The 241,803-nt window shown below is 40.7% G+C and overlaps 11 protein-coding genes across 19 annotated transcripts; 8 read left to right on the top strand and 3 right to left on the bottom strand.

The window, feature by feature from the left end:
• The first annotated feature begins 21,314 nt into the window (after positions 1-21,314).
• Positions 21,315-46,290, top strand: arhgap40 (Rho GTPase activating protein 40). 5 transcript variants are annotated; one of them, XM_080891540.1, is made up of 16 exons: positions 21,335-21,410; positions 23,951-24,031; positions 31,176-31,402; positions 32,313-32,518; positions 33,119-33,197; positions 33,959-34,107; positions 35,126-35,291; positions 35,785-35,876; positions 36,171-36,248; positions 37,539-37,698; positions 38,498-38,580; positions 41,100-41,306; positions 42,075-42,215; positions 42,619-42,770; positions 42,908-42,963; positions 43,460-46,290. In XM_080891540.1, exons 3-16 carry the CDS (start codon positions 31,195-31,197, stop codon positions 43,564-43,566), a joined length of 1,884 nt encoding a protein of 627 aa, XP_080747666.1. In that variant the 5' UTR covers positions 21,335-21,410; positions 23,951-24,031; positions 31,176-31,194; the 3' UTR covers positions 43,567-46,290. The 5 variants fall into 5 exon arrangements, with proteins under 5 accessions (XP_080747665.1, XP_080747666.1, XP_080747664.1 ...); XM_080891539.1 differs by lacking the exon at positions 23,951-24,031 and having other exon boundaries at positions 21,315-21,410; XM_080891538.1 differs by lacking the exons at positions 21,335-21,410; positions 23,951-24,031 and adding an exon at positions 26,110-26,366.
• Positions 46,291-73,795: 27,505 nt separating this feature from the next.
• On the top strand, positions 73,796-78,527 carry slc32a1 (solute carrier family 32 member 1). Its single transcript, XM_080890728.1, has 2 exons — positions 73,796-74,740; positions 75,872-78,527. The coding sequence occupies exons 1-2, from the start codon at positions 74,348-74,350 to the stop codon at positions 77,057-77,059; spliced, it is 1,581 nt and encodes a 526-aa protein (XP_080746854.1). The 5' UTR covers positions 73,796-74,347; the 3' UTR covers positions 77,060-78,527.
• A 3,537-nt stretch (positions 78,528-82,064) lies between these two features.
• aurka (aurora kinase A) lies at positions 82,065-88,508 on the bottom strand. The gene is made up of 9 exons (XM_080891188.1): positions 88,185-88,508; positions 87,680-87,745; positions 86,066-86,405; positions 85,937-85,979; positions 85,645-85,836; positions 83,018-83,156; positions 82,686-82,834; positions 82,383-82,557; positions 82,065-82,296 (listed from the first exon to the last, which is right to left on the bottom strand). The coding sequence occupies exons 2-9, from the start codon at positions 87,740-87,742 to the stop codon at positions 82,114-82,116; spliced, it is 1,284 nt and encodes a 427-aa protein (XP_080747314.1). The 5' UTR covers positions 87,743-87,745; positions 88,185-88,508; the 3' UTR covers positions 82,065-82,113.
• Positions 88,509-93,413: 4,905 nt separating this feature from the next.
• On the bottom strand, positions 93,414-98,962 carry prelid3b (PRELI domain containing 3). Its single transcript, XM_080891580.1, has 6 exons — positions 98,789-98,962; positions 97,512-97,680; positions 96,298-96,387; positions 95,503-95,573; positions 95,291-95,393; positions 93,414-94,892 (listed from the first exon to the last, which is right to left on the bottom strand). Exons 1-6 carry the CDS (start codon positions 98,818-98,820, stop codon positions 94,776-94,778), a joined length of 582 nt encoding a protein of 193 aa, XP_080747706.1. The 5' UTR covers positions 98,821-98,962; the 3' UTR covers positions 93,414-94,775.
• A 558-nt stretch (positions 98,963-99,520) lies between these two features.
• tubb1 (tubulin, beta 1 class VI) lies at positions 99,521-104,288 on the bottom strand. Its single transcript, XM_080892672.1, has 4 exons — positions 104,156-104,288; positions 102,711-102,819; positions 102,460-102,570; positions 99,521-101,989 (listed from the first exon to the last, which is right to left on the bottom strand). Exons 1-4 carry the CDS (start codon positions 104,210-104,212, stop codon positions 100,845-100,847), a joined length of 1,422 nt encoding a protein of 473 aa, XP_080748798.1. The 5' UTR covers positions 104,213-104,288; the 3' UTR covers positions 99,521-100,844.
• Positions 104,289-110,075: 5,787 nt separating this feature from the next.
• LOC308403006 (guanine nucleotide-binding protein G(s) subunit alpha-like) lies at positions 110,076-148,086 on the top strand. Its single transcript, XM_080892218.1, has 12 exons — positions 110,076-111,792; positions 113,706-113,778; positions 120,324-120,378; positions 121,006-121,125; positions 128,441-128,538; positions 140,985-141,039; positions 142,325-142,398; positions 142,526-142,584; positions 142,827-142,947; positions 143,810-143,940; positions 146,425-146,492; positions 147,115-148,086. The coding sequence occupies exons 1-12, from the start codon at positions 111,654-111,656 to the stop codon at positions 147,259-147,261; spliced, it is 1,140 nt and encodes a 379-aa protein (XP_080748344.1). The 5' UTR covers positions 110,076-111,653; the 3' UTR covers positions 147,262-148,086.
• A 4,047-nt stretch (positions 148,087-152,133) lies between these two features.
• On the top strand, positions 152,134-167,997 carry ipo9 (importin 9). The gene is made up of 24 exons (XM_080892217.1): positions 152,134-152,407; positions 154,071-154,132; positions 154,243-154,329; positions 154,924-155,125; positions 155,359-155,447; positions 155,635-155,721; positions 155,882-156,001; positions 156,143-156,243; positions 156,651-156,709; positions 156,800-156,951; positions 157,045-157,143; positions 159,806-159,912; positions 159,995-160,134; positions 160,412-160,574; positions 162,693-162,919; positions 163,080-163,228; positions 163,638-163,766; positions 163,882-164,157; positions 164,278-164,444; positions 164,801-164,934; positions 165,026-165,145; positions 165,429-165,542; positions 165,656-165,732; positions 167,207-167,997. Exons 1-24 carry the CDS (start codon positions 152,260-152,262, stop codon positions 167,315-167,317), a joined length of 3,120 nt encoding a protein of 1,039 aa, XP_080748343.1. The 5' UTR covers positions 152,134-152,259; the 3' UTR covers positions 167,318-167,997.
• A 2,218-nt stretch (positions 167,998-170,215) lies between these two features.
• On the top strand, positions 170,216-178,856 carry shisa4 (shisa family member 4). The gene is made up of 5 exons (XM_080891825.1): positions 170,216-170,473; positions 173,589-173,766; positions 175,973-176,109; positions 176,202-176,393; positions 177,202-178,856. The coding sequence occupies exons 1-5, from the start codon at positions 170,395-170,397 to the stop codon at positions 177,240-177,242; spliced, it is 627 nt and encodes a 208-aa protein (XP_080747951.1). The 5' UTR covers positions 170,216-170,394; the 3' UTR covers positions 177,243-178,856.
• Positions 178,857-182,058: 3,202 nt separating this feature from the next.
• Positions 182,059-187,737, top strand: lmod1b (leiomodin 1b (smooth muscle)). Of its 2 annotated transcripts, XM_080892448.1 has the most exons (4): positions 182,059-182,198; positions 182,291-182,566; positions 183,886-185,574; positions 185,653-187,737. In XM_080892448.1, the coding sequence occupies exons 2-4, from the start codon at positions 182,291-182,293 to the stop codon at positions 185,677-185,679; spliced, it is 1,992 nt and encodes a 663-aa protein (XP_080748574.1). In that variant the 5' UTR covers positions 182,059-182,198; the 3' UTR covers positions 185,680-187,737. The 2 variants fall into 2 exon arrangements, with proteins under 2 accessions (XP_080748574.1, XP_080748573.1); XM_080892447.1 differs by having other exon boundaries at positions 182,087-182,566.
• Positions 187,738-188,846: 1,109 nt separating this feature from the next.
• Positions 188,847-194,165, top strand: timm17a (translocase of inner mitochondrial membrane 17 homolog A (yeast)). The gene is made up of 6 exons (XM_080891564.1): positions 188,847-188,911; positions 190,847-190,946; positions 191,227-191,290; positions 191,645-191,773; positions 192,478-192,588; positions 193,276-194,165. Exons 1-6 carry the CDS (start codon positions 188,886-188,888, stop codon positions 193,350-193,352), a joined length of 507 nt encoding a protein of 168 aa, XP_080747690.1. The 5' UTR covers positions 188,847-188,885; the 3' UTR covers positions 193,353-194,165.
• A 1,146-nt stretch (positions 194,166-195,311) lies between these two features.
• On the top strand, positions 195,312-216,389 carry LOC308402308 (ras-related protein Rap-1A-like). 4 transcript variants are annotated; one of them, XM_080891042.1, is made up of 8 exons: positions 195,312-195,380; positions 202,535-202,623; positions 204,662-204,730; positions 205,042-205,098; positions 206,239-206,379; positions 210,548-210,691; positions 211,015-211,145; positions 215,751-216,389. In XM_080891042.1, exons 2-7 carry the CDS (start codon positions 202,567-202,569, stop codon positions 211,102-211,104), a joined length of 558 nt encoding a protein of 185 aa, XP_080747168.1. In that variant the 5' UTR covers positions 195,312-195,380; positions 202,535-202,566; the 3' UTR covers positions 211,105-211,145; positions 215,751-216,389. The 4 variants fall into 4 exon arrangements, with proteins under 4 accessions (XP_080747168.1, XP_080747169.1, XP_080747171.1 ...); XM_080891043.1 differs by having other exon boundaries at positions 195,326-195,380; positions 202,530-202,623; XM_080891045.1 differs by lacking the exon at positions 195,312-195,380 and adding an exon at positions 195,447-195,617.
• The last annotated feature ends 25,414 nt before the right edge of the window (positions 216,390-241,803 follow it).

Raw genomic sequence — 241,803 nt, 5'->3', positions numbered from 1 at the left:
ATAGTTTTATGAAAAACATTACTGGCTTTGGAAAGAGTACTGCAAAAATGTGGGACTAATGTAGAATAAAAAGGGTTCAGATGCAAAAATGAAATGTCAAGGACTTTTTTTAAAACTGCTGAAAGTGAGAAAAGCAGAATGATCATTGTGAAACTATATTAATCAAAAAAGAGACATATACATATATATATATATATATATATATATATATATATATATTAGGGGTGCAACGATATTCGTATCGATATTGAACCGTTCGATACAATGCTTTCGGTTCGGTACGCATATGTATCGAACAATACATCATTTGTAATTTATTTTATCAACTTTCCTTCCGACGATGCTGTCTGTGTTGAGCGCTCAGTGAATCTGCGTTCGACTACTCCGCCTAGGCTGCACTGTCAAGCGCAGATCCACTGAGCACTCAACACAGACAGCATAGTCAGAAGGAAGAGCGCAGGGCAAGCTAGCAAGACACATGGACCTCCCCCACCCTCATTCAGATCTGGCGTTTGGAATTATTTTGGTTTTCATGTGACGTATGACCCTGAAGGTAAGCGAGTCATGGACTAAAGTAAAACAGTATGTTGGATGTGCCGTGCAATGCTCAATTACATGGGTGGGAAAAAGTGTGTTAGCGCAGTTAGCTCGTTAACGTGTTGGCCGTCTAGCCCCACACACGGGGCGATCGGCGGTAGCTCGTTAACGGAGATTTGCCGTGTTGTGGCGTTAAGGTCATTTCAACGAGATTAACCTGAAAGCACTAGTGGGAACACAACGAATATGACTGCACATTTACGCAGACATCATCCTAGTGCAAAGACCAAAACAACAAGCATGCTACTAACTTTAGCCGAGTCATTTAGACAGCTGTTAGCACATGATTCTCCTTATGCTGCTGATAATATAGCCCAGAAGAAGCGGATAGTATAGCTTTTATTTTGGAAAGAGACATTTCTCTGTAATAAACTCTCTTTTCCAAAGATGAGTGATTCCTCAATCAGATACAGGGCTTGCAATATCGCTAGCCCGACGTCCCGGAGCTAGCGATTTTTTTCAGTCGGGCTACCAAAATCTATCTCTGCCCTGCCCGTCGGGCTATTGTAGGAAGGAAAAATATATGTCAATGCTTTTGCATTCTTTCAGAAATGTAGCTGGGTAATTATGTCATTGGCATCGGTGAGCCACTGTCAATATGTGACATATTGAAATCGCGTTTGAATTTGCGCTTGTTTTTTTGCTTTCACTTTGCAATCGCGCGAACTGTGTATAGAGAGCGACAGCACTGATCTGTGAGTGATGATAATTTGTGCACCAATTCCTCTGACATCGTCTTATTAATCGTTAGCTTACTATGCAAACATGACAAGTGAAATCTCCCGCAGCTTAAACATGTGAGAGGTTGATCGCGCAGAGAATCGCTGAGCTTATGTGAGTCCGTGTGTAAAAGCATTTCAGTTCTGCTGAGCCAAATAAGACAGGTCAGGGTGAAGAAGTGACAGCCAAAGAAAAGCTTACCACAAAACGGAGAAGTTATGACAAATCAGACTATAAGGCAAAAAGAAAGTGCAGCTTTATGGTTTCATGGACAAAAGAATTTCTGTGGCTGCAATATGACGAGCTATATAACCAGGGCTGCACATAAGTGGTCCGCAGGTGCGCATTCGCTGTCAAAATAAAAAACACGCACAAGGGTTAGGGTTAAATTTAAAAACTGTACTTTTGAGTTAAAATATATATTTATAATTTTAATAAATGCCAAATTAAAAAGGCATGAACATTTTTTTTGTATCGAAAAAATATCGAACCGTGACACCAAAGTATCGAACCGAACCGAACCGTGAATTTTGTGTATCGTTGCACCCCTAATATATATATATATATATATATATATATATATATATATATTAGATAGATAGATAGATATATCACTCTTTTCCAGGCAAATGTAGAGTGCACAGTAGGTGTATAGCACGTTAATGCAAATATCTAACCAGCCAATCGAATTTCAGGAACCCAGTGCATCTAGGCATGTAGACATGGTCAAGATGACCTGCTGAATGGACTCAAAGGCAGAGCTCACAAAGGCAGACTGAAGTTTTTATTTACAGGTAGATCAGTATAATGAAAATGCACAGAGTGGCGTGGGGGATATCCAGGAAGGGGAAGGCTCCAAGGGGACTCAGGGGTGTCCACACAGGAGGGAGTCCAACTTGCAAACCAAGCCAGCAGCCATTCCACACAATCCAGATCAATGTTCCAGTGATGATTGGCCGTCTACCCACGCCTTAAGTAGGAGCCCCTAATTGCTCATCTTCCACATGTGGGGAACCAGCCACAGGTGAGTTGGGTGGAGACTCAAGAGGAGCCCTGCCTATGGACAATCTTGAACACAAAGCACAGAGAGACACACACACACACACACACACACACACACACAGAGAGAAACAGAGAATGCACTGGGGTGCCCGGGTCCTGACATGTTGAATTATGTCATGTTTTAGATTTGTTTGATCGCCCTCTCCTAGTGATGAATTCTATTTTCTTTAATTACCCGTTTTTCCTTTTTTCTCCCTTTTGTCTTTTTGTCACGCCAGAATTTCTATACCTTATTTATTGTTTCACTTTGATCTCTTAAATGTTTCATTTATTGTTTGTTTCTGATCTTGTCCTGTGAAGCATCATCATCATCATTATTATTATTATTATTATTATTATTATTATAATTATCATCATTATACCCAATAAACCCACCACACACTAAGACAGTTGACTACAGTTATTCGACTATTCGACTTTACACATGTGGTTCTATAAAAATGGGACAGTCTTCATACAGGAAGTTGCAAGCGTGACGTCAATGATGTGTTAGTAACAGCTGGAAACTGTAGACTGTTGTGAGTTCCGTTTATGTAAATGCTGACAGGCAACAATTTAATCACAACACAAGTGTGTTCAAAGGTGGATTCCGAAGAACTAAATCTTTCACAAGCCAAGCTGCTGTGATAATTCATGTAAAATATGCTTTTCTTTTTTTTTTAAACTTCTTTCTTTAAGGGCCATTCTTAGATTGGAGATGTGTTTAATCACATAAATGGACACAAAATCCAAAAACATATATCTACATACAGATAATCAGTAGTATTCATCTTCATATACTGAATATTTATTTGGTGGGTGGCTGACAGACAGACAGACCAACTGAACTGAATTGAACTAAATTGCTTCCTGTTCACAATAGCAGGTGGCACGATGGTCCCCGCAGAGCTCAAAATTGGACACATTTAAAGTGCTAGTAGCTTAAATTATCTCGTGATTCGATGTGACGTAAAACAATGTAACACTCTGCAGTCTGACACAGCCCTCTGGTTGCCTGTTGACTCAAACGTCTCACACATATGCCTGTTTTTGTTTTTTGTTTTAATTTTTTTAATGAGACCAGAGACGTTTTTTACCACACGATTTCATGCGTTGATTTAGGCCTTTAGAAAAGGCTTCTAATGAGTGTCCCAGATTTCAGCCTGAGCTTTCCCACATTAAGAACTGTGCACCATCTTTTAGCACTATGGCTGCAATTTCTTCTCTGTGTGTCTGCGCATCTGCTTTTTCAGATATGATTAGAGAAAAACCTCAAAGATTTCAGAATGGTCTTGGGTGTAGATTATGTTATAGGCTATTTACTTTTCTCTATGACATTAAATCACTACATTTAGAGGTACGCATAAAATTATGTTATCTATATTCTTGGATTCACTCATTTGCACTACTTTTGCAGCCTGTAAACCTGAAATAACTACATGAAAGCTACTTTTGGTGGCTTTGCTCCCTTATTCACAGGAGTCACCACAGCGAGTATCATACCATACAACTCTAATTATAAAGCACTTTAAAACAGCCACAGGAATACCCTTTTTCTGTACAAAGAAAGGGAATAAATACATTGAAAATGATAAAAAAAAAAATAAAATAAAAACAACACTGATAGAAAGAACTACAATATAAAAATAACAAGTAAGATCAGTGCCTGTGTCACGGTCTCGCTGGCAGACCGTGGGGATGTGGGGAAAGGAGGACCCAAAATGCAGGACTCTACAGTGCAACAGTGTTTATTTACAGTGGTGACAATCCGAACAACAATAAATCCCCCCCGTGCGATCCCAACTCCCGTTCCGTGTCTTCTCCTTTATCCCGTGCTCCGTGCTCTGTCTCCGTTCCCTGTGTACTCTCCGTGTGCTGCCTCCTGGTCGCCACAATTCCTCCTGAGGAAACACGTATACCAAAGGCAGCCGTGAGTACAAAACCTAACAGTAGACTTGCACTAACCTTGCACAATACACTTAAGACTGACGGGAAGTCGCTCAACGATCCAGCGTCGAGGAGCTCTCAGCCACACTGTTTTGAAGCTCCTCTGACAAGGCTTGATCGGCGCCAGGTGTGTGTGGATTCCTGGGTGGGACCGGTCAGCTGGCAGGGCCACACCCACCAGGCCTAAAAGTGCCTGCCACGACCGCACCCTCACACACACACAAGCACACACCCCTAAACACCTGACAGTACACCAACACGGAAAAACAGGACAGCAGACACAACCATAATAACAACAACCACAATAATGATAATAATAATAATAATAATAATAATAATAATAACTACAATAGTAGTCCACACTGCTCACGGACCCCGAATCCCTGGAACTGGGTCCGTGACAGCCTGATTCTGGATCAAAAGCCCAAGAGTATAAATGCATTTTAAGATGAGTTTTCAAAATGGACATTGTAGACCGATGTCTAACATTTAAACAAAATTAATCCACAACTTAGGGACAACCATGGAGAATGCTCTGTGGTTTTTGTATATGTAGGAGCAACTGGTCAGACGTCCTGAGAGCTCAGACAGTTCAATTCAGTTGAATGCAATTCTATTTATATAAAACCAAATCACAACAACAGTCGCCTGAAGCAGCTTTACCCAATAAGAGTGTAGGGGTAACGCAGCAGAGGTAAGCCTTTTCAGCGCTGCATTACCCTTCCTACCCTTCCTCATGTAACCCCAGAGAGATTTGTATTTCTTCCTGGGATTAAACTGAGGATGTTTCATTTATTAGGTGAATGTGTAAACCACTACTGGTCTTTATCTTTATTGCAGTCAAAAAATTTGACCAATAAAGCTGTTTCTAATTCTAGCTTTTCCCCCCCCCTACACATCAGCCTTGTTGCTCTAATAACACTAATGTTTGTTTTCCAGCTACGTTTAATTTAAATTTAAACCTTTTATCCCAATGAGAGAATATTTATTGTAAGCTTTACATTACATTTATTAATTGCCAGTATTCTTACTCATCTTAAGGCTCAGGAGTTGTCAGTAACAGTCTGAAGCTGAATAGGAAATTGACTTTGTCTTCGCCACCTCGTCTCTCTACTCAAAAAGTCGACCTTGGATCAGATGTGATGCATATGAAAAAGGAAACGAGCCACTGTGATTCCTGTATCACTCTTTTTATTTCTGTATCTTCGATTCTTGCACATATCTTTTCTCTCTCCTCTGTCTCATATCTATCTCTGGTTATACACCTCAAACAATCTCTCGCAGACTGAAGTGGGTTTTCAAATTTTTAACGTCTTTCATGGAAATATGTGTATATAAAAGCAACAATATAACCAAACAGGACGCTACACTGTATGATTTACTTACCAGCACACTTGTAATTAGAAAACACTTAAATGTCACATTTGAAATGCTCAGCATCCATCACTAAATTCATGGCAAACCATTTTTTTATCATTATGCAGCCACATTAAATTGATTGCAGCTTCATCGAACTGCATCGCTAGGATAAGCTGTACTTAAAATTTACTGAGAAACGTGGCCTGTGCTTCGCTGAGGCTCCTTTTTCATTCTCAGTGGCAGGGGGGCAACTGCAGCGATCACTCTTTTCCAGGCAAAGTCTAAATGGTTTATTTTTTTATGAGTGTCGTTGCACAAAATGAGGCCTTCCACAAATATGTGAAGCCATTCTTCACCCATGCTTCTCTGTGCAATCTGAAAGGGAAAATTAAAAAAAAATGGTGATAATTTTACTATTCTTTTACTATTGCTACCCAACTGGCTTCTATGGACAATACTGTCAAACAAGTTGTATTATTTCAGCGAGATGTTTCACCTGATGAAAAATGAAATGATCTCAGTATTACGGTAAGAACTTCTAACAAGCAGTTACATATATAATGTGAAATTAATTTGCATCTTCGCAATCATGATAATCTAAAGACTTTATTGATACATCTGTGCCTAAAGATGTAAACTGTAAAAGTGTTAACACCACACACCCTAGCTGAGAATCTGGGTCAGCAACGGCTGATGGAGTTAAGTATTTGCTCATACCTATGTGCCCCCCTTTTGCCTCTTAACCCCAATCTTCCAGGTCCCATGGTGGCTGTAAATGGTGTGCAAGCTTAAGACTTTACTCTACATATTTAATGGATTTGCACTTGGCCCACTTCTCCCAAGGAACAGAAAGGGGTAGTTGTTTTGTTGATAACTCAAAAAACAAAGCCCACAAGTATCAGCAGAGAAAGAGGTTTCGTTCCCCCCTGTTTTAAGCGTCCGTGCTAAGCTAGGCTCACCATCTTCTGGCTCCAGCTTTAAGTTCAGTGGACAGACATGAAAGTCATGTGGAGCTGATTTCTTTAACCTTGTTGAGGAGAGCATGGAGCTGCTTATGGTGACGTGTTTAAAAATGATTAATCTGATCATTAAGCAATGGAACTGAAAGTAAGTTTGCACTCAGAGGCGCTCCATCATCATTGGTTTCATAGTTTAAAAAAGCAGGCAGAGGACAAAAAAGACAAACTGCTTGACTGATGAAACCAGAAGACAGACAGATAATACCCAATGCTATGGCTGAACTCTTCTTGGAAGAGCAACTCGGGCAAGATCATTTTTCTTTGTGTGATGCTATTAAAAATGTATTATAAATCAGCACACAGCACGTCTTTCTGCCCCGCAGTGATCCACCCTCTCTTTTATGCATCTCCATATCTTTGTCTTCTCGCTCTGTTGTGAAGACTGGATTGGCGCCAAGAAGCTGCCACGAGCAATGAGTCCATATTGTTAACTCCCACATTAAGATATTAATACATCAGTGAGGATCGAGTGTGCTCTTATTATCAACCACTTAATTTTTTTCAATCAATTGTATATGAATCAGACTGTTATTAATCATAATGTAATGTATACAGTCACATACTTTCTTGCGGAGCGCTGCTGCATATATTATCGAGCTGCTTCGTGTGGTTTACAACAGAGTGAAGGACTGTCAGTGTCATAATGGGCTTTACACTAAGTATTGAAGTGAATGTAATATTTCTGAAAGTGTTCTCAAGGTACTGCTTTTCTCTACCGGAGCCTGTCCCAGCTATCATAGGCTGAGAGGCAGGGCAAACCATGGACAGGCTGATGGCCAACCATTTACACTCACACCTACAGCCAATTTAGAATGACTAAACCTAACGACATGCATGTGTCTGGACTGTGGGAGGAAGCTGGAGTAGTGGAGAGAACATACAAGTTCTTAGACCAGGAACCCAGGACCTTTCTGCTGTCCGGCCGAAGGCGCTAACCACTGTGCCACCCAAAAGATTATTACACATAATGGCACAACATATCAAATTCTTACTTTGTATTTGTATGTACATCCATCCATTTTCTTCCACTTGTCCAATTCAGAGTTGGAGAGTGTGCTGGAACCTATCACAGCTGTCACAGCTGGTGAGAGGCAGACTACACCCTGGACAGGTTGTCAGTGTGTCTCTGGGAGAACACACAAAGACAGGCAACCTTTCAAGCTCACATTTACTCCTACAGCCAACTCAGAATCTCCAATTAACCTACCCCAATGTACGTCTCTTGGTCTGCGAGAGGAAGCTGAAGTACTCAGAGAGAACGCGCACTGACTCCACACAGAAAAGCCTCAGTTTGGATTTGAACCCAGGACCTTCTTGTTGTGAGGTAACAGTGTGCACCACTGCCCCACCCTGGTACCCTACGCTTGTGTTCTTCTGTTTAAGTAAGATTTTGATTGCACATATCGCAGCATGAACATCTCTATGCTTCTTGCATCTTTGGAAGAAGGTACATTTTGGCTATAATTGTCATAATTGACCTGATTATCCTTTATAAAATAAGATAACTTTTGAAAGATCCTTTGGAAGAACATAACCTAGCAAGGTCAATAAAGACTTCTTTTTTTGACCCAGCTACATTGCTTGATCCATATCCAAGTATCAACCGTGCTAATTATTTTTGCAACTTAAACTAATGTAATCTCTTTGTAAATATATTTGTAGCTGAAAGAGAGTTTTCATCAACATTCGATTCTTGCTTATTTTGTGATCTTAAACTGATAAATAATGAGGGGAAACACATTAAGAAAGACACGTAAAGCCAAGGTGGTTTTTAAAACAATTTTTAAACAACATTTCAGACAGTAAATATCATCCCATGCTGAGGTTTAAATGTACCATCATTAAGCATGACTGCAGAGGTGGAGTGCAAAAAGTACTTGTTGTCGTTCTCTTCTTTCTGTATTGTCTTGAGTAAAATTACAAATCCAGAATCGGTGTCTGAGTGCTGCCAGCTTTAATGTAGCATGTGTCTGAGCTGTGTGAGTATGATTGAATCACCCCAAACCACCCCTCACCCAGATTCAGCCACCCCTCATCTCTGTCATGATAAGTGTGCTTATGAGAATGTCATCTAATCTCTGTCTGCTACCTGATCAATAACTTCAGCATACAAAGTGTTTTGTTAACGCTATTAGTCACAGGCTTTAAAATCATACTATAGTTTTTTACAGTTTAAATATGCAACAATACTTTAGGCAAGACATCTTCTTCTTCACTGACAAGTTAGATTTCCAAACTAGTCATTATGTCACAAAATTATGCTCATATACACATTTTGAAATTCAGATTCAGCGTCTGGTGTCAAACTCTGCACATGCATCATTCTGCACATTGAAGCTAAAACATCGAGATGAAGTAACAGTATGCAAAGCACTTAAAAAAATCTAAGAGGGGACTTCTACAGCCTGCATAGAGTCTCAAAGCAAAAGCAAGAGTGTGTGAGTGACAGCTGCAAATGACACATGTTGTCCCTTAGCGCCAAAGGAGGGGAACATCTCCTGCAGGCAGAGACTTTTAAAGGTGAAATGAACTGTGAATGCACCAAATTAAGCTATGGATGGAGATTAATGAACAGAGAAATGACTGCACACAATTGACCTTATATTTATGGTTACTTTCACAAACTTTTTTATTACCGCTCAAATACAGACAAACAGGACTTTAATATCACCAACCATTCCTATGTTATTACGGTGTATCCATATAAATGGCCCACCCTGTAGAAAAATTACAACTCGTACACCCATGACTTTTTTCTTTTTTTGTTAGAAATACCAGGACTTTTTTTCTGCAGAAATTATGCTGTACCAGCGATTCTTCTGAGTACAGAAAACAGTGTCATTATTATGGCCCCAGGAAAGAGAATTCACACAAGACTGTATTTCCTGAGTGCACTTATACTATGGCTATTTGCATATTGCTGATGTGTAACATCGACTTAAGCAAACAAAACAAAGACTTCCAAGCACAAGGAAAGTGGTGCATTGGTTTTGGATAGATAGCTTTTTTTATCTGGTTTTGTTGTTTTTGCTGTTGTTGTAATATACTGTAAGACCTTATTGTCATCCACAGATTTAGAATGGCTTAAAATTTGTTCATTAAGTTCCAATATAGTTAAAAAATGACAATCATATCAAACTGCAGGATTTTGCATTCGGAGACATAGTTCATTCCTCGACCTCCCCACCCTTCCATGCACAAATGTGGAAAGCATGAGTTCAGGAGGTGAGCAGCAAGACCCCTGTATCAGTGCAATCAGTGATAACAGACGTGACACTGATTTAAGTAGACACAATATGAAAGGTGGAGGTGCTGTTGAGGTCGAGTTCCAAAGTGGCTTGGAGATATATGTATCTAATGTGCACTATCAGAATCAGAATCAGAATCAGAATCAGAATACTTTATTGATCCCTGGGGGAAATTTTTTTTTGTTACAGTGCTCCATTTTAAACCAACATTAAGACAAGACAGACAATACGCTAACTAAGAATAGTACAATATATACATATATATACATACATACATAAGTCACTTATAAATAAATATTTGGAAAAGAAACATGTGTAGCTGTAGCAGCAAACAGTGTGTTAAGTGGATGCGTTGTACAGGGAGATGGCCACAGGCAGGAATGATTTCCTGTGTCGTTCAGTGGTGCTTTTCGGTAATCTCAGTCTCTCACTGAACGAGCTCCTGTGACTGACCAGCATGTCATGGAGTGGGTGGGAGGTGTTATCCAACATTGTCTTTATCTTGGACAGCATCCGCCTCTCCGACACCACCTTGAGGGAGTCCAGCTCCATCCCCACAACATTGCTGGCCTTACGGATCAGTTTATTAAGTCTGTTGGCATCTGCGACCCTCAGCCTGCTCCCCCAGCATGCAACAGCATAGAGGATCGCACTGGCCACCACAGACTCATAGAAAATCCTCAGCATTTTCTGGCAGATGTTGAAGGACCTCAGTCGCCTCAAAAAATAGAGACGACTCTGGCCCTTCCTGTAAAGTGCTGTGGTGTTTTTAGCCCAGTCCAGTTTATTGTCAATGTGTACTCCAAGGTATTTATAGTCCTCCACAATGTCAACACTGACCCCCTGGATTGAAACAGGGGTCAAGTGTTTCCTGGTCTTCCTGAAGTCCACGATCAGTTCCTTGGTCTTTGCCACGTTGAGCTGCAGATGATTCTGCTCACACCACGTGACAAAGGAGTCGACCACAGCCCGGTACTCTGTCTCATCATCCCTGCTGATGCATCCAACCACCGCAGAGTCATCAGAAAACTTCTGAAGATGGCAGGTCTCTGTGCAGTGGCTGAAGTCTGTGGTGTAGAGGGTGAAGAGGAAGGGGGAGAGGACAGTCCCCTGTGGTGCCCCTGTGTTGCTAATCACCTTGTCAGACACACACTGTGGGAGACGTACATATTGTGGTCTTCCTGTCAGGTAATCAACAATCCAGGACACCAGAGAAGCATCCACCTGCATCGCTGCTAACTTATCACCCAGGAGGGTCGGCCTGATGGTGTTGAAAGCACTGGAAAAGTCAAAAAACATGACCCTCACAGTGCTCGCCGGCTGGTCCAGATGTGTGCGATGTATGATAAGGTGAGCTAAGACCAACCTTTATTAGTCCCACACGTGGGAAATTTTTTGGTCACGGCAGAAAGTACAAGATAAGAGCAGTAAAAATTAAGAAAAGGAAAAAACCCAATAGAATGGAATAGTATGGAAAGGACGCTTAGCAGGACCAGTGCTGAGAGCAGCTGATCTACTGGGAACTGCAAGTGAGAAATTAGACGGGTTGTGAGCTGATTGAGCTGATTAATGATGTATGAAAAGAGAAAAAAAATGAGGTCGCCAATGCCTAAAAATTTACTTTGAAGGGTCTCTTTGGTAGTACTGCTAAGAACACACAGACAAGTGAAATATGACAACAGACCTCAATGAAAAAGTGTTTTTATAAGGAATTGAGGCGGAGAGGCCCAGGATTGTTCTTTAACAACATTTTACACTTTATTGGCTCAGGATGGGGCTTTTCAATGTAAAACCATGATGTTAACTATATCTAGTAGCCATGATTGTTAGATAAATGTAGTAGGGGTAAAATGTATGATATTTCACCCTTTAATATAGTGAAGTAGAGGTGGTGGCATAAAATTAAGATAAGTGAAGTACTTGCTGCCCACCACTGGCTGCAGGCTCCATCTTCACTCTGTGTTAGATTCTGGCACTTGAACTGAATATTGAGCTCCTCTCCACCCTGCCAATGCAATCAGTGATCATCACGCACATGCTGAGAGGAACAATATTCCGTCTCTGAAGAAAGATCTGAAGGTCTAAGCATTCTTTTGGCAGATTTGACACTTAACCAGATTATGTTGTGATTCAACATTGTGTCATTCTCTCTCATCTGCATTGGCAACAATAAAAATAATTTCTCCTCTGGCTTCTTTTTCTTCTCGGCTTTGTATTGCTGTTCCTTGTAGGCTATGCCAGTAACTGTTAAAGCTTTAAATGTAAACCTATGTTTAGAATTTGGCCGAGACGTCCTTTCATTTCTGGCAATGACTGTACGAAAGCTGCTCTTCCTGTTTGAACAGGCACAAAAATGACATAGCACCTTTCCAAATCTTAAAACACATAACAGCAATAACAGCAGAGGGGTAATTTTCTCTCAGCTGGAGCCGTGCTGCTGTCCGCCCTGCAGTAAAGCTTTCTTTGGAGATTCTGACTGAAATTTAACACCTGTGAACACAGTTAACCGGATCATATACAAAGGTTACAAAGTAAAAGTGTGCAGTAAAAGAAAGAATCCCTGCTTATTCCCTGGACAACTGACTCTTCAACCAAAACAGATACTCTGCTCCTTTGCTTTACATATATTACTGCTATTCACAGCTCAATAGTGACAGTTCTTCAGGGAACTGCCAGCAATTAGTAAAAAGGAATGATGAAAGCGTTCCTTTCACCCTCAATTGCTCTTTGATTGCAGCCTGCGGCTTTATGTAGAGATACAGAAAGGTAAGGGCTCCTTCTAGTGGCTTGTTCAAGAAGTTACATGTAGAAGCAATTCAATAATTATTGTCACGCTGCTAAAAGAAGCACAAAAATACTCATGTTACCAATATGTGAGAAATGGAATATAACTTTCACACGCTGTGTATCTGTATGCCCTCGGAGAACCTTTTAAGTGTAGAAGGATATCACATTTTAATTATGATTCAACTGTAGTGCCCACATTGTGACACAGAGGGGTGCTGGTGTGGTGTTGCACTGCATTTCCCGAACGGCAAAGTGATGCTGATGGAAGCAATGCCTCCCTACACTTTCTACTTACCTCAGCAACTGCGCAATAGTTTTACAAGCTTCTGAATAAGTAGTTGGTGTAGGAATGAGATGGCGCTGCAGTAATGCATTAAAATTTGCGTGTATACTAACTGAAGATTGAAAAGTGAACATAAATAACACTTTAGCATCTCTTTTCCCCACTTTGTTCACAAATGGAATGATAAAGTTACAAGCAGACGACTTAATATTGATCTTGTGGTCTCGTGACTGAATAGCATAAAACCTACAAAATAATTTTATTAGTTAATTATGATTATTACCATCATCGTTATTATTAGCAAGTGCTATTTAATCAATAAATCACGTGGCAGCAGTTGAAATGCCTCCATGTGATGCTGTACGTCACAATGCATTTAGGCACGTAGACATTGTCAAACTGACCTGCTGAAGTTCCAACTGAGCCAGAATAGATTAGAATAGAACAGCCCTTTATTGTCATTGTACATGTACAGCAACAATTGTGGGAGTTAAGTTAAATGACTTTGAAAATGGCATGGTTGTTGGTGCCAGGCAGGCTGGTCTGAGTACTTCAGATCTGTTGATAGGTGCCACTGCTGTTGAATATGAATGGAAAACTGATGATGCAACTTATCAAAGTGTCACATAGAAGATTGGCCTGAAATCCATTTCTGCTGCATTGTAGAGTCGGATTTTGGCATGAACAACATGGAAGAACGAAGCCAGAGTGCCGTGTAGCATCAGTTCAGGCTGATGGCGGTGGTGTAATGGTGTGGGCGATGTTTTCTCAGCACACTTTGTGGCCCAAGTTGAGCACTGTTAAACACCAAAGCCTACCTGAGTATTCTTGCTCACCGTGTCCTTCCAATGTCACGAAGCTCAAATCATTTCAAAGTTGTGTATTGAACATGAAAATGGGTTCACTCCATAATCACCAGATTTCAGTCTAATAAAACATCTTTGGAATACGGGAGATTCACATCGTAGATCTACAGCCAACAAATTTACAGTAAGTGAATGATGCTATCATGTCAGTGTCGACAAAATCTCTGAGGAATGTTTCCAGCACTTTGTTGAACCCATGCCAGAAAGAATAACATGGGTCTAAAGGTAAAAGAAGGTCCAGCTGAACACTAATAAAGTGTAAATAATAAAGTGATAAGAGAGAATATGTACTTTTTACTAAATATTTTTGAATCATCTAAGTGTCTATTCATGAGGTCAATGTGTGAAAAGGAGAGCAACAGACAGACTGGTCATCACTTTTCCCATTCCACTGAGTTTTTCCACTGAGTTCATTCTGAGCTGTAACTTCAGAAGAACAAAGCACACTTTTATTTGCTTGTTATTTCCTCTCCCCATCCCCTTTGACATATTTAATTCCCCTGTCAAATTACACTGCAACTTGCTGCTGAGCTCACATTTCACCAAGGCTACTTTGTTCAAAGTGTTCAAGTGAGGGTTAATCCCAAAGCAGGATATTAATCTGAATGAAAGGCGAGTTGGTTAAATATATCAAGTGCAGCCCAGCTTGAATAGTTTCTATTGTCTGAAAATTTATGTAATCTCCACACTCCTGCTAAATCTCTCACTTGTAAAGTAACAACAGAAAAAGTCCATAATTTTATGCAAATGAAAGTCTGATATGTCTGAGCACATTAAACCACGTTCATGACATTAAAGCATGACTGTGATAAATAAAGTGAGAAATTGATGAATTACTTTAAATTTTTTTGGCATAACATTATTATTTTCCTAAAAAAGCACACTGCATTAGATTTGGCAAAGAGAAATTTGTTATTAAAGATCATTTCATTACTTCAATATTAATATGCAATATGAAAACCAAGTTCATACACTTGATAAAAATCCACAAATTGTCCCTTCACACCAAGAATCAGGAGATTTTGCAAGTCATTCACACGAAAATCCATTGTACAGCATACCACATAAGAAGGGCAGGCTTCACGTGCTTGACGTGAGCTAGGCAGCAGATGTCTGGCCCTTTTCCCAGGTCTACTACGGTAAAGCTGAAGGCCCGAGGGATTTAGCAATCCAGCTTAATGCACACATGTCAGTGTAAGCTAATGAAAATCCCGTGCATCAACAATTTCCCTATCAATAAGTCTTTTTTGTTAGCATAAACCAAGTAACAACATCGAATGTGACGCATGGCTCAGTGAAGGAAATTTGGCAGCTAAAGAATGCAAACCTGATCGTCAGCACAGGTAGAGTTCCTCACTCCAGATCGAGTTTCAGTCGTTGGCCTTGCTTGTTATGAGGTCATGGGTGCATACACCCAACAAGAAAGGGAATTTAAACGTGCAAAGTAATAAAAATGCACACTTCTGGAGTTCTAACATGTAAATGAGCTTTCACTCCCTCACACACAGACACATCAATGCACACACAACCCTGATGCAGTGTATTAGCAGATCTGCAGGGCTTTAGTTAGTCAGCTCAAGCAAATGGAAGCATAGCATGCTTAAAGAATTAGCCCAATATTTTTTCTAATTTTGTATGATTTTTAAATGTATTAATAAATGTTTACCAATCGTCAGTGAAACAGTAAAGTCAAAGGGTTTGTTTTACAGTTTTATCTGTGACTTTTTTTTTTTTTTTCTTTCTTTTTTTTCTAAATGACATCAGAAACAGCAGTATGCGACATTACGTGATGGCAGAGCTTCAGTTCATGCTTTGTCATTTTTTTTTTTTTTTTTTTTTTTAATAAATAGGACAGGGGGAATGAATGAGAGAAAGAGGGGGAGAGAAAGAAAGAAAACCAAAGGGGAGAAGAGACGGTGAGAAGGGGGGGGAAGAGAGAGAAAAAAAAAAAAGAACTCCTGGGTCACCTGTATGGAGAAAAAAAAACAAACAAACAAAAAAAACAAACAGAGGAGACAGCAAACAACAAAGAGCAACATAATAATAGAGAAAACAAAGCACCATCACAATAAACTAGCTAGTCATAGATATCAATATTTACTAAATAATAAACGATATTGTGCAGCACGCAAGATAGACAGCGCACAGTGTGCTTTGAGGCAGCAGCCAAGAAAGCTTTAGTCCGCTTTAGTCCGCGTCTGTGAATACCCATGTGTGCATACCTGTGTGGATCAGCATGCTTGCATTCCAAAGGTTTCTCCATGTAATGATCTGCTAGGGAGTGTGGGGGGGCCACAGCCCCGTCCTCCAGGGTGTGAAGCGGGTATGGAGGAGATCAAAACTCCAGACATCCAGAGGCCCCCAGAACACAAGAGACCATGGAAGACCAACAGAGGGGCAGCCGCGCCACTGTTCCAGTAAGAGCTGAGGAGAGTCCCAGATGAGGGCTCGCCCAGCAGCCGCGGAGCAGAAGTCAGGGGGAGTTGCAGTGACGCGCCCGTGAGCTCCGCCGGCCCCCAGCTGTGCCTGAGTGACCGAGCCCCAGGCCGAGAGGCCGGGGGCACCCCACCTCCAAAGGGGCCCGAGCGAGCCCCAGGCCCCAGGCCCCGACAAGCGGCCGCCAAGGAGTGAGCCGGTGTGTACCCGGACGCCCACCCCCAGACACAAAGAACCACCAACACACCGACACCTGAGGGAGTCCGCCACCGGCAGGGGAAGTGGTGGTGGGTGGAGATAGGCCTCCAAACCTTGGAGGGCCTGAGGTGTCCCCAGAGAGGTGGCGTCTGATACCCAACCTGACATATAGACACAGACATACAGGCACACACAGACACAAACATCCATTCCCACCCTCATGCTCTCATATGCACTCACTCCACACTCAACCAACGTGGAGACAGACATAAAGAGACGCTGTACACACAATCACACTCCCCAAGCGTACTCTACAAACCGGGTCTAGGTACCCTTGCCCCTGGAGGGGGGAATTGCACCCAGACCCAGGTGGTGTTACCCTTTTCCCTGCGGTGGGGAGAGGCAGACCACCCCGACTCCGCAGCAGCAGGGAGGCCCCACACCCCAGACCGCAGTCGGACGGCCAACTCCTCCTACTAGCCCTCCCGCTCCAGCAGGCCGCAGAGAATGGGGGTGGGAGAAGACTCCAAACCTCCCTCCACCCGCTCATTGTAGTGTTGATGCATATGTGTTCTAACGTGCATTTAAAACCCAGGAGGGCATGGAGCTACCTGCCAAGGAGCAGCAGGTAAGCGCATAGTCCCTCCTGCTAGCCCTCAATGACTAAGTGTATTTAAAATTGAGAGGTGGGCAACGACGTCAGGGGTGAGGTATACACCCTGATGGTGATTTGGACTCCGTGATTGTGCCCACCCCCAAGATCCTATATGTATGTGTAATGAGAGTGTGAATAATGTGAATGTCTAAGTTGTGGGATAAAATTGAGGCAGAGGCAGCCAGAAGGGGACGGGGGGGGGGGGGGGGGGGGGGTAGCCTCCTCTGCACCCTGGTGACATACCCCCACTCCAAGGCCCTGCATGTGTGGGTGGTTGTGGAGGAGCGGGAAGAGGGAGGCAGCTGGAGATGGGGAGGGAAGGAAGGGAGGGGCAGGTAACCCCTCCCTGGGGCCAGCTCCCCCGCTGACCCCAGTAGGCACTCCCACCCTCCGCGACCCGCCAGGGAAGGGGGGCCCAGGCCCATCAGACCGGGGCCCAGTGCAGTAGCGCCCCCCGGCTCCACAGAGCCCTGGACAGTCCACCCAACCCCACCACAGAGAAAACTGCACCCACCCCACCATCCACACATCTTCCAGACTACATAAGACGGTAAACGCCCAGGCTGAGATCTTCCTCCACCTCTCCTGTATCTCCCCCTCCTGCAGAGAGTTCCTGAAGAGAAGAAAGCTCCTGCAAGATGTGACCATCCCCCCCACCAGTTGAAGAGCCCCCCAGGCGGCTCGACGCACCGGCGGCACCCTGCTCCAGGGCCGGGCCCCCATGCACCCACCCGCCCACAACCCCGGCAACACACCAACCAGGACCCAAGCCCCTGAGGCCCGGCCCGGGCCCCAGCCCAGAGACGGAGCGCCCCCAGAACCTCACGCCCATCCCGGACCCACCCAGGGGCAGCCAGGTTGCCAGGTCAGTAACCCACGTCCGTCAGCACAGACCCTCCCCTAGCCCCGCTGCACGCAGCCGCGAGGAAACAGTCACCTGAGAGCCAACAGAGCCCCCAACCGGACGTGACCGCTACCCCGGGTTGAGCTCCCCAAGGAAGATGCTGTGACTTATCTGTGACTTTTACAGTTCACTTTCCAAATGGAAGGACAATTTGTTTGCATCTCAAATGGAAAAGAAAAACTTCTAAATCAGAAGTGCTTGACTCCCTGGTGTAACCCAAAAATGCGCATGGCTGCCCATTCCTAAGCCTGGTTCTGCCAGAGGTTTCTTCCTGTTAAAAGAGAGTTTTTCCTTCCCCCTATTGCCAAGTGTTTGCTCACAGGGGTTGTCTTATTTTTGGGGTTTCTCTATATTATTGTAGGAGCTTTACCTTACAGTCCAAAACACCTTGAGGGGATTTGGTTCTATATTAATGAAATGAAATTGAAATATATAATAGGCCATAATGTTTTTTGAGTCCATGCTCACAACACTTGCTCCCTGATGTGTTGCACCACTGAACCTGGTGAGATTGTTGTAATTTATGAGCAAAGATATTGAACAAATGCCATATTTTTAATTAATCATAGTGAAAAGTCAAAAAACCCAAAGTGTTGCTATGGATCAAATGCTAATTTAATCTTAGTTCATACATGACATATTGGCCTGAAATATATTTAATGTTATGGATATGAGAAAATGTAACATATTTAGGATCCATCCTCTGGGCACCATAGATGCCTATATGCATTTCTAGGAAATCCTATGTAGTTATATGCAATTTGTATGCTGAGATATTTCAGTTTGGACACAGAGGAGGACAAGAAGGAGGAGATGGAAGGAAACTACAATTACCATACCCATGTGATTATCACAGCTAAAAACAAACACGGAAACAAACAAAAACCCTCAGTATTATCAAATAAATCACATAAATGCATTTCTTTTTATGAGTTACCACTGACTTTTTCTTGTGTTTTTTTAATGGGCAGATTTTAAATTTCAGGTTAGATTATTGTTTATTACTGTCTGCAATTTGCCTTTCAGCAGGTGATGCAGTCATCTGCAGCCAAATTCTCAATCTCCATGGAAACGCACAGCAGCCGTAGGAGGAGCGTGCCAACAGGAGGGTTAGCAAGCTGATGTCCAGGAGGCGTAACCTTGCATAGTCTCATCTGGGTCCTTGAAACAATAGCAGGAAGAGAGCAGACAGCTCTACTGGCCCTCCGTGCCCTCTATTGCTGTGGGGCGCTCTCTGCCAGCTTTTTTTCCTCACGCACACACAAGCAGAAAAACAAAGAGAGGGAGACTTGCAATGATCCAGACTGTCTGTAGGAAAGCTGAGAGGTCAGTAAAAACAATAACAGGATGTCACAAGGAATTTATCTGTCCAGGAGGATGGATCCTTTCCACCTAAATGCTGTGAGCAGACTGCTGCAGGGTTGGAGTGAATGAGTCATACCGGGCTTCACAGTATGTTTGAAATGAGATATCTGCAAGTAAGTCATTCCTTGTGCCTTAGTGTGTGCACGAAGCGTGATGCATTTCACATAAGATTGCAGTGAGAGGGCAGAATGAAAGATAGGCTTAGTCACAGTGGTGCTTTGAGCTAAACAAAAGCAGATCAGTTAGCACCCAAAACCCAGGTGAGAAAGATGGAAATGTCATTAGTCCAATGGGTGCTTGCTCATAAACCAGTCATCCTTCGGGCAGTATGGATGCCTGTACAAATTTTCATCTCAGCTCACGCAGCAGGTGTTCAGATATTACAGTCTTGACCAGCTGAAGCTGAAAATAACCCATAATGTAGCATTTTCACACAGCTGTGAATGTATCTCAGGAAGTAGTGGTCAAACTTTTAGACAGATGGGACTTTGGATGTGAACGTGCCATTTTACACAGCTGATTCATTGTTTAATGTGAGCATGAAGGTTGGTTATTGACCTCGCAAATGGCAGTCTGGCAAAAACTGGTGGCATAAGTAACACTTACCGGAAATGCTTATATTTTTAGCTGCATCTTATGGCCTTCAACAGGGAAAGAGGGCTGAAATGTCCAGTAAGCGGATGCTTGTGAGATTTATTTCAACATTGCTTTGTTGCTTAGTCATTCAGAGTCAGGCTCTTCATATTCAATGCTGCTATTCATTGTGACAGCTGCAGAAGTTCAGCTGTTTACAATCTTATGAGACTTATTTTTTGTGAGTACTATAGCCATGTGGGTATGGTACACTGACAAGTAAAAAGGATTTATTGTAAATCTGAAAATATGATATACTTTATCTATGCAGAGTTTGCATATAGTCACACAACTTTTCATAGTCAGAGGGGCCAGTATAGTCATCTTTATGGGTTGCTTTTTACCCTAGAGACTAATAATAAACTATTAGAGGTTAGGCTGCTCTCCAAACGTACTGCATCATAAAAGCTTAGACAAATGGTGCCTTAGCTATAAAAGCCCTATATTCTTTTTAATAGCTAAGGTCATTTGGGCGGATACCAGCAGAATCTCCCCTCCAGAGCTTATTAAAAGTTGAACCAAGGTGACAGAAATAATATATTTATTTTATAATATGATACAGTTTTACAAAGAAACACTACACTATTGTAAGAATCCACATGAATAAAGGGGATGAAAGAGCAAAAGGTTACTTTACATAAAAACATATATATCCTTTATCTGATAAGCTTCATTATTTGGAGAGAGTTAAATAAAAAGATGGGAAAAGCTGAAATCTAACATTCATTGTTGTAATAATTAAAACAATGACTGGACAACATTTTTTTTCCTGGTAGTCAGGAGGCTATCTGTCTACTATGCGATATAAAATCTTGAAGTTTCCTCACGTGTGAGCAATCAGTAAAGAAAATATTTGTTTTCTTAATATAAATTTATATTTTATATGTATGTCAAGTACGCAAATGGTTATATGTATAAATGTTTTTCCCCTAACTTGTTTATCTTGATATTCATGCTAACATTTCACTTAAAATAATAATAATAATTATTATTATCATCCTTTTACAGAGAAACAGCAAAAAACTGCACCTTTCCCTGGTGTTTTTGATGTTAACGCTAGGTTTTGAGGTTTAAGCTAAAAAGCGCCAGAGGAGCAGATTGAGGTACAACTGCACATCATGTGGTTGCTGCTGATGAGCCCGGCGGAGTGACGTCAGCCGCAAGGTGAGAAGGATAACGTGGACTGAAAGCGGAGGAGAGTGTAGCCTCGGTCATCTCATCCCGTCCCATCTGCTTGTTGTCATTATCACTCACAGAAAGACTCGCTGCTGCTGCTGGACTACATGGAAACACATTCTTTCCACGCTCGGTCGAGCCTTCGGACACCGGGGGCGTCGACAGCATTTTCACAGGTAAGGAAACCGGTTTTATTTGTTGGACGCGACGCTTTGTTTCCACTTAGCCACCTACCCTCCTTTTTTCTAGTTTGGCAAGCACGGTGATATTTTTTTTCTGGTTAAAACACAAGTCTTATCCTACACAAAAAGGCTGTCTTTATTGAAAATATTTCTAGAGCTTTGTGCAATTTTTCTATTGCATTCGCTTATAAAGGTTTCTGGTTGCTAGGGTCTCTGAACCTGTTACTATGGGCGTTTTCCGCCTCACGTGCAGCTGAGAGCCTGAGCCTATACAAAGCGTTGATTCCCCTAATTTTAATCGCTGCATATTATGGTAGCAGTATGCATTTGTTCATGTTTTAAGCCTATACTCTTTTTAGACAGTTTATAAAATCTAATATTGGAATATATTGATATGTGTTGAGGAGGATATTTTAGGCTTCATCTAAAAACTGCAGGTTCTGTGTTCAGTTATAGATAAACTATGTAGACACTTTCCAAATCACCTCAAACACATCCTTGGTGCTTCAGTAGTATTTGTTTATTTATTATGAGCCCGATTAGTAGTCCCATAAACCTGTCCTAGTCTTCCTGGATTTTAGTTAAAACAGCATTACATTACTTTAGGACACAACAAACCACAACAACATGAGCAGTTCCAGCAAAAACAATTTTTAAAAAGTTACTTGTTTACATTTTAAATATTGATTTCAGTGTTAATTTAGTCATTAAGGGTGGATCAGTGTTTTCATTGCTTTACACAGTATTACTTTGGCTCTACTTAATGCAGCTGCATTGTAAATGTTTGTAGTGATAGGCCATTTAATAACAAGCCTAACAAGTTCTTTTTTGGGGGGCGGGGTAGTAGAGTCTATCCCCCTTCAAAAAAAGGACATAGTTGGTTAATTACCTGTTCCGTGAATTCCCTTGTTGTAGCAGTTAGCAATTATGTTAAGCATTCCCTATCACAAAATACCTTAAATAAGTAGAATACAGCTCAGTAAAGTGTAACACAATATGTTAAAACAAGTATGTAGAAACTAATTTGAAATCAGTACAGTGAAATATATTAAATTTAACAAACCAAAATAAAACAGGATTAATGCTTTTTGCTGTTGGTTTTCAAGTTAAGAAAAAAAAAATCTCTTTCAATCCATTGCTTTAGACTGGCATGTGTCTACAGTTTTGTGTACTGTAGTGGTAGACCCTTTAATATCCTGGGTTTTATGATTGCTATTCACATGGATAAAAAGATGTGGCCACTGTGAATGTTCTCTGTAAACAGGAACAATTTTTGCTGCACTGGTAAGAGATAATACCTGCAAAAGCTTGGCCAGTCGGTGTTTGCTTCCAGGTCCAAAGGGTAAGGGTAAGAGTCAGTGCAAAATACCTCTGTCTTGTAATCCACTTTAGCTCCATATGGCAGAGGAGAACGTATTCTAGCTTTCATTGCCATTAGACTAAGCCCTGCTCTGCTCAGCGAACACATCTATGTTCTGGCAGCCTGTCTGTTTTCAATAGAGAGAATATAATGATGTCAACGACTTGGGATAGCTCAGTAGGTAGAGTGGTGGCCCCATGATCGGAAGGTGGGGGGTTCGATTCCCCTGAACAGCTACCCTGAGGTACCCCTGAGCAAGGTACCGTCCCTACACACTGCTCCCCGGGCGCCCAATGGCTGCCCACTGCCTCACTGAGTGAATGGGTTAAATGCAGAGAGGGATTTTCCCCACGGGGACCAATAAAGTACACTTTCTTTCTTTCTTAAATATTAAGACTTAACCTGTGACATCTCATCGCTTCAGTCGTTGCCCTTTTCCAGCACCAGAGATGACAGTGTGTGTTTGTGAAAATGCTCAGTGAACGAAATGCAGTCACTGAAATTGTTTTTCTTTTTTAACCTGGTCAGAAGAGATCTGGTTACATGCTGCAGATCATGTTCCTGATCATTTATTGTGGTTATGATCGTGTAAGTGTAGGGTTTCAGGAAAACAATATCATTGTATGCTTTGTTGCCCTTTCACTGCCAATTTATGAAGTAGAACTGAAAGTCAACAATGAAATACCTTGAGCCTGATCTTCTGTGTAGGGTGGGGAAAGAAGGAATCTTTTCTAAGAATGCAAGCTGTTATCATAAGCCTTAAGGTGATTATTATTTCTTATGAACCAACCGGGCTTGTGCGTCTTTCATGCCAAGCATAGTCTCTTGAAGTTGTAAACACAGCAGAACTCGCCATAGTTAGTCCATGTAAGCCCAGCTTGCCTAAAATAAATCTTTCTAAAACCTCAATGAGCCAAATTGGAAATGCTTTACTAATTAACTGAAGCTGAACTGTTTCAGGTAACCTACTTTGAGTTCAATCATGTCATGAGAAGCAAAATAGAACAGCAAAGTAGTGCATGAGCCTCTGTACAGTTTTAGTCGGACTTTTAAGGTTTTTACATTTGGTTCAGTCTCAGAGCTTCACCCAGGGACGCTGAGTGATGCATCGCTATGTTCATATGAGCAGATAATGAAAGCTTTTCCCCAACTCACTTCCCGTCTGTGCTTTCAGAAGGTCAACCACACGGCCCCGATGACTTAGTGTGCCGAGCTAGTGTGGAATTCGATTGCTGCAGCTCAATTCTGCCCGTCTGTATGTATACAGTGAAAAAAGCATGTGCATGACTCATTTTTTTCCCCATCCAAGAAAGTGTTTTGTACATGTTCACCAAATGTTTGCCTCAGTGGTTTCTGTGGAATTGTACTGGTTATGGTTGCTCTAATAAAAACATGCTAGCATGGGCTGCATGGTTATTTGATGATGCAGTTCACCACATCGCTTTGTTTCTGTGAGCTTCTGTGTCAGTAAATAAGCGAGCATGCATCTGATACACGGCCAGGTTTTTGACTGTGTGTGAATATGAGCTGTTGCCACTCACACTGTGTCATCATTTGCTTGGATCTGGAGGTGTGGATGAGTCTGCCTCAGTCTGAGCTGCATGGCTATTTTAGTTTACATTTTTTAGAATCTCTTAGCGAGACAGTTTCCTTTAAGAGAATCTGAGCAGGACTTTGAAACTGATGTATTTTAATGGGAAAAGTCTTCTTAAATGGTCCAAATTCTTCCCTTGTATATTAATTGATGAGACCAGTCTGCTGAAAATTTGTGTTCAGGATATGAAAACTTTTGTCCAGAAACACAAATCTGTGGAAACTGTGAGGCTTTGTGGCTCTATAACCACATTTTATCCTAATCTGTCATCTTTTATCTTTGAATGTTTTTCTTCCCCACCTGTTTTCTCCTTCACTTCCCTGTCTTACTCCTCCCTTTCCCTCCGCTCCGCAAAGGCTCAGTGGTCTGTTTGCCAAGAGTAGAAGAGAGCAGGGCATGAGGCTGAGCTGGCTGTCACATGCCATCTGCGGGGTCACATGAAGACACGCCATCACGTTCTCTACTCTCCTTTTTTCCCTGGCGTATCTCTGAGCCAAGGAGGATTGGCAGATAAGGTGTGAAAGGGGCTTGAGTTCAGAGGAAAGCCAGTCAGCAGTCAAAGTCAAAGAAGACAGCCTGATTCTAACTTGCAATTTAGTGTCTACATAATTTTATTATTGCCTTACAATATAAAGCGCCTTGAGATGACTGTTGTTGTGATTTAGTGTTATATTGTTATTGAATTGAATTTAAATAGTTTAGGAAATCAAATACAGAAACAGGGACCTCAGAGACTTCAGGTTGGCGTATTAAAATAAACAAAGAAAAATAAGGAGTGTGTTAGTGTCAGCACAGAGCGGATGAGAAAGCTAGAATCTGAAGAGGTGTCCCTGCGGCCTTCAATTTGTTTTTGTCTTGTTAAACACAAACTGAGTTTTGAGAGTCACTGGGACCACTGCCAAGCGCTGAGATGCCAGTAACACAGAACGTGTATCAGGCTCGCCAGGTAAACTGTCAACAGGAGGACGCCGTGTGTTGAGTGACTGCCGTGACTTGACATGTTTATTGGAGTAGACACGGAAGCTGTTCGGTGGGGGAACATTCTTGTACAGGAACTAAAATAAGATTTACAAACAGAGTTTTTTTCATTGTGTTAGTTATGATACTCTTTCTTTTTACAAAAATCTAAATGAGCACCTATTTCATTATTTTTACACCACACCTCACTTTTATGTAGGCTAAATGTTGATGGATGGGACAGTGATGTAGTGGTTAGCACTGTCCACTCACAGCATAACAATTGCAAGTCCAAAGAAATGCATGTTAGTTAGATATGCAGGAAGTTAGTTTTCTGGAAGATTCTTCTATGTTTAACATAACTGAAGCATATAGGAGTCCCACGTTATGTCATAGCCGTCTCTACGTTTCTCAGAAGACACCATTAAATGACGAGCATCTATGTCTCTAATTGTTTTTCGTGCTCAGGGCTAAAGGACAAGTTAAAGACACAGTTTTGCAGATTCCTATGCTTGGGTTTAAGTAAATCAGTAAGTGAATATTGTAAAGGATGTTTCACATTTTTCTTTGTTCCAGTAAATGATGTATCTCCAGCACAAGTTAATCCAAAACTTAATTCCAGCCATAGGGCTATTAAGACAAACATGTTACTTTCTGTGCTCCATCCATTTGTTCAGCCCACCAGCTCGAGTGCCGTCCCTAAAAACCATTCATATGGTATCTCTCCTCTGTTTGTCCCAGCCTCGTCAGCTATTCAACCAGTCAGCTTCTAGCCTTGCCGAGCCCCCCATGGCGACCTCCTTTCCTGCCTCAGGATGCGAAGTAGTGACGTTTCTGCCAGCACAGTCAGACTGTCCTTGTTCTAATGTGTTTGTGCATTGAGGAGATTACAAGGAAACAGCTTGCCAGGGGCAGGCAGCTGCTGTTTCCTACAGCTTGCAGCAGTTTCGGGGGACAACAGCAGGATGCCATGGGGGAGAAGCGGCTCGGCGGCCCTGCTGCTGTTCTCTGGCAGGGTTATTGGACGATACAAGGCCAGGTAGGATTAGGCTGTCGGGGTCTGCTGAGGCTTGCGGCTCAACTCTAAGCCAGCTGAAATGTGGTGTCACTTTTGTTTGTGTGTCTTTGATTGAAAATTTTGTTTTGCTTTTCTTTATTTTTCCCTTTTTGAAGAAGTTAAAACATATAACTTTATTGATGGATTCATATTTATTATTTGGACGAATAATATATAAAAATTTGTTTCTTTATGCTCTTCTCTGTGCACCTTGGTGGTAGGTGAATCTCTATTCTGGTGCGCTTTTTTGTAAGATTTCGGTGCTTTATAGATCTGCTACATGCGTTTGTGATTTTCCATGTCACAGATCTTACATGCTGGGATGACTTAGGAAAAAAAGCATTTGCTCAAGGCTGTGGGAGCTAATTGTCGCATTCTCTGTACTCTAAGAGGCTTTCAGTAGAATTCAGCTATAAGGAAGAAACGCTGTGTTACTACACAGACCTCTTTTTCAGTGGATTGCAGTATTCCTTCACCAGAGTTGTTGTTGGGGTTACTTTGTGTTTCCCACCGTGCTGAGCATGAAGGTAGACAACAGGGTCACGTTTTGTCCATTCTTCTCTCAGAGTGGATGGCTTCCTGTTGATACTCTGTCTTAATAGGAGGTCTATTCAACAAAGAACAATTACAGCTGCATGACATTTTCAGTATTCCTTTTTTAGCATTAGTATGAAGCATGTTCTTTGTTTTGTGGCCAAGCTACGTGGCTTGCTGGCAAGCTGAGGAGTATTATTACCCGATTTAAAATTAAACAATGATTCTTTTCCTCCTGGTTCTTGAGTCAGCGTGGGAGAAAATTCAAAGCTAGCTTTATTCCTCTTTATAATCCCTCATCTGAGGGGAGTTAGAGGTATTTTTAGCTTGAGTCCTGCAGTATTTTCAGTTTGTATGAGTCTTTGCACAAATTCAGAACACAGCAGGCATGGCAACTTTAATGTATGAGGATATTTCTTCAAGATTTTATTAAAACAAACAAATATATAATCTATCAGTAGACAATATAAAAATGTTTTAGGCCCCTTCCCCCTCATTTACCAGGTGTTTGTGTATTCACGTCCCCAGCTGATATGTAGGACATCAGCATGACAATAGAGTATTGAGAGAGCGAGGATGAGTCACTGATTGAGTGAGGCCTTTGGGGGTTACATACTCACAGGCAATGTTGACAGACCTGTTGCACTTGAGAAACTTTCACTTTATGTTCCTCTTACTCTGTTGTGCGCACATACAGCACACACATCATATCCTCTGGTCACATTACAGTCATTCTTTTTCTAATCTTTACCCGTGCCCAAGTATGCAGTTGAACGAATGCGTCTTTCTTCTACATATAAGGTATGATTTGATGCAACCTACTGCATCATTAGCTGTCTGACCGCACGTTTGTGCAATTTGTCAACACTTTAAAGCTGGGTTTTTTGTTGTTGTTTTTTTAAAAGGGGGAAAAACTCATCATTAGAAACATTTGATTTAATTATTTCTGGTCACATACATTGAAGAGGGGATTAAAGTGCTTCATCTGGCCATCTAAGAATCCTTGATTAATGAGCTTAACAAATGTCGTCAGGCTCATGCTCAAAGGTCAGTAAAGTGTCTGAAGTGCTATAAACATGTGATACAACATAAAACAAGTAAGCTTTTGCTCAAGGGTTCATTGTTTCTGTCCACTTAGGCTACTACTGTCCTAAAACAATGACTGTTTTGTGTTTCAGGGTAAGCATTTTAAGCCAGGTTTTGAAATGTGACAGGTCATAGATGTCAGTTTGAACCAGTAGGGAAGAAGATGGCAGTCAGGCGTATAAGGCAGGGCGCGTCACCTCGGAGTAACATGGGAGGGGACAGGTGTGAGTGATGTCTAGATGCTCACGGAAGTCGTCACTCCCTCTTGCATTCCTGCTCGAGCTTAGAAACATGCCACACAGCCTGAGCCACACTAAAGACGCTTCCTGTCACCTTACAAGAAACTAGAGCTGCGGACAGATTCGCTTCGCTCTCACACAGTGATCATCAACCGGGACTGGATAAAGCTAGATTTTGTGCAAGACTCTAATTCCTGGATTTCTTTAGGAATGTGGATATGGGAGGTAGAGCGGAGGTAGTGGTGAACACGCTCATGTCCAGCATGCCCAGTACGCATTTTTCACGCTCCACACCGAGCCACTTAAGGCTCCGTCCACAGACTCAATGGAAGGGCAAGCGCGTGAAGATATCCTTTCACAAGATGAAAGCCAGGTAGGTGTGAGAGTTAGAGACGGAGCTGGCTCACAAGAGCTTTGGTGAAGGTTTGGAGTGCTTTCTGTTCTTGAAGAGAAGTGGTGCAAATGACAGGTTCTGCGGTAAAAAGAACAAAAGGTTCTGCGAGGTTACGGTAGATTTACTTTTCGTTGAGAAGTCTGTACTTACAGAAGAGTTTTAAAAGGGTGACTCTCTTTAGATTTTTATCCCAACATTTATCACATGTGCTAACTGTCTCACAGTTTACAGACAGTCATTGGTGAGATATAAAAGAGTTTCACCTGGGTCACATATGAACTGCCAGGTTCGTATGTGATGGTTTTCATAGCTGCATGTGAGTAATATAATGAAGCAGCTTTTGTGTGAACAATAGCCTTTATTACATCACTGATTATTTATTTCATGGATGTATCATTATTCGCTTTATGGTCAAACTAACATTCATACTCCTATTGGCTGGAGAGTTTTGATCAGCTTCTATAAAGTATCTTTAATTATTAATTTATTCATTTAAATCTGAGTGGAGCTGGTAGAGGTAGGTGTTACCAAGATGGTGTTTATTATATAACTCTCGAACAACTGAAAATTAGTCATCAGAGGAGACGGGAATATGTAACTGTCAAAGTTAACACATATGCCAGACATCTGCTTCTCAAGCACTTGCAAACTGCATAAAACAGTTGGTCTCTGGCATGCCTTGTGGTATTTTCCATTGTTTTCTGATCGTTATCAGCAGACAAACGCATTATTGAAGGCTTGTTGCCAGGATCATTGCAACTATAAAACTGTTGGGTTAGGGGCGATCGTTGCTCAAGAGTTGGCAGTTCGACTTGTAATCGGAAGGTTGCCGGTTCGAGCCCCGGCTCCGACAGTCTCGATCGTTGTGTCCTTGGGCAAGACACTTCACCCGTTGCCTACTGGTGGTGGTCAGAGGGCCCGGTGGCACTGGTGTCCGGCAGCCTCGCCTCTGTCAGTGCGCCCCAGGGCAGCTGTGGCTACAATGTAGCTGCCATCACCAGTGTGTGAATGGGTGGATGACTGGATGTGTAAAGCGCTTTGGGGTCCATAGGGACTAAGAAAAGGGCTATACAAATACAGGCCATTTTACCATTTACTATCAATCTGTGAAGGTGGATTTATGCATCATTTTTTGCAGTTAATTTAATGTCTGTTGTAAATAATTCATGATCTGGATTCTTCACGGTTGTGATATATTTTGGGAAGAAACATTGTTTGAAATGTTCCTAAAATTGCTGAAATATTTGAGATTTTCCATTGAAATTCATTGGATTGGGGTAGGTACTGTCAGCTAGTCTGTATCCTAGAGTACTGCATGTGTGTTGGAATGTAGCCTCACTAGTTTCGAGATCAGAAAACAAATGGCAAGAGGCCATTTGGTTCACAAATCTCTGTGGAGCTGTTACTTAATACAATTTGACAGTTACGAAAAATAATTTTTATTTTAATTCAGTAGAACCACTTCTATTGTTAATAATAATCTGTTTTAATAATCTGGTAACTGATGTATTCATGTTTAATGGTGATGGATCTTGGAGTACAAAGTGCAATATCAGTGAAGAACAAACTTATATAAACTTTTGTGTCTCTGTTTCTCCGTGCTGTTACTTTGCAAGAAAAGAACCGATCATTGAAAATCTGTTGAAACTCACACCTCTGCCACCACCACCCGTGCCCCGCCTCCTCTGAAACTGGTTAGGAACACTACAGCACAATATGGAATAAAACTAACCAGACCTTGCTTTTGTTGACTGGTGGCTGATGTGGGCATCTGTGAGGAACATTTCGATAAGCTCACCAGAATTACAGCTGAAAGTATGACGAGTATTTTCTGATAAATATTACTTAATGATAAGCCACCAGGCATTCCACAGAAATTCCCCAGCATGCTTTGGTATGAGTTTTAACATTTGGTGACTTGGAGAATGTGACCAGGCTGCACACCAATGGAGTGAATCATTGATGTGCAGTCAGGCTACTTCCTGTGTCTGAGATCGCTGGGTCACATTTAATACTGGAGGGTGCAAGTGCATCTGCCAGCGGAGTGTGTCCTATTGTTGGCACAGAGCAGAAACCCTTGTTTTTCAGTTCTGTGCAGGAAATACAGGCTGCTTTTCCTTGCATGTGTACGGAAAGGAGACTCCGATCAGATTTATTCATTATAGAGCTGCATATTTTGTCTTCCATTGTTAGTATGTGACATTCACAGAAGGGCGTAACCCTGAGGAAAACAGATTTCACATTGTTACAGTGACATCTAGTGGATTTGTGGGGTACTTTGCCTCCGGGCCACATTTCACAAGAACAATAGAGACCCCCCTTTGTGTCCATTTGCGCCGTCTCTCTCCACACTCCTGCCCTCCCTCCATCCCACTCCTTTTGTCTCTCCATCTCTCTGGGCTCTTCCGGAGGATTCACCCTCCCTGCACCACCCCAGTCTTTGCCATTCATCCTGCGTTTGTATGTGCCTTTGTGTTTCTATCCATTTGTTTGCATGCATGCGTGTGATTTCTTTACGTGTGTGTATGTCTGCACCAGAGATCCCAGCCCCACCGAGATGAGCGTGGAGCCTTGGGCCAGCCCGCAGGACCAGGCAGCCGCTGAACTCTCTCACAGCGAACACACGGACACGCCGCCCTCTCAGGATCAGGAGCAGCACCCTGATAAACTCTGCCTGGACTCGTTCTGGAGTGAGGTTGAGAATATCCAACAGGGGAGTGGCTACGCAGACGACTGCAGCAGGAGAGATTCGAAACACTCCGAAGGTAAATACTGCAGATCCTGCACTGATTGAGGAGTAATGTAAAGAAAGAGCTGAAAAAGACACTCGCTTTAGTTTATGTGATAGCATTATAAACATTTAGTGCTTAAAGCAGCTGCTAGTGAAGAGTCTCCATGAAATGATGCATTAGCCATGGCAACATATCAGGTTTCTCTCATGCAGCAAAGTAGTGCTTGTCACCATGACAACACCATCAAACAGTCTGTGGCAGAGACTGTTTTACATGCAGGAGCCAAATAGCCATTCATGAATACTGACTTCTAATAGGAGTGCTTTTTTGTTATGCCCATTCAGATGATCTGATTGTGTTAATTCAGTGGATCCTTTTCATGTCACTTTGTAACAGGGTGCTCTTTTAATTTTGCTACTAATGAATAGTGAGTGAGTGAGTGTTCAGTTTTATGTTTCTTATGGCTGAACATTCACTAACTGCTGTATTAAGTGTTGAAGAGCAATTGTTTTAAACTTCGCACTCAGCCCAAGTTATCATTTTAAAGCCTTTGGACCACCTACAGTTGTTTATACTTCAAGTTTAGTTATTATAGATCACTTAGACTGCAGCCAACTGAGTGAACTGTTGGCCTTGTAATATGTTCCCTATTTAGAATTATGGATATAAAGAGAAGTTTCATTAAAGGTTTTTTTTTTTTAATCTATTGGATTGGTTTCCTGGTACCCAATTTACATGTTACTTTACATTTTTAAGCAAATATTACCAAATAGTGTTCTAGTAAAGCTACATAGTTAGTTGTAGTAATTTAGTATTATTTGAAATACACAAAACTACTTCAGAGTTAATAGGGTTGAGTCATTCTGCATGTTTAAATGCATTTTATACAGATCATGTCGTTGTTGGTGTTTTTACATCCCAGCGTTATATTTATGTGTTTCAGAAGGAGAGCAGGAGGAACAGTGGTTGGCCGATGCTGGCTTGTCAACCCTCATCAGTGAGGACACTGAGACAGTAGACAAAACTGCCCTGCTGTCCACTCTGACCAAGACGCAGGCTGAAGCCGTTAAGCGTCGAGTAGAGACCTACACGCTCCGCAAACGGAACAAACCGCCACCGCGTGACGTTCGCGACATATTCAGCTCACAGGTCAGGATGCTCAAATACTGAACCCTTGACTGTATCTGAAGAAGGAAATTGTGCAGTAATGATTGTTTTACATTGTAGAATATCAGCCACTAATTAAAGGAAAGCAGGTAATTTGTATGCAGCTTTTCTTGATACACGCACATCAGCTGGTTTCCCGGGTTTCCGGTTTCAGCACTGCTGCAGAAACTGTGTGAAGGTTAACGCAAGTGCAGAATATCTGTTTCTCATGCGTTAGATTATACAGTAAAATGTAAGAGACTCAGTTCCCAGGTAACTGTCGTGACACATTCAGGGTCTTCTATTGTTCCAGCGATGCTGTCTTGTTTGATGGAAGAACTGATCTGTCACAATGAAGGCAAATCACATGTAAAGGCCATGCTTTGTCCTCAGAGACAGCCTTAGAGGGGAACAGAGACACTGTTCTTCTGATCCTTATCAGTGCTGTATCAAAGGATACACCGTGAACAGACCATGTCCCTTCACTTAGTGGACACAGTTAAACACACACTTAATTCCCAGGGGTAGAGAACACACATAAAGCTGATATTTATTAGTGTGACTTATTGTGGAAACTAACATGTCCGTGATCTTCCTCTACAGACCCTCGTGTCCGAGTCTCAGCATAGTGAAGACCCAGCACAAAACAGCATGGCATCGGTAGCCAAGTCACCTTTATCAGGTAAGAGCTGCTCACCTTACTTAAAAAAATTACTAAAGGGAATAACAAAGTGGTGGAGGCACTTTTTAGTCTATTCTAAAACACTGGCTGAAGTCATTTCAGTAAAATAATTTAATCAAACTTTTCTTTGAGTACCTGACTCAAACCAACCCTTTGTTTGGATTTTCCATCACCATTGTGTCATTTTGATAATGACTCACATGTTTAACTGCAGTAGATGATGAAATCAGGTGAGCTTCGGATTTCTGGGGGCCTGATGAAGGTAGCTCAGGCCATGGCTGCGTCATCTGTTTTCTCATTGGTTCATATTAATCCCTGGATAACCACTGGCCTCTGCTTAATGCTGCCTGTGTGTATTTTTTTTGCCAACTTGACAATCCTGTTTCTCATTTTCATTTTTTCAAAAGTATTGAACACATGCAGACATCTGATAGCGAGGAACAGTCATGATTAACACAATAGCATACTTGTCTTACAGATGAACTTTTGGCACAGTTAAAGGTGTTGTGACGTCAGTATTCTTGTTTTTATGTGCTTATGCAATGATTTGTTTCCCTGATTTAGCAGATAAGACACAAAGTCTGTTCACAGAACATTTCCTCATATCAGGGCTTCCTGTACATTTTTGTCCTTATCGTTCTTTTCTTCATATTATACATTCCCTTTTTATTTTGGAGGTTAGTTTTGTGACATTTCTACAGTAGTCTTGCCTGATTGAACTAATAGGCCGGTGTTTGTTTATGGAAATGTTTTCTGCTCAGCTGTGACCCCAGAGCATCAGCGAGGTACTCCCAAAGATGAATACTTCATCACTGATGTGGCTTATTGTGAACAGGCCGTCATCCTCATCAAACAAGCCAAACTGCCACAGAATAACAGCCAGCGCAGGAAGGAGGACGGCACCCTGCCCGTAAGCACCCAAACAGTTTTCACCTCTCACACTCATTTTCTAGGACAGCTGCAGCTTTCAGAAGACTTCTGGGGTTTAAATATGTTGCTTTCTGCTTTATAAATGTTCTGGTGATAAAATATATCTACTTGTACATTTATTTCTTTTGTTAAGAAAAACTGTTGGCAGAAAAGATTTCAAAAGAATAAGAGAGTGCTAGTAACAGCGTGATTTGCGCATCAAGTGGGCAGTTTAGTTCAATTTAAGCTTAGCTGTAAAAGAACTTACTGTCACTGCGCTGATGAGCGGCTTGTTTCACTCAAACCTTCATGAAGATAAATGACAAGAACAGATTTTTTCTAAATGTTACAGCATGTTTTGCCGAAAGCTTTTAAGTCTTACAACATCTTGAGGCCTCAAATATTCAACAGCATCACCAACCGGCAGGCTGTTATCAGAAAAAAAACAGTAATTACAGCTATATAAGGAAAAAAATCAAGGGGTGAGGGCCACACTAACAGAAACCAGTGTACGTTTCAGTCGCTGATTGGATTAAGACTTTCATGTAAAACCACATGCGCACAAACACACACACACACATAAATGTTATTATAAGCCATTTGCAACAATCAGCGCTCTGCTGTTAGATAACAGGGTTAAGGAGATAAGGAATGATGGAATTAGCCAGAAACAAAAGGAGAGTTGTTGTGTCACAGAGTCCAGCAGCTTTATTTTTCTATTTCAGGCTGAATAAGTTTGCTCTGAAAAAGGGCAGAATTAGTGGTTTTAATTAGTGAGGTTACATGTACTAACACACTACATAGAGATAAACTTATGTAAAGTACATTATAATTACTTTATTATTTACAGAAATTAATTTGCATGTCATGCTTGTTCTTTTCATTTTTCCACTTCCATTCTTTTTTCTCCCTCTTTGTACATTTTCTGTATTCTCTCCCTCTTCACCTCCACTTTCTAACTTTCAACTGCACTCTGGCCCCCTTCTGCTTTTCCTCTCCTTCCACTATCGCCTCCCCAGCGGGTCATCTGCCCCAAGTGCCGTCTTGGAGTGACTCGTATTCAAGATCTCTCCCACGCTGACATGAAGAAGGTGCGTCAGTTGGCTCTCATCGACATGACGGCGCTGTGCGACCTCCTAGAGCTGGAGGTCAAAAGGCACAAAACTGGCAAGAGGAAAAACCCAGGTGTGATTTCATTCACCATCAGGTCGTTACAGGAAAAGCACACATAGAAATGTTTGAGGCATACTGTGAGGGTAGTAGCTTTAAAAATAAACACACTGGAGAGAAAATGATGATTTTAACTGTATGTTGTGTGTTTAGATTTTGCCATCTATATAAACCTGACAGCTTTTTCACTTCCGCCAACTATTCCTGTTGTTTAACCGATAGTTAACTAGTTTAACAGTGGTCATGTCCGGTGTACTGACGAGTTGAGTATATTCAAAATCTTTTTTACATGCGTATTCTCCACACAGAATAGCACGAAAAACTAGACTAAACTGTGGTTACATATTCTTTAGAAACAATCAGTCATAAATAACCTTCAAAAATGTGGGTTAGCAACAGTATAGCAAAAGCAGTGACCCGTCTCACACATTGAGACTTTGCCCCGTATTCTGTTCGGGCCAGATGTTTATATGAGGGCAGGCATGACTGACTCTTTGGTCTTTCACAGAGAGCCCGCTCTTTGGAGTCCCACTGGCCACGCTGCTGGAGAACGATCAGAAACTGAAGCCCAGCGCTTCGATTCCTCTCTTGCTGCAGGAAGTAAGAACTCTGAAAAATATCTGTGTCATGTGTCCTAAACAACATACATACTGTTTGTGCATATTGTGTTCTATATATGATGTTTATGATTCAAATCTGTTGATCGCACAAACTTCACAAACGTCTTCGAATCAAAATCAGAAAACAGGCCCCGTGTCCTCTGCATCTGAAACACTTTGACCACACCCTGTTTGTAGCAGCAGTTACTGAGTATAACCAGCAGAGGTGATCGAGAGATTCTTATCTAACGATGCTCAACTCTGCTGACGTCTTTCTCTCTCTCTCTCTCTGCAGTTGTTGTCATTTCTGGAGAAAAAGGGAATCGATTCGGAGGGGATCCTGCGTGTCCCAGGATCTCAGTCCAGAATCAAGGTACAAGAGCAGGGTCTACACACCTCATTACTGTAATAAATAACTGGATGTTTAAAGCAAAAAAAAATAAAAAAAATTTCAAACCAGCCAAAATATTGACACTGTAAAATGTCAGAAATTCCAGATCAATACAGAGGAAAATCAAATGGCTTCTGCCAACTTTAACTACAGCTGACATTTAGAAAAACAAGGTCCAATGAGACAAAATCAATACAGCTTTTGCAGCTGCTGGTGTAAAGCAGCGCTCACGATAAAGTATTTAATTTCTTACACACTCAGGTGACGGTGAATCAATTAAATATCAGCAGCCACTAGAGGGTGCCAGTTAGCTCTAAAGAAGGAAAAACAGCTAGAACAGATGCTGGGGTTGATGACAGCAATTACACAGAGAGATGTAACTGGATTGGTATTTGTTGAGTTTATTGTTTTGACAGCAAATCAAACAGTTAAAATGTATTAATGCATTTAATGCTTACACAGCGTGACCCACCGGCATCCACTGGCATTTGGTGTTTTGATTTCTGCTCAGGAAGACTGAAATGCTAACACATGAGTCCAAAATGCAAAAAGTACAGGAACAAAGACCATCTGACTAAGATGAAGAGAGGAATATATACTTGATGACTGGAAACAAGGCACAGGTGGGAATGATTAAACAGGTGAAACTAATGAGGGCGAAGCAGACAGTCATAAAGGAGGAACAGGAACAAAAACAGAAATGAGAAACCTTCAGAGTAGAACAGGAAGTAACCAAAAAGAGTAACTTACAGTGAAACATGAAGACAGAGACGGGGAACACAGATTAAGATGAACAAAATGAGCACAAACATTATTCTATGAAAGTTTAACAAAATTAATTTGATTGAAACTATAAATAGATTTTAGTTTAAGTCTAGTCATCCAGTTGGTCCTGTTACATATTTTCTGCATGACTTTTCAAACACAATTAGAGCTAATAATAGAAAAATGTTTGCAGCCTTACACAAGGCACAAATAAAGACTGTTGTCAGTTAAATTTGCACATATACAGATGCACTTGAGATGAAGTATGTGAAAGTACATGAAACACCTTTGATACCTTTGTCCTGAGGTCCATCATCATGAATACATAATTTATTACTGTAAAGGTTTTAAATGCATACAGGTCAATGTGCTTTCAAATTGTCAACGCTGAGTTATGCTGAAAATTTTAAACGATGACTGATCCTTGACATTATCTGTGCCGGGTCGATAGTTTGAATCAACATTTATGTCACGTAGCTCTTAAACCGCCATCTTTTGTGTCTGCAGCTGCTGCAGCAGAACTTGGAGGCCAACTTCTACTCACGGCATGTCAGATGGGATGAAGTGAGTCCGAACGACGCCGCTGCACTGCTCAAGAAGTTCATCCGTGAGCTGCCCGCTCCTCTGCTCACCGCGGAGTACCTCAACAACTTTAGCGCCGTCAGGGGTCAGTCAAGACTAAGTGATAGCTCTTGCTGGATAAAACATCTTTTGTATTTGTGTTATATTTGTGGCACAGTGTTGTAGCACACTGTTGTATAACTAAGTATTTTGGATTGGACGAGAACTGTGTCTGATGTTTGTATTAATCCTTAAAGGTTTTCATTTTTAGGACAAGGCTTTATATTTACAGTGCAGCCATACAGTCAATCAGCATTTCACCGCTAAAGTACCCGAGTATAACTTTGGATCATTCATTCATTGTTGCCAGGTTGTATCAAATTACTGTACAGAGCATCAGCTCTTCTTCCCCTCCTCTTCGCACTAATCTGCTGCCCACTTTCACAGACAGCTCAGCAGGATTCACATCATAATTATAATTATATTAATTATAATAAGTCTCTTCACCTCGACGGCAGCGCCGTGTGACACTTATCTATTCTACTCTGGCTGAAAAATTAAAATTAAGATGAACAAGTTGATACCATTTTAAGAAGTATCCCTGCACTGCCACAAATACATGTGCAGTGACACAGCTGTACTGTAGATCAGTGCATTTACATTAGTTTCACTTTAATAAAAATACAGATTGATATTAATAGAATCTAGCTGGTGTGTAGCTTGCGAGGAGGATCACTGCGATGATGAATGATGTGCGACCGCAGAGACATAAGCTAACAAAGCTAATGGCCACCTGTCACACTGTCATTAATCCTTAGACATACCATTATTCTTTGTCAAACAGAGGAAATGAATTATGTGTGCGTGTGTGTGTGTGTGTCTTACCTACTTGTTTCTTCTTTTAGAAATCACAGAGCTGAAACAGAAACTCCACATGCTGAACCTGCTCATCCTGATGCTGCCCGAGCCCAACAGAAACACACTAAAGGTAAAGACAACACAACACAGACACAAACAGTGAGTCGTGCTCTCAGACGCAGTAAAGCCTTTTTGTTCTGGCAGAAATCCGTGCAGCTCCTTATTGTGGGCTTGTTCGATAATGGAATATGACTTTTCTTTTCACATACCACCTTTGTGCTTTTTATTTACTATATTTACTCACTTTAACTTGTTATGATTTCGTTTAGGAGCACAGCTAAAACAGGTCATTTTAATACATGTTAAGTCAAAGTCAAACGTTGTCTTTACTCAAAAACGAGAAAAGTTCTTTTGACGGCATAAATATTAATAACTTTATATTGTTTTGTGCTAAAGGACTCACATACTTTTAATGCTTTAGTCACATTTTTTTTAATACTTGCAAAAAGTTGTAATGCTGCCTAACATGTAAATAAAATAACAGCAACAATGATTTAATCATTTCGTACTATATTTTAAACAGAAAATGTTCATCACAGCAAATTTCATCAAAGCATTTAGAGATTCAGTGGCTTTCTTTAAAGAAAATAAAATGCTGTAATCTTCATGCAGTACTGCATTAAAAACAGACACAAGTCTGTCCTGGAAGTCGGTGCGTGGGCTCAGGAATACTTAGTAAGTGAACGCTGTCTGATAACTTGATATCCAACAAGTCCAGTTAAACCTCTGGATCAGAGCTCATGTAAGATGTGCTTTGGAAGAACATCAGGAAGAACACTAGCTTATTATTAGCACTCAGTTCAAAGGCCAGAATGTGTGAAAGCTTCACATCTGTCTCATTAATGCTGAACAGCAGTGTTGGTCAAGTTACTTGAAAAAAGCAATCTTCCCCAAAAAAGTAATCTTGTTACTCTACTGATTGCTTATTTTCAAAAGTAATTAGTTACTTAGTTACTTTAAAAAAAATTACAACCTGAATAGGTGATAAAGCGATAGATCTTTCAGCCCAATTCTATTTTTTCTGCATAATCCATCATATAAAATGTAATCAAATGAAAAAGTCTCTTTTTGAAACTAGTTTTATTAGTTTTAATCTTTTAAATTTACGCATGAAGCAAACATTAAATTATATGCAACATTCTCTGACTGGAAGAAATTTGTTTAACATTTACATTAACTTTTTTCTGCATATTCCAGCATATAAAATAAAATAGTTTTTTGTGTTTACACTCTTTCAAATAAATGCACGTAAAACACAGCAGAAAAGAAATAAAATCAAACACTCAGCAGTCCTGTTGCTCTATTTTCACCTGTATAGCAGGAGTGGGGCAGGCGGAGGTTTGTCCTGGTGCAGGTGTGTCCTAGCGGTCAGTGGAAGGATCTGGGAGTTTCATATTCCCGTGGCAGCGTACTGTCGGTGCTTGAGCGGAAGTTTAGGGGGTTTTTTCGCTGTAAAAAGAAGTTTCCTTCCCACGCAGTGAGCAGCGAAATCTTTACTTTTTACGAAATCAAACTTAAAGTAAGGTCAGTACTTCCACGCTTTAAACGCTGCACGTCATACTCTCTGCCGCATTTGTTACCGTATATTATCCGTTGTTGATCTGCACACAGCTGTTGCCACGAACGTCGCGCTCGCTTACGTCATTGTCATGAGACACTCGCAAAAAACTCCAGTTTTTAGTAACGCAGTAACGCGGCGTGCTTACAGGAAAGTAACAGTAATCTAATTAGCTTTTTTGCAATAGTAATCCCTTCTTTTACTCGTTACTTGATAAAAGTAATTGGATTACAGTAACGCGTTACTTGTAACCCGTTACTGCCCATCTCTACTGAACAGTAAATACATTTAAGGATTCTCTCTTTCTCGGGAAAAGCCTTTTTTATTTATTTTTTATCAAGATGATACTAAACCACCTTCTGCATTGTATTAATCTTTCAATGTTAATTTAATGTCAAATTTCTAGTATTTTGTAGTGTTACATTGTTCCTTTCACTTGCATGCACATGAAGAAAATCTCCAAGTTTCAGAGCCAAGTTCAAAGTGTAAAACGCTACATGAATGTTACAGAATGTGTGAATGACCCCACGTGTTAAAACTGTACTTGTGAACAACAGGCTCTGCCACGTTTGATGTCACACTCTACAGACTCTACTTAGATTTTCCACAAATGTATCCAGGATGACACTTGACCAAAAGCACTGTTTCATAACACATTACTGTATTGCTCTGCTCCTATTCCACATTTTAAACACTCTGCTCTGTTATATAACCGCTTGCATTAACCATGACTCATTTTCACTAAACACAAGTATGCAGTCATCTCCATTTATAGCAACCAGGAGCTTAAAAGCCACCTGAACTAATTACTTTGACTCCAGCGTCACAGCTGAAACTTTCTGTGCATTAGCATACTTCTCAGCAGAGGTGTTGCAGATGATTCATTCACTGTAATTATTCACTTCATCGTATTTTGTCCTGCATCTAAGTGCTCTCTTTTCTTTTTGAAAGACATTTAGCTATAGATCAGTGCATTAAAGCTCCAAGCTTTAACAAAAGGAAACCTGTATCTGCATCCGTGTTTGCTTTAGGCTCTGCTGGAGTTCCTCAGTAAGGTGGTCTCCAAGGAAAAGAAGAACAGGATGAACTTGTGGGCCGTCGCAACCATCATGGCTCCCAACCTGTTCCTGCATAAGGCTGTCCCAAGCAGACTAACTGAGGGTGGAGAGAAAGGACAGGCGGAGAAGGCGGCGGATGTTATGAGGCTCCTCATCCGCTACCAGGACCTGCTCTGGACGGTAGGACAGAGATCTGAACCTGCAGCTCCTGAGCCACATGCAACTCCTTTTGTCGATCTCCATAAACATTTACATTTTTGATTTATTGTTGTTGCACGTGATTCTTTACATTCTCAAAATGTAGTAATATGCAGCCTATACACCAATAAGCTAATAGTATCGTAATAAACTAGTATTCTGCAAACTAAAATGTGCATCAAAGCTTAGGTTACTGCTGGCCTACTGGCCTGCTTGGTCTGCTGCTGGAGCGGAGTCCGAATCAACCAAAAATCTGATTTTGCAGCTGGTACACTTCTAAAGTGTTGTATTCATTATCATTGTGGGCTAATTTTAATTTAAATCACTGCACAAACACAGGCAGGACTCAGAGCCGACGTAACTTTCTAGCTGGTCAGTTTTAAGCAGTAGCTATTTTTCCTCAACTTCTAAAGAAAATTATTGTATTTTGTATTTTCACCCCCTGCAGAGTAGTCATGTGGTAAAATAGTTTAATTATTTGCCCCTTTTGGGCTCATTTGTACCTAATAGACGTGTTACGTCCCTTTATAAGTCCCAAATGTATTTTGAAGCTCCACGCAGATATTTTTGTAGGGATAGGTTGCCAACTCCTGCTGTATTTACTTCACAAGTTTAATTGGTTTGACAAGGTCACTATAGAAACTTCCAGAGTGAGGCTGTGTTTTTGTTTTTGTTTTTTTTCCTGCCAAACAGTGTGTGAACATTTCTTGGCATGAGACAAACATTGTGTCATGTTGCTCCTCTCTCCAGATCCCTAATTTCCTCATGAGCCAGGTGCGTAGGCTGAACGAGAACAGTAACCGGCGTTACCAGTTATACGATCGTCGCTTCAAGAACCTGCTGAGAAAGATTCACACGGACAGCAGGGAAAAACCGGAGAAAAACTCCGAGGTGAGCTGGTGTCACAACACTGTACTGCTTCTTTCACTAGAGACGCTGCATGCCAGGCCCGAAGGACCATTTTATTAGAGTATTAGAAACTTTCAGTTGGTTTTTAAGACAACACAGTAGGTTTCAGCTGGTGGTGGAGCCGGACAGATTTCTGACATAAGCCGGTTAGGGATGAACAAGTGCACCATGTTTGTGGGAACTTCTACAGTGAACTGTTTTAGCAGTTCCCTAAATTCCCTTTGTAGAAAGAAAGGCATAAGTGTTCAGCTACCGAGAAATCAATTTCAAATACAATAACTGTGAGATTTTATACTATATAAGTATTGATGCGTTTGATATTCAAAGTTATTCCAGATGATGACCAAACAGGAAGAATAAATTGTGCTCTTTTTGTGTCCTGCAGCCACATCGTACAGTGAAAATCCAGGTTGGAGAACTGGAAAGCAGCACGATGGATTATCAGCTTAACTTAAATTCAAGAGCCTCCGACCTTCTCGCCCAGTTTTACCGCCAGTTCCTCAGAAGCCCTGAAAATGGAAAGGGCAAAATGCGGAGGTACGATATCACAATATTAAAAAAAATGTTTTTAATGCATCCAGCTGTGTTGCACGAATCTGTCTGCTCATACATGTGATTAGTTAAAAACAAAAACAGACCCTCATGCATGGTGTCGCGTGCGTGTCTCTCAACAGGAACGGCTCGGTGGCGTATTCGGACTGCGCCCTGTACGAAGTGGGCGGGAATATCGGTGAGTGAAAGTGTTCTCCGACCGGTGCAGCACTGACATTTGCGTGTCTTTCTGCTCACTGAGCCCACGAGTGTAGCAAGGTCTTACGTAATGAAGTGTACAAGCGCCAAAGAGACACGAGCAGTGCATCTGCAGTTATCAGAGCAGACAAATGCTTATTACACACATGTCTGCGCGCTCACATGAGAGCTGACACAGTACAACCGAAACTTTTTGTAATCTGCACTACTTTTGTGGTCGAAAAACTCTAATCTTTATGCTTTAATACAAGTACAAGGATTAGAATTGATTAACAGTCAGCACATTCATAATCAGCTGACAGAAAAATGGGTAGAAACCATAGAGATGATATAAACAAGTTCATATTCTTTTATTGTTAAAGGAAAAACAAAATCATTATGAACATTTTTGTAATGATCCTTGCCATAATTGTTTGATCCATAAATTAATTAATTGATATGTCTTGAAGTTCACTTTTTGTGTGTTATTTCTGCAGGTGAGCACTGCCTAGATCCAGACACACACCTTCTAGATTTGTACAACAGCAATCCTGGAGGAGAGTGGATCATCAAAAGGAGACCCAGCGGCAGCAGGGGGCTGTGATGGATGGACTGAACGAAAACTCAGTTTCAGACTAAACATAAAGGCATCAAGGTCTACGGAAAAATCAAATCCACACAGCCATCACTTCTTCATATCCTGTTCATCCCGTGAGCAACAAGCGAGAGGGAGACAGATGGAGGAAGCGGGAACGGATAGATGGAGAATCTGCCTGGAGCAGAGCCTAAAAACTGTCTGCGATCACACGAACACACACTACCCTCTGTCTTTCTCTTCCTGCCTCTCTCCATCTTCTTCTTTTCCCTTCACTACATCATTTCTCTCCTGCGTTGCAACGCTGAGAGCCTAAAGCTGCCGACGCGACTCATTACTTCCAACAGAGAACCTGCTGCACAGAAAAGAGGAGAGCGACCGGCTGGACAGTTTGCTTCGCCATCTTTTCTCTCAAGCAATCGTATCCAACCATGAGCGAGCAGATGGGGATGCAGAGCACCTCTGGCTATAGAGAGCTCACGCCCTCTGTCAGGCCAGCATCTGCTCCACAAAAGTGTTTTTCTATCATGATTTATCAGGGCTTTGTAAAAAGCTCAAACGTGATACAAGAGTTTTATGTGCATATTTGAAGAAAATTTATTGTCTAATGCTAAAAGTCAGCAGAATACAAGATTTCATTTGTAAATATTTGCCCGCCTGCATCTCCAGTGATTAAGCTATTATTACATCATCAGTCTCCAGTGTTACCACTGCTCAGTCACTTATACAGCCAGTTCATACAGATAACCCTGGATATTCAAGTATTCAGTGAACAAGGACACATGTAGCAGGTCAACTTTCAGTCTTATTACGAAATTCTGGATTTCTCAACTTTTGTCAGAAAAAAATAGTTGACCATGAAGTAATACATGAGGTGCTCCATACCTTGATTTCTTTGTTCACCCACCAGTGTTACTTTACCATAAATCAGGAGAAACACAGCTTTTAAAAGCTGATTTCTTTATTCTTCTATCCTGACTTAAGCAGCAAGTTTTCCTATTTACACATTCTCTTTACATCTAGAGCTACTCGTAACCTCGTGTAAACAAATTTGAACATAAAACCCTTGGATCATTTTTTTGAAACAAAAATAATGAGAAAACAGCAGCATGACAGAAGACACTGGGCACTTAAGCTGCTGGAGCAGAAGCTAACCTGGAAACAGACAGTTGATCCAGATCGATCCAGATTGATTTTGCAGCTTTGATGACTTAAGTAAACAAAGACTGGGGTTTGTCAGTGTCAACTCCCTTCTTCACCTGTGCCATTCAATGAGGGAAAGAGACCCTGATGAACTGATATCCCTTTATCTGTGAAACCCTGCGATCTCCTGGGCATTAAAATAAAAAAAAAATCCTCGGACTTCCTGAGCTGCACAGAGCAGCGCTCAAAGAGACTCTCTTGGACACCACGAGATTTGGTGTTGTGACCTCAAGGACAGTGACTGTACCTCTAAAGGGAGTTGTAAAGGACACACAGTGAAGCTGGTCTTCTCGTCTTTTTTTAAAAAACACACGAATGAAGGCGAAAACGAGCAAAGTGACTCATGGGGTGTACCGGGATTATTATTATTATTATTATTATTGTTATTATTTATATGAATGTAATACCGTTGTTGCTTCTTATTCAGTGAGTATTGTGTAGGATAGCGAGACTCAGTGTAACAGTATGATGTGTTAAGCTGCCCATACTCGGTGTGGGAGTTTGCAGTGTTTGTGTTCATAATTGTTCGTATGCTGGCATTTTTTTAATGGATCTCTTTACATCTGTTAGTAGGAGAAGTTGTATAAATATGGCTCATTCATACACACTTTAAGGATAACCCTCTGCAGTAGGACTGTTTGTTGTGAGGCTACTCAAAGCTTTTTCCGAACGCAGTCGAGCAGCAGATGAATGTATTTAATATTTTGTACCGATCGCCAGATGTGAATCGTTTGCTCCTCGCAGACGGAGCCATGTTGGTGCGCCGCGGCCATTTTGTGGGAAGCGTTTCACACACTCCACTCGATAGACGGGGTAATGACAGCCGGCCCGCACCCGACATCTATCAACACCCTCCCCTCCATCTCTGTCACTTCCCTGTAATGGACCATAATGGCAGCGCAGCATCAGAAATGCACACGGAGGAATCGCATTTCTTTGATAAAGCAGAACGTAATAAATGGGCGTTATAAATTCTGCTGCCCTGGACCTGATGACAGCAGTGTGTGTGTGTGTGTGAGTGTGTGTGCATGCACGTGTGTGATCAGCTTCATTACACAAGTCCAATTGGCCCGTCCCAGGGTCCCAGGCACAGTTCAGTGCCTTGGCACAAAGCGAGCTGATGAAACTGCCTTCTGCTGACAATCAGGAGAACTAGGTCACCTCTGAAGCAGCATCCCGGAGGGCGAGCACCCTGAGGAGCAGAGCACGTGGACACGCATTGTCTAAACCCACACGCTGAACAACAGCGTAAACAGGGGCACAGGTTCACACTGCAGCAGCTTTCTATGATCTATGTTTGTATGTGAATGTATTTGTGTGTGTGTGTGTGTGTGTGTGTGAGTGTGAGAGAGAGAGAGGACGTTTCCTCTCTGAAACAGTGTTATCTGTGTGATTACCCAGGGACTCTCACACAACTACATGAAGGACATTTACAGTTTTTAATATATCTGTGAAAATATTTCTTTTCTGTAGAAAGAAAAACTTTTGAAAAATGTTCCTTTTTTTTGTCAATAAATGTGAATCTCATGTTGTGTGAAGCATGATTTATTTTTTCAATATGAGTTAATGGCTGTTGGAAAGATTGCATCAACAAACGCATCATTCATCAGCACTACAGTTACAACTGCCACCTCTCATCCATTCCCTGTGTGCTTATGCACCAGCAGAAAACGGAAACCATAGACACGTGTGTGAAAACAGAGAAAATCTGGTGGTGAAGCATTAGTTTAATCTGCTGCAATAATCAATAGAGAGATTAACCTGGTAATGTGGGCGCGCGAAGAGGCCAGAGCTGCTCTGTTCCTTGATTAATCATCACCAGCTCGCCTAGAAAAACCATTTACAACTAAGTGCCTCATCAACTTCAATTATTCAAGGTCTCAGCGTGTCCAAAAGGGCGCTTGGAAGACAAAAAGAGCAAAACTGATGTATCATATACTGTTCGATCATTCATTCTTTCAGTTTTGGTTTGCAGAAAATTTGATTTTAGAGATGCATTTGATATTTTTGGAGTTAAATATTAAGCTTCCGCAACAGCAGATGGAGTTCGTTGTCTTATTATTGTATAAGTTTGTAATGCCAATGTAAGTGTGTAGAATATATCTTGACAATTGTGATTTTTAAAACAAAATCTAAAAGAAAATGACAAATATTTCACACATAATCCCAGATTCCCCTTCAGACCCTACTTTTCTGAGAATGTGCTGTGTGTTTGGTTCCTTTTCAAGCCCCATTCACTCATTTCTGACAACAAGAAGAAAAAAAATCAGACACAGCAGCCAGCCTGCCAGACGTAGGCCCCTTTGGCCTGCTCCAGATCTAAATTACTGTAATCAGCGGATGAATAGCAATCAGCAGCCTTGTATGGGCTGCTGGCAGAACGCCTGACCCCCGGCTCTCTGCACCAATCAGACCGCCACATCCCATTCACATCTAATCATGACGTGCGCTCAAAGCTCGCCACTTCCCTCACAGTTGATGGAGGAAGCACTCTTCTCCTCCTTTTTATCTTTTTGTGTCAGGTTGACCGGATTGAAGAGGGGATGACAGTTTTAAATGAAGCTCCTTCCTGTGCTTACGTGGTGGCAGCCACGGTTTCCCTCCTGGCACTGGCTGTAGAGGAGCCACCACCAATGACAGCTGACAATTTGCACAAAAAAGTAAAAGTTTTTTTCAAATTCCTGCTAATGATGAGTTCAAGTGAAGCAGGAAACAGCATTGCTCTAAAATTAACAGGTTTACGGGACTGCAGCTCGTCCTGGAACAGGATGAGCGAGCGGAGAGTTTGAGCCAGAAGAAAACCTCACGGTCCTGATTACAGGTTTAAACCGGCTGAGTTAGAGTCAAGTATTGCTCGCTGTGAGTCAGGGCCTTAAACACCACTGTGTTGCCTTCGGTAATGCGGGGGCTTTATTGAATTGAGGAGGACGTTTTATGTGACAAATTACACATTTAAAAAACGCAGCTGAAAGATTTCTGGAGCTCAAATTAAGGCCTTTTAATCATTTCTATATTTAAACAAACAAAAGCAAAGAACAGATGTTACTCAAATGCCTCCCAAAGAGAAAAGCAAATATTATTATTATATTGAAGCCAGTATTTCTCTTATATGTCATATATTTGCATGGCAGCATGTTTAGCCTTCAACAGCAGAGCTTTTTTTCAAAAAATGACTGAACAAATTTTATTTTGGTAAAACCAGAACCACAATAATCAGACTTCACTTCATTTTACAGCTCTGAAAAATTCAGCATGTGCAACAAGGCACTCAGATGAAGGTTTTAAAGTCAAGATCGCCTTCATTAACTCCAGTAGTTTAGACCTGATACAACAGTTACTTCAGTTGGATGTTTGAGCTTTGATGTCCAATATGACGTGTGCAGAGTCTAGTTTGTTGACTTGTGCTGTGTAGTTGAGCATTAAAAAGCTTTTTCTTTTTCAAAAAAGGTTTGAAATACATATTTTTTAAAACATTTTTCTTCATAGGGGCTTATGCCACTTAGATCAAATGCCTAAAACAAGTGTTCTAAACAGGATTTGCCAAACTGCTGGGTGACGTCATAGTGTTCAAGCTTGCATTAATACAAAGTGCAGTGTACAAGTTAGGTGCAGCAGGACCAGGTCGGGTATTTGGCTCTGCAGTGAGCACCTGAAGGCTCCCTCGAGAGGTGCTGCTACATTATTGCACTAAAACTCTATGGGAAATAAATGCTGAGTAATGGAGACTAAATTAAATATTTGAAACAATGAATTTGCTGATTTAAAGATTCTGAGTTTTTTTAATAAGGAAGATGGAGTAGATACAATATGTTTTTTGGGGAGGAAAACTGTATCTGGCACAGACGATTAGGTTTCTAGGTGTCTGAGTGGAGGGGATGAGTTTTTACTGATTAACAAACAAGAAGACAAGAAAACAAGAGAGGTAATAAAGGGGGGTAATGGAGGGAGAACAGGGAAGCTTATCTGCCGTGAACAAAAATGCCTCTGTCTCTATCACACGACTCACACCCTCCACTCTCTCTTTCTTACCCTCTGCCTCCCCCGACTCTATCCCACCCCTCCGCTCGCTGCCAGGGGTGGATCCAAGCGTTTATCTCCACCATCCAGCCCCGATGTTTCCTAGCAACAGAGCATGGATCATTTAACTGCCCCTGCATCCTGTGTTTCATCCATCCAGTTGTTACATGCAGTGTGCCAACTGCCTTTATTCACATTTTCTCTGCTTTTCTTTCCACCTCTGAGGCCTTTAAACTCTCATCAGGTTCTTGGTGGGCTTTTCCCCCCCCTACTACGTCTCTCAGGTTTGCAGCACTCGAACAATATCAGTGCCACACTTGAGGCAGACAGACAGGCAGGAGAGGCTTTTCTGTCAGGATGTGTCACTCCAGGATCCAGCAGGTGCACACACACACACACACACACACACACACACACACACACACACACACACACACACACACACACACACACACATGCACAATCAATGTGAGAAGACAGGGCTTGGCCCTCGGTCTGAAAGGCCCTCGCAGAATCAATTAGCATTTAAATTAATGAAGCGCGTAATGAAGAGAGTGCTATCACTCCTGCAGACAGCCGACAGACAGGCGGAAGGCTGATTGTGAATCTGCATCAGGAAGACGCACTGAAAGGAACATCAAAGATATTCAAATGGACACTTTGGCCCTTATTTTTTGAAGGAAATGTGCCAAATTAAAAGAAGAGCGGCTTTAAATAAACCTGCACTATGTATGCAGTGGTAATATAATCGCATTTCCATATAAAAAGTGCCATTAATAAAACACATAATTAAAGATGAAATGATTACATGGAAAAGCCCATTTTTATCTTTCAATATTCATCAGTGCAAATATGCTTAAAGGAGGCTGCCTCCGGTGAAGATAATGCTGACTGATTTATTCAGGCAGACAGGAATGTGAGTTCATTCTGTTTGAAACGTGTTCTTCTATGGGAATATATTCAAGTTTTAAAAAATTTAAAATAAAAACCCCACAATATTAATAGAATAACAGGTGAGTCACTACAAAATAGCAAAAGGTTAGAAAATAGGCCAAGATTATGATTTTCAAATTACATTCACATAAAAAAATAATACATTTAATTAAACAAAGGAAGCTTTTCCAAGATCTCTGTTCAGATAGAGAAGAAAAATGTGGTTTGCAGAGAAACCTCTGAAAACTGCAGTTCCTCTACTGGCCTCTTGAGGCTGGCTCCAAAAGGGAGTAAATCCCCATAGACTGTCCAACTTTATAGCATTGAAGCGCATATTTCCACCCTGGCACTAAAAACATTTTTAGACTTGATGCATAGATTTTCCCTATATAACAACTCTGAGTGGGGTCAGATGTTTTCATCTTTGCACCATAAGTAATGCAAAAGCACAGACCCAAAACTAAGTAAATACATAAGCCTGCAATGTGCCATGTTGCAGTTGTTGAGCCTTTGTACTGATGAGTCAGATTCAGAGTTTCAAGCCGATTTGGGACATAAAAGTCTTCCAGCTTTAAGTCACAGAACATGGCCCACAAAGAAAATAAATGGGAGTTTTATTAGCAGAAACAGGGGCACAATAAATCTTCCCTCCCACTTTGCAACTATATGTGAAAGCAAGGAAACGTTGTGAGGTAAATGGGGGAAAATAATTACATGCTAAGGAAAATGAACCAAGAAGAATTTGACTTGAAAAATAAAACAAATAGAGTTGAATTATTTACATCAGCTGAATGTTTATTGCTCATATAGCCTGTGATCAGTGTTGGGAAGGTTACTTTTAAAATGTATTCCATTACAGAATACAGAATACATGCCCCAAAATGTATTCTGTAACGTATTCCGTTACGTTACTCAATGACAGTAACGTATTCTGAATACTTTGGATTACTTAATATATTATCATGCTTTTTACAACAACGTGAATGTGCTATTGCTGTGTGATTTATTACTATTACTGAAGGTCCGCGACTCCGAACTGTAGTAAAGGGACCTCTGACTAATAAGGCGGGGTCCCTGTCGGCTCGTAGCCGAAAAATAGCTTTACTTTGTTGTGTGGGTCAACTTTTCTTGCGAGAGACAGAGAGAGGCGTTGAAAGGCTGCTCCAACGGAACTTATTGTTTCGGAGGAAAACACGAACACGGTGTACAGTCGAGTCTTAATAGCTTACTTACAACTGGGCTCGTCAGGCACTCTTCTTGGCTGAAGTGGTTATTATTATATTTACATGCTTCCAGCTCCCGTTTTTCCTCGATGACAACTCGTACCTTTCCACTCCCCTTTTTCTCTCTCCCTCCTCGCGCTCACAGACCCATAACGTGTATGGCAGTCCATTCTCCCTGCAACACGGACTACACTGCCCGTGATGCTACATTCTTTAGAGCTATGCTTGTAGCATTCTGCCTGTTAGCTTAGCACAACAACAACAACGAAAAGGCGCTCTCTCACCCAGGAAACACACAGTCGCAGAGAGAGAGAGAGAGAGCGTCGCCCTGTAACCATGGAAACCGTAGCGCTGCCGCCTGGAACAACAGAACGTAGCTGTCAAACAAAACCCAAACAGTCCTGACCCGCGACAAAATGGAACAGGAAAGTACCGCAGTGTAATCCATTTATTTCAACAAAGTAACTGTATTCTGAATACCACCTTTTTAAACAGTAACTGTAACGGAATACAGTTACTCATATTTTGTATTTTAAATACGTAACGGCGGTACATGTATTCCGTTACTCCCCAACACTGCCTGTGATTCATAGATGCCATTATTACCTCCATTAGCTGTTTGTTTAACCTGGAGCTTGGCTCATCTTTTGAAGTCAATCCCAGATCTATGAATTTTTTGTAGGAGGTTTTTTTTTCTAGACCAAGACTGGACAATTTGAGTCTTTGCAAATGCCACAATACCATCAACATGTCCAGTTAAAATTATCCAGAAGACTCCAAAGCAAGTAAAATAGTTTGGAGAAGAGTCAGCACATCACTCCGGGCTCCCCAGCGTGTGTGTTAAATAAAGATAAACAGACTGGTACTTACATAGCGCTTTTCTACTCTGAGCACCCAAAGTGCTTTCTTACTACAACCCTCATTCACCCACTCACACACACATTCACATAAGCGCTTTTTTTCACGATGTCTAAGTGCTTTTAGCTTAACATTCACAAATTCCCACTCAGATGGATGCACGAACTCAGAGTTGAGTATTAAGTATCTTTGATATGCAGATTAGAGGAGCCGGGGATGGACCCACTCCAACCCATTCTACCATCTTGAGCCGTAGAAAGGACAAGAGTACACTGGGATGAATTGATTGAAGTCCCAGGTCTAAAAAAAGTGTGTTGAACAGACAATTTTTTTTTAATAGAGGTTAATGCCTCATATATCTGTTTTCACATTACAGCTCATCTGTGTTAAAATTGCCAAAACATAAAAAGGGGTTTATAAAACAGCTTAATTTACAGATCAGTGTGTTTCAGTTTGTGGCCTTTACTGGGGTTACTGGGGCCATTTTTACACATCTGATAACCTTTCACTGCCTCCAATGGACACACACACAAACACATGTACACCACAAACCACATTTTTAGCCTCAAAAATGCCTTCAAACTCGTGGGGACGGGCATTTTGTCCCTATAAGTGACTGCTGGTCTGGTAAAGTAGCATGCTAATTTTCTGTCCTCACAAAGATGTCTAAACATGTACACACCACACACACACACACCACACACGCACAGGGAGACACACAGTGACACTTCAGACTGGCAGCACTTCTCAATCTGAACAAATCGTACTGTATGTATACATGAGCTCATGCATTCACACTTCAAAGAATAAAAGGAGGGCTTCTGCATGTCTTTGCATAGGCTGGCACGCACACACACACACACACACACACACACACACACACACACACACACACACACACACACACACACACACACACACACACACACACACCTTATCGGTACAGCACAGTAACAATAGAGAGCTTTCACCCTGAAGCATGATGTTGGTGCATCGTTCCTCATTTCCAAAACCCCACGAGAGAGGAGGGGGGGCTGTGCTTCTCCTCCTCAACATGACTCATGACTCATGACCACCACACCCTCCACCCCCGACACACACACACACACACAATGTGTCACTACCATCACATATAAATATACACATCAAATGCCCCCACACTTCAAATACTGTACCCTTGACATTGAAAGGAAAGGAAAGGAAAGGAAAGGAAAGGAAAGGAAAGAGCGTTTAGGAAAATGGATGAATAGACTGTAGAAATGAAAGAAAATACAAGTTTTAAAAGCAAGCAGAAGTGGAACAGCTGAACATGCAGCTCTGTCCTTCAGGTTTGCCCTCAAATGTCCAGCACCTCCTTGCACCACAGTCGTGATCGTGCAACGCAAATCTGTCATCCAATGAAAAACCACAACCTCAACACGCACCTACCACGTCATCGCCTCATTGTCCCGGCTGTCACTTCACTTTATGCTGCATGTGTAGAGTAGAGAAGCACCCACGCTGCACGACTCCCTCCAGGGGGCTTTTCCTGGCCACGGCATGGGGAAGGAGGGGAGAGGGGAAGACATGTGGGTGGACAGTAGTAATGATGACAGCTGGATGCCGGAGGTTAACAAACCAGTCTCAAATATGTGTGTGTGTGTGTGTGTGTGTGTGTGTGTGTGTGTGTGTGTGTGTGTGTGTGTGTGTGTGTGTGTGTGTGTGTGTGTGTGTGTGTGTGTGGGAACACCCCTGTGATGACAGTGTGTGAGAGGATGATGTTGTGCTGTTCTGTTATGACAGAGAGACGGGACAGAGCGCTTCATTCAGCTGCAGACTGACTGTGGCAAGCCTGATAACAGCCATACAGAGAGGGTTACACACAATGCTGAGAGGCACAGCCAGAAAACACAGCTGGAGGATTTCAGTTTTTACACAATCTCAAGCTAACGCAAAAGTAGCGAGAGGCCAAAACACCAATGAGGACTTGGAGCACACATATTTAAAAATATGATGTTTATACACCAGATACAGACACCAATAAAGAATACAGGGCCCGAGGGTGGGTGTAACGTCTGGGCTCTATACTCTCTACTCATGGGTCAGACTCCACGCCTCTTTGGTTTCAACCTTCATGCTGGTCTCATCCACAATCCAAAGGTTTTAACTTGCACTACTGGGTTAACCAAATCAGACAGACAGACATATAAACACCTGTCAACAAAGCTGTTTGTGGCAGCTCCTGTAGCAGCAGGCATCCTCAGGACCACATTGTAGTGCGATGTTTCACACACACTGGAAGAAACTTAGACAACAAAAAAAAATCAGCCACCGTTTCAAAGATATTTTAGCTTCAGAGTCAGGCAGCTCAAGACATATGTGTATTAATGTTCAGCTTATACACATTGTGGCAGCATCAGTCTCTACTCCACAGCTCTGTGGGAGCATCAGCAAGGAGGTCCTGGGAGACTTTTGGTTTTCAGGTGGTACAAGGGTGGAGTGTTTCTGCATGGAGTTGGCGTGTTCTTTCCAGGTCCTCCAGTTTCTGTTAGGCTAACTGGCAATTTCAAATTGGCTGAGGATTTAAGGTAGATAAAGTGCTTGAAATGTATTTAATAAAGTGTTTTTTAAATGCTATTAAAATGTGACTTGTCAAAGGTGATTGTGATGAGATTAGAAAAGCACCACATAAATGTGAGAACACTGTATCCCAGTGAGCAGTATTAAAACATGTAATCTTTTAATATTCTTATCATACACAGTTTTAAAAACTGACGTAACCATTGTGAGACTGAAAACAATTTTTTTTGCTATTTCCATATTTAAATTTTAGCTTAATAACTCCAGCTGTCCATTTTTCTTCATTTCTCTTATTCACAGTGGCAGAAGAACTAGAGCCTATCCCAGCTGCCATAGTGTTGGAGTCAGAGTACACCCAGACAGGTCACCAGTCTGTTGCCGAGGACTAACACAGAGAGACCCACGCAGACAAAGGAAGAACATGTAAAAGAAACACACAGCCTGGCCAGATGCTGGATTTTAATCCAGGACCTTCTTGCTGTGAGGCAACAGTGCTAACCACCACGCCACCATGCTGTGCTTAGTAGTGAAAAAAAATGGTCACAATTGCTAATTTTGTGTCATTTTTTCAGCATTTTGTGTTAAATTTTAAAAAGATTAACCTAAAGTTTTGACTTACGGGGATTAAGAAACAAGCATCCGTACATCGAGCTGGATATATGTGTTAAATTTAGAGTCAGACTCATTGGGTGAAGGGCGTGGTCTATTTGATGCATTTACATGACATCATCACCATGAGGCCAAATTAATATTTAAACTTTCCAGTTCTTGGCCTAAATGTGAATTTTCTGGCTCGTTCCTGCTTATTTTGAGGCAAAAAACAATAATTATTAATAGATACAAGATTCACAGGTTTCTAATCTTTTTGGGATTTGAACTTTAATCAGTTCTAATATCAACATAGACAGGACTTGAAAACCAACAGCACATTTTTAAATCTTTTTGAAGTTTGTCATCTTTCTGGCTGTCAGGGCAGATTTAGGCTATAACCGGTGGACTTCTACTGAATTACAATACAATTATATTGTATTGTATAACTGTACAGTGTGTCTTTATCAGCACTCATCAGCAGCTAATGTAGTACCATGTCTTGCTGCTAGTCTGCAGTGTTGCCTCAAGCCTCTTTTTCTTAAAGTCAATTGTTGTCACTCTCTTTTTTTTTCTTTGTCTTTCCCTCTGTCTGAAGACATAACGAAAACATCACACACACACACACACACACACACACACACACACGGTCCTCTCTCTCATTGCTCTGCTTCCCAATTATTGTGACCATGGCAACTATCTTGGAATATGGCCTGTGGATACATTCACTATTACCAGGTCACTGCCTTGCAGCCTATCTGCCGTCCTATTGACACACACACACACACACACACACACACACACACACACACACACACACACACACACACACACACACACACACACACACACACAAACTCCTTCTAGCTGCTGTCGGCTCCAATCATTGGCCACCGAGGAGGCACAAAGCTTAAAAGAGAGAGGAGAGAAAAATAACCATGGCAACAAATTTGAGGCAATTTCAGTAATAACATGAATTAGACGCCAGGCTGAATTATGTCGGGGAGGAAAGAAAAAGCTCTCAGCTCTTCTTTTGAAGCAATAGGAATAAGAAGATGCTGCAGAGGCCGTGTTTGTACGGTTGCAGCTTTATTTGAGAAAACGAGTTTTAATTTGTTTTCAGAGACGGTCTGATGATAACGCTCTGCTGTGATGATGACACTGTTTCTATTTTAATCTGGATGCTACATTATACTGGCCAAAATAGGACACACACACACACACACATGAACGCACACACACACTGTCACTCATACAGAATGAATGTCTGAACATAAATGGCAGCTGGCAAAACAGGCTTAGCCAAGCATGAAAATCAACATGAATTCCCACTCGGCTGGAGCTCGATGCCCTGATGTGGTGCTGCCTGCGACCCGTGTCCACGTCCCCAGACACCCCTTCACACAGTGGAGTGGAGAGCCACGCCACTTCATGGGGCGGAAATAATCTCAGATTGTTTGAGAACAGAACAGATCTCAGATGATGCAAAGAGCAGCACGGCAGTGTAACTGAGATAAATTATACTTAACCAGACATGGAAGTTATTTATTAATCTTAAAAAAGCATTTTGGTTTGGGGTTTTTCATGGTACGTGATTCCTTTGTGGGGGAAAAAAGAAAAGTTCAGAATTCTGGAAATATTGGAGAGTGAGATTCAAAAAAATTCAAAAAATTGAAGGCTGCAAGGGAATTTTTTTGTGCGTATTTGTCTGACATGGTTTCAAAGACATGCTGCCTTTATTAGTTCAGGTTCAGGTTACTTACAGCAAGCCTCTGTAACTGGATTCAGCTGTGACTCACCAATCAGCCTGTTCGACCTTTTAACAATTCTATTAACTGATTTTTCTGTGCTTTACACATAAATATCCAAACCACAACACAGAAAAAGGATAAACTCAGCACAGATTGCTTCAAGATATCAGGCTGAACCACCATCTGACCATTAATGCATGTGATGTCTTGTGTATGACTTCATTTCCTAAAATCAATGTCATCAAATCAATTTATGAGGCCGAGTTATATTTTTGCAACTTTCTGTCAAGGGAAAATCTCAGTTAGCTTTGTCTCTTAAAATTGGGCAGCAACTGGTTTTTTTTTTCTCATTTATGAAACCAAACCTGTGAAATAAATCTGCCACACTGACTCAGTTTCTGTGACTGAGTGAGAAGAGAATAACTGGCAGCTTTAGACTGTGTGCACGCTGCAAACAGACCTCATTCACACCTCCTTCCGCTCTCTTGTTGAGTGATGCAGGTGCAATATGGAGGGCAAACTGATTCCCATGAGCACGAATTCAACCATCAGATGTTACACATTTAGTCAGGAGCAGAAGAAAATCACACAACAGTTGTGTAATCATTTCACATCAGTGAGTCATCTGCTGTTTCCCCCCCCTCTGACTGCAGACAGGAGCGACAGCACTGTAATCTGAACACAATGAGAGGCACTGTGTTGTTGGATGGAGACTGACACATTTAACGTACTTTGAGGAGAAAAGCAAAAAACTGCGGGGCATATGCTACACAGACCATTATTCAATTATTAGTTGAATAAATAATTAGCCTACACACAGAGAGAATAATCAGCACCTACATTTTAAGACTAAAATCTTACAATTTTTTGCTTCTTGAATATAACTTTTATCTGGTTTATTTCATAAGTAAATATCTGTTTGTATCCTTTCAGTATCCAAATCACAAGGAGCTTTACAGACATAAGACCAAGATTTAAATGACACCAGGACAGCAAAATACAGGTGAAATAAGACAGAAACAAAATAAAATGCTACATGAATCTGAGTTTGAAAAGGTGAGTCTTCCACTGAGATTTCACACTGAAGGCCAGAGAGCAAATATGTTTTGAATTTTGGGATCTGAACATCTAAGATTCCTGCTGATGGCATAATGCAGCAAAAGTTCACTGATGTAGGCATGTGATTCACCATGCAGACTGTGATCTGAAAACTTTAAATTGAATTTTCTATTTAGTGGGAAGCTGGTTCAGTGAGATCAACAGAGATGTGAGGCAGGAAATATTTGCAGCAGCATTTTTTAACAGTTGTAGATGATGTAGGGCGGGATTACTGAGCCAGGCGAAGACTGAGTTACAACAGCCCAGGTGAGATGAGATAAAAGCCTGAACAAAAATGTCCAGATGAGATTTTACTGATTTTTCTCAACTGATGAAAACAGAACAGAAGCAGTTCTTTGATATGCAAAACAGAGTAACAGTTCCCCCGTGAAGTTTCTCTCCCAGGTTTCTAAAAGTTGTTTTGATATAGAAGAGCGCAAACCCAGATTTGAAGCGGGCTGGGACACAAATAAGGACTTCAGCTTTATCCACTTTCAACCAGAGAAAGTTATCTGAAAACAAGGATTTTATGCAGTCCAGTTTTGTAGAATCAAACATTTAGAAACCCACTAAGGTTAAAAGCAATCATTTGATGGCGGATTTGGAGAAGGAACTCCATTTAAACAGGAAGAAGCCATCATTCAAACGGTCTCGGTGAGGAGCAACAACACTGATTAATTATTAGTTTCATTTTTGAGTAAAGAGGGTCTTTAAGCATGTACACTTAGGACAGGAGAATAAAATGAATTTATTTAAATGTTCCTAAAAGGAAAAGATTGAGGTACAACGTAACACACTGATGGCAGATTTTCATCAGGGTGCTGCGATTTTCGTATACCAAGCTTTGGCAAAAAATAAATACGTTTTTAAAGAAATTTGCATTGTTTTTAGGGTTTAGAAGAGGAAAAATCAAAAAGATGAAGCTCCAGTATGACGTTTATAGAAAAGGACAGGGAGTCAGTGCAGGTTGTAGCCCGGATCTGTTCCGTCTCCCCTCTCGTCTCAGCCGCAGCAAAGTGTTTTTGTTCAACCTGCCAGTGTGCCATTTACACAGAGCTCTGCAAACCACTCCTCCCCTCTGCCATTTAAATCACACTGGGCTATGCTGCCTTGGGTCAAAATTGTCCTTTTTCTAATTGCAAGAGCAAACGAGTCTTTTAATAGCACCTCCCTTCTCCCTCCATCATTTAAACTGGCTTTGATGATAAGTCACTTTAATTTCCCTGTAAACAAACTTATTTAAACTAAATAGTTAATAGAAGTTAAAATGTTATGAAATGTGTTCCTATATGTAAAAAACGAGGAGGGGATATTTCTACTTTCATAATGTGCAACTTCATGTGTGACATGATCATCATCTCCTCCTACAAAAGCCCATAATTTACAGCTGCTGTGCAGCAAATTCAAAATGGGGCATTCAAATGAAGCTGGGTCTTTTCACCCTTCAGAAAGCACCAGCTGTAGGAGAAAGCACTGACTGAAAGTGGAGGAAAGGAGGGGGAAAAAGGGAGAGATGGAGAGAGTGAGGGGGTGCTATTAATCTCTGTCATTCACAATTCTACAATGAATTGCAGCTGTGGCTGCAGATAAAAACTGAGCTTTTCTCTTTCTTCTTCTTGGGTGATTATCTGCAGTCAGGTGCCTGGATGGAGGTATGATCACAACAAAGAAAGAGAAAGAGAGCGCTTGCACGAAGGGAGGAGAGGGACAGGAGCAAGGGCAAGTGAGGGATAAGGGAGGATAAAGATTAAATAATAAGACAATGAACGAGGAAAACGAAAGGCTTGTAGAGAGGAAAGCAGGAGATATGAAGGAAACAAAGAGAAGGCAGAACTGTTAATGACGACCAATAACAAAGAGACAGACACAGTCAAACATACTCAACAATTTCAGAGCTTTAAACAATTATTATTGTGTTAGTGGCTAATAAGAAACCCAATTTCCAAATGAACCACCAAACAATTTGGTCCAAAAACATCAGCTAAATTTGAAAGTGATGATTTGAACTTTCATATAACCAGAGAGCATTAGACATTTTGAGTCAAAGATTCAATTATAATGCTCCAATGTTACAAGTAATTATAATACTTTTATTACTATTGAGGACAAGACGTGGGAGAATATTGACCCTATATCTTGATACATTTACTTCAAAGGTAGCACCTTGTGATGCAGTCTGTGACTCCTCTAATTAAATGGAATTTGAATGTATTGAATTATATGTACCTTTAAATTCTTAAAGGTATGCACACGAGGAAGTAACAAGTCATTTTTACACGACACGAAGAAATAATTATACTGTAACTTTTGTGTGTTTTAGAGAAAAAGAGACACAAATGATACTGTAGTTTATCTGGGAGCATTTTATAATAAACAAATTGTGCAGAACTGAAGGACTGAAGTTTGTCCCAGGTGCCATAGGTGAGAGGCAGGGTACACCGTGTCCAGTTCAGAGTCCCTAGCTGTGACTCACCAATCAGCCTGTTCGACCTTTTAACAATTCTATTAACTGAGTTTTCTGTGCTTTACGCTTAAATATAATAAAGGATAAACTCAGCACAGATTGCTTCAATCACGGATTGCCCTGTGTGTTGGGCTGCACCCCATCAACGCGTTAGCACGGTTAGCTCGTTAATGTGTTAGCGCCATCAAGCCCCACGCATGGGGCGATCCGCCCTAACTTGCTAACAGAGATTTGCCGCGTTAATGCGGTTATGGCGTTAACGTCATTTTAACAACATTTTAACGCAGACAGCACTACTATTTATATATTTCACTTACCAGACCAAGGTGTTAAAGCCGCTACAGAAGATCTGGAAACAGGCTGAACACACAACCATTGAGCATAGTGCTAATCCAGCCAGGCCATGAAGTGAAGTTCAACCACAATCCTGGCAGATCAGCTGATTTCAGGTCTAGTCCACTTTAGCTGATGGCTGAGCTGACACCCTTTTGTATATAAAGTGAGTAAATGTCATAAAGGACTGACTACATTACATAAGCTGCTTAAGCCTGCTCACAGTTGTTTCATATTTGCAAGCCTCTTTGCAACCCACCTTCACATAGTTCCTCCTTCTCCACTGTTTCTCTCTTAAACGGGGCCATTTCTGTTGATATTGATGTCCGTTTCTCTTCTGCATCCAGTCTACATATGTACACAGAAAGGCATGCAGGTCTCCCAGCAAAGCCATAACATCTAACATAAATAAGTGCAGACACAAATGGCAATCTTCTTTTGACTATAAGTGGTCCTGGCTCAACTACACTAATGGTGGTGGTGTTGAGACTAATACATTCAGAAGAGGTGGGGGTGAGGGGGCATTAGAGGACAATACAGAGAGTGGTGAGATTGAAATGCAATAAGTCAGCAGTGAGAGTCATATCTGGATCGTGTGAGAAGAGGGAACGGGTAAGGAGCAGATATGGAGCTGTTTAATATTGTTTGCTGTTTATCTCAACTAAACAGAAGCGCACGATCGAGATGGTATCACGTCCACCTGAGGGTGAAAAACGGTGGAACCGTGATATGCCACATTCAAGATTGAATTAGGGAGAGGTGCATGCTGATAGTCTGAATTCTGTTGCTGCATAAATGGCCAGATCTTGTTTTTATAGGAATGTAAACCACAGGATTAAATAATGTGGGAGCATCAGGTCCTTGTGGTTATGCAAATGGATTCAACTTTCCAGTCCTGTGACTGAATATGTGGTTACCTCAGATAATGTCTGCTACTTTTTTAGTAGCTATTTTGGCCGCATGAAGTGTGTCACGGAAGTGGGATAGGGACCAAAAATGGCAAGACATAGAGTCAGGACAATGCACAACAAGCAAAATAACCAAGAAAGAAAACGATCATGTCACTAAAACAAAACAAGAATCCAAATATTTAAGCACCGGAAATGTGAGGAACCATGGGATTAGGGTTTGGAGTACAATTGGAGCACAATTGGATAATGCTCACACTGGCTGATGAAACTAACAAGGGAGAGACAAAAAGCCACAAATGAGGGGAAAAGAAGCAAAGCAGGAAGTAAGAACACAACAAAACACATGAGAACATTACCCTTGAAAGTAAAAACCTAACACTGCCACATGAACAGTGTCTGTCATGGAAATGAAGACAACTGGACTTCTTGAAGATATTTCACATCTCATTGAAGAGGCTTCTTCTAAAATCTGATATTTAAACCCAGTGACATTTTCCTCTTGGGTCACATGCTGAGGTAACCTGGGCTCATGTCACCCTGTAATCATGTAGGTCAATAACTTTGCAGTACCTCGAACATCGGTTTTTAGAATCTCTAATTTCCTGGTTAGAAATAAAATTGAGGTTATTTTACTCTATCTTAAAAATCTTTGACTACATGCTTAATCTGGATGGTATTACCTTTGCCTCCAGTAGCATCTTGGAGTCTAGGGCATGTCTTTCAGTGAGACCATGAACAAATATGTAGGACTGCCTTCATTCATTTACGCAATATCCCTAAAATTAGAAGCATCCTATTTCAGAGTGATGGTGAAAAACTAGTTCATGCATTTATTACTTCTAGGCTGGACTTAAATGGACTCCTCACATAGAAAATCCTGAGTAATCAGACCCCATCGTATCTTAAAGGCCTCATAGTATCATCCCAGTAGAGCACTTCACTCTCAGACTGGTTTATCAGTGGTTCTTAGAGTGTTTAAAAGTAGAATGGGAGGCTGAGCCTTCAGCTTTCGGGCCCCTCTTCTGTGGAACCAGCTCAAGGGTTTGGATTGGGGGAACAAACACATTCGCTTCTTTTAAGATTAAACTTAAAACTTTCCTTTTTTAAAAAAAAAAATAGTTAGGGCTAGATCAGGTGACCCTGTATCCTCTCTTAGTTACGTTGGCTGCTCGGGGTTTCCCATGATCCATTGAGTGTTTCTTCTTCAATCACCTCTTTTCACTCACTATGTGTTTAATAATAATTAGTTATTAATAATCTCTGGCTCTCTTCCAGACGGTGTCTTTTGTCCTGTCTCCTTCCTCTCACCTTCTCACAGCAGATGGTCGCCCCTCCCCAAGCCTGGTTCTGCTGGTCGTTTCTTCCTGTTAAAAGGGAGTTTTTCCTTCCCGCTGTTGCCTAGTGGTTCATAGAGGGTCCTGTGATTTTTGGGGTATCTTTCAATGTAAAGCACCTTAAGGTGACTCCTGTTGTAAATCCATCCATTCGCTTCCCCTTGTCCTTTTCAAGGCCGCGGGGGGCGCTGGAGCCTATCCCAGCTATCATAAGGCGAGAGGTGGGGTACACCCTGGACAAGTCGCCAGTCTGTTGCAGGGCTAACACACAGGGGCAGACAACCATTCGCGCTCACACTCACACTCACACCAATGGACAATTTGGATTAATCAATTAACCTATCCCCACAAACTGCATGTCTTTGGACGGTGGGAGGAAGCCGGAGTAACCGGAGGGAACCCACACAAACACAGGGAGAACATGCAAACTCCACACAGAAAGACCCCAGAATGATGAACTCAGGGCCTTCTTGCTGTGCGGCAACAGTGCTAACCACCATGCCACCGTGCTGCCCCTGTTGTAAATCGGTGCTATATAAATGAATAGGACAGAGAAGCCTTTGGTATGAGAGCTGAAATGTCTTCACGGACCAAAAAGGAAGTCTAGTTTGGCTCCAATCTAGTCTAGTTAGCCTTCACATGAAGGCTAACCTTAAAAATGACAACAGAGACGGGATTATCCAGAATGCTGGAGAAACTAGATATACAAAGACACACAACGTCAACAAATTTGGGATTAACCCTTTAAAGCCTAAACCATTAAATAATCACCATAAAATTCAATTTCTTTGAAAATTTAGTGTTTATTGAAATTGTCCAAGCGCTCCAGCGCCCCCCGTGACCCTGAAAAGGATAAGCAGAAGCGAATGGATGTGTAGCCGGATGGGCTATTTGCTTACATTTGCTTACAGTTTGTTGCTTTAAAATGTATTGTGCTATTTATTGATGTTTTTCAGGTGGGGGAAAAAATCACACTGATGATGTAGCGCTCTTAAAAACTCAAATATCTGAAATATGATACACTGGGCATTAAAGGGTTCAGATGCAAAACATACACAACAAAAACCTGGGATTGTAACATCGTGTTTGTTAGACATGAACAAAATGTCCACTTCACATGAAAACAAGAAGCCGTGGTCAGACGGCAGGGAGAGAGACTGCTGACAGGACCTGATTTGTGTTGCTGTCAAAACACAAAGGTTAATGAATTTGGGAATGTAAACCAACCAAAGAGAAAAGATAGTATTACATGCACGACTGCAGAGGGCAAATAGACACAGAACAAGCACACAATTTCACATATTATAGGCTTTTCAATACCTTAGAATGGTTCTCCACGTTCTGTGTCTATTTGCCCTCTGCAGTCGTGCATGTGCTCCTTTATGTTCTGCTCAAACAGGACAAGAGGGAGATCAAAAAGCAATCGGCGGTGAAATGTAGAGACACAGGACGAGGGAGCCTGAGGGTCAGCGTGAAGCGGGGTCGGAGAAGTTGGGCTTATTGACAGGTTTGTATGAGATGTGTTACTGCAGTCACCCTCGGGGATGCAGCTCACTATAGAACAAGTAAGGCAGAAACCAACTGGAGAGATTAACCTCTGTGTGTCGATGAAAGTGAATGAAAGATGGACTCGAGGGAATAACAGAAACACACTTGAGTGACTTGCGGATCGGTACCGTTTTTACAGTCTTTTGATTGCACTCTCAGTCAGCTGCTTACATTAAATGATGTTTAAATCGATAAATCAATGTTTTTTACGTTATTTTTGCACTGCCTTGACTGCTTTGGTCACTGTCACATTTAAAATCTGATCGGATGACACCCAAAGAGTCATGAAGAGCAGATTATCTGAATCATCTTAAATCCTGCCCAATCACAGCTATTTTTTTTACTTTAAGAACTTTGATTTAAAGCCACTTTTTAGGACTCAGAGACAGCTTGTATACTGGATTATTATGTTTGAATAAACAAACCTTTGGTTTTATATATTTCAGTTGCTTACTGACAGAAAATACCACAAAAACACTAAACAAGTGTTAGATTAGACAGTTGTGCACGGTAATTTTTTGCAAATGTTACTGAATTTTTCGAGGCTAGCATCAACTGGAAATTAGTAGATATTTAACATATCAAAAATGTTCATTCCTACTAGACTCTACTTGTGTAGCTTAGCATAATTCACAACAATCCTTATTCAATTTCGGCAGGCCCGAAATTCATCCTCTGTTTGAAACAAGATGCTTTATCTCCACCTTAAACCAACTTTCTCCTCATTGGCTGACCTTTGCAAACAGAAGGTTTAAATAGCAGAGGGGTGGGGCTGGTGTGTTCCCATCCACAGATGGCCATATTAAGCATGGCCGCTCTCACTGACATGATACAGATCCAAGGGTAGAAAACTAAATTTAGAGCAGTCTGAACTCTGGGCTATTTGGAGCTTTCTTGAATTTGCGATTGTTTTTTAAAAATATTTAAGCTGCCACTTATCTCTATAAGAAGGTGAAAGTGGCTGAGATCGGACTGAAGATTGAAGCAGTCCACAGCTTTACTGACCTAAAGTCTAAACATAGCTCAGTCATTGGCCTGGTGTCGCAGAACAATCATAGCTCTTGAAAGACAAAACACCTTTTGTAGCCCGGCCTCAGTATTTGTGCGATGTCTCGCACATCAGCGCAGAAATCAATAGTAACACCCATTCTCCTGCTGTGTGTTGTGCATTTTTGTGTGTTCCTGTATGTGCGTGACTCCTGTGGCTGAGCTCATGATAAGTGCTGGAGTATTTTTTTTTTTTGCTCCTGCACTTGATTGTGCTGCTGACAATAGCAGTTAATGACAGCCCAGAGTGGCTGCACGGTTCGACTGCTGGGGGAGGGGAGGACACGGAGGGGAAAAACCCATTTTCAAAAGCATACATGGTTTTTGTTCCTAAACCTGTATGCAACATGGCCAGCGGTTGCCTCTATTAGACTGCAAGCACTCTCCACGAGCACGGCGAGTTTCAATTAAATCAAAGCTGTTTGAAGGCCTGCCGACATCACAGGGGCTGAACAAAAAGCTTTCAGCAGGTTGTGAATGTAGTCAATTGCAAACAAGATGTGCATTTCAATGACTCATTCAGAGTGGATGGGAGAGGAAATGGAGGGGTTACGCTAATAAAAACACTGGGATGCATTAGAATAAACAAAGCATCGCTGCTAATTTAAAAATAAGGGATTCCCTGTATCACTCACCTGAATTTGTTTCATCTAATCTTTTGATCCAGTCTCTTGTTAAAAGAAATATAGCAATTTACGCTATCAGAAGAAGCACTTGGCATATTTTTTTTAAAACATAAAGGTTAGCAAATGCAAATAACTTCAGGACAAAAGAAATAACAAAATATTCCAGTGGGGTTTTTTTGTTCGTTTTTTTTGCTTATGGATACAAAACCTACAATTCATGTTTTTCTTCTGTACAATCTTAGCTGATTTTAAGATGCTTCTGTACTGAATAAACTATGGTTACATTAATTACTAGAAGAGATCACATCCTCTGTTAGATGGACAGTGTTTCTTGAATGGCAGATGGAGTAAAGTTAGCTTTTTGCCTGCGACTACGGTTTAGTGAAAGGCCTAGCAGCAGCTCTTGAGCTCGGCAAAGCCCTGGGTACTAATGAGAGGCTTGAAAACTGAAAAAGGTGGAAGGTAGGGTACAAAAATGAGAAAGAAAACCTATGTCTCAGGAAGTCAAATCTAGTAATGGAACCAGAAGAAGGTATATGGGTTGTGAAAATCTGATTGAAGTACACCTTGAATAAACATTTTGAGTCCATCTGGGTCCAACGACTTTTTAGCGATAATGTTTAACTAAAATAACATACGGTACATGACTTTAGAGAATGTTAATCAAAAATAGCATTATTGGGAAGGAAATATTATCTGCTGACAAAAAAAAAAGTCTTTGTCTGACTAGACGGTCACAATGATTTGTCAGCTACAGCCTTACTTGTGCTTTTTTGTGTGTGTAACATATTTTGATAACGAAATCAAAATCTGAAAAGTACTCTTATGATCTCTGTACCCACAGTTAAACAAGTGACCTGGTGATGCTGTCTGTGTGATAAACAGGAATCTGTAGTTAGCATATCTTAGCTTAGTTTAGCATAAATATTGACATCAGAGAAACTATCAAAAGCTTCCTGCGCATACTTGATAAGGGAACCTATGAGCAAACTATCTGTTAATTTACAGCTGGTTTAAAAGTAGCGTGTACTCTATGCTGTCACAAGTGACTTCACAGCTGCTGGCACGACTGTGTTGCACTTTCCCGCCATTTCAGTGACGATTATACAGCGGGAGATGCTAACAGTTTTTAAAGATGAGGCTTTCAAGAGAAAACTCGGAGATGTCCTGTGACATGATAGTTGTCGCCACTCAGTTAGAACTTCCACATCAGTGCTGGTGTGAGTTTGTGTTGTTTGTTTGTTTGTGTGGGGTTTTTGCAGTTTCTTTAGAAAGTCTCTTCTTTTCACATCATTGCAGCATCTCCCTCTGTATAATTTGGAAATATCTGAACTTGTGTTCTTCTGGCAGACGGTACAGAAGCCTGCAGACCAGGACCAACCGACATAGGAACAGTTTCTTTCCCCTCGCCATCTCCCTTCTAAGAACCAAATTCCTTGTATGTGTCTGCACATATACTTGGCCAATAAACACGATTCCGATTCTGATATATAATTAAAATGGAAGAAAACTTTTTGTACAATTGCATCTTCTACCCAGCAACCCCACCTAAGCCACCTTAGCCAGGTTACAAGCTGAACCAAATCAAAGCCTGGCTAGCACCAGGAGTAGTGACATCACTTTTGCTGTGTGCTGCTGTTGGTGAAGGTAGCATCGGGTATAAACAGGCCTTTGTGGGACTGTGGTGATGATACAGTCACCACACACAATAACCAACTATAATCTATGCCTTAACATTCAGGTATTGGCTATTTGGAGGAATTTCTGTTATAGCGAGTAATCATTTATGGAAGAAGGTATGTTTTAAAATTCTAATAAAAAAATAAAGACTGTCTCCAGCCAATAAATTTAATTTAATTTCTGTTTTCTTCTCCATATAAAGTGTTGAACCTGCACACGACCAAAGCTTGCTCAGATATGATTTGTATTTTTATATGCCAATATTTGTTTAGATTGGTTCACACCTAAAGTTCACTGAGTACATAACTAAGTAACAAAGTTTAGAGGGTTGGTTGGACATTCAGACTGTGTTTAAATAGTGTTTATGCTAAGGTAGCCATGCTATAGTTCATATTTAATGTATGTTTATATAATAATGTGACGATTTCAATAAAAAGCCAACATAAAGTGTCTTAGTAAACCACCAGAACAGCTATAATTATTTACGTTTCTACAAATCAAAGGAAGAAGTGAACACCAATCTTGCTACAGATGTTCCCTGATTTGGTCTTTTGGTGATGATGGTTGAGACGACTAATACGCTTATCAATAAGTGTTTAGCTGAGTTGAGATCTGGTGATACGCTTCACATATTTTTTACTCATCAAACCATTCAGTGACCACTTTTTTATATAAACAGAGACCATGGGATAAAAATGATCATTTAGAATAACTATTGATTGTGAGTGAATCTTTCCTCCAGTAAGACAAGTGGACACCAGCTGTATCCCTCCAAGCCACCAGATCCCATCTCTGACATCAGAAGGTGAGACTCTTAAACCAGATACCCTGTTTTTCTATAAGGTGGCTACATGAAGCCATGTACATTATAAGTGCTTTAAAAGATGAACAGAAAGCTTGACATGCACTGAGCTTATCAGGCTCTCACTCAGGGAGTGTGTTGTGCTTCAGTATGAAACACGTGTGAGCCTTTCAGCTCTCTCAGTCAAAGTGCAGCCTGATTCAAGCGTGGGAATCCCTGTGAGAGCGACAAGACGTCGCTGCTTTCATGGCATAAAACTTTAATGAGAACAAAACTGTTACACATCCGTTAAGCAGCCACTGAGGTCTGCTCCTTTATTGACTTGACTCTGGGTGACAAGACCACACACACACACACTGTTAGACAACAAACACACACGAGTAGGAGTTCTAACTGTGTTGGAGGTTGGAGATTAGGTGAGATAGATATTTATGGTTCTTGCTGTGCTATTCACCTTCATACAAACATTATGTCTGACAAAAATGGAAATGAATGGCTAGAATCATTTTTAACTGATTAATGGAGCATTTTAAAATAATAATTAGCTCTGTTAATAGACTACTCATGTATTTTACCCGAGGGCAAAATACATGATCTCAAGTGTCAGATATACACCAGATACCCTACATCATTTGAGCTGAGAGAAAAACACGCATGCCCAGGTCAGAACTGTGTCTGGTGATGGCTGAGATTTTTTTTTTTTTTTTTTTTATGCTGGCAGTGTGTGAAAAATCGATGGTATAGCTTTGTGCCAGCCCCGGGCCGTGCAGGTCCCAGCGGATTGGCTCCGTTTATTGTGCTCAAAAAAAGGCAATTACAATGTTAATGTGTCACAGCAGGAGAGTGAACCCGAGCCGATCCAGCAAGGGGGACGTCAGAAGGTGATGGAGAGAGCGGAGTCACTGTGGGTTAACAGCAAAACAGCGTCTGGGGAGCGTTTTATATCAAATACACAAGCAGGAGGAGAAGGAGTACACTCACCAATGCTTTCAGTTTATATTAATGATATAATATAATATAATATAATATAATATAATATAATAGATAGATAGATAGATAGATAGATAGATAGATAGATAGATAGATAGATAGATAGATAGATAGATAGATAGATAGATAGATAGATAGATAGATAGATAGATAGATAGATAGATAGATAGATAGATAGATAGATAGATAGATAGATAGATAGATAGATAGATAGATAGAGTAGAAGAATTCCTCTTGCTATTTGTCATTGTTGTCGTGCAGACAGAAGCCACCAAGCAGGACTAATACAAACCCATCAATGTGGAAGTCTCACGGGAGCCCATAATAAGCCATTAAACAGGCGCATTAGGAGTAATGAAAAGGCTCTTAGTGGTTTACCACTGCAGGCCACCTGGATTACTCTTCGTGGAAGTGGGCGGCGGCTGTGGTTGTCTAACGGCTCGGCTGCAGCACAGTGAGGTCAGAAAAAATATGATAATGTGAGCTCTACTCTGCATATCTATACAAGCTTTAAATGCTTGATTTGTAATTAAAATGTTTAAACTAGGGAAATTACGCACAGACGACGTGGCTGATACGGCAAAATTACGCATTCATATGAACACATTTTGACGAGGACCTCCTCCTACAGAAGGCACCGGTAGCCCACTTTGAGGGACACCTGTCTCAGCTGTGCTGACTGCTGGTGTCAGTTTGACTTAAGTGTTTTTTTGTAATGCGAGGTTTAAGCGGTAATACCCATAAAGTTAATCTCACGCTTTTTTCTGGCCTAATCTAAAGTTTAGATTTCAGGTATAACTTATAATAAAGTTCCCTGAACCCAAATCCTGCAGGAATATATATAAAAAAGACAAAAACACTCGGCTGAAAGTGATGCGTGGTTCACGTGGCACAGAGAAATATTCTTTTCTCTCTGCTTTCCAAACGATTCACAGCAGACAACACACAATCCAGTCGATAGCACAGGCAGAGCGCTACCTGTGATTGTGATGCAAATGTTAATGGACTCTGAGGTCCTCTGATTAGCCTGATGTGGGCTAATTTCCCTGCTCTAATCCCCAGAGAGCGAAGAGTGCCATTTCACCGTCCCTTATTAATTGAGGAGTGTTGGGGTGGTATTTTCTGCCTCGCTGAGCAGGCGCAGCAGCCGGACAGTCGTGGGTTAAATGGAAGGTAATATGGCACAGGATCCAGAAATCTTAACCAAAAACCCCCACATTAAAACGGCCGCATGTGCGCGTTTTGTTGGCATCGCTGTCTCGTGTCGGCTCGGCTTGGTTCGTGCGCCAAACACACAAACACACAAATAGTGGCACAGTGCCATATCTTTCTATTGTTTCATTGAAAACATTCATGGCTGAACTGCAGACGCTGCAAAAGCAAAAGTTGACTATAATTGTATTCAGCGATGCCATGGTAACATAAAACCACTGTTAATCTTTGACACTGCACCGGCGTAAAGACGTCAGAAGCCCAACATTAGCCTAAGTATAATTTTCCTTTTGATCCAATAGTCTGGTTTATGGTGGCCAACAAAAGCAAACTGCCGCCCCGGTTTATTCGGTTATTTATTTGTTCGGCCTTGTTCTCGGAATGATCTTTCTGAGAGAAAATGTTTCCTGCAATTGAAAATTATTTTATGAATCGAGAAATGGGGAGGGGCGGGGTGGGTGGGGGTCTTGTGCCAGCTCACCCATGTGTGTAATGCGAAATTTTTAAAGAAAAAAAAATGTAGGGCCGGGAGGGGGCTGAGACACTGAGGAGAGAGATGGGAGGGAGGGAAAGCTGTGCATGCGGTGGGGGTGCGTGGGCTGAAATACTGAAATAAAATGAATCTGAGGACAAACTGAGATCACGATGCAATTTTGGATTCTTCCACCACAAAAAAGGCCGAATGGCAACGTAGATGACTCGAACATGTGAGTCAACATACAAAAGCAGCGCAAACTAGACAAAGAGCTTTGATCGGCCATATCTGTGTCGACAGAGATGTGGATCCTCCTGGGACGTGGCACCCTGACCCTCTGACGACTCTCGGGATGGGTGATAAACTGGGGGGGGGGGGGGGGGGGGAATCACTTTCTTGCAAGGATATCACAGCAGCGTGCTCGGATACAAACACAACGAATACTAGCTCATTCTGCCAGTTTATCATTTTATTATTAATAATAATAACAATAATAACAATAATAATAACAACAACAACAACAACAATAATAATAATAATAATAATAATAATAATAACAATAATAATAATGTGACATGACAGAAAAAGGGCTCTTATTTGTTTGAAAGTTGTTTGTTATCCTTGTGCACGATTTTGCGTCATCACATGACCATAAAACCAAACTTTTACTGCAAAGTCAGACCAAATATCCACAAATGTATTATTATTATTATTATTATTATTATTATTATTATTATTATTATTATTATTATTATTATTATTATTATTATTATTATTATGTGTACAGCAGGTCGTGAGGAGGTCTGCAGCCGCTGTAACCTGCTGGCTGGTGGTGTCACGGCTGCTCTTTTCATCTCGCAGCACACTTCATCAGACAGTGCGGAGCGCAGATCAGAGGAGGGCTGCAGCCCGCTGATAACAGCCTCTGTCATTAACTCCTTCATTCAGGCCAAGGGAAAGCGGCCATTTTCGTTCCCACAGCTGGAAGTTTAAAGGGAAAAAAGGCACACAAAGGCGCGTTTGCCTCGTATTTTCTGATTCAAACGCACTGATTTAAGCTTTTAATGCTGATGCACAGGCCCGATAAAGAGCAGGCCTGCACTCCAGTCTGAGCCAGTCAGCGCGATCGTCGTGATGCAGTTTGGCTCCGGGGTGGATTTGGCTTGACACCGTTCAATTCTGCTACAGAGAGAAGAAAAATACATCTTTCTAGCTATTTTGCTAAAAGGTTTACATCACGCGATTCATTTGAAGCAAAATGGTTAATTATAGTTTAATATAATGGCTCTTAATAGTTATGGAGTGTTAAAAAATACTGGGAAAAAACAGTTTGATATTGTCTGATTTTGTGGTTGCTGTTTGCTGATGGCCAACTGGAGATGAGTCAGCTGTATTTCTAGGGAGATGCATTTCTGGTCTTATCGGGTTACAAGCTATTGAAGAACCCAACGTGAAAGCTTTTAATAGGCCGCATTATTTATTCTCAGGTCCAAGTAAATGCTCTCCCAATGGAACTCACACAGACAGCAATGCAGCACACTGTCTGTTAGTTCAGGCTTCTTTTTTGCTTTTTTCTCGTACCGAGCAAGGCCCCGGCTTTGTGTTACGGCGATGAACTCTGATACTGCAGCCTGAGGAAACACTGAGCATGGTGTGCACATCGCACAAAGTGCTAGTGACAAGGCAATGTCAACAAACCGTTTACAGCAATTTGAGCCTTTGTTACCGCCTCACTTAACCTACATTTACAAAAACAAATAAAAGCCGAAGGATTTCAAGCATTTTTTGTAAAGATGAGGAGAACTCAGATCAGCCAAAAGTTAAAATAAGGATATTTATTAATTCTACTTACGGTATGTTTAGAAGATAGTTTGTTGGCACCCAAATAAAATATCAGACCCAATCATCTGGGTTTAATTCAGGCTGACATATCACTGTCACGTTTTTTATGTTCAAACTACGTATTTTATTTTCTTAATGAATAAATCTCGCAGCGAAATATAGTTTTCTTAAAGGGAGCATCGCCACGGGTCAGACTGTAACATCACAGATGCAAAATCATGAATGAGTGAATGTGAGTGAATGAATGAGTATGCTGAATGAAGGCTTCAGCCTGCAATAGAGCCACTAAATGAGCTGCGGGTTTCAAACACAAGCTCAAATTCTACGTCTTACCACCTTTTAGCAAAGACAAAACGCGCGAGATCACATCCCCTGATCAATTAATCAACCCCAAAGCGATGTTTGAAACCCCGATCCAGGTAATCCCAGAAACAATTAAGTTAACTATTACGCTGCTCCGCGTCCTTTTCTTCTTAAAAAGAAATGACATTTGATAAAAGAAGAAATAATTACACCTTTTATTCCTACATCATACAATCTGGTCCGGAGAGCTTGGGGTTTCGTCAAATTTCAGCTTCCTTTTATATGGGTAAAGTTATGCAAGGTTTGAGGCCCCCGGAATGCCATTGGTTGTTGGGATGAGGTATTATAGATTATGGGTTGGGGGTGGTGGGGGTACTGCAAGCACCTCCCCTAGAAATGCAGCAAATCTCTCCCGTTTTCTCCTGGTGGGGCACTGGGAGGGCTGGAGACGTGCTTTGCATTGGCAGGCTGGTGAGGACACGTGTCTCCTCCCTGCCTCCCCCCCGGGCTCCACGGTACCGCATTGGCATCAGTAAAGGCACCTGAAAGACGAGAAGTAACTCCTGGAAGCGCTGCCTGCCACCTTATAACCCAAAAGAAAGCGATCTTACAGGCCTGCAAGAACCTGTGGCTCGCCTTTTGTCGTGCGTAAAGCTTTTGCGCACGCCGCTGAACTGCCTCAGAGACTGAGAAGGTGCGCTACGCGTCGAGCATCAGAGCGCAGTGCCAAGATGCAGAAACGGAGCAGCGACGTCTGAAGGTGACATGAACCTGGGGATAACGACAGGCTGCAGACGAGCAGTGACTAAAAAGTGGAGATAGCAACTGAAAACCGACGGTGTCTTCAACCAACATTTGCGCTTTCCTTCGTGGCTTTATCTAATGCAGAGAATCAAGAGCTGCAATCCAAAGTAGCCTCATTTTTTTTACTGACTGGAGGAGACAAACACTAATTAAGCTGCAGACAGTTCGGAATCCGGAGAGGTTCGAAAAATGGCGACGTTAATCAGAAGCAAGCTTTCCAATAAACTGACAAATGCAGCCACGGCTGTGTCCAACAAATCCCAGGCAAAGGTGAGCGGGATGTTCGCCAGGATGGGGTTTCAGGCCGCCACCGACGAAGAGGCTCTGGGTTTCGCCGCCTGCGATGACCTGGACTACGACCACCGGCAAGGCATGCAGATGGACATTTTAACATCCGATGAAATGGGGGGAGAGGGGAGCGGAGATGGAGGCGCACTGGATGGGGACAGCCACTACCAGAGGGACGGCACCGGTCCACCGCACTCTGCCTCAAAGGACGGAGATCCGACGAACGAGTTGACCGAAGTCAGACCAAAAATCACCGCTTGGGAGGCGGGCTGGAACGTCACGAACGCAATCCAGGTAAAAACGCACCCCCTCCACGGATTGTTCTGGGTTCCAAATGGTTGAGCCGCTTCCGAAGCATCCGAGAAATTCGAGATAAATAAATATCTACGAACACATCAAAATAATTATACACAAAGAAAAAAAATCAGCAGGCTTTTCCCTTTGAAGCAACTTTGTGAAGTGGCTGGTTTTTAAATTAAAGTCTGGCAAATATCCACTTTCTTTAAACCTTTTAAGTGCGTTCTCATGATCTCTGATCACAACAGTGCAGAGATTTTTTAGACGTTTATGCGCTATAAAGGGGGGGGATAGTTGATGCCCTGGCCCCCTCCTTTTCTCGACATGCACATTCTTTGTCTGGAGTAATGTGCTGTGTAGCTGTTGCACGTCCCCGATAAATGCTCTCACAATACTCCGCGTGGGAATAAATAAGTGGATGGAGGAATTTTTGTGTAGACTCTAGAATAAAAAGAAAACCAAAACCTGCATTTTAAAAATGTTTTATAATTTTGTTTATATTAAAATCTAAATCCAGCTAAGTTAAAAGTAAGAATAACACTGTAGTTATGCAGGAAAATTGGTTTTATGATCAAGTCCAAGTGACATTTTAGACTAAAACCATAAAGACGCGGCTGAAAAATATGAAATTTCAGTGTGTGTGCAAAAAGCTGCATTTCGAAAAAGTATTTATTTTTTATTTTATCTTTTCATGTGGGGAAAAAAAATCACCACTTTAAAGTGGAGCATTTACTCGAGAGAGCCTGTGTGTACGCGTGCGCGCGTGTGTGTGGAGGCTATGCGACAAAAATCCCTCTAGACGCAATCCTTTTTATGCTTTATCGGGGCTGTGGTCGCGGCAGTCACCCTGACGTCAGAGTGTGTCTCCTCCAGCTCGTGATGACGTCAGAAGCGGGCAGATGCGCTCAAAGCCAAGTGGAAAACCCACAACATGAAAAGGGGAGTGAGATTCACTGAAGGGTCGGGCAGAGCAGCCTCAAAGCACACATTAAAACATCATCTAGTTACACGAATAAAAAATACTATGATAAGAAAAATAATTAATGATTAAATTAATACTTTTCATTTAACAACTTAATATAGCGCACAGCCTAATATTAGCGATGCTTTATTTGTCTGTGTTTGTAGGGGATGTTCGTTCTGGGCCTGCCCTACGCCATCCTGCACGGAGGATACCTCGGACTCTTTCTCATTATTTTCGCCGCTGTGGTGTGCTGCTACACGGGGAAAATCCTCATTGCCTGCCTGTACGAGGAGGACGAAGACGGACAGCTCGTCCGTGTGAGGGATTCTTATGTGGACATTGCCAACGCTTGCTGCGCGCCCAGATTCCCGTCTCTAGGTGGCCATATCGTGAATGTAGCCCAAATCATAGAGCTAGTGATGACTTGCATCCTGTACGTGGTGGTCAGCGGTAATCTCATGTACAACAGCTTCCCCAACATGCCAATTTCCCAGAAGTCCTGGGCCATCATCGCCACCGCTGCTCTCCTCCCCTGCGCCTTTCTCAAGAACCTGAAAGCCGTCTCCAAGTTCAGCTTGCTTTGCACGTTAGCCCACTTTGTCATTAACGTCCTCGTTATAGCGTACTGCCTCTCCAGAGCGAGGGACTGGGCCTGGGACAAGGTGAAGTTTTACATCGATGTCAAGAAATTCCCCATCTCCATTGGGATTATTGTGTTCAGCTACACCTCGCAGATCTTCCTGCCGTCTCTGGAGGGGAACATGCAGAAACCGAGCGAGTTTCACTGCATGATGAACTGGACTCACATCGCTGCCTGCATCCTCAAGGGTCTATTCGCCCTGGTGGCCTACCTGACCTGGGCTGATGAAACCAAGGAGGTCATCACAGACAACCTGCCCCCAACCATCCGAGCTGTCGTCAACCTCTTCCTCGTGTCCAAAGCTTTGCTGTCGTATCCGCTGCCGTTTTTCGCTGCTGTCGAGGTATTAGAGAAAACATTTTTCAACGAAGGGGGACGCGCCTACTTTCCAGATTGCTACGGAGGCGATGGACGCCTAAAGTCCTGGGGACTCACTCTCCGATGTAGCCTTGTTGTGTTCACCCTGCTCATGGCGATCTATGTGCCACATTTCGCCCTCCTCATGGGCCTCACCGGCAGCCTGACGGGCGCAGGCCTTTGCTTTCTGCTTCCCAGTCTCTTCCACCTCAAGCTTTTATGGAGAAAGCTGCTATGGCACCAGGTTTTCTTTGATGTCGCCATCTTTGTAATAGGAGGTATATGCAGCATATCTGGTTTCATCCACTCAATGGAGGGGCTCATAGAGGCTTTTAGATATAACATACAAGAATAATTGCAAGCCATTGCTGGAACTAGATGTTAACTGCAAGTCTCCATTTAGTGAAAAAAATAAAATAAAATAAAATAAAATTTAAAAAACACATGACTTCCTGGCGAGCGCAGTCCCTTCTGCTTAATTCATGCGTAAAAGTGCGCACAGAGCACACGCGGACATTTTCGCACTCATACAGTGCTTGCATCAGTCCACACACACACACACACACACACACACACACACACACACACACACACACACACACACACACACACACACACACACACACACACACACACACACACACACACACACACACAGTTGGTGGCAGTGAGGGAATCTAATGCATCCACGACACACTTTAGCCTACGGACAATACATGTTGTATAAATATGCCAACAAGAGTACATATACATATTTTCCAGTGGAGTGAACGTTTACAATATCGACCTTAAAACAAAATTGCAAAAAGGGCAGTTCGCCTTTTCGTCGCTCTTGTGGTGCTTCCCCACACGAGACTTCACTTCATGTAACGCTCGAGTTTGTGATGGACGGACTTGTTGTGATTTAATGATGTTTAAGATGTTTTAAAGGGATTAAAACACACGCGCGCGCACACACGCAACACCACTTCTTTTTTTTTAGGTGATTCGCAATTTGACTGCGGGCTTTGAGTGTGGCATTAAACCCAAAATCGAACGCCTGTGCATCTAAAAGATAAAATAAGACAACGGCAATAAGAGATAGAAACACACGACGGCGTAAAGACGATAAAAAGTAATTGTGAAGTTTCCTGAGAAATACGCAAAAATTGACTTTCCCCGATTATTTAATATTCTGGCAATGCAAAATATCAGAGAGTACACAGCAGCTAAACAAACTATGCATTGAATGTATGATATTTTAGACACAAATACATTGAAACTGGGAAGTGGAAATTTAAGAATCCTTTAATTTTCGGTTCATCCTCGTGTAATAGTAACGCTTTGTTGATAGGCCTGGTTTGTTTTTTTTCTTCGATATTTACTTTAATTCACTTTTCAATCGGCAATAACGTCCAGCCCCACAGATCTCAGCAACACGGGGAGTATTAAATGAAATAATACACACACATAAGAAATAGAACGAAAACACGCACATGCACGCACACACACGCGGCCTGTTCGTTTTTTATTTCTAATTAATTTTGAAAATCTCATGTCTCGGAAAAAAAAAATTCGGTGTCTGAAAATCTAAAAGAGAGAGATCGTTAAAGAGGAAAATGTGCATACAGACATTTTTCATTCTGTGCAATCCAATGGGTCCTGTGGAAATGTTATAAAACCGTATGTGTAGTGTGTTATTGTGGTTTCAAAAAGATGGAATGTATATCTCAAAGTCGTTATCATATATCGTGAAAATTAATATTAAAGAATAAAGAAATAAGTGAAATTATATTGTAAAAATGTGTGTGGTTTTATGTAAAACGAGAATCGGTCAGAACATGTATTTTTTTCTCTATAATAAAAGATAGAAAACGATGGTTAGTCGCATTCATATTTGTTAAATTCAAACTGAGGTTCAACGCGCAGAGTTAAGACTGCGCAGGCCCGTGACTTAGAAAAATAACCATATAATGTGTGTGCGAGTGAGTGAGAGGAGGGTATGTGGTCATACTACTACTACTACACAATCCGATTACCGTTTCAGCTCCACCCGTCATAGACCTGAGTCTGCAGAGACATCCACAGCGCGCACGTTTTCCACCAGGCCTCACATTCCTGCGTGTTCACATAAAATGTCGACAGATTTTCTGCTGCAGGCACTCATCAGGGCCTCATGGCCGACCTGTTTATCCACTCTGTTGATTTTATCCCGCCTCCTCTCAAGCTGTCAAGTTTCAACTTTACCAAGTGCGCCATACTAGTCAGTCAGGTATGGATTTTCCTTATAGCGCGGAACCCATCAAAATGAGTGCGCATTTAAAGGCGGGGTTACTGCAGAAAACAGGTTTTACAAAGCTCACTAGCTTGAATGTGATTTACGGCTCTCAAAAGGTGGAGATGCTTCACAGGTTTAACTGCAGACAAAAACAAAAATGAAAAGAAAAAGGCTTAGTTTGGTTTCAAGGTGTAATAGAAAACAAACAAAACTCCATCACGCATCAGTATTTTAAGTGAGCCACCCTAGAGAGCATGACATTATAGAACCAGAATTTACGGAATGTATGGGTTGAAAATATTAACGAAAACAACGAATTTTGTTACTAAAAATGAGTCTGATCGTCCCGTGATGATCTCAGTGACACATGGCAGGGGAGCCCCCTAGTGGACACAAACTGAAAATACTAGCTGGAAGCAGAGAGACTTATTGACTCCATTTCTTAAAATCTTTTCACAATAGCACGAGTTCTTTCGTGACCATTCCGGGACAAAACTACATTATTTTTTACTGTAAACATTAAAAGACAGCAGGTCACAGTTGTTCTTGATGCTTTATTAAATACAACTTTGAAATAAGCTGTATAACCATGCTGAGGCACTCCATCCACAGCTGTGGCTCAGGAGGCAAATTATCTACAGATTCAGTCCCAGCTCTTACATTATGCTTGTCAGATGGTCTTTGGCCAAAAGTACAGTGGGGCAAAAAAGTATTTAGTCAGCCACCGATTGTGCAAGTTCCCCCACCTAAAATGATGACAGAGGTCAGTAATTTGCACCAGAGGTACACTTCAACTGTGAGAGACAGAATGTGAAAAAAAAAAATCCATGAATCCACATGGTAGGATTTGTAAAGAATTTATTCGTAAATCAGGGTGGAAAATAAGTATTTGGTCAATAACAAAAATACAACTCAATACTTTGTAACATAACCTTTGTTGGCAATAACAGAGGTCAAACGTTTACTATAGGTCTTTACCAGGTTTGCACACACAGTAGCTGGTATTTTGGCCCATTCCTCCAAGCAGATCTTCTCGAGAGCAGTGATGTTTTGGGGCTGTCGCCGAGCAACACGGACTTTCAACTCCCGCCACAGATTTTCTATGGGGTTGAGGTCTGGAGACTGGCTAGGCCACTCCAGGACTTTCAAATGCTTTTTACGGAGCCACTCCTTTGTTGTCCGGGCGGTGTGTTTTGGATCATTGTCATGTTGGAAGACCCAGCCTCGTTTCATCTTCAAAGTTCTCACTGATGGAAGGTGGTTTTGGCTCAAAATCTCACGATACATGGCCCCATTCATTCTGTCCTTAACACGGATCAGTCGTCCTGTCCCCTTGGCAGAAAAACAGCCCCATAGCATGATGTTTCCACCCCCATGCTTCACAGTAGGTATGGTGTTCTTGGGATGCAACTCAGTATTCTTCTTCCTCCAAACACGACGAGTTGAGTTTATACCAAAAAGTTCTACTTTGGTTTCATCTGACCACATGACATTCTCCCAATCCTCTGCTGTATCATCCATGTGCTCTCTGGCAAACTTCAGACGGGCCTGGACATGCACTGGCTTCAGCAGCGGAACACGTCTGGCACTGCGGGATTTGATTCCCTGCCGTTGTAGTGTGTTACTGATGGTGACCTTTGTTACTTTGGTCCCAGCTCTCTGCAGGTCATTCACCAGGTCCCCCCGTGTGGTTCTGGGATCTTTGCTCACCGTTCTCATGATCATTTTGACCCCACGGGATGAGATCTTGCGTGGAGCCCCAGATCGAGGGAGATTATCAGTGGTCTTGTATGTCTTCCATTTTCTGATGATTGCTCCCACAGTTGATTTTTTCACACCAAGCTGCTTGCCTATTGTAGATTCACTCTTGCCAGTCTGGTGCAGGTCTACAATACTTTTCCTGGTGTCCTTCGAAAGCTCTTTGGTCTTGGCCATGGCGGAGTTTGGAGTCTGACTGTTTGAGGCTGTGGACAGGTGTCTTTTATACAGATGATGAGTTCAAACAGGTGCCATTCATACAGGTAACGAGTGGGGGATAGAAAAGCTTCTTACAGAAGACGTTACAGGTCTGTGAGAGACAGAGATTTTCCTTGTTTGAGGTGACCAAATACTTATTTTCCACCCTGATTTACGAATAAATTCTTTACAAATCCTACCATGTGGATTCATGGATTTTTTTTTTTCACATTCTGTCTCTCACAGTTGAAGTGTACCTCTGGTGAAAATTACTGACCTCTGTCATCATTTTAAGTGGGGGAACTTGCACAATCGGTGGCTGACTAAATACTTTTTTGCCCCACTGTATAACTGAATTCCAAATTGCTTGCAGGCCCACTGAAGGCAGCATGTAGTAAAAAGTTGGTTGCTTATTGAGTAGAAAAGCTCTACAGACTGTGTCAGAGAATCCTAAATAAAAGTGTGAATTTCACAACAGGAAAGAACAAAACATCATGGTCAAGACAGGTCAGCAAACCTTTAACATGTTTTTCATATTTGGCACATGCAGTTTTAATCTGTGACTTATTGAAATTAAAGTCAATTCCACTTATTTAGGACTCACACACACTCCCTCAAAACAAATATCTAACCAATCCAGTTACCACAGACCCACAAGTCACACTTACATTACAAATAAATGAAACAGGAACTTTTCATAAATGACAAATTCTTCTACCAGCTCCCTGTGCAGCCTGGACACAGCTGGAGGTGTATGAAGTCGATGAGAGCGCCTCACTCAAACGTCAGTGTGAAGACAGGTTACTGAGTAAAATAACTGAGCCTGAAACACAAAAACTGTTAAATACACACTGGACAAATTCCAGAGTGAGAGTCTTTGATGATAATTTATTTTTCAATTTCAAGTAACGACGTTTTAGAAAAGCTCAGTAAAACTCTCATAATTCTGCAGACAGTAAAATATTTACAGGAAACAGAATGCCACAGAAAGAAAGTTCAGGTAAGACAGAAAACATTAAGTTTAAAAAAAAAAAAAACAAATATAGCTAAGTGGCTCAAAATATTTGCAAACCAAAATACTGTTCCACCAAGTGGTTTTAAAGTCAGAGATAGAAGCAGATTTTCATACATCAGCTACACCCTCGTGTTTATCTTGTACAGTCTCCATCAGACGTGCGGTCGTACATAGAGACCAGTCACTGGCTGGGCTCTTCACTGTTTAAGGTTGTTGGCTTCTTGGTCGAGTACTCGACCACCCAGGGGTGGGACAGGACTCCCTGGATGGGCAGTCTGTGCATAGGGTTGTGCTTCAGCAGCCTGGCAACCAAGTCTTTAGCTCCAGCACTGATAGTGGCCTGTGGTGGGTAAGAGTACTCCACCTGGAGGTCAAAGACAGAAAATGGGAATAAATATTCAACTTTTGAGAGAAGCCGTAGAGCATTTCTGTACTGTGGTGGTGTCATACCCTTGAAATCCTGCGGTAGGTCTCCTCGTGGGTTTTTGCTTCAAATGGGGGTTTTCCAACCAGGAACTCGTAGCAAAGGACCCCGAGACTCCACAGGTCCACTTTCTCGTCATGAGTTTTCCCCTCAATCATCTCTGGAGGTAAGTAGTCCAGTGTCCCACACAGAGTGGACCTCCTGAAGAAAAGAGAAAAAAAAATGTTTGTTCTCTTTAATGATATACAATTTCTTACCTGTGTAGGCTAAATCATTTCCATAGTTTCACCTTCAACATGATTAAAAACGAAAAAGTTGCATGAACATACCTGGAGGACGGGGTGTGAACAGACCAGCCGAAATCCGCGATCTTGAGCTCCCCATTGGCCCCCAGTAACAGGTTCTCTGGTTTGATGTCCCTGTGGATCACCTTTTTGGTGTGGCAATAGTTGAGGGCATCTGCTAACTCCATGATGTACTAGAACAACACATTAAGCACACAAGTATTAAGCACACAACACGCATCACAGAAGAGATGCTTTAAGTGAACGTAAAACATCCTGGAAACAGGATTCTCTACAAATAAAGGGTAAAACTAGGGAAGCTCCTTAGATTATAGAACAACAAGAGTGCCGAAAAGGTCTTAACTCTGCACTCTTACCGTGGCGCTTATGTTCTCGGGAAAATGCCCACAGCGCTGGAGCTCGCTGTACAGCTCTCCCCTGGGTGCAAACTCCAGGATGAGGTACACACGAGAGGCATCGTGGAAGTAGCCATAGAGTCGCAGGATGTTCGGATGCCTGTAGGAAAATCAGGACCATTAGATATTTTGACAATCATCATTTCCAATATGTATGGACTCCCCAAACTAAACTGCTATTCATTACTATGGTAAGGGGTAATTTTACTGAAGGGAATGTGTAGTTGGCATATTTTAGTGCCATTTTTCTGTAAATGAATCCATGTGGTCATATTAAAAAAAAAGTTGGGCATATGGAAGTCCACAGAGTCTCACACTCGCCGTCTGATGATCAGATTTGTTGAGATTCAGAAACCATAGCGTGCCTGTGACGTTCTCCATATCTGAAGTAAAATCCAATCACTGAGGGAAAAGGTTTTAAACCTGACAGTGTTAACATTTAGATAAACGTGAAAACCCCACAGCATCTGAACATTTGTCTGACAGTGACATGAAGAAGAGTCTGATTTCCACAGATTAAAATAAATAAAAAATATATAATAATCAAAAAAATAAGTTATCATACTAACACAGGTCTTCCCAGCCGTACAGCAGGAGCATACCAACACAGCCAAACAGAACACAAACCACATTTACACACTTTCATATGTGATGAGCCACATTAAAGCGATGGACCCATTCATACAAGAGACAAAAGGCATTCACAGGTTAAACTCTAAAACCATACGCTGTTGCTCGTAAAGACTTAAAATCATCAATCAGCAACATAAAACCAAGCAGATATTAGTTATGGGCTAATAATGTTTACTTTGAGGTGTTCACCTCATCTGCCCACTTCTTCTTGGCTCACTTATTTGCATTTTTACCAGTCGTAAAAAAAAAAAAAAAAAAAAAAAAAAATTCCTGCAATTGAGATTCAAACGACATTTTAATACTTTATTTTCCCAAATTTAAAATTTAAAGGTCTGAATATTTGAGCAAGAACCCCACAGACACATTTACAGTCATTACAATTACGAAGAAACTAATTCAATGCAGTTATATCTAATATGAACAATGAGCACAAGCCACAGATAATCTTCCATTTTGGAACATGTGTCCTAGACTTAAAAAACAGACTTTATTATTTTTGACCCAAAACGAGTGTCTGAGCCCGTGCACAAACTCAGAAGCAGCATTTAAAGAGTTGGAGTCAGAAAGCTGTTTTTCCATAGACTTCTAAAGGACTTTTTGCAACCACATCCATCACAGTCTGCTGGCCTTCAGGAGTGCAGGGTTTGTAGGTACTTCTACATCTGCTTAATTTTTCTGACCTGGAATCTATGACTGTTTTATACCATTTGTATGAGACTCAAGACCAGGACTGGGCATCGTCACCAACATCTACAACTGATTCTATTCTGATTCGCAAGGTCCCGACTCCATTCCATTCAATTCAACTTAAGAGTCAGAAATATTATAATCATTTATCTTTGATTCGTACTGTCCAAAGAATGCTCTAAAAATGGTAAATTAAAAATATTTCATTTCAAATTACTTGAAAATTTCTCTGCAATTACAAACTCAGTGTAAATTATCTAGGTATAAAAACAAAGCTGACACCTGTGAAACTTCATCAGAAGTGCAAGCCTCACAGCTGATGCCTTTGTGTCAAAGTAGCTAATGATTAATCACAAAAATATGAAGGAGAATTTCCTGGCATGGCTTTTTATAGCAGAAAGCCACTGCTGGAACTAGTTGTTAACTACAAGTCTCCATTTAGTGGAAAAAAAACCCCCAAAAACAAACAAAGAAACAACTTCCCGGCGAGTGTAGTCCCTTCTGCTTAATTCATGTGTAAAAGCATGCACGTAGCACAAGCGGACAATTTCACATGTGATCTACTGCAAATATTAAAATAGTCACAGTACATTAAAAACAAGAAAACCATGAATCAACATACAAATTTTGCAATTTGGCAGAATTTGTAAAAGCTGAAATTTCTGCAATATGGAACAGCAGAAATATCTTGTCAGAGGTAATTTTTGGGAAAAAAACAAAACAACAGCGGCTAACAACGCTAGCTACAACTGTAGACTGGTGCAAGGGAATAATGCAGAAAATTGAGATTTTTGATGGTAAACTGATCTTGAAGTACACAGTCTTGAAGTACTGTGCAGGAAGTGTGATTTTGTTGTGGTGGAAGCAAAACAGCCAAAGTAAGAGGGAACATATTAAAATATTTTGGACCAGAAAATAGATTTTTTTTAAACTCACTCCTACTCAAGACAGTTTTGAAAAATCAGACAAGGATCCAAGATAATTTCAGTAGAATAATGCTGTTGTGCTGACTACCAAAGTCATTTTTGCTTACTTTCCCTACAATAATCAGTCACTTCAGTTTGACCCCATCTCTTTTCCCTCATCTGTAGCTCGCCTGCAGTGGGTCTATTCAATTTTTTCAATTCAATTTTATTTATATAGCGCCAAATCACAACAAAAGTCACCTCAAGGCGCTTTATATTGTCTACTCACCACAGTTTGAGAAACGCTAGTCTGGGGAGTAGTTAATTACAATTAACAGTAAAATATAATTCGACAGATGTTACCTGAGGTGAGACTGGATCTCCACTTCTCTCCTCAGCTGGTGCTCCACCCCAGCCTTCTCCAGCTGCTTTTTGAAGAGCACCTTCAGGGCCAGGATGAACTTAGTCTGTCGCTCCCTGGCGAGGTAGACATTCCCGAACTTCCCCTTTCCCAAAGGACGACCAATGTCAAAATTTTCCAGACTCCATCGTGTCCTGTGTGAGCAAAACAGCACACGGTTACAGCAAGAGCGACATAAACTTTAACCTGTCATAAAAGTATATGGATGAGACAAGGAACTACTCTTAAACGTACTTTGATGTAGAGGTTTGTGCATGATCGTTCTTGGCAGGTTTGTCTGGACAAAGAAAGAGGAGGATACATTTTAGCACCCAAAACACAGACACAAACACCATTGTTTTCCCAGTTTAGTATTACACTTACCCTGTGGCTTCTCTGGCTTTTGTGGTTCCAACTGGGGTTTGGTCAGGTTTGGTTTAGGAGCTTGCGTTTTCAGCTGCTTTTGCTGGGTGCTGGGTTTGAGCTGTGTTGCTGCATTTACATTCTGAGTAGCGGGGTTCACATTCTGATCAGCAGGGTGTGTCGACTTGACAGTAGCGGGCAGGTTTGACACTGGTTTCTGGTGACTCATAGGCCTCTGAACGCGCTGAGGTCCATTTGATACACCTAGAACTCGCTGATGCGGGGTTGGTGTGACTACAGCCTTCTGAATGGGCTGTGACTGCTGCAATACAGGAATCCGCTTGGGCCCATCACTGGTTGACTGCAAACAAACAAGATAAACAATAATAATAATTGAAAAAAGCTTCAAGCTTTTTACTTTTTTTTTTTAAAGTATTATAAATTAGCTTTACCTTGAAAAAAAAAATAGAAAAAAATTGTAATTTGAAATTCATTTCATTTCTAAATTTTCTTAACCATCTATTCAACCTAGTCTCTCACTGAGCACATCCTGGACAGGTCGCTGGTGTGTCACATGGCTAACAGAGACGGAGACAACCATATGCTCTTGCCAACGTCCAATTTAAGGTCATCAATTCTGCTCATATTATCAAGATTAACAATGCTTTTTGTGGTGTAGTCAATATGGTCAGTTTAGTTTATTTATAAGCTCATTTAAAAAAAATAACTGCTGGCTACCATCCCGTACAACTGGACGGGTAAAATACATAGGTAATAAAAATAAAATAGATTTTAAAAAGAAAAAATGAGAACATGAGTAAAGCAAGATTGAGAAAAAGTAATCCAATTAGAGTTAAAAGCCAATGATGAAAACAGGTTTTGAAAATGTCTAATGCTGGAGGGGTCCAGATGTGCAGATGCAGTTTGTTCCACTATTTAGGAGCAAAAACCCTGATCAGCTGTTTTAATCTAGGAGAACCTGCTAAGCAGATCTCAGTGATCTAATGGAAGTAGGCAAAGTTATATGGAAGCAAGAAGGTGCAAACGCATGCAATGCCTTAAAAATGATATGTGGTCTGTCTTGCACATGCCAGTTAAAAGTCAAGCTGCAGCATTTTGGACCAGTTGCAGTCAGGGTAATAGTGACAGACTGTCACCTGAAAAGTCAGGACTCTAAAAATCTGAAACTTTGAAATCTGTTTACCTTTGTGAGTTCCCTAATCTGAAGAAAAAAAAACCCCCCCAAACAAACAAGTTTTAACAACAGCATTTATCTTTTACCTCAAAAGACAAGGTTATCTAAATTAACAAACACCAATTCTATTTTAATCAGTGGATCAATACTCCTATGATCACATACAAGTGCTTAGTTCTGGCCATGTTCATTTTCACCCATCCAGCTTTGTGGGTAAATTCTCTCTTAGGTCCGTTTTTGGTGATGCATATGCCGAGTCTCTATATACACTAGATCTTCTTAATAAGCCATATAGAAAAGTGTCCAAAGACACTGGTATGCTTGGAAGCGCAAATCTAATGCCATACACAGTAATCAAGGATATTTACCAAAACAAAACAAGAAACAAAAACACACATTTAATAAAATTTTTAACCAGCCCCGGGTTTATGATGAGTTACCTTAATTTCAGGCCTTTGAAGTTTCGTGCCTTTTGGCATCTTGTGCATAGCAGTAGAGTCCATAATCTAATAAAGAAGTAAACGGAGACAGGTTTTATTCAAAGAAATTGTTAAAAACGTGATTGGAATTAAGAAAAACATGCAGTTTGTTTAACTCTTTAGTCTGTCACATTTCTTCTAGCTAAGGAGGTTGGAAGAGACGCTTTTCTTTTCAACCTCCTTAGACTACGATGACCGAGAACCTTCAAGACATTTCTTCTAGCTTAAAAAAACCAAACAAACCCAATAACAATCCTGTTTGGATATAGACGCTCTTGTATTCATGTCTGAAATAACTGTTTAAAAATGTATATACAATTTACAATGTTTATTCTGTCAGGAAGATTAACAGTAGCCATCATCGTCACGTTGTTGCCGATCAGGTAAAGTTAAATTAGCATCCACACCATAACACCACGTTAAACATCACCTTTTTGCAACAAGCTAGTTGTATAAAACCACTTACCTAAATATATTATTGCAATGACCCGATTCAGCGCTAAACGATAATTTTTCTAGAACATAAACAGGTCGAAAACAGCTCCAAGGGAGGCTAGCTAACAGCTACATCGGCCAGTAGACCACAGCTGGCGTTTGTGGCTCGCTACAAACATAAGGACTATCCACGAAGACGTTACGACAAGTCTACCTTAGTATCACTTCTTTTTTCTGAAAAATACTACATGAGTGCTAATAAAACAATAAAGTCGAAACACAAAGCTGTAGCAGTACAGAGACTGACTGAGATTGGCTAACTCTCCGAACACTGCTCGTTTAATTTCAAACGGCCCTCGGTTTAAAACCTTTAAATACAACACAGGCTGCTATTGGCTGAGGGAATGCTCAGTACTCACTCTCCATTGGCTGAGGCTATCGCGGCGGCCGGTGGAGAGTGACGTACTAACGTCGAAGTGAATCTTCCAAAACACTAGGGGGCAGTCCACAGACACTGTCAGTACAGGAACTCTTCCATACCACATGCTATTACACTTAATGATTTTATTATTACTTCAGCTGCTTGAAAAAAAAGTTTCTTCCCAAATATAAACTCAGAAAAACAAGAGTTAATCATAGTTTCATAGTATTTTCTTTCTTTTTATTACTATCAATGATATCGCTTTTGAAATCTATTTAAATTTATTATTTTTGATTCCCAGTAGATCAGAAATTACAAAACGCATTTATTTGTCTTTATATTATTATAATTATTATTGGACGACTTTCTTTAAAAAGAAAAAAAGTTAAATCAGCAACAAATATAAGGAATAAATGCAATGCTTAAGTAAATAAAAAATGCAAATTACATAATCAACTGCAAATTATAAAGCGAGTTTAGAGCCCTCCTTTTATTTGTTTGTGTTGTCTAAATAACACAAACAAATAAAGCCTTTATGTTTCTTTTTGTTTTTGCTCGTTTTAAAACTTTGGCTGGAAAATGTAAGAAAAACAACTTCTGACCCCCTCACAGATAATTATTACACAAACTAAAGGCCAGAGGTGGGACCAAGTCATTGTTTTGCAAGTCTCAAGTAAGTCTCAAGTCTTTATCCTCAAGTCTCAAGTCAAGTCTCAAGTAATGTCAGGCAAGTCAGAGTCGAGTCTCAAGTCACTGGTGTAAAAGTCCAAGTAAAGTCACAAGTCTGAAATTTTGAATTTCAAGTCCTTTCAAGTCTTAAAAAAAAAACCGAAAAAAAGCATGTTGCAGTTATATGCTAAATGTAAATATTAGACCATGTAATTTTTAAATCTGTGTTTTTCTCAACACATGACAAAATAGTGAACTTAGAAAATATACACAAATTGTGAAATTGCACCTCTTTAAAATGCAGCTCAATTAAACCTAGCTCCAAGAATAATTTTCACCGACAGTTCTGAGATAAGCTGCATGTTATTCTTGGATGCGCTTGTAGGACCGGCTTTAAAATCGCATGACAAAAATATCATACATAAATAAATGATATTTTTAAAAAAATATATAATTTAAAAAAAAACTGCATCACCAACGTAGCCTGGAAAACATTTGCTAGTTAGATGAAGTCAGCTATCTCATCGTAGCATATTTATATGCATATTTATAATTATACGCTTCTTGGAGTGAGTGCATACACTCATGAAGTTTAGTAACTTCCGGTCACTACAACAAGCCCAGGTACAGTTTACCGACGGATGGGTGCAGGACCTTGAAATGCACCGTGTAGAAAGTAAAGACCATCGTACGTATCATAAGTTTACCAGTCTCACAAATCGTCGTCATAAATACACATTCGTTAACCGTTTATTAATAGGACCTTTGAGCTCAACGGTAATTAATTAGCAGTGGAAATAATTTCTGGTAGCATCACAGAAATGTAGCAGTGACAATAATATTGTATGCTGTAATCGCACTGGACAATTAGTGATACAAAACAACTGTTTTACCCTGTGAATAAAAGTATATGTTTTTGTCAATGTACCATAATAACAGAAGCGAAACACAATATTCTGTCAGGACAATTCACTATTTATGCACAATAAACAAAGGAGCATAGCGCGACAATTTCTGTTCAGCGCCAGACTTGCTTGTAACCTATATCACCAATTATGTTAAGAAAAATGACGCATTAACTACAACAGCAGACTGACCTTTGTGGAAATGCTTGGAGCAGACTAACCTGTGAGCTGGAGGGTTCTGGGACGTTATAATTGGTCTTTGAATGGCTGCAATCCAGTCGCATCTTTGTTACTTCGGAAACATGGCTCGAACAATTTCTCTTCAACGACGTAATCCGATAACAACCGATCTCTTTACCCGTCGGCTTCCCGTGGCTGTCATGCGACCAGCTATTGCAGTTAATAACACAACAGCTTCTTGACATTTTTGTGTTTCTTTTTATCGCTGTGTGACTGGTTTCAATTGAAAGCCTGCGTGCGCTAGTACCGCTTGCCACGAGTTCCCAGAATCCTTTGCGGTTCTACCCGTGAATGACGTCACATTTTCAATCTCTATATAATATGCATGTTAAATTTTATATTTGGGGTAAAATATCAAGTCTTTTCAAGTAAACCGGTTCAAGTCCAATTCAAGTCCCAAGTCATTGGTGTAAAAGTCCAAGTCAAGTCACAAGTCTTAGAACATTATTTCAAGTCAAGTCTAAAGTCATAAAATTAATGACTCGAGTCTGACTCGAGTCCAAGTCATGTGACTCGAGTCCACACCTCTGCTAAAGGCTTATATAACCGAAAGGCTTATATAACCGAACAGCAAATGATTTATTAGAAAACTACGTGGAATTTTTTTTAATTACATGTCTTCAAACCTTTGCTAAGATGTGTATTACTAATATATGAGAAACTACATCCAGGGAGAAATAAACATTAATTAAGTGATTTCCTTTGCAAGATATCTTTGGGCATCTCTTGGTGGGTAATTAATCTAATTACGTGGTGATGAATCCAGTTTTATCAGTACCGTAGGGTCAGATATATCCAGCAAAACAGGCTTCCAAGAGATTCAGAATAATCATAGGATACTGTTATGATTTTTGTGGATTAAGAAAAGAACTTATATCCCATTTGTGGTGTTTTATTGAATTGTGCTAATGACTCAGACACAGACGATAAGGACATTTTCTCTGTTTTCAAAGATACTATGAGAATTTTATGTTGTGCAAGGGCAGCTTACATTCTTCAATATCACTGTTGCACTTCAGTGACCATTAACTATCTAACCATTAGCAGCTAACTGGCCAGAAAATGTATTGAAAGAAATCTCATTATGTCCCTGGAAGTATATGTAAATAAGAGAGCAGGGGCATGCAGATGTGATGGGTGTGAGGTTAGATCAGCCGAGGTTAAATATGATTTATTGCAGTAATCAGGGCTGCAAGACAAGTGACACCAAAGTGCACCATGCACCTGCAGTGGTGATGCCATTTTTGGTGTGCATCACCTTTTGTAAGGATAACACTGAGAATAAACTATCTGTTTATTCCGTTTGAACTGAAGAGCTTTTTATATGCTATTTATGTATTTATATGCTTAATTAGAATAAAAAGTAATACATTATAAAAGAAGAACAACTACAAGAAAACAATGTATACTGAAAAATAATATGTAAAAATCTATCAAAAAAATTGCACCTGTTGAGAAAAAAATACTAAAAACGTAATAAAACAGTACTTAATTAAACAATTTCAGTGACTTGCATACGTTTCCATTCACACTGTTCAAACTGGTTTGGTATAAAAATGTGTGTATGATGGTGTAAAACTGTTCCTTAGAACAGTATTTCTCAAACCACATGAGTGTGTGACCCATAGCCAAGGGGAGCTCAAGTAATTTTTGAAAATTTCAACACCTGTAAGAGATCTCAGCTAAGTTTGAGAGCAGGTGTTCTGGGAATCCATCCTACCTGGCAAACCATAAGGCCCATGCTTCTTTGAAGTGTATTTGCTTTTTTATTATTGTGTACTTTTTCCATACCAGATATACAGTGTTGGAAGGGGAGTAACGGAATACATGTACCGCCGTTACGTATTTAAAATACAAAATATGAGTAACTGTATTCCGTTACAGTTACCGTTTAAAAAGGTGGTATTTAGAATACAGATACTGTGTTGAAATAAATGGATTACACGGTGGTATTTGCCTGATTCATATTGTCACGGGTCAGGACGGTTTTGTTTGACAGCTATGTTCTGTTGTTCCAGCGTTATGGTGGCAGCGTTACGGTTGCCATGGTTACAGGGTGTCGCTCTCTCTGCGACTGTGTGTTTCCTGGGTGAGAGAGCGCCTTTTTGTTGTTGTTGTTGTTGTGCTAAGCTGAATGCTACAGAATGTAGCCTCATGGGCAGTGTAGTCCGTGCTGCGGGGAGAATGGACTGCCATATCCGTTATGTGTCTGTGAGCGCGAGGAGGGAGAAAAAAAGTGCGAGCTGTCACCGAGCAGAAACGGGAGCTGGAAGCATGTTAATATAATAATAACAACCACTGCAGCCAAGAAGAGTGCCTGATGAGCCCAGTTGTAAGTAAGCGATTAAGACTCGACTGTACACTGTGTTCGTGTTTTCCTCTGAAACAATAAGTTCCTTGGAGCAGCCTTTCTCGGTCTCTCGCTAGCAAACCTGACCCAGACAACAAAGTAAAGCTAGTTTTCGGCTATGAGCCGCGGACCTTCAGTAATAGTAATAAATCACATTCATGTAGTTATAAGCAGCATGATAATATATTAAGTAATCCAAAGTATTCAGAATACGTTACTCACGGAATACGTTACAAAATACATTTTGGGGCATGTATTCTGTAATGGAATACATTTTAAAAGTAACCTTCCCAACACTGCAGATATGTAACACAGCTGCTCATACACTGGTTCAAAATAAATCAGTCTGACTTGGGGTTCAGTATTTTTTAAATTTCAATAGTCCTGTAGAAATATGTCACCCAAAATATATAAAATATGAATCATTTCCTCTTCCACAAACATTTTAAATAATTCTTTTTAATTAGCATCATTTCATTTCCTTCATTTTTTCCCAGAAATTGTAACTGTGACATTTGTCCACTACGTGGCAGCATGTGGCGCCTGCATGATGAAGTCAGAACTTCAATCATCCTGTCAAATGTGCAGCGTTTCCCGTTTATGTCAGGTAACTCCCTCTGTGTTTAAAATATACAACCATTGCCTCCAGCAAGAAACCAGAAAACAAGAAAGAATATCTGACAAAAGCTCTTAAATAAAAAGGGTTCAAATATTTTATTCACACATTCTGCATTTGGTGAGAATCTTTTACACAATAACCCATTCAGAAAACAAAAATTATTACGTGAACATGTTGTTTTCCTTTAAAAATCAACCAAACTCATAGTTTGCTCTTCCAAATTGTTCTTTTTCCAAAAATAAATATCCCTGACATAGATAAAAAAAATTTATAAATATGTTATAGACAGAAAGTTGTGCGTTTACCATCGCCACACAGATTCCCACTATGAGACTATCTCAAACACAGAGTATCCACTGAAACAGTTTTATCAAAAAGCTTGCTTAGCACATGTAGCAGCTTTTAATGGTAATAATTGTGAAGCTTTCGGCCCCGGCATTCAGTGATCATGCTTACAGGATTATGCACGTGCTGATAAAACTACTTCAGTTGAAACGACCTCATGTTTAGTATGTAAAAAGAAGTCTGACCCTTGTTTCTACACAGTAAACAGATTCATGTTTATGTTACATTAAAGCAGCATTTGAGAAGGTCTACTATACCTTTTTAAAAGTATAAATATGGCAAGTACTTTGATCCCTTCATTTCACTTAAATACCTCAATGACATAAGTTATTACATTACATCAGTATAGTTTAGTATCAGGCTTGCATTCGTACCTAGTACAGTCTGTTGTTGTAACTGAGGTCCCATACGAAAACACTGTTGAGGTGGCTCTCTTACACAAATAAACCTTACTGTGGTCACTGTGGATAACTCAAACCGTTTAATCTGACCTGCTTGCATGCATTTGTGACATTCAGTGCGCTTGACATGCCGCCTCCATGGCTAATATCAGCCATCATTTCTCAGTGTACGCATTTGTTACAGTCACTCCTATACGTCTCACCATGACCTGTTTTTCTGCTGTAAACGTGAAGCTCGGACCAGAGACGATATGCTGGCATTCTGACACATTTCTGCCAGATGAATACACACCTGGAGAAGGCATTTGTAAAGACAAACAGCAGCGTCTGCATTGGCACATTTCTTGTGTTTCCAGTCCTTCCACATTGCACCTTTTTTCAAAGACACAAATGGCAGTAGTGTTTAAATGTCCCTGAGTGAGCCACCAACTTTTCAGCGCCCTATCAAAGCAGTCCCGCCAGGCCGCATCACTAGAAACCACTCAGACCTCCTTTAGGCAGCAGTCTCCGGCTTAGAATATAACTGGTAAAAGTACACAACATGCCAAATTGTACCCTTAAATAATACAAAAATCCCCAAAGCACCAAACAGGACCAGAGTATCATAGAAGGAGGCTGGCTGTTCTGCTGTGCAGTCCAATCTGAAACTTAGCTGAACACCAGAGTTGGGTGTCATTTCTCTGTGACTGCAGCAGCCATCGGGGTGCGTATGGTCCCACGTGCTGTGGCTGCCAGCTCCTCGATTTCTGTATTCAGCCGCCTGATAACCCACTCCACGGCCTCACGGCCCTGTTCGAGAACAAAGTGAAATGTTAGTTCACGGGAAAATGAGTTGCATCAAGTAGAATACAAGAACAGAAGAGACGGCGTGCCTGAAACACGTAAACCCACTTCATGCAGCGACTGGTCTGGAGAGAACGTTAAGCTGTTGACTAGTCATCTCGTAGTTTTTAAAGATTTTTCCACACAAGTACTTTTGGACGTACAAGTGAAATGCCACAAACCTGCTGCTACTGCCCCAGCATAACAGTTATCATCTCCCTTCTTTTCTTGCGATTTGCAATGGCTATAAACACTTCTGCCTATATGTAATTACAGCTAGGTTTTAGTTATTTAACCAACACTAGTCACATGCAAAACTACTTAAAACTTTACCAATCTCAGTACAGTTTGAAGGAACCTCTTACCTTTCCAGCATTAGTAGAGATGGTGCTGGCCATAACTCCCTCCAGGTAGCTGCTGAGACTGACCCCTTTCACAGAGATGATAGCCTCCTGGGTCAATATTGTTCTAAAAAAATCGTGAAATCAAAGTTATGGTGTGCATTGAACAATCTGACACTTCAAGCTCAGAGTGTTTATAACACATGTTACATCAGTGTAACAGTGTTAAAACTTACTTTTCTGGATCTTCAGGGTGTGGTTTATATGTTAATTTTTCATCCACAGATACCATGTTTGTGAATGTGATCTGGAGAGAGGGAAATGCAAATTGTGAGATTATGGAGAGATCATGCCTTACAGCAATAGGACAATAACCATAAGTCAATTGTTAAAACACCAGAAAAGGCATTAACAAAAAGAAAAAAAGAAAGAACTCAAATTCTTCCATTATTGCAGGTGCGGTGAAGCAAGTTCACAACAGACTAGTTACAAATCAGAATACTTATTAATCCATTAAAAAAAATTATGTGCAGATTATATGGTGTCTCCAAGACAATAAGAACAGTAAGAGACTGAACTAAATCAAAAACGTATCAGACTTGAAGATTTTCATGCTCTTAACGAGTTGATTGAATCACAAAGTTGAAGTTCTTTTTTTAGTTCCAAAATACTCTACATGTGCCTCTAAAGTTAAAATGCACTCTGCTAAGAAGTGACTTCTCACGCAGTTTAACAAGTTGGACTTGATTCCAGGATTAAGTCACAGAAACTCTTCAGATGTGTGCATGTCAAACAGGTCTCATAAGAACATGTAAGAAAAATTCTCCCATTCTTAGCAGTCAGAAATGAAATCAGATTTGCTCCTGCTTGCCAGCATCATGGTCTATATTCAGCTGGCAGCACAACGAGGTACGACTGTAAAAGTGTGCTTTGATCCGTGCTCGGTAATCTGGTTTTTCACCCACTGTGAGCCAAAAAACAGGAGGTGTTTATACAATATTTGTAATTTTTTAAAACTTTTTAGTACTCACATTTGAAGACTGAAGTTCAAAAGTCTGCTCTTTGGGATCAATAACTGATTGTTCCTGAACATAAGTGTATGTTCGTGCGTTACCAACGAGCTGAGGACAAAGAGAGAGATACATTTTACACAAACCTTAAAAGATATTTCAGAAATGGAGCAGATAATTCAAAGATAATTCAAAAAAGTGAGGTTAGAAATCATAATTGACCTTCTAATGACTCTAAAGTTCATGTGAAGAAGTGTTACTTAATCTGTGTTTTAAGTAGAAACATGAAGGCTGCAGCTGAGTAAACACTTTGTGTTTTCACTAAATTACTACTTCCATGGATTACTTCCAAAAGAGGCTTTTTGATACCACGACACCTTAATGCGAGTTAACATTTGCACCATGTGATAATTTAACTTCTTGTAACTCATATGCCATATTTTCCAGAGTACAAGAGGCAAAATAGACTGCAGTAAGAAAAGGCTGATTCCACTTGCTTGAGCTTCAAATTGATGATTTAGTTTGCCACAACTACAACTCTCCTAGGAGACCTTTGTCACAGGGCATCATCCATAAGATGGATCTAGTTCATACGCAGAGACTGAGGCAATCTGATTAAAGATTACATTAATACACTATCAATCACCGGGTCATAGTCTGTCCTTGGAATTACAGAGGCTAGTCATAGATGTAGTGAGTGAGCATTCCTTCACCCGAAGAAATCCAAGCAAAGGTCAGTGCTGACGAACAGCACCTGATTTCCTAATATTTAAACAGTTAAACAGTATGTAGCATATCAGCTTTCTGCAGTCTTATCATTACTGGCTTCAAAAAGTGAGGGTCAGAAGGAAAAGTTCAATGACATGACAGATATTCAGAGGCTTCCGTCACTGCTCCGATTCAGGAGACTGCTAGTTTTAACTGGGCTGACATACAAAGACGGAAAGTTACATCACATGGCGTAAAGGGTTACATCTGAGCAATGACAGAAATGTCACTACGGTGTCCTGTACAGCACGAGTCATGGCACGCAGCCATGAACCCGCCTGGGCAGACAGGTCAGCTGTTGCTACTATTCCTGGACAGAAATAGCCTGATAACCTGTTAGGTTATCGCTGCACTTGTTGAACGGAAAGCCTTAACCTCTCACCATTGCCACGCTTCTATCTGCTTTTTCTATCATTTGATAAGATTGTGCGTTTGTCAGTGATGCACAGCTGGGTTTTGATACTCACAGATTTCACTATAGATGGAAGCCCCCACTCTGTGCTGAGCAGTCTTTTACTGTGGAGGCATCCTTGTGTGTCAATTTTTCTGTCCAGAACATCCACCCCAACCACACTGGGGTTCATGGGGTTTGGGTACTTCTGCATAGCAGCTTTAATCACCATCTCCCAAGGGTGGCTGTTGAAGCAAAGAAAAATATTAATATTGTAACAAATAAAAACTGCCAAATACACATTTTTATGTCTTATACATTATATTTACACAAACTGAATACAGAGCTAAAATAATTCTTTATAAATTACCATTTTATGTTGGCTATCAACATTAAATCCAATATCAGCACTCATTTTATCTCACATCTATTAATTTATTCTCTTTCCTTTGTATAATATCTCAAACTAGTCCTTTGCGTTACATTTTGGTAGCTATTCTATTTCATTTAAGCAATTTGTGTCATGTTTTTCTTCTTTTTTGGCTGTATGAATATATTTTCCAACACTGCTAAAGCGAGTTTGCTAACAATACACACATTTAACAATTAAATGACTAGTGAATTAACCACTACTTAGTAACAAAAAAATGTTTTGTTATGTGATCATTTAAAAAAAAAAAAAAGATTCGAACTTGTGTTTAAAGCATTTAATGTGTCAAAATATTTTAATGAGTCTAAACAATTTCCCACTTTCCAATTTTTCAAAATATCCATCCAAAGTTAGTTAAGTAGATATATAATGTTTGAACAAAACATCAGTAAAGAGCGCTCATTGAGTAAAAATGTTGTTTTGAGTGGTTGCCATGCACTGGCCCGTTGCGTAGTGACGCACACGGAGATGTAGGGGAAAGGTTACGCACCAAGGGCTTGACCTGGCTGGCTGATTATGCAATGACAAAAGCATCTGTAACCAGAAACCGGCAGTTCCGCACACACCATGGCTATGTTAATACTTTTACAATCACCTATGAACTTGCGTGACTTCTTTTAAGCATTACATTGTTTTTAAAATTACACACAGACTGACAACGAATAGAATACGTCTGGTACTTCTCCTTAGCATGTCATTTTAGCATACAAGCTAGCGACAGTAAAGTTATACCGTAGACAGGTTATATTTCACTTACATAGTCCGTTAGTTATAGTTAGGAACATCGTCTGGTTACAGTTTTGTGTTATAAACCCTACGTGTGTTGTTCAGCGGATTAAAACTAGCGTTACTTAAGTGCTGAACCACACACCGAGCTCCTGCAGGCCGGACATAAAAACGCTTTGCAGGGGTAATTTACTCACTTGAATATGTGCTCTGAGGTCCAGATCTTCATGGTTTAGGTAGCTGATCGCTGCTGGTGAAAGGGGGGTAATTTAAAGAGCCGGTAGACTGGCACAGACGCACTGACAGACCGGGGTGAACCACGTTCAAAGACAACCGCATGTCTCCTCCCTTCATACCAGAGCAAGTCACGGGTGCGTGACGCACTTCCGCTACTGTGGCACATGCCGTACAAGTCCGCTGACCCTGGAATAGAAGGATAAGAAATAGTTTATCGTAAATGTCCATGGACAATTCACTTAACCGATGTAACAAAAGCGTGATTATAACATATCACCTTAAGTATGCATAATACGTTTTTTCCCATCAGGCTTGGCAGGCTCTGTGAATATCGCCCTTGTCTGTTACACAACTCAGCTGAAGGTTAAGACCTACTCAGCTGATGCAACAGGACGGAGTCACAGATCAAATCTTCATGTAATGGTTCAGCACTTGGTTATAAGTGTGCAGGCTCTGTAGATCCCGAGTCTTTATTACGTTCTTAATTTTCTCTGCGCAATTATGAAGTGACAGACTTGTTTTACTGAGTGAAAACAGGATTTATTTTCACTTTCCCCCCCTTTTGCTCAGTTTTCAGTTAGGTTTAGTTTAGTTTATATAGCAAAAAAAAAGTTACCCCCACCCCTCAAAAAACAAATCTTTATTGACAGATCTTTAAAAAAATTTTTTAATATATATACAACTGTGGGCGGTATTTTTCAGGAGCAATATTTTAGAAAATTTGCAATATGCGTTACAAAGAAAACAGCAATACTCACATTTCCTTTAAAAAATATATTTTAGTTTTTTTGTGTGCAGTGTTTTTTCAGTCAAGTTTTGCTTCTTCAAAAGTGTTCTTTGAAAGTGTTTTGTCATACCTAGTTCTGGCTCAGAGTAACAACCTTGGGGTAAATGGTCGTCCTTGTCAATGGGAAGATGAGCTACTGGACGAGTTTGGGAACTGCTAGTACTGTGAGTGCTGTGTCAAGTAAAAACTGGTGTCCTTATCTCTTCCAGTGCAAGACAGTTCCAAGTAATTTTTTCAAGCTGAGTGTGATATCTTGTGGTTAATTACATAATTATTCAATAAAATTACAATAAATGTTAATGCTGCTGGACAGGATTATGTGAAATAAAGTTATTTTTTTAACATTTACATAGCTTTTGAGTTATTACTGAATACTCAAACTATTGAGAATGAGAAGTAATATCTCTCTTTAGTCAGTCCTTTTCTTTTTTGAGTGATATTAACCCTGCTTGCTTTTTGGTAAACATGACAGCTGTTTTTCCTTCCTAGCTTTGTTGCTACATTGTAGAATTTGTCCTCTGTGGGGCAATACTGCACTTGTCACCATAACCTATACCCCCGTGTGATTTACAGGCTTTTCTTTAATCCCAGTGCAGTGTGGCTTTATTGCGGTTGAACTTGGACATCTTGGCAGCATGTGTACTTATCTCAGAGTGCAGCTAGTTTGTTCGAGTTATGAGTAATCTCTATACCCCAGGCTCGTGAAAGTGGGAGGAAACTGTGCGACAGCCTTAGCCGGTATCAGTGTCAGTGTGCTGTCAGAGGAACGTCCATCAGTAGAGCTGAGTTTAGTCCAGTTTAGCTTAAAATTGTGTCACTGAATTAAAAGTAAAAATATGGTTTTCCTTTTTCATTGTTGGAACAAAATTTCACTCTTGTTTTACTGTTTTTAATTGCTATCACAACTTATGCAAAATGCAAACGATACTGGTCAAGCAGTGTAAAGGTGACACTTCATGTTTAAAGCTGATGGATATATATTGCTGCCAAAACATTACTTTTCATATATACATGCAAAAATAGTATTTAACAAATTTACTGTGAAATTAAAAAAAAATCGAAAACGCACATTCAAGCACATGATCAGTTTAAGAATACAAAGCAGACAATCACCATTATTGTTGCAAATATGTTGCAGCACCTTTTATCACTTACACCAACAACAGATGCGACAAACTACAGAGTAAGAGTTCATTTTAATACCAATATTCCAACATTTCTTCTATCTTCTACTCATCTTTGGCTTCTTTGCTCATTTCAGTCACTGTTTCCAACGTAACCTCCACCTTAGACTGTGCCTTTCTTGTTGCTGATGGTGAGGGTCCCTCCTCTTCTTCCTCTTCTGGTTCCCAATCTAGATCAGCAGTGGCATCTTGGTACTGCTGGTACTCTGAGACCAGATCATTGAGGTTGCTCTCTGCCTCCGTAAACTCCAATTCATCCATACCTTCCCCCGTATACCAGTGGAGAAACGCCTTCCGTCTGAACATCATGACGAACTGCTCGCCCACTCTTCGAAACACTTCCTGAATGGCTGTGTTGTTGCCAATGAACGTGGAGGCCATTCTGAGGCCTCTAGGTGGGATGTCACACACGGCGACCTTCACGTTATGGGGGATCCAATCCACAAAGTAGTTGCTGTTTTTCTGCTGGATGGCAAGCATTTGCTCATCCACTTCTTTGGTGGACATCCTACCACGGAAGACGCCAGCGACCGTGAGGTAGCGGCCTCTCCTCGGGTCGCACGCTGTCATCATGTTGCGGGCGTCAAACATCTGCTGGGTGAGCTCCGGTACAGTGAGAGCTCTGTACTGTTGGCTGCCACGTGGCGTCAGAGGGGCAAAGCCTGGCATGAAGAAATGAAGGCGAGGGAAGGGCACCATGTTGACGGCGAGCTTCCTCAAGTCGGCGTTGAGCTGTCCAGGGAATCTCAGAGAAGTCGTGACCCCGCTCATGGTCATGGAAACCAAGTGGTTGAGGTCCCCGTAAGTCGGCGTGGTCAGTTTTAACGTGCGGAAACAGATGTCATAGAGGGCCTCGTTGTCAATGCAGTAGGTCTCGTCAGTGTTCTCCAGAAGTTGGTGGACTGACAGCGTAGCGTTGTAGGGCTCCACCACCGTGTCAGAGACTTTAGGCGACGGCATGACACTGAAGCTGTTCATGATGCGGTCGGGGTACTCCTCACGGATTTTGTTGATGATGAGGGTTCCCATTCCAGAACCAGTGCCGCCCCCGAGTGAGTGAACCAGCTGGAATCCCTGCAGGCAGTCGCAGCTTTCACTCTCGTGCCTCACCCTGTCGATCACCTGCTCCACCAGCTCTGCACCCTCTGTATAGTGGCCTTTTGCCCAGTTGTTCCCAGCTCCTGAGTTTCCTGTAATGCCAGAATAAATGTATGTAGGTCAAGGATACTGATAACATGCATCACAATTTTAAAAAGAAAAGAAATTGTGACATTTTTCAGTTCTAGGGCAGTAAATGTATCAACTTTTCACAGGTTAAATGCTTAGCACAGCTATTTTGCAATAATTTTTTATCAGTTTTACCAGTTTTACTTTCTGAAATTCAATAAGTCAAATTCAGTTGGGTTTTTTTTTTTTAATAAAGCCAAGATGGAAACCTTATTATTTTCTTACTGCAAGGCTAATATTATAAAAATAATATAGCATTTACACTGTACAACTCTATCCAAGAGCTTTCTAAATCCAAAGCACAACATGTAGTGTATAATATAGTAAACTGCATATAGCCTCCTTTCTCAAAAAGTCATGAAAATCAAAAGCACAGAAATGTGAGACAGAAAGTTTCAGAGTTTCAGAGTTTGCATATTATTGATTATCTCACCATGGATGAAGTTGTCTGGTCTAAAAAGGGCCCCAATGCGGCTTCCTCTTACACTGTCCATGGTGCCAGGCTCCAGGTCCACCAGTAGGGCCCTGGGGACATATTTACCACCTGCAAACACAGTTGAAGTTTTAAAAAAGACTTAATTAATTTTAATATTGTTTATTTGTAAATTTGTGAACAGCTGGAATTTATAAATAAAAATTTGAAATTTATCAAGCCAGATAAAGCAGCTCAAGTTAATAACGCACCGTGCGCCTCGTTGAAGTAGACGTTGACCCTCTCCAGTTGGATGTTGCTGTCTCCTTCATAAATGCCTGTTGCGTTGATCCCATGTTCTTCACTTATCACTTCCCAAAACTGCCAAGAAATAAAAGCATCAGTATAACATAAGCAGAAGCAAAAATGTTTGCAGATGCAGAAAATTAATACTTCATTTAACACTTTTGATGTTAAGGTCTTTAAATGGTTTCTTTAAAAATATATTTTGATCACTGTTTGCAGTATTTACAACCCTAATGACCATTAAAACAAAAAGGTGTAGGCTAAAATATCAGGCTGTTAAATCTACTGTTTTTTTCTAAATAACAAGAAATTTATAACATCTCACCAAATTAATAGATAATAAAAAAAATGAAAACCATACATCAGCACTAAAGTTGGTTACCACATTACTTTTAAACATTTATTTTACATTTTCATATTGAATGTTCCACCAGTTAATCCCTCAATATTTGTCCGGACCCCTACTTTTCCGCCCTGAGTTCAAACTGTTACTCTCTAATTTCAAACAGCCTCTGAATACACTTTAGATTTAGATTATTTTGTGCTTTGTGTTTTGTGAGTATAGCATTAAGATTAATAAAAAAATTTAGGGTGTGTAGTTTAACAAATAAGGAAGTGGTTGGTTCATTTATGATTTTTAAAGCTTTCTTCTGTTGCATGTAAATTGGATTAAACTGGAGTTTATTTACACACACGATGTGCAGAATTTGCTATTGGACATAAAATTAGATTTTTTTTAAAAATTGTCTCAACTGCAAAAATCAACAAGTTTGTTTAACTTCCCACGTATGCAATATATTCGAAATGACTTTAATTAAGTTGCGCTGACTGCTACAATAATTGACTTTATCTTTTAACATTTTTTTAGTTTTACGTATTAGACACATCAGGTTGTACAAATGGAAATCTTTACATAAACAATACAGAATTAATAACAGATTCCTCAAGCTCAGATCTCGAGTTGTACAAATGGTAAAGTTATTTAAAGTCAGCATCTTGAGTCAACTTTAAAAGTATCTAAAAGTGTTATGTTTTCAGCTTTATTATCTTGTCGTTTCACTCTCTTTTTTGTGTCAGCGACGATAAAAATGTCACACCCAGTGCTCGCACTGCAGTTCTCATTTTAGCTCTTATCTTTAGCCTGAATGCCTGACAGGGAACACCCTGTGTCACTCAAAACTGTTTTTGATATGCAAAGAAAAATTGCATGTGACAATATACACCGAAATAGAAAAAAGCAAAATAATGCGGCCAGTAAAGAAAAGTATTTTCTGTCATTTTATCTCAACCACAATTAGAGTAAAAAGTGGTTTATAGTCAAACTGACGCATCTTTAAATAATCTTTTTAAGAATTACATAGGAAGTTTTAACGATGCTAATGCATTTGTCTATATATTTTATTTATTTTACCTTTGAGCCGATCTGGTTGCCACACTGTCCAATTTGCAGATGTACAATTTCACGCATGATGGTCGGGCTACAGTACGCAGAACAGCTGGTGGTCTGTGATAGTCTTCAGTCCTCCTGTCAGCTTTTATAGTACAAGAAATGATGTCACCAGCAGTGTCGGGGAGTCACCCCTGCTGATAATATGTGAGAGACCCATGATACACAATGGAAACTGTGCACAGAATAGCAGCGTTTACCATTCATTGTTTATGCTTCCATTAGTAAGTAGACATAGCGTGTCTGCTTTAGATTTGTTTTTATATCTGTATGTTTCACATATGCAAATATAAATAGCTAATTATGAAAAAGGCATGGCATATTTCCTTTTGTATAAAACTTTGTAGACTTGCAAAACACCTCTACACTGAAAAAAGGCCAAGTTGGATTTATTTATTTCAATAGTGGACATTGGCAGAAACTTAAACAACTGAGTTAAATCAACACAACTTATTCATATTCAATAAACCTGTGCATTTTGTGTTGATAAAAGGCAATTGAAACATGTTTAGATGAAGTAAGGTGAGCTCTTGGAATATTTTAATACTTTGCAATATTGTCGTACTAATGCAAAACACGACATTTTATTGGATATAAAAAGAACATCTGAGCTGTGCAGCTGGGCAAAAGAAGGAAGGAAGTGAACCAGAAATTAATGGAAGCTGATGTGTTTCTCTGGTCAGCGTCAGATAACACTCAATAAGCATGCTCGTTTATATATAAGAAGAAAATAATGTTAACACTGTAGATACATCTGTTTGCAGTGAATGTTATATGTGTGAGAGATGCTACCATCTAGAGGATTTATGTAAGCATAACATGATATAACTGAATAAAGTTATGTCACCCAAATGCAAATTTGGGTGACAAATTGGTTTAAACAGAATTAAACCATCATTATTGTTACTATAGTTGAGAGAAGTGATTTAGAGATAAACAAAGAGGACAAATGTTATTCTCCTGTCATAGCTTTTAACTTACTTTATTAGTTAGTGTGCACAGAAAATATCATAATTATTTAAGTGTAAGTTTTCTCCTTGACTGTACCTTCAGTACAGGTCAGCATAAGGACAAAGGCTCTATTGCTCACACCTACAGAAATGCCACATATGGTCAAATCATTTGCGTTTGTTGAGATTTTTACTGTCATAGTTCATGATACCACCCACTTTGACAGTTTGCAGGTGACTGTACAAAGTTCCTTTCAGTATACTGGCAAAACCTTATAAGCGAAGTGCACGTGGTTTGCGACGACAAAAACGCCGTCGAACTGAGAAAAGTTTTGTTTACAGAGATTTTGCATTTATATTGCTTCTGAAATTGAAGTTATTAGTCTTTTTTCACTCGTCTGTGGGCATTCATTAGTGAGCCACAGCAGCATTTAGTTGTCATTGATGACCTTTATGTGTTTTGCCCTGAGCTTGTTTCTCTTGCTGTTTGACACATTTATGGAGGGAGGTGTGTGTGTGTGTGTGTTTTACATGCATCCGTCTGTGATCTAAAGGCCAAAGAGCCACTTGCATATCTAAATCGCCAGGAGGTGAGTGAAGATGACAGGACGTCCTTTTTTTGAATGGCTCTCAGTGTCTGTTTAATTACTTTAAATAATTGTTTTTATTGCTTTTTGCAGCTCGCAGTAAGTTTAGGGTAGAACCATTATGAAGTGTTATGTTTTTCCAGATTTTCTGTCACATATATGCTCTTACAATGGTAAATGTACATAGTAAAGACGGCAAAAAATGGATGTTAATAAGGTCACCGGATGTATAAGGAATAAGTCCAAAGTTCAGGCTTCAGACTGCTCTTAATACTCTGTTAAGACTGTTAAGACTCCAGGATCTGTACGACGTCAGTGATATAGCCCTCAAAGCAAACACAGTGTGATCTCACCCACTAGCTACTGACGACCTGTTACCTCAAAATTTCTGATGTACCTTTTACCTCATGTTTAGCATTATTGTTGTCATCATTTTGGTGTTTTGAAACCAGATGTGATGAGCGAGGGGGTGGGATGGGGGTGACTGTGAAACCACACACTCACGGATGGTCATTAGCTAGTGAGCGTATCTCGGATAATCCTTTTGAACTCTAATAATGAGCAAAATTTACCAAATAAAGTATTTGGTAAATTAAATATTAAAGTATTTATTACAAGTACATGTCCATGCAACAGTAATGTTAGGCTTGTTAATGCTGCTGGCAAACCTATATACTTAATCAGAGTGAGAAAAGTGAATAAATAAATAAAACATATGTGTGGTAGATGCTATTTATATGCTAGGTGTAAAATATCACGCATATTTAAACTTTTGTGGATATAAATGATAAATTGTTGTCCAACAATAAAATGATACTGAGCTTTTTAAAGGTTGTTTTGCATGAATAACAACTAAAAACTGGTCATTTTAGCACGTTGCTAGGTGGTTCCTTGGCAACATGATGACATTGTAATATCTGATATAGATAAGAACCTCCGGGGGCCTATGATGTACCTGTGTGCCAAGATTGGTTGTTTAGCTCCTGATGCTCTAGGAGGATAAACAAATAATCATGCAAACAGAGATTTTGTGTGTTATTATAGAAGTTTGTTTCCAGCAGTGGAAAAAAAACAATCAAACATACAAACAATTTTTTCAGCCATATGTGGCTATATCAGAATTTTGACTAACTCAAACATCTGAGGAAAAAAAGGCTTGAATTTCTGAAATAATAATTCCAATTTTGACTTATAGATGACAAAAATAATTGTTCTCTCATTTGAAATAAACTTCCGTTATATCAAAGTAAAGATGGCATGGAACTATTTATTGAGTACCTAACGTCGAGGTGGAGACTTCTAAATTTCGCTCATGACTAACAATGACAGCACAATATTCATTGTTAGAAAGACAAAAATTTTAATATTATTACATCTTGTTTTTGCTGGATGCTAAATTCACATTTCAGCTTCATGATTTTTTGTATTTTTTATAGACATAAGATATATATATATATATATATATATATATATATATATATATATATATATATATAAAAGGTCTATCCTAGTCTTAGCATTAACCATAACATACCCTAAAAAGTGTTGGTAGTCTCTCAATGCCAGATTTATAAAAACCATGAGTTACTAAAGCAATGTGACCTCAGTGGTCTTTGGCAAAGCCCTGTAAACGCTGTTTCAGAAGCTCCATTAGGTGTTGAATTGGTTTGCAGACTGTGAAAGGCAGGACATGATTTATAGATATCCTTCTCCTCCTGAAGTCCTCTATCAGAGTCTCAGCATTTGTTTTGCATTCACTGTTGTAGTCTTTTGTAATTTAATGAAAGTTTCTTCGCAGCTTTTAAAATGCGATTCCAACAGGGCATCGCTACTTTCTTTTTCGTTCTCAAATAACTGACAGCGCTAATTTGACTTTTATAATCACCGTTTAGTTTGGAATGAAGTGACAATAATAATGTTATAAACGGAGAGCTTACGTTTACTTTTTCTATCAGATGTGACAACATGCCATTAAAGTAGTAATTTGTACCAAACCATGTGATACATTTGCTCGGAAAGGCTGCAAGTTTTATCACTTACTTTTTACACGGACTTTTTTTTTCCATTTTTGCCACCTGAAGAATTTGGTAAACAAGATTGTTGCCCTTCACTTATTAACTGTTGATAGTCGTATTAGCATATTCCTGTTATTAGTAACCTAGCGGTGTTACTGCGATTGAATGTATATGGAAGCATTAATCTCTTTATGAGCCGATATTTGAATAACTTGATGTAAAGTTTGTCAGAGGTGTTGAATGAGGCGGCGGACAGGATAATAATCATTTTGCTTCAAAGAGGGCGCCTCTCCCCTTCTGTACCTCTGCTTCATGACGCTCCGGGCAATCATGTGATCCGACCCTGCTTCATTCCAGATGCGTCAAGTGGCATGCAGGCGGAAACGAGCGTTACTCTCACATTACCCTCAAAATAAAAGCCAAAAGTACCTTCTCGGCCTTAAGATTTGGTGGGTGGGTTAAATGTATTGATGTTTGTTCTGTTTTCGCAGTTCAGGTGAAACGTTATACTTTAACACACACACACACACACACACACACACACACACACACACACACACACACACACACACACACACACACACACACACACACACACTAAAAAAATTAATGTATTTACTAAATATATTTTAAAAATAATTAAAACTCCACTTGTGTGGCTGTAAGTTTTGTGCAGTTCAGAGAGAGGATTTTAAAGCCAGTTTTAGAAGAACTGCAAAAATCTGTGAAAAGAATAAATGTTTCACATAGCAAAAGTTTCAAAGGCTGTTGTTTTTTTTTTTCTTCAATTAATGCTTGGATGCCTGATTTTTATTTTAAGCTTTTTCTGGGATTTTCTGTTGCTGCAGGGCTATATTTATCAGGAACCCTTTGCCCTGAGCTCCACATAGATTTGCATTAGTGAATCAATGTCAAATGTCACATGTTAAATAAGTAAATAAAATAAAATATTGAAAATATTTCCCCTTTTTCTTACACTTATAGGAGTACTGGGGTTTCGTTGGGACCTCTGGTCAAATTAGCCAAGGCTCAAATCTAAGCCTGTTGACGTTCCCTTTTATTAAATGCATGGTTTAGAATTCTAAAAGACCCCGACCCCTGTATATTTAATGGTTAAACAAAACAACATAAATTGTCTTAGTAAGGTCTTATACCACCATGTGCCACCAGATAATCCCTCAAAACCCAGATGTTCAAAAGATTTTCTTGGATTTGGTGGTAACAGTGGTGGAAAGTGCTGTCTAAAATTGGAAGTCTAAAATTCCAGTGTTGGATGGGGCTGAGAGCACATTACTGTGGAGGCCATTTATGACACATCACTGTGAGGACCTTTGCTATCAAAACAAATCACAAGCTATTTGCATTTTTTAACCCAAAAAATTATGACGGCTGATGTGATTTTTGTACTCAAATCATTTAATGACTCATTGCTACCTATAAATGGGGACATTGTAGAGCACCATCATTGAGGTAGAAATGTATAATCATAGGATAAAGGTCATCATTCAGCCCAACTTCCTATTTGTGCCACTTCCTTCAAAGGCAACTGTTCTGAAATGTCAGGTGCAGCCGGTGTATGATGGTGAAGTTTAAAAATATAAGGTGAAAAAAAAATTATGACCTTTTTTTTCCTTTTGCAGGGGAAATAACCCCTATCACTATTACGTTACCTCCATTGTAATTACCGTTTTATGTTATTATTACTGATTATACACATCAGTCCACAAGTTTTTTGTGTCTGAAGAAGGCCACAACAGAGAGATTTTGTAAATTATTATGGAAGCTTGTTTTCAGGCCACGGAAAGAAATAAACAAAACAACCAAAACTATTTTATTTTTGCCAGCCATAGGCCAAACATGTGGGATAATATGTAATTTTCAACTTACTCAAACTTTTGGAAAAAGAAGTTTCAAGTTATGAAGTCTAAAATTTGAAATGAGAACCAGTAATTTTGACTTGGATGGCATCTTTTTTATTTATTTATTTATTTTTCAGTCAAAATAAACTCTCATATATAATAGTAAGAAATGACCTCGAATTAGTGAACTGTGAACTGAGGGATTGCACAAAGGTCCAGTATACAATCAGGCAATGTCTTGTAGAGTGCAAGAATACAAATAAAATGAAAACACAGAAAAACATTAAATCAAAGACGTGTGACCTAACTGTATACACACCCTGTATTTGTTTTTGTGTGTGTCAGCAAAAAATACTTAAAAAGGACGAAAACATCTATTTTTAAGAGATTAGTTCCGCTTATGCGTCCTTTCGGCTTTTATTGTGAAAGCTTCCAGCGGAAGTCGAGTTTCTCCGTCCCGGAAAACTTGACCACGGTTCTTCGTTCCCAGGGTTCCGTGAGAGCCGTTTGCCCCACCCCGCCTCTACAACGCTATCTATCTCAATGTTCAATTCTCAGAGAAAAAAAAAGGTGGGCAAAAATAATTCAGGGTAACACAGCAAAGAAACGAGTCTCACCTCCCCGACCGGTTCATCGGAGCAACCGCGGCCTGTCGGCGGTTAAAAATGACAGCGTCGCCGTTGGACCAGTGATTGAAAACACCGCGGTATGTTCATGTATCATGCACATGTAACCATAATCTACCATACGGATTCAAAGGGAATACAAAAATCCGAGAGACTTGACAGCGCCTTGTACCTGCGCCAAACGGGAAAATAACGGAGGATTTTCCACGAATATCACCTGGATATCGCGCTATATTCAAGGACATCCAGCTGCCAAACACCGCCTTAGCTCGGCCCCGGAGAAGCTTTCTGATGTGAGGAGAAATATAAATTGACGTTACGGAGAGAAAAAGGACGGAGAAGGGGCCTTGTTTCTTTCCCCCCTTTTTTTTCTTTTCTTTTTTCCTTTTTTCTTTTCTTTGGGGGGTGGGGGGGTTCTCGTGAAACCTCAGGAAAAAAAAGCCAAGCACCAGCATCTACTTACGGGGGAGAGGAAATAATTTGGACATCGGCTAAAAACGGGATCTTATTGATAAGGCTCCTATATATAATGTGACTGTTGTGGTGGAGACAGAAGCCCGGGTTGTAGCCTGATGATTCACATGCCGTCATTTTAAGAGGAAATATTAATTTTTTAATTTCTCCCCATCCGCCCTGTTAATGTGCTTTTTTTCCTGGCCAGCCTGAGATAGGATTTCAAATAATAACCTGAAATTATATTTAAAGGGAGAGTCGATGGAAAAAAAGAAAACGGGGCTCTTTTTGGTTGTGAGTGGAAATGAATTGAACGGCAGAGTAGTGAGGCATCTGCCAAAGATGGGCTCCGGAGGAGACATTTGCTGAGGAAGATTTAACATCAAAGCTTGAGAAAATATACATACGTGTATATTTAAAACAAAGGAGGAAAAGAAGGGGGGGTAAAAAAAAAATACACCTTTAAGGAATCTGGACCCCACCACCAGCACCATCGCCATCCCTAGACACTCATTCATGTGCAGCCAGAAGCTGGAAATTTTACATCCACTCTCATATCAATGTTGATGACTTCATTGCGGATTTACAGTGGGGGAAAAAACTACAGGAATCAAGCATCTGAGAAGGGCGGCATCGTAGCTCTGCTCCTTTCTGACTGATCTGTTGCTGATAAATTGCCAGTAAATATCCACACCCCCCACCCCATCCCCTCCTCCACACATACACATTGTGCCAAAGCCTGGTGAAGCTCACTGTCTACTACCTGGCGTCTACTTCTTCTGCATCTGGCAAGATACATGTCACCCATTTGGAGCCAGGTGTTCCTCTCTTGGGCCAGTCTAGGAATTTGGGATTGATTTAAAAAAAGATCCTCTCTTTTCTGACCATCACCCTCTTCTTTCACCCACCTACCCCAACCATATCAACCGCCCTGCCTCCAAACCCTGAACCTGCAACTGGGTTTTTGGGAAGATGGGCTGCCTTGGCAATAGTAAGACTGAAGACCAACGAAATGAGGAGAAGGCACAGAGGGAAGCCAACAAAAAGATTGAGAAGCAGCTCCAAAAAGACAAACAGATATACCGGGCAACTCACCGGCTACTGCTGTTGGGTAGGTTTTGTGAAATTTAACATTACTGTTTCCATTTTGTTCCTACAAAACAGCATTTTCACCTGTTTAACTCATGTCGGTGCCACTGTAGCAGACTGTACCCATGAAAAGTGTGTAAGGACCACTGTTACAGCAAGGCATCAAGAACTGATGCAACGCCATGAAGTCCCGACTAATTCGCTTCAAGCGTCTTGGCACAGGACAGTTGAAAAAGCAGGCCTGTCTGCATTCATGGGATATTATGGAGCATGATTGCAGAACATGTGATAGAGAGGGGGGCAGACAGACACCACCATCTGTGTGAGGGAACCACACACACACACACACACACACAGGCACCACGCAGAGGCCGGGAGGCCACTCGCGGGCGTTTGTGCATGGCTCTTTCTCACCTCCACACATGTAAAAAAAACCAAAAAAAACCAAACTTGTGATCTGGTTCATTTGTGGCTGCTGCGTACATCCTGGTTGAGCCTAGTTTTCATACTGCATATGACATACTTTTTTTTTTTTCTCTCTCTCTTTTTGCATAATCCGTCCACACCACCCACTCTGGAAATTAATATCCTCTAATTAGCCATTATTTGGTAAAGCTATTTTTGGCCTCATCACGAGAGCCTTCCTGACATGATGCAGTGTGAACCTTAAGGCCAGCCCTTGTGCTGGACTACAGAGTGCAAATTAGGATTACTAGTTTGCCTTGAATGCCTGTTTCTCTCGCTCTACGCCTTCTCTGAAAAGCAGGCCTGTAGCCTGGCTGGCTCCTGGTGCTTGGGGATGGAGATGTGATGGCCGGGCTCCTTTCACACTCAGTTTTGCAAGGACACGTTGAAGGCTGTTCTTATCCAGAAATTTATTTTCTTAATTATTAACATCAGGGTTCAGGGTCTAGCAGTTTTTCTCCTGAATGACATGCTCGGGGAGAGAATAGTTGTCTACATGTTGGAGCTTTTTTTTTTTTTCCTTGGTCCTTGTCGCCTCTGGAAGAAGGGGCAGACTTTGGTGAAAGTGCACGTGTCGTGCATCAGCCTCCCTATGTAAAACTACACAAGCTAAATGTATTTACGATTCAGTGTTGCATAAAATGCGTAGTACAAGTTAAAAGTAGTATCCTAGTGTTTAGTGCTTTGCCAAGGTGAGGTAGAACAATTCATGAAGTTACCTGTGGTTCCCAAGATAAGGGTTTGGGTCACAGGAGAAATCTAAGGGGTCATGAGGTTTGCTTTTCTGGTCTGTGTGTGTTGCTTTGTGACATAATGGGTCTCAAAATTGTTCTTTAAATGAGACGTTTAAAGGGGAAATCTCTCTTTGGAGGAACTGCCTTTGGAAGAGGTCACTAGCCAGAAGTGGCAGGAACCACCGGTTTAATCTTTAACAATGCAGTGTGTATAATACGCTGACCTTTTTGTTTTTTTTTAATGTAAAATCAGAAACTGCAAAGTAACAAATACATGAAGTAATGTTTTAAAAAAGGATATTTCCTTCTTAAACACAGTGAAGTAAAATGCACTGTTGAAATGGGAATACTCAAGTAAAACTCAAGTTTCTTCATACATAAGATAAGAGCAGTCAATGATAAGAGCAGTAAAAAGAGATAAGAAAAGTAAAAGGTTCTTGACTCTTAGGTTGGGTACATCGAGGTCTCGCCTTTTGGCTTTTGTGTAACATGCACTGTTTAAAAGTAGGTAAGGCCTGTGACAGGGCAATGTCTGTGCACAATGGACAGGACTTCTCTGCTAAGGTGCAACATTGTTGTAGTTCAAATCATTAAAGGCATCGCTGTTTAGTGCTTCCAGGACTCGTCTAACCTTGGAACATCAAAATGCCTTCCATCTCTGCTCCTTCCTGGATATTTTAGTTGCTTGTACAACTTCATGAAACTCTTGTCTGACTTGTTGTTTCTCTGCTTTCAGGGGCTGGTGAATCCGGGAAAAGTACGATAGTCAAACAGATGCGAATATTGCACGTTAATGGCTTCAACGCAGAGTAAGTTTCGCTGGTTCCCCCTCAGTTCACTATTCACTAAACACTCCCACAGTTTCTCTTTAGAGTAAAGGAACCCATTTAGATGGATATCTGCTCAGGTACTGACATATTTGTTGACCAAATACCTAAATTATGTAATGATGTTTTGGAGAGGAGTAATGGGGCATTAAGAAGATACCACTGATACAAAATACCTTTCCCACCAGTCTTCAAGTTTTCAGGTAGAGCAGGAGACTTGGTTAGTTATTACTTTTAAAATCACCTTAAATACAGAAGTAAAAAGAAGCATTGGATGTTACTGTTCTTGCCTATAAATAATTTCTTTAACCATATATTTAGAAGTGATGAATTAGCAGCTGTTTCCAGCTTGTTTTTATATTATAGCTAATAGAAATACTGTATTTGAAGTGTTAGTTGGACAATGAAAGAAAAAACAAAATGTTATTGGATTCATTGTGAAAATGGTAAATCAGATTGAAAGCCTTTTATGATAACTGTTTAAAAAAATATTCTATACATGTCTATACACCAACAAATTCCATATATATATCTTAGTATTTTATCATAGTGGGTTAAACAATATGCATCAAGTGCAGTATTTTAAGAGGCATTTACCTTTTTATAAAACCTCGTAATGCAGCGAGTGTAAACTGTTTTTAGATTGCAGAAGCACTGCTGCAGTAGTTCCTTACTTTGTATTAACTTCATGCACAGCAGGATCTTCTGGTTTTTACCTTTTCTAAAATCAGTAGGGATGCATGCTGGTTAAATATACTCCACATTGTTTATAAGAATTAAAACAGACTTCCAGGTCCTTATGTCACAGCCCGGCTCGACGCAACATAAAGTGTAGACTGAGTCCAGAGTTTGCAGAAACATTGGTTTTATTTTAAATTACTTAACCTCAGCTAAAGACGACAGCCCGGAGAGCATGAAGGTAAGAAGTGGCATCTTTCCCTGAGCCAACCTGAGGCATGCCTTTATCCACGCCTCGTCAGGTGTAGACAATTGGGAATTAAGCCTCTGCAACACCCAGAGACTCTTTCTTCCAGAAAACCATTGTTAGTAATGACATCTGTCGTTAAGTGCACTGAAGTCAACGTGACGTCGGCAGAGCACGTACTCGCGTTCTATCTACAATTAGCATCAACCAAATCAGTGAGGAGACAAACTCCAGTTTGTCCTGACCTGTTATGCTTGTCATTTATATGCAGTCTACAGTGGCTGAAAGATAAATGTACACCTTGGTGTCAGTATAAGGATAAAAAAGTTTATTTAATAAGACTACCAATGCCGGATGAATATTTGCTAGCCGAGTTGCATCAGACGGTCTTTCTTCTGGCTAATGTTAGCTAACATTAGCCTAACTGCTGGTATGGACTGATTACTGCCCAACATAACAGGTGGACATCCTTCTAACCAACCACTTCCTGTCTAACTTTGTCACTGGTACAATAGAGCTTGATTTAAACATTTCCATGGTAACACTGATCTCCTGTCAATCACACTGGTAGAAGATCGCTGCCATTTGATTGGTTATAGTTTTTTTTTCTGCAACATGGTGAATATAATGTCTTTAAGGAAGGTTGATATCATACCATCGTTTCACAATATCAAACCTCGTATTATGTTCACTTTGGATCGCTACAGTATTATGGCTCATAATCAAAATCCCTATGGAGAACTCTGCTGAACTGTGTACCATCTGAAGTAACATGAGTTTGTCTTTTTTTGTACTTACTGCAAGTTTGCGTTGGTGTCTGGGTTGTGCTGTGAGCCAGCTGTTTGTTAACATTACTGATAAATAGACGCAGTGACTGAAAAAGGTTGCTTAGAGAAAGTTTAAGCAGCAAAATGCCTTTTAAAGGTAATTACACAGCTTTAGATGTGCTTTATGTTGTCTCGCATTTATAACAAAGAAGTAAAAGGTTTTTCCTTTTGGTAAACTGTAAAATTTACTAAACATATTCTCACTTTTTCAACCCGATGTTCTTAACAGAGGGGAGGAGCTCCTGTCATTCCTGTGAGTCAGGAAAATAAAGTTGTTGGGGCTTTTTTGTATTGTTGTGGAGCAAATTAGTGAAAAGTTGTGTGGCACAGGAGGAAGGCTTTGTCCTTGTCAGCTTTTCATGTGGAAACATGGCTTTGGGTGCTTTTAGCCACCCTGTCTTGTGAATTTCCTAAAACTCCTTCCCAACTTGATGCAGTGGAAATAAAAGTCACATTTTTCTATTCTTAATCATCAGTTTCCTTGAAAGGGGTTTTGGGCTAGAAGAATCATCATGTGCTTATTTTTGGGTCGCATCAAACAGACGCTTCTCACAGACCCAGGCGCCCCGGTGCAGTGATGAATTCCCAGTCTTTGTTAGGGTTCCTTTTCACTCTGTGGGTTTCCCCCTCTGCATGCAAGGCTTTGCCATTCAAGGTAAGGTCAGGCACAGGTATTTGTAAGGAGCCGGTAGTGGGATGATGATGATGATGGTGGTGTTTAGTGACACACCAGGAAATGGGTGGGGGACACGAGAGATGACTGAGCAGGACAGCTCCTTTTAATAGAGGTGATCTGTTATTTACTTATTTATCTTGTGGAGGTCCTAGTGTGAGGAATATAGCATTTGAGTGAGTTTCATTACATTCACATGGAGCCTCAATTCCCTCACTCATGTTGCTTCCTCACATTCTGGCTCCTCCCAGCTAGGATGGAGGTGAAGCTGCCGTGTGCTGCGTTGTTTGCTGCTTGCTTGTATACTTTTGATTGGCTGGGATTTCTTTATGGGTAGGGTTATATCACCACATGCTACTTTGGCATGTTCTTAACAATGCTTTCAATCACTTTGTTGTATTTTCAGGCGAGTGGGAGTGTTCACATAGATGTAGCCAAAAAGCATCAGGACAATATTTTTTTATTTTATTTTATTATTTGTTTTTTTAGACAGGCTACAACTGTTGAGTCAACCAATAAGCCAACTGGAAGAAAATATAAACAAGTTAGACAAAGAGAATGAAACACATGACAAGGTTGGGTCGCCAGGTAAACCTATAGACTAACATCAAACTGAGTATTTGTGCCATCACCATTTTATTTGTTTTTTTAAAATAAATCGAGACATTATGAGTGAGAGATGGATCTGACTGTGAAGCAGAGGGACGCGAGTCATAGGCTAGCAACTTGCTTTTTAAGCTCACTTTAAAGCATACCGTGGTAATATAGAATGATGTTAATAATTTGATATAAAAGCTGTAGCCTTATGAATTACAGCCTGTTATCTAGGAGATTTGATTTAAAGCAGCTGAGTTTAGAAACTCACATCATTTCTTTTAGATTAATGACAGTTTAACTGGGAGAAAGGACTGACTCTGTTGGACTTGGTAGGTCAACAGTGGTCAACAGAGTGCACTCATGGTTGTACTCGAGTGTTACCTGAGCAAAGCTTCCTTTAGACCAGGGGTGTCAAACTCAAATACACAGTGGGCCAAAATTCAAAACTGGAACAAAGTCGTGGGCTAACATTAATATTTATTGAAAAAAAAAATCTTCCTCCAGATATGAGAATGAATCTTTTCTTATGGACTCAAACAAGTTTTGCTGAAAAACTGAATATGGAACAAGCAAAGCTTAATACTAAACAATATATATATTAGCTGTATAATACCAGTAGGCCAGCTCTAATAGTAATTTGGTGTGGCTTCGCGGGCCAAATGTAATTAGGCTGCGGGCCAGAGTTTGACACTTATGCTTTAGACCGTAGAGAGATCACAAACTCAAACACAGTCAGGTTTTATTTGACCTTTTATCAAGTTATTCACAGACTTGCTGTTAGTTAGTGATTACTGACTGTGACACATATGTTCATAGCAGGAAAAGTACCTGAAGCTGCTTACTGCATGTGTTTTGGTGAATTTTGTCACATAGAGTCAGCGACTGGTTTGACCAGCAATCAGAAAGGAATCGATTAATATTTGCCTTGAAAAAACAAAACAGGGATGTGTGCAAAAATCCTGTGAAAGCAATTTTCTGAATGGATTTTTGTACTTGGGGTGGATTTCTCTTTTTAGCCTGATTGCGTTTCATGTCATTAGGTCAGTTGCAGTGCGTGTTCAGGTCTTCTGTGCTTTTTTGACTTGTTTTTTTTCACCAGTCAGGAATATATCCTACTGCCATGAATTTAAATGGCAATTATTTAGAGAAATTGGGTGCTTTTTAAAAATATTTGTAAATATGCAGACGAAAGAAATCTGTACAGCTGTGTTGGTCTCTGTATGGAGAAATAGTCATAGGTGAGAATGAGGATCACTGCAAAAATTCACATCTGGAATAAGGCAGAAAGTGCTCAGAATAAGTGACACGGGGTTGTTTTGGAGAATTTGTGCTGCTGTTGTGTTGCCTGTTCTGATATAATTGTTCTTAATCCACCTTATTATCAACAACGCTTTAAAAGATTCGAATATCAATTAGAAATGACCAGCATTCATCCCAGAAATATTATATTTTTGGTTAAAATATTGACATATTTTACTATTTCAGTGCCAGCTAGCGATGGTAGCTGATTAAAATGCCCACATGTGCTTTTATATTAACATGTGAAGTGGCTACAACTGGGAAGTATTGTTTACATTTTACATAGGACGCATGAGCGAGAGATATCCACCCATGCCTTTAATTTAAAATCTTTCCCCTCAGCACAAGTTGTATACGCTTAATTTTAGGGTTTGTATTCTTGCTGTAAGGTTAAGTAGCCCATTGTTGAGATATTTGTGGAATTCATTATCAAATCTGAATTTCAACAACCAGACTTTTGTGTTTTGTCAGGACACATTTGAAGGAATCCAGCACTTATGTTTCTGTGTGACGTCAGTGCTTTGCGATATCAGCAAAGCTCACAGATTGCATGAACTGCCATGTTGTGAAATTCTGTTTATCTCTACAACGACAAGGAAGGACAAAATGTGGACCGTATTATTTAATTTAGCAGTACTTTGGGCTCCTTGGTGTTCATGACTTCTCAAACTATAGTACAAAAATGTACTATAACAATCAACTAGCTGTGTGGTTTAGTGCTTAATGAATAGGGATGGGTATCGTTTAGGTTTTATCCAATACCAGTACCAAACCGGTACTTTTGAAACGGTGCCGGTGCTCAAACGGTGCTCAAACGGGTGCTTAAAGAATAGAGAACACAAAATTGGTCCAAAAACCTCTCATGGTCAGCTTGTTTTTTGTAAAAAGATAACAATGTTAGCCTTTTCTGCAGCTATAGGGCATATATGGTATCACTCTTGGCTGGAAGCAGTGCTTAAACACTGGAAAAAAACACAAACTTTGTCCAAAAACCTCTCATGTTTAACTGTTTCCCTCTTTTTCTTTGGTCATTTTAGCCTTTTTGGCCAGGGTGAAGGGAGTATCTGCCATCAAACAAGAAGACAGCCGCATGTAACTACGACGGTGTTTGCTAGTTCACCTTACGTGCATTAATGTAATAACGTGGTTAGCCTACTCAACGTAAATCACACACGAACAACATTAAGTTACTCACGCAGAGAAGAATGGCTGCTGCTGCCATCATCATCCGTCATCATTTCTGCTACACTGGCAGGGCTAGGGGCCAGGACTCTCCTCTCCGGGTTTTTGGGGGATGTTGCATAACAGGCACCACACCCGCAGTAGATGTGCTCGGTGTGAGGTCTCGCAGCAAGCTATCAAATACGGCGCATTTCTGGGCTTTTAAAAAAAACGCTATGCGTCGCCAGGTGTTTCATCGGATTCAAGGTGTTACTTCCTTTGACAGTATCACAGTATCAGCTTAAAGCACTTGTTGCTGCTGAGTTTGCATATTTTGCTGTGAAGTACAGCCAGACTTTTGACCGCTTCGCCTTGGGCATTTTTAATCTGTAGCTCTGCTCTAAAAGAACGTACCTACCTGGACCCGCCTACTATCCTCGGAAACGTAAAATGATTGGCTAGAAGTGTATCTCAGCTCAGGAAAAAAAAGCACCGAAATAAAGCACCGAAATGTGCGCTGCTTTTCGGTCTGGTTACTACCGTTTATGTTAGAACCGGTGCCATCATGGCACCGGATACCGGTACCCATCCCTATTAATGAATGTCTTTGTCAAAATTAAGACAAGCTGTTCTGTTCTTCTTTGGTATCAGCAAAATTCAGTGGTTGCACTTGGTCAGCAAATAAACAAAATATCTGTGTATGTGGGGCAGTCGTAATACTGATGTCAGATATAATTTAGCTCTAGGCTGACAAATACATCCTGGAGAAGTTAATATTACACAGCACATTTCCACTGGAATCCACTGGGACTGACACTGAAGAAACAAAACATCTCTGTGTAATTACAGTTTTTATTTAAAAATATTGTTTCCTGTCCCTGTTGCACTGCGATGGCCATATTTGGATTTATAGCTGTACATGAATATTTCTTTAAATGTCATCATTCACTGTTAACCTTTGTAGCTTAGGTCAATTAAAGCTAGTTGCCATCTATGCTTTTAAGTGATAAATAAATAAAGCACATGCGAACTCTTCTCTTCACAGGGAGAAAAAACAGAAAATTCATGATATTAAAAACAACATTAAAGAAGCTATAGAGGTAAGACACTGTTCTTTTTTCCTTTGATAGATGAATGATGTTTCTTTGTAATGTTCTGTCTGATATGCAGGTTTTTGGCTAAAAGAGGAAAAAACATGGATTATAGCTTCTTAAAAAAAAAATCCAAAACTCAATGCTGTATTCTAAGCGAGGAGGCTTTCAGTCACACATTGCTTCAGACCGGTCAGCGACCCCATGTGCGCTCCCAACCAGCTGGGAGTCGTTACAAAAATTTGCTGCACCACAACTCTCCTTGCTGTTACTTTGGGCAGTACCACATTGTCACAGTCACTTGTAGTTTGCATCATCTCGTCTACAAACACCCACTACCCACTCGCTGGGTGGTGGAGAAATTTCAAAAAGTGCAGAAGCAACCTGCTAGCGACCAAAGCAATCAGATGGAGGCTTGCGGTGCAGTCTCGAATACCTCCAACCACATGGGGAATACAGATTTATCACTAGCAGGTGGTGGTTGTTGGCGATGGCTAAACAGCCTCTAGGCGTGGGTGACTGAGGGGCTAAGATGATGAAAATTTGTATCTAAAGCCGTTTTGAGGCAGTGTAAACACATTTATGAATAATATTAATGAATGAGGCTTTTTGTGTTTGTGTGTTCTTTTCATACAGACGATTGTGGCGGCCATGAATACGCTCACACCTCCTTGCCAGTTAGCCTGTCCTGAGAACCAGTCTCGGATTGATTATGTCCTGAACCTAGTAAACCAGAAGGATTTTGATTTTCCTACAGTAAGTTCAACTGTACTTCATCTCAGATCTCTGACTTTTAAATGCAGTTTGTTTCCTTCTGCTTTCATTCGAACCTCTTGATCTGTGTGTAAAGAAAATAATGAATGTCGTGACACAATGAAACATGTGATCAGACAATAAAACAAAATTGAAAAGCACAATTTTTGAAGAGCAATTTGGTTTTAAACAAAGCTGCTGCAAGTTAATAAATCAAATCTCTTTTTCCCCAGTGGGTGTTTTTTGTTGTAAAATCGCTCCTGCTATTTTGCACTAACAGGTGTAAATGTGTCAGATTCTCATTACTAACCTGCTGAATCTTACAGGTGTTCTGGCTAGTTGTGCTAGAGGTGAGTAAGGTATCACGCGACAGCCTGTATGAGTCCGCCTGGTGTGTTTGCGTGGTGATTCAGTAATTAGCAAGTGTGCTTCCGCTTGGGAGGTTGTCAATTGAATGAGCCTCTCACCTGAGAGTACCACACCGCCGATTAACTCTAATTGTCTGTAATAAACCTAAATGTGTCCAGAGGGACATGTCTTCCATAAACGCGTAGACCAGTCTGCTCCCAGCGGCCTGGGAGGAAGTCGATGAAGGTCCCACCACTGATCTGGAGATTGATTCATTGATTTATTTGCTCATGTCTTTCTGTTATTAAGACTGGTGTTCCAGATTAGTTGATCAATCATATTTTACAAAGTAATGTTCACCCTTCACTGGACGCCCCTTGGGGTTGAAATCTGCGGCCACAGAATCAGTTTGTGTGTTAAGTATTCTGGCTTTAAATTTGTGTTTCGCTACTGAACAATCTCCAATATTTCAGTAAGTACACAATGACCGCAAAATTCAAGCTTTTTTTTGTTAACTATCTAACAGTGGGTAGTTAATTAAATTTTAATTTCAATTACAATTTTGCATCCAATGATTATTTAAAAAAATAGATTTTTTTTTAAATTACATTGATCTTTAATTGAATGTGGCACATTGATTACTTTTTTGCATTTTTACTATAGCGAATCAGATGTTGAATGTGTTTCCTCCACCCTAAAAGCCCAATCGCTTACTTTAGCTTAGCTAGAGCCAAGATCATGCAAAAGAAGCAAAAGTTGAAAATGTTTCAATAGATGAGCTTATGTTGGGAACAGTTTGTTGCAGCTATGGATGAGGTGGTCTCTCACCTGGTCCACTTTTGGGGACAGAGGGGTCAGGAGATGTTGGCTCTCCGTTTCTCTGTGCGTCGCTGCGATGCCGGTGTTCTGTCCAGTCAGCTTACGTTCTCAAATCAGCATACACTTTATGACACCCTGACTTGCCAATTTACAGTTTGGCATACAGACCTTTTGTCGTCTGTATGCCGAACTGACGGCTCCTGTTCACATGGTGGAATTATGTATGTATGCTACTCTGATTTGTCTGCTGAGATGATGGAACGACCGGTTTCCTGAGGTGGGTTAGTGTATGAAGGTGCGCTAATACTGAAAAACACACCATTATCTCTACACCAGATCAGCCTGTGTCCTGCCCTGCATCCATCTCCCTTTCTTCATTTATCTGGTTGTTTTTCATTTAAATTATGTACTAATTTAAAATTTAAGGAAATCATACATTCAAAAAAAGTGTTGTTGTTTTTTTTGTTTTTGTTTTTAACACATTCAGTAAATGCATGTTTAAAGTGAATGAATATTTTGTTTTGGCCCTATAACTATCCCCATTATCTGCTGACAAATCTGACAATAAGATTATGATCATGCAACCACACACAGTGAAAAACACGTCCTTTGCGTTTGGGACGCCATCTGTGAGAAGCTGACAATCACTGTTAAAGCAGGGATTCAAACAACCGGGTCTTTAATAGTGATAGTTTCTGATAAACGGGAGGAAAAAAATCCCTAACTCTAGTTTCCCAAATGTGAGTTTGCAGCTTTTCTTTTTTGTGATCTTATACTTTCTATGTTTATTGTATATAGGTCAAATTAACTGATGAGTAAATCTCTATAAGCAGAAAATAAATGAAACTCCTGAGTGCAGCATTACTCAGTTGTTGTCTAACAGGGGAGCGGTTACATAGAGGGAAAAGAACACAGAGTCTGTGTTTTTCCAGCATGGTGGCCTTAGTGTTTAAACTGGTTGCTCCTTTCGTGTACATTTGTCTTGTACATTTGTCGTTTACAGCTGAGTTTCCAGTAAAGAGTGAGCGTATTTGTGTGTAAGCAAAAGGAAGTCTCCTGATATTGTCTCTGTTACGTCATGGCAAATTTATTATGTGGGCCTATCTCGAGCTGACCCTTCCCTCGGGCTGTCCGTCCGTCACTAGACTTCCACTGCAGGAGGGAAAAACCAGAACTCTTTTTAATTTTAGGGTGTTGAGGATTACAGTAAATCCAAACGTGAAGGCAGTGCTGTTAGTGAAGTACTGCTGTGATTTTTGAAAAGTTCACAGTGATAGCTGGTTATTTAAAGCAGTGTTTAAAGAGCATCAAAAATTGAACAGTTTGTCCATCTGAACGCGTATTTGTTAAGGAAAGAGAAATGATGGGGTCGGCTCCTCCTCAGCTGCCTCCTCTTCCCGCTCCCCCTTGCCTGGCCTTAGGGTCTACTGGAAACCAGTTTGACTGGTTGACGCTGCCTTTCACTGTAGACAGACAATAAGCATAGGGCTTGTGTTGAATATCCACAGGCTTTTTGTGAATTTCCCCTCGAAGCTTTATGTCTAATCAACAATCCTCATAATTATTATTCACTAAAATTACTTTTTCTTTGTAAACATTAAGCACTGAACTTTTTTTTCTATTTTAAAAGAAAAACTTTTGTACTAACTTAGTCTTTGTAGACTGATTTTTGCATACCTGTGCTCAGCTGTTTGCAGCACACAGCATACCCTATCCTTAAAAGCCTTTCGATGGTAAAAAGAAAAGGAACGTTCAGGGAGAGGAGCAAAGGAGTGATCCCTCTTTCAGGACAGACAGGTGGGGTGTGTGTGTTTACAAATTCACCAACCCCTTCACTTTCGTTTTACAGTAACAAATATGCAGGAAGTCTTTAAATGAAAGTGACCATGAAAAAGTAAATAAGGCCGAGATGCATCAAAAAAGGATGGGAAATAAATAAAGGTCATCTGTGGATTTGGCATAAAGATTTATCTGTGTTTTATTTTATGCTCTTATCATTTTTCATTGTCTAAGTGTATTGATTTGCAATTAAAAATAATATATAAAAATAAAAGACTTAGTCATTCACACAGACACCCCTGCCTTAATAAACACATACACTTCTAAAACATATAAATGATACTTTAATTCTTATTCTGTAGGAACCCTTTTAAATATAATTAAATGATAACTGCAGCACAGCATCTCAGATTGGGTCTATAAGCAAGCTCCAGTTCTTAACATGAAAACTTTGCATAGCTATTGTAGCTTTTTATACAGCAGGAAGTTTACAGTCCTGCATAAACTGTAAGGGAAAGAAACTGGTAATAAAATAACAAATTTATTGGTAAAGCCATATTTACATATTACTGGTTACTGTATTATTTAACAAAATAAAGTTAAAAAAGAGAATAAGTGAGTTAGTTGTTACTCCTAACTGAAACACTTCTTTTCTTCTTAAAGCCAACATTGTTAGCTGATTTACAAGCTGGTCTGACAAAACAACCAATGGATACAGATTTCACCCAGATTTAAACTTTCCCACTTTTTTATGTTATTTTAATTATTAGATTCTTTTGGCCTTTTCTTTTTGTAGTTGAGCTGATCATGATAACAAATTACATCCTTTGTAGTTGTTGGGTTTTTGTTTTTTGGCAGGGTAAACAAATTATTAAACGAAATTATATTTAGCAATATTTATAAAAAGTTTTTGTGTGCACTTTTTTTTCTTTGCTGCAATTTATTTCAAATGGTGCTTATTGCTTTCGATTGATCATTTATTCTGAAAAATGTTCATCTGCTTCTATTTTCTTAACTGTTTATCCAGTTTAGGGTTGGAGGAGCATTAGAGCGTTTCCCAGCTGACACAGCTTTTAGCTATCCTAAACTATAAATTCAAAGCCCTTAAATCCAGGATGCAATTACAGTCTCACTTGTTTTTACGTCATTACATTCAGTTTTTCTAAGTTGGTTCAGAAGGAAGTTAATGTCATTGTCACGATCATTAGACCTTCTGAATTCCAGCACGTCCAAAACGTTGCTCTGAGCTCTTCCCACAGTCTACAGGGATAAATTAAAATAACAATAATGAATAAGACTGTGTGTGTAAAGACAACAAGTAAGTGCATACAGTTCACCTGTATGCATGCACTTTGGGGACGATCAATCAATCGGATACAGCGAAACGTTAAAGTTAAAATCCACATGCGTAAAATAAAATAAATTCTAAAAACTGCAGTGGCGGATACATGACCAGTTAGTTCTTCTGTTAAGTAACAACTGTTTCCTGAGTTGAGCAGTGCCTTTTGAAAAAGTGTGACAGCACCTTAATGCCAAACATTTATGTCATGTGCAAAATCTCACTTTGTGCAACATGTCAGAAGATAAAAAGTTCCCAGGGTTAACTTTTCAGATGAGTGTACTATGAAGCAAGATTACCGGTAGTGGGTTTCTGTGGAATGCCGAGCTGAAAGCCAAAGTTTTGTGCGCTAATTGAACTTAGCTAGATCACCACAGTCGTTTCAGAATCACCGCGTTTAGAGCGTGCTCTAAGAGCGATAAAGATTTTCTGCAGAAGGAATGTGTTTTATACATGTAACCTGTTGATCCATACCTTTAGGAAGCAGACTCGTTGGGAACATGCGAACATGCAAAAGGCCCTGTGCTGCCAACCTTTCCCAAGTTTGTTTTATACTCTGCGAACTGCAGCTAATTGTGTTTTTAGCCTATGAGTAAAATCGTGTTCACTTTGATCTGGTGACGAATTAAACTTATTTCTACAACTCATGCATTAGGTCATGTGACCCACCTGAATGAACTGAGTAGCCTATAATATGTTTTATAGTTTCACACTTTGCACCTTTTGTAGTCATCAAGTTAGAAACACACAGCAGCTTCTGATAGCGTACCATAATTTAAAAAAAAAACCCCCAATCCCATGTCCTCTTTATTTGTTGCATTTTTGTTTAATTTCTTATATCCTGTATGTATCTTAATCACCTATCCCTCTGTCAGAAGTAGGCAACATTCAGTCTTTAAATTCTGTTTGTAGGAATAGTCAAGGGATACATCAAATGCCCCCTTTTTACATGAGCATGCGCAGAGCCTAAAAAAAGAATGGGTTAACAAAGAGAGCTAGTTACCCACCCTCCCCAGCTAATGTAGATGAAGCCTAGCTATACTGGACTTGCTACATAGCAAGTTATATCTCTCAGAGTGTTTTGATTCTAGCCCAGCTCATAGCCTTTAACTAGTCTTTACTTGTCGGACCAACTCTGCAGTGATAGGTGGAAAACACAGTGCCCAGCATTTGGTTAACAATTACACTGAAGCTGGTAACACTTTTATGGCGATTTTCAGTAACTTTGTCTATGTTACTTTCCACACACTAACAATAGATTGCCACTCATATACAGAACGTACAAATTACCCAAAAGGCCACTTCTCTAAAGTGAAAGGCTCAGCTGATAACCCATGACTTCTACTCATTCCATTATCCTACTTAATCCTTCCTGATTTTTTTTAATAGTATACAGTTTAACTCTATGTCTCATAATGGCTTATTTGTGCCTGTCTCCATTGTATGTGACAATTCTAGATCACAGTGAAGATAGGCCCCTGCGTAGTGACAGTCTAGCCTTGTGTTGGTACAAAGCTCTCCGTTTCTACATGAACTCTGTGAACTGCTCTGTTTCCTGCTTATATCAGTTTGCTCATCTGCTGCTCCTCGGCGAGCCGGCCTTTAACTCCAAACTAAGCTGGGGTGTATCACTGCCCCCCTCGGCTGTCCTTAAACGGTTTCAGCCATCGAGAACCAGATGAAAAATACAGCTGTAAGAAAGGGACACAGGCCTGTCCAAGATCACACTCAACTTTTTCATGTATAACTAGTCACTAATATTAAGAGCAGATCGTTAGTTTGTCGGTCCTTCTGTATCCCGCCTTGTAAATGCTACATTTCTTGAACACTTTTCAGGCGATTTCATGAAACTGAACTCGGTTAAACTGATTACACTATAGTGATCAGGGTCACAGTGACATCACAGGAAATATAAACAAATGCTTAATCCAATAAAATAATTATGCGATGGCATTTTATATTTAAAAGGTCAAAGGTAAACTTCACTGTGACATCAGAATGTCCTGCAAAAGCTGACTAAATGCGACAGCAGTAAGTGTTAGTCACATTTGACCAACTTTAACTGCTTTCCCTTTATTATTTTAGGGTCTTTACCTTACAGTATAAAGCGCCTTGAGGCAGCGGTTGTTATGATTTTCCGGTATATAAATATAACTGAACTGAATTGAAGTGAACATTTGTGTGACGAATAGAACGTGTATACGCTACATGTGGTTGCAAACAATTATGTGTTAAGGCTAGCTTAGCACATATTTTGGACTGTTTGCTCAACTTTTGGAGGTCAACACAGAACATGTTGCTTCCTGTGTGAAAGGCCCTGTAAGTTAATGATATCCAACATCTGTAATGCATAATGCGTGGCCCAAAAGGCCCCCAAAAATCCAAAAACATGCGCTGTTGAGAGAGAGAAAGTGAGGAACATACAGACTAGGAGTTTATCACTTCCAGCACAAAGAAACATCTGACATACAACACTGGGTGATTTAGCCAATTGTAACTGGGTAACATAAGTTGACAGATGTAAGCTGAATTGCTAAAACGGTATGAAGTCTTAACTTTTACTGGCTCTACTTTGTTTAAAATGTCTAACCTGTCTGTCCGGCGCCCTTCATGGTCCCCTTGCCTCACAGTGAACAAAAATGGGGAAAAGTTGGAGATAAGCGTCTCTGCAAATTAGATCACGTTGCAGTTATTTAAAAATCAGGACATCAGAAATATTTTGTCTCATTTGATAATAATGATGTCTGGCTGTAGTTTCTCCACACACCTGCCGAAATCTGGGCGTGCACTTCTCCAACCACGCCCGTACATTCCCAGAAACCTTGTGGATATGTGACGCATGACTATAGGGAGGGAGATTTGATTTATTGTAAATCGTAATTGAAATTAATTAATGCAACTTCAGGTGTTGGTGGAGGTTAACAACCATAAGGTGGTAATTCTTGTTTTTACAATCAGTTACCCTGTTTCCAGTCGCAGAAAGCCGCAGATCTCAGATGTGTTGCTGATCCAAACAAGCTTTTGTCTTTTCAGGAGTTTTATGACCACGCAAAGATCCTCTGGCAGGACGAAGGTGTGCGGGCATGCTGGGAAAGGTCCAACGAATATCAACTCATCGACTGCGCACAATAGTGAGTCTTTGCTTTTCTTATACTATTTTCACCTCTGTACGTACACTAGCAGTTAAATACGGGCACATTTCTAAGAACTTCCTTCTTCGGGTTTTGACACTCAAAGGTGAGACATATAAACCATTTAATGTGTGCTCTGGGGGGGGTTGGGTTGGGTTGTTTCCCTGTGGTTTATGTGAGCTCAATGTGTGAAGATAAATGGTGATAATGAATGCAGTGCTACTTTGTCAAGTGTATTTATTTTGGCTAGTTTATTTTAGTAGTTTTGTAGATCATTTCTTTAGGCTGGAAATAATGATGTGTTGTCTCTTTTTTCTTTTCTTTTTTCTTTTTTTTTTTAAAGGATTTGTGGACTTTGTTATGGTGTTGGTATTTTGTTAGTTGGTCCACCACTTTAGTATTGACTGAAATATTTGAGCTACCATTAAATTGGTTAATATGAAACCTCTGACTCACGTTAGTTGTCCCCAGTGGATAGTTCCCTTGTGGGGACACCAGGGGATTCCCTTTGTAGTTTGGACTAAAACCTTTCTATAAAGGTTAAAGCCACTTTCAGTATGAAATGTTGCAGGCAGTCTATACTTGCAGTTGTGGCTTGTGTATGCCAAAAATGGCATCACAGCTGCTGGTGTGCAGTGTCCTTTGGTGACGTTTTGGTTTGCCATGCACCTTCTAGCTTTTGTAACCTGAAGCCTGCGATTATATGTTCTGCAAAAAAAAAAACCTGCTTAAAACTTAGCAATCGCTTTGTTTGCATACTATTATGACCATTTAAATTTTCTTCTCAGTTTTGACACTTACCCATGCACGTGTTGACATAGCTTATTTATTAAAACATGGATTTTCCACATGGTAACGAGTGCTGTTGAGAGCATGCCAGAGCAACAGGTAGCAATAGACCCCAGCACATAGAAAACTTTATAGAAATATTGAATCCTACAGACAATAACTTTGTGCACATGAAAAACTGAAAATGAAGGCACGCACAGCATGTGGGCAAAGGCTTGATATTCAAGTGTTTATCATTGAAAAGTACACTGCTACTTCTTGTGCTCACATTTATGACTATGGTGCTGTGTTGACGTCACAGTTCCCTCAAGCAGCCACTAATGTGTCAGGCCAAACTGTGGCATAATTAGTAAAAATGTGTTCATTGCATTGGTTCAACTATTGTTCCTATTTTGTGCTAATTAGCAAATATTAGCTTAAATGTTAAGCTAAGGTAGTAAAAACGGTAAATGTTAGTGTCATAGCGTCAGCATTTAGCTTAGAGCACCTCAATGCCTCCATAAAGCCTCAAAGAGCTGCTAGCATGGGTGTAAAGAAGCATCACAGATGGCCGGTGTTGGTCGCACCAATTAATTGCGATTTTGGTCATTTTCTGACTAAAATTTGTGCTCACCCAATCTAAAGTTTCCATGATGCTTGGTTACAGATGTTCCTGCTGTGAATTGGACTGTTGAAAGGTTTCGTTTCCATGTGCTGGCAATTGGTTTTTTCTGTCAGGTGGATTTCTGGTTAGTCTTTGCTAAACAAAGTGCAGACCTTTTGGATGGTGATAGTGTGTGTGTTTTCACTGATTGGGAATTGGTTAATCTTCCTGGAACATCTTTTTGTGTTTTCTGCATTGAAATTTGGAACATATTTAGAGGAACATTAGCTTGAACTTCCCCAACCCGTGCCGCCTGACTCTCCCTCTGCTGTTCCAAGCACGTTATCTTTCCCTTTGGTCTTTGGTCAGTCTGGCTTCATTATAAGACACAAAACGATCACATGCGTCAGTATGGGACGTGTGCTGACTGTTTCATTTGTCGTTGTGTGTTTAAAGCAAGTATCAAATATAAAAGCTCTCATAGCATTATATTCGTCATTTATTGCATGGTCATAGCATGCAATAAATGACTAGATATAACGGTGATGCATGAATTCAAATGGCATATTTTACTGTAGCAGCCGGTTAAGGGGGAACTATTTTTAAACTGCTTCACATATAATTAGTTATCGAGTTTCTAACCTTTGGGTTTAGATCAAAAGAGGAAGGAGTGAAGCAAAAAGTAAAGTTGTACTGCACAAATTCATGTTCAAATTGTAAGACTTTTGATATGTTACAAATAGTTAAATCAACTATTTGATGAAACGCTTAATGAATGACTTTGCCTCCCAGGATTTACTGTTAATCTGTAGGGACTACATGCCACCAAGTCCACCTTCAGCTCTGTGTGGCATGTTTTACATAAAATCTCACTGTAGTAACTCAAGCAATCAAATGAATGAGGAGTGAATTCTGTATACATTTCCAAAAAGTAGAATTAGAAGTTCTACTGCATGTGAAGTTGTACTTTGTGCCGTATTTTTGATGAGTGTACTCAGTTACTTTAGTTACTCAGTTACTGTCTTTGTGAGCGTATGTTGTCATTGGGGGGTGTGTATGCATGTCATTTCCATGTTGCAAATGCGACCACAGTTGTTTGTCGCAGTCACAGTTGCGTGTGTGTGGCACTCTTATGTTTTGTGGGAGGCGGGTGGGCTGACAGCACAGGCTGTCAGTGAGATGATCATGAAAAACCATCACTGTAAGAAGTGTGATTGAACACATGCGGCGTTTCACGCATCTGAGGAGAGACAGCGATTGAAAATGACAAAAGATCGAAAAGAGAGATTGAAATTGAATGAGGGTTTTCCTCTGTTGCAGGAACCCTCTCCTCCCTTCTCTTCTCCTCTGTCCTCTCTTCTCCTCTCCTCTCCTCTTCTCCACACCCAGCAGCCCCAGTGTTATGATGGATCAGATGTTGGGCTGGGTGGCCAGACCGGAAGTGCTCCCCTCCCCCCTCTGTGTGCTTATGTAAACGGAGAAGCAGAGAAAGAGAGAGGGGAGAGCTATTTTTAACCCAGGCAGGCTGCAGAAGGAGAAAGAATGAGCAACTGTGTTAGAAGAGAGAGACAACTTCAGCATTATTGATGAAGGTTGTTAGCATTAAATGAAAATGTCAACCCTGGATCAGCACAGGAAAAGTGAGGCCCACCATGTACACCTCCTGCCTCTCTCTTTGCAAAGATCACCTGACCCGTGTCATGATCGGGGGGGGGGGGGGGGGGGGGGGATAAAATCAGGAAAAAAAAGGGAAAAAGAAGTTGACATGGCACTGATGCTTTGTCTCTGTGTGATTAGAAGGAAGTCACTGAAGCTTCACCGGTTCTCTTTTTGCTCCGTCATGCTCCGCCGTGATGCATCATTATTGTTGCTGTTTTTCCCCTATGCATTGAGGATGCACTCTAACTGTAAGATGTTCAAATGCAAAGTCCACTCAGTGCCTCGTTGCCCCCTCTGCCCAACAGGGCTGAGGCGAAGGGTTTGTCAGGTTTCTATTGTCTCATCATATACAGTATAGCAGTGTGTAAGTGTCGCTGTAAGTGTAAGAATTTTCAAGATAAGTGGAAAAGAGAAAAAAATCGTAATTTTTATTTATTTATTTTTTCAAATTGCTTTACTCATCACTTCACAGACTCTGTTACCTCATACACATAACAAAGGCGAATCCAAGCTTCTTTTGGGCGCTCCCTTGCTAACAAACAGCATGCCACAGTGGATGGCTTCCCATACTTGATTTATGATTTTTATGCTGGTTATCCTTCCTGACCTAATCTCCGAGGGTTTTTTGTCTCCTGCTCGTCTTGAACCAGGGATCTTTTGCATGTCAGACAAATGCATAAATCACAAATCTATGGGCATAGTACAGCCAGGGGTATTATTCTAAGTTTCTTATATTATTTGTATAATATTCCTAACCTTGCAAATATCCAGGCTTGCAGTGGTAAAATTTGCAAGACAAAAATGGTACATATATCCAGAAAATAAGAGGGATTCTTTGAGATTTAAGACACAAATTTATAAGAAACAGATGTTTAAAAGAAAGAAAAGTTGCTTTTATTTTTGCCGAGCTTCCACATCATGTCAAAGTGGGACGTTAGAGGTTTTGTAGGCCTTATTTGGCGAGTCACAAATACACAACAGTGGTAGTACAGACTGCACTTTCTACAGTTTTACTGCTGCTGCCATGTTGGATTCCAAAGTTGGAGTTGGTGTGACTTTGCTGACTTTCCGAGTGGGAAGTCCAACTGGAGGGGGCGTTTGAGCTGAAAATCCAGTGGAATTCTGACTTTCCACTTCAAATGGCATGCAGCATCATTCCTAATATAAGATGGACTATTCAAATATAGTCTTTTTTGCAGTTGGGGTTAGCAATAAGTGTTTATTTTATAATAACCCTTACATTTCTTATCATCATAAGAAATGTAAATCATTTTTAAAAACCTCTGTGAAAGGGGAATATCACCTGTCCAAAGCTTCAGTATGGTGAGCGCAAATTATATTATTATTTTAAGAAAGATTTAATTGGATCAAAGATCAAGTTGAAACGTATCTGACTGCTGTTCCCAATTTTATAAACTTTAGGAAATATAAGGTTTGCTTTATTTTTTTTCCCCTAAGGGCATGCTGGGTAATCTGGCCAGGTAGTATGGCAGTGTGGAGGAGGCTCTGTGGCTACAGGACACTCAACAAGATGCCATAAAAAAGAGAGGGATTAAAAAGAGAGACTTGTTTAAGTGTTAGATACTTGTTAACTCAGAGAGGGTTAAATATTTGTGTGGTTTCTTTTATTTATGTGGTATTTATTGTATGACAACATGCAATTGTAAAAAGTGCAGCATGGCTAATCTTTTGAAAATACTGCCATATTGCTCAAAAATATTCCCAAACTTTTTCAATAATATCATAAATTTCACGCATTTTTCTTGAGATTTTATTTTTTTACCTAAACCTCTGTAAATTTCAGGATTTTTCCTCATTAATTTACCAAATTAAGAGAAATCACAATTAATTGTTGAATAAGTACCTGATTTTAAATATGTCGAGTCTTGCACATATTTTTGCAAATATTTATTTATAATACACCTCTTTTATTTTATTTTTATTTTTGATATTATTATGGCTTATTGGAGGATCAACTAACTGTTTTAAAGTCATGTCCTTAGTTGTAGCTTCTTGTCATCTCAGTGAAACATCTAAAGGTTACACCTTTTTTCCATGTTTTGTAAGACTTTAGTGTGGGTGGTAAGCAGATTTCATCTTTGGACAGAGACAGATATGCTTCTAAGCTAAGTGGCAGCTTGCTTTTTGTCTGCAGAGGCATCGTCTCCTCCATCTCTAAAAAGCAGATTGCCACCAAATCTGAGCCCTTCCTTCAAATGAGAAGTAGAAAGACGCTTGTACTTGTGGCCTAAAGACAAAGAAATAATGCAAACATGTGGCCAAAAGGAAGTTATGGAAAACTAAGCCAATAATGAGATGTTGCTGACCAGTTGGAGACAACTGCATATTTGGAAACAGTGAACAAAGCTGTACATACTTTAGCACAAGTCCTTTGTAAGCTTTACACAGTCTTCACCTTTTGTGGATTTTTTGAAAATACCATGAATCATTTTGTGTTTGTTTATGATCATTGCTGATCATATGAAGATTGTTTTCCTGTAAGCTCTGTTCCTCACACCGAGAGGAAAAAATTGACTGGAGATCATTCTTTTAACTTTAAGGCAACATCAGCCTGAACTTAAACATTTGCTTCCCTGACTTTGTAACATGTAACAAACTGTACATCCAAAAATAAGTACATTATTCATGTAATTCCTCCGCAGGGGTCTTGTTTCATCTGTCTGACCCTGCTGTCATTTACACCGTCATTCTTCTTTACCTACCCTCTTTCTTCCTGTCTCACCTCCTTACACACACCTTCAGTGTGGAGTGGAGCTGTCAGGAAACAGATAATAAGTGAAATAACGTTAATTGAGTTCACGAGAACACATTACGTAGCTGCTTTTATTCTCAATCTGTGAAAAATATAAATGAAAGCTAATTTGAGAGAAAATGTTTTTTAAGCATTTGCTGAAGCTGTCAGACCGACTTTTATTTCTTTTTTTAAACGATTGATAAAAATGATTTGATGCAGAGCGTGAACTTTCTTCCAGGATATGCACAAGCATGTAAGGCAAGCATAATTGTTTGAGCTTTTCAGCCATGTCGACACACTGAGGTCAAGTAAAAAAAAAAAAAACCCCAAAAAACTGCTGTAATCAGACACGGACAAGTTGCTGGTATAGTAGCCGGTGCACAGCTCCTGGTATGTGGCTTAGTAAACACGGAACAACGTAAAATTGGATAAATTAATTATTTAGTCTCTTGAACCAGAACGATATTGATGTTGTATATTGTTTAGGTCTCCTGTTACCTTATTGTCTGACTGCTTTTTTATTTTTAAATGACAGTATAGAGGTACCCGTTGTGTTAAAATATGACGAGGAGTACCTGACCTGAAGCTGGGAGTGAAGGTGTTTTGTTTTTACAGGCTTTTATTTTGAAGGACTCTTGCGAAACAGACTTTTTTATGCATTATTTTATGAAGCATTCCTTCCATATGCAACACTTTACTAACAAAAAAAATACATAGAATCTTAAACATGAGCCCCAATGAAATGCTAATGTTCCATTTGTTCATATATTAAAGTGGATAAAGTAATAATGTATTTGGGGGGGAAAGTAATTTTCTATTACTTTGTTAAAAATTAGTTGTGCCATCTATAATGCAAAATAACGTCAGGATTTTGCATAAAATAATATAAACAGCGCCACGCCATAGATTTGCAACACCAGATGTAGTGGATTTTTAATCTCTGCTATATATTTTGTTTGGTTTTCTTCTTCTCAAATGTTAGGAGTGTCTTTTTTTTAAATTGGGGGTGTTTGTAACTGTAGGAGAAGTCACTCAGAGACGTTACGTTTGTGCCGCCTGGCCATGATACCGGCCGAGAGTTACCACCGTGTTTATTAATTGTGGATTCTTTGAAACGTTATCCCAGCGATAATGTGCCAGAGTCCCCCTAAAGTACTTCTTTGGCACCCTCGTACTCCTCTTCTCTCCCCCCGTCCTTCCTCTGCTCTCGCCTCTCTCTGTCTCTCCGTGATGTGTGGCGGTGTTTGTGCAGGGACAGAAAATGGTTGAGATTGAGTCTCTGACTCATCCTGAAGGAGGAGGGAGGGGAGATGAGGGATGGGGGCAAAGACGAACTGATTTTTTTTGTGTTTTGATGGGGTGGCAGTGTCACTGTGTGTTATCCTGAAGATGTTTAAATGAAATTTCCAGGTGTGTGCAAGCTGCAGATGTTAAATGTGTAAATGTGTTTGGAGACGGGCAGCTGTGGGAAACTTTGCTGCTGCTGCTGCTGCTGCTGCTGTAATCTCGCCGTCTTGTGATTTTTCTGAATGCTGTTTAGATGTCTCGTGTTTACTTAGTTACTTTTCCTTTATTTTTCTTCTTGTCGTTGTCTTTCTTTCATTGAGTTTTGTATTCTTTTTTACTTTACTGTACGGGATTTGTATTTTCCTTTCTGGTCCTTTGGGGGGTTTTCTTCATTTTTATGCCTCATTTAAGGTTTCTTCGTGACTTTTCTCTGGGCTTTGTCTCGCTTTAAAAAGTTTTCTTCATGCTCTTGTTTGTTTCTTTTTTGCTTTCTTTTATTCTTTGATTTCTGATCATTTGTTCATCAATTAATTTCATTTTTTTTCACGTTTCTTTCCCATCTTTGTCAGTTTCTTTAAAGTTTTTATGCTCTCCTTTTACTTTTCTCTTTATGTTCTTTTTTTCCTCTAAACTTTCCATTCTTTTATTAATGTTTCACTATCCTGTTCATTTTTTTTTATTTTTATCTTTGATTCTTCTCTTTCGTTCTCTTTTTGTCTTTCTCTTTCACTCTGTTCTCGTCTCCTCCTACCTTTCCTACTCTTATAATCTGTTCACTTTTCTCTGTTTTCCTCGTGTGTCAGTTCTTTAATTGCCTTCCTTCTTTTTTTGTCCTTTTCTTCTCTCGCGCACTTTTCCCTCTGTTTCCTCTAACCCACTCCATTCCCTGAATTTCTTTCTTTCTGTCTCTTTGTTGCTCGCTCCATTCCTCTCTGTCCCCTTCTTCTGCCTTTCTTCCCTTCTTTTCCCTCTCCTCTCTCTGTCTGTCTCTCCCTCTCTCTGGCCTCTCTCCAGCAGCACAAGATTTGGAGCCGATTGTCTATTTATAGCGCCTGTGGTTCTGTCGCCATGACAACCAAGCTGGAGGCCAGGGCGCCAGGGAGCTATTTTTGGAGCAGCTCTGTAATGTCAGACATAGCCTTCTCTCTCTTTCTTCCCTCTCTCTCTGGATGTGGTGTGTGTTTGATTAAGGATCGGCTGGCGAAGCCTTCGGTTTGGTCAGCTCGTCGCAGTGTGAAGCGCTAACGTACAAAGAAGCGGTAACCCCCTCAAGTCTTGCACCGTCCCCCTCCCCCCACCTACCTATTACCTCCACCTTGAGGAAGCACCGAGACCATTTTTTTGTTGGGTTTTTTTGTATTTATTTTTTTGAGTGGGCTCGGTGCTTCAGAGGCTTGTAAAGCTTCAGTTTTCTCTCGTGCAGCTGAGATTGATTTCAGGCGCCTTAAGTGACACGTTTGAGTGTCTGCAGTGAGATTTGCAGCAACAATAAAGACACAATTTAAAGCCCTGTTAACGTAAAAAAAAAATACTAAACTGCATTTTTTGTAAATCTGAAAAAACAAATTTAAGTGTTAATAAATGGCCAAATTATTGTCAGTAAAATTGACACTAAACTATATTTAAGGATTTAATACTTAAATTTACAATTTTAAAATGTATCCTTTTTTTTGTAAACTTCTAATAATCTTTTAATTTGTTTTCACAGTTTTCCTGTTTTACAGTTTTACTGTTAATCAGCTTCTCGGGAATGTGCATTTTCTGTATTTGTAAAGGTTTTTGAGCGTCTTCATTTTTTACTTTTGTGTAAAGACATGGTGGTTGAACTTCTGAAAACTTGCTTGGACATGAATAGATTTGAGGAGATGTGGAAAGAGGCGCTTTTTAGGGACGCAATCCTGCTCGCTGATTTGTGTGTGTCTGCGTGTGTGTTGTCACACAGCGGAGCTGCTCGGACGCGGTGGGGCAAAGTTTTCCAGATGCTGTGTGTTTGTATCTTGTTATACTACAAACCCTGATACAGGTTAAAATACTTTAATTATTACTCTGGTACTATTAAACTGTTAACACAGTTAATGTGTTCTTTGATCAAATACTGGCTTTTTTTTTTTTTAAAAGAGACATTTCATAACTGTTTCTCATATGAAGGTAATTTAAAATTAAAGTACTATGATCTGAAAATTTGGCTCCCTAAAAACATAAAAACCTGCTCCGTCCTGTTACGTTTGATCTGTTTCTGTTTTATCCTTACCAGCTGTAAGGTTGCAGGCCGGACGACACAGTTGTGTGTCAGAGTAATCTAATACTGAGTAGAGATGAGGACGTATGAAAGCTCATAATCTGAGTAATCCTTTGTTCTAATACTGCCACTTTTACAAGATAAATGCATTATGGGAGTGTTGTCAGCTATGTTGGGACAGTGCGCCGCTGCTGTTACGTTTTTTTTGTTTGTTTGTTTTTCAACACATGAAAAAAACAAAAACAACTTCATCATGTTCAAAATTACACGTGCAAAGCAGATCCAGTTAAAAGGTGTTTTCATAGCAGTCCAATAGGCTTTAATTATTGTAGCAATAATATAGAAGAAATTTGGTAATTGAACTTTTGTTAAAAAAAAGTCTATTTTTTAAAATATAATTGATAAAACATGTGATTTTTATTTTATACATTTGAACAAGCATATTTAAATATCCTTCAGGGTTGTTTGTGTGGCAATAAAACAATGAATCCAAATAAAGAATTGAAGTAAATATGACATTTTAAAAATATGTAAATGCTAGAGTATTTATTTTTCATTTTTCCACAATCGTGGCCTACATTTATTGTATCTGCAAAAAAGAAGAAGAAAAGAAACCCAAAGAAAACAGAAGAATGAATTTTAGCTTTTCTTGTAAATACTGGGTCATTTTTAGCTACCAGACAAGTGACCTGTGTATATTTCCAGAGTTTAAGTCACCCTGTCTGCTACCCAGAATAACCCTGTGGATATACATAACACCGTAGACCTCTCTGTTACTGGGGCAGCCACTATTATTTAGTTCATCTTAGTAGGCATGGTTATTATTGGCACTTCTCCTATTAATAGGGAGAAGTGCTAAAAATTGAGCAGTGTGTTTGTCCTGGGCGTGTTGATGCCTCAGACCGGAGCTGTAGATAAACAAGATTTTGGCCTCAGCAGATGTTGGGGGCAGGCATGTTAACTCTCATCATTAGAGCTGTAGCTTTCACCTTCACCCAAAATGAAAGTTTTGTTGTTGAGGTGCTCACTAATAATGTAATGTTATGGGCTGAAGTTTGACTCGAAGGTGCTGAGGTGTGGGAGCACCTGAGCCACTTGGCCCCTGCAGAGAGCGGCTGGTACCAGACCGGCTGACTGCCTAATGGTCTTTCTGTGTGTTTTACATGAATATCTGTGTCAGTGCGCATTTGTGCAGAGAAATGCGCATGGCCCGCTCTTTGTCTCTGCGAACCCTTTCTCCTCCCTCTCCTTCCTGGCTCAGGGGTCTTTTTGTCCGTTTGTCCAGCACTGTAGCGCCTGCAGACGCAGCCCCCCGTTCCTCTCAGTGTGTTACCTGCAGCCCTTCTGTCACATTTCACCCCTGCCCGCAACATTCCTAGTTATCTCAGAGGGGGCTGCATACCTGTTCTCTGAGAGGCGGCTGCAGGCCAGTGTCTTGCCTTGCTAGTTGTAAGAATAGAGCGTAGACAATTATTCAAAGCAGACAGCCGGGCGGGCCGGGGAACAGAGTGGGAACGCAGTATGTTAGCAACTACTCTGTAACAAGCAGTCAGGGATTACTTAAAGCATTTTGGTTGGTGAAGCTTTGCAGAGATTTAAAATAAAATTGGTTAGATGAAGTTGCAAGCAGTGCTTTAACACATCAAAGCCATGTCTGTTCATTTTTTTTTAAATTAGCAAGCATTAACTGTGTGGCTACACTTTAACACTACTGCACTATAACCCTCATCCCTGCTTAAAACATGCTGCTCAGGGGAAAGCTTTAATATTTAAATATTGTTCCGGAATTTTGTGAAGTAGAAATGCATCAGAATAAGGTACATTAAAGTACATTAAGGTTAAAGTACAATAAGGTACAATAAAGTACATTTAGCATATTTGGTGTTTTATTTTAACAATTTGTATGGAGGTAATTTTCAAGTTTCTTTCTACAGAAAGACTCCCATTGCATTTCAAGCTATATCTGTCGGAGACCCTGTAATTATTTGTACTGCATTTCACGTCCATTCAGTATTTACTTGAGATCTTGTTGTTTAATATAACATGGTAACACACACGAGGAAGGGCTAAAGTTTAATATGCAAATGTTTAAGTTTGAGAGCAGAATCCGTGATTGAAACATTTGCATGATATTAAAGCTGCGATTGTGAAGTTTTCAGCTCAGTTTCTGTAGGAAAACTGCAGCACTTGTGCTCGATCAGTGCAGGCGAGTGCGACACTGCTGCTTAAAGATAATCACCAAATTCCTTTCAGTATAACTGGCCTGAATTCAGCTCACTCCTCTTTCCATGCCACAGCTGAGCAACTCTTCTTTGATAATGTTTACCTCTTTACATCTGAAAGTCCCGTCTGGACAGCTTGGAAGTTTAATTTTCCACCTTCATTTTATTTACATGCATGTGCAGTGGCTCGAAGGGAGATGATAGGGAAGTTGTTTTTTTTTCCTGTGTGAAATTTAGGCAATCTTATTAATGCTGGTGTGCATGTACACGACGGGTACTAGTGTAAAAGTGTCTGTGGTCCAGACAACTCCGAAAGAGTCGTCAGGCTGCCTCACACACCTTGAAAGCATACACCCGTTCACACAGACCATTAACATGCATTTGGGTAGGCGCTCTTCAAAATATGAACGCGCTGTAGGCCTGCATACCCACCCACCCACGCACACACACACACACACACACACACACTTCTCCTTCTGTGCAAGTACTACTACAGCAGCTCCATTGACGAGGCTTCTTCAGTCTGACAGAGCAAACGGCTGCCGGTGACTCAGACTGGCTGCCTCTGATCTCGCTGCGATTTCAAACACTCGCCCCCTCGTGGCCATTCAGGGACTCATATCCTCCATGTTTCCCGAGCTCTCATTGCTGTGCTCGGCAGCAGCGCTCGGCCTGTGTTTGTGTGCGTTTTTGAAGCCAAACTCTTCCAGTCTGATAGGTTGGTGAGTTAAGGAGGATTTTAAGTTGCGTTTACAGTTCAGTAGGTTTTATTTTGAAGATTACTGTGGTTAGTTAAAATGGACTGATTTACTGTGAAAGTAAGCAATACATTAGTTTTATTGTAATATTGTATATATATTTTTTCTATACAGTTCCAGCTGAGATTTAAAAGCTTTTGTGTTGTCTTTGCAGCTTCCTAGACCGGATTGATGTGGTCAGGCAGAACGACTACACACCCACTGATCAGGTGAGGCAGTCAGCACTCAAACACCAGTTATAACAGTTTTTATCATTTTTATTTAGTTTTGTAAGTTTCAGTTATATTCTGTTATTTTATTGTTTAAAAATGTTCACCAGTGTTTAGTATATTCTATAATGTTCAAATTGAGCAAAAACGAAAATGGAGAGTAGTTTTTGTTTTCTATTCCAGTTAATCAAAATGTTTTTTTCTCTTGTAGCTTTCATTTTTTGAGTTTTAGTTCACTGTAATAACACAAACAGGATTGAAGGTGATGAACCACCAGAGCAACGCCTGCCAGACATTTGCATTTATTCACCAAACTCAAATAATATTGCAATAACAACCTGTAAGCAGATTTTCAGGTTCCCATCATGACATACTCATGCTCTGTGTATATTATTTGGAGGCACCTGTGCCTTCCCTTCTGTGACGTGTCAAAGTTTAATCTTGGGGAAACTCGAGAAGAAGTAAAAAGTGTGAGTGTGTTTAACTGTGTAGCCGGAACCAGACAAAGGATGTGAACTGCAGTACACGTCATATCATACGTGAAACGAGCGTGTGCAGATGGAGAAGTTCACGTCCCAACGACCCGTGTGGACGTGGAAAGCATGAAGAGACCTTCATGACGGCATTGTAATTATGCATCACCACTGAGGGCAGCAGAGCCGTGCACAGGGCATGTTTGCATATAGAAAATGTGTGTCGTTGTGTTTGCAGAAAATTATAATTACCACATTTGTGGCAGTTTTTAAAATCATAGTTGGTGAATACTTTCTAGATTTTTATGTACAATCAGCTGTGATTAGCGTAGAAGCGAGTAAGAACAGTGCCGTGGGAAATGGAAAGTGAATATAGAAAAATTAAAAGTAAAATGAGTGTGGAATTTATCTGCTTTTATTTGATTTAGATAGCCAGATAAAACTTTGAATTTGATTGTTTTTGACCTGTTTTTACAAAAGATCTACTCATCTACAAACACTATTCATTATTAGGTGTTATTATTCAGTATGTCTTATTGAAAATGGACTATATGCACAGCTTCTTTTTAAAATTATTTTATTTATAATGTGTATCAATACGGATAAGTGCATAATATGAACTGTGTCACACATCCCGGCATTTAAGTTTAAATGCTGTTCCCTAGATGGACTTTCAAGACGCACGCATCAGTTATCTTTATTTGTTTTATTTCCTCACGAAAGTCGACTTCTTGCCCATTTACTGCCATTTTATGCTTCATTGTCCACTTGTGCTTCCTTTAACCCTCCTACTCCTTTTTTTTTTTTTTCAGGACCTGCTAAGATGCAGAGTACTGACATCTGGGATCTTCGAGACAAGATTTCAAATAGACAAAGTTAATTTCCAGTGAGCAACCTCAATGTTTATTTATCACGATGTGTGCGATAGAGCGAAAGTAAAAAAGTCAAATAAAAGGATTAATACTGTTTTAAAAGTGTAAATATAAAACTTTTTAACTTCCTCTGTCTCTCAGTATGTTCGACGTTGGAGGTCAGAGGGATGAACGGCGAAAGTGGATCCAGTGTTTTAATGGTAGGAGATGATCCTGAATTATTTCTGAAGTATCTAACACTCACTTTGCTGCTTTTTTCATGTCATTGGGTTTATAAAGTTACTAAAGCAGATATATATGTAGTGTTCAGCAATCCGTAACTGGATTGAAGCATGTGCGTTCATTTAAAGTCCAAGTTGAGAACAAGGTTGTGTATCTTGAGTTTTTGGGTATTTTTATTCATAGTGGTTTTATTAATCCTGCTCTGTGTTGTGTGCCGCAGATGTGACAGCTATCATCTTTGTGGTGGCGAGTAGCAGCTACAACATGGTGATCAGAGAAGATAATCAGACTAACAGACTACAGGAAGCCCTCAATCTTTTCAAGAACATTTGGAACAACAGGTCGGAGACAAATTTTTCTTTGGACACATTTCTTTCTTTTCTGTTTTTGTCTTTTTTTGTTTGAAGGTGAGACAAAAGGGAGTCATAAAAGCCAAGAAATGTTGCTAAAAAGACTATAGAAACTAAATGCTGTGACACTTTGGTCCCTTTCTAGCTCCCTTTATGTAGAAGGTAAAGGGAGCAGACATAAGAGCAACTTAAGAGTGAAGTATATGATTACTGTGACTGGTAGTTTTCCATTGTTTGGGCTAAAAGAAAGTCATATACAACAATACAATACAATAATAAAACTTTTACTTTGAGTTGAGAGGAATGCCTAGTTACAAGCCATCTTGCACACAGCAGGGAAATACGGGGGAAAAAACAAAGATAAAATAGGATCAAAAGAACATGAGACATGATGTGAGCTTTCTGTTAGCTGTGCAAATGAAAACACAAATCAAGCTGGGAAGGTTTGTCATCTGAGGGGCTGCTGCTTTTGCTAGTTTGGTAAGAGAAGTCATTTCTTTTCAGAGATAAGTACAGTAAATTTAAACAAAGCGCTCGATACGTTTACGTGAACGGTGCACTAAAAAATTCTTCTGAAAATCAAGAAAATGTGAAATTTCTGATTCAGGGTGTATATGTAGAGGGACAAAGCTCTGAGCAGACACCATGTCCGCCTTTGACTCCATATGGGCTGTTTATGGCAGAAGCTCTAAGACCTTTTTAACCCAGAACTCCAGAGAGTAAATTATTGCTGTGTTCTCCAGCCAAAGTCTATTAAAATGTAATTTCTACTTTTAAAACAGTGACTCTCCAGCAACACATGTTTTGGGTCTGAAACTAACCTTGGTCTGAACTTGCTCACTTCCCTCCGCAGGTGGCTACGGACCATTTCTGTAATCCTCTTCCTGAACAAACAGGACCTGCTTGCTGAGAAGGTTTTGGCAGGAAAATCTAAAATTGAGGAGTATTTCCCAGAGTTTGCACGCTACACTACGCCTGATGATGGTAAGGCTGGCGCTCTTAGATCTGCTCATCTTCATCTTGCTGTCAGTCTTTTTTTCCCCCCAAACATTATCCCTGATGATATAACATCCCCAGAACTGTCCACTTTAATACAATAATATTTATATAGCTCCTGTTAACAACTTTCATCTCAAGGAACAAGTTAGAGAGCGTACAACATCAGAGGGAGAAGCTGTATTATCCAAAAGTTCACTATGAACAGGCACTCCAGAGAGACCACCAGCAGACCGAGACTCAAAGAGGGGAAACAATCCAGAGATGACAAAGAAACGGAAGCGTGGCTACAGCATGAACAAAAAACTGGAGAGTACACTTTATGATGTGCAGATGTTGCATATAAACCGACCAGAGCCAAAGCCAGAATAACAAAGGGATGGTTCATGATCACCTAATACAGTCCTCCCTGGGAGCTGGTTCCACAGCAAAGCAGCCTGATAACTGAAGGCTCTGCCTCCTGTTATCCAGTTAGATCGTGTGTCCGTGTGACTTCACGGCCGGAGCTCTTGGTTAGTTTGAGTTCTGAGTGCTCCATCGAAATGTCACACATGCTAACGCCCGCAGTGCACTGACATGTTAATATTAGGGGTGCAACGATATTCGTATCGATATTGAACCGTTCGATACAGTGCTTTCGGTTCGGTACGCATATGTATCGAACAATACAACATTTGTAATTTATTTTATCAATTTTCCTTCTGACGATGCTGTCTGTGTTGAGCGCTCAGTGAATCTGCGTTCGACTACTCCGCCTAGGCTGCACTGTCGAGCGCAGATCCACTGAGCGCTCAACACAGACAGCATAGTCAGAAGGAAGAGCGCAGGGCAAGCTAGCGAGACAGAAGTTAAGCTCTACTTGCAACATGGCAAATTGAACCTCATTCAGATCTGGCGTTTGGAATTATTTTGGTTTTCATGTGACGTATGACCCTGAAGGTAAGCGAGTCATGGACTAAAGTAAAACAGTATGTTGGATGTGCCATGCAATGCTCAATTACATTGGTGTGAACTAGTGTGTTAGCGCAGTTAGCTCGTTAACGTGTTGGCCGTCTAGCCCCATGCACGGAGTGATCGGCGGTAGCTCGTTAACGGAGATTTGCCGTGTTGTGGCGTTAAGGTCATTTCAACGAGATTAACCTGAAAGCACTAGTGGGAACACAACGAATATGACTGCACATTTACGCCGACATCATCCTAGTGCAAAGACAAGTGGAAGCAGACAAAAAAAAGCAAGCATGCTACTAACTTTAGCCGAGTCATTTAGACAGCTGTTAGCACATGATTCTCCTTATGCTGCTGAGAATATAGCCCAGAAGAAGCGGATAGTATAGCTTTTATTTTGGAAAGAGACATTTCTCTGTAATAAACTCTCTTTTCCAAAGATGAGTGATTCCTCAATCAGATACAGGGCTTGCAATATCGCTAGCCCGACGTCCTGGAGCTAGCGATTTTTTTCAGTCGGGCTACCAAAATTCTATCTCTTCCCTGCCCGTCGGGCTATTGTAGGAAAAATATATGTCAATGCTTTTGCATTCTTTCAGAAATGTAGCTGGGTAATTATGTCATTGGCATCGGTGAGCCACTGTCAATATGTGACATATTGAAGTCGCGTTTGAATTTGCGCTTGTTTTTTTGCTTTCACTTTGCAATCGTGCGAACTGTGTATAGAGAGCGACAGCACTGATCTGTGAGTGATGATAATTTGTGCACCAATTCCTCTGACATCGTCTTATTAATCGTTAGCTTACTATGCAAACATGACAAGTGAAATCTCCCGCAGCTTAAACATGTGAGAGGTTGATCGTGCAGAGAATCGCTGAGCTTATGTGAGTGCGTGTGTAAAAGCATTTCAGTTCTGCTGAGCCAAATAAGACAGGTCAGGGTGAAGAAGTGACAGCCAAAGAAAAGCTTACCACAAAACGGAGAAGTTATGACAAATCAGACTATAAGGCAAAAAGAAAGTGCAGCTTTATGGTTTCATGGACAAAATAATTTCTGTGGCTGCAATATGACGAGCTATATAACCAGGGCTGCACATAAGTGGTCCGCAGGTGCGCATTCGCTGTCAAAATAAAAAACACGCACAAGGGTTAGGGTTAAATTTAAAAACTGTACTTTTGAGTTAAAATATATATTTATAATTTTAATAAATGACAAATTAAGAAGGCATGAACATTTTTTTTGTATCGAAAAAATATCGAACCGTGACACCAAAGTATCGAACCGAACCGAACCGTGAATTTTGTGTATCGTTGCACCCCTAGTTAATATGTAAACATGCTGAGGTTTTTCTCCTCACGCTCAGTGAGAATCAGTAGTTACGGTCCCGAGATCAAGTAAAGTATTGGCCATTTTTACCAGTTTAACTCTAATGTGGTTTATTCTGTGGTAACAGTGCTGCACCGTGTGACTATTTAATGCTGCAGCGTGAAGGTGACTCGAATGTGACCAGATTTCTTCTTCCAACAGCAATACCAGAGCCAGGTGAAGATCCCCGTGTTACCAGGGCAAAGTACTTCATACGGGATGAATTTCTGGTGTGTACAAAAGTCAAAGAGGCAAAACCTGTTTTGCCTCTTTGACTTTAGTTTCCCTTTTTTCTATTCTTTATATGACATAAAAGACTAATATGAGGTTTGAGTTATATTCCTGACAAAATTCCTTTAGAGGCTGATTTACATGGGATGTGGTTTCCAAATTGGCTTGAACTCCACTCAGTCTCTCTACTCTGGCACTGCTGAAGGAGCTGAACATAGTTTCAGTGTTTTTGAGCATTTGATGGACCGCTTATGTCCCAGAGATGTAGATTTTGTCACTACACCAGAGTACATAAACTATCAATGTGTATCAGTGGGTGAGTATAATACCTGCCACTGGAAAAAAGTTCTCCCTCAGTTTGGTGTTAGAATAATTATATTTTAATGAGTATACTGCATATATAAGTGTTCTCTGATTTTCGCCCATAAGGTTTTTTTTAACTTTGGATATTAGGAATGTATGACAGCTCAATAGTTACATTAAAAAAATACATGATAATATAGAAACGATAATATACAGATACTCCCTTCTATATAATAAAAAGTGGTAGACAAGTTTAGATCAGCGTTACTCTGCGGGCATCGTCAGTACCAACTAGTCTTTGTGTGTCTCTTTTCTCAGAGGATCAGCACAGCCAGCGGAGACGGGCGGCATTACTGTTATCCCCACTTCACCTGTGCGGTTGACACAGAAAACATCCGCCGCGTCTTCAATGACTGTCGCGACATCATACAGAGGATGCACCTACGGCAGTATGAGCTCTTGTGATTGGCAGCGGCGTCCAATCTTACCTAACTACCTATCATCATACCTAGCTAAACACCCCCTCCCGACCAGTTAGCCAATCACTCATCCACTTCCACCAACTTCACCTAACATCTGAGCAAGCAACTGAGCGCCTTGCCCTCCCCTCCACTCCGATACAGCTTCTCCCGATAAACACAACTGCAGAAAAGCTGAACAGCGGAAAGACTCTTTTCAAAACAAAGGAAACGTTGTTACAGATACACCACATCATCAACTATCAGCCTGGACTGACTGCTGTACTCAGCCACACTTTGACCCAGGAAAGAGGGTCAGGACTGGAATCCCTGAGTGTAGGCGAACTCTCCTTTTAGCTCTCTCTCAGTTAAATGAACACACATGCTCACAGGTACACAAACACACACAGATATGAGAGACGACTTCAGATAGGTTTTAATACAGCAGTAAGACGCATACACTCTCACAGAGCCTTTCAAAAGTCAAGTTCTACTGCTTTCCAAAGTCGGCAGAGGCTAAATTGAATAATGCCTTCTGAGAGGGACGAGTTTATTCACCTAGTGCTGAACACGAAGGAAGGGAACGGCGGACAGCGAGGGTGGCAAAATGATACAGAGGAGGGCTGTTTTGTGCCCAGAGATGGACAGATGGACTAATTGACTAATGGATGCCTGCGGACGTGAGCGTGACTCTAACAGAAGACCACACGGCTCTTCAAGAATCCAACCAAGGAGGGATGCAGAAAACAACAACAGAAAAAAATAAAAAAAAATAAACAAGATGAATATCATACAATGCATAAACTCATGCATACCAGTGAACTTCATGCAGTGCAAAAAATCCAAGCTATATATATAGATATTTATATATGTGTGTATATAAATATGTATATATATATATATAAATATATAAATATAAATATTATATATTCCTGTAATAACGCAATTCAACTTTTAAGTTTTTGTTAGTTTTTACCCCATGTTGTGTGTGGGTGTACACTGTGTGTGTGAGATCTGCCTTTGTGCACCATTTAAACCTCCAACAGCCACACACACACATACACACATATATAAAATATATACATCCTCGCCCCCTTTGCTCCTGCTGCTATTTGACAACTATTGAATATGTGGAATTTTTATTTAACAAGGAAAGCATGACGACGCAAAAGGAACGTACGAAGTTGAAGAAACGACTCGTCGGGGCTGGATGCGACATTCTGACCTGGCAGCACACACGGACACACTAACACACACACCCGTGCACATGCACTCACAGGCCTCCTTGTCCACACTATGACCCACCTCCACACCGTTTACCTTTCGTCTTGTTCTCTCACTTCTCCCATTCCCACCTCCTCCCTTCCTGGCTTTAAGTACGTCTGTCTTTATTTTACTGCTGGACTATTATTCCTGTACAGACTGTAAAATGTATTATTTTGTACAACTTTATTGAAAAAAAAAAAAAAAAAAAACTTGTAGAAGATCCCTGTGCCTTGATCACGACTGTACGTGTAAAAATGAGCTAATATGTAAGTTATGTTTCACTGCGCTGTACAGCTGGACGGGTCTGTCCCACCTCGTCCGGGCTAGCTCACCCCTCCCGCTGGGGAGGGTGGTTGTGGGGTGGAGGGGGACGGGGAACAGGCATCGGATCGGGCCTTTCGTCTGTTGCTTAGTTTCCATTTTATTCCCACATTTGTTTGTTCGTTGATTCATTTGTTTTGTTTTGACTCTCCTCTGGTTTATATGATAGCGTTGGAAAAAAGAAAAATGAAGGAAAAAAGATAATAAGACACACCACTTTAATGCTGTGTAGTGAACGATACTGAATCCTAACACAATTTAATATATATATATATATAAAATATATGTCAGATTTTATATTTTATATATATGTACTGTACACTTACCTCCCCATCACCCTTGTGAGCTGTCGCCCGGGTTTCCTTTGCTTTCTGTCCGTAACCTGCAAATATTTTCAGGTGGTGGCAATTCTGGGTGCAGCGGGGTGGGTGTTCATTTCTCTTTTTTTTATTTTTAGCTTTAACTCTTTTGGAGAGGAGGGAAATATCCAGTTGCAAAACATTGCTTGTTTCTACATAAACCAAATTCTTTTTGCTCAAACAAGAGGAAACGGTTGTTTTAGTCTTTGGTTTGTTCTTAGAAATCGGTATATTAGATCAACATTACACGAGCTGAAGCAGTCGCTGTCTAACACCTCAGCCACGCAGTGAATCCAGTCCTTAATGATTAGTGGGGGGATTCATATTTTATTAACCTTATTTTCTTTTCTTTTTTTTTTATCACAAGTGGTAACTGTTCAGAGTATATCATGTTTTATTCATATAGAGAAAGAAAGAGTGCATAACAAATTAAAAAATAAAAACAAAGTCACATATACACTCACCAGCCACTATATTAGGTACATCTTGCCTGTACTGGGTTGGACCTCCTTTGGCTTCAGAACTGTCTTAATTCTTCATGAAGAAGGTGCTGGAAAAAGATTCCTCAGAGATTTCAGTTTATAGTCATATGACAAAATCGCACAGTTGCTGCACATCCATGATGCAAATTTCTCATTCCACCACATCCTAAAAGTCCTCTGTTGGGTTGAAATCTGGTGGCTGTGGAGGCCCTTTGAGTACAGTCAATATTTTAAACACGTTGAAGAAACTAGTTTGAGATTATTCAAATTCTGTGAAATTGTGCTTTATATAAAGGAGATGGTTCAACTGTGATCATAAAGGAATGGATATGGTCAGCAACAATACTTGCTGTTTAAAGTTTGGTACTAAAGGGCCAAGAGTGTGCCAAAAAAAGTCCCCACACAATTAGACCACCAGCAGCCTCAAGACACTCACACACGGCAGGATTTATCCGTGCTCTCATGTTGTTTAACCCAACGTCTGACGTCTGCAGAAAACAAGACTCATCAAGACGGAACATTTTTCTGCATACCTTTGTTGTAATGAGTTATTTGGGTTATCGTCTTACCTGTCTTGCCTTCCTATCAACTTGAAGCAGACTGGCTATTATGCAGAGCACCTCTGCTCAGTGGATATTTTCTGTTTTTCAGACTAGTAGTAGTCATTTTAATTAAAAAAAAACTCAAGGTAAAAATTATTAAAAGAAAATCAATTCTACAAATACGAAAATATAGAACAAGTGAAAGAGCAGCATGTTCACAATGGACTTGACAGAAACTACGAGGCACCTCAGACTTGACTAAAAGGTGAGTTTCAAGAAATGATTGCTGCTTTCTGGATGAGCCCTGCAAAGTCTTGTCAACTTTGGTTCTTAGTCAAGAGCTGGGGTCTGAAAGAAGTTTGGAGGAGGACCTCAGTGACCTAGAGCCACAGTATGGTATTAGAACTATTGTTCTATATTGTGGTGCTGGCTGATCCATGGAGTTCTTTAAAAGCAAATGATAAATAAAATCTGTGATTTGCGATCATCCCAAAAAGTCAAAGATTTTCTTCATACAGCATAAGTCAAACGTTTCATGGCATTATCGACTAATGTGGCAGCGTGGCAGATCCACATGTTGGCAATAATAAATATTCTCTTTTTGAGAGATGTAGCCAAAGAGTAACATGTAACGAGAGAGAAAAGGGAATAAAAGAGGACCTAAGATGGAGCCTTGAGGAGCACCACATTTAATGGATTTTCTGTAAGTATATAATTATAGGCCTGGAAACCAATGTCCCTTCTTTAGTTTGGGACATTGGTTTCCAGGTCCATGGACTATTGCTTTTACCAAGGTATACCTCATAACTGGCAACAGAGCGTATGGTTAGTTTTGATACTTTTTTTATGCTTTTTATATTTACATATTTGCCAAAGTCACATACGAGTGGGGATTTTACAAGAAAAAAATTATATTTTGTAATTGAGTTTCTACAATATTTGCTAGTTTTCCATAAGTCATTTTTCCTGTATGTTGTACATCTTAGAGCAGTGAATAATAACACAAGATTTTTATATTCAGACATCCAAACCGCCACACATTTTATGATTAACAGTGTGAAGGGAAAGTATTAGGGATGTAAATGTAACAGCCTTGCAAATTGCACACACTGTTTCGCTGTAGGATTATATGGTGAAGCTGGTAGCTCAGATTCCTCCAAGATTTTGCAAGTTGTTCACACTTAAGGTTAGGCTACGGTTACTTTGACCTCTTTATATGGCGAGACAAATATAAATATATATAACTCCATCCATCCATTTCCACTTCTGTCATGGGGCCAGGTGGGGTACACCCAGGACATGTTACCAGTCTTCTGGAGAGCTACATATGCCGTATAGCGCATAGAAACTGTTATGCCACAGCAGATCATCTGCCTCTGGCTCTCACCCCAACTTTCCTCTGCATGTCCTTCTCGACTCTGTCCACTATCCTTCCTCAGCACATGTCCAAACTAACTTTGTCTCCAAACTGTTCAACCTGAACTATCAATCTGATTAACTCATCTAATTATCCTGGCCACTCCCAATGAAATTGTCAACATCTTCAACTGGCACCTCCAGCCTCCTGTCTTCATGTTAGTGTGCCACCGTCTCCTTACCATACATCACAGTGGATCTCACTATCTAAGTTTCCATGAACCATGCCTGCAATAACACAAAATCTTTAATATAGCCTTTACTATGAGAGCTCTACTATACGCAATACTACAACTAGTATAATAATAATAATAATAATAATAATAATTATTATTATTATTATAATTATTATTATTATTATTTACCTGAGCTCAAAATCATAAATTTCCTCCGCTCCACCAGAGGGCGCTAAAATATAAAAACAAAAACAAAGGGAGAAAAACACGTGGGCCTAACCGGACGACAAACACACTTCCTCCCGCAAAAACCCCGCCTCCGTGTTTCCATGCATTGGCGCGCTTCGCCTCTGTGGCCGTGGCTCGTCGCTCCTCCCCGGGTGGTGGTGCTACAGCTGCTGGTAGACTGACTGTAGCGGGCTGCGGGTGAAAACACAGCAGGCATGAGTGCAGCGGGTAGCGTTCGGCCCGGTTCGGTCCAGCAGGGACTTAAAGAGGCTCTGATCGAGACGCTGACGGCCATCCTGTCCCCGGTCCAAGAAGTGCGCGCCGCCGCGGAGGAGCAGATCAAAGTGCTGGAAGTGACAGAGGGTGAGTGGCAGCCGGGGTCTGAACAGCGCTTTGAGAAGTTAACCGGGGTGTTGTCGCTTATTAACAGCACGGGGGCCTCCGCTTCGCGCCCAGTGCGCGAACAGCTGACGGCCGCCGTTATTGGGGCTAACTTTGTGACTAAGCTAGCAGTCATTACGTTAGCTGAGCGACTGTCCTGGCTCCCCGGAGCAAACATTAGGCCACATTTCCAGGAGTTGGTGATGATTAAGATAATAATGATGATGATCTTCGATTGGGGTTCGAGACTGGCCGGTTGCTTTGCTCAGGCGATCGGTTCGGACAGCCGGATGTGTCACAAGTGTGGTCAGTAGCTCGGACCTAGTTACCAAGTTTGATGAAGCACATGGGAGCTGTGTGCACCCCGGCCTCAGCAGCACGGCGGCGGGATCGACTCTGGGTTCAACATCTGCGTCAGTAAACCAAAGGGAAAGACAAGAGTCGCGTGGTCTTTTCAGCCAGGTGCGCGTGAACATCTTGATAAAAAATATTACCACTTTTTTCTGTCTCTCTCCTTTTTTGAGAGCAGCTACTTTGGTCACGTTCACGCAAACTCCAAAATCCGCTGTTTGACCGCCCGGACAATAGCGGATTCGCCGCCTGCCTAATATTAAACATTCATTAATTGCGCCGTCACTATGCTAACAATTGAATGCCTTACTGACAGATTGTTTTTTTTTCCCGCGAAGATGTGTCCCCGGGGGGCAGGGGCTTCTCCCAGACTTCCAGCTTCCTGCACCATCAGGACCAGCAGGGAGGGCAGTACACACAGGATGGCCAATGAAAGAGCTGTTAGTGTTTCATATGGAGTGGGAAAAGTCTGAGGCTTCAGTGTAGGAGGAAACCATCAAAGTCACAGAATGTGTGTCAGAATTGTATTAATGAGGGGGGAAAAGAAAGTAGTAGTGATGCTTGTACTTAGAACATGTTAACGTAGATCCTGAAGTAATCTTGTGGTGTTGCTTTATGCAGTTCATCTGTTGGCAAAGTTTTAAGACTTGATTACTTTTCTTCTTTTTTTGATAGAGAAATAAAAAGACACTTTCTGTCTGATTTTTAGTAAAATTTGGACAGATGGATACTGTAGCCAGGGGGGTGTAGCTCTGACTCTGCTAGACCTCCCATTGTTTGTCCTGCAGTCCTCGTGCTGCTGGTGAAAGGCTAATTGTGCGCACTGATGTCGGCTGTACTGCAGTATCGCAGCGAGCCGACCCTTTCCGCTGGCCCCGCTCTAAGGCAGCCGCGCTATGGGATTGTCAGCACTAACATTGTCTTCTGGCGCCTGATGTCACCCTGATGTCTTTGGCACCCTGCATGCCATGTTCAGACTAAAGCATGCTCCGCTCGAGTTTTTTCCCTCTGCCTGTATGGTGTGTCTCATGTCTCTTACTTAATGTCACACACTGATCCCTTGTCATCCTGTTGCTGCTGAAGGATGCATATTTTCATATTTTGCCAGGCTCTTTAAACCATAGTGAAAATTAATAATGGAAATGTGTAGGATTAGCAAAAACCTCATTTATAAATTCAGTATTTATACATCCACATTTGGCTTTTTCTATATTCATCATGCTCTAAGCGAGCTGATATGCATTTAGTTGTGTATTTATATCCTGTTGTCCTTGCTGATTTGTTCACATTGCAGAGTTTGGCGTCCACCTGGCAGAACTCACAGTCGACCCTCAGGGAGCACTTGCCATTCGTCAGGTGAGCAGGAGAGAAACTGAAAAAGAAAAAAAATGAACCTTTACAACAAACACCACTTTTTCTGTTGTTCCTCATCATTTTCTTGTTTGTGTGGTTGGCTGTGTTTACAGTTGGCATCCGTCATCCTGAAGCAGTATGTGGAGACTCACTGGTGTTCCCAATCGGAGAAGTTCAGGCCTCCTGAAACCACAGATCAGGTAAACCCTGCTTCATCCTCAGTCTCAGGAAGCATGTTCAGGCATCTCAAACACTTTTAATTATGTTGCAAATTCAAACTTTAGCTACATCATTTCTCACGCATTATGACAGTGAAGAAAAACCATGTTTTAGGCCTGCTTTCAGATGTATTAAAAACCAAAAACGCTCTGCTTCAGGCACTGCTAGTATTGTTCCAACAGTGCAATGGCAAAAGGATGATTCATCATTACTGAGGGGGGTAAAGACATTGTCACTTACAGCAGGGACTCACTCTGTAGGCCACATGGTGCTGTAGTATCTGAGAGGTGGCTGCCCGCTCAGAGAAGTATAATAACTTATCCATAATTGAGAAGAAGTAACAGCAATGCTTATAAATCCTGCAGTGGTATTTAATTTGCCCTTTTTAAGAACAGCCTTCGGTATCCAGCCTCGTCTCAAAGAAGGAAAGTAATTGTAAAAGTGACCTATGTCTGATTATTAGTACGTATAATCAGTGGTCAGAGTGAGGGAGCGGAGGGGCAGATCACCCAACTCTACACCCCTGTTACACGATTGAAGCCAAAGCGAGTCGGACTTTTGTTGTTCCCCTCCAGGCGAAAGCCGCCATTAGGGAGCTGCTGCCCAGCGGTCTGCGGGAGTCCATCAGCAAAGTCCGCTCCAGTGTTGCGTACGCCGTGTCGGCCATCGCCCACTGGGACTGGCCTGAGGCGTGGCCGCAGCTCTTCACCCTCCTGATGGAGATGCTGGTCAGCGGAGACGTTAATGCCGTGCACGGGGCCATGAGGGTGCTCACGGGTATGTAGTAACATATAAATAACACAATAAGTCTATCTGCTTGGGGAATTTTAAAGGTTGCACAAACATTTGATCCGTTTTGGAAGTCAACGCTTAAAGTGACTGTGATCTCAGGAGCAGTTGAGTTTTTTTGTTGTTTTTTTAGCTTAGACTACAGCTAAGTTCTTGAAGATTAGCTTTATGCATTTCCATTTTTCAGAGTCTTTAGTTTACAACTTCTTTTTTTTTTGCAGAGTTTACTCGAGAGGTGACAGACACCCAGATGCCGCTAGTGGCTCCAGTCATCTTACCAGAGATGTATAAGATCTTTTCCATGGCAGAGGTACTCCTATATCTCCTTATGTGCTCCTTATCTCTATCAGTATTGAGCCTCTGTGGATGCAGGCACACATTTTACAGCTGTCAGTCTGAACAGTCCTGTTTTCTGTGACTGCCATTAATGACTGCACATTGCATTTGTGTGATACACCGGCATGGATCGCCTCCCTGAACTGTTTTCACTTTTGCAGGTTTACAGTATTCGTACTCGCTCCAGAGCAGTGGAGATATTCACCACCTGTGCCAACCTGATCTGTGCTATTGAAGAGCTTGAAAAGGTGAGGCGGGGTCAGCAAACGTTTCAGTTTTAAGTTGATGGCCTTTCAAAAAGGCTTCTACTCATGCATCACTTTTATATCTGCATTAAAGTGGAAGGTATAGACCTGAGTCGCTGTTGCTGTGTTTTTTTAATAATCGTTCTTATTGACCTGGGTGTAGGGTGCAGCCAAAGCGTTGATCTTCCCTGTGGTGCAGCAGTTCACAGAAGCGTTTGTCCAAGCCCTGCAGATGCCCGATGGGCCCACGTCTGATAGCGGCCTCAAGATGGAAGTCCTCAAGGTGAGAAACTCTGTGCACTTGGACCCTTTTGTCGGACTGATTATGATCTGCAAACGTTAAGTCAGTCTTTTAGTTTTCTTTTTGTCTGTGGCTACTTTCCAGGGTTCAAATCCTTGTTTTCTTTGCTTATTCGTCTCACAGGCAGTGACAGCATTGGTAAAGAACTTCCCCAAACCCATGGTGTCCTCCATGCAGCAGATATTACCCATTGTGTGGAATACACTGACTGAAAGCGCAGCTTTATATCCTGTCATCTATGTATTAGCTGTTTCCTCGCTCCCAGCAATCGTTTGAAGAGCATTTGTTTTGGGGCTGAACACTTCTTACCTCGAGGTTTGACTTCCTTTTGGGCATCTTGCAGACAGACAGGTCATTTGCTGTGACTTGTGATCTCTTGTTTATTTGACAGTTTCTCTAAACCACTAATCCACATTACTGTCGCAGTTTTTAATGTATGGAAATCACCTGCTTACTCAGCAGGATCAAAACCTCCTTTGACATACTTAAAGAAGCACTGGGGTGTGACAAGGTAATGGACTTCACAGACAAGCTGTCTGTATAGGGTCATCTCATATAATAATTAAATTTACAGCCATTAATGAGAGAAAAACGTTTTTGTGAGTGCATTGATCCTTAACCAGATCTTCACTTATGTGAGAACAGAAGTGAACTACACAGAGGAAGTGGACGACCCAGTAGACTCAGACGGTGAGCAGAATTCAAGTCTTGCTGTGTTACACATGGTTATTAATATTGTTATCCACTTATTTATTTATTTGGTTGCTTGTGTTTTTGCAGGTGAGGTTTTGGGCTTTGAGAATTTGGTGTTCAGCATCTTTGAGTTTGTCCACACGCTGCTGGAGAACAACAAGTTGAAGAGCACGGTGAGGAAGGCGCTGCCTGAACTCATCTATTACATCATCCTGTACATGCAGATCACTGAGGACCAGGTGAGAAACGACTGCAACATCTGGTAGAAGATGCACGTGTAGGTGGAAGTAAAAAAAGAAAAAACTAAGTATATTTGTGTTGTTTCTCTTCAGATCAAAGTGTGGACAGCTAACCCGCAGCAGTTTGTGGAGGACGAGGATGATGACACCTTCTCCTACTCTGTCAGGATCTCTGCTCAGGACCTGCTGCTGGTGAGAGAACAACAAAAAAAAGTATCACTGCTTAGTAGGAGTGCAGCGATACACAAAATTCCCGGTTTGGTTCAATACTTTGGTGTCACGGTTCGATATTTTTTTCGATGCAAAAAAAATGTTCATGCCTTTTTAAATTTGTAATTTATTAAAATTATAAATATATATTTTAACTCAAAAGTACAGTTTTTAAATTTAATGTTGCTGAAACAACAAAATAAAAATAAATCTATCTGATCGAGAAATCATTCGTCTTTGGAAAAGAGAGTTTATTACAGAGAAATGGCTCTTTCCAAAATAAAAGCTATACTATACACTTCTTCTGGGCTATATTCTCAGCAGCATATTAAACATATCAGGTCCCCATAAGGAGAATCATGTGCTAACGGCTGTCTAAATGACTCGGGTAAAGTTTGTAGCATGTGTGCTTGTTGTTTTTCTCTGCTTCCACTTGTCTTTGCACTAGGATGATGTCGGCGTAAATGTGCAGTCATATTCGTTGTGTTCCCACTAGTGCTGTCAGCGTTAATCTCGTTGAAATGACGTTAACGCCATAACGCGGCAGATCTCCGTTAATGAGCTACCGCGGATCGCCCCGTGCGTGGGGCTGGACGGCGTCAATACGTTAACAAGCTAACTGCGCTAACGCACTAGTTCCCAACAATTGAGCATTGCGTGGCACATCCAACATACTGTTTTATTTTTGTCCATGACACGCTTACCATCAGCAGTGTTGGGAAGGTTACTTTTAAAATGTATTCCATTACAGAATACATGCCCCAAAATGTATTCTGTAACGTATTCCGTTACGTTACTCAATGACAGTAACGTATTCTGAATACTTTGGAATACTTAATATATTATCATGCTGTTTACAACTACGTGAATGTACTATTGCTGTGTGATTTATTACTATTACTGAAGGTCCACGACTCCGAACTGTAGTAAAGGGACCTCTGACTAATAAGGCGGGGTCCCTGTCGGCTCGTAGCCGAAAAATAGCTTTACTTTGTTGGGGGGGTCAACTTTTCTTGCGAGAGACAGAGAGAGGCGTTGAAAGACTGCTCCAACGGAACTTATTGTTTCGGAGGAAAACACGAACACGGTGTACAGTCGAGTCTTAATAGCTTACTTACAACTGGGCTCGTCAGGCACTCTTCTTGGCTGAAGTGGTTATTATTATATTTACATGCTTCCAGCTCCCGTTTTTCCTCGATGACAACTCGTACCTTTCCACTCGCTTTTTTTCTCCCTCCTCGCGCTCACAGACACATAACGGGTATGACAGTCCATTCTCCCTGCAGCACGGACTACACTGCCCATGAGGCTACATTCTTTAGAGCTATGCTTGTAGCATTCTGCCTGTTAGCTTAGCACAACAACAACAACAACAAAAGGCGCTCTCTCACCCAGGAAACACACAGAGAGAGAGCGTCACCCTGTAACCATGGCAACCGTAACGCTGCCACCTGGAACAACAGAACATAGCTGTCAAACAAAACCCAAACAGTCCTGACCCGCCACGATATGAAACAGGAAAGTACTGCCGTGTAATCCATTTATTTCAACAAAGTAACTGTATTCTGAATACCACCTTTTTAAACGGTAACTGTAACGGAATACAGTTACTCATATTTTGTATTTTAAATACGTAACGGCGGTACATGTATTCCGTTACTCCCCAACACTGACCTTCAGGGTCATACTTCACATGAAAACCAAAATAGTTCCAAAGGCCAGATCTGAATGAGGGTGGGGGAGGTTCAATTTGCCATGTTGCAACGAGCTTAGCTTCTGTCTTGCTAGCTTGCGCTGCGCTCAGTGGATCTGCACTCGACAGTGCAGCCTAGGCGGAGTAGTGGAACGCAGATCCACTTAGCGCTCAGCACAGACAGCATCGTCAGATGAAAAGTTGATAAAATAAATAAAAAAAATTGTATTGTTCATACATATGCATACGACCGAAAGCACTGTATCGAGCGGTTCAATATCAATACGAGTATTGTTGCACCCCTACTGCTTAGGTAAAGCAATCTTATTGGATAAAGGTCTCAGGTATGAGAGCTGTTATTTAATTGGCTGACAGATGACGCCTGCTTTTAAACACAGAGGCACTTTTTTTTGTAAATTAACAGCCTCCTTGATCTAGTTTAGTTTGACTGACTTGAGCCATTTCAGTTCCAAGATGGTTATAGAGAGGTATTTCAATAAGTTTGCAGGTTTTATCTTACAACTTTCAGTTATTATTTATATAAAATGAAAAAGAATTACAAGAAGTCGAACTTATCTGAGGCTGTAAAGCAGAGAACATGAGGATGTGCGTGTCTGCCAGGCAGCTGTATTTAGACTGAGGGAAATAATCCTCTTGGCTCTGCTTTTTCTTCTCCTACACACACACACACACACACACACAACCTCCACGGACACTGGAGGCAGATTTTAAAGCTGTGAAAGAAATGGGAACAGTTTTGTTTTTGTTTTCACTATACACTGTGTGTGTTTCATGCAGTGTTATGATAGAAGAGGTTAGATCTGTGCAGTCAAACACATCCAGAAGTTTGTTGTGGTGTCAAAGTCGTACTTGCTCATGATCTCGCTTTTCAGCCTGGGGTTCGCCCTGATCAGGTGTATCATGACGGTAACCTTTGACCTCTTTTTGCAGGCCGTCGCTGCAGAGTTTCAGAATGAGAGCGCAGCAGCGCTGGCAGCAGCTGCAACCAGACACTTCCAGGAGGCAGAGCAGGCTAAAAACGGTGGCAATGAGCACTGGTGAGGGCAGACTCGGTCACAGCCAGTCTGGCTTTCTATGTTTTCGCTTTCTGTTCCTTATGTTGCTTTTATTTTAAAACAGGTGGAAGATCCACGAGGCCTGTATGTTGGCCCTCGGCTCAGTCAAGACCATCATCACAGAGAACGTGAAAAATGGCCGCATCCAGTTTGACATGCACGGTTTTTTGGCCGGCGTTGTCCTGGGTGATCTCAACCTGACTGGTGAGTCCGGTCAGCAGAAAAACAGGAACAAAGCTCCTGAGTTTTTTCTGCAAGAGTGTGGAACTTCTGACGAGAACTAACTTTGAGTCCTTTGTTATATCTCTGACCTCGAATGATCTAACAAGCCGTGAAATTCCCCCATAAACTATAAAAGACTGCATTTTAATATTTTAGGTTTTTTTAACAAGTCAAAGCCGTCAAACTGCAATGAAACGTGAAAACGGTTATTTCACTCTTTATGTTTCTCACCTCATCTTGCTTGTTTTTTCTTTCCCAGCGGCGTCTCCCTTCCTTCTCGGTCGTGCTCTGTGGGCGGCCAGTCGCTTTACAGCCGCCATGTCTCCCGAGGTCATCCAGCAGTTTCTCCAGGTCACAGTCAGCGCCCTCCATGACTGCCGGCCGCCTTCTCTCCGCATCTCCGCGGTCAGGGCCATCTGGGGGTGAGCTAGCCGTTCATAATTGTAACCAGGTCACCGCCAAAAGAAAACCATCCTTTTATTTTGTGATTGAGCAACTTTGTCTTGGTCCACGGTACAGGTTGTAGCCTGTTACATTCGGGAGCTGTTTAAAAAAGCAGGCAGGTATCTCAGATTTGCACAAAACCTGGGAACAGAAGGAAAACCACTATCCTAGACTTGTCCGAATCTCATAAAAGATTTCTAAAGGAACCTCTAAATGTCCACTTTCAAGTAGAGCAGGGCGATATGGCCAAAAATATTTATCACGATATATATTTGAAAATTTGCGATAACGATATAACTGACGATATAATTGATGCGAGACAAAATACAACTCCACAACATTACTAGCGCAAAAAGACAACCTTCCATTTATTTTCACTTAAACAAGAAGCTGGTTTTTATGTACATTAAAGCTTTATAAAAATGTAACAGTGCAAATGCAAATTCCTTGCTGAAAATTTAACCAAAAGGCATTTCCAGTAGAAATGGGCTGACATATCCTGAGCATAACCATGTATAATATCCACTGAAGTTAAAAAGAGGTGCTTTGCAACATTAAACTGCAGTGTGCAGTACGTATTTTTCGGACCATAAGGTGCACGGGATTATAAGGCACATTAAGCGAAACAAAGCAGTCAGATAAATCAAACTTTATTAAACTCATTCTTCTTGCTTCCTCCACTTCTGTACCATTGATTCATTAATGTTGAATTCTCTGGCAGCTGCTCTATTCCCATGTTGTTGCAGTATATTAATGACTAACCTCGTATTGTGGATGGATTATCTCAGTTGTTCTCCTGACTGAAGTTTGGTCCGTTTACAGCATCCTGCCATGCGATTGCATTTGTCTCTAACCATGAAGAACCTTCACGTTAACTTTTATAAGTGGAAAAGTGTTAGTGTTCGTCCTCCAGCTTCACTGTTTATGTTATGCTAACATAGCTGTGTCGCTAGCGATCACGTAGCACATCATTATATACCAGCTAGCCCAACTTCAGTAACCCTACAAACGTCACTGCTGTTTAGTTTCCTGTCTTCATTTATGTTGGAAGTGATAGCAGAGCTGTACGTTTGAATTTTTTCAGAAATCTCTCAGTCAGAACATGCTATATCATGCTTAGGTAACTAGCGAAACTAGCGAGCTAACTTCCGCTAGCTTCCTGCTAACTTCTAACTCCATTAAATGTAATAAATTTTGTTTTCATGGATGCCTGGAAGTTAAACTTCATAGTTACACCTGGTAAAGCAGCAATGCTGATCGTTTTATTAAAGATGAAAGAATTTAGACAGTTAACTCTCAGTGATGCTGCAGTGTTCGTTTGACCTGAAGTATACGGAGTTTAGGACCCAGATTACTCCCAGATTTAAGAGCATCTTAGTCCGACAAATACGACAATAACGACGGCCGCTTGCATGTTCTGCAAAAAAATGTGCTTTGTCGTGTATCTGACGGACAAACACCAAACCAGTTCCACATCACTGAAGTTGCACCATTTTTACAAACCAGTTCTGGTTCATCTGTTTCACTCAACAATCGGCCATGTGCGTATGAACACAAAGGCACTGCGCATGTGCGTTTTACTCCCATTCTATCGCGATATTTCATTTTCCTATCGTTGCCTAACATTATACCGGTATTACCGTGAACGGTATAATATGGCCCAGCCCTACTTTCAAGCATCTTGCTCTGTGTGGGTCTCCCATGCCATCATCAGTGACTTCAGGAAGTTACTCAGCCACAACATAAATTAGTTAAACTATTTAAGTGATATTAAGATGACCGACTAGTGGCTGTATGCTTAACTTTACCAAACACATTGATTTCTCGTCTAAATTTCAACAGGTAATCAGATAAGTTAATTTCTTTCAGCAGCTGTGCAGTTGGGTTTTATGTTTCGTAGGTTTTTCGCATCATATCCTTTCCTCGTCTGAACTTGAGTTGTTTCATGGTTTCTGTGCTTGTTAGTTTTGTCCATCACTAAAATATGAAACAGATCATGAAGTAGAGCCAACAGTCCCACATGAAAAGGTGTTACCTCAAAGCAGTGACTATAAAGTTATAAAAATATTAAGGATGCTGCGTGTTCATGTCTCCAGGTACTGTGATCAGCTGAAACTGTCGGAGAGCACACATGTCATTCAGCCCTTCCTCCCCAGCATCCTAGATGGACTGGTTCAACTGGCCGCCCAGTTCAGCTCTGAAGTGCTGACGCTTGTCATGGAGACGCTGTGCATCGTCTGCACCGTTGACCCGGCGTTCACCACCAGTGCCGAGAATAAGATCTGCCCCCTCACCATTGCCATTTTCCTTAAATATAACAACGGTACTTGACTCACACCTTCTTTGACTGTTGAACTAAATTCCCAGCATGCTCTGGTCATCAGCACCTGATTGCAAAATCTTAAGTTGTACCACCTTTTCCAAGCAAAGTGCTTCCCGGATGAGGACATGGTGTGATAAGATTTGTGTCCTCGTGTCCTCAGACCCTGTGGTGGCATCCCTGGCTCAGGACATCTTTAAGGAACTGGCACAGATTGAAGGCTGTCAGGGCCCCATGCAGATGCGTCTCATCCCCACGCTTATCAGCATCATGCAGGCTCCACATGACAAGATCCCCACCGGACTGTGCGCTGTAAGTACCAGGTGGCATATACAAAGCTGTTCAGAGAATTACGAGGTGCAATAATGTGTGTCAGTCTGCTTTTAAAAAATAATTTATTATGTTAGTTCAAAATAACTTATTTGAAATGATTGCACAGTGACATTTGCCACATTTAAAGAAGAAAAAGTATACAAGTAAGAGTCTTCATGTAACAGTGGGCATAAGTATTGCTTCAGTCAGCGTGCAGACCAACAAAAACAAGAACTGGCCCAAGAAATGTGGATCAGTGGAAGCCAAAAATGCCCTTTGTGGGGGTTTTTGTGTTTTAAATATGTAATACTTGACATTTTCTGCATCCAGCTGAGACGATTGCTGAGGATAGATCATGATTCTTTCTGAAAACATCGGTTTCTCTTTCTGTTCTCCTGCTCTGTCGCAGACGTCCATTGACATCCTGACCACAGTTGTCAGAAACACCAAATCCCCTCTGTCAGAGCTGTTGGTGTGCCAAGCGTTTCCTGTGGTGGCACAGTGCACCCTGCGCACTGATGACAATGCGATAATGCAGGTAAACAAAACAAAGACGAAAAGGTCCAGAAATAATTATGTCACACGTGGTCACTTTAACTGTGTAAAATGTAGCATGTGGTGTAACACATTGATCACTTCGCTCCTCTCTCCAGAACGGCGGTGAGTGTCTGCGGGCGTACGTCTCCATCGCCCTCGAGCAGGTTGTCCAGTGGCGGGACGACCAGGGAAACAGCGGCCTTTGGTACGTCATGCAGGTGGTCAACCAGCTGCTGGATCCCCGGACGTCCGAGTTCACTGCCGCCTTCGTGGGCAGGTTGGTGTCCACTTTAATCTCTCGGGCTGGAACTGAGCTCGGTGAGCAGCTGGATCAGATCCTCCGAGCGATTCTGAGCAAGATGCAGCAAGCCGAGACCCTCAGTGTCATGCAGGTAGGAAGGAAAGATGGTTGATGGCTTTGCCGAAGGGCCGCAGGCTGAATTTCTTTATTTTAATTGAGTTCCACTGGATGCCGGTATCTGAACCACCTCCTGTTTCTCCTCCCTCTCCAGTCTCTGATCATGGTGTTTGCCCACCTGGTTCACTCTCAGCTGGAACCTCTGCTGGAGTTTTTGTGCAGCCTGCCTGGACCGACAGGGAAACCCGCCCTGGAGTTCGTCATGACCGAGTGGATGAGCAGGCAGCACCTTTTCTACGGGCAGTACGAGGGGAAGGTCAGGTAAGAAAACTACAACGATTTTACTTTGGCCTACAGTGAAAGAAGATCTGAAAGGAAGAACATGCGTCATGTCAGAACATGAAAACCTTCAGCTTTGAGTTCAGGCTGTGTTGTTTTAAAAGTGATTGGGATGAGTGAAAGGTGGATCTGACTAAGAACCTGAATACACAAACTCTCAGCTTTGTCTATTATGGACTGTATCTGAAGAAGTGAACACCATGGTGAAAGCACTCGTGCATTTAAAAAAAAGTGCTTGTATGAATGGGTGAACAAGGCATGTTGTATAAAGCATTTTCAGAGTGTAAAAGCGATGTATAAGAACGTGTCCATTCAAATGTACTCTTGAATTCCTGCAGCACGGTGGCTCTCTGCAAGCTGCTGCAGCACAGTCTCAACACTGATGATAAACGTCTCCAGGACATTGTGGTGAAAGGTGAAGAAATCTACAGTCCAGACGACGGCATCCGCACACGCTCCAAATCTGCAAAGAGTAAGACACTAAATGATTTTGAACTTGAACAGAGAGACTGCTGAAAGCAGAAGTTTTATCATGAGAAAATGCAAATGTTTCGATTGAACAGATCCAGAGCGTTGGACCAACATTCCTTTGCTGGTGAAGATCTTTAAGTTGATCATTAACGAGCTTTCGACTGTAGTCGAGGCAAACGCCAGCAGGACGAACGCCGCAGACTGGAGCCAAGGTGAGTCAGTATGTACTCGTGGACCCCAGTACACCGTCACCAGAAGTCAGAAACTCCACACAGGCCTGTTGGGGGAGCTCCAGTCCTTTTACAAATGCACTCGTTTATTCAATTATATTTGTAGTTCCTAAATGTGATGTTGACTCAGGTCTCTAGAAGTGCATCATGTTGGGCAGGTGAAGCCTTCTGACTTACTGAAAAATCGCAGTTTGTTCAGTTGTTCTATTGAATTGCTGGGACAGCAGACCTTTCAGTAACCAGCTGTTATTTCTGCTCATCTTAGATTCCAGTGGTATGTGGGAGGACCAGGGGGAGGACGAGGTGGAGGATGATGATGACGAGGACGAAGGGCTGGCGGGGCAGCTCCTTTCTGATCTCATTGCCGCTAACAAATACGGTACCAGTATCTCCTCACTGGATTTCATCTTAATTTCTTCTAAGAGCAGCTCCCTCTCTGTGTTCATGACAGAACGTTGTTTCACCTCAGCGAATAAAATGTTATTTTTATAGATGATGATTATTACGAGGACGACGATGAGGATGATCCAGATGCCTTGAAAGACCCCATATATCAGATTGACCTGCAGGTAAGTGTCTTACTTCAGATCTAAGCGTGGGTGGGACACACTGGTTGGAGCTGTGGAGCGACAGAGAATAATAATATGAAAGCCAGCTTCTGTGTTTTTACTGGTTTCCTCTGACATTTTATTGGCCTCTCTGTTGTCTTTCACTTAGTCAAACACAAGTCAAAGACTTCTGCTGGTTCCCTTTGAATGAGTAACAATAATTTAGATATTTATGCCAAATATCATGTAGATTGAACATTTAGTCTTCATTGATAAACTATCAATGAAGACTAAATGTTCAATCGACTTGCTCAGATTAATCTTCACTGGTTGATGCATAAGCATAAAAACATGGATCTTTGCTATTTCATAAATGAAAATGTCTGCTTGAGATAATTAAACCTCATTTAACACAACTCTATTTACAGTGCTGTACTTTTCTTTTGGCCGTAGCTGAAATCTACTTAAGTGATGCCAACAGTATATCTGTGTATGTATAGATTTTTAGCAGTTGCACATAAGTAAACCTCCTCACGAACTACCTTTCTGTTACCCATCTTTCAACCCGTGTAGATATTCTGCTCACGTGTTTGTAGCTTATACTGCCATCTTGAGTATCAATAGTGAGCTATTCAAAGTATTAACAAGGGAAATATGTATTGACTGTATTATGCACTTAACAGCCACTTTATTAGGTCACCTTGCTAGTACTGGGTTGTACCCATTATGCCAGCAGACATACTGTAATACATTATGTTCATATATAAGCTGCCCGGGAGGCTGCAGCCCTTAAGAGTGGCCAAGGTCATTGCTGCGAGTTTACCAGCGTTTTCTGCCCTAGAATGTCAAATCAGATGAGAAGACGCTCTAATTATAACAGAGCTTTAGGATAAAATGGCCTGCTGGATTAATGTTGGAGACGAGACACGCAATTTGCACTTTCATCTGCTGGTAAACAAGCATTTTTCAGGATGCATGGCATTGGGTCGAGTTGTGTACTATTGAGGAACCGAGCCATTAATAATGTTAGTCGGAACAACGGTGTTTACCGGCTGGTTCGTGTTGAACTGCTGCTGTAAACGGGGTAAATTGAGATGAGGCTGATAAGCCCTGTGAGTGCTGACTAAAACTGAATTCCATGAAAAAGTGCATTATTGGTTCCGGCTTTTTAAAATATGCTAATGTGCTGCTTTTCCTGTCAGTGATTACGATGAGTTCAAGGTTTGGGTTGTACAAAGAGTCACTGTGACAGCTCTGAGACCATCTTCTGAATCCTTAAATACAAACCATCCATTTATTTTTAGGTGGGTACAAAGACCGGCCGGAACCATTCATGCTTTGAATCGCGGGTGTAAAGTCACAACACCAAAAACTGATCGCTTTATCCTCGAATCCAACTGAATGTTTGAGCTAAAGCTGAAGAAATGTTTAAGTTGTTTTCCCCACAGGATTTACCACCTGATTACCTCCACTGTATCCTCTGTCTCCTCTTCAGGCTTACCTTACAGACTTCCTGACACAGTTCGCCCAGCAGCCGTGCTACAGCATGTTCTCAGGCCACCTCAACCAAGCCGAGAGACAAACCCTTCAGTCTATAGGCCTCTAGCCCCGCCGTCTGCAGCTCCAGCACATCATCTTCCATCATCAGCCCCGTCACATGACCCTCACAATGAATTTACAGCAAAAGAAAAAGAGAAGTTGATAAAAGAGGAGGGGGATGGGGTGGGAAGAGACTCATGCACGTGTCCATAGCTCTCCTGTTACTACATTCTTGTGATGGGATGAAGGACTCTGTTAAAACGAGCAGCGTGGCGAGGTGAGCGACTGCACCGGTCAGTTCCCGAAGAGAGTCTCACCATTTTGAAGGAACTTCAAACTGGACGAGAAGGTTGAACCTTGATGTATGTACGGACTTTTTCGCCACGTGTTGTTTGTAATTTAGCCCGTTTATTTTTGTGTGTGTTTCTGTACAAACGAAACGAGTGAGGTGCAAGACAGAGAAACACTTCCAGGAGAACTTCACATGGACTGAAGGAAAACAAAACACCGGGATGTTCGAGAGGGAGAGAAACATTGGCGGCCTTATATTCCATAAAACAGACTGTTGACAACAGGAAATGAAGCGCTTTCAGACCCGCTGACGTGTATCTGGGTACGGTGGGTATTTGGGAATTAACACTGTTGCCATGGTGATTCACAGCCTTGTCATTTCCTTGTACCCATTGGCGTTTGGGATGAAAACATTTATAAATAAAAGTCCCAGCAGGACAACATTTTCAGAATGATCACCAGATTCCTGTCTTTGTGTCCGACTTCAACTGAAACAGAAAAACGCTTCACCTACTCGGACTCTGATTGCTGACATGTCTGTTTTGACCTTTACTTGGAGTCCAGGGTGGAACAGAAAGCAACAAAATTATTATTAAACTACAGAATTAACAACTAATCACTGATTCAAAGAAAACAAATACAGGACTTAAGATCTCGCAGGTTTGCCACAAACATAAAAGCATCGTCCACTCAGCAGAGTGCAGTGTCTCAACAGGGCTACGTCCTGAGGCTTAAAATGCAAAATCTAAGAAGTCGGTGCTTTTCAGCTGTGGCAGATCTGGAAGCCCAAGAGGTAAAAAGAGAAAAGCAGTTCTAGTCAAAAAAAAGAGGCCAAAAGGTTGTGGATATAATGCCAATATGCAAACAGATTCTTTGAAAATGAGTTTCCTGTAGATTGGTTTCTATTTTAATAGAACTCATGACTAAATTTTCCAAGAAAATCTAAAAGGATGTGATGTTTATGCTCGCTCCTGAGCTCCTTACCCCAATGGACCTTTGTAGGCAACACAAGCTAATGTGGATTTAAAAACAGAATCTGCTAATCATGAATGTCAACATGCCAAACAGCTCAGACTGTTTGGCATGTTGCAATTTTGGTCCACTGTTCTTTGCAGAGGTGCTTTGATTCAGCCGTATTGGAGATTTTTCTAGCATGAATGAACTGTTTAAGGTCACACTAAAGCATCTGTCCTCCTGGGAAGGTTCACCACTGTTCCAAGTTTTTTCCATTTGTGCATAATGGGCTTTGCCGTGGTTCACTGGAGTCCCAAACCCTTAGAAATGGCCTTTTTAACCCTTTCCAGACTGATACATGTCATTGAATGTGTTTCTCGTCAGTTCTCGACTTCCTTCAGATTGTGCCATGTGTTTTTGAGATCTTTTAGCTTACTTCACTTTGTCAAACAGCTTCTGTTTAAACGAGAAGATGGAATAACGTTTTTCGCATAGGGCCAGCTGTGTTTGGATAACTTATTTCCCTTAATAAATGAAATCATAAATTAAAAACTTAATTTTGTATCTACTCAGATTATCTTTATCTATTGTTTATTTATTTTTAATGATCTGAACCATCTAAAAGTTTGTTAATATATAACACTACTTAGATGACTATAAAACACCACAAAAAATGTCCATAACACACATTATCGTTAAGCGTGTTTGGTGTGTGCAGAGTGGAGTGCTTCTCCTTTCAAATGTGTCATGTCTCCCAGCTTAACAGATTGTAGCAAAGCTACTAAGAAGGTCAAACAGGTGAGCAGGATCAGCTGTGTGGGCAGAGAGAGTATTTAAAAAGTTTTTCGTATCTCTATGTTTTTTCCTTCCACTTAATGAAACTTCATACAAATGAGGTTCATAGTTGCATATTTTCACAGAAAAAATAATGAACCCGGGCTTATATGGCTTAGTTAGGTGGTTTATTTTAATCTCCTATAAATAACAGGTTTTTCAAACATGTGGTCATTCCACGGTTTCAGGATATTTAGCAACAGTGTGACATTAAAGAAAGCAGTTTTTTTCAGGTACTTGCTAAAATCCAGACAGTGCAGGCTGGGGGTAGGAAGACTCATTCAAGGCGGCTCGACAACGCGAGCTCTTAACGAGACATCCTGCAATATACTAAGCATTCAAAACGATGTTCACGTCAGTTATGGAACGCCAGGGTTGACATAATGAATTGATTAAATACACCATTAAATAATTATTTAAATGTGTCAATAATTGATTAATTAAATATGTCAAAAATATTCATTTAATTAGTTCCCATTTAAGTTAATTCTTACCAATTTTAATTAATTATTGCCACATTTAATAAATTATTTAATGGTGTATTTAATTCATTCATTACGTCAGTCCTGGCGACCCATAGTCAGTGATTATGCTTTTTGATATACTGCGCATCATGCAGATAAAGACCACTGTGCATAATGAGTACCTTTGATATGTTTATTGCTAATAATAATTATCTTTTTGTTAAATGTGAAAGGCTTACTGTGTATTTGCGTACTTGAGTAAAAAGATGTATTTCCGTTCCATTATGATTTGTAATTATACTGGTGACGCGGTTTGGTTTTTGTTGTTGGTAACTGTCGACGGCCGAGTGATGGGGCATAATTCTAACGTTTCAGTCGTTCCGTGAAGGCAGCACACCCCTTGTCCCGGGTGAGCGGCGTCACAGCAGCGCTCTGTCATTTCCACGGATAAATTACGGACTGTCAGAGCCGTCCCGTCCCCCGTGCTGTTCCCTGGCCAGGATAATGCACGAGAACGACCGTTAGCGCGCCTCTTTCTGCTCGTGCACACCGATGAGAACACCTGCTCTTTAAAATTACTCGGTTTTAAATCCAAACGGGAATGATCTTTCCGGGGGGAAACATGCCCCTCATCTCGGTGACTTTGGCGGTGCTCGCCGTCGTCCTCAGCACTTCTCAGGGTAAGATTGTAGCTTTCCATCCAGGCCCCGCCGCTAGCTAACGGCAACGGAGTAACGGTTGATCCCTGCCTCCGTTTTTTTTCCTTTTCTATTTCCCCTTTCTTTTCTGCGGCACTGCTGCTTATTTATCCCGCACACCGAGCCGCAGTCACCGTGATCTCAAAGCGCTTTTGGCTGTTTAATTGTTGGCCCGGAGCCTCGGTGTTTATTTTAGGCCTAAATCACTGGAACTAAACGCTGTTCAGCGGACACGTTTAGCTTTCACTGGCTCCTTTATGACGGGAACTATCGTGCAGCAGTTCATGTTTAAATGAACTGAACTGCCGTTGCTCGTTAAATCTACTATAGTTAGCGGAGAACCGGGAGCTAGCTAGTTTTGACTCGTGCTTTACCGTTAAGATACCTGTTCAGGTGAAAATCTGATTTATCTTCATGTAACTCATGGCTGATACCGCGCTAAGGGACTCAGACGTGTTTGTACATACTGGAGCAAAATTAGAAGTGTGTTAAAGCTTAATATATCAATAGAAAAAAAAAAGAAGCTTTATTTCATATTTAAAAATAATAATTAATATTAAGCATTCATATAGAAAAATGCATATATGACCTTTTAGTGGAGTTGGGTGACGTATAAGTTGGCTGATAATATACAAGCTTTTTGCATTTAAGCAAGAGTTGTCCACATGTAGTCGATGCAAAGAGTCTTTTCCAAGTCTTTATATATTTTATACGCAGGAAATAACCTGGTATATCGCTATTGTTATATATAGTGTCTAATATGTGGTAACACAAAGCAAAAAAAGATGTTTTCTCCAGCAGAACTGCTCAGACTAGAGTTTAAAGACAGTGCTGGAAGGCTAATACTTAAAACTACTTTTTAATATAACTTAAAAAAAACTGTATGAATGCACAGATAATACCAGGTAGTATATATATCAAGATCTGAATCATTTTTGCGCTTTTAGATCTGCATCAGCTGCTGCCTGGACTCTGTGTAGCATAGCAGATTCAGTGAGCAGTATACATCCCTGTGCACTTTATGATCTGGCTTCCTGGCCCTTTAGACAGCCTAAGGGGACTACAACATTGACATATTTTTATATATAAAGCTACAATGCTCCCTGCTTATCTGTGAAATCTCCCTATCACTTGCAAACAGCTGTTCTGTTTGATTTTCGCTTGTCTTCACGGCACCCAGGATTTCTGCAGAACCTGGTAGATCTTAAAAAAATGTCAGATAAAGCTGAATTACGATCTATCTCTGTGATACGGTTTAAAGCACTGGTGAAATAAAGATTAAATATATATGTGGTTTATTTTTTCAATCCCCAAGTTTGCATAATATGTGACGTCACGGTGGCCACGTCTGTCTTTTTATACAGTCTGTGACTCAAACTCGGGCTTAAATTTAAAAGTTTAAATGTTTATTGCCGTAGTAATTGCAGTTTGTAGAATGAACTACACTGTATTGTACAGACCACGCTGGTTTAAATGGCGTGGACTGATTAATACAATCAAGTAAAACTCCTGCCAGTATGATGTGTTAAACTTTGGCTCATAAAGTTAAATTAAAACCTCTTTAAATGGTTTCAAGTACAGAATATTGTAACAGAGGTAGGATTCACTGCAGCCGGGCTGCTTCTGTTACTCAGCAAGTTAAGCTGTGTCGCAGTTGGCCCAGTGGTGCTTTAGAGACGGGCCACACCAGTGCAAGCATCTAAATGATGCTAACAGCAAACAGTAATAGATTTTTTTTTTTTTTTTTTTTAATGAAAGCTTGTATAAAGCTGGACAACTTGCATTGTCAGGGCTAACACTCAAAGGTCATGAACCAAATTTAGTGTCAGCTAGTTCAGGAGCCAAGTCTATACAAGTCTTGGCTCGATACTGTGGCCTAGACGGCCTTTGTGAAGTTTCCATCAGTTTAATGTGCTCTGCTCAGTATGGAAAAGCAGCTCTCTCGGGCTAAATGTGTCATCTTATTTACATACGGGCTGCAGCTCGGGTTGGATGACCTAGTGTAATGTTTCTGTGTGGAAAACAAAATCACCAGTACTGTAGTAAAGTTATGTTTTTTTTAAAACGTGAACACAGTTTTATTAAAATGCCTTTCATTTATTTAAGCGTAGCACACATTGGTTGTGTTGTAAAACTCTTGGTTTTGCAGTATGTGAACCAGTCGTGTGTAGTCAACCCCCCAAAAGCCAAATGTGAAGCAGAAAAACCCAGAGTGTGTCGGTTTTCTCCCAGGCTCCACATGAAAACTGATGGATAAAAAAGCAGTGAAGCCTTCACAAACACACTGTGACCTGTAATTTAGCGCTGCCTTAAATTATACGATGTGGAAAGGATAATCATGCGTTCGTTTTTCAGCTTAATTAAGGGCTTATAATGTGTTTATTCTTTGAGGAGACAGCATGTGTTTCGCAGGTTTGTGTGAATCATCATTTTTTTGTAAGCCTGTCGACTGCGGAAAATAAACTGAGTTTTCTTTCATCCAGATTTTGTGGTGGCTGTGTGTGGATCTTCCTTAATAATGGCAAAAATTAAGGCCTTAAATTAACCGTTAAGGTCAGTTTTCACTCAAAAATGCCAAATATTTAATACGTACTTCATATTCAGATGAAGGACTTTGGTGCTTTACCTCGTCTTTTAATAGAAGAGGTAACTGTCAGATTTACTGAGAGTGAAAGTGATCTTTAGTTACAGTCATTCAGGTCCTTTAAATCTCCTGGGTACCTTCCAGTACTGGAGCCCGAATCAGTTTTCAGCCTCTGCCACAGGGAACTGCTGAATAATGCATTGTGACTGTCTGGTCTGGAATAAGAAAAATATAAGAAAGAAGTGCCAGGAAATGTTCAAAATACATATTTATGATTTGCTCGAGGCAACCCTGAGCTGGATCTGTAAATTAACAGTCAGGACTTTGATACAAACAAACAACGGCGTGTCAAAAAGGAGAGATAAAAAGGAAGATAATCACTTTAAAGAGCCATGTGAAGTAGCGCTTGCTGTTTTCCTCATTTCTCTGCTTCCTTCCATAGCCAGTTATTTGATCACTTCCCCTGTTGTGTCATCCTCCCTTTCACTTTGTGTTGCTCTTGTTGTTTTGCAGTCAGTGGGAACGAGCAGTGTCTGTGGTATGTGGATAAAAATGGCACCTGGCACAACGGCTTCGACTGCCCTCTCATCACGTTCTGCTGTGGGAACTGCAACCGACGCTACTGCTGCCTGGACGCCTTCAAGATGATCACGGAGAGAGAGCAGAAACGCTGCATGCTCTTCCAGTTCAGGTGGGTGTAGACGCAGCAGCAGGGGCTTCAGGTTTATTACTTATTTATTCATTTACTTGACACCAAGCGTCACGGTTTGTGTTCTCGAGTCAAGGCAATCACTGCAGGAGCTTTTTATCCCCTCGAAGCATGGTTTTCCACAAAGCTCCAACTTAGATTCCAGACCTTAAGCATCGACGCTCAGCTTCTGGGCAACTCTCAGAAAGTCTGTGAAATGTCATTATTTCCAAATAATTTGTGACACTTGGTTAAATAAACTGAGAAAGGAGGATTTGCAGATTGTTAGCTTTAGTGCAAACCTATAAAATGTTGAAAGTGAGAAACAGTATTACTGAAAGGATTGGGATGGGGCCTTAAAGACCGGAAAGGTTGTGTAAAGCCACGAAAACAGCTAATGGATCGATCAAAGTTTAGGATAATTAGCAATGGACAGTTATCCTAGAAAAGCTGAAACTGTATACTCATCCATCTTCTTAGATGCTTATCAAACTTAGGGTTATAGTGGGGGCTGAAGCTGATGGCTGCTGACATAGGGTGAAAGTCCATGTGCACCGTCACACGCTAATGAGTTAAATCTATGCTGTAGGTGCATCGTAACCACAAACTTCTCTGAAATCCCACTTTGTAACCTACGCTGTGAACCTCTCTGGAAATGTAACAGCCCACAGTGATTATGATTGGCCGGTTCTGTACTGTCGTCGACTCCTGTGCATTTCTGGCTAATTCTTCACTGCAGTTTTTCAACATGAATCGTCACATTGGTATAAGGAATAATAATCATAGCCACAATATAAGGATTCACAGATGTCAGGAAATTCCTGGAGGTAGATGGCTGAAACCATCAGAATGAAGTTGAAGAAATCTACGCAGAAGTGGAAAAACTTGAGGGAGAAATACTTTCAACCCTGGAGGGAACAAAAAACTGACCTCAGCCAAGAGAGGAAACCCAGGACGGTAAAAGAACCGTGACAGTTTATTTGTTTATGTCATGGCTGGCACCGCATATTAAACACTGTGACACAACCACAAGGTAATCAACACATAAAACATCACGCAAATGCACAAGGGCTGGACATGGCGTCGGCCACTTATGTGGATTACATCGTAGTGAGAGACAGACAGCCACGCAGTCTCACATCCACATCTATAGGCCGATTTAAACCTACAAATTAACCTAACGTATCTTTGGACTCTGAGAACACACAGGAACCGTAGAGGAAGCATCTACTTATACGCTCTCATGGCACTGCAAACAAAAGGATATTGAAAATGGATGTTAGCTGTAGATTCATAACTAAAGCCAAATGATAACACTTGTTAAAAATGGTAAAATGTAGGACACAATAATTGTAAAACATGTTTTCTGTGTGTTGCAGTGAAATGGAGTAAAGTCATTACACCTTAACTCTACTTAGTAACTTATTTGGAGCATTTAGCTTCCTCCCCTGGTTTTCAATCAGGAAGTAAAAAATGTAGTTTAGAAGAAAATTAACAAGTAGACCTTTGAGTTTGTTTTTCACACAAACCATAACAGAGTCAAGAATGCGCAAGTAAAAGTCCTGCCACAAACACGAAATGACAAAGGGGTTAGACTTTGTTACAAATGTCACTGTGTCCCCTCTTGTTGTGTTATGTTGGGAACAGCTGGATGAGGTTTATGATCATGCACAGACTTGTGCACGGCCTGTTCTGTTGACTATAATATCTGGTCAGTGGTGGCTCATCTTTCTGTGAGTCTCCTGTAATGAGAGAAATCATTTAGCTGGGAAAAATACTGATGCTAGTCTAAGCATGTTTGTATCTGAGGCTGCAGCATGACAGTTTTTCTCCACAGCATTTTAAACCATTCGGCACTGTTCAGCACCCAGCAGATAACGTGTGGCTTATTGAGCCTGGTGGGAGATCAGATCAGTGGGCAGAGGAGGCTAAGATAAAATGGAGGGCTTTGTTGCTTCTCTGAGATCATGAGGTGGTGGAATCGGGTCGAGACAGAGAGGTGGAGAGTTTGAGGCATTTGCTGGGATGCGACGTTGGGGTCAGTCTTTGCTAAATCGAAAGCTTCACATCACAGCCACCTCGGCTTTAATTCCCTCCAGAGTGAGTCATAATTAGCAGCACAGAGGGGGGAGGAACAACATGAGGCTGAATGATCAAAGGAAGAAATGAATCCTTTTTAACTTACATCCTCCACTCTTCTTCTCCTCAGCCCCACCACTTTAGCTGGAATTGCGTCTTCCATCCTCCTCTTTGTGGCCATCATTGCGACCATGGTCTGCTGCTTTATGTGTTCCTGCTGTTACCTTTACCAGAGAAGGCAGCAGAGGGGCAGGACACCTTATGATGGTGAGACCTCTCGTTGTCATGTCGATGTCTATGCAGACGACCATGAAGTATGGATTTTCCTTCGTAACTGTGCGATCTTCTTCAACCCACAGCTCAGCAGATCCCCATGGCCAGCTACCCGGTTGAGCCCATGTACGACGCTTATGGTAAACCAATTTGCCCCTCAGAGTATCCACCCGTTGGTTACCCTATGGCGCCCCAGTATCCTGGCATGCCTCCACAGTACCCAATGATGCAGCCTGGACCGTACGTACCACGCCCCATGGATCCTGCATACAGCCAGGGTAAGACCTGCATAACTTCCCTCAGAGTGAGCTCACATGGCTGCAGGGTTTCCTGGTCATGTCAGTATATGTCAAATCACAATCAAGAACAAAAACTGCTTTTGCATGTAAAGCAAAAAATGATGTGCCAACATACTGTGTACGTGGTTCTTTGGGTGATCACCTGATAATGTTTTTTTTAAATATTAGAGACTTTAGTGCAGTTCACCCCAGCATGTGTTGAATTTTGTTCTGTCCAATGGTTGGACATTGTCCTCTCTGATTAGGAACATTTCCTCCCTCAGAGGAGAACTGTATAGTCTCTTCACTAGTTTCACATCTTTGCTACTTTCACAACATTGTGTCATATTTTAATAGTGAGTCTTGCTAAATTTGAGGACTTTTCCCCTAATGCTCCCAGCCGATTAAAACTTTCACTAATCCTTTGAACAGATTGGGACAATTTTCCAGCTGACTTGTGTTTAATCATGTTTTTTTTATTCTCCAGCAACTGTTCCCATAAACTGTAAAATTTAGCATGGATGTTTTTCGTGCCCTCAGTATGAATATTTATAACTTTGTTTTCATCAGCTTCATTAAATCACCAAATACATAAATGTCAGTGACATTTAAAACTCTCTCTCACTCTTACCCTGTCACTATTTTGGTTTCCCAGCCATGTGTATTCTGTGTAGTTGTAGTCTGTTTCATGAACATGCCTAGCTCTGAGCTAAAATACTGGTATAATCTGGGCAAAAACTTCTAGATTTACAGTGAAAGGCTGACTGTGTGTGTGCATGTGTGTCTTCTTTTTCTACTTGTTTTTCAGCCCCACCACCGTACTCTCCACCTCAGTATCCTGGTCACTGATGGGCTCCTCTTCACGCACACAGCGAGACACTACTGCAGCTGAGCAAAGGGACTGTTTCAAAAGAAGGCAGCAGCACTTTCTCCCACACACAGACACACACACACATGCACACACACGCAGATGCAGTTAAGCACACAGTCACACGCTAAAATAACCGCTACGACTCGATTAGCAGTGGGTTGCCTGTGAAAGAAAACAGGAGGCACTTTAAGTTCTGTTTTAGTTGTTCATTTGCAGCGTCGTCCTACTTTTCCACAGTATTAATGTAAATCAAAGTCTGTCCTGCAACCTGACGCCTGACTCCTGGGCAGGCGTCACATGATCCTGAAAGCGAGGCGACTTCTGCGTCTTGGCGCTGTTTCATCAGCCTCGTGATCTGAAACACTCACCTCAGTGACAGGTTGTCGCCAAAAGAGAGTGCTTGTTACCTTCTAGAAAAGAATGCTGTCCCTCTTTATTTGGTAAAAGAAAAAAAAATGTTTTACCTCCTCCCCCTTGTTAAGTTTGAATAAATTGATAACTGCCTGTGGTTCCATTCCAGGTAATCTCTGCCACTGATCCACTTTCTCCGGTTATCATAGCATCACGTGCTTCTTCTTTGTCTTTGATGTTTCTAACTAAGCAAAAAAAAAATAAACTGGAAAAAAGGGATCCACGTTTGATTGCAAAAGTGATGTTTGGATCTAAGGCAGGTGGCTTTATAGATCTAAACGGTTCTCCCAGTTCTTTGTAAGAAGCCCTTTGTCAACTGTTGGTTTGAACTTTGTCTCGTCTTTCTAATATCTGACACAAGTAATTACTTTGAAGTAGTTTATTAGTGGCACCCTTTTTTACGATCTCAACATCAGCATGCTTCCTGGTCAAAGATACCTGTCCGCTTCTGCTTCTTTTCTGATTTTAAAATAAATTAGAAATTAGTCTTGATTAATTCCATAGTGACGGGTAGGGTGTTTCACAGTGAAATCCGTGTTAACGTCTATTCCTTCTAACATATCAGGACAGGGGAGTTGCAGGTCACGCTGTTTGATTAAAATAAAATATCCCGCCTTACAGTAACTAACCATGGGAAAAAAGAGATTAACTATTTAAATGAATATTTTGTAAATCTGTTCTTCAACTAAATATTTTATGATATTGTAACGAGTTATTTTAAAACCGTGTATTTTTATTGTACCATGAGATATGACGTTTGGCATCTTTCCATTTACTATTTATTACTATTTAAGTTACCTTTAACTGTGAATGGGTTCTCACCATCTGGACTAAGCTACGAAGCCAAAAACGACTACTGCTGAAAGATCCCCTCTCTTTAAAGGACTCGTTTGACATTTTGGAGAAGGTGTTTGCTTTCTTGTTGACGGGTGCACATTTTGTTTTTGTTTTTTGTTTTTTTGTTTTTTTTTTTTGTTGCTTTCCCCCCTTTATTGGCACATTTGATATATTGGCAAAATGTAGTTATTGTCTGTAATCCTCTGCTTAAAAACAAAACAAAATTCTACATTGAATCAAGCAGTAACATTTTCTGTAGTTGTATTAATTTTGTGCTGCATAAATACATGCAAAAATAATTAAACCTAAAAGACTTTTTAATAAAGACTTTTTGGCTTCCTTAACACAGGTGTTGCAGCTCATAATGGTGTTGCTCATCGTAACTGCTTCCTGGGTACGTCAGTTTATTTGAATAAACTTGTACACTGATTATGTTTTAAAAATGTGAAACAGTTGCCATCAAGCCGCAACAAAAAAAAAAAGTAGTAAAAAGTACATTTATCTTGAAATTTCGAGGCCTTGTAGTTGCAGTAAACGGTTGAGCTGTTGGGAAATGCACTCATGTGGTACCCACCACACTCTGCTATCAGGTCAGTCCCTTTCTGCACATGTGTGGTTAATTATAGGAGAAGCAAGTGGCCGATAGCCTACCTCAGCATCAGACTAGAAGCAGGGTAAAGGTCTTGGTTTAAAAAAGAAACTTCCTACCGAAACTTTTAAAAAAATCTGAATGCTAGCACAGGGTGTTGCACAGAATAAACATATGTTAATAAGTGTCAGGCACTGTTTCCAGGCCTTGAGATTCGATTCTGGGGGAGGTGAAGTCTGTTTTCCTCTGTCAGCGTGAATTTCTCCTGATCATAACCTCAACATGTTCCCATCCGTAACCCCAGCCAGTCGTCCTCTAGCCGTCCACCTGCCAGCTCCTGGCTCTAACAGCCTTCTCATCTGGCTTTAAGTCGGCAAGAAAGCAGACGGTGGATTTCCCAAAATGTCAAACTGTCCTTTTCAATTTGTCCTTGCAGGTTTGGGCTCCAGTGAGGTCAGGGCCCGTAACCTGTAATCTCCTTTAGCTTCGAGGGCATCCCTGATCCTTCTTTAAAAGGTTCGAATTGGAAAAACACGATGCCTCCTAATAGGTGATCCCTGGATTGTCTTTTCAGGTGTAGTGTATTAAGCAGCTCAAACATAATGTTAATGCCTGAGAGCTAATATTACTGTCACAGCTAGTCTGCAGCATAAATTACTCACTCCGATGCCGACGTCCAAGTGTACAGATTTGTCGAGCCTTTGTAAAGCACAAGGAAGACGCTGGGATTTTCTTTGTAAAGATGCTTTCATAAGTAGTTTGATATAACATCAGTGATGTTTCTGTTCATTTGTGCTTCTAAACCAACCAACTCCATGAGTGTGTTTTAATGACTTACATCAGGTTCAGAGTCTAGGTATGGCTTCATGTCTGTCGTCATATGGATGGTATGACACTGTAAAATAAAGTGACTGGAAAATGTTTATTTCTTTTAACATAAAATTTAACTTTGGAATGTAACAAATTGCTGTCTGTGTTTCTTTCTGAGTTTAAAGAAAGAAGTGTGATTTTTATCTACAACACTGGCCACTAGATGTCTGCATTCACCCCCAAAACAGCTTAAATGTGGCGTTTGAAAGTGTTTTATATATTAACAGGGAACTTACACACTGGATGAGTTCATACCAGCAATACAGTGTGATTCAAAATACAATCATAATTCTAAAAAACATTATTTAATTGTTTTTTATCATAACTTTATTAAAGTAACCCCCCTTTTTAAATTGTTTTTTTTTTTTTAAATATATGTACTTATTTTGCCTGTAAATATTTGCATGTAAATATTGGGAGGAAAGAAATGAGGAAAACAATGTAGGATCACAGGATTACTCACTGGAGGCAGAAGTTACAGCTTTTTATACATGACATAAGTTATGTTAAGTAATAATAATTTTTAAAAAGTCCCAATATTTCTACTCTTCACATGCTCTCTGGATTAAACAGTTTCATTATTGTCCATTCTGTTATTCATGGCTTTTAGTTTAAATAAATTCTTCTCCAAACAAAATTACTTTTTTTCACATAACTTTGTTTTTGAAGTTTTTAATACAATGCAAAACAAAATAAGCTGAAGTTAAGTAGACTTGGTCAAGACGACCTGCTGAGGTTCAAATTAAGCATCAGAATGAGGAAGAGAGGGGATTTAAGTAACCTTGAATGCGGCACGGTTGTTTGTCCCAGACGGGCTGGTATGAGTAGTTCAGAAAATGCTGACCAGCTGGGATTTTCCCACACAACCATCTCTACTGTTTACAGAGAGTGGTCCAAAAAAGAGAAAATATCCAGTGAGCAGCAGTTCTCTGGGGTGAGAGGAGAGTGACCAGACTACTTCAGGGTGACAGGAAGGCGACAGTAACTCAAATTTGTAGAATATTAGAAAAATGTGCCTTGATTTCTGTTGTGACATTCAGACGGTCGATCATAATTTGGTAAAAACATCATCAACAAATGGATCCGCCCTGCCCTGCATCAGCAGTTCGCCCTGGTCGTGGAATAATAGTGTTAGGGGTAATTTCTTGGCACATTTTGGACCCCTTTGTACCAACTTTGTGTCTTTTAAACACCACAGCTTACCCGAATATTGTTGCTGACCACATCTATCCCTTTATGATAACAGTGTACTTGTCTTCTGATGGCCACTTCCAGCAGGATAATGCGCCATGTGAAAAGTCTCTCATCTCAAACTGGTGTCTTGATCTTGACAGTGAGTCCATTGTACTCAAATGGCCTCCACAGTCACTAGATCTCAGTCCAATAGAGCACTCTCGGGATGTGGTGTAACAGAAGATTCATATCATGGATGTGCAACCAAGAGATCTGCAGCAGCTGTGTGATGCCTTCACGTCAATATGGACCAAAATCTTAGAGGCACGTTTCAAGCACCTTCTTGAATCAAAGCAGTTGTGCAGACAAAAGGAGGTCTGACCCCAGAATGAGCAAGGTGTGCCTAATGAAGTGTCTGTCGAGTGCACAATACCATAAAGTGTCTTTAAAAAGTAAAAAAGCTCAAATTAAGTATAGTAAATATACAGTGAAACACTAATGCAGTGTCACATCTTTGTATTAAATAATTAAATATATGTTTAATATATTATGGGAATATTTAGTATCATATATACAGTATGCATATTTTAAACATATATTCATTATATTTGTATTTATTTTTATTCCATACAATATTTTATTAACTATACACTGGCCTTTGTATTACAGCAAAACGTTATTGACTGTGTGACTACAATAGAGTAGCGATCCCCACTGGTTTAAAAGCGAGCTCTTATAAAACTTTTTTATTTGCGAGCGACTGTATAAACATCACTGAACTGGGCTCCAATATAAATACAGATTGTGTAATAGGAAGTCTGTGTAAGCCTGCTCTGGCATCTCTGTAAACTTCAGCCCTTCCCATTACCTTTAAAGGAGTGTGTACCCTGAACTAAATATGGACATGCACTTTCACAGGATTTCGAAGAATGTCCCAGCCTCACAGTCCACTTTGATGATGCGAGCCTCTCACAGTTTGTCACTTGTAACCCTCGCTGCAAGACTCTGAGACCAGCCTCTTTGCACCAGGATTGATGCCTCTGGTGGCTTTTTGGTGAGTGGGACACGACACAACAGCAGGACATCAGCACATAGGAATAGTCAGCTTATAATTTGAATTTAAATCGTGGGATTTGCTTGAGCTAGATGTCCAGACGAAAGATGAAAGGCCTGACCTGTATAGGTCGCCAGGTCAGCGAGGACCCAGACCTGGACAACCTGCTGTCCACCCTCTCCCCCGAGGAAATAGAGGAGCTGAAGATGGACATGATGAAGGTGCCAGACATTAACCCCGAGGAGGGGCTCATCATTGCAGAGGAGAACCAACCTGCGCAGCCACCTATGAGCAACAATGTCTGGGATGCAACGACGAAACAGAGAGACACCAAAGGGAGGCTCAGCCAGAGGGAACGATCATTTGAGGTTTGTGAGGAAATATGCTTTGGCTTTGACTCATGAGTGTTTTATGATGAAGTATGATCCTCATCTCTCTCTTCATATGTTTATATTCGACTTCCCTTTGCCAGTTTTGAGCGATCGTGGCTCAAGAGTTGGCAGTTCGTCTTGTAACCGGAAGGTTGCCGGTTCGAGCCCTGGCTCGGACAGTCTCGGTCGTTGTGTCCTTGGGCAAGACGCTTTACCTACTGGTGATGGCCAGAGGGGCCGATGGCGCGATATGGCAGCCTCGCTTCTGTCAGTCTGCCCCAGGGCAGCTGTGGCTACAACTGTAGCTGCCTCCACCAGTGTGTGAATGTGAGAGTGAATGAATAGTGGAATTGTAAAGTGCTTTGAGGGCCCCGAAAAGCACTATTAAAAATGCAATCCATTATTATTATTCATTATTATTATAACCAGATTTAAAAGGAGCTATGAAATCAAACTGACTGATAGGCTACAGCATTGCATAATACCCACAGCCCCCTGGATAGCTTTCATGTCTATTTTTCATTTCACTTGAAGCAACTGGACCTCATGCACCCCGAGTCCCATCAGCTTAAAAATAGTAGTCCCCAGAGTTGACTCCTGTGCCAGGAAAAGCAGTGAGTCCCCATCTATGACCCGCCTACATCCACTCCTTACCCTTAATTGTCATCTGCCAAACAAGCAAAGCACAAACATCTTCTCCAAGAGGCATTTGTGTAATTCATTGGAGATGCTACACAAATTTATTGCCATTAGTATTAGCATGATTTCAATCAGTTTGTGTGCTTAGAAGAGAGACACTTAAGTGGTTGGAGCAGCGGCTCTGCGGAGCTTCTTAATCCCGGCCTGGTGGAATTCCTTGGTTGATTGCTCCTACGCTCACTGCCTTTTAAGGATGCATCTGCCAGGGCCACGGCCTCACGAAGCAAAACAGATGGAGGCTCACAAATCAAACACTTAGCGAGCTCCTCACTGCAAATGTATCCCTGTGCTAAAAAAAATGGATAGTGTCCTTTTGCTGACTGTAAACACACATGCCCTATTGTGAGACGCTGTTGTACAATAAAAGACAGCACATCTGCACGATCAGATGTCTTATCATACTTTACATGTCATGCAATATTTGCTGTAATTCTGTGATACTACTTTTTCTGTGCTCTGTAGCTAATAAATTGAGACTCTGCTGTGATTTATTGTGCTTAGAGCGCTGCATCATTTGACATGCTGCTTTTCACAGACGTTAAATGACCCATGTAATTTTTTGTTTTGTCATACTGATGAGGAAAAATTTCCTTATCACACTCCTCATCTTCTTGCAGGGAGAGCCGAAGAAAGAGAGCCGGAAGCAGGAGTACCTGAGGAAGATGGGTCTCAGCCAGGAGGGAAATGACGATATGAAAGTGGGAATGCAAAGACAAGCTAGTGTCTCAAATGAAAGAGATATCAAGGCGGAGGACAGAAACAGCAAAGGTCCTGAAAGTTCAAAAGAAGACGGGAGCTGGTGTTCAAGTCGAAACAGGAAGCTGGATAGCAGAGAGAGCGACACGAAAGAGGAGGCCCGTGACAAAGAGAAATATGAGGACAACAGGCTGAGAGACAGAAGAGAAAACAGAGTGAGCACAGGCAGCAAAACACAAGACATGATCTCAAAGTTACAGGAGAAAAGGGATGAGAGCAAAGAGAAAGAAAGGAGGGAAGACTGCAGGAGACGAGATGACAGCAAAACCAAAGACATTATCTCAAAGCTACGAGAAAAAAGCGAGAAAGATGTGGGCAAGGAAAAGGAAAGAAAAACGGAGAGTATCAAGACACAGGGGCTTGTCTCTAAAATGGTGAAGCAGAGCAAGGCATCGGAGAGCCAGCTTCAAGAGTGTAAACCAGAAGAGAAGAAGGCTAAAGCAGAGGAGAAGAAATCTGAATACAAAAACAAACCTGATGTCAAACTCGAACGACAACCTTCTGAGAAAGACGAGGTGAAACGTGACAAGATGGAGAAAAGAACAGACAGAGAAGAGTTGGTTAACCACAGTGACCATGTGAAAGAGAAGTTTAATGCTGAGCGGAAACCAGAGGAGAAGGTGCAAAGAGAGGACGGTAAGGTTAAGAAAGCTGAGGATAGTGGGAAACTTGCTAACTGTGCTTCTAAAAACAGCCCTAACAGCAAGGCGAAGGAGGCAGAGGAGGAAGACGAAGACTCGAGCATGTTTGATGAGCTCATGCAGCAGGTGCGAAGCAACAACCCCTCCCTCACTGAGCTCAACGTCAACAACTCAGAGGTCATCAAGACGAAAACGCTCATCGAGTTTGCAGAAGCTTTGCACAACAACACCCACATCAAGACGTTCGCTCTCGCTAACTGCCGTGCAGACGACCATGTCGCTTATGCCATTGCCGGCACGATCCGCAGCAACAAGACTATCACCAGCATTAACCTCGACTCCAACCATCTCACCGGGAAGGGCATCCTGTCTCTCATCCAGGCGTTGCAGCACAACTCCACGCTGACCGAGCTGCGCTTTCAGAACCAGCGGCACATCTGCGGAGGGAAAACCGAGATGGAGATGGTCAAGATCCTGAAAGACAACACCACCTTGCTCAAGCTGGGCTACCACTTTGAGTTAGCAGGACCAAGAATGACCACGACAAACATACTGAGTCGCAACATGGACAGGCAGAGGCAGAAGCGCCTGCAGGAGCAGAAGCAGGCCCAGGCCAATGGAGAGAAGAAGGGAACACTTGAGGTGCCCAAGAGTGGAGGTGGAGGATCTCTGAGGAGTTCTCCCAAAGCTTCGCCTAAACCTTCACCCATCCCTTCACCTGTGCCTTCGCCAAAGCTTACTCCAAGAAAAGGAGCTGGAGGTCCGGCTCCACCTCCGCCTCCTCCTGGGGGTGGACCACCACCTCCTCCACCTCCTATGCTGGATGCAAACCGCCCAGGTGGTACGAAGAACTCAAGGGACCAACTGCTTGCCTCTATCAGAGGAACCAATAAGAAACAGCTGAAGAAGGTACATCAGAAGGGTTGACGAAGAGGTTAGCTCACCGATGCTGTGTTTGGATTCACTAACGTTTTATTTTTCTCACAGGTGCCGGTGCCAAAGTGGCTGCAGTGATATTTCCTGCTGGAATATAAAGTGAAGAAGAAGAAGAGCAAGGGAGGGAGAACAGACATCTCACCAGAGGGTTTCTAGGGGATAACCTTTATAAATTCCCCTGGCCGGTTAAAGTGCAGTGGGGCAGATGAAGACAGTGAAACATGAGACGTTTGGAAGAACAGCCATCACTATGAGTTCTCCCAACAACACTGGACCAAAAAGACTCTGTGGAGAATGAGTGATGAAGGCCTCTCTGCAGAGAGTGCCATGGGTTTGAGGCTGTTTGTCTTCCATTCATACTGACGCTTGGCTGGTTATTTGCACTAGATAATATGAGGCCGATCATATAACATGTTGGCTTGTATATGCATCTGAATGTGAGTGTGTGGGAGAGTGTGTGATGAGCTTAACAAGAGATTCAAACAACTCTATAAAACTCTAATATTCAACAGTATGTAATTGAGATTAATTTGAAAAGTTATTTATTTGTGGAGAGGAAATCCATCCTATCAGCTGTAAATCTGTAAATCAAACTGGGAATATCAGGGAATTAACAAACATGGCGGCCTGACTTAAGAAAATCTGGGTGGGTGGAGAAAACAAAAAGGTCAAGGTGGTCTTTGATTGTGTGTCTCAAATCTCAAGACATCTCAGGCAGGTTTCGAAAGCAGCCCATTGTCCCAGGAGTCCTGAGACATAACGAATGAGTCTTAGCATGGAAATAATTACATCGTGCATTTTATCAGGAAGTGCAGGGAGATAAGTTTCAGCATCTGATGTTGCGTTTTGTGCAGAATCATTCTAGCCTGGGTTTTACATCAAAATGTCAGAAACGCCATTAAATCAACACTACTGTTGGTTAATGTGCTATTTAAAAGTGAATATCAGTTCTAAAGGAAATTTAATGTGATTAGCAAAAACCTGAGTGTTGTAATGAAGCACATACATTATTACATGTTTTTCTTACAGAGCCTGTATGTTTTCAATAAAAGATTCTGCTATGTTTGCAAGTTTAATGTTACCCGTCTGATAGAAGTGATTGGAATCTGTTATTATATTATAATTTTTAGCTACAATAAATGAAATTATGTATATGATAATCTTGTTAATTCTCTATATATGTGCATATGATTATATTTGTACAAGTAAAGATGTGCTCAGACGTTTACATCACTGATCATGGGCATGTTTCAGGCTTTTAATGTTTTCTTTTAACTGTTCTTTATCCATGATGCAATGACTGTACAGCACACAGCTTTAATTACTTTGAAAAACAAGAACTTGAAAGGCTCACCTCTAATCTTTCAAATATAACTCTTGTCAGTGTAGCACAATTGGTCAATCTTTTTCCTTGTCTGACCATAAAACATTTCTCCAGAAGGCATTTGGTTTGTCCATGGGGTCAGCAGGGAAGTTTAGTTGTGCTTTAAGGTGTTGATTTTGGAGCAGGGACCCTCTCAGACAATTGTGATGGCATGCTTAGAAATGGTTCCATGAAATGTTCCCAACTTGTATAAATCTACAATTCTCCTCAACTTCATTGAGTTCTTTGGACTTTGCCATTATTCCTAGAATTGGGGAATTCAGTGGTTGCTGTCTAACAAATGCTTTTTATGGAGACAAAGAGGATCTACCAATTGTAATCTCTCGTGATCATTAACAAGAAGCAAATAGGCCTCGGCCTTGTCGAATTAAAAGACACTTTAAAACCTTCAGCAGCGCTTATTAAAAGGTTCGAGTATGTGTCTGTTTTCAGCCTGTGTGTATAATTTTGACCCTGTGTGGATAGGAAAAAATCCAAAAGAAATGCAAACCCAATTCTTGCATTTTAAAGTAAATAAATATGTATGCTGTACAATCCTTCCACCCTGGAAAAGGAGCAGCTCGAAGAAATCCTTATGAGCCCCAAATGATCATCACATCCATCCCTATGATGAGTGTATGGAAGCTTCTGACCACAGCTGTATATACATTCAAAAATGCAATGGCTTGTACTCGCAGCAGGATTTTACGACATCACTATGACTTTTGTGGCTAGTTGGGGTCCCATGACTTACTTAGACTAAGGTGGAAACTTGCGGTGTCCGTATGCCAAAAAATACCTTTCCAGGAAAGCAGGAGGCCTCTCGTGTCTTGTACTTTAACTACTGAAATAAACATGGATTCACATTTTTTAAATTTATGTATCTGCATTTCTTGATGGATTAATTTTAAAAACCGCACGGCAGAACCTTTACCAGACACAAAACATTATATCAACTAGTGAATGTTTTCGTAGCATGCATATCTGTGCTTCTGCAGTGGACCATGAAGAACTTTTCTTCTATCTGTTGCTCTTTACATAATGTGTTTAAAGCTACGTGGAAACATTGGGAGCTGTCTAGTGTCCACCCACCAGCTGGAAAGGTAGCCATCATCCAGAGAAAAAAGAGAGCAGCAGCAGCAGGCCAGTTTATCTCTCTGCAGCCTTGCCTCAGTCTCTGCATCCACAAAATGCCTATATTTGGTCATTTCTCAATGAGGGCTTGCTCTGTAAGTCATTCCTTTCTTGTTCCTAATAATGGGCAGTGAGCCAGCCTTCTGTCTTTTAGCTGTAGCTGCTACTCTGACCAATAGTCTCAGAAGGAAGAAAAAGAGGGGAAGGAATGAAATGTTGAGATTACTGGTTTTCAGTGCCATCAGAAGGCCTCTAAGTACATTGCATTGCTATTACTAAGAAAACACTAGGAGCACAGCAGAGTGTGATTATTTTGCTATGAAGAGTTCTATTTGTGTTGCAGAAATGTGAAAAAAAAAAAGTTTATTAAGGGGTGTTCTTTTGTTTTTCTACCTGCTTCTTAACCTTTGTCACTGTAAATAAGACTTTATGTGATCAGTGTGACATTGCTTCTGTTGATAGAAATGTCAAAACTCTCTTATACCTGTCTGGCTGTCCTTTAATTTGCTTCATGTTATGTGAATTAGCAAACACTCAAGTATAATACAAGTCTATAGTGCTTGAACAGTTCTACTTTTTTACTTTACACTATTCATTACAAGATCTTTTTTTGTATTTCTGTGGATAGGTTTAAGAAATAGGCTGTAATAAACTCTCAGGACAGCAGCCTGAAGCTCATCCTTCGTCCCTGCATGCTCTGTTCCTTTAATAAATGACGTTGTCTCTATAGTGTCGTTACGTCAGGTGTTCGATAATCGTTACGTCAGGCGGAACAGCAAAGAACAAAATGGAGGAGTATGCCAGAGAGCCGTGGTGAGTCCTGAAATTAAAATTAATCCGTTTCCCACACCGTTTCAGCGTGTACTGCAGTGGGCTGCGTTTTGAATACATGCCATGTTAGTTGTGTTTAATGTTTTTATTTTATATCACGTGACACGACCGAAACACCTCGAAACCGGCCGGCTAGCTGCCGTTAGCAGAAATGCTAACTTCGCATACACAAGTGAAGGTAGTTTGAGCGAGCACTGCGTCGGGACGGCTAAGTCACGTTGTGACCTTGTCGGTTTTATTGCCACATGTCATTGCTTTAAATTTACTGACCCCACAAACCGGTGCTTAAAAAAGGCATATAACATCTATTGTAACCGCATACTGGTAGCCATTCGGGAAAAGTTGGAGTAGTTATTTTAGTATTATTTTGCTTTGGCGCACAAGTAAGCTAGCTGGATTAGCTACTTGTGCGCTATCTAGACCGCAGCCTGATGGCTTCAGCTAGCTTGAGACATGTCCTGTTCAAATAGTTTATGAACTTTTAACAGCGTCACTGAGGATTTAAAATAAATGTTTTTACAAATACATACATTTTTTCTCGGTGGCTGTCCTCGTGTATGCTTATTTTGGTTTAGGTTTAATTTATAAGAACCGTGAACTAAATAAACTTCTTAAAAGTTCAAAAAGGTTGGCCTGGTTCGCTGTTTTTCTCCCACTTGTGTTTTTAAGTATTTTGGCCAGCTTTTAATAACAATTTAAGATCGCATACTAATGGTCAGAAACACGAGACACAAGGTTACTGTCCTTCAATATCACTGCAAAATGTTCGTTTCGTGATTTAAGATGTAGTGCATCTGTTTACGTAAACGAATGGCTATGAGTAAATAGAAGATCCAGTTTTACATACATTATTTAAAACGGTTACATTTTCCTGATTTTGACCAGAAGTCATATTACATTGTATGCAACCATCTAACCATGTAAACCCTTTCTAATAAAGTCGTATGTGAGAAGTAAACGTGCAGTCTGTTTGTTTAAATTTGAGATGCGGTCATGTGAAGTATAATCCTTACTGCTCAAACAAACAAAATGTTGTAATGCTGTAATACTTCATGTTTTACGCTGGTTCAGAGGTGGTTATTAACATAGGACACAGAGAGAGTGACCCTGTGAGTTTGTGTGCGTTCACGCGTACGTGTGTTTTTCTTCGTCTGCCTCCATTTCACCCTATCCCTAGCATCGTTTTCTGTCACACCAACCCTCTGCATGTCCTCCTCCACTACATTGCCCCTCTCTGAGGGCTTCTGCTTCTGCTCATGTCTGGCAGGTCCATATTCAGCATCTTTTTTTTTGTCAAATATATACACACTAACCGTCCGCAGCACACGTTCAGACCATCTCAGCCTTGCCTCTCAAACTTAGTTTCTGTTTAAACTGAGCTTTCTAATCCCGTCCATTCTCTCTTAGTTCACTGCCAGTGGAAATCTTAACATCTTCAGCTCAGCCTCCTGTCTTTTTGTTAGTGCCATTGTCTGCTCATCATACATCTCAGCAGGTCTCATTACTATTCTTTTGTAAACCTTCCCTTTCACTCTTGCTTCTGTCATAAATCAGCGCTGACACTAGTCTCCATCACCACCACCCTGCTGAATCTCTTCTTCACTTCTCTCGTGCACTGTCGGTTGCTTTTGGATATATTTAAACTCCTCTGACTACTCTTCACAGCTTCACTGTTACACCGGTCTCCTTCTCAAAGGCCAAGTCTGTGTGTGTGTATAGTTAGATTTTAGAGTTTTCAGATGACCTATATCTTATTGTCATATTACCAGTAATAAACTAGTTCTTCTTCCTTTACCTTTGGATTAATTTAGACTTACAGGGAACATTAAGAGATTGTTATGAACATGCAATGAGAGATCTCAAATGTCATGACATTATTAACTTAAACAAACTAAAATGTCTGTGTTCTGCTTTTAGCCCCTGGAGGATTGTGGATGACTGTGGGGGAGCTTTCACCATGGGAGCTATTGGAGGAGGAATATTTCAGGCAGTGAAAGGCTTCAGAAATGCACCCTCGGTAAGTTCAAGGACTGTTTTCTGGCCTCAGTCAAAGCTGACATTCAAGGTACTGTCCTTGGGGTCAGTGTCACACTCAAAGACACTCGATGATAAAGCAGTGTTTCTGTTCCTGTAAACAGGAAATTTTCTTTTTAATCCAACCTGAATTTCAAAGACCCACAATTTTTTCAACTTATGTTATTAGTCATAATCTGAAAATTCTGAATCTTTGGTCTCAGAAATCCTGACCTGACAGTGAATTTCCACTGATGCATGTTTTTTGTCTCTCTTTTTTGTAGGGGATGAGCCACAGAATGAGGGGTAGCTTAACTGCTATCAAGACCAGAGCCCCACAGCTCGGGGGTAAGAACAATTGCTGAACTGTTTCAAAGGTCATTTCTCTTCCTTTGTAAAGAACATGGGCTGTAGTCAGCAGCATGTTGTACATCGTCTGCAGTTCCGATGGTGACAAATTAATCTTGGGAAATATTTCAACTTTGTATATTAAAGTAATTATCGTTTAATTAAATAAGCTGCTATTGGAGCCTGAAGGCATAATCTGTGTGCAGAATTATTAATACTTTATTTGCTGTTGAAGTGTGTTAGTGGTAGAAGTCACTTATGTAAATATGTGACGCGGGTGATTGCTTGACAAAGTGACAAGCGTATCTTCAATGATAACTTCTTCAGCTGATGCAAATCTTTGGCGTGTTGCAGGTAGCTTCGCAGTATGGGGAGGCCTCTTCTCCATGATTGACTGTGGTTTAGTAAAAGTGCGAGGGAAGGAGGATCCATGGAACTCAATAACAAGTGGGGCCATGACAGGAGCTATTCTTGCTGCAAGAAGTGAGTAGTCAACAGAAAACTTGCATACCTCATACAAACAGCAAATGTGCTTTCACATGCATGTCCACATTTATTACAACCCCTCCTGAGTGTGAGATTTTCAGGCTTTTTTCTTCAGTGGCTTCTTGTGGGAGTTTCTTAAAAAAGAAACAAAACCTGCAACAGCTGGTCCAGTAAACCCAGTTTTCAGACTTTCCTGCAATCAGTATGAGGAAATGGAGTTGTTGATTCTTGTAACTGGTCTGCATGTTTTCATTTTTGTCTACTTCTATTTATAGATTCGTTTTTGCATCACTTTCTGGTCATTTTGCTTACTTTACTGGAGCAGAAAAACTTGAAGCTTATTTGTACAGGGACTGTGGGGTCCTCATATAATTCTGAACAACTTTAACAAAAGATTGAATAGACAGAAGTGGTTTACACATTTGCCCGACAAGCAAAAGATTCCCAGTTCCAGTGGAGTTGCGTCAGGAATGGTGAGCAGCCGAAAGTAGTTTGAAAACACTTGTGCTATATACCTTTCATTGAAATGGATTATAATAAGTTGTATCCAAAAATAGTGGAATAAAACTGATACAAAAATTGATGGTGGGAACATTTTCTAACAAACAGTACCATCTCAGTCTTGTTGAATATACCTTTTAAGTGCAGAAATGAATGTTTTATGTGATTTTAGTCAATTAATGCCCTTGGTTTGTCCATAGATGGACCGGTAGCCATGTTTGGCTCTGCCGCCATGGGGGGTATCCTGCTGGCATTGATAGAGGGCGCTGGAATCCTGCTTACTAGGTTTGCCTCTTCACAGCTTCCAACTGGTGAGTAATACTTTGGTGATCTTTTTATAAATTCAGTGAAAGAGACTGAAGAGTGTTTTATGTAACGAGCACCCATTGTGATAAATTACTGTACATAAAAGTCTACCTAACCACCAGAAGCCATCAGGCGTGAAAGAATACTTAGATGAAAGATGACATGACTGCGGCAAAGAAAAAAAACACTGAATGTACTGCGACTTCACCTCTTGTTGCCCAGCACCTGATATGTTTATCTTTGTTGACTGTACTTTAGGAGTGTTAGTCAACCCCCAGCTTGCTCACATGCTTTGCCGAAAACAGTATTCAGTCACCACACAGTAGCATGGATTATAAACATCAGGTCTAATATGTGTGATAAATCTCATCTGATTCTTCTGCAAATTTTCTAAATTTTACTGCTTGTGTTTGAATTGTGGAACAAAAATTATCAAATTATAAAATTTATTCTGAAACAGTGTTTATCAGTGATGATACTACAGTTATGGCAAAATGCGAATATTTGAAGATTGAGTCAGCTTTCTGAAGAAACTGACTATTTTAATTTGTGACTGTTTTTAAATAATTGGAAAAAAACACTCAGTCGTCATATGTCAGTGAGGACCTTTGGGAAGTCTTTTTGATTCATCAGTTTGCTCTTTTAGACTTTTGGCACCGATCTCACTCTGAGTTTTATTTTTTCCTCCTTAGGACCTCAGTTTGCAGAGGAACCTGCCCCTGCTCCCATGCCCACCTCTCCCTTTGGAGACTACAGACAATATCAGTGAGAGGAAGTCCTCACCTCTTTATCCTCTAGGCCTTTTGTGAATTCCTTGCTGAAGTTAAAAAGAAGAAATGGCGGTGCAGAGTACCACACATCAAACGGTAGAAAGTGCACCCAACTTTATGGACTGTCGGAGAAGCGAACGACAAAACACGTCACCATTTTCCTTCTTTCAGGAGCCATGTACACATCTGCCTTTTGCCATTGTCAGGCTTGTCGTGTGCATCTGTTTCACCTAGCTGTGGTAAAATACAGACAGCTGAGAGTTGTTGTGAGGATGAGATGTGCTTTTCTATTTTGTTTACATACAGTATAAACTGCATGTATCTTGATAGAGAATCTGAGATGTTGAATCTATCAAAAATATGTCACACATGGAACATAATTAATTATATGTACATACAGTAAAGCTTTCACTTATGTTAATCTATATTTGCCTTTTTTGTCATGCTTGGGTTGGCCAGCAACACTTGGTTGGCCTTTTTTTTTTTTTTTTTTTTTTTAAATTTTTTGACTTTATTCAGAGTTATGAAGGCAAGCATCTTACCACAGACACACAGATGCCATTCCTGGAATATTTTAGTTTGTTTTACAGTGATTTATTTATTTTTCAATGGTAAGGAGTTGTGTCAGATTGTTCTATTTTATGTGATGGTGGTTTTTACATTCAGCACAAGTGAGAAAAAGACTGCTAATGACAAACTGAGGCAGACATTTAATATTAAATGGAGAACTCAAGCAAGGGATTGATGTATTCTGTATTAAATCTGTATGACAGATTGTACTCTGGTACATTAAAGAAATAAGTTGTAAAGTATGTCTTTTGGAGCTTTATGAATACATTTATGGACTGTAGATTACAAGCTAGAGCAGGATTTTGCTTCTCCACTAGAGGGAACTCCTTGCAAAACAAACAAAAAACCCCCACTTTTGCCCTCTTTGCCTGCCCAGCTTGGTGCAGCTGACTCTTTAAAGATGTATTTACAAAGGACACATAAGGAAGCATTTTCCTCTCACATTCTTGCATGTGCGTGTCACGCACCAGTTATCTCTTCTAGAGCCAGTGCTTCAAATTTACAGGTGGACACCGGATGAGAAACTGGACATTAAAGGGGACAATTATGCAGCTCGCACGGCAAGTGGGCTGTTTGATTTTTAGAACCGTACTCGTGGCAAAGTTTCAGACTTTACTTCTGAAGCTGATAAAATCCCAGAACAATAAATAAAGATAGGGAAAGCAACAGCAGCTTCCCCTAAAAATATTTAATTATAAATGGTCAGGAAATTGTGTAAAATACCCATCATAAGCAACCTTCCCAACCATAATGTTTAGTTTTGGGAAGCCAAAACACATTTTTAACACAGTGACACACAAAGCATGCTTAATCAGTCCCAAAACTTGTTGGTGATTAGTTTACTGTTAATTTGTTGTGTCAGCTGTCAGCTCTACTTTGGCTCAATCATTAAAGGGAGTAGGTCATTTTTATATTAACTGCTTTCAAGGACCTTTTTCCCCTATAAAGTCATCAATAATCATTAAAGTCTTATAATTGATGGCTGGTAAAGTTTTAAGAATCAGCTTTGACTGCTTTTCAATTAAAATAAATTTTAAGTGTCTTCGTGGGGCTCTTGAGACTTGATTTAGACTTTATCTCACACAATTTATAATCTTAGTGAAAAGAAATTATTTTGTACACAAACTTTGTTTTTTATGTTTTGTTTTTTTACATTTGTTTGCATTTTTCACATAACTCACAACCAGAAAGTGCTTGACTTTGAGCACTGCTTAATTGTACAACAAAGGTTATTTGCTATAAAACAGTTATAATGCATGAATCCAGGTTACGTGAGTGTGTTAGTACTTAGCGTTACTGTGCAGTCCGTTATCATGCAAATGACGCGGGGCGCGCGGCCGATGTGTCATGCCCTTTTAAGAAAAATGAGAATCAGCGGGGAGTGACGTCTGCTGCGCGCACGGGCCCGAGGCAAACTGACACTTGCGGAGCGGCGAGGAGACAGCGAGCAAGATACGGTAAGTGCAGAAAGCCAAACTTTACTACGTGCTGAATGCGGTCGAATAATAAGTCATTTGCACGGGACTACGTAGCGCCGACGCTTGCGTGGCCATTAGCGAATTCATCATCACACGCCGTGTGTGTCTGTGTGTGTATGCGTGTGTGTTTTTTCGCCGAATAAAGGAGAGGAATTGCCCGCAAGTACATACCGGAGTGTGCACTCCCATTTTAGTCAAGGCCAGACGGAAGGGCAGGTAACGTTAGCTGTGGCTTTCCCGAGAAAATACACTGCAGTGTGGCTTGATTTAGTGCTTGCCACGTCTGGTTTGGTCGGGAATAGTAAGGTAGGGTTGTTTGAGGCGGGCTTCTGACAGGGTGGTTGTGTTTTGATAGTGCGCAGAGGTCGGGAATGTGTCGGCTAGTTAGCTCGCTTGCTAACGAGCCGCGGCTAGCGGTTTGTGAAGTGTCGGCGGCCCGCAGCAGGCAGTTAAAGCTAGCTAGTTAGCGGCATTTTGCTAACAAGCTTGATAACGGGACTTAGGCTAGTTGCTGGTTTGAAACTAGACTGCTTGCGGACACATGCCGGCCTCACTCGCGTGGATTATAGATTATGCCATTTTAAGGGTTTATCTGTAAGCGGGCTTATGATTTGACCAGAATTTGATTAATGTTGCTGGAGCTCATGTTGTAATAATCACACATCGACAGTGTTGTGCTGTGTGGTTTAGTCCGAGCCACAGATTGCAGGGACTTGGCATGACCTGAAGTGATAAGCATATGCCGCTGCCTTAAGCAAATTAGGTAGATTCACAGTGAGATAACCAAAGAGCTCAAATTACTTTCTCTTGTCTGACTCCAAGCTTCGTGACAGCCTATCGCATATTATTTCTGCTTCAGGGGGAGAGATGTGAAGCAGGAAAGGTGTGTGCCCCATCCTTGAAACTGTAAACACACAGCAGGTCACTTTCCCAGTTAATCGGCCCTTTTTACAAAGAGGCTCACTGCCTCAAGGGTACTTTATTTCACTTTTTCTTTGTTGAAATTACACACTTCCCCGAACCTGACTTTAAAGATGCCATCTATGCCAATAACCCCTACCCTCCCTCTTAGTAAGCAAGCCAGCCTGCTGTCAGGATTCTTGAACAGGAACAGAGACTGGAAGAGGTTATTTTAGTAGGTAGCTACTCCTTTTCCATCCTATCAGCATGAAGCCTTTTTGTGCTTAGGAAAGAGGATGTGGTTACAGGTCAGGGCCCCAGTAACACAGATGCATTCAGCTGACAAGGCTTGTCAGTTACGGGTCTTTGTCATAATTAAGTCACAGAGTTTGTGTGCCTGGCTGCAGTTTAGCTCTGACTCATGGGGGCATTTAAGGTTGTAGGATATAAGAAAAAAAAGAGAGTTGTATAACTTGATTATTGGATTATTGGGTTATTTTATGTTAGTTCATGTTTTTGTAAGAGAAGAGTGATCGGCGAGTGCAGCTAAAAACTCTTTGACACCTGTCTTTATTTCTTGAATGAAGTTAGTTTAATTGATAACACAAAACAATTTCTTCAGAAAGTATTTTACTCTAGTTACCTGTGAAAACATGGAATTCCCCTTTATTGTAACTCTGGTGGTAAGCGTTTATTTTACAAGCTTGTAAATTCCTAATTTCCTAGCGAGGTTTGTAATTTGGTAGTAATTGCAGGAAATTACAGACAAGTTTAAGTTGATACACTTCAAATTAATTAGTTACAATTAATTGCCAAGCTACTTATACAGCAGGACTTGAAAATCTGTTACAGGTGAAATTTCATGTAAAGACAAACTTAGACCCAACTAAACTAAGATCAAAGGAATGTTTGTAGATATTTTTTGTCAGCAGCCTCTAAAGTTAGTACTTTTTTTTTTTCTTCTTTTTTCTTTCTTATGTGTAGTGAACTGCGGTTTTTAGTCGAGGTAACATAGGAGCAAGCACTTTTGAACACATAAAAACACCTATTAGCAGAAACTGTTGGAGCAACTGTTATCTCACCCTAAACCACAAGTAGGTTTTTTTTTTTTTTTGACAGCGTAGCTCATCAACATGTAGTTTGTCAAGCAAGCGAAAACCCACAAGAGTTGGTATTGTGCTGCTAGCGTAACCAGCGGATGTGTGCATGTTCACCATCCGCACTGGGTGGAGGATACGGAGGGCAGCTGTCAGTCATCCCATCCTGCTGAGTCAGTTTGTGTGACAGCTTCGTTGCTGTTGGATTAATCTCAGTAGACCAGGAAATTGTGGATCCTGGGAGGTTGTACTTTAGCTGAACAGCCTCCTGTTCACTAAATTAAGTTTTGCAGTTTATCCAGACTTGCATTCATTGCATGCTCTTGCTACCGGCGCCACCTAATCCAATTCCCAGCCTTAGATGGATACATACCTTTGGCTGTAGAGGGTGAGTGATGCAGTGATGTCATAGAGGAGCATGTTTTCTGTGGCATGTGGCCTTCTCCCGCTCCTTATTTGCTGGGGTTACTACGAAAGCAGATTAACAGCAGTGGTGTGTTTGTTTTCTTGGGAATGACAGTGTGTAGTTGAGGGCAGTGGAAAGAGACTGGTTTGGTTTTAAAAGCTGATGTCCTTAAATGGCCCTATGTGTATTTTTGCGGGTATTGTGACTGTGTTTGCAGGCTTGTGCTGTGTGTAGTTTCCCTGATATCATGCAGGCAAGGTGTCAGAACGAGAGTATTCTTTTCACTCACTTTAGTACCTTTTTGCAGAACAGGCTGCAGGTAGCTGCAAGTTCAAGGAAAACTCAAAAAGAAACAAAAATTGTGTTGCTGGCAAATTAAACATGAAGCAGAGTCTCTTTGAGCTGTAATCAATATGTTCATTTGGGGTGTGAAAGATGGCACCAAGTCCAGTGATTCTAGCATCAATTAAGACACTCTGAGCTAAGAAATTTGGTCTGTTTCTCAATACTTTATTAGTAGCAGTATTTACTTCTTTTTTTTTTTTTTTTAGTGGTTTTTTGCTCTTCATTTGTATTTGAGCTTCCGTGTTAGTTCACCAGCACTTTGACTCATTGTTTTCATACATAGACTGCCATATGAAAATTTGGGAAAGCAATCAGATTTGAGATTTAAGACCTTTTTATATTTATTTTGGCACAAGTGCAACAAAAGGACAACTACTGATGGTGCACGTGCATAAGTAGCAACACAACTGTAAAATTATTAAATAAATAAAAAATGCGGCACATACATTACTTTACACTAAGATTATTGATATGTTATTGACAGGCTGTGTTCATCAATGTCACGGGTAAAAGCTGTGTTTCAGCTTGTTTGTTTGTGCATGCATGGATGGTTGTGAAGCTCCTGCCTGAAGGTAGGAACTGAAACAAAAAAATATATCAGTGCTGCCAACAGTGCTAATTGGTGAGAAAGTGCCGGCTGGGTGACTGTCACCTATGTTTAGCAGCTGCAGTAGTTTGTCTGGTACTGTTTTCACTGTGAGAATCTCTGTGCGCGAGTCATAATGCTAAAGAAATGTGCTCCCAGTGACAGGTCATGTAGGGGGAACTACCACCAAAACGGTTTTAGGTTCTTTGCCTGGTGTTCAGGACAGGATTTGTCAGTGTGACAGTATCACAACTGTACAAGAAATAGCCACAAAACTTTACAGGTGTGTACACGGTTTTCCCCTGGCTAGAAAAATGAGGTGTCTTTTATTTGTGGCCATTATTTCAAGATAGAGTAAATTGAAATGTTGAAAAATAATTTTATCAGTATGGCATTGAATAATGGAGAAAACCTTTTGATGGGACACTGCAATATTGTATACGAGGGGGAAATCCCTGGTCTGACTAAGATCAAAATGAAGGTTAGGTTTGACGGTTATGGTTTGACCTATATAATATTTAGTAAGAGAGGCCCATGAGGTTGCATTTCATTCTCAGCTGCATGCCTCTGTTCTGTATTATTTTTATTAATTTGAAATTATGTAAAATAATTTTTTTAGAAGTTGGGTGTGGTCTCAGTACTTATTGGCAGTTCAGTTACTTTTATTTCCAGCACATGATGGCCTGTGACTTTTTTTTTCTTTTTAAATATATATTTGTTTATATGCTGTGGTAAGCACCCATAATTGCAATAAGGGAAACCATACCCTATCAGATTTGCTTACAGTTAGGTAGGTGATTACAAAACTCCTTTAAATGTCAGTAACTTTAAACTTAACTTCTTTCCAGTATCAGAGAGACTGTGAAAAACCCTGAAACACGGATTGTAGGGCTTAATTTCCATTTTGTTCTGAAAATAGCATCACATTTGTGTGAAAAAGGGGATATGAGATCGGAACTAATGCTAAACTAGTCCAGTAAATGAAAAGATTATTTTTAACTTGCTGAACAGCAAACTCTTAGAGGAAACAAAATTTTGGCGACATCTCCATCTCTTGTGAAATGAGGAATCTCTCTGCTAACGTCAGAAGTAATTCTTACAGTGCTGAAAACTCCAGATGTACATGACAGATTTGGATTCTTTTTTTTGTGCTTTTACTTTCTAATTTGACTTTTGTCTCAACCAGCAGTCCTTGTTCTGCTGTGCAGCCTTGGAGTTCTTGGTGTAGTGGCTCTTGGTCGTGTTGTCCCCCTTCTTGTTAGGGGTCCCTCCAGCTTACAGCACCTCTAAAGAGCAGAAAAAGGACTGCTGTCACCAGCTGCAATTCATAAAGGCAGAGTTGGAGTTTTTTGGAGTTTCTGATTGTGGAAAGAGCTTCTCTTTGGAAAGGCAGATGAATGATATTGAACATCAACCTGTTTACCGAGCCAGGGATTAGTGAGACTTGAGACAAGAAGGGCCAAGGATGGCTAGTTACTAGTAACTGATCCTTCGAAATAAGTCTGGACTGGCTCTTATTCTGGTTTATCTTTTTTTTTTTTTTTTTTTTTTGAGGGTGATCCACACAGACCTTGTTTTGTTGTCATATTCGGCTTTGCACACTTCTTTTTTTTTTTTTTTTTTTTTGTACAGTAGTTAATCTGCCTGGTAGTTTGTGGTGCTTTCTTTCCTATTGTCATCTTAATTTTTGTTGGCAGACAGTTTGTAGGTGCATTCCTCCTAACATTTTCGTATCCTACCCGGTGCTGATAATAACATGTTAAATATCCTTGCTAGGCAGCCTGTCCAAATAAAGAAAACTGTCTTTTTAAACCTTTCTACACCTTTTTAAAAACATGTAGTTACTTTATTTGTTGACACATGCGAGGAATGGACCCTTAGAAACAATTGCTTCATATGCACAGGCTGCAAACTGAGGTTTGAAATGGTAAAGATGGGAGCTGGAATTTGACTGCACTTTTTTGGAGGAACACTCATCCTCCATAATGACCTTTGAAGCTGGCACATAATAATCTGACTGCCTCTGTCACAGAGCGAGCCCCTGACGTCATCCGTCTTAGCAAGGGTCAGTCCACAGCATTCACAGTGGAATTGTGATGTGCACATAGCTGACAAGTGAAGTGTAGCCTAAATCTTAGTGTGACATTGTCTGTACCACATTGTATATGTGACACACTGCATGCACTTGACTTTGTGCTTGAATGTTTACATGAGCGTACAGGGGCGCACGTTTGGATAGCACTCGTGCATCCCTGTTCTTTTTCTTCACCGCCCATTGGCTCCTCTCCCTTAATCATGCAAGGAGAACTTCTCTTTGAGTGCAGAGGATTAGAGAATATGAATTATGCACACTCTGGCCTTCATGTCCCACATGGTCCCTGCTTGTGATTGAAGCTGGAGGTCCTTCGTCCTTTGACCACTCCCCCTGAGAGTTTGTTTAGCGTGTGCTATTTAAAAAAAGCAGTGCAGAAGAGGATCATCTGCTTCCAGAGTAGCTGATGATTGGGCTTTTGATGTTTGCAAAAGAGTTGATGATTAATCGAGGCTATATAGTTGTCCTTGGGACCTAATTTCAGCATGCGCTACTATCTGATTTTTATTTATTTTTTTCGTTACAGCCTTGATGTCAACAAGCGGCACTTTTTAGCCCTTGATCCAAAAGCGCTTGGTTCATTAAAACATAAGCTGGCAGTCAGCTGCCGTGTCTTTGAAGAAAACCGATATTAAAATGTTTTAGTGTTCTCTAAATACATCCCTACCACATTTTGTGGTTGTATCAGTAATTTAGAATATTGTTTATATTTCAAGTTGAATGTCTTTTTTTGACTGCAGCTTTGACAATTACTGGAAAATCTCCTCCTATTTAAAATATTGTTTTTTCTAAACCAGCTTTGTTAATGGGGGTTTAATTTCCTCAACTATAATAGACATGTTTGTGTGTAAAATGTTGAGAAGTAACAAAGATTTCAGCCAAATAAGGTACCAGACTGATTGCTTTTAAAGTACACAGAGTTTATTCTTATTGCTGTGCGTAGACACTCATCACAGGCCTGTTCTGAGCCAGGAAAAACCCTGAGACACTGCTTGATATGAAGTTAGATCAGTAGATAAGGAATCAGAAATCCCCACATTGCTTAGCTACATCTAAACCCCTTCTGAGTCTGTAGCCCAGCTTGTAGTGACCCAGTTGGCTACCCAATCTGACTTTACGCCACAGTGTGTGCCAGTGATTCGTAACCTCCTTGTTTCTTAAAGGGATATTTTTACTTCACAATTTCCTTCCATCACATTTTCCACTTCCCTCAGCTGTTTTCTGTCATAAGCGAAGGAGACCGCCACCATATTGCTGTTTTATAAAACCAAAAATTGACTCAGTGACTAACAAATCTGTAAGCAGGGTGTGTTTTGGTGTGTGTGAAAGCCAAATGATTGTGTCATTACGAGGAATATCTGCCAGATCAATGTATCATCTCCTCTCTCCTTCAGTTCCCCCCTACACATACACATCACAGCTGGTTTTTGTTAGAGAGGGGGTCACATACTCTTCACCTCCTCCACCCTGAAGCAGCTCCACTTATGGGTGTTCCCTCCATTGTTGTCCTGCTTCTCCTCTATATCCTCCAGGAATGACTAGAATCCTTTCTTTCTGGAGTGGGAAAAACTCAAAGACCAGACAGGAAAAAAATCCCTTTGATTTGCCTGAAAAGAGATTTCTTTTTTGCTTTTTCCCCACTGTTTTTTCACACCTTTGCTCATTTTGTTTGTCCAATTTTTATTTTTCCCTGTTTGTCCAGTGCAGACTGTTGGGCTGTCCAGTGAAGCAATCCCGCCATGCGTGAATACAAGCTAGTGGTGTTAGGCTCTGGAGGTGTGGGCAAGTCTGCTTTGGTGAGTATGGCCTTCCAATCCTCTTCTGCATCTGCTGCCTCTATTACTCCTGCCATGTGTTCCCTAAAGACTTTGTAGATAATTGTCAATAAAACAGCAAGAGGCTTTGCTAGCTTTTGAAGGAAAGCATGCGGTGAAACATTTTTAATTATGGAGGTTTATAGAGCACAGATGAAACTGTCTTTTGACTGTTTAAATTTTTTCCTAAAGGATTTATTGAGAACATGCTTGTTTGCTGACAAGGGTTTAATCTATCTCCAAGGCCTGTGTTATCGAAACTAGCTGCCTGTATACATATAATGCATATAATGGTTTTATTGTTAGGGTTTTTGAAATGTTCAAAGAGTGCCAGTCCTAAGCTCATCTGTGTTTACATGTATAGACATCGTAATCTGTTTTTTTTACTTTTCTTAAGGTTGATAGAGAACAGAACCAGAGCAGTGATGTATTTTATTGTCAGGAGACCTCAGATGCCTGTGAAATGTGTCGTATGCTTTGCTCAGCTAATTTCAACCAGGTGTCAGATTAATCCCTCAAACAGGCAGGATTAAGATGTTATCAGGTGAACTTGGTCTACCCCACTAATGTAAATCTGCCACTCAGCACAGAACTTTTAACACAATCCAAAATTGGACATTGCTGTTTATTTGGAGAGTGACACATTTATCATAATTTAGGCTCTATGTACCATATGAGATTTGAAATAAAGCAACTGATATGCTGATTGAAGATCAGAAACATTGGCATTATAACCATTTTTATGCACAGGCCTAACATGTACTTGGAAAAACTAATATAATTATATATAAAATGTTCATTTTTTTTAATACTGCCCAAGTCTGGAAGCCATGCACATCACCACAGATGGCTTTCCTTCTTTGTGATGCTTTGCCAGGCCTTTGGTGCAGCTGACTGTAGTTGCTTGTTTGTGGGGCTTTCTGCCTTTAGTTTTGTCTTCATGTAAATTCCTTTCTTGATTGAGATCAGCTGATTACCTTGACCATTGGAGAATATTTCTGTGTTTTTGTTTTGTTTTTTCAACCTCCAAAACTTCTGGGTTGGTTTTGCAGTGTGGTTAAGATTTCTGGCCATCTGTACTCTGAAACACTGGCCTGTCAATGATCTGAGCTGACAGTATATTCCTATATGCTTCAGAGTTAGCTGCCTCTGTCTTTTGTCATATCACTGGTAAATGGTGAGTGCTATTGGAAGCTACACATCCTAATGTAGTCCTATTGACATCAGCATGTTTTTACAGATGGAGATGTGTGCCTCATTCCAAGCCTTCTCCATATTTATTTCTTCACATTATTCTCTTACTGAGTGATTAATTTCATTGGTCTAAAAAATGCTGTTTCCACACTGAACTGGCACCTCTGCATTTCTAGGTCTAATCTGGCCTAAACTACTGGATACTATATTCAACATTTTTGAGGCTAAATTGTTTTTACCTTGTGGCGAGCCCTCTGTTTGCTGTCTTGAAGTCTTCTCATTGTGGTAGACTTGGATAATAGACATCTAGAAGAGTTTTAGTACATCCAGCCAAGTGAAGAAAAGGATTGTTTACCATGAAAAGGATCCTGTCTTCCACTATTGTTTTATGTGAATGTGCAGGCCGTTTTTTGTTTTTTACATTCAAGTAGCAAAGTGTTGATTTGGCCACTCTATTTTATTTTTTTTGCGCCACTCAATTTTTCTTGCACTGAAAGCTCTTAACTCTCTGCATCTTCTGGGTTCACAGCAATGATTAAACAAGTACAAATCCTAAACTGGGGATCAGCCCTTGTATTTTCTACATTTTACTATTCTAACTGAATATTTTTTGATAAATAAAAAAGTTCAAACAAATGCAGATTTAGAAGTGTGCCAGTAGAATAATTATGTTGTGCTTTTGGTCACAGCTGGGCTTCATAAACATCCTCATTCCTGTCTAGTTGTGATGATCGTAGGTGGACAAAGTGTTAGATGATATGGCACTTTGGCTGCATGCGCTACTCCAGCAGTTTGATGTTGGCTTTCTGTGTGTCTCCCCTTACAGACAGTTCAGTTTGTACAAGGAATCTTTGTGGAAAAATATGACCCTACAATAGAAGACTCATACAGAAAGGTGAGTGTCCCGTGAGAGGCAGAGTGCTGGCTTGAAATGAGCTGATTGTTACCAGCTGCTCCTCAGGTTCACATATTATTGTGCTCGGAAATTTTCTCATTCAACTGCTTCTACTCTGTTACCCTCTCATTCCTAGTTTTCATTCTTTATATTTTCCTGTGACTTCATACTACTGGTGTGGTTGCTTTCATGTTTCCCCTCAGTGTTAGCTGTCTCTTTCAGTCTTCAGTGTATGACCTATGAATATAACCTATGAATTTTGTTTGCTCAGTGACCTGAAATTAAAGATGCTCTTACATGTTTTCTTACAGCAAGTGGAGGTAGATGGACAGCAATGTATGCTTGAAATTCTTGACACAGCCGGCACAGTAAGTAAACTCACTGCCACTGAAATCTTCAAATGCTCAGCTTTGCTGGGCATATGCACTCCTGAATATATATTTTAGTAAATCTAGAGGCGTTTCAGATCGGACAATGCGTTAGGTAGTGTTTGGTAATTTGGCCTCTAGGGAAAACAGCCTTATTTATTTAAAGCTAAATTGTAGTCAGAAAGCAGTCGATTCTCTCTGCACACACTGTTTACCTGCATTCGACCGTGACCTGCTCAGATGCTATTAGTCAACGCTACTCGGGCTCAATCTGGGAGAAAAGAAACAGACTCCTGGCACCAGAAATCTTTTTCCTCGCCTGCAGTTTTTACATATTCATAAATGATATTTGATACAAGGTGTGACGGTCTCCCACACTGTGAAACATTAAAACAAGTTGTATTTCACAGATACATTGGGCAATGAGATCTTTAGTAGCTGAAATGACATCCAGTTATGAGCTGACACTGTGATGCCTTTTTATGGTGTATCTATGATTGTTTTAGAATATTTTGTACACCAATCTAACATTAGTCTTATTCTGCCCCCCCACTGGTGTCCTCGTGCAAGAACATTTCTGAAACATTTGTCTGTGTGGGAACTGGCGACTGAGAAACACATCATCTCTTATCCTAGAGATGTGCAGAAACTGTTTTAAGTGTGCGTTTGTCGGTAACAGACCACGTTGCATTGCACTGTGTGTGTGTCTTTGCTGAAAAACCTGACAGACATCCAAGAATTGTAATCCTGCACAATACTGTTTCTTTATCCACTGGGATTTCAACCAATCCACTGTGATTATTCAGTTGATAATAAAATGGTGTTCAGTTTCATCGACGTACACTGGCCTGAAATTGCTTATTTTCTTTTTTTTTTTTTCTGTTTCAATTCTGACAAATGGACCAGTCAAAACAAAAGGGACAATCTAGAGCCAACACATCTATGCTTGACAAATGATTTAATGATTATTTAGACTTAACCATCCAGCAAAGTTTGTAATCTTGTCACAGATATGCAATGTAATCGTCAAACTGGTGCAGCGAATAAAAGAGTAAAAAAAGAAAAAACAATAAGTAAAAGTTGGAAGCTTTAGGACAGCGCTCATAGTCTCTCCATCTTTTTTTTTCCCCCCTTGTGTAGGAACAGTTCACAGCTATGAGGGACTTGTACATGAAGAATGGCCAAGGCTTTGCCCTGGTATACTCCATCACAGCACAGTCCACCTTCAACGACCTCCAAGACCTGAGAGAACAGATTCTACGAGTAAAGGACACAGAGGATGTAAGTATACTGGCATAAGCGTACAAGCGTTTTATAATTTTATCAGTTTGTGGCTAAAATTTTCTTTAATCACGTAGGCTGTGGAAAGCAGAGTAGTGGCAACGAGTACAGTTAGACCTAAACGCCCTGTGTCCGTGGGCTCAGCCGCCTACATTTTTCAGGGGCCTGATCAGACTGTTGCTATAGATACCATTCAACACTATAATCACTCTGTGTTATGCAATTAATTGCAGATTTGTATTATCTGAACATAACACAATCAGTGTCACGGTGTTATGTTTATAGAGTATAAACAGTGGCAAACTTGTGTACTCTGCATAACTGAGCACTGATTAATATTAACGTTGTGTGGGTATGTCCCTGCGGTTTCATCAGTGTTTGTTGCAGACACCGAGCACTTGTGCTCACGGGGATTTTTCTGTATACTGTGTGGTTTTCTCCATCAGGCCTGCCTCACATCGACGCTGCAAATAAGAGCATGTGTCATCTCCTTATTTTCCAAGCTTGTTGTTTGTCACCAGCACATTTCCAGTTTTCTATATATCTGCTAAATTGTGGGACTGCTGGAGCGAGTAAGCCCTCTATCCCCTCTCTGGTCGAGTCGATAGTGCGTCAGCAGGATCTAAGATGCCCTTTTTTGGTGATCTCTTGAGGGAATGAATGTTACCATAACCCACCCTCTTGGTTTTGCTTCCTTACGTCTCTCTGTTCCCCGTCAGCCATCTGCAAAGCCTCTCTCTAGCCTGGAGCAGAATACCTCTCTTTTTCTTGCTCCCCTTACTCTATATTTGTGCAATTATTGTGCTGCTTTTATTTGAACTGGCCTTTTCAGCTTCTGTTGCATTCTTCCCCCCCCTCTGTTTGATGGCCAACCTTGTGGTGTTGATGTGGTCTGGCACTCTATGTGGGTGATTGGACTGTCAGGCATGAAGTGCAAGGAGAGCCTCAGCTCATCAAAAACTGGGTTGTGAGACTGTGGTTCTTCATTAGGCTCTCCATGGTTTGGGAGCTGAGGTTAGCCTCAGGCTAACAGATGGATTGCAGGACCAGTGGCTTCTCGACACGCAAGGAAAGAGTTGTTTCTTTTCTTCTGGAAATCTGTTCCCTTTGAAAACATCTTTTAGTTTAAACAGTTCAGCTTATCTGGCTATTATGGCCACTCTGCCAGCTATCAGTCCACTGGTCATTTGTGCCCTTACCTTTGATAGCCATGATATCTGTTTATCCTTTTTTGCCCCTTGCAAGAATGCATGACCAAAGGAAATGCTGGGCATGTTTTCCCTTTTTCTTCCAAGAAGGCAGATTTCTTAGTTTGAGAAATCTTTCAAGTGACTGCAGAGCTAAAGCAGAAACCGTTGATGCTGCTACAGCTGTTCTTATTCTCAGCTCTGACATGCACCATTTACTGCAAAGCGGGTATAATGTACAGATGCACCTAATATCACCAGGCTCAATTAAAAGGGCTTTTAATGGTTGTACATTCATTGAACACAGTAGGGTCAAATTCCATCTCTTTAGAAGAGCCATTAGTGGCAAAAATAAAGTAAGTGAGCAGACACTAGTGAATTAAAAGCTCACTTCCTTCATTTCCTTTCACACTTCTTATGTAAGAGAGGTCTTATGACTTTTCCGGGCCACCTCAGTCTCTGCCCGTGTGACTAGGATGGTAGTAATGCCTGACTCCAATGCTTGTGACTCACTGCTCCATTTTAAAGAACTAACTCCATTTATTTTTGTCGTTCTGTACCCGCCTGTTCACTGTTACCCACAATCCAATCTTCGGCGTGCCATTGTGGGCGGGATACGACCTGTCTGTAGCATGTTAATAAAGTCTGAACAGATTCTGTGGGTTGTGTGGATTCTTCAAGTAGGCTAATGCTGCCTTGTGTTCTGCTGACGCTGAACATTTTTTTTTCCTTTTTCCCTGCATACCTCCATCCTTTCAGCCATCTCACCATTCTTTTTATCCCAGCTTGACTCAAGAGTTTATGTTAGGAGGGCATACCACTGGTTCTCCCGGGACCCGTGGGAGAAGTGTCATTCAGCAGTTCAGCTTGAGGATTTGTTTAGATATCAAACATCAACCACCAACTTCTGTGGGGTTAATCTAAACATCTCAGTTTCCTGTCGTCTGCCCCATAGAAAGGGCACAAAATACTCACCCTATATCTTACTTTGTCTCAAGAAGCCTGACGGTAGTGCTCCAACAGCAACCTCTGAAAAGAAGACTTACTGGGGGGGAAAGAGTATGGACAAGTGAGCACATGTCAGGATACTGGTATTTTTCTTAAAAATATGTAGCTTTTCCACATCCACAAGACATGTCTGGGGGGCATTTGTAGGTCCTCAGAAGAGAGTGAAGGCAGGATTTCCCATGCATAAATTTATTTGGCGCCACAAATAGACTTTCCTGGCTGATATATTATTGGCGCCTCTTTTGTTGCATGCAGAATTTTTCCATCAGTTGATTCCTAAGCTGTATCACAAACGCAGATATCCCGTGAACGAACCCTGTGACAACATCTTAAAGTCTTCCTCACATCTGAGACGTTTTCTAACATCATACAGTTTTACAGTGATTAGTTTATTAAGCCAAGTTTCAATGTGGAAATGCAGCCCAGGCTGAATGAACACATCCACACACAGACCTCTCTGTGTCATATAATTCCAGAGAGCAGCTGGAGCATGGAATCCAGCTGAAACATTTGAAAATATTCAGGAAGGAAAGCGATGTTATCCCGGTTGGGCGGGGCTGTCATAACTTCCTCCGGGCCAGCATTCTCCCTAGATAGCCGGGCAGGAAACAGCAGGCAGGATGAGACGCATCCCGACACCCTGACTGCCCAGCTCTGCCTACTTTGACAGTTGAGGCTGAAGTTTTGCCCAGAATACTGTCCTCCTCAGGCTTTCTTCTTCTTTTTTTTTTTTTTTTTTTTTTTTTTTTTTTTTTTTTCTGTTTTCTTTTCTTTTTGAGGGGACCTTTGGTTATTAAAACATTTGAGAGAACAAAAGAAGCAGCATTGCTGGTTTTAGGAGGTTCCAAAACTGGCTGCACTTAATCTCAGTGACTGTCCCCTCAGCTTTGCTTTTAATTTATTTCCCTTTTAAAGAAACAAAAGTTAAAAATAAACCACCTTCCTCGTCAGTTCCTATTGATTCTTTAATCTCTCTGGACACAGTTGTGTAACCTAAATGATTTTCTTTACTTTCCCATCGGGAAGGAGATCGTTTTTTTTATTGATCATCTTTGTGACCCTCCAATTCAGGCCTCAGAGAAAAGCACACTCATTGACTGTTAATACTCATCTCTTCAGTCTTTTACTTGGGTTGTACATTTGTTTGCAGATATTGCTTTTTCACTACCTTTCACTCCAAGAGATTTAACCCCTTTGTTTATATGTGTGTGTGTGTGGCTGGTGTGTTCAATAAAAAAAGCCTGGGCCTTTATACTGTTAACCGTTCCCTGAGGTAGAGTTAAAGGGTGACAAATGGATTAAAACAATCTTGATAATGTTTGTTTTCTAACATTCCCAGCTGCACCTCCCAAAGAAGGGTCCTTTTCTCCCTGCAAGATGGCATTTAAAGGTTTATGGTTAAGTTTACAAAAAGTAAAGTTTTTGTATTAAAATTTTGTATTTAAAGTCTAAAAGAAAAGTTACTGAAGCCTTTTAATGCAAACGTGTTTATAGGAAACACGTTTGCTTTTCTCCTATATCTAATTTCCTCTCTGTAGGGGAAAAATGGCAAAAAGGTATGAACGAAGAAGTTATACAAAGTCAAAAGTAAAAGGAAGGTTCTTCTCCTTCATGAGGAGACTTTGATTCATGGCTCATTATGTACGGTCTTGTGATTCAAGCTGTATACGTGTATCCTGTATACTTCTAATTTATCTGTGTTGGATGTGAACCTGGACTACAGCCTCAGCTGTGAATAATACAAATTGTAGGATTTATATTAAATCCTAAAACAGCCTGCTGACATACAGAGTGGAGTCTAGGTTGTAAGGACAAATGGATTTAGAGGAATCTGAACAGTTTTTCTGAATAAAATGTTAAGTTTTACATTAAAATAAATTTTAAAAATGCATGAACAAGGAATATGTGACCAGACAATGGGGGATAAATCATGTGAGCACAAACAGAACCTGCTTGCTCTTACCTGTCCTCAGGTGCCGATGATCCTTGTAGGGAACAAGTGCGACCTGGAGGATGAGCGTGTGGTGGGGAAGGAGCAGGGCCAGAACCTGGCCAGACAGTGGAACCACTGTGCCTTTTTAGAGTCCTCTGCTAAGTCAAAGATCAACGTCCTTGATGTGAGTACAAACGTCCCCTCCAAAAATGCAACTCTATATATTTTCAGTTTGTTTTCCATCTCAGTCACAGATGGATGTGTGTACTGCAATCATCAGTAGAATTGTATTTATTTAAGACACATAATTAAGGTTTCTCTGACATGTAGGTAATAATGAGCTTAGATGGATTATACTTCATTCTCTGGGCTACATCCTGTTAAACCTTCTGTCTGCAAACTGTCACACAAATCCATTTAGTGACGAGGCTATGTGTGGGTACTTAAAGGTATAAGGTTTAGAGCTTTATTAACATTTTATCTGTGTTGTCTCTCTCTCTCTCTTAGATCTTCTATGACTTGGTCAGACAGATAAATAGGAAAACGCCAGTGGAAAAGAAGAAGGCAAAAAAGAAATCCAACTGCATTCTGCTTTAAAGACCTTTCTCCCTTCAGCCCCTGCAGCAGCTCTGAGCCAGGTGTGTGTGTGTGTGTGTGTGTGTGTTTGTGTCTACAGTTTCAAAACACATTAGTCTTAAATACCCATGCAGCCGGCATCTTCACAACTTCATGATTCATAGACAAGCTGTCAGATTAATTGTTATGTAATGGCTTTGATCTTCCTGCTGTCTCCGATGGTACTGCATACATCAGTTGTCGTTTTAGTCATGTGGGTTTGTTTGCGTGCGGTTAAGTCGAAACAACTTTAACTTTATAGTCTAAATAAACTGTTCACAGTGGTTATTGTACCTGTATAAACTCAAAACATGCAGTTTAGAGATGGAGCCCCCCCTCCAAGTAGCTGGAGGTATAACTGAGGGTTTAAGTAGAGACAATAGATTACACAATTATAGTGTGTGTATTAGCAAGCAACATGAGGTAATGCCTGACCTGGCTCCCTGTGATTCATTTAACTGGTTACAAGAGAGGTTCTTGGTTTAAAACGGTCTGAAGAGGAACTTTTCAACCTAACAGCAGATACACAACACTGATCTGTCGTTAGCTCTCTTACAGTCTACAAACAACTTCACTCGTCATTCAGTGAATATTATTTCATTGATACTGATGACGCATAGGCCCCGTGAATGTCTAGAAATGAAAGCATCCGTGAATTACCCTTCAGACCTGTGAAATGCTTTTTAAATCTTCATTCCTGTAATATGAATGAGTCAGTCTGCGATAACTGGAGATAAATTTCAGACCTCAGCAAGCTGCAGCAGCTCGTTACGTCTGGGAAATCCTGATCTGTCAGCATGTTGTTTCCCAGACGAAGAGCTGCTTCTTTTGAAATCTTTTTCACAGGATTTAAAAAAACCAAAACAACCCATGTTGAGTGGTGTTACGACCCGTCTAGGGCCAGGCAATAACATGAGTGAGGCACCTGCCCCCCAATGACCTAATCAGCCACAGGAAACAAATCCGTTCTTTATAATGTGATTTATTTATAAAGTGGTAAAGACGGACAACAAAACGGGAGTGTCAACACTTCAGGGTGAGCCGAGGCCAAAATAATAAACAAAAACAAATCAACACAAATCCTGCACCCCTGACCTTACCAAAACAAAGTCAAAAATAAAGACTGAGTCTGACCTCCTTAACTGGAGAAAACTGGTGATCAAAAGAAACGGCAGCTCAACCCTACCCACTCCACTTCCACAACTTTCAAAACAGCACTGCAGCCAGCGGCTGCCACAGGTATACTGCTGGGTCATGAGGAGAAACGCGAGGACCTCTCCCGCCGCGGCACTCCAGCCTCCTTTTAACAGTGGTAATGAGGAAGTCTGAAAACTGTCACGCTAAGTGCTTATTTCTGTGAATCCTTCCAAACAGACAATCTTGTCTGTTAATTTTAGAACGACCGCAGGCAATAATTAAAGTCAATTCGTCAAAGTCTGGACTGCAACATGAGAGCAGATTGGAGCTGCAAAGCATTTTCTGTAAACACTAATGACATGTTTCCTTGTTTCTTCTACAGTTGTATAAATCTTATATGAGATTTTAATAGATGGCCAGCACATTGAGTAAGCTGTTAGCTACTTGCTTTTGCTTCATTGTTAATCAGAATCTGCAAAAACTACTAATTAAGTAAAACTGCGGTCAGAGAGCAGCCATCCTTTTTGTCATATTGCAGGCATACATCTTCAGTAACCTAAAATAAGTCAAAATTTTCATTATGTCCCGATGGAACTGTGCCCATTTAACCCACCTCTCACCAGTTTCAAAAGTTTCCACTACATATGTAGAACGTTTCCTTCAGGTGAAACTCAATCTATTCAGTTGAGGAAATCTTGTAAGAACTTAGGATGTGCAGCCACCCTCACATGGAGATTACTGAATTGGGCCTCATTGTTTCCAAACTTTGAAGGTAGTGAAGCGTAAACTGTTCAGAATGCTTCAAACAAACTAGTTTGCATGATGTGTCATTTGACCTTCTGTCAAAGGCTAAACCTGTTTGCTGAAGTAGCTGTGTGAAAGGTTGAATCTGGATCAGACGCTGTACAAAGGAGATGTAACTGTTAGCTTTTGTGAATTTGCAAATGATGTAACACTCTGCATGAGCTGTTTGGTCTGTGTTTGCCGACAGCACAGGAGCCTATTTTTGAAGCAGTAAATGCCCAAATATTTGCCAGCGTTTGGTTTGGGCTCGGGGACTAAATCTGCTGGTGATCGAAGGGCTGCAGGATGGAACATGAGTGGGTTTTAGGACTAAAGCCTGGGTGTCAGTGAAGCTGATGTGTCCTTGAGCAGGACTCTGACCCTTAACATTTTTTTTTAGGGATCTGTGCTTTTTTTTTCTCTAAGTAGACAAATAAGTTCTTCACAGTCGGTCAATACATTTCCCTGTCAGTAATAAAGTGGCATTGCATTTCCGCAATAATAAACAGCTGACTTTAATATAATCTCCAAACATGAACTACTTCTCCCGAGTCTGCTTTAATGTTTCCAGATCAGTAGTTGGCTATATTTTTTTTTTTTTTTTTTTTTTTTTTTAATAAGTATACTGAACCCACAAATAAGGAGTACACATCCATAAAGCCTACAGATAAATAATAAAGGACTGACAAGCCTATGGGATATTTTGCCATAAGGATTGGAGCAAAAAACGAATCTAATTGTGGGCAAGAATAAAAAGCTTAAACAGTTTATTCGCTGTTAATTGGTGAATGATATTGTGAAAACAATCAAATGTCATTAAAAGAGCAAAATGGAGCTCATATGGCCTCTTTGTTGTTTGAAATTAAAAAGGGTGTAGCTGAACAAGCGACAGTTTGCACAACTTTTTTTTTTTTTTTTTTTTTCTTCCTCCAGTATTTTGGTTAGAGTGCAGTCGCTTTTAGAAGCTCTTACAATCTGTTAGCTGGTATTTTGAGCTCTGTTGTCAGAACAAAACCCCAGTGTTGCCAGACCTGACAGGTTCACACAGCCAACAGAGAGATCTTACGTCTTCAGTTACTTTTAACTTCCAGGGTGGAGGAATAAAACTTTGATTTTGCAGATAAAACTGGATTAGTGAAACAGACAGTGCCATTGTAGCCAGCCCAGACAGCAGGGTCGCTGAACCACCCACTGCGTTCCTCCTCTGAACCCATCTGTGTTGGTCAGTTAGAGCTCCAGTGTGTGAGAGCGGGGGCCTCTGTTAGCATGCCCCAGGGTGGCGTCAGCACTCCCAGCACCCCCCACCTCCACCCTACCCGACTCTCACGCCGGCCAGCCCAATGAACCAGCACTAACGGGATTTCAACCTCGCTGTTCCACTGCTCACAGCCCACCAGCTCATACGCTGCGAGAGGGAGAGAGGGGATACAGTGCCAGGCACAGACGGGACGCAGAGAGTTAATGGGACATGTCAGTTTGTGGCTTCCAGCATGTTGACCTGATGAGCTCATGAACTTTGAGTCTCTGGTTTTATCTGTCACTGTATTCACTGGGAGAGGGATATATTTAGGGAGCTGTTAGCTTGCATGGCCCTAGATTCCAAACACCTTAATGAAATAAAGCTATCATTAATATTCTTGAAGGAGCTCTACTATGTGTCTGAAGAGGTCTGTTAATGAATACTTCATCAGAAACCGAGCAACAACATATGGAAGTTATGAAAGCTAACTGTAAGACTAATAAGAAAAACAAGATTTGCTGTAGCCAGAATGTGATTATAGCAACATGAGAGTAGACCGCATGAACACTTGAAATAAGAATGGTTACTGCAGGGCATCTGTTATTGCGCTCATTACCAACTTTTTGTCACTGCCTCTCTGAAAGGTAGCTTGGCCTGCAAATGAATCACGAGCCTGCTAGTTGCACTTGTAGCATCATGCATATACTCCTATTATGTTATTTGTGTTCTGTTCTCATTTTGGTGTTTGTGAGTTGAACACCAGCGGCTCTCGGTGTTCGCCCAGACAGACGTTCATTTAATTGCAGCAGCTACACTTAAGCACAGGGCGAGCATGAGCTAAGAGCTCAGACTGTTAATGGAAAGATGGCACCTGAGCAGTGTTTAAACATCCCAAGCAGAAACTCGGCAGACCTCATCACATGACTTTTGGCACACGGACTGATTGAAGTTTTGCTCAGCTGAGAGAAGCCACAAAATGCTGATCACTCGGCTTCCTAAAGCCTTTGGCACTGAAAGTGCCTCTGAGGAACATAGTGCAGGAGTACTTCTCTGTGCTCCCTGTTGGACTGCTGGCTTCACTTTCTGCTCTGAGGTGTGATTTTCCCCTGAGGCTTTGTGTTAGACATTTGATCTCTTTTCCAAGGTCTGGTTAAGATGTAAGAAAAGCGCTAAGAAGTTTAAGAATGAAAAACTTTGTATTAAGGGTCCAAAAAGCAGGTTATAAGTTTTTAATTTTATTTTTAAGCCTTAAAATCCCAGGTTTATACACATCATTCTTGTAATCATTAATGCTTTTACTTTAAAGTGGTATAATATATGCTATATGCCCGTGTATTTTTTTTTTCTAATGAAATTGCAACACTTGCAATGCTGCTCAGCAGCCAGTAGAGGGCACTGCCGCCTTAATTTTCTTTCAGAGGGTGATTTGAGTTGGCTATGGAAGGACTGACAGTGTGCTGTCTTGCAGAAATGCTGTAATGAAGAACTGTTGCCCTGATTGGAACGTGCCAGCATTCCAACAGCCCTGACCCTACCCTTCCTCCATCAGCCATAAACGGTGAATCAGCTGACTGAACTGCTCCTATCAAAGATGAGGATGATCTACACCAGAGAGAATGAAAAGAGAAAGACAGTAAGAGAGAGTAGACTCTGGTCTCTCGCCTCCGAGGACCTTCCTCTGTCTCAGTTTGAGTGTGAACGCTGAACGGGAAGCGTCCACCTCTGCACCAACAACAGCACCACAAACTGACGATGTTCTGATTAAAATGCAGCAAAGCCTCTGAAAGTAAAAAAAAAAAAAAAAAAAAAAAAAAAAAAAAGTCCACGAGCTGCCTACATGGCCAGCCCCTTATTTTTATTTTTTGACAGCTTAACATAAAGAAATAACAGCATTTAAGAAGGAAAACAAAGTTAGAACTTGGATTCAGTATTTTTCATCTTTTTCAATATTGTATTTGAAAGACATGGAAGTTGACCTCTTTAGTTGTATGATTATAAATATTCTTCAAAAACGAGCATGAATAAAGCATCAGTTATTACGTGTAGATGTTTTCAAGTGAAATCAAAGTGGAAAAGTGAGAATTTTTTTTTTTTTTTTTTTTTAATAGCCATACACCTATTCTCCATGCCTGTCATGTCAGTGATGGTAGATCGAGGTCTATGATATGTATTATTATTATTTTTATTACTTTTTTTTTTCTTTGTTTGCCCTCTTGTTCATGGACTTCTCTTCTGCAGATATCTCTCTCTGATGTGACTTAATTTTATACTCAGTCACCGGGATTTCATAGCTCCCATAATATATTCTAATGCCATTTTTCTTTTTGCATAACAATGCTTCAGAAAAAATGGGTCTTTTATAGAAGAAATATGGGGAAAAATAAGGATTGATTTCTATGTCTCTCGAAGCTGAAATATATTATACTAAACCAACTCTAATAATGCTTCTTGTGTTTTTCTGTCAATAATGTTCCAGCTTTTATGGATTATTAAAGTACATTTTAGTACATTTTCATTATACTGGTCAATGTATTTTTGTGAATTAAACTTTTATTCAAAGTGGATTTGACTTATTTGGGATGAAATATGAGATCACAAGATTTTCTTGTTTTCTGGAATTCCACATTGAACAAAAATAGGAATTGTATGGGAATGTAATGTTGGTGGGAATCAGTTACCCAGTGATTTTGAATGGAGAAACTGTTCAGTGCACTGTTATTCCACATGCTTTGCTGTACTCTCGATGGCCATTAGGTGTCAGTATATGAACAAGAATAACACATGGACACGCTACCTCCTAGAAGCTCTCACAGTAAACCAATGTAAAGCCAGCAGTTCATTTTTAACGTATAATGCTGCTTTTAATCAGATAATGAAACTGCACACAGTGCATCTTCAACATCCTGCTTCACACCAAACACTGTGAGCATTTTTCACACCTTGTACTCTGAGCCTGCTTTTTAATCCCACTTTCTCACCTGAAAGATGGGATTTTCTGTAATCTCTTCTCTCTGATTTCCAGAGCAAAGGAAAGAGCAGAGATATAAATACAACAAACGATGAAAGGTTAAATCGTGCATTGCGTGGAGGTGAAGCAGCATACATGTAGGTTTTTCTAACCTCAAGAAAATAAGTGCGTGCTTGTACTCTTTTGTAATGCTAAGTCATGATTAAATAGTTAACATATAAAATTACAGCCTGACCTGTTTTAACCACAACATGCAACTGTGATCATAATTTTTCAACCATATATATATATATATATATATATATATATGGAATACAGTATACTTATTTTGACCTACTTTTATATTTGGTCTTTACTTGAGTTGCTTTAACTCTCTTCACTATAAGGCCACTGCCCCATTGTTTGATTGGATGGCCCTCTTAAACAGAAGGCTTAAACATCAGGTGTGTCGGCCGTCTGTGCTCACACCCAGAACCGAGTCCTTAAGATGACTGTATTAAGTTCAACTCCTCTTCGACCAAGCACTTAGAGCAGTCTTAATGTTGGGCTTTTGGTTCAGATTTGTCATGTTTAATAAAAACATCCATTCACTTATAACAGTGGAATGAGGAAAACCAAATAGCATATGATTTCTTAATTATTCTGTAGTGAAAATAGTTGATAAACTAATTTGGTTAGCATTCACTGTGGTACAGTGATTTCTTTCTCCTTAGGCAGATTCTTCATGTTAAATGCTTGACAAGTCAACAAGAAGCAGCCAGCTTGCTATTAGTGCAAGTCTCCTTCAAGTTTTTCTTGTAGGAGGGAGGAAAAAAAATGCTGCATCATCTGAGCTCCTTATGCCTCCGAGGGGGATGTCTGTGTCACGCAGAGGAGGATGCTAAAAATCTGCTGGTGAGGACTGTGGTGAAAGGATCAGAGCGTATGACTCACTTCTTCTTGTTTTTGACTCTTATCACCAACACCCCAGCCTTCATCAGGCTCCTAATCCCTTTAGCGGCTGAGAAGCGGAGTAATATCAAAAAAACCACTTTTGCATTCATTACACTCTTATTGAAAGAATGCCCGCTGCCATCCGCCTGACTCTAAACTCTGAGCTTCCTTCAGCTTCTCCGACTCCCCTCGGAAAAGTAAGAAAGACTCGTTGGTACCAAGTGGGCTTGAGTAAAATCAAAGCACACCCATGCAAAATGTGATCGTCCTCACAATGTATTACTTTCAGAACCTGGATCAAACGTGGTAACACACCAGTCATTTCATTTAATCTTTGTTCTTTGTAGTATGAGCCACGTGAAGGCTGTACAAAGTGCATTATCTGCTTATGAAACCAGTTGTACCTGCACTTTTATCCTAGAAGGCAACAGCATGGACCACATGCATACAGAGTATAAAAACACTGAAATAGAAATGTTGGAATGTCCTTATTTATCTGAAAAGAACAGCTTTAAAGGTCCCTTAAAGGCGTTAACACGATGCTGACCGCTTTAAATGAGTCAATGTACGTTTGGCCAATCGGCTGGCACGATTCCTGGCACTGCTCTAATATTTCCTTTAAACACTGCTGCATTTGTAAAGCAACGCTTGATGACATTTTCTGCAGCATATTATTGACCGTCGTCTTTTGACTGAAATGATCAGAGTCATTAGTGTCGTTCTTTCACTCCAGTATCATCTCCTGGAGGTCCAAGTTTGCATTTACTGGATGAAGTATGTCAATATGTAGCCTACTTTAGAGATACGCTGAAAGCTTTTAGACATGCACACTTGTCGGATTCTCCCCATTTTATTATTCGTGTTATTTTTACATCAGGTTAACATTTGAGTTTTTAAAAGACGTTATTCCCATAACCATCGACCTTTTTCACATTTGAGATTTGACTTTTCACAGTAGGGAAAGCCCAGGTAAAATTAGCAATGGCCCTGCAAGCATGACCTCCCTTACTTATAATGCAGCACCATAAACACACCTGTACTGTGAATGAGGGCAGTGTGGCATGTAAAGACATCTGCGCCGAATAAGATGTAATTGTGGGGTTTCCATTTTGATAAAAGGTTTAGTGTTTCAGCAAATCTCATGTAAACTACCATAAATAAAAGGAAATAAAGCTATAATTGAATTAAAAAAATTCTCCACTTTTGACTGGATTAAGCAAATAGAGGCAATTCTAGCCTAAGCAGTTCTAGCCTTCTGCACTTATTTACCAAATACTTACATGCTGTACATTTATCCTCGGGTGGGTAATGTTTGCAACACTTTGTGTGTTAATGTTTTAAGTCAGACATACCAAACAGAGAGTCCCACATTATCCTACATAAGCATGATCTTCTCCTACGTTTTACTGGAATCTCGTCACTGATGTATGCACACATATTTATTTAGAGGGAAATCTTTCTATATTGTTTCTGGTCTTAGCTGTAGGCTGCCAACAATAAACAGGTTTGGATGAATCCTTAAAGGGGGACTCCAAACAAAAGCAAGCTCTCATCCACTCAAGGTCCCTGAACCCATTATAAAAGATTATATATTTATTCAGTCGTGTCATCCCTCAGCACCGTATCCCCCACACATGCACACAACACACACACTTTTCCTTTCCCCTTGCCAGATCAATTAACAGATTAGTGGTTGTGTGTGATAGATTGAAGGCGCGAGTCCAGGATATCGTCTCTGTCTAATGCATTTTCTGTAGAGAGAGTGAGCATGAGCTTTACTCTCGGGGGAATATTGACAGGTTGGAGTGCAAGGTTATGTCTGCCCTCCAAGGATTCATCATCTGTCATTTCCTGTCTGTAATATATTTATTTTGATAATGCATATTGATGCTGTTCTGATGTTCAGATAATTCTCTTATATGCCACATGATTTACTGAGAATAAGCCCTTTTATAGCTGTTTTTTTTTTAATTGTAAGGTTTATTATTTTGCAATGATGCACACAAAAGATTGTGCAGAAAACTCATAATTCTTTATTTTTTCTTTACTGATTTGGCGATTATACTTCAGTTACATTGGTTTGCTTCATTCCCTTCCACGCACTGTTAAATGTATAATATTTTCATTAGCATGGGCAGTCTGCCTCACTGTGATTGCAATCACACGGTTTTGTAATTAAATTGAAGGCCTCCAGTTGTCATTATCAGCTGTTTACATAAGAAACAAGAGCCCATGTTTTTACACTGAATTCCTCATGTATTTACACAGGCAGCCGTGCAGCACAGTCACTGTCTTTGTTTACACACACGCTCACAAAAAAATACAGCAGTATATATTTAGCAGCTTTGTGGTATGACTGTTTTGACAGAAGTTTGCCTCTTTTTATTTTGATGCTACTTTTAGTCCAGAGCAGATCACTGGGAGTAGTGTAGAGAGTCTGTTGGTGTGAATATTTTATTTAATATTCACATCATCAAAGTAAAAGGCAGAAAGTCCCACGTAATATATCCATCCTCTTCTACTCTCGCGGGGGGCGGAGCCTATCCCATCTGCCTTTGGGCGAGAGGCAGGGTACACCCAGGACAGGTCGCCAGTCTGTCGCAGGTCTAACACATAGAGACAGACAACCATTTGCACTCACAATCACAACTATGGGCTTACCAAGTTACCAGTTAACCTAACCCCACTAACTACATGTCTTTGGACTGTGGGAGGAAGCCAGAGTAGTGGGTGAGAACCATGCAGACACGGGGAGACCATGCAAACTCCACACAGAAAGGCCCTGGCCTGATGGTCAGGAACGTCTTGCTGTGAGGCAACACCGTGTTTTACAGATGAATTGCGCCTCTCTCCTGACCTTCTCTGTACATATTGATGATGATTTGAACCAAAAATGTTCAATTTAGGTTCTGTAAGACCTGTTATCACTGATTTTAAGTCCAGTTTTTGTATAATTTATAATTTGACTTCTTTACCCTTCCACTGACACCATCCTTGAAGAGCCTTTGTCGAACAGTAGACCTGTGTGAGGTTTTTGCAGTTTTTTTCTTATTTCTTCAAGACCTTCAGATAGTGTTCATCTGCTGTAGTTTTTCAGGCCTGCCACTTGTTCAAGAATGCACTGCACACCACGCTGAAATATGCAATGTTTTTGGCTAACAACTCTTTAGGAATCTTGATGTTGGTTCAAAAATGTTATCTTATGCCTGAGAAACTGTGACTTTGACATTTTTCATAGATTCACCTAAAGAAATGGGAACAAAATGTATTATTGTGACAAGCTGCGGGTAAAAAAGGCCTAAAGATGCCATTTAAAATTGGTTCTTTGCTAAGTTATCTGTTGTGTATAGTACCAACATTGGTTCATCCCTTGAATGATTCATAGGTGAGTGAGTTAGTTACAGCAAGTGGCTTAAATAACAAAAAATAATCCTATAAAAATGGTCAGATACAAGGACTGGAATGAAAGTGAGTGAAAAAGCAGCCGATGCACAAAGAAAAACTTGTAAAAGAGCTCCAGAAAGCCTTGGAAACAAAATATATATAAATGTGGTGGCTCGAGACTTTTGCACAGCACTGTTTGTATATCAGAAATTCTCCCTCCTGGTCCAGTACCTAAAGTGTATTCTGATCCATGACCTGAACAGTATGTGATGACAAGAGCACAGTGAAAAAAAAAAATCAATGTCAATGTATTTAAGGAGCAGAGCGGCAGCCGATCTTCGGGGACCTTCCTGTGCCCGTTGGCTTGAGTTCCAGTCAATTACTCTTTGGTCTCAGCAGTGCTATGTGTCTGACTGGAGACTGAGCTGATGCATCACTGTTGGACTGACAGTGAATGAAAAATGACTCACATTATGCCACCTTTGAAAAGTAGTTTTATCACATGCAACAGACAGACAGATGGCTGGATTAGTTGACGGCAAAAATCCAGCACCCTATTTAGAGTGTTAACATCTTTCGGGGTTTCTTCTTCTTTTAAGACACAATGTTTTGTACAAATGTTTAACAGTGAGAGTGAAATCATTCACAAAAGCATCCACAACAGGTTTTCCATCAACACAAGCATGAATCAGCTTCTTGTCTTTCCAGCTAGGCCTTTCGCTTCGTCTTGAAAAAGCTCTTACTCATGCTATAAATGTTTTCATTGCTATTGCTTCCTTCCTCCGCTATGAGTAGACTGCGACATGTCCAGGCAACATTTGTGACTGTTTATTACAGATATTCAAAGAAATGAGAAGCGCTAGGAAATGCAAGCATATGGCTGTAGCAAATGATGAAATTACAGGCCTTGACGGAAAAAGAATAACCACAAATAATTGTGGTCACAAAAGCAAACCCACAACAAGCCTCACAGAGTCGCTGTGTCAGCAGTTCTCTGAGGCTCTACTTGGACACAACAAATCTTTTGAGCTAAAGTCTAATGCCAGCATACCAACACGATGAAGATAAATCTTTAACCCCATATTTCAGCATGTTAGCATAGTATTGTTTGCCTCTTTGTTTTTATTAATTAGCTTAAAACAAAAGTGGAGTATGTGTTCATAAACCAAAATACTGGGCACTTAAGCTCCATGAAAACATTAAAAGAGCAGTCATTAAAAAGCCTACTGGGGCTTTGTGGGTGAGCCAGGATGATTTGAATTTCCACTTTCCACTTCTGTAGTGAAAACTCTGGAAAAGAGCAATGAAGAAAACGTGTGTTTAGTTAGGGTTGTCTATTTTTTTTAAAGAGCTGATTTGAGTTCAAGCCTTTTACCTCAGTATAGGAAATTTGTGCTATTCCTTGTTTGCTCATATGCATTATATGGACAACAGTATTGCAGCCACCTATACACTTCAAATAGAGGACTAGCTTGAGCATAGAAACCTGTGTCATGAAGCTCCCTGTGCACAGGTTTTGTGCTGATGTTAATTGTAGAAAAGGTTTGGGACTCTGCAGAACATTGGAGAGCATTGGAGACTGTCATACCCCAGCGCTCTGTAACTTTATTTGGTGGTCATCCACCTGGTGTCTGAGCTGCTTTGATTGATAAGCTTTTTTTTTAACAGCTGAACATGGAATATCTAAGAGGGAAGAAATTTCACCAAAGGAGGCGCTGATACCAGTAGCACACTCAGATTTACTACGCTCTTTGGAGTGATCCAGTATTTGACAAATGTTTATGAAGGCAGGCTGAAAGTGCTTTATTTTACACACCTGTGGCAACCAAAGACTAAAAACACCCACATTCAAAGTTTAAGAGGTGTGGTCCAACACTATACCATATAGATATGATGCATCTATACTGGAGCAGAGAGTGTAATGCTGGTTTTAACCTTAGACCCAGAATAGACACAATAATGGAAATACAGTAGATGTTAATGCCAAAGGAATGGCAACCAAAACAGAACCATTTTATCTAATAACAGGCTAGCAAATACATATATGTCCTGTAAATATGATTATATGCAGTTCATCCGACTCATAAAACTATGTTGTTTTAAAAAAAGACGACAAATAAAGCCATGTTGTAATAAAAATGTGTGTGTGATGGGTTCAGTGTAACTTTCTTCATTAACATAAATTACACAGTCAGTAGGGCCTGTATGCAGAATGCGTGATTATTCAGGACAAGCTGACCCTCATACTATAAAACACATTTGCCTTATGAGACTTCATATCACTCTGCAGTTATTTTTTATGCTTCTTAACTGTTTACAATTTGTATCTTAATTCATGTCAAGTTTATTATATTATCTTTGACTTTTCCCCATGACGTTATATTTATTTATTTATCCATAATTTAATTTGAGTTATGAGGGTTTTTTCCCTCTTTGTCTAAAATTTCTATTGTTACATAAAATCTATTATTTCTTTTCTCTGCTGTATTTTTTCATTTGAGTGTTTGGGCCATCTTTTTTAGCTTTAAACGTTAATCATTACTATTTTCTCCACTGCACATCTCGTGTTTTTCAATCCAGCAGCTAAGTACATCTCCCCTAACTCATCATCTGAAAATGTCAATAGCTCATTAGAGGAGGCTCTCTTCTCTTCTGGCTTTTTCATCATTACCTCATTCTCCCTCCTGGTCACTAGCTCCCACATGTCTGCAACACAATGAGTGTGTGTGTGTTTGTGTGTAAGTGCTGATATGGCTGTGTGTTTGTGTCTCTGTGCCTGGTCTTTAGAGAGGGGTTGATGGCTGCAGAGGTGTTAGTGATGTTTCAATATCAATTTACTCCAAAGCCCGAGTCTCGGATGGTCTCCCTCTTTGCTAATCTAACCCCGTCCTCACCCCCCTGTGATATTTTAGCAGGTCAGTGACCTGAATATGTTTCATGGAGGTGATGCTGAAGAGGCTTTATGCATATCTGTCACCACATTTATGCAGGGTCTCTAATCAGGAGTGTTTCCCATCCTTTTTAAAAGTATTTTATATTTCCATCTATATCTATCTATATGCTCTGCAGGAAGAATAAGATTTATTCTTATATGTTATATACATAATATGTATCAGTGAAGAATTAATTTGACTACTATCTTAGAGAAACAAAGGCAAACAAAGTGTGTAGTTATGTTGCACATCATTTTTTTTGCTTTTTTCTATGTTACTGTTGGAGCACACCAGGTAGGCAATGTGATCTTTAATTGTGATGCTCAAAGCAGAGACACGAAGCAGCTGCTTGTGTTCTTTGTACACAAAAGGCTTAAAAACTGAGGTGACACACCGTGATGGCGACCTAGCAATGTACGCTGGAGAAAAACCGGTGCACAACAAACCGTACTCATTGACTCTTGATGCCATTATCCACCTTGAATTGGAGTCAAGGCTGCAGAGCACTATGCCGCTGATTTAAAATCCCTAGAGAGCAGAGGGGAGCTCATATTATCACATGACTTTATATTATGGGGATAGAGGAGCATTTTTCCTCATGGATGAAAACACATTAAGGGCACACGCTGGCCAATAAAGCCTCTCATCCAGTAATGAAACCTTATCCCAGCCCTCTTGGCATCGCATGTAGGATAGGTTTACCCTCCTGAGTGCGATGGCCAGTTGCTGCCTTCAGTCACGATTGTGGGCCGACATTGAGGGGAAAAATGGTGGGACAATGAAAAAACAAAAGTGGGGGTTTAGAGGAATGGGTTTCTGCAGCCATGGAAATGCAACACAGAGCATGAAATCAGAGCCACTGGAGATTGCTGCTCGCTCAATTGTGTCCTCCTCTTTTTCTGCTGACTTGGAGGTTTGTGGGTGTAATGAATACCTTGCCAGGGATTGTGGAGGCTTCCCCGGGCTGCTCTGTATTCACATACAGCTCAACACAAGGTAGACTCTTTGACTGTACAGATGGATGTTTGGATATTTTTTCTGTTCTCCTGCTCTGCTATTTGATGAAATTCATTGCTTGTGGAAAATGAGTTTTATTGAGAGCTGGCTTGGTTTCATAATCTGCCCACACTGCACAGTGGAGATAAATCAGCTCAGAGAAAACCAGTTTCTTAGACTTCCAGTGCACACCTTGGTTACATCGTGCCTTTGGTGAAACAAGAACAAAAACACCAGCAAATACACAATTCAGTAATTAATTATCCACTTACACTGTAGCTTCTCCTGATGTGTCTATCAAGGACATCACAAAATGGATTTATAATTTCTCTTTTTCACAATAGCCTTCATTAACAAGCTGTGTATAATCCTACCAGCTCTTCCATTTCTAACACTCAGCAACATACTCGAATTACAAATAATACCTTCTAGTGTTTGGAGAACTTGTATATTAAACTGTATAACTGCATGTAAAGTAGTTAAACTGGTCTTGGACTACTCATCATCTCCCTTAGTTTTTGCGAAGCAGTACTGATCATATTTGGAAACGAGCTGTAGTAAAGCAGCCTACATCCACAAACTTTGACACACATCACTGAATTAGTGCTAAACAACAAGAGTAATACAACAGAAGAACTTCTCTCACCAAAACTTGAAAATACATTTCTGGTTAAAAATATTATATAATTCCCCAACAGCTTGTGTTAGAACAAATGACCAGACATCCTCCAGCTTCTGTCTCTTGAGGGGCACCAGGCAGGGATGCCCACTCTCCCCTTCACTATTTGCAATTTTTATTGAACCACTAGCAGGAGCAATTAGACAGAATTCAGTAATTAAGGGCATAAAATGCAAGAACGTGGAACATAAAATCAGCCTTTGTGCGGATGATGTGTTACTCTTTCTCCAAAATTCACAAACCAATATCTCTGGGGTGATTGAATTGATAAACTCTTTTGCAAGAATATCAGATTACTCAATTAACTGGTCAAAATCTACAGTCCTACCGATTAATTGCTCCTTCCATAATTCCTCTTCTACACCACTGCAATCGGGAAATATAAAATATTTAGGTATTAATGTTTCTCCCAAGCTTGCAGATCTAACTAAATTAAACCATATCCCACTTTTAAAGAAGGTAGAAGATGATCTGGCTAGATGGAAATGTCTACCCATATCACTCATGGGAAGGGTTGCCGCTATAAAAATGATGGTCTTACCAAAAATAAATTATTTATTCTCAATGATCCCAACTAAACCGCCACAAGATTGGTTCAGATCTCTAGATTCATGTATGTCCAAATTCCTTTGGAAAAATAAACCCCCACGTATAAGCTTAAAAACACTACAAAAGACCAAGGATAGAGGAGGATTAGAACTGCCTAACTTTCAGCACTACTTCTTAGCCAACAGGCTTCAGTTTATCTCAGGATGGCTAAAACATACCCTCTTAGATGAACCTTGGCTAGATGTAGAACAAGCGCACTGCAATAATCTAGAGATCTCAGACCTACCATTTATCAGCTCAAACATCCAACGACATGAATGCTTTAAAAGCATCAACATCAGCTCTTCTCTGACAGCATGGTGGGAGTTTCTAAAATTGACGGCGTCTTCATTAATCCCATGCAAACGTACACCTATCTGGAACAACCCTGACATATTACAAAACAATAATATGATAAACTTTTCAGATTGGAGTGATAAAGGAATCAAATATTTAGAACATATACTAGAAGGAACAGAATTTATTTCATTTGACGGACTAGTTACACAATATGGGATCAACAAGAAAAGATTTTTAGAATATCAACAAATTAAATCCATAGTAAAAAAGAAATTTAAACCGGGTCAAGTTGAACTACAAACACCACCAAGTGTGGTTCAATTTCTTACTCTTAAAACCCCCAAATTACTATCCAAAATATACAGAATGCTTTCTAAAACAGATGAATCAATATCACTTCCTATTGCAAAATGGGAAGCGGATTTATCAGTTAACTTAGACCTAAACTTCTGGTCTCAGATTTGCTTAAAAACCTTTCATCTAATTAGAAATCCCAGTCTTCAATTAATTCAATACAAAATATTACATAGAGTGCACTATACAGGTCATCGGATGTTCAAGATGGGCTTTACGTCTACCAACAACTGCTCACACTGCCAAACCAATTCACCGGACAATTATATCCACGCTCTTTGGTTCTGTCCACCAGTTCAGAAGTTTTGGCGCGAGATATGTGAAGACTTATCGAAGTGTCTGAAATGTAACATTCCAACTTCCCCCTTAGTGTGTTTGTTGGGCAGCTTAGATAATGTCACTTCAGAAAAGAATATCGCCCATATGGTTTTCACTGCCCTATGCATAGCCAAGAAAACAGTCCTCATGAACTGGAAAAATAAAAATAATCTTAATTCTAACCAATATAGAAATTATCTATTAGATTACATTAGTCTTGATACAGCCTCTGCCACCACATCAGATCAATTGCTCTGGGCTCCTTTGATCAGCTCCATCACCTAGTGGGGGTGGGGGGTCATAGTTTGGTCCCGCCTTCACTGTTGTGATTGGTGTGGGGGTAGGGACAGGCTTAGGGCGTCGGGGGGTTCCCCGGAGGCATCTTCCTTGGGGGGCTCAACCCGGGGTAGCGGTCATGTCCGGTTAGGGGCTCTGTTGGCTCTCAGGTGACTGTTTCCTCGCGGCTGCGTGCAGCGGGGCTAGGGGAGGGTCTGTGCTGACGGACGTGGGTTACTGACCTGGTAGCCTGGCTGCCCCTGGGTGGGTCCGGGATGGGCGTGAGGTTCTGGGGGCGCTCCGTCTCTGGGCTGGGACCCGGACCGGGCCTCGGGGGCTTGGGTCCTGGTTGGTGTGTTGCCGGGGTTGTGGGCGGGTGGGTGCATGGGGGCCCAGCCCTGGAGCAGGGTGCCGCCGGTGCGTCGAGCCACCTGGGGGGCTCTTCAACTGGTGGGGGAGATTGTCACATCTTGCAGGAGCTTTCCTCTCCTCAGGAGCTGCCTCTGCAGGAGGGGGAGATACAGGAGAGGTGGAGGAAGATCTCAGCCTGGGTGTTTATTGTCTTATGTAGTCTGGAAGATGAGTGGATGGTGGGGTGGGTGCAGTTTTCTCTGTGGTGGGGTTGGGTGGACTGTCCCGGGCTCTGTGGGGCCGGGCGGCGCTGCTGCACTGGGCCCGGTCTGGATGGGCCTGGGCCCCCTTTCCCTGGCGGGTCGCGGAGTATGGGGGTGCCTACTGGGGTCAGCGGGGGAGCTGGCCCCAGGGAGGGGTCACCTGCCCCTCCCTTCCTTCCCTCCCCATCTCCAGCTGCCTCCCTCTTCCCGCTCCACCACAACCACCCACACATGCAGGGCCTTGGAGTGGGGGTATGTCACCAGGGTGCAGAGGAGGCTACCCCCCCCCCCCCCCCCCCCTGTCCCCTTCTGGCTGCCTCTGCCTCAATTTTATCCCACAACTTAGACATTCACATTACTCACACTCTCATTACACATACATATAGGATCTTGGGGGTGGGCACGATACACGGAGTCCAAAGTACCATCAGGGTGTACACCCCACCCCTGGCGTCATTGCCCACCTCTCAATTTTAAATACACGTAGACATTGAGGGCTAGCAGGAGGGACCATGTGCTTACCTGCTGCTCTCTGGCAGGTAGCTCCATGCCCTCCTGGGTTTTAAATGCACCTTAGAACACACATGCATCAACATTACAATGAGCGGGTGGAGGGAGGTTCGGAGTCTTCTCTCACCCCCGTTCTCTGCGACCTGCTGGAGCAGGGGGGCTAGGACTAGGAGGAGGAGTTGGCCGTCCGACTGCGGTCTGGAGTGTGGAGCCTTCCTGCTGCTGCGGAGTCAGGGCGGTCTGCCTCCCCCCACCGCAGGGAAAAGGGAAACACCACCTGGGTCTGGGTGCAGTTCCCCCCTCCAGGGGCGGGGGCACCTAGACCCGGTTTGTAGAGTACGCTTGGGGAGTGTGATCGTGTGTACAACGTCTCTTTATGTCTGTCTCCACGTTGGTTGAGTGTGGAGTAAGTGCATATGAGAGCATGAGGGTGGGAATGGATGTTTGTATCTGTGTGTGCCTGTATGTCTGTGTCTATATGTCAGGTTGGGTATCAGACGCCACCTCTCTGGGGACATCTCAGGCCCTCCAAGGTTTGGAGGCCTATCTCCCCCTACCACCACTTCCCCTGCCAGTGGCGGACCCCCTCAGACATCGGTGCGTTGGTGGTTCTTTGTGTACGGGGATGGGCGTCCAGGTACACACCGGCTCACTCCTTGGCGGCCGCTTATCGGGGCCTGGAACCTGGGGCTCGCTCGGGCCACTTCGGAGGTGGGGTGCCCCCGGCCTCTCGGCCTGGGGCTCGGTCACTCAGGCGCAGCTGGCTGCCGGCGGAGCTCACGGGCGCGTCACTGCAACTCCCCCTGGCTTCTGCTCCGCAGCTGCTGAGTGAGCCCTCATCTGGGACTCTCCTCAGCTCTTTCCGGGACAGTGGCGCAGCTGCCCCTCTGTTGGTCTTCCTTGGTCTCTTGTGTTCTGGGGGCCTCTGGATGTCTGGAGTTTTGATCTCCTCCACACCTGCTTCACGCCCTGGAGGACGGGGCTGTGGCCCCCCCACACCCTCTAGCAGATTATTACATGAAGGAACCTTTTAAAAAAACAAAAAACAAGCGCGTCCATGCTCACAGGTGTACACACGGGTGATCACACCCACAAACTACACCCTTTTTGGCTCCTACCTCAAAGCACACTGTGTTCTGTTGATCTTATGTGCTGCACAATAATGTTTAACATTTAGTATTTACTGTCATATTCCCATATATCATTGTGATGTTGTTTATTCTATTACTCTTGTTCTCTTCTGCTTGCTTTCTTTTTTCTTTCTCAGCAGGTGATCCAGGTGATTGATATATGCATTTTTTTTCTCTGCCCGTTCTGTTGGTTTTTGTTTTTTGCCCTTCTCCCCCGTCCCTCTTCTCAGCTGTTTCTCTTTCCCTCTTTCTTTCTCCCCTTCTTTCCCCCAGTCAAGTCTGTCCCGTATTCAGTAAGTGAAAATAAAATAAACAATAAAAGGTGAATCAAATGGACCATTATGGCAAGGCTGGGATGGTCAGTTTGGTAAAGTAAATCCGTTGGGCATCTTTCTTTGCCTTTAGACAACAATTCTGATGGCAAAAGAGCCAAACGGGACAGGCCAAAAAAAATAAAAGAAAAAAAAAGAAAAAAAAGAAAAAAAAGAAAAAAAAAGAAAAAAAAAGAAAATACATTTCTTGGATAGTCTCTACCCACTTATATGTAAAATAATAACATTAGGTCCTGGCAGAGAAACGTTTTCCCACAGACTTCTAGTCTTTTTGCAGGTTCCTGTCTTCATGTGGGTCTTTTAAAAGAATGCAGGTTTAAGGCATTTCCACATTGGCTTTACTTTTCAGACCTGGAATCTACATCCATCTTTTATATTGTCTGTGAAGCAACTTCAAGTAGCCACTCCAAGAACTGTTTTTGCACTTCTGCACTGGCTTCAGTTTTCAGCCCCGAAGGGTGCTGCTTGAGCCCACGACCTGCTCCAATTTCATGTGCTGATGGTAACCGAGATCAGAAGAGAAAAACTCAAACTGTAAATGTAATAGTGAATAGCTTCAATGCTGCTATGATGTTAAATGCCAGTATTTTATGCAATCTTTCAACGAGATATTAAATTACTTTTGTAAAAAATAAAAACAGACCAATAAAAACAGATTTTATTATTAATATTTTGATTCATGACCACACTGAAGAAATCCATTTACCCTAAATCCATCTCCAGACTCATGTGCCTCATGTCAAAGGGTGGGAGGAAGAGGAGGTTGCGGCCAACTGGCTTCTCATCACAGAGTTCTCATCACCACTCCTCCACACACACAATAATAACTGTGTCGTAGTCCTCATGTGGCTCTCTACACACAGAAAGATGACTGCTCTGAATACTGAACGGCTTATTGGAGCATGATTACACACTAAAAGACCCGCAGCTAAATATCACCCACATGAACAGCCATTTCCCCCCAACAATAGCTAATTGAACACAGTATGCAGCTTTTCAAAGGCGGCGCTGGGGCCTATTGAAACGGCGCAGGTTGATATTTCATTCAAAAGGGGCTCTCAAGAACTGAGTATTCACAGCTGTTGTGCGCGTTAAGTGGTCTGAATGGCTCTAATTTCCTGTAGTACAGTGAGGACTGGGTACAATGCTCCTGGTATGTTACTTAGGAACTCCAAACTGCGAAAGATTTCAACAGATGATCCTGCAGAGTCACAAGGATACACAGTGTTGTATAAACAAAGCACGTGAGGCGCATCATGGTCAAATTCTGCATCAAAAGAAAAACAATTGCATAAAAGTAAAGCCATCGCCTCTGAGAGCCTATTAGTGTCCAGACATGAGTCAAGAGAAGATGATCATACACCAACTGAGCACTTAAAAGCTTGATTTTTGAGTAAGAAACAACAGGAGCTAACACCAGACAACAGCACAGTTTTGTCCTTTACCATGAAAACACCAAAGTTGTCCTTGATAAAACAGAACACACAAAGAAGCACCAATTAAATGAAATATTTTTTAAGACCACAAATCACCAAGAGGCTCATATCCTCTCTGGCACAACAAATATTCACCAGGATAAGCCTTATCTTTGAAGTACTTGTTGCAGAGCTGTTGCACTGAATTGCATAACTTCTCACTGTGCCATAGTGTCTTACTGTAGCTCTCACTTACTAATAACCACCCAGCTTTTTGGTACGACAGCCCAGCATGGAGTCTGAATATTTGAAGATTCCGCATTGAAATTCAACAAATCTGCTTCTATGGCGCCAATCAGCCAAAACTGGGATCCTTCTCCAAGTGTGTAATATCTCTGTAGAGCCCTGCTGCACAGAGTGTGTGTTTGTGTACACAACAGCTTTTAAACTGCATGTGTGTGTATGTGCTCTGAACAAAACCTTTAATGGTTACATTGCGCAGTCATGCATACTGATTATCATGGATAAATTGCTGAGCCTACAGACATATGGAAATGGCTTCAAAAATGGCATCTATCTCTTGTGATTTGATAAAAATGAAAAATGTAGACAGATTGGCAGATAGATACTTGTTCATGATAGCTTTATGTAACTACCTGCTCAACTTCTATTAAAGCTTAGAATTATGCATAATCAGTGGCCAGGCGACAGATGGATTTTCATTTCATATTAGTTGGATTGTTGTGTTAGATTGTACTAAAAGATGCTCTGTGGAGGTGGATATTCAGTCTCTTCAGTTATTGTACCTCGTTTTGAATCTCTTTTTTAAAACAATTATCCAATGGTAACAATGTATTTAAAATATAATACAACAAATAATGTTAGGTGGAGGTTCCAGCCTCACCGCGACCTTGATAAGGGTAAGTGGAAAAGAACGACTACATGAATAGAAATCAGTACCCTCAACTTGAAATCTTAAAATATGTATTGGGACAAATGTCCAACAATAAATAAGTAGAATACCTACCAGTAAGTTCTGGTTTACTGTTTGTTTTTAGCTTCCCATTTAATATTAAAGTGAATTACAGATGGAGTTGATAAGTTAGCTAGCTAGCTAGTGCTAGTGCTAGCTAAAAATTCCTCAGTTCTGTCCTTTTGTCCAAATATGGTCACGTCCAGTCTAAAAACAACGACAAAAACATGAGTATGGTAAAAAATGCAAACTTGGTAGCAATGTCCATCTGATACATACATCCTATAATTCATAGGAGTTTGGTGCTCCTCCTGCTTGAAGGTCGATGGAAGCTGATTTTAGCTTCTAGGGGTTTCTGTCAGTCTGTCTGCTCCTATCATGTTTTCATTTCTACAATGATACGATATGGGCTTTGTGCAGGCTGTAGAGGCTCTAATGTATTCACTAACTATGGCAGAGAGGCACTGACAGCAGCTTATTTTAATAGTGGATATTTTACTGAGACATTTAAAATTTGAACAGCTAGCTAAACATTGAGATTTAGTCATTCTCATGGTTCTTATCACAGTTATTCTACCTGAATGCTTAAGTACTAATAGCTGCAGTTGTTACTACACGGAGCTTCTGCTGTCAGTTACTACATTAATATGCACATTAGTTTTCCTAAACTTTGATGACATCTGGTACATCTGAAACATGCTTATTTGATGTTTATTTCTGATTTCCTGCGTTGGTGCAGGTTTATCTTTGGTTCTTCTACATCCAACAAATATCGTATAAACCAGGCAACAGGTGGAGATTAATGTGATTTTTTTCTGTGTTTAAAATCTCATTTTACAATGAAAGTTCAAAGAGAGCTGCTCTTTAAAAATGAAAGATGACAGAGGTAGCACAGCATTCTCTTTGTGTTGAGTAACTACCGGCGACTATTGATTGGAAACATTGAGGTTACGTTTTTAAAAATATGTTGCTTTTTGTAAAACTACCCTGTCACATGCTAAAAGTCTATAGCCATGCTGTGATGCACAAGGTTACATCATCATGCTAACATTATAACATAACTACTGTGGGCATGCTGATGCCACTGTCTGACATGTTCATCTGTATAGTGAAATTTTCTGGGACATTTCATGCCGAAACACAAAACACTCCACAATTGTCTGTACCGTGCAACCTTTCAATGCATTTTTAGGGTGAGTCTTATTACTGTTTCATGAACAAAATACATGCCAAGCTAAAAGCAAGATGATGGTAAGTTTTAGTGAGATGTCTGTTAAGATTGGGGACATACTGAGGGGAGTTTAAGGGGACATGGGCATTTTCCGGTTCACACAGTTCAGTTGTGAGGACAGCTCGTTTGGATGTCAAAGAACAAAGCAGCTCTAGTTTCTGCTGGGGGGAAATCCTTGATTAGTGGCTGCACTGTGGCTTCGCAACAAGTGGGCTGTTCATGTTCACAAAAGCAAATTGGCTAAGATGGCCATGAAAGAAGACTTAATTTCTCTCCTTGGATGGATTTTCCTTTTGGCTTTTGTGGCCCAGATAAGCATATGAAAGCTTCTGTTCCTTTCAGTGTGCACACGTGTTTCTGCTGAAGATGCACTGATGTTTGAAACTGTGTCATCTGCTAACATCATCAGAGCACAGCGAAACTCCATTGGGAACATCACACCGCCAACAGAGTTTAAACTCAGTGCTTAGACGAGAGCAATGCTGCATCCAGCTCCACTAAAATAATCGAGTCTTTGCTTGAATTACCACCTTCGTTTGGTATTTACCTCATTAAAGACTAATTTGAGTGAACTTGAAAGAGGTTTGGATGAAAAACAAAGAGGTACACCATCCCCTCATCATTTTCTCTGGGCCTCTGGGCATTGGGTTTATGGTCTGAGTTCCTGCTTTGTAAATAAACAGCCACTGTTCTGCTTTTACTTCACCAAAGGGAATATTTTCATCGAGTTTAATGAATGTGAATCTGCGCTTGTACATGTGTGTTTGGGATTTTATGTGGGTCTAATTAATGTTTTAGTTGACTTATGTGTCTACTAGAGTGTTTGTGTACATGCAGGCATTTTGGGTGTGCTGTGCGAATGAGCCCGTGCAGTTGTCTGGTTTCCCTGCAAATAATAGCAGTCATTTTTCAGACAGCCACCAAAAATACATTCAGTCACTTTTTAAAAGGACTTGTCATGTTTAACACACCGTGCTGCTTTTTTCAAAGACGAGAACTGTTAATAGCAACAATTGCATCTGTCAGTGTGTTATTATTATTAACAACATATACGAGGCTTAATTGTTTAGGTGCTGAAAATGGTAAAATGACACAACATTTCTGCAAGAGTGTATGCACAATAGGGAGCACTGTGGGTGAGGAACAATACGTGTGTCTGTCACTCATTTTGCAGTGTTACAGCTCAGTCACAGCTGCGAGAATGAAGACGGGCCCCATTAAATTCAGACAAGCAAGGCTGGAGGAGCTTGGAGGGGGGGATGGTAGCAGCTACAGGGTTTTTTTTAATAACCCACTGTCACATGTCCTTTCTGCACCTTGTGCTGCCATCGCCTCTCTCTCCTCCAGTGTTGCTGGAGATGCGGTGAGCACTGAGAGCACTCCATCTGCCACCGCATCCAAATATGATCCACACATGCTATCAGACAGTTTTATCAATGATAAATAGGGTATTTAAAAAAAAAAAAACAACCCACAATGAAGCCGTGGGAAGGATAACAAACAAAAGCATTATCAATCATACAGTAGGAGGGCATAATTTCTCGTGATGAGGCGTCCTGTTTTGTAAATGTTGGCTAATGTGAGGCTCGATGAAAATATTCCCTTTGGTGAAGTAAAAGCAGAACAGTGGCTGTTTATTTACAAAGCAGGAACTCTGACCATAAACCCAAAGCCCACAAGCCCAGAGAAAATAACCTTTGAGCCACTGTGTTAAAATACACCACACTCATCTACTAGTAAGAGCCCTGCATTAAATTAGAAATATCATTATAATAGAATAACATAAGGCAGAAATAGAGTTTTTACTACTCTAATGAGCTTGAAAATCAATATTCTGTGGGACCACCTTTATTCTTCAACACAGCCTTAAGCAAATTTCTGTGTAATTCCTTTCTGTAGTCTTCAGGAATAGTTCTCCAGGCTTCTGGAAGAAGATTCAAAGCTCTTTATTGGATGTTGTCTGCCTCTATTTCTGTTCTCTATCATTCTCTCTATCAGTAACGTTGATGTTTGAGCTCTGCGAGGACCATCCATGACTGATATTGTTCCAGTGTGTTTTTCTATTCAGGTATGGTTTTACTGCATTGGAATTGGGTTTGGAGTCACAGGCATAATGAAAAAGCTGCTTTAAATCAGATGCTTCCCACATGTTACTGCGTGATGGATCAAAATACTTTTCTTCATTTATAATGTGTTCCTATTTTTACAAGATCCCACTGTCTCAAATGGAGACCAGGACATACTGCACACCACACTGAGATATGCCAGGCTGTCAGAAGGTTTTTGGGAATCACCTTAGTGGTGCAAAGGGCTCTTTTGTGCCTGTCAAACTGTGTTATCTTTGGTGTTTTTATAGATTATAAAAAAAAAAGAAAAGAAATAGGAACAAGTTATGGGATTCTGCAATTGGCTGCTAGTGACAAAATGCCTAAAGACACAATTAAAAAATTGCTAAGCTATCTGTAATGTGTAGACACAACACTGATTGATCCCTTGAGTTAGAAGTCTTTTATGCCTAAAGGATAGGTGAGTGTCAAGTGGTTTAATAAACCCAAAAAGAAATCAGTTACAGTATACAAAGCTCACTGCAGTTTGTTATAAAAAGTACAATAATGTTACAGTAACATAAATATTTACATATGTACAGAAATTCTACTTGGATACTTGAGGGAATGTACTTACTCCACTGCAAAGAAAAAGGCTCTTTATAAAGGCAGGTGTATGTGCCAGACATGTGAAAAATAAAGTTTTGATATGAATACCTCTTTTTGTTGAGTATGGAGACAGACTGAGAGATTATTTGAACCAGAGTAACCCAGGAGAGCGACGACACTGCGAAGCTCTGTCTGCTGAACACACGTTGAGCTATGTTTTCATGTTGCCCCGAGCAGCAACTGGTTAATAAAGCCAGTAGGACAGTCTGTAACACTATGAGCCCTCTGGGGACAGGCTGACTGCACAGACACGCATACCGACATGGGCATGCAGTAAACACACAATCACACACACTTACAGGTTCATGTGCGTGCACATAAAGGACAGGCGTGCACTCAAGCGAAGGGCTTTCGTGTGTGTGTGTGTGTGTGTGTGTGCATATGCACACAGGCATGCATAGGTATGGCAGCTGAGAGCATCTCAGGCCATGCAAAGCTTTAATATTTCAATTTTACACCTGACTGCAGTGATGCATAAAGAGTTTGGTGGATCTTGCTTAGGAAAACGAATATCCATTGTGACTATGAGCTATTTTTATGTGACCTTTGTGGTTTGTTGGAGCCTCATGTTGCTATTTTCTGCTCACTGAGGGTCTCAGTACTGCATAAAACATTCCCCTAAAACAATCAATATCAATCACCTCACCCTGCAGCTTTCTCACAACTGATAAAATTTCAGGTAAACTTCAGACCTGATGTCTCGCTTATTTTGTCATGTGGCATTGAACACTTTATTATGTATCTCCAAACTGGTGGCAAATAAATACACAGCACTTTAAATTTTGCATATTCAATTAAATTCAGCCATAAGCGAGAGTACCGATTTCCTGACTCATTTTCTTCTTCAAATAGGGCAGTGAAAGCCTAAAGGTTAGAAAAAAGTGTGTTTGTGACGTGTGTGTGTGTGTGCCAACTGGAAATAAATGGGGGATCGTACGAATGAGTAACTCTCCCCCATAGCACAGTGGTGCCTTTGAGGAAGTCACACAATGGTACAGCGTTGTGATGTTCATGGCCAGTGCCTTTGGTTCCTGTTTGTAGCTGGCCTTCATTTTTCTGTTTTTAGTAGAGTTTTGTGGATTTCTATTAGAGTTGTTTGTTGTTTTTCACTCATTTGTACTCATTACAGGATTGTGGCTGATGTTTTTCAAGGATCAGTTGAGGTATTGATCCTCTGCTATACAGACCATACACACCATTTGATAAACTGCAGGGTTTTCACTTTGTCGATGTCAAGCACATAAATCACTTAACTATGCAGTGTATACAGTGTGTTTCTGCCAGCTGCATTACGCCAGCTGCAGTTGCTGTCCACAGCACTGATTATGTTAGCATGATGATATAATCTTGTAAAGAACCAAAACTAGCTTGTATCAGAATGAAGGAAAGAAAAAAATATGGAGAAGGATAAAAACAAGTCATGATCCATGACTCGTGTTTAGTGACGATGTGCCTGCTGATTGAAGTAGCCGCATGAAATCTGAAGTGTTCAAGGGCAAAGTTTGCTCAGAATCTGAAAAATGCTGCTGAACTGATCAGGCAGTGATTCACAGTACAAATTATAATGATCCAAAGCTTTCTGCAAAAGCAACCAGAGTTTCTTAAGGCAGTGAAACTGGATTACCAAGTCAGTCACCTGATCTCAGATCATCAGTTCGTGCTGGTCAGTTACTCAGGATAAAACTAAGAACAGAGAGATCCGCAAATAATTAGCCACTGAGGGTAGCTGCTGTAAAGGTCTTGCAGAGCATCTGAAAAGAGGAAATGCAGTATTTGGGTTCTATAGGCTTCAGATTGACTGCAAAGGAATTACACCCAAGTATTAAAAGCAATTCTGTTTTTTAAAGATTATGTTAGTTGTTAAATAATTCTCTGAAAATGTTTAAGAGTTACTGCAATGCTTTGGTAAACATATTAAATTAAAGCTAAAAGTCTGCAATTCAATCACAATTTGATTGTTTGTCATAAATTAGTTAAATTAATTAAATTTATTGATTAATTTAATGAATTCCTGGAACCGGTTGTCTTTTTATTTTTTTACATCAACATGTCATATTTTAGATTTGCTAAATAGCCATGAATAGATTCTTGAGCAGTAAATATCCATCCAACAATGGCTATGAAGAATTACTTTTGTAGTCTATTAATAAGGAACAACATACGTCTAAGTATCCTACAGCTACAGCTAAAAAAAATAAAAAAAAATTATACCACATAGAGAATTGTGAATTGAATTAAAATCAAACAAAGAAATCCAAAAACCAAGCCGACCAAACCCCTGCCTTTTTTGTGCATAATATAGAGTTATTTTCTCAAAATTTCAAATAATTTTCTCGGATGTTTGAGTGAGTAAATCTAAATTTTGAGATAATGACCCAAAAGTTTGACTTATGTAAGTCAAATCTGTTTTTCTTTCAGTGGTGGACAAAAGCATCTATACAGCCTATCGTGGAGAATGTAGGTGAATGCATTTCAGATGTAGCTCCTGTTTGGATCCATTGCTACCACTCTGCCCACCTCCTATACAAAACTAGCAAACAAGAGTGGGGAGGGAGGTGGGCGGGGTCATCCCTATGAGACCCCTCTTAGAAAATGTGGATTTTTATTTATAGACATTCATTTAACTTTCATAGTCCTACCCAACAAAAAATTCAACCCCTGCAACACTCTGGAGAAACCACAGACACGGCAAACCTGCTGACAACTCCACAGAGCCATTAGCATGGCCGTTCTCTTCTTACATGCTTACAGCAGTGAGATGTGAGCAATGTGGATTAACTATTTAAATGCAGAGAAATGGTTTCAGACAAGCAGGGCAACGTTAGATCTACATTTCACTTAAAGCAAATATTTTTTGACGTTACAAAAATATTCTGAGAAGGCAGGAAAATAAATGTGGTAAAATACATCTATCGGTCACTGGGTCACCTACTTAGAGGAGCTGTTTGGAAAATCCTGTCACAGTTGCAGAGTGTTGGACTTTTGACTTCTTCTACAGTCATGACACATAAATGAATTTCTCTGGGTGCAAGTCAAGAGACTCCCCCATTTGGGGATAACCACATGAATTTCAGCTGTGATGACACAGAAAAGAAAGCCATGACACAGAAAACCCCCCAGCTGAGATTGTAGCCTAATGGGTTAGTGTTCCAGTGATGTGCCTTTCTGCACCAGGAGATGATGTGATGTAAGGCTACACAACAGCAGCTCTCAGCCAGCAGTGTAATAGTGCCCTGGTCTGCCTTCATATTGCTCCAGCAAAGACAGCCTTCTTGCATATTCATGTGCAGAGGGAAAAGGATTTTGTTGCACTGAGAAAATAGTAAAAGTCTGATGCTAAATGTTTAATGGCTGCTGCTTTGCTGAACTTTCAGGATGAACCATGAGGAGATGAAGGTCCAGATGGAAGAAGTGCAAGTTTCCCCAGGGAACCCCTTCCTCCTCTAAAGCATGACACAAATAGTCTTTGTAAGATACCCAGCAACACCACAAACAGATAATGTTTCTGTCCCCAATTTTGCAATAAGGAAGCTCTCGTTCCTGTCACTTTGAAACATGACAGAGTTCCCTGCTGTCTGATGAGACAAATGGCAGAATGTCATCCACAGGAAGTGCTAAAATTATTCCTTTAAACTCCTGATCCACATTTTTCCTGTTTCAAGTGCTTCCCGGAGGATTGCACTTGTAGCTCATGTCATGTTACATGAGTTCTGGGTAATTAAGTTAATCAAAAATTCATGTACAACTTGGTACAACTGTGCAAGTTGTACAACTTATGTGACAAATTGTGATTTAAGGATATAAGAATAAAGCTGGTTTCATTTGAAAATTCTTTACATGGGTTATCTTTAGCATTTACATTGAAACTCCATTAGTTTTATAAGCCATAAGCAGACAAACATCACCCAGTGTGGACATCAGAACTCACCCCAGAAAAAATGTGAATGTCAGAAATGATCCTGTGTGACAAACTGACCTTTAGTGAACATTTCTGTTTAGTCCTTAAGACCATCTCGTAATGACTTTCTAATTAAAAGTGGCCACATTCTTATTTTTTCTTACACATTTATTTATTATTATTAAAAAAGGACACTTTTATTTAAAACTCATAACAAAAGATGTAAATTTGATAAGAGATTAAACACACCTAAAATTGTGTTTTCTGAGTTTCTCTTTTTCTTTTCTTTGTGTGAAGATACAGCTCTACTCTTCAGGGAGGGTCACCATGAGTGTGAGAGGATATTTTGGGGGTCCTTGGCAGCTGTATTCTCCTCTGACTTTAGTCTTAGCTTCACCACTCTGGGTTTGCTCCAGATCAAACTGAAGTGCCCTGTAATCGCTACCCGCAGCAGCTGCACTGGCTCTGGGCAGGGCTCTGTCGCACTGTGCTGAACCGCTCCACAAAGTTAAAAAGCCATATGTTTAATTTGGGAAGTATGTGGGGACGTTGATCACAGGGCTGGGCAGCGTTGAGGTAAACTGGGGGTCATTCATTACCCTGTGCTTTGCACACATGCTGCATACCCACACACACGCACATACAGGGACACACTCACATCCTCTGCCCTCACTTCTCATCAGGCTTCAGCATGTACTGCTGTTCCTCCTCAGGGGTAGTAGTGAATGTCTCATCTCATCCTGTCATCATCCTCCTCCTCCTCCTCCTCTTCTTCTTGCTCTCCCACCTCATATTTAGATTAAAATAAAGGGCAGATATGCTTCTCCTTCTTTCCCTTGAGTCCTCTTTCACCTTTGCTTCTTCTTACAGGGTGTATTTCTCATTTTCAGAGCAGGATTCAATAAAAACAAAGATAAAATCTTACTATGTTTCATTTATGGTACTAACCACATGATGGTCACTGTATTTATCTTC

This window comes from Rhamphochromis sp. 'chilingali' (genome assembly GCF_963969265.1).
Source record: "Rhamphochromis sp. 'chilingali' genome assembly, chromosome: 9".
Lineage (NCBI taxonomy): Eukaryota > Metazoa > Chordata > Actinopteri > Cichliformes > Cichlidae > Rhamphochromis > Rhamphochromis sp. 'chilingali'.
The sequence above is the reverse complement of the archived record's forward strand: the minus strand, read 5'-3'. Positions and strand labels throughout refer to the sequence as shown.

Excerpts from the sequence above, each read along its gene's own strand:
- arhgap40 (XM_080891537.1), top strand. The coding sequence starts at position 28,462 with ATGGGAGGTAGAGCGGAGGTAGTGGTGAACACGCTCATGTCCAGCATG. Across the intron at positions 31,403-32,312 it reads AGATTCGAAACACTCCGAAG|AAGGAGAGCAGGAGGAACAG; the intron begins GTAAATACTGCA and ends TATGTGTTTCAG. Across the intron at positions 36,249-37,538 it reads GATCTCAGTCCAGAATCAAG|CTGCTGCAGCAGAACTTGGA; the intron begins GTACAAGAGCAG and ends TTGTGTCTGCAG.
- slc32a1 (XM_080890728.1), top strand. The coding sequence starts at position 74,348 with ATGGCGACGTTAATCAGAAGCAAGCTTTCCAATAAACTGACAAATGCA. Across the intron at positions 74,741-75,871 it reads ACGTCACGAACGCAATCCAG|GGGATGTTCGTTCTGGGCCT; the intron begins GTAAAAACGCAC and ends CTGTGTTTGTAG.
- aurka (XM_080891188.1), bottom strand. The coding sequence starts at position 87,742 with ATGGACTCTACTGCTATGCACAAGATGCCAAAAGGCACGAAACTTCAA. Across the intron at positions 83,157-85,644 it reads GAGATCCAGTCTCACCTCAG|GCATCCGAACATCCTGCGAC; the intron begins GTAACATCTGTC and ends ATTTTCCTACAG. Across the intron at positions 82,558-82,685 it reads GTTCACACCCCGTCCTCCAG|GAGGTCCACTCTGTGTGGGA; the intron begins GTATGTTCATGC and ends TCTTTTCTTCAG.
- prelid3b (XM_080891580.1), bottom strand. The coding sequence starts at position 98,820 with ATGAAGATCTGGACCTCAGAGCACATATTCAA. Across the intron at positions 97,681-98,788 it reads ACCTCAGAGCACATATTCAA|CCACCCTTGGGAGATGGTGA; the intron begins GTGAGTAAATTA and ends TTGCTTCAACAG. Across the intron at positions 95,394-95,502 it reads CACCCTGAAGATCCAGAAAA|AACAATATTGACCCAGGAGG; the intron begins GTAAGTTTTAAC and ends CGATTTTTTTAG.
- tubb1 (XM_080892672.1), bottom strand. The coding sequence starts at position 104,212 with ATGCGTGAAATTGTACATCTGCAAATTGGACAGTGTGGCAACCAGATC. Across the intron at positions 102,820-104,155 it reads GCAACCAGATCGGCTCAAAG|TTTTGGGAAGTGATAAGTGA; the intron begins GTAAAATAAATA and ends ATTTCTTGGCAG. Across the intron at positions 102,571-102,710 it reads CTACTTCAACGAGGCGCACG|GTGGTAAATATGTCCCCAGG; the intron begins GTGCGTTATTAA and ends CTGTGTTTGCAG.
- LOC308403006 (XM_080892218.1), top strand. The coding sequence starts at position 111,654 with ATGGGCTGCCTTGGCAATAGTAAGACTGAAGACCAACGAAATGAGGAG. Across the intron at positions 113,779-120,323 it reads GTTAATGGCTTCAACGCAGA|GGAGAAAAAACAGAAAATTC; the intron begins GTAAGTTTCGCT and ends TTCTCTTCACAG. Across the intron at positions 142,399-142,525 it reads ATAGACAAAGTTAATTTCCA|TATGTTCGACGTTGGAGGTC; the intron begins GTGAGCAACCTC and ends TCTGTCTCTCAG.
- ipo9 (XM_080892217.1), top strand. The coding sequence starts at position 152,260 with ATGAGTGCAGCGGGTAGCGTTCGGCCCGGTTCGGTCCAGCAGGGACTT. Across the intron at positions 155,448-155,634 it reads AGATCTTTTCCATGGCAGAG|GTTTACAGTATTCGTACTCG; the intron begins GTACTCCTATAT and ends TCACTTTTGCAG. Across the intron at positions 163,229-163,637 it reads TCCCCACCGGACTGTGCGCT|ACGTCCATTGACATCCTGAC; the intron begins GTAAGTACCAGG and ends GCTCTGTCGCAG.
- shisa4 (XM_080891825.1), top strand. The coding sequence starts at position 170,395 with ATGATCTTTCCGGGGGGAAACATGCCCCTCATCTCGGTGACTTTGGCG. Across the intron at positions 170,474-173,588 it reads CGTCCTCAGCACTTCTCAGG|TCAGTGGGAACGAGCAGTGT; the intron begins GTAAGATTGTAG and ends GTTGTTTTGCAG. Across the intron at positions 176,110-176,201 it reads GGGCAGGACACCTTATGATG|CTCAGCAGATCCCCATGGCC; the intron begins GTGAGACCTCTC and ends TTCAACCCACAG.
- lmod1b (XM_080892448.1), top strand. The coding sequence starts at position 182,291 with ATGTCCAGACGAAAGATGAAAGGCCTGACCTGTATAGGTCGCCAGGTC. Across the intron at positions 182,567-183,885 it reads AGAGGGAACGATCATTTGAG|GGAGAGCCGAAGAAAGAGAG; the intron begins GTTTGTGAGGAA and ends ATCTTCTTGCAG. Across the intron at positions 185,575-185,652 it reads ATAAGAAACAGCTGAAGAAG|GTGCCGGTGCCAAAGTGGCT; the intron begins GTACATCAGAAG and ends TTTTTCTCACAG.
- timm17a (XM_080891564.1), top strand. The coding sequence starts at position 188,886 with ATGGAGGAGTATGCCAGAGAGCCGTG. Across the intron at positions 190,947-191,226 it reads GCTTCAGAAATGCACCCTCG|GGGATGAGCCACAGAATGAG; the intron begins GTAAGTTCAAGG and ends TCTTTTTTGTAG. Across the intron at positions 191,291-191,644 it reads CAGAGCCCCACAGCTCGGGG|GTAGCTTCGCAGTATGGGGA; the intron begins GTAAGAACAATT and ends GGCGTGTTGCAG.
- LOC308402308 (XM_080891042.1), top strand. The coding sequence starts at position 202,567 with ATGCGTGAATACAAGCTAGTGGTGTTAGGCTCTGGAGGTGTGGGCAAG. Across the intron at positions 202,624-204,661 it reads GTGTGGGCAAGTCTGCTTTG|ACAGTTCAGTTTGTACAAGG; the intron begins GTGAGTATGGCC and ends CTCCCCTTACAG. Across the intron at positions 205,099-206,238 it reads TTCTTGACACAGCCGGCACA|GAACAGTTCACAGCTATGAG; the intron begins GTAAGTAAACTC and ends CCCCTTGTGTAG.